The sequence below is a fragment of the Lygodium microphyllum genome, chromosome 22, assembly GCF_053477565.2.
Source record: "Lygodium microphyllum isolate KBCC chromosome 22, Lygodium_microphyllum_v1.1.10, whole genome shotgun sequence".
NCBI lineage: Eukaryota > Viridiplantae > Streptophyta > Polypodiopsida > Schizaeales > Lygodiaceae > Lygodium > Lygodium microphyllum.
The window spans coordinates 66011806-66300163 of NC_141156.1; the positions used below are offsets into that span (position 1 = coordinate 66011806).

The following is a 288358-nucleotide window of genomic DNA, read 5'->3' on the forward strand; positions in this document are numbered from 1 at the left end:
GAAGGGTCTTTGGAAGCTTCAAAACATGGTATTATTGGTCTATGTGGGCTACATAGGAAACAGATTACTCTAATGCATGTTCATGTTCAGGCTTGTTTTTGAGCCTCAGTCATATTGTTTGATATATGGGAAACAATAAATCATATGGGTTGAATCAAATTGGGTATTCATTGAGCTTCCATAGCCTCATTTTTATGGTCTTTATGTGCATGTATATATGATGTACAAGGGTTGAGCTCATGCTCATAGGTGATAAATATATCATATAGCTGGATATGCTCTCTCTTGGATTTTTCACTTCATATCTTTTGCTTCTATAGATTTTCTTTTCTCTGTGTGCTGCAAACCCTTCTTACTTGAGTTCTTATGGCTTTTGCCCATACGCAATAAATACTTTGACAATGGGTGTCACATATACACTACAAATTAATCTCACTTAAACCACACAAAAAGAGCCATGCATATACAATTATATTTGCAACATTTATTGTGACATACGCAAACTAGAAAGCATTGCATAAGAGATATTTTCTATTACAAATTTTGCTAGGAGCTTGCAATATATATATATATATATATATATATATATATATATATATATATATATATATATATATATATATATATATATATATATATATATATACACTTTGACAATGGGTGTCACATATACACTACAAATTAATCTCACTTAAACCACACAAAAAGAGCCATGCATGTACAATTATATTTGCAGCATTTATTGTGACATACGCAAACTAGAAAGCATTGCATAAGAGACATTTTCTATTACAAATTTTGCTAGGAGCTTGCAATATATATATATATATATATATATATATGTATGTATGTATGTATGTATGTATGTATGTATGTATGTATGTATGTATGTCCCTAGTGACTGCTAGCAACTTCGTTGCGATTGTTCTCTCGCTTCAATAGACACACACAGGTTGGATGTATAGCAACTAGTAGCATGCATTTCTCTCTGTATATATCTCACACAAAAGCCGATTTTATTAGATGAAAAGTCCAAACAAAATAGATAGAAAAATGCTTCCTAGCCCTTCCATGTTTTTTATATGATCTTCCACTCAATAGTCTTCATGCACATAATGAGATAGACTCTACAATATTAAAAGCTAATCAATCAAGTACCTAGATTGCCCCCTTCTCTTTCCTTGTTGCATAAAGTACTCAATATGATGAGAGATAGAGATCATCAAAGATTACTAACCAATTGCAAACCTTTTGGATAATATTGCATCTTAGGAGAAACATTTTGAATCCTTTTAAAAATTCTCTTACAAAGTCACCAAATTAATCCAACAATAAAAAGCCGCATGTTTTTGAGTCATGATGTTTTGAGAATCACCCAAGACCATGGATTTTTCAAGAACTCAAGCTTTGGGCATTACCCAATAAGGAAAATTTCAAGTTATTTTTAAGCCCTACACTAAAAAACTTTCCAATTAATAGCTATGATTTCAACTTAAGTTTATTCACAAACTCAAATGTGAAGTTTGTCTTCTTAAATGATTCATCAAAGCTTTTTCTAAAGAACTTTTTGATGCATTTAGAAATCCACAAGTAGAGTACCTCTTCTTTAATGATCTATGTAGCCATTTTAAGCTATCTGTAAATTCTAGTTAACAAAAAACAAGTACCCTTACAAAATAAGATAACTTTTTGAAAACTCAAACAAGGGATGTAACAATTGAAAGTGCTTGACTTTATGAGATCATAAAGTGAATATAGATGATTAGATTTCTTATCAATAAATAAAAGCCTACAAATTACCCATTAAGAGATTGAAGTTAATACCAAAGTTAATACTTGAGTATTTTAGATGTATAGCCACACAATTATGAATGCTTTCAAAACCATATGATTACATTTTATAAGCTCTTTTGTGTGTGTGAATATGTTGAGTATAGCTTTTCTTATAAAGCCCTCATCAATAGTCATTACCTTAGCACATTCACAAGTCCTCAAGTTTCTTGATGAAAACCGTGTCACTACTAGCCAATTGTTCCTACTATCCAAGGAGTTGATGCCAATGCTAACTCAAGCTCCATCGAAACTAAAAGCAAAGAGAGCATATGTTTTCAACTAATTGAACTCGAAAGTACTAGACCATAAATGAGGTGCTATATGATAATTGAGTGGATGAATTGTTTAGGCCCACTATGTGTGTGATCTACATCATCATCATCATCATCATGTTTAGAGGCATTAGTTTATCAATTAGTTTACTCATAATCTTTTGTTTTTGTCTTCCTTGATTTATGGTCTTAATAAAAGATTTGCAAATAGAGACTACTATATGAAATAAAAGATGAGGCCAAGTCCTTTAGAATCATGTGGAGTCAAAAGAGCCTTGTGTTAGGAAATTGTGAATGGGTCACCTACATGGTCGAAGTTATGATCACATACTGTGAGTCACCATCATGGTCATGCTTTTTGGCCAACATCAATCGGTACCATCTATTCTCATAATTGAATATAGCTCTGTTTTTTAATATTAAGGGCTATTGTAACATCAAGAACCTTTGTCAAATTCCCAAGAACTATGCCCAATTTCTTAATCTTAACACAAGTACAATGGGTGGATGCCAATGCACCAAGCAAAGAACAAGGTTACTTAGAATCCTTGGATCAATTACATCATGCGTAATCAAACCATTTGACCCAATAATAGGTAGTGAGCACTTTAAACCAATGTTAAAGAGCTTGATCACCTACAATGTTATGTAACAATCAACGTTATTATGTAATTATGCATGTTGAAGGTAGATGCCAATATGGATCCGATATTTCAAGTAACATTTGAACACAAGCTAATTATGCACATATCCCTGAGTTTCTTTGCATTAGGGATGTAAACATGTTGAGCTTAAAGAATTTCAACTTAGATGCATGAGCACACAGCACAAAGTGCATACCTAATTCCCAAGGGGCCCAAGCTTAATCCCCAATTTTATACAACCACAACAATATTACCTTTTTGAGGTCCATGTTGACATAATTACCAAATGAAACCATTGGGCTCACACCTAGACATATCTACAACTAACAATGCAATTGTCTACAAGAAAATGGATCTGCATCCCCATTCTGTTTGTCAAGGTAGAAGCATCTATGAAAACTAGCAAGCAAACAATGCGCACATCACATGAAGAATAGGTGACAACAATGAGGGACGTGAGTCATGTCTCACACAAGGACTTGTAGATCACACATTACTATTCTTGTGGTTTTGCTACCAAATGGAAATAAGTACAAAAAAAGGCAAGGATATACAATAATGCACACAAGCATTGCCTCAAAGAAACACCCACAAGATGAAAAAGAATAATAAGAGACCAAGAATAAGTAGCTTGTAGAAAGCATGTAAAATGAAAAATAAAATTCTCTTTTCAACAATTAAATTCATTTGTTTTTTTTTGGTTCAATAGTCAACTTTACAATAGTGCTAACTCTTTTCAATAGTTAAAATCATTTGCATTTTTATTGGCATATTGGTTGTCGAAATCATTTTACCATGTTAGTTTGTGTAAATGCAAATTTCAAATGAGGGCAAGGGCACGCGATCGAAGCTTTGTTCGATTATGGGAGCAAACAATTATTTCGGGAAAACAACCAACATTTGCAACTTTTCAAACAAGTGCATACCATCATATTATGTATTTGTTAGGCCTTATTATTTATCTGATCTCTAAACGATGGCTATTACTTTCCAAGGTTGAGTGATCGGGATTTCGACGAAGGTTTAACCCCTCTATAGACTTATCATCCATATTTCATTTTGCTAATTATAATTGCTCGCGTCGGGGCACAAGGAGTTCCGCTGACAGATTTACAGAGCATTTCTTCCATACCTCTTGCTGATAAAACAAAGAGCACCCTTGCCTCATCCCATGGATATATGAAGAAGTTACATCAGGTATCTATGATGTAGGCAAGCTATGCATTCTCCAGATCTTTTTACCAATGGGGAGATCACACCTCTAAGATATCGAGTAGGGTTGTGACAGTGCGGAAACCATGCTCAGAAGGCAAAGGCGCATTTCCAGGACGCAGTGTAATCACTGCTTGAAGACCTGTTCGTCGAAAACACATGATTGCGTGCCAGTAGATCACAGTATTGTTAGTAGACAAACCAAAGTCCCAATATATTTAAGCAGTAAGGCAAAGATCATACCAGCTTCTTTTGCTGCAAGTGCCTCTTGAAGTACATCAGTCGCAAATAATATCTGAGAGGGTTCATCAACCCCAAGAGAAAGAGCAATCTCCTTGTAGCTCCGTGACTCCCTCTTGTTTCTATGCATGAAAATGTTCAACACAGCATTCACTCAGGATTCTGAGTCCATGGGTGGTTCAAATGCAAACAAATATAAAAAATCTTGCTTAATGAGCCCTGAATGTGTCTTACAAGCAGTTACTATGAAGAGCCCTTTAGCAGGGCTTTATACCAGGCTAATGTATACACATCAATCAACCAATCAATCTGCACTTACTACGCTTACAGAATGACTGATTTTTTGTAAATCATGCAACATTATGAATTTTCGGACAACCTAACATGTATGTACATGCACTCATTGCATAACTATATAAGAGAGTGTCCACCGGAGCTACCCAGTCATGGTGTCGAAGTAGCCACACAAAAAAGGTCGCAAATCACCATGCTGTGTATTTCCAAATATAAGTCTTTGTGCCTCCCTACTCCCACTAGAATATATGTACACCTGAAGAAAACATCAGACCAGAGTGAAAATTCAATCATCCCTGAGGAAGTTGACACTACATTTCAAAGGAGTTGGGCAAGCATTCAGCTGACAGGTTCTAAATCAAACATCTGTATTTAGTTCTGACACAATGAAGAGGCTCAGAACATTTTGCATGAATGATAGAAACACTCGAGTGTGATTTCTTAACCCATGAAGAGATGTAAAGATCATTGGACTTAATCTGAATAATCTGTTATGCAAGACTTCTATATCCTGGAGTGTTGTCAGCACCTACTCAGCACCAAATCTGAAGATAAGTATTGTTTTAGTTTTATGAGTATTCAAGACTCTGCCTTGATTGAGGGTGGCTTTCCAACCATTTGTTCCTTTATTTTTTGTGCCCTCAAGTAGAACAATGCTTCTTGAAAACCAGTATAACGGCTCTGATTTAATTTTGGTGGTGTCTACATCTTTACAAGACGTTATAGTGCTTGAATGTATTGAGACTATTTCCAGTATAAGGCATGTTGTATTTTCATGTATCATAGATTTGCTACTGTTCTAGAAGTTTGAACTTCTTAGAGTTCAAACTGGTTATGCACAACAGAAAAATAAAAGAATCAATGCACAAGAACTGTCAACAAGCAGTAAGAACAGGAGTCCATCCTCTTTCAATCACGTACAGTGGCGTACTGCCAAGCATATATAAAATACAACCATTAGCATACACAGTCGGTCTACACACTCCATAAGCTACCTCTCTCCACATCAGGGAAGTAGATACAATATCAAATAAATGTGTTCAGTGTCAAACACACTAATTTTATAGATAAATAGGAGTCGCACATGAAAAATAGGTCAACCAGCTTAATATGGCTTAAATCCAGTCAACCAAAGTAGGCTTGGGGATTGGAACTCTCTGAAATGAGAATGGTTAAATCACTCTCGCTAGGAGACAAGGGAGCAATCACAGAACATGCAGAACTAAGATGTACCAGGGATACTCCAGCCTGATTAAGACTGATGTGCTTCAAAATAGAAACCTCTAGTGCCACAATCCCTCTCTAAGATCAAATACACTCAGTGCCCACACAAGCTCCATGGATAGCATGCCAACAAGCGGACTCCTTCAGTAGACTACAGCCATATGTGAGACTAATGGAGATATCATGGGAAAGCTGTCTCATTGCTGTCAAAAAGTAACCTCTTCATTCCTGGCTCATAAATGGATATGCATGGCTCTGCAGCAGGCCTTATTTGGAATGACAAAACACCCCAAGATTTGCTCGTCTCTTTGCAATACAGGTCCATAAGCTGTACCAGAAGAAGTAAACTCAAAGAACACATGAAAGAGCATGAGTATGCCCATTTGCAACCCTCTCACATGTCAGATGGGAGAGGATCGAGGTGCAGCTGAAGTGCAGTAGACAGTGTGAGAGTGAGAGACAGAGTTGAGCACGATACCCAATGCAATAGTATTGAATAGAGTGTTAGCTGAAAGTACAAATGATAACCCTTATACCTTAGGGTTATAAGGGGCTGTTCACACCCGAACACAGTAAGTGCCTGTAAGTGTGCACCACAAGCACATACAAAATAGTACACATAATCTGGGGGAAAAAACCTCTCCTACCGAGAGTAAAAAGTGCCCCAGTGTCCTAGTGATCACCCGCACACTCCCATATGAGCGTAGGCGTAAGTAAGGCGTGTGAGATACCCAACAAACCCCCCTGGAGTGAAGAGTGATCAAGTGTACAAGGATCATCCGCCACCAAAGGGCGTCAAATTCAAAGCATCGCGAAATGCTTCAAATTTGTCTCGTGGAAGAGCTTTGGTGAGGATGTCTGCCACATTGCTGGTGGTAGGACAGTAGACAAGGCTGATATCACCTGCATGTAGCCTCTCTCTGACAAAGTGGTAGTGAATCTCTGTGTTTTGTGCGAGCATGAAACACAGGGTTCCGTGCCACTGCAATGGCACTCTGACTGTCAGTATATAAAGGAGTAGGCTCCGTAACAGATACATCCAAATCAGCAAGTAAGCGTCTAAGCCATACGCACTCAACTGCAGTAGTGAAGGCTGCCTTGTACTCAGCTTCACATGACGACGTGGCAACAGTGGATTGTTTCTTGCTAAGCCAAGAAATGCATGACGAGCCAAGAAAGAAACAATTGCCACTAGTGGAGTGACGAGTATCAAAATCACCAGCCCAATCAGAGTCACTGTAAGCATGCAACTGCAGTGGTTTCCCCTTGGCATAAAGCAATCCAAGAGCTCTAGTACCCTGCAAGTAACGAAACACACGCTTCACAGCTTGCCAATGCGACATACGAGGCTGATGCATGTACCTGCTCAAAACTGAAACGGCAAACTGTATGTCTGGCCGAGTGTGGCATAGATAGATGAGACATCCCACTGCTGGAGCATAAGTATGGATATCAAACAAATCACTGTCATCATGTAATGACAGTTTGAGCCCAGGTTCCATGGGTGTACAAACTGGCTTGCAATCCTGTAAGCCAAACTTCTCAAGAAGTTGCCCAATGTACCTTGACTGACATAATCCAATGCCTCTAGCATCATGTACAAACTGGATGCCCAAGTAATAGTGCAAAATACCCAAGTCAGACATGTCAAAAGTTTGCTGTAAATTATTTTTGAATGCTGAAATCTGATCAGCACGTGTTCCAGTGAGCAAAAGGTCGTCTACATATAGACACAAAATCAGCATGGATCCCCCTTCTTTATGTACATAAAGGGTAGACTCAGATGGGCTGTTTACAAACCCCTGACTAAGCAAGAAAGCATCTATCTTTGCGTACCAAGCTCGTGGAGCTTGTTTCAAACCATATAGAGCTTTTTTCAGCTTGCATACTAAATTTTCTGAGCCTTCAACTGCAAAACCAATGGGCTGCTGTACATACACTTCTTCCTGAAGTTCCCCATGTAAGAATGCAGTCTTTATATCCAGCTGATGCACTTTCCAACCAAAATGTGCAGCCAAGGCAATCATAGACCGAATGGTCGTCATACGGGAGGTAGGAGCAAAGGTCTCCTCATAGTCAATGCCCTTTTTCTGTGCGTAGCCTTTAGCTACCAGCCGTGCCTTGTACTTATCTATGGATCCATCTGCATTCCTTTTTAATTTGTAGACCCATTTCGTACCAATGGCACGCTTGCCAACTGGCAAAGACACCAAATCCCAAGTATGATTCTTATGAATAGAATCCAATTCAGCTTGCATGGCTGCCATCCAATGCACACTATGTCGTGCATCCTCAAAACATTCAGGCTCCTCATTATCATGAGTACATGCTGCCATAACAAACTCCATGGAATGTGCTGAATCATGCAGTCGAGTTTGCCTTCGAGTACGACCAGCCAAGGGTGTTTCCAAATGACTATCTCTCATAGTCTGCGTGTACCATCTAGGCACCTGTCTTGCTTCCTGACTGTGTACAAGTTCCTGCTGAATTTCAGTTTCAGCAATGTGCTGATTTACTGCATGTTCCATAGGAGCAGCTGGCTGAACATTAGGTTCATTTGCTGAAGTACCAGCTGAATCACCAAATGTGATGGGCAGCAGCCCTTCAAAGACATCACAGGCAGCCTGATATGTATCAAAACCAGCCAAGGATAATTCTGATTTTTCATCAAATACAACATCCCTGCTGACAAAAACCTTCTTGGTCACGGGATCATAGAGTCTGTAGCCTTTGCTTTCGCTGCTATATCCCATAAAGATGCATTTTACAGCCTTGTTGTCCAACTTCTTTCGAAGTACCTGTGGAATATGGGCATATGCAAGACACCCAAAAGTACGGAAGTGGCCAACAGAAGGTTTGCGGCTGTGCCAAGCCTCAAAAGGTGTGACGGTTTTCAAGGCCTTGGTAGGGCATCTGTTCAAAATGTGGCAAGCGCACATGACGGCTTCCATCCAAAAACTATGAGGCAAACTCTTTGCCTTCAGCATACATCTGGCCATCTCCATGAGTGACCGATTTTTCCTCTCTGCTACCCCATTCTGCTGTGGAGTATATGCAGTAGTGTACTGATGGATAATGCCCTTCTGCTGCAAATAAGAATTCAGCATAGAGGACATGTATTCCCCCCCTCGGTCCGAACGGAGAGTCTTAATCTTGCAACCAGACTGAGTTTCCACAAGTGCACTGAAAGCCAAAAATGCATCATACACTTCTGACTTCTTTTTCAAGCAGCAGACCCAGCACAAACGTGTAAAGTCATCAATAAATGTTACAAAATAGTAACAACCACCCAATGACTGTGTCTGCATGGGCCCACAAACATCCGAATGCACAAGCTGCAATCTGGCTGTTGCTCTAAAAGCAACATCACGGGGAAAAGAGAAACGATGCATTTTCCCCAAAATGCAACCCTCGCATAAATGCTCAGGAGGTCTCTCCAAGAGAGGTAATCCATCCAACATCTGAGTACGCTGTAATAGCATCAAGCTGCCATAGTTTACATGCCCCAAACGAGCATGCCATAACTCTGCCTCTAACATAGCAGGAGTAAGAGTGGATGTCAAATATGCAGACTGATTTACCGAAAGAGCATCCAACTCATATAACCCATGACACAGAGAACCTGTTAAGACCAATGTCATGTGTTCCTTGTCACGGACCATGCAACGGTCATCATCAAAGGTGACCTGCAAACCACAACGTGCCATAGAAGAAATGGAAAGCAGATTCTTCTTAATGCCAGGCACATACAAAGCATCCTGTAGGCGGAGAATAGAGCCATCAATGGCTGTAAGCTGAATCTCCCCAATACCACGAACAGGGTATGATGCATTATTAGCACACTGAACAGACTTCCCAACGGGAGGTGCACCAAGAGAAGCAAACAAATCTCTACGAGATGTGATATGCCGTGAAGCACCACTGTCAAAGAACCAAGTGTCAGCATCCTCTGTAGAGCTAAATGCTCTATCAGCCCAAGAGACATCATAACTGCAAGTGTAAAAACAATAGTCCCTGTCTGCAACAAAGGACGCGGACTCACTAGCAGTGGAAGGAGCTGCAGAAACAGACATCCCTGACTCCTTCTTCTCTTTGGCGATGCGCTTCCTGCACTCAGTGATGTAGTGGCCAGGCTTCTTGCAGTAATGGCATTTTCCTTTCTTGGCTTGCGTGCCCCCCTGTTTCTGACTTGTCTGTGAAGTGTTACTACTACCAGAACTCTGCGAAGCATTTTTCCCTTGGCTGTTTTTACCTTTCTGCCTTGACATAAAAGCCTGCTCAGAGGCTATACCATCCACACCACTGTTCCGTCTAGTTTGTTCCTCCTCTAGAAGCAAACTGACAAGCTGAATGAAAGTGATGGGCTCTTTCGAAATCCTCATAGTGAGGTTCAAGGCAGTATGAAAAGCCAAGTAAGAGGGAGCCAGTGAATTCAATGTCGTAGAAATCAGCTGCGCATCTGAGTAGTACTCATCCACATTCATGAGTTGCTCCCGCAAGTCCTGAATTTTGTTGAGATGATCCTGCATAGAATCACCCTCATTCATCTTTAGAGTCTCTAGCTCTTTCTTCAAGAAAGAGATGCGAGTCTCATTCTTTCCTGCAAACATCTGCTCCAATATCAACCAAGCTTCTTGTGAAGAAGCTGCTGAACGAATATGAGGAATGATAGAACGCTGAACTGCCAATGCAATCAGCGACATAGCCTGTGCATCCCGTGTATCCCAAGTTTTCTGAGCTGCAGTTCTTGGGGGAAGTGGCTGAGCGGGCTGAGGTGGAGGGGGCTGAGGTTGCCCTCTTGCACGTCCTCCTGGAGGAGGAGTAGCGGGAGCCACAACTCCCGGTCGTGCTTCCTCTCCACTGACATAATCCCACAAATTTTTGGCCACTAATACATTCTTCATCATGAAAGACCAAAGGGAATAATTGTTCCCATCCAATCGGTCTTCCTTGGACACATAGGTGAATACATCTCCTCCCTGATTTGCCATTATTTCCCAAAAGGCAATAGAGCAATGTCAATGCAGTACGGGCTGGAAATCTGCAAATTTCCAGAAATTGCAGCAAACACAAGTCTGCAATTAATGTGCAAAGGGTACTCTGTCAAAAAACTGTCACTGATGCACGCTTCCCAAGGTGCAATTAGTGCTCAACAGCACTAAAACATCAAAAGCCCCAAAATTTTCTGCCCAAAATTTCTGTCACAAATGTCTGTTACAAAAGCCCCAAAATGTGCATTCAATGTGTCACAGACAGACACAGCACGTTTCCCAATGCTGAAAACTGGACCTGCACGCCTGTACCTGTGCGTCAGTCCGACTGTACCCAACAGTCATTACCTCGGGAATCGTGCCCGTCGTCAACACGCAGAGGTAACATTCTACACTTTTCTATTACACAGGAGTTCGTGCAACAGGTTCAGGTTCAGCATTGGGAAAATGACAAGCTCAACACATGCGGACATTGATGATGGACCGCCTGGTTAGATGGGTCCACATGTCTACACCTAGCACGTCGGTGGTCATTATGCATCTCACATGGCCACTGACTCATTACTTATTATATTCAGGTCGTTACACCTATTTACAGTTGGCATAGTTATAGTGCCAATCGACTAGTGTAGTCGGTTATGCATTGTTTGACTTAGTAGGCCACTTTCCTTTTATGTTGTATCTTATCTATACTTTGTGTACATTGTAAAGTGTGTGGAAGAAGAAGAAGAAATCAGCAAGAAAACGTTTTGGCCTCCCTCTCTCTTCTTGTCTCTTGAGTGAGCTTCTCCTTGTGCATTCTGTGTGTGTTCGGCGCAGCATCTTGAGCAACCCCCTCCACCACGCGATTCTTGACATGGTATCAGAGCCGCACCACTGAGAGAGGCTGATTTCAAAGGTTGAAGCAAAGGAGAAGAAGCAAGGTTCGAGCAAGCAAGCCACGGGTAAGAAGCTCTCCCATCCTTCCACTCTTTCTCTTGGGTAGTGCCTGTGGAGGCACCGGAAGCAAGGCAGAGCAAAAATCTCAGATTGCAGTGAGATTTGGTGTGCGCGAAGAGCGCTGTATATTCTGCAGATAAGCCCTTTAGGGCTTACCCGCAGAGATTTTGGGCATTTGAGGCCGTTTCAGAGCCCGTTTTAGAGCCGCAAGGTTGCGGACAGCAGTTTCGGGATACACTGTGACTTCAACTGTATTGATCGAATGTGGGTGCGCAGGTTACAGATTTCAGATCTGTAAGTTCAAAGGTGTTTACCAGTGAGTAAACACAAGGTTTATCTGCAAAAAGGTTGCAGATTGCATGTATTGTTGAGCAGACAGTAAAAAAGGCTGTCTGGTGTATTGCTGTGCACTACAGGTCAAGGGTTGCAGAAGATTTGCTTGCTGTTTGGTATTAGTTTTGTGATAATGGCAGAGAACAGTGGAAGCCCCATCATTGAGAAGCTCGACAAGAACAACTACCCCTCATGGAAGTTCCGTGTCACGAACTTTCTTATTGGAAAAGGCCTCTACGAGTTCGTTTCAGGTGAAGAAAAGGAGCCGGAGGTGAGTGATCCTCCAACTGCAGAAGAAACAAAGGCACGAAAGGAATGGAATGCAAAAGACAAGAAGGTCATGTATTGGTTGTCTGCAGTAATTGACAATAACATGCTGGGACACATTAGAAATGCAGAGAATGCATATGCAGCTTGGACCATACTTGAAAGTATGTTTTCTGTAAATACAAAGGCACGAAAGATTCAACTCAAGCAAGAGTTGAATACATTAAAGAAAGGGAAGATGTCTATTAATGAGTATGCACTGAAGGTAAGAAGCATTGCAGATGCATTGGCAGCGATTGATGCAATGCCCGATGATGATGATTTGGTGTCGTCTACCTTGGGTGGACTTAACAATGAAAAGGCTTGGAAGTCTTTTGTAACTTCCGTATATGTCAGAAAGCCATTTCCAGATTTCGATGAATTGGTCTCTCTTATGATCACTGAAGAGATCAACATGCAGAGTGAGACATCTGAAAGAAGTGGTGAACAGGTCCAAGCTTTCTACTCCAGTTCTGGAAGGGGACGTGGCAGGTTCTCTTCAAGAGGCCGTGGTACAGGACGTGGTAGTGATAACCAGCAAAACAGATTGAATCAGCAATTTGGCGATATGCAGGTTTCAGGAGGTCGTGGTAACTTTAGAGGCAGGGGGAGCTTTAGAGGAAGAGGTGGATGGCAGAACAGAGGTTCTAACAACTCTGGTATTGTGTGCCACTACTGTGGCAAAACAGGTCATATTGCAGCCCAATGTTATGCTAAGAGAGATGATATCCGCAGTGGTAAGTTGCAGTAAGGAAACTATGCATCGTCTTCACGACAGAATGAAGACAAAAATGAACGTTTGTTCGTTATGCAGCATATGCTGAATGCTGTTACAGGAAAGGGAACACATGAAGATGTTTGGTATGTTGATTCAGGTGCATCCAATCATATGACCAGCCATGCAGAATGGTTTGGAGAGATGCAGGATTTGCAGAATGCAGGTTATGTGCAGACGGGTGATGACTCATGCCACCCAATTTCACACATTGGAAAAGTTCCCTTGTCCTTGCATGATGGTAAGACAAAGAGTCTTTCAGATGTATTACATGTACCATCTATTACAAAGAACTTGGTGTCAGTCGGTCAAATGGTAGAGCAAGGGCTGCAAGTCAGATTTAATGCAAAGGGCTGCTTTGTAGAAGACTTCAATGACAAGTGCAGGTTGGTAGCAAAGGGAAGTAGAGTTGGACGTATGTTCACTCTAGATGCTGGAATTCCTACTATGAATGCGGCTATGTATGCCAAAGGAAAAGGTGTTGTTGCAGACATTGAAATTTGGCACAAACGCATTGGACATGCAAATGTACAAAGGCTGAAATTAATGCAGTCCAAAGGGTTGGTTACAGGTTTGCCTACTTTTAAAGTTGCAGAATTTCAGAAGGTATGTGAAGCATGTCAGTTTGGTAAGCAGGCAAGACAACCCTTTTCACATGACAAAGATGTAAGCAGAAATATCCTTGATGTTGTGCATACAGACATTTGGGGGCCTACACAAAATGTATCTCTTGGAGGCAGTTCATACTTTGTCACATTCATTGATGATTGCTCTAGAAAGCTGTGGGTATATTTTATGAAGGAAAAGAGTGAAGCTTTTGAGCACTTTAGAACTTTCAAGGCTGCAGTTGAAAGAGAAACAGGCTTGAAAGTAAAGTGCCTGAGGTCAGATGGAGGGGGAGAGTACCTCTCAAATGAGTTCAGTGATTTTCTGAGGTCTCATGGGATAAAGAGACAGTTCACATGCAGGTATACCCCACAGCAAAATGGGGTTGCAGAAAGGAAAAACAGGCATATTGCAGAAGTTGCACGCGCCTTGATGGCTGAAAAGAATATGCCTAAGCATTTTTTGTCTGAGGCTGTTCATACTGCTGTTTATATTATGAACAGAACTCCCACAGCTGCAGTTCATGGTATGACCCCCGAAGAATGTTTTACAGGTAAGAAGCCTGATGTTTCACACTTGAAAGTGTTTGGCTGCATTGCGTATGTTCATGTGCCAGATGAGTTGCGGAAGAAGCTGGATCCAAAGGCTGAAAAGTGTATCTTTATTGGATACTCTTTAGAGCAGAAAGGGTATCGCTGTTACAACCCTATCACATGTAAGTTCAGAGTGAGCAGGGATGTCATCTTTGATGAAATGAGCAGCTGGTATGCATCTAGTGGTGATGCATTGGATGTTGATGATGATCATGACACTCATGTGCAGGCTGAAAAGCAAGAATCACGGACTCTTAGTGGACCAGAGACATCATCTAGTAGTCCTTGGTCTGGGAGACTAAGGAGTATCTCTACATCTTCGGGTGCATCTAGTAGCACTACAGGTAAAGACAAAGGAAAGAATAAGGTGTCAGAAGGCATTGATGCAGTTCTTGATGGAGACTCCAGTGGCTCAGAGAGCTTGGATGATGAGCTTGGCATTCCTTCAGTGAGGACTCCAGGTGTGCAGAGAGCACGTGTTAATGCAAAGACTCCATTGAGTGATCCAGTGGTACGCAAGTCTAGCAGGGTGAGATACCCTGTTAAAAGATTTGGTTTTGAGGGTTATGCAGCTCACCATTATGCTTATATGGTGAAACTAGTTGAGGATGTTGAGCCCACATGTTTTGAGGAGGCTGTTGGTCATGCTCATTGGGATGCAGCAATGGATGAGGAGATGGCTGCATTAGAGGCCAATAAGACTTGGGATCTAGTATCATTGCCAAAGGGAAAGAAAGCTATTGGATGTAAGTGGGTTTATAAGATTAAGCACAATGCAGATGGTTCTATTAGCAGGTACAAAGCTAGGCTGGTTGCAAAAGGCTATGCCCAAACATATGGCATAGATTATGATGAAACCTTCAGTCCAGTTGCTAGGATGGCAACTGTCAGATGTGTGATTTCTTTGGCAGCAGCCAAAGGTTGGAGGTTGCAGCAAATGGATGTAAAGAATGCCTTCTTGCATGGTGATTTGCAGGAAGAAGTGTATATGGATCAGCCAGCAGGTTATGAAGATTTAGAGCATCCCACGTATGTGTGCAGGTTGAAGAAGGCACTTTATGGGCTCAAGCAAGCACCTAGAGCATGGTCTGACAAGATTAGAGAGTATCTTGTCAATATTGGTTTTTATGTTTCTGATGCTGATCACTCACTTTATGTGAGAAAAGGAGATGCAGGTTTGGTCATCATAGTCATCTATGTGGATGACTTGATTATTACAGGTGATAGTGATAGTGGGATTGCTGAAGTCAAGGGCTGTTTGAAGATGAAGTTTGAGATGAAGGATTTAGGTGAGCTAAGGTACTTCCTTGGCATTGAGGTGATCAGATGTGATGATGGTATATGGCTGTCCCAAAGACAGTATGGCTTGGATATGTTGTCCAAGTATGGTATGACTGCATGCAAACCACTTTCAGTCCCGTTGGAGCAGAATGTAAAGCTGAGTGCTGATGTTGGGGATGAGATAGAAGACCCTACTATGTTCAGGAGGATAGTGGGGAGTTTGATCTACATGACCATTACAAGGCCAGACTTGAGCTATGCTGTTGGTCTTGTGAATCAGCACCAGACGACACCTCTGCCCAGCGTGCAGCTCCAACAATCAGCGCGCAGCACCGCCCTGCCCAGCGCGCCATCTGTCCTGCACAGCGCGCCCTGCCCAGCGTGCCACCTGTCCTGCACAGCGCGCCATCTGTCCTGCACAGCGCGCCCTGCCCAGCGTGCCACCTGTCCTGCACAGCGTGCCGCCAATTCTGCGCAGCGCGCAATCTGCCCAGCACGTACCAGTCCTGCCTGCGCGTGTCACTGGACCTGCACGCTGGGCAGAGGTGTCGTCTGGTGCTGCGCGCTGACGGACTGACAGGAACAGGCAGCTGGGGCAGAACTGGCGGGGGCTGGCTGAACTGGCGTGGGCTGCAGACTGCAGACTGAAGACTGCTCTGAGCTGAGCTCTGATACCAAATGTCAGATAGGAGAGGATCGAGGTGCAGCTGAAGTGCAGTAGACAGTGTGAGAGTGAGAGACAGAGTTGAGCACGATACCCAATGCAATAGTATTGAATAGAGTGTTAGCTGAAAGTACAAATGATAACCCTTATACCTTAGGGTTATAAGGGGCTGTTCACACCCGAACACAGTAAGTGCCCGTAAGTGTGCACCACAAGCACATACAAAATAGTACACATAATCTGGGGGAAAAAACCTCTCCTACCGAGAGTAAAAAGTGCCCCAGTGTCCTAGTGATCACCCGCACACTCCCATATGAGCGTAGGCGTAAGTAAGGCGTGTGAGATACCCAACATCACATACAAAGCTGGATGGAGCATGTTGGGGTGGTATGTGAAAGTGCACAACAGAAACAAAAGCAACAAACACAACACAATGAACAGTGAACAAGAAAGAACGATGAACTCAGAGAGAACTCATGAACGGGCAATGGAACCATAGCAGAAAGCACTAGTATAAGTACAATACCAACAGGATAACCACCACTCTTATGACCAGCCACAATGCCTCCAGTTTCCCTCTCCAAGGATGTTAGGCAATGCTAAGCAATGAGCCACCCAGCTCCCCACTAAAGCCTAATGAAATGCACATAAAAACAGTGCCAAATACCCATAAAGTGAAAAGCTAACACCCTCTCTCAAATCATGTGTAATCTGTACACAGTCATGTATGGCTCTAAAAAAGAAGCCACCAAAAAGTATCCCCCAAGTATCCATGTCCCATACCACAGTAGGCACCAAAAAACCCTTAACATCATAGTACATACAGATATCCAAGCCTTCAGTGATCGAGCCCATGCTCAGGTGCCTTGAAGAAGACACTGATGTTGATGTCAATCATACTCAAACTCGGATCACAAAGTAGAAATCGTCAAATTCTCTTCACGTCTTCAACAGCCCTGCAGAAGCACATCATGACCATGGATTCCCCACCTTCAATCATCCTGCCAAGGGGTCTCCCATGTGAGAGCCAACTAAGAGCAAAGCAAGCCTGCTGTCGTATCTCCCAATATGGACCTAAGGGCGCACAAGCTTCATGGTTCCAAAACCATGGTGGTTAGATATCTTAGGTATCCTACATTAGATACATGTCCCAAAGAATTATGCATCGAGTATATTAAGTACGGTGATAGTTTTTATTTTTGAAAACATATATACATATTGATATGTTGAGCACAATATACCAGGTGGCACGTCCCGTATAGAAAAGTAACTTGAAGGCTGAAATAAAAAGCATGCTGCTTACAAGTTTTAAATGAAAATCATAATTGTCTAAAGCATTGCATGAGTCATATATATGAATCTGAAATACAAGGCATTGATGAGATGCACAGTGGATCCTATCACGTACCGCTGACATAGTACAAGACAGCCTTCTTTATGGCTCATGAGTGTTTCAGCACTGGAATTGAAAGTATGGTATGGCACAGAACAGTAATCAATTTTTTCCTATGCTGAACCTATGAAAACATATGATTTATGCAACATGATACAGAACCCTTTTGTCTACATACAGAATGCAACCATGTTCAAAACCACCAAACAAATTGATGAATGTAAAAAGCCACCCTCAAGGAGTCACCACACCAAAGATATGAGTGAGACCAGGATGCCCCACTACCACCCTCTTATAGTTCCTCCCTAGCCCAAGAACTCGTGAAAAATGCAGCATCTCTAGGGCTAGAACATTCATGCCAAATAGGAACTCCTTAATACTAGGACTCTCCCAAAACAAGCATTGCATTGTTTCCAAAGAAGCAAACATATTTACAAGCAATGTGTGGTAACTTTCTAGTTACTAATGTTTGCCCTGAACCGTCATGTCTTGATAATGTGACCAACTTTGGAAAGCCATCATCACAAGAGTATTTTGAAAGATGCAGGTGGGCTAATAGTTAAAATAGATGAAATCAGCATAGCATCAGTGAACAATTGTGGAAGTGAATTGTAGTTTACAAAGAAGTACTCAAGGAAAGCAAACCTTTATTCCAGCAGAGTGCCACCTCTGAAGAGCTTTAGGTACATCTTCAAAAACCTGTCCTTGCAACTCGCCCTTTGCATATCCAGACCTCCAGATATGACCCTGATAAGTGGAAACAACGCTGCTTCAGTTACATAATCTAACACTCTGCTAGTTGTTTTCATAATATAAAGCATCAAAATTAAACCTGTAGTTCCTTCAGAGCTGTGACTTTACGGTCAGCTTTGATCATAGACAAAACATTTGCCTCTACTGCTTCAATTATAGAATCCTTAGATTCATCACCAGGAGGTATCAGTTGTGCACCAACTACTTGATCTTTTACATCTTGTTCAGCCTGTGAAAAGCCAGAAAAATATCCATGTGGCATTACAGAACAAACAGCAGTTGACAATGCAACATATTTAATCAGTCAATTCTTCATTGGTGAATGCTACAAATCCAAAAGCATGCAACAGCTAGCTATAATAACATAAGCCATTCATAGTCTCGGGTTGAAAAATCATCCTATGTCTGCATACAAAATCATCAAATCCAAATGTACATATATTTACACATTCTCCCTCATGCATTGTGATACTTGCAGGGGCCAAACTGTTCAACTTGAAATAAACATTACAAACATTAATGATTCCAGCATTATGTCTTTTCCACCAGGATGGCATTTTGGAAAGTTGCAGACTCGTATGCCCTTTTTGGGCTTACAACTTTTGGTCTGGTGAGGCAAGAACTCATATGATAGCTTCACAATTGTACCATCAAAGTGAGTGCTCATATAACATGAGACAACATAACTATCCAACTCAGTATTTGACATTCCGATCCACAGTTATCAAGATCAAGGTGGTTATTTTCAGAATTAATATTCTGAAAAGTAATTTAATTTGACTGAAAATTGCTGGAAAATGCAATTAGAAGGCTGCCACTTGACAAGACTTGCCCATGTAAGTGAGATCCTGGTTGGAGGCTGGGAAGGGAGGAGAGAGTCTTTCTCAGCTTGACCAGCTGAGGAGAAGGCTATTGGAGCAGGTTGTCAGCAGTTCAGGCCCAGTTGCAGCCACGAGGAGCACCACTAGGGGCAGGCGACAGCAGCCCAAGGCCCCACAACAGCATGCAACAGCTGGGCAACAGAGTTTGTGGCCAGATAACAGCCTCTTGGTTGTAGGCAACAGCTCCAGGGGCTGTTCCAGCAGGGCAGCAACATTTTCTCTCTCCTCAGCACTCTCTCATTCTCAAACCATCTCTCAAGATACCTCAGCCATTCCAGCAGCTAACAATCTATTTTATGTACACTTCCCAACACTTTGAGCTCACATGCCACCCCTTGAAATAATCTTTTCTCTCTCACTCTATTCATCTTCTCTCACCTTCATCGCTTTCCACCATCTCCAATCATCATCATGGCCTCTCACGACATGCATAAATTTGATGCACTTGTTGTGAGTGAACCTTGACATATGGAGGATGCTTGACCGGCTTGTCTCGAACCCAAACGCAAACATGGGCATCATCCAGAGGGATCCTCTTACCTGATGTCAAATGCGCACTCATTGCTTGTGGTGGCTCTATAGGCACAATTAAAAGAAATGTAGCAGCCATTTACTGAGCTGCACACTCCCACTTTCCATTTGTGCCCACAACCATGAGGACGCTGCCTCTTCAATTCCAACATGGTCCTTTAAACGGAAGGAATGTGATGAAACAAACATTCACTCATGGTTGGCCAAATGGACGGCTTATTTCGATATGCATCAGTCTAACAATTCTCAATGCATTGCATCAATACAGATTATGTTGTAAGGGAAGGCATATGCTTGGTGGATAAGGCTACACCCCAAGCTAGAGACTTGGGCAATTCAATTCATTTTCTAACGCAATTTACCACCAACAACTTGATTAAAAACCTTTGTAAATGTTCGAGTTGGATATGGAAAAAAACCTTGCACGTATATTCACAAGAACTTAAGGATCTCCTCCATAAAAGGAAGGCCCTAGAGGACCGCAAGCATTGCTCTACACATGCTATCTCTTTAGGTTCCTACTGGACTACCAAAACAAGGTGCTCTGCAGCCCTTTGCATTCTTTGGAGGATGCCTACAAGTATGCCAAATATTTTGACAACACTTCAGCTGCGAGTATGGGCAGCCCATCAATGGGTGGGTCCCATCAAGTTGCCTCTACCTTCAAGTTGAAGAAAACCCATACACCAACAATATCTCATCATTCACCTTCGCAGTCATGCAAGAAAAAAGATACTAAACACAAAGCAACTTGCAACAAGGATCATTCCAAAGGACATCGGGTAAATCAAGCAAGAAGGAGAAGCAGTGCAAAGTTTGTTTTGGACATGGACATACCTCAAAATGTTGTCCGTATGTTTATGAATCTTGTCATAGAGGAAAATTTTGCAAGTACTTTTGTAAGGTTGACTTATGTAGGGAGTTTAATGGTATCTATTGTCAAGTGGTTGCATGTCCAACGACTGAAAACTCTAGAGAAATCTGATAGTGGCAGTATTTGAGCTATATGCCTATGGGATTAATCCGCTTGTGTTTATGTTGGATACACACTATTTGTACATATCAATCATGAAGTTGAAGTGGATTTTATATGTCCGTTAGAGTCAACAATGTTAAGGATCTTTCCTAGGCAACAAACTGTATATGACAAGGGACCCTAGGCAAGATTTGGAGGGGGATTATGGTGAGAATGCTAGAAGTGAAAACATACACGTATACAAGCGTACAAGTATTTATAAATATTTTTATTTGTTAGTTTTACACTTTTATTCTTTTGGTATGATTTATGTACAATTTTTTAAATATAAAAATATATTCAACATTATTTCCACACAATAAAATTTAAAATATGCAATTTATGTACATATACAATGTTACTAATACGATCTAAACATAATTGCATAATCAACAATATTTTTTCATTTGATAATTTACAACTCATCTTTAAATCTATATAACAATTGCATTCTTATAACTAGAGCTTTTACAAGTTACATATGTACAAAAGGCTTTACATAAAGGAGGAATGCTAGATAGATGTGAAAGACATTGTCATTGCCATCACTCCCATCTATAAGGTGTTTCGCATAATGGATATGGAAGGGGCTACTATTGGCCTCAATTATCTTATGGCGGATGCGATGGAGGAGATACAATCATCAACCGTCTTGAATGGAGAGGCCTCTTCTTCATGGTGTTCTTTTTATTTCTTTTTTTTTTTTAATGATTCGTGCTTTTTTTTAGTTTTAGAATTTATAATTCACATTGTCTCATCCTCTTTCTATTCAAATTGAATCACCTCTAAATCTCTATCCTCTTACACCTATTATAGTGATATCTTGGATACCACCTCTAAAAGAGATGATATTCTCTTTTTGGCGAAGAAGAGACGGGAGTGGATGAAGCAACCTGGACATGGGTTTGCGGCACTCTTGCATCCCGCCTTAAAAAAACCCTCTCTTCATGGATACCAATGTCCTTGCCGATCGCAATGCCTTTCTTCCAAAGGCTTTGGTGGAAGAGAACCATAGTGTCTTCCTCCCAGAGCTCGTCAATTATAGTGATCAAAGGGGCACCACTTTCGCATCTACCATTTGTTGGAAGCGGAAATCATTGGTGAAGCCCCCTTTTTGGTGGGAATCATTTGGCTACCAATTGCCCCACCTCCAAAGAGTAGCCTTGCACATTCTTGCACAGGTTTGAAAATCTCCTATTTATTCATTTGATTCTAATTACAACTTGCAAGTTTAAAGTTTAAACTTACTTTCTCTTCACATGGTTTAGGATTGTTCCTCTGGGGCATGTAAGAGGAATTGGTCCACCTATTCCCTCGTACATTCCAAATTTCGTAATAAGCTTAGCATTCAACAATTGAAGCGACTAATTTATTGTCACTCCAAATCACGCATGCTACACAACATGCATGAGATATCTATAGCAAAACAAATATCATATATCCACTTTTTATACTTTTTAGTTCATAACTTTATTCATAGATTATGAAATATATTTAGAAAAGTAGTATTTATTTAATCTAAGTTTTTCATCCTTTCATCAACTCAATAGATCAATAGATCGCACAAACCAATATCCAATTTAAAAATAAGTCTTATTAAAACCTATCACTGTCCTTTTATTGAGCAAACATTCATAGTTTACTATTATCTTTTTTTTTTTCGTAAAAGGTAATTATATTAATTACGAAAAAAAGGTACAAGTTTACATGATTACAAGATACACAACGGCTCTAAGCCAACGTGTGGAAAATCCCAGTACTACTAAGCCAGGGAAAAGTTACACAAGTCATGGCAAAGATGCAAAGGAAATTGCCATATGCCAGGGAAGTAAGTCCTCCCGAGGGAGCAAATCCGAGTGCCGAATGAGATCTATCTGCCAATGCAAGAGACCTTTAAGCCTAGCAATGTGTCTCGGTACATTAGAGGCCGAATCAAAAAGAAAGGCATTCCGAGTGGTCCAATTGTGCCAGCATCCCCAGTATCGAAAAAAGTGGAATAAGATCTTCATATGCAACTGTGGTGATGTGGGGTATTTTGGGCGCACAAAGACTCAATCGAAAGGGGTTAGTGAAAACCCCACCACTGCGCGCCAAACCTGTGACAAGAGCGACCAGATATTCTTAGCGAGCGGGCAAGAAATAAATAGATGTCTGGCCGATTCCACAATAGTGGTGCAGAAGAAACAATTGCCGTTCGAGATTCGACGCTTGGAAAGGGCCGAGGCAAGAGAAAGACCACCAATAATCACCCGCCAAAGAAAGACCTTACATTTGAAAGGTGTCTTATTCAACCAGCCCTCCATCACAGTTGCCTTTCACCATGATTGAGATTTGCGCAATCCCCATACAGTATTAGCTTTAACACCCAACCATTGATGATCTTTAATGAGAAGATGATACACTTGATTAGCAGAGGCCTTTTCCAGACTCAACCGACCTGCAAGAGCCCAGTCTTGCCAAGGACGATCCACAGCAAGGGTAGGAAAGGGTTGCCTGCTCTGAAGCACTAACAGAAGTTGTTCCCATAAATCACGGTATCCACGCGGGATTCTGAAAAGTCTCCTGGCAGTACGAAACAATGTGAGGACATTACGACTTGCAAGGGTGGCATCCACAACTGAAGTCACACCCAAACGGGCCGTGCGGTTGAATTTCAGTCTGAGCTCATGTTTGTCTTCCCATGAAAGTAATCTCGAGACCGCCAACAATTCCAGTTGAAGAGAGTTAGTATGCAAGCGGTCCTCCGCTCGATGCCAACGTGCTTTTTGGAGCACCACTTTCCAGGAGCCAGCCAAATGCAGTAACAGAGAGGAAGACAGACTGGAAAACCGAGTGTCTGCATTAAGGACATGCCACCAGGAGCTCTGAAGTTGAGTATTGCCATGCCGAAGCCCACTGTCTTCAAGAAAATAACGGGCTATAATGGCCCACGGGTGATGATCCACACACATGGCGCGAAAGAGAGACCAACGAAGTGCCAGCATATGACTTTTGGCATCCAAAATAGCTCCACCACTCAGGCGTTTGGGGGTACATGTATGTGACCACGAAATCCACGAAATACCTGCGTGCAATGAATCCTTCTTCCATAACATGAAACGAATGGGGCGAGTGAGAGCCTTCAAAGTAGTAGGAGTCCATGGTAGCAATGGCAAGAAATATGTGAGCATTGACAGCATAATTGTCTGAGCCACTTTGAGGCGGACATGGAAGGGCCACGCTTGCGACTTCCAATACATAAACTTAGCTGCCAGTTCTTGTGAAATTCACTCCAGTAGCTGCTTTGGCCGAACATCAACACCCAACGGGTACCCAAGATGCCTGACAATGGAACCACGAGGAACCACCTGACCCTGCCAGCCCAATGACTGTAAATCAGACTCCATGCAATTGAGAATGGCTGATTTGAAGGTATTGATACGAAGACCAGACGCATGACTAAAGAGCGTCCAAACATCTAATGCCTTGCGAATGTTCTCCTTGTCCGCACGCAAAATCATAAAGCTATCATTAGCCAAAGATTGGCTAATGAAGTGCTATCCAAAAGGAAGAGACAATCCGGCCAGCTGAGTAGAGGCTGCCATTGAAGATAACATAGAAAGAAGTGGGTGGGTCGCCAGGGCAAAGAAAAGAGGACTCAAAGGGCAACCCTGTCTCACCGAACGTGCAAGGACAAATGGCTCTGTAACCCCACCATTGAGCATAACTTGCGAAGAAGCCGCAGCACTAATGGTGTAGATCAATCGGGACCATAGTGACAGGAAACGGCCGGAACGGCTCCCCGGCACGCGGAATCGCCGTCCCCGGCATGTATCTGGCGCAGACCGCGTTTCCAAATGATGGAACGTTCCCTGTCCCGTTTTAGATAGGGAACGCAGCAGGGAATTCCCTGTCTGAAACGGGACAGGGAATGCCACGTGGCAAAATGACCTACGGGCCGCCCGCGCCCAGTTTCCGCCCATGCCCAATTTTCGCCTGCGCCCAGTTCTCCTACGTCCCGCCTGCTCCCGCCTAGCCCAGTTCTCCTGCTCTCGCCTAAGGCCCTGCATTCTGCTCGCGAGACCCGCCTGCATCCTGCCCCCAGGCCCCAGGGCCCAGCCACCTTCTTTCTGTTCCTTCTTCTTCTTTCTTCTCTTCCCTCTCTTCCTTCTTCTTCTTTCTCTTCTTTCTCCTCCCACCTCCAACCTCTTCCTTCTCTTCCTTCTTCTTATTTCTCTTCTTTCTCTTTCTTCTCTTCCTTCTCTTCTTCCTTCTACCTTCTCTTCACTTCTCCCTTCTCTTCTTCCTTCTTCCATGAACCTTCTTCTTCTTCTCCCTTCTCTCCCTTTGCCTTCTCTCTCGACTCTTGAGTGAGTCTTGACTCTTGAGCCTTCTCCCTTCTCTCGAGCCTTCAATAATCAATTTTCAGCCTTCAATTTTTCCTTCTCTCGACTTTTGAACCTAAGGCCTTCAATTTTCAGCCTGAAATCATAAATAGCTTCATCTTCCCGCCCCGCTCGTCGGGTTGGTGGTCGAGGAAGAAGGTCTGATGATTGGTCATGGTGGGAAGAAGTAAATGCTGACAGCCCTTTGAGTGGTGGAGCATTTCGACCATGGACTTGCAAGCTTTGCCCATACAAGCGAACTAGTGGAGCAAACAAGGTAATCCATTGAGCCGAGCATTTGTATTTCAAATTTTTATTGATTTTAATTTTTCAAAGTTACTTAAATATTAGAATATGGACTACCAATTGCCACTTGTTCCATTTTAAATTTTAATATTTATGCATAATCAGGTCCGAGCTCATCTCCTACATGAGCCAAATTCAAAGGTGCAGTTTTGTCCAAATGTGACCTTGGAGAAGCAAAGGGAGCTTCGTGACCGTATAGCAGGTTAACAAGCTTATCTTGTATCTAGACCACGACGTGTTGCAGTTGACCCTGCAACTTTTGTGACACCATCCCCATCAGATGTATCTAGAGCAAGGTCAGTATCAGGAAGTGCTACCTCCACACCTACTACAGGCATTGCATCGGCCATGGCATCAACAACGCCACATGGTGCATGTAGACAAAGCACACTTGATGCTAGTTGGAATCCCAAGAAGAAGGAAGAGGTGGATACATCAGTGGCACGCTTTTTTTATCATGACCACATTCAATTTCGTGCAGCCAGGTCAGAGTATTTTAAATTGATGTGCAAGAAGATTGGTGAGTATGGCCCTTCGTATGTACCTCCATCATCAGAGACCTTACGCACCACTTTACTCGACAAGGAAAAGCGCCTTGTTGAGCAAGCAGCAATGACTAGAAAGAGCATGTGGGCTAAAAATGGAGTTTCTTGATTGCTGATGGTTGGAGTGATACACGCAAGCGATCCATTCATGGTATGGTTGCTTATTCTCGTGGGGAAATGTATTTTATATCTTCACATGATGTATCGGGGACAGGAAAGTCAGCAGATGTACTTGCAGCAGAGTGGGTTATAGGTGTTGAGCTTATTGGCCCAGAGCATGTTGTGGGATTTGTTGCAGATAGAGAGCCTGCAAATAGGGCAGCAGGTGCTATTATTCAGGGATATTATCCACATATCACAGTTTGATATTGTATGGCTCATTGCTTGAACAACCTACTAAAGGATATTGGTAATCTGTCATGGATTGCACCTGTCATAGAGCAAGGAGCTCAAATGGTTAGCTTTGTTTTGAATCACCAGTTTCTTCGCCATCACTTCTCTTTGCGGTAAAAAAAGACACTTTTTAAAATACTCTGATACCAGATTTGCCTTTAACTTCTTGATGCTAGGCAGGTTAAGAGAATGCAGTGGTGCCTTGAGGCAGTTATTTCTTAGTGATGAGTTTACCTCATCAACATTGGCAGATACTCCTACAGGTATCTTATGCTTGGAGAAAGCAAATAACTCCACTTTTTGGGATGATGTAAAGCTGATAGATGCTATGGTATCACCCATTGTACATTTATTGAGGGTTATGGATGCTATGCAACCTTGCATTGGCAAGGTATATGAGGCTATGGATAGGCTGAATGAAAAGTTGCAGGAGTTGGCACCAAATGATGAGGCGTATGAGGAAATACACCATTTAGTTGTGACAAGGTGGAACTCCTATAGCTCACTCATGCATGCAGCTGCATTTGTTGTGGATCCTGAGTTCCAGGGCAAGGGTCAAGAAAATGACAGTGAGGTTATGGATGCATGGAGACTTATATTGTCTCGTCTAGTGCCTGATCATGGCACTAGACGAAAGATCAGAGATCAGCTTTCATGTTATAGGACCTTTCGGGGTTCTTTTGGTTGTGGGGATGCACAGGAGGATCGCTGTAAGATTGGGGCAGCTTTGTGGTGGGAGGACTATGGTTCGGATGGTCTTGAGTTGCAGCAACTAGCCATCCGTATTTTGAGTCAGTCAGTTAGCTCCTCTTGTTTGGAGCAATTGTGGAGTACCTACGCTCACATTGCTTCAAAGAAGAGGAACCGTCTTGGTGTGGAGAGGGCAAACGATCTAGTATTCGTTAGTGCTAATTTGAGGATGTTATGTAACAGTATGACAACAAAGCCTGATCCATTCACAGAGTGGGAGATACAGCAAGAAGAGGAGACACATGCTGATGTTGAGGGAGATGCAGCAATTCATGGTACACATGATGATGAGGCTGGCACTTCAGGAGTGACTAGAGCAGCCTCGGATCATGATCATGATCTTTGATTTAGCTTACTTATCACGAGTCTCATGATACATGACACATTTACATTATATATGATATTATGATCATTGATGACACTGTGACACTTGGGTTGTTGACAGTTGTGCCATGCCGATATTATATTTGTACTTGAGTCTTGCAATCTTGCAGTTGCCCTTTGGACTATTTTGGCATGCCGCATTTTGCTTTAGTCTAGAGATTAGACTTTATATTTGCAGTCTTTTTTGGGACAATGAGCATGTTCTTTCAAAGATTAGACTTCAATTTCATATTTGTAATCTTTTAAGTTTTTTGGCAATGGTACCATAGGCATGTTCTTTTAGCTTAGACTTTTAAGTTTAGTTCATTGTTCATTGTTTTATCATTTATGATTTTTGGCATATGTATTATGGATTTTATTATTTATAATTGAATAACTTACCTCTTGAGCCTTGTAAGTTGCAATTCAATTTCTAATGAGTAGTTTTAGAATAATGCATGATATCTTAAAGTTAAAACTTAAAATGATTTGTCCTTGTGGATTATATACCTTGGTTTTAAGTTTCAACACTCCAGAGTCCACATGGATTATGAGTGAAATATTAATTTTTTTTTCATGAGTTTTGATTTTTTAAATGCCGTTCCCGTTCCCACGTCCCTGTTCCCTAGGTTTGGCATTCCCGTCTTCGTCCCCGTCCTCGTCCCCGTTCCCCGTTCCCGTTCCCCGTTTCATGTTTCTATGATCGGGACATCCGATTACCGAAACCCATCGCAGACATAAGTTCTGCAGTGAAAGACCAATCTAAATAGTCAAAAGCCTTTTCCAGATCCAATTGAATCAATACCACTTCCTGACTAGAGTGCCTGGTAGTCAATAGCCATTTGCACATTTAAGATATTATGCAGAATGTTGCGGCCCTTAATGAAACCATATTGAAGAGGATGCACAATAGCTGGAAGGTGCTTGTAGAGCCGATTTGCCAGCACTTTGGAAAAGATTTTATACATCGAACCCATCAAAAAAATTGGTCTCCAATGTTGCAACATTGACGGTGAAGGAATCTTTGGAAGCAGTTTGATAAGGTCTTCTTTCCATGAGGAGGGCATGACCCCTCTTTCCCAAACCTGCTGAAACATAGCCGCCAATGGCTTCACCAGTTGGGTAGCCGAGCTCTCAAAGAATTCATTGGTGAGACCATCCCAACCAGGACTTTTATCCTTAGGCAGGTGTAACAAAACATCCATAACCTCCTCCTCACAAATATCTGCCTCCAAAGTAGTTTGCATATCAAATGAAACCTGATGGCGGACCAAATCATAGAAGACAGAGCGTGCATGCGTAACTTGGTCAGAAGGCGACGGAGAAGAACCAAGAAGATCCAGAAAATAATTCCTGCACATATTGACAATGGTCTGCGGATCAGTGACCATTCGACCTTCTGAATCCTGGAGTCTAGTCATATTTTCTCGAGCCGGAGAAGCATGCAAGGCGCGAAAGAACTTAGGAGTCTGACAAGCACTATCTTGCAAATTGTCAGTCAAGTTGTGCAGTTTGGCCTGCTGATAAGATTTCAACTGAAATTCTTTAATAAGACCAGCCACACGTTGCGCCAGAGACAACAGAAATTCATCATCTGGGGAGTCCACCAGCAGCGAATGAACCAAAGCCAGTAAGTCCTCCGCTGCATGTCGATGCCTTCGACAAATAGAGGCATGATGGATCCCATACTGCCGAGCAACCTGTTGCACATTAGAGAGTAGTCGTTCAAAGGAAGCCGAGCCCTCAGAGGCGAAGTCTACTTTTTTTTTTTAAATTTAAAAAGGAGAGAGAGAAAACTTAAGAGAGAGAGAAGGCCAGCGGATCGATAGCGGAAAGAGACTGTAAGCCCATCTGGCCCTTGCCGTCGCCTAGACCTGCCGTCGCCTAGTCGTGCTGTCGCCTCGACCTGCGCGCCCTGCCCCTGCCGTCGCCTAGACCTACGCACCCTGTCAGAGCGCACCGTCAACGCCTGGAGCTTGCCCACCTGTTCCGCCCGTGTTCGCCTGTGCCCGCCTGATCCTGCTCGCCTGCTGCCTGAGCTGCCTGTGGTCGTTTCCTCCGCGTCAGCGTGCAGCGCCCTGTTACCCCGTCGACTGCTAAAGACCGAACGCCTTTCGTTTGCAGAAATAGGTACCTTTCATTTGATGCCCTGTCAGTCATCTGCACGGCGTCTGCCTGCGGGTGCCTGCCCTGTGCATCTTGCTGGGCCGTGACAGAGACAAGGAGCCCTAACCTGGCAGCACGTGACTGCAACCCTGCGTAGATCAGAGAGCTGATCTGCTCCTGTACACATAGAGAGAGAGAGTGTGTGTGTGTGTGTGAGCGCTAGTGAGAGAGCAAGCGAGTGAGAAACAGAGAGAGAGGACAGAAGCATGGCTGGGCTGGATATGGCTTTTATCAACCAGACGCGGTGGCAGCCCTTGGTCCGGATTTTGATACAGAGGAACTGGAGGATATGGTTCCTTGCACAGAGGAGATGCCTCCTGGTTCTGACCTTCTGCCTGCGGGCAAACGCTCCAAGCATACTTCCGAAGAGACAATGGATCATCAGAAACGTTCCTATGCGCAGGTTGCCTCTAATTCAGTGGAGTCACAGGAGATTGACCGGGAGCACTTGCTGGAGTTTACCAATACTCTGCTTGGCAATTATGTCCAGCATAATCATGAAGCTTTTTCTGACTCGAGAACTGAAGAAGTTCTGGAAGCCACGGTGGATCCGAAAGCTGTCTTGCGCTCTTTTTCGGTGTTTTATGACCGTGCGGTTATACTCTTCTTCACTGGCAGGATCCCAGTGCTTTCCTATATTCGCCAGTGGTTGCACCATTTACTACAAGGGGAATATGTTGAGGAGATCTTTGTTAGGCCCCGAGGCTTCTATGAGGTGCTGCTGAAATCGGAGAAGCATCGGACGGAGCTCTTGTCCAAACTACCATTATTCTTTGATCGCCGCTTGGTCCATGTTGTGCCATGGCGCCCTATGGCAGACTTTCAACGCCTGCTTCAACGTGAATGCCCGGTGTGGATTGAAGTGAAAATTTGTCTGGCTGTTTATTGGCAATTGTTAAAGGATGCTATGGCCGTTGTGGGAACGGTGCTAGTTCTCCCGAGCCTAAGGGCCATGAACCGAAACCGTTTGTGTATGTTATGGGACACGGCCAGGAAAAGGCCTGCGTGGCTTCGCCTTCATTGCTCTGGCATGCATCCTTTGCACTTTCGCTTGAAATGGGGCAACTTTGCCGGACATTGCTTTTCGTGTGGAAAATTGGGGCATTTTATGGCCGAATGCCCAGAGAGGCAACCGCCTTCAGATGATGCACATGTGGTGCTGCCTATGGAGGACATGGTGCTTGATGCCACGTCACAGGAGGCCATCCAGCCACCTAATATTTTGGATAAAGATAAACAACAGGTCTTGGGTTTGGATTCCCGTAGCAATGATTGGCTAGAGGCACGTCCCAAAAAAGGTAAAAAGTTGGATGCTGGCTTGGCGGATTCTGGGCCTAATGTTTCACAGGATTCCGTGCGCACGTATATGTGCAGGAAAGAAATGGTCTCTTCACAGCATGCTGCGCGTACTATGGTTCCTTCTGCTCCCCGTAATTAGTCTACGAGGAAAGTATATACAGATGGTCCAAAGGGTCCACCTGCTAAGTTGGCGTTTGATAATAGAGGTAATTTTATTACACCCTAGGATCGTCATTATCCCCGTTCCACTCCCAAGACAGTGGATATTCCATCTACCTCTAAAGCGGGCCATCAGAATTCTTTTGCAGTGTTAGCTGATTTTCTAGATAAAGGTGTCCTTGACATTCTGGAAGACAAGGTTAAATCGAGGCAAGCGGTGCCTCGTTCCTGATTTCTTTTTTTAAGATATATGAAGATAGCCACGTGGAATGTGCGAGGCATTTGTTCGCGCCATCGGTGAAGTAGGAAAAGTTGTGGATTGCCATGGGTTTCGCTTGTTTTATGCAGGAACACATGCTATGCACTATTCTGGCGTGCTTATGATTGTCCATGAGAAATACCAGCCTGTTCTTATTAAAAATGATGTACAGGGCCGCTTTGTGGTAATCGAAGTTTTATTTGAGGGAGAGATCTTATGGTTGCTAGGCCTCTATGCTCCGAATGACCCTGCATCTTGACGGGATCTTTGGAAGACTTTGCAAAGCTCCATGTCACTTGGCAGAAGGGGTTTTTTGATGGGGGATTTCAAATTGTGTGTTGACTCTTCTCAGTCCACTTCAAGGCATTCGGTGATGGATGCTCCGGAAAGCCAGGTGTGGAATGCCTTTGCTCTTGAGGTACTTAGGCAAAATCTATGATCTTGGCTCCACCCTTCTTCTACAGGGTTTACTTTTCATCTCTCTCTCTCTCTCTCTCTCTCTCTCTCTCTCTCTCTCTCTCTCTCTCTATATATATATATATATATATATATATATATATATATATATATATATATATATATCTCTTTGCCTCCTGCCCATACCCATACATGAGAAATTATATATCTCTTCTGTCCAACAGAAGTACCCGATCCAAATCACATGGCACCATAATTTCCATCCATTATCTAGAATAGGATCTTCCAAAGCCCTAGATATTGGGCTCACAGCAGTCTACAACTCTGTTCCGGACTAGGCAAGGGGTATCCAGACCTCCACTGACCCCAAGCGACCTGGGAGTGAGACACACTTTCCGTGGTTGGCCTATTCACCACTCGACCTTCAGCCCGTGAATCGAATAGTGTCCTCTTGGATTCAAATGCGGCGTGACCTTGGAGATGATCCACCCACGTAGAAATATCCTTTCTTAAATAATCCAATGAAGAATCAAGCACAATCAAGAAAATTAACCTATTATCATCTTTCAAGAAAACATTCCTTTATTCCCCATGGCAACTTGTCATTACTAACCCCTGCTATGCATTTACCACCAAACACAACCAATTGGAATAATTATCCAAATCACATCTCAACAATCAATTTAATACAAAAGAATTTAGGACGTTGTTTGATCAATCAACAAAAAAACAATGGTATCCCTTTTCCAAACATTGCAGGAATAGTCGCGATAATCTTTCCATCGCGCATTTTCTCTCCCTCTTGGAATCAGGAGGAGTTCTATGTAAAATTTACTTAACATGCCCTTCTTTTGATTAAGGTTTCAAACACTTACAAGACATAAGTTCTATTAATCACTTATATTGATCGATAACCCAGCCTTCTTTCCAAAGAGTAATGGTATTTACTTTGACTCGGTCTTCTCAATCCCTTGAGCTCTCTACTTGCCTTTGGGGCCAGAGTTGTATTCAGATCTAGCCCAATCTCCAAATTAGATTGATAAACGTAGTGGTTATCAAATGGATCCCAAGGCATTCTTAGTCTTAGTCCTTATGGTCGTTGCTTGTGTTAACTACGCACATCATCAGGATCCCAATGAACTAACAGATTCAAGATTGAATTTCCCCTAGGCTAGATTATTTATCATGCAATCCGTCAAGCGTGCAAGCTACAACATACTTTCAATGTGGGAAATACCCATTAATTATTTTCACGAAAAGGAGAGTGTAATGTCTCCACGTAATTAAAAATTAGTTGGTTAGTTCGAAAGTTAGTCAGTCAATTAATAAGTTAGTAAGTGTACTAATTAAAGACTAACTAAGGTAAAAACTGACTAACGTTAATAATTAATTATTTTTTATTTAATTAAAATTACATGTTTTAAAAAAATAAGAGTTGTAAATCCGATATTTTTCTCGGATTGACAAGGACCGTAGCCACCCTTTACAGAAGTTACAACGTAAGCGAGAGTTACGAGACATATTAATTATTAGTGTTAATATGTATAGTACGGATTGTCCGAAAATATTAGATTTTTGGACAAAAAAAACCAGTATATTTTAGATATTATTCTAAAAAGATATGGAGATTTCTAAAACTGGATGTCATTTAAAAGAAAAGACAAGTGAAGTTTTAGTTAGTTTTGGAGATTTTATAAAACTAAAAAATAAAGAGACGGATTTGCGAAATTGCACGTGCTGCAATCGCAGTCTACAAACAAAAAACAACACTTCAAACAGGGAGAAGGAGTGAACTGAAAGATTTCCAATCAAGTATCTCGGAGTTTTACCCCCCTTTCGAAGCCAATTGAACCATCAAATTTATTATCTAAGCATTAGATCACTGACTTTTCCAAGATACTGAAACCGGCCTGTTCACTGGGAAGGGCGGTAGTGTACAACCAAAATATATAAATGCTTTCACCCAATTTACATTCTTCTGTTTTACCTGAACTTAAAGTCACAGAATCAAGAAGAAAAACAGGAATCTAAAATGCTCCTGTTGCCACACAGACACCCTGTTGGCCCCTAAGTTAAGACTAAGCCATCTTCTCTTACGCTCTCCTATCTCGAATCTATTCTGCCTTCTTTATTTCTCGAATCTACTTGCGGGACGATGGCTCCCCAGCGAAGAATGTCGCATGCGGATGGCAATCCCATAACCAACAACGAAGCTTCAGACAAAGGCATCACTGTCAATCCAATTGCGGTACCGGTCGTAAGTAATGTATTTCGAAATTGATAGATGCTTGTTTTTTATCCTCGTATGAGATACATTAGGCCCCATACTATGATGCATGAGTATAGGTCATTTCATCTCATGTATTCAAAAGATCGAGCTTGCAAAGTGCATGTAGCAAGGGAAGTTAATTGCACCTAGTTGTATATGGCTTATTCATTGATAGAGCAATTACAAGGAAGAATTGATTAGGAGTTATGAATGGCATAATCATGACATTAAAAATTGTGTATGCAAGTGTTAAGTAAATTTTACATAGAATCGCTCTTTGATCCCAAGGGGGAGAGCAGATATGCGATCAAAATGTTATCGCGACTATTCTTGCATTGTTTAGGAAGAATACAATTGGTTTTTTGTCGGTTGATCAAACAACATTCTAAATGCTTTCACATTCAACTGGTTGTTAGTTTGTGATTGGATGATTGTTCCAAGTGCTTGCGATTTATGGTAAAAGCATAGCAAGGGTCTGTGATGACAAGTTGCCATGGGAATAAATGAATGTTTTCCTAGAAAATGATATTAGGGCTGAATGCCTTGATTATGCTGGATTCTTAAAGAATTTAATTAAGGAATGATATATTGCACGGGTGGATCACCTCCATGATCGCACCGCAGATTAACCCAAAGAGGGCACTGCTCAATTCATGGGCCGAAGGTCGAGTGGTGAAAAGGCCAACCACAGGAATGATGTTTCGCTCCTAGACAACTTGCGGGTCAGGTGGAGCTCTAGACACACCTTGCTAGGTCTAGAATGGAATTAAATATCTCTGTGGCCCCCAATGTCTGGGCATGTTGGGATATCCTATTCTAGATAAAGGATAGAATTGTGGTGCCATGTGATCTGGACCTGTTACTTCTGTTGGACAGAAGTGGTACATAATTTCTCCTATATGGGCGAGAGACAAAGATTAACATGAAGATAAGTTAAGGAATTTGTTTGAACTTGTTTTGCTCGCTCTATTATCGTGTCTATGATGTAAGTTATACAAACGAACCCTGTTCCTAAAAAGGCTTAATTAACGAAGCTGACTTTAAGAGTCACACATAAATGTGGTGGGACCTAATTAGAAAACTATACACACACACACAAATTGATACACTTACTCAAAAATAAAAATGTATATTATTATAAATCTTTACTCCAAATAATATAAAATAAGTATACTATATTATCGATAAAAGATGAACAAATAGTGGAGCTTGATCAAAATGGGACCCTCCCTTCCTCCTTGTTGAGGTATCAAGGGCACGGTAGCAAGCAATACTGTGCAATCCTAGCCAAGATCTCACAATACGGGCAGTGCAACCTCCATAGTAACACTACCCACCATATAGCAACTAGAATCTGTTCAATGTCCCATGGGATCAGATCCGTAGCCTGAAGGATAATTAAGGAGTGTGGGCATCCTTTGAGGAGGTGATAAAGCAACCACTAACTTCTACCACACACTTTTCTAGCAAGGGCAATACTTAGCACATGATCTGTGGTGCAAGGAGGAGGTTCTAGATTCTGTTCCAACATTGATCACAATTCACAATTGAGATGAGTCACTTTCTTTTGACACCTTTCTTGAAGGAGTTGTTCTGGAGGTAGAAGTAGAGTGCTCGAAGCCTGCTCTCATTAATGGATGAAGCATATTGGGGTCACTACATCTTGTTTGTGAGCAGATTGGGCTGGTGACCCTAAGGCTGAAGTATACGCATTCAACCTCATCAGCCTCTCACACCCTCACTGTAGGCCATCTCAGCACCCTACCTTTGCACAGCCCTCTCTAACACAACACCTAGCTGGTCTCCTGCCATCAGCCCTACCTGTGCTCCCTGGAGTCACCACATTGGTTCCTTTGCCTGTGGACATGTCATCACTGCTGCTGCTTGCACACATTTGGTGTGCCACCTGCCTGCTGCATTGATCATGACCTGCTACCCCACTCCACAACATCCGATATATCTGTCCATGTTGCCTTCACAATCAGCCACCCCCGTTCAAGCCCCATTCGTGCATTTTGATCTACCACCTCACACACCACACTAGTCCAATCACCAAGCCAACTTTGCCCATCACAGTCCCCTTCCTGGTCACTGCATTACATCTGCTGACACATCTCCTACCACGTCAACACGGCCTGCTGCCTTGGATTCAACAACTCAAAACATAATCAATATTATTTATTCACTAATTCTTTTAATTCTCTTACACCAAAAAGCCCTTGTTCACACTCAATGCTCCACCCAAGTACAATTTGGGACCAATTTGGGGATTTCCATAAAAAACACCCAATCCACACTAAATTCCATTGAAAATTCAAGGCTTCTCATTATTTCTCAAGATTTCTTCACCAAGCCGCAAACATTCGCCACCGGCCATCAATAAATTGGAGTTTTTTCATTGATTTGGCCAAACTCAAATTTTCTCGCCAAATTTGGGACTTTTCTAAAATTTGGCATTCTTCATCAACATTCATGCTTAATTCATCAACAAGAACAACATTCAGCATCATCCAAGCAAAAATTTCACAAAAATTTTTGAACCCCTCTTCAATTTCTCCATTAAATTCGGGGATTTTCGTCATTCAAGCTTGATTTCACCCCAATCTCTTCAAAAAATTTGGTGCTTTTCTGAAATTCATCAAATTTCTTCAAAATCAAGGCTCAATCCACCTTGAGATGCGGCATTCGACACCAACCAAAAATAATAAGCATATCCAATTTCTACTATTTCTCATCAAATTTTGGGGCTTTTGTCCAATTTCACTTCCGAGGCACTCCAAATTTGGGGCTTTTGCCTCAAATCACCTTCTTTGGCCTCATGGTGCTCAAAAATCATATTATTTGGCTGCTGGTCCTGTTTTCTCCTAACATTGAAGACATATTCTCTTATTTTGGGTGCATGTATTGGGCGAATCTATTCAAATTCTGCTGCTGTCCACGCTATTGGAGCATTTCAGCCATTAATATCTGATTTCAGCATATTGCTGATTGCTGCCTTGTTTGGGTAATATTTTATTTCTCAAATTTATTATTTTCAGCATATTTTTTGTCGCTCCTCAACAGGAAAACAGCATATTACCTCCTCTTCCAAATTGCTTTTCACTCAAGAGCAGATTTGTTGGGATGGCCATGACGCCCAAGTGCATGCACTAATTACTTTATCTGTGAAGAGAGCTATAATTCCACACATTTGATCATGCAAGACAGCTAAGGATGCATGGGATAAGCTTGCATCATTGTATCAAGTGCGCAATGAAGTAAGCGCACATTGCTTATCTACGTAAGCAACTCAGACATTCGCATGGAAAGAGATAATATGGATGCTTAATCCTGCAAGCATCAAAGAACTTATTTAGTAATTATTAAATATTGATGAAGTGGTTCCAAATAATCAACTTATTTCCATCACTCTTAATAGCCTACCAAAATCATATCAAGGTTTTACCACTTTGCAGTTGGTAACTATGGGGAAACAAGTTATCTATAGTTTCAAACAACTTGTTTCTTGCTTATTGTAGAAAGAACAAAGGCATCTCAATCGCAATGCTACCACGGAAAACTGAACAACCCTTTTCCACTCATCATCCTAGGAAGGGCAAACCTAAAGTTAAAAACAAGCCCGCTGATCAAAAATTAGTAAAGTTTCATGTTGGTCATCCTTCTACTTCCACTCCTCTTCCATCTAATACAAATTTGGTGGATAGTAAAGAGATCTCAAAATTAAGTTATCTTGAAATTTAATTTACTTCCACTCCTTTTCCTCCTACCATCTTAGTCAAATTTGGTGGACAGCAAAGAGATCTCTACTGTAAACCCTAAATTTCTACAAAAATTAGGGTTTAGCAGCCACCTTGGGACCCATGCCAATAGGAGAAGGCATCGTACACTTAAATTAGCTCCTAAAATTCGTGGAATTAACAAGGTTTTCACATGCCAGGCCATGTGAATTGGGGAAACATTTGGCCAATTGGTGATTCTGTTTATGCAATTCCTGGGTGAAAATCAAGGGACAATTGACCCAAATTGCTTGCTGATTGTATGTACAACAAAGGGCTTTTGAATTAATGAAGGAGATTGTGGAATCTCAACTTGTACTCAATCCATTAGCAATTAAAGTTGAAGAAATACCCAAAGGGGGGCAAATTTGCGGCCAACTGGGTGTCTATTGTCCAAAATTATTAACGTAAATTGTATATTTCAATTTATGTTTATTTGCTGCTAGCTATAATTAAGTGTTAATCAAGGAATTACCACCCTCTCCAAGAAGGAAGGTTAATTTCATTGCCAAAAGACCACTCAATTCCTCGATTTGGTGGGCCCAAGGAACCTGATTGCAAGCCAAAGCTTTGTAGTAGTGCTGATTTTTTCTCTCAGCTGAGAAATTACTGCAATATGTCTTCATACAAGGAGATGGACTCAATCAATGATGATGCCTCTTAGTATGAACACTCACAAGCAAATGAAGAAAATGCAAAGCATAATCTTGGACAAGGCTCAAACCACGGAACAGCAAGCTGAAAATGTTGCTGTTGGGCAAGATGCAGGCCCTTCAAGGCACAATAAGACTGCTGACCAGCAAAGTGAAGAGGAATTCGATGACCACTTCAAGAATCGGATGAGGACAGCAGCAAATCTCTTTGTTGAATTGGTAAAGGATCCTCAATTTACCAAATTTTTGAATGCTCTGAAGAAAGACATCAAAGGCAAGAAAAAGACATCTTCTACATCTTTGGAACAACAAGGTGCACCGAAGGTAATGTCAAAGCCTTCACTTGAAGCTCCCAAAGATACTAATGAAGCAAAATAGTTGGTATCTATAGGGCAAGGAATGCAAATGCATGGCCATTATGGAAGTGCTAATCCAATAGATTTTGGACAGCTAAGCGTGCATGCTATGATGGGACAGTTAGGATACTTAGGTGGAAGCACGATTTTTCATGCTATGATTGGACATCCACCACATATGCGAATGTATGGCACAAATCCCTATGATTTACAAGTGCTCTTGCCACTTTTAGTCGGTTGATGGATCGCATCTTCAAGCCACATAGAGGATTTGTAGGCACTTTCTTTGATGACACGATTGTCCATTCAAAGAATGAGGCAAAGCATAGAAGACACTTGGACATTGTGTTCAATGAACTACATGAGCATAGGTTGGTTATCAATGACAAGAAAAGTAAATTCTTTTTGCATAAAAGGTATTGTATCAACTAATGCTATTCGCATGGACCTTGCAAAGGTTGAGGCAATACGATCATGGCCACCTTTGAGAAATGTGCATGAGATCTGCAGCTTCTTGGTTTCATGTTCTTCATACAAGAAGTATCTACGCATGTTTGCTAAAATTGCATCTCCATTGCATGCCTTGTAGAAGAAGGTATTGTGAAGGTTGTGCATGAGCTAAGAGTGAAGGGGGCTGAGAGTTGAGAGCAGTAGAGAGTGAGAGAGTGAGTGAGCACGACAATGGGTATATGGTACAATGACTAGTGTACCACATTTTAGGTTTTGAATTGTGAAGGCTATGTGTGAGCTCAAAGTGAAGGGGGCAAAGAGTTGAGAGCAATAGAGAGTGAGAGAGTGAGTGAGCACAACACAATGGGTATACGTTACAATGACTAGTATACCACATTTTAGGTTTTGAATATATATAAAGTACAAAGTGTAAGGGTGTGTTTACACCCGAACACGATAAAAGGCACAGTAACCCTTTATTCCCAACAATCTCCCACCTAAAGGCAACGTGCCTGAAGGTAGAGGAAAGAATCCACTAATTCTATGTATGTACAAAGCAGAAAGACACATATACTATCCAACCCCCATCATCTAGCGCAAATGAGGAAACCGCTCGACTGGGAGATCTTTCGTAAGAAGGTCTGCAGGATTATCATCTGTATGTACCTTGACAAGCTCAATGCCTTTGCTGTCAAGTACATCCCTGATAAAGTGATACATCACTTGTATATGCTTTGTCTTTGCATGAAAGACAAGATTCCATGCTAGCATGATAGCACTTTGACTGTCACAGTGGAGGATAGGAACCTCTGTAATCCCAAGCTCTCTCACTAGACGTGAAAGCCATAAAGCCTCTTTGCACGCCTCTGCGGCAACCACATATTCTGCCTCTGTAGTAGACAATGCAACACACTTTTACAGCCTAGATATCCAAGAGATTGCTCCTCCTGTGAACATAAACACATATCCTGAAGTACATTTCCTGCAGTTAGGATGGCCAACATAGTCTGCATCCGTGAAACCAACAACAGATGGCTTCTGCTAACCAAAATAGATACACAAATCCTTTGTGCCCTTAAGGTATCTCATAATACCCTTCACTGCTTGCCAATGTTTTTTGACAAGATATGCCATGTATCTGCAAACTATTCCCACCGCAAGTGCAATGTTAGGACGTGTAGCAACCATAGCATACATCAAGCTACCAACAACTGAAGCATAAGGTATCTTGGTCATTTCAACCTTACCATCATTTGATGTAGGACTGTCATCTGCACTAAGTTTCACATATGGAGGTAATGGTACACTGATAGCTTTTCCCCTCTCCATATTGAAACGTTGCAGAACTTTGGTAATATACTCCTACTGTGACAAATAAAGAAGACCCTTTGATCTATCTTTGAGTATACACATGCCAAGAATGTGATTTGCCTCACCAAGATCTTTCATATCAAAGCTATTGTGTAGAATCTGCTTCAAGGAGTCCAAGGCATGCACATCCTTGCCTGCAATTAGCATGTCATCCACATATAATACCAAGAGAATAAGGTTGCCATCTTGGTATATAAGCAGTGATCAACTTGAGAATGATGAAATCCCTTAGATTGCATAAATGTATCAAATTTGTGATACCATTCGCATGGTATCTGCTTTAGCCCATACAGACTTTTGTTGAGTTTACATGCCATGTGCTCTTTACCCTTGGCAACAAAACCATGAGACTGCTGCATATAGATTTCCTCATGCAAATCACCATGTAAAATGACAGTTTTTATATCCATTTGTATGATTTCCATGTCCTCAGATGCAACCAAGCCCAAGATGGTTCATAGAGTAGTCATTTTGACTACAGGAGAAAAGATTTCATCAAAATCAATTAAGTGTTCTTGCTTGTACCCTTTAGCAACCAAGCATGCCTTGTACTTGGGTAAAGAACCAGAAGTAACTTTCATTTTGTAAACCCATTTGCAAAGTAGCACTTTTTGTCCTTTTGGCAAAAGTACCAAATCCCAAGTGCCATTCTTCATGAGAGATTCCATCTTTGATAGCATTGCTTTTTGCCATTTTTTACTATCTTATCTGTCCATTGCTTCCCGAAAGCATGACGGTTCACCACAATCTGTTAACATGACATAATCAACCACATAGTTTACTCCAGGAACAAATCTATTTGATTGTTTTTGCACTCTGGTCGACCTACGAACCCAGTGGTCAATATTTGTTGGCTGTTCAACCTGTAAATTTGTATTAACAGCTTGTTGTTCTGCAAGTATAGCTTGCTATATAACTAGTTCAGGTTGTTCCATGTGCACATGTTCTTGCTAAATTTGTGGGACATCATGGGCAAGATCCTATTGATCATTTACAACATCATTCCCTGCATTTTCGAGGACATTTTCAACAAGTATTTGTTGTTGTCTAATGGGCATTCATTCTTTGCTGTTGAATTGGTACATCCTCCCGGAATACAACCCTTCTGACTTCCTCTGTTCTTTCGGACTGTTTGTTCATGCGATCTTCTCGGAAGATGACATCGTTGCTACGTACTACTTTTATTTTCTCTGGATCCCATAATCTATAATCCATTTCATCTTCATCACCATATCCTAGGAAAATACATTTGCAATACTTTGGCTCAAGTTTGTTGTATTCTTCCTTGCATATGTGCACAAATGCCTCGCAGCCAAACACTTTCAAGTGGGCATACAAAGGTGGCTTGCTCGACCACACTTCTTAGGGAACTTATCCTCCCAAATACCTATTTGGTGACCAATTAATCAAGTATACGACTGTCATGACAGCGTCTACCCAAAAACCATGGGGTAAAGCAGCATGTGACAGCATGATACGGACCTTGTCTTGAATGATCCGATTCACACGCTCTACAACACCATTTTGGAACGGATTGTAAGAAGCAGTAAGCTCCCTCTTAATCCCTTTGCTATCACAGAAGTCTTGAAAGGCTTTGGACACATATTCCCCACCATTGTCAGAGCGAAGGCATTTTAACATCTTGCTGGTCAGATTTTCAATAAGTGCCAAGAAATTTTTAAATTTATCCAAGGTCTCGTCTTTGCAACGGATTGGATAAACCTAAACTTTGCATGTGGCATCATCAACAAAGGTAATGAAATACTTCTTCCCCCCTAAAGATAACTTGGCATTTGACATAGATCTAAATGTACTAACTCTAAGGGTGAAGACTTTAGAGAAATAGATTTTTTGTGTGACATTTGAGCATGTTTATCATAAATACAATGATCACACTTTTTAAAATCAGCATACCTCAAAGACGGTAAATAACCCAAACGAGAGAGCACTTTCATTCCAAATTGACTCATGTGTCCCAACCGGCTATGCCACAAAGAAACACTTGGCTACTCAGTTATGGCGACAACATGGTCATGCACACTAGATACATGCAAAGGATACAGAGTATCACTTTTGGACCCCTTGGCAACAATTCATATTTTTCATTGGCTATCCCCAAAGGCGGTGTGATAGCCTTCATCATCTAGTTACCCTATGTTGTGCTAAGAAATGCATTTAGCCACTTAAACAGCCCCAAAAAATGCTTATTTTAGCCAAAACCCTAAAACGGGGAGCCGGCCGAGAAAGTTAAGTGGGAGAGAATCTAGAACCCTTATTTTCTATAAATTTGCAGCCAACCCTCCACTCTTTTACAATCTCGTTTTTGCAGATTTCAGGTGTTACCAGCTTGCTGCCCACACCCCGGTCACGGAGGACATCTTAGCCCGTGCTGTCCACCATCACTATTCCCTACAATCTGGCACCTGTTTCTAGCCTTCCTTATGCTGACTGCAGGCTGTCCTGCCTGCGTTTTCAATCTTTCTCTCTCCTACAAGCTCCGCTTTTAGTCTTTCTCTCTCCTGCAGACTGTCTTGCTTGCATTTCTAGTCTTTCTCTCTCCTACAGGCTGTCCTGCCTACGTTTTCAGCCTTTCTCTCTCTTGCAGGCTCCGTTTCTAGTCTTTCTCTCTCCTGCATGCTGTCCTGCCTGCGTTTTCGTTTTCAATCTTTGTCTCTCCTGTAGGCTCCGTTTTTAGTCTTTCTCTCTCTTGTAGGCTCCGTTTTTAGTCTTTTTCTCTCCTCACTGCTGTCTGCATCAGATCTAGCCTCACTGCTGCGTTTGCTGGTGTTCGACATCCGGAAGCTGCCTTGCTGCAATTCGAGATCCGTTCGGAGTACGACACTCTCTCCAGCTCATTACCCCTACCCTGATCCTAGAGATACAGGAGTTCAAGGTTTAGTATTCATTCACTACATAGTGTGTTTGCTGCATGAGCATCGTATTATTGGTAGTCATATCATTTCATTTATTCACTGTGTTCATTGTCTCTGAGTTACTCTAACCCTAACCCTAACTGTGTTCTTTTTATCAGTATGTGCTGTCATACAGTTTCTATTTATGTTTTTGTATTAGGATATTTTTCTTTACATGGTATCAGAGCCTAGTACTCTCTGAGAAACCTAGACCTTTGATTTGAAAGCTCTTCGCAAGAAGCAAGAACAAGAGTAGGTTCAAATGACTTCGAACACATCAATACCGATTCAGTCTCCAGATCAGCCTATGCCGAGAACCGAGCGAGAGTGGGCTGATCAACTTGCTCCACAAAGTTCCCACATGGTACCTCTGAGGAATATAAACTGATCATAGCCTATCGACAAAAGAAGATTGAGGAGCTCGACCGAAGGACTGCCCTTCAAGAAAAGCTTCTAAATGAAGGTATGCATGGATTTCACTCTTCAAATGTTGCGCGTAAGTCTGATGATGTTGCAGAGCCGTTGAGACCTCCATCAGGGATGGGTCCCCCCTCTTGGAGAGCAAGATCCGAAGTATGTTCCATTTTTTCAGACTCTTCCGTCCTCTCTGGTGCAAGGTACTTTTGATTCGTCTTTTGTGCCTTCTTCTTTTACCTCTTCTGTTTTGCAATATACTGGTAGAGATCATGTGGAAGAAAGAGTCCAGTCTATTGACTACGGAAAAGGTCCTCTAGAGGACCAATTCTTGTATGTTAACACACGTCGTGGGGATTATAAGAAAAAGCTAGGTAACTCTTCTTCTGTCCTTCCTTCTTTTCCGTCTACTTCACATAATCAGATTGAATTTGGTGTTCCTTTCACTTCATTACATGGTGTATCATCATCTTCACAATTTCATTTACAATCTTTAAATGATAAAAATGAACAAAAAGAATCTGCACCTCATACACCTCACTTTCAAAACCCACCCATTTCACCATATTCTTCCGTTGCTTCACCACTTCCACTTACACCATTTACATTTTCATTTCAAACACCTCATGTTGCACCGCACATAACATGGGAGGTTATAGAAACATAGGCACATCCTTTAGGACCTCATCCTTCCCTCAGCCGGGTGGTATTCCACCTACCTCATATACACTTTCAGGATCATTGCAGCCTAGGTATCCCACTCAGTCTCTCCCGAGTGTGGATCAGTTGCCTCCATAGTTTGCCTCCATGGCATTGCCTAGTGGACCTTTTGGTCATAATGCTGCATCCCAGCCTCACTTTGGACAAGGCTACTATGTCCCAGTGCCTCCACCTACACCGGCACCTTATGGAAACATTCATGTTCCAGTGCCTCCGCATCAATCAAAACTCATTGGAAATCACAGCCTACTTTTGCCTACCCACCTTTTCCCCCTCCTTACTCTTATCAGACACTCTCACCTCCACCATCTTTCCCACAATCATCTTACTCCACCCACCCAACACCTCATGTTTCTAGCTTATCTTCTGCCAAGAATGCATTTAATGACAAGACTCGTTTTAACGAGTCAAACTTTACGACTTGGTCAAATTTGATGAGACATGTCCTTGATTCACAAAACCTATGGGATCTAGTGCAGAGGTTGGAACCCCAACCCGATCCCGCATTTGTTTCATACGAGGTTGTCCGCTCATGGAAGGCTAGGAATGCCTCCGCTATTGTCGAGCTAATGCAGGGCTTATTGCCAAAGTTTCATTCTCAACTTCAGAATTTTGACTTAGCGTCAAAGTGATGGGCACACTTGACTGACCGCTATGCGGCTCGAGATAGGACCCGTCGTATTAATCTTGACCATGAGTTTCAGCTTTTCAAAATCACTAATCGGGATGACTTGAAAGTCAAGTTGGCAGAGTATCAGCGTCTCCTCGCTGAATTCTCCACTACGGGAACTCCTAAGTCCTCTGACGATCAGGTCACATTGTTCCTAAATAAACTCCCCAAGAAATACTTCAATTTTGTGGAAGGAATAGTTTCAAAGCCTACCATGCTTACATTCTATGAATTTGAGTGTCACCTGTTACGTTACGCATGGTTGTTGGATCAGTTTCATATGAATTCCTCTTCAAAGGGGGCTCTTCTTGCTCATTCTTAAAAAGGGCAACAAGGGAAGAGCAAACCAAACCAAACCTCCACTCAAAATCAAAATGAAACTCAAAAGCTAAATCAATCTGGGGATTCTCAAGGAAACTCCCAGTCACAACTCAAACCTGGGTGGCACAATGTACCTAAAAAGAATAGATATTGTCAACATTCTCAAAAGGCTGGCCATTTTGACGATGAGTGTCGATCAAAGGCACGAGGCACAGCACCAAAACCTAAGTCTCAAACCCCCGCTCCTCAGTCGGGCAACCCCCAACAGGGGAGGCAGGGTGATGGCAAGAGGCAGTTTAAAGGTCAGACTCATACTGCCACCGCACAGTCATCTCAGTCAACAACGTTCTCAACTCCAGAGGGCTAGTCTAACTGGTCTGCAGAGGCCCATATCATCTCCATAGAGACATCAGATGCTAGTCTCGTCCACATCTGTAAGTTGCCTCTCGACGAGGTTACTGCAGAGGCCCACTCGTCACAGCCGAGCACTTCAGCTCCAATTTGGATTGTGGACAGTGGAGCTACACATCACATGACTCCTATAGAGGACATTTCCGTACTGAAGTCCCTGCAGCCGGGCGGGTCCGTGTAGGAAACAACTCCTCGATCAAGATTCAGGCTCAAGATTGCATCAATTTTGCTACTAACAAGGGTCCGAATCTGGCTTCGTTGGACAATGTATATCATGTCCCTCAGCTTAGAGTGAACTTGTTATCTGTTCAGCAGCATTGCCGGTTGGGGCGAGCAGTTTTCTTTACAGCAATCACAGTCGAGGTCCTTGACTCTCTGACTGGTTTAGTGATTGCTCGCGGTGAGGCACAACCTAATGGCCTATACCACATGACACATTCTGATCGAGCCCACCGCCGAAGGCTCCGTGTTCCATAGCTTCCAGGCCTTAGCCACATCTCGGGAGCCTACGCACAATGAGTATCTTTGGCATTTTCGCTTAGGGCATCTTGGTTATGACTCACTTTATGAGTTGTCACGCCGTGAGCTGGTTGAGGGCCTTCCACGCCTGAAGCTAGCTCGAGATGTCTGTAAAGCCTGTCAGCTCGGGAAGCAGCATCGTACCCCATTTCCTCAGCAGTCTACACATAGAGCTGAGGAGCCTCTTAGATTGATTCGAGTTGATCTTTGTGGGCCGACATCCACTGTTGCTTTGAACGGTGCGATGTACTTCTTTTTGATAGTGGATGATCATTCTCGATACATGTGGATGTACTTCCTCAAGCATAAGTAAAATGCTTTCACATATTTTTCTGCTTGGGTGCTACTGGTTTATAACCAGACTGGTCGTCGTGTTGGGTGCATGAGTGATAGCAGTGGTGAGTTTATCTCCCAATAGTTTTTCGAGTTTCTACAGAAGCACGGCATTTCTCGCCAGCTCACCTCTACTAACTCCCCCTCTCAGAATGGAGTCATAGAGCGTAGGAACTGCACAGTCATGGAAATGGCACGCTCTATGTTGTTCATAGCAGAGCTTCCCGAGCGCCTTTGGGTCGAGGCTATTAACACTTCGGTGTACATCCTCAACCGGTGCCTGACTGCGGCTCTTCCTCAAAAGACCCCGTATGAGGCATTTTTTGGCTCTCGGCCTATTATTTCCCATTTCAGAGTCTTCGGGTGTCGTGCGTACACACACACGCCTGATGACAAGATAGGAAAGCTTACTCCCCGAGCTGATCTCCTTATTTTTGTGGGATATTCCTCTGAAGCGAAAGCCTATCGTTTGTTCGATACTCTGACAAACAAGGTAATCATTAGGTGGGATGTCGTCTTTGACGAGAGAGATATTGTGCAGTTTTCTGCACCGGATTCCAATCCACTTCCTTCTTCCACATCATCAGATATCGTGCCTACTGAGCCTCGTCTACTTCCTGCTCCTGACATTCCCGCTGTTTCTTAACCTCCCATGCCCCCTTCACGAGACTCGTTACCTCGCTGATACCAGCAGACCATGAGGGATTCGGAGATCCTACCACCGGATTCCACTCCGGAGGGACCTAGAAGATCTGCCCGGCTTGCTCCTCATGCATCATTTGCATCGCTGTTTACAACTCATTACATAGCGCATTTTGAGCTGAATACCTGGCAAGAGACTCTTTAGCACCCTCAATGCGAGAGGCCATGGAAAGGGAGCTAGAGAGTATTCACCGAAATGAGACTTGGACATTGGTGGATCGTCCGAGCGACAAGAAAGTCATCGGGACAATGTGTATTTTTCGGACAAAGCTAAAAGTTGTGGCACTTTAGACAAGTACAAGGCTCGCCTTGTAGTGCAAGGATTTCGACAGAAGCACGACATTGATTATGAAGAGACCTTTGCCCCTACTGCACGGTTGACTTCCTTTCGGTTGCTACTCACGCTCGCCACTCACCACGGCTGGCCGATACATCAAATGGATGTCAAGAGTGCCTTCCTGAACGGATACTTTGAGGAGGAAGTCTATGTGGAGTAGCCATCAGGCTTTCCCTCAGGGAACCCTAGGGATACGGTATTCCGCTTGCAGAAAGCTCTTTATGGGCTGAAGCAAGTGCCGCGGTCTTGGTTCCATAGAATGGATGAGTTCTTACAGACTCATGGATACCATTCTACCCCTTATGACCCGAACTTATATGTTCGATCCACTCCAGAGGGGGTTAGCTATATCGTGCTATATGTTGATGACTTACTCATCACAGGTTCAGATTCTACTGTCATAGCGGAAATTAAGGCTAAGCTTAAACCTACATTTGAAATGACAAACCTTCGTTTGTTGTCTTATTTTTTGGGGATGGAGGTAGTTCGTTCTGGAGGATGTATTTTTGTGTCACAGCAGAAGTACGCATTTCAGCTTGTGGAACAGTACACTTCGGATCAGACACAGCCAGTGGCCACGCCTATTGATCCTATTGTCCACTTGTCGAAGGATACCCTAGGACAGCCCTTCGATGCACACACCTATCGTTCTGTTGTAAAAAAACTTCTTTGGTTAATTCACACTAGGCCAGATTTAGCTTACTCAGTAAGCATACTCAGTCAGCATTTCATAACACTTAGGATGTCACGTTGGATTGCATGTCTTCATGTGTTGCATTATTTGCAGTGTACTTTTTCTTATGGCTTGACATATGGTTCTCGTTTATGTTTGCAGGGGTACAATGATTCTGATTGGGCAGGAGATCTTGACACCCGGTGTTTCCATGGCGACTACCTCTTTACCTTGGGCACGGCTCCCATTTCTTGGTCCAGTCGTAAGCAAGAGACGATGGCAACTTCCACGGCCGAGGATGAGTACCGGGCTCTCTTCGATGGCACCACCGAGGCCATCTATCTGAGGAGTTTACTGGCGGTACTTCATTTTCCATGTGACTCTCCCACAGTTGTCTACTGCAACAACCAGAGTGCCATTGCCCTTATGGGCAATCCGATCATCACACCACGGACACGGCATGTGGGAGTCCACTTCCACTTTTCCAAAGAGCAAGTTGAGCTAGGCACTATTCGCCTAGAGTTTGTGCCTTCATCAGATAATTTTAAAGATATCTTGACCAAAGTGGTCAACCGGCCGGTTCTTCAGTACCTACTACCCAAGATCGGCATGGATACACCCTCCCCTACTTCTTCAGCTTGACGGGGAGAGGGTGCTTCCCTCTTGCTTTCCCTTCCAGTTTAAGAAGGGATGGCTCTTATTCTTGATCGTGACAGTGATGATGCTTACAGTTTTTTAGACATTACATTCACTTATTCTTTTGTATTGTATCATGGGCATTTGTAACTTCATCCGCACTATTAGGATGACCTGATTGTAAAAGGGCACTTGGACAAGTGAACACTGTTGCATAGCATATTGCATGAGCATGACATCTTGCATCTCCCTTTACATTACCCTATGCATTGGCATTCTGTTCATGTCAACATGCATTTGTGCGCATTTATCCCTTTTCGGTCTTTTGGAGTGGTCGACTCTAGGATCCATCATATTCGTAGCATAACACATAGCAATTCTGCTCAAGGCAGTTTCCCTACCCTTGCTTGCTTACTTTGCTTGTCTTGCTAAGCCCACCGTTTTTTTTTGCCTCTCACATATTCAACACATGATTAGCACATACATTCACCTTTATCATCCTTAGGTACTTATCCTCATTAGTGTGAGGGATTGGCTTGCTAGTTTTGTGAATAACTTGGGTTTAAAACTCTCTTTATCTTTTCCTATCTGTCACTTAATCGGCCGCTGCCTCTATATTACTTATATATTTTCAAAACACTTTTCAAAAAAGAAAAAAAACAAAATAAACAAGTCCATTGTTGATTCCATCCGCCTTTGTAGGCCTTGGTAGGCCCTTGGGCAGCCGACGAGCACCCTCGTCCGATGCCCTGACCTCTTTGGGGTGATCACTTGGGCTCCCTTGGTAAGATATCCATCACCACTGTCGTCTTGGTAGGCCACTGGGCAGCCGACGTGCAACTTTTGTCCAATGCCCTATTTTGGGCCTAAGAGGGGATGTTGTGCTAAGAAATGCACTTAGCCACTTAAATAGCCCCAAAACATGCTTGATTTAGGCTTATTTTAGCCAAAACCCTAAAACAAAAAGCGGATCGAGAAAGTTAAGTAGGAGAAGATCTAAAACCCTAATTTTCTATAAATTGGCAGCCAGCCCTCCACTCTTTTACAATCTCGTTTCTGCAGGTTTCAGGTGTTACCAGCTTACTTCCCACACCCCAGTCACGAAGGACATCTCAACCCTTGCTGTCCATCACTGTTCCCTACAGTCTGGCACCTATTTCCAGCCCTCCACACGCTGACTGCAGGCTGTCCTACCTGCATTTTCAGTCTTTCTCTCTCCTGCAAGCTCCGTTTTTAGTCCTCTCTCCTGCAAGTTGTCCTGCCTGCCTTTTAGTCCTCTCTCCTGCAAGCTCCGTTTTTAGTCTTTCTCTGCTTACATTTTTAGTCTTTCTCTGTCCTGCAGGCTCCATTTTTAGTCTTTCTCTCTCCTACAAGCTTCGTTTTTAGTCTTTCTCTCTCCTCATTGCTGTCTGCATCAGATCTAGCTTCTCACTGCTGCGTTTGTTGGTCTTTGACATTCGGAGGCTGCCTTGCTGCGATTCGGGATCCGTTCGGAGTACGACGTACTACATGTCCCACATTATGCAAAACAAGAATAGAACCATACTGAAATTCCAGTTTCACACTACCAATGCTTGCAATTTTACATGCATAGTTATCCCCCAAGTGGACAACACCACGTACAGCACCATTGTAGTCGGAGAGCCACTCATGATGTGGTGTGACATGAAAGGACGCACCTGAATCAAGTATCCAAGTGTGAACATCATCTTCAGAATCTACAATCAATGCATGTGCATCCAAAAAAGAAGCTAGAAGTACGTCACCGTCACTGCCATTATCATCAGTGACTACATTAACCTCTTCTATTTTCACATTGCTCTTTTTGGCATGCTGGCTGTCCTTGTTTTCAGCCTTGTTGGCTTCATTGTTTATGTTTTTACCCTTCTCTTTCTTTGGCTCAAAGCAATCCCTTTTGTAGTGCCATGATGGCACTCCATATTCTTTCCACAAGATTTGTTGCATGCTCGGTTTTCAGAACTGCTCTTATGCTGAAATCTGCCTCTAGTGTGTGATGCATTTAAAGACTTATTTGCTAAGTTATTTTGTCTATTGAGTTCTTCCATCAGCAAAGAACTCTCCACATCAGAGTATAACAGCTGAGCATTCGAATCTGTCCTGAAAGTATCCCAACTTTCAGGTAGGGTGCATAGCAAGAAGATAGCTTTCAACTCTTCATCAATATGAAAATCCAAAGCAATCAGCTAACTGAAAATTGAGTTAAACTCATTCAAATATACAGACATGGTTGTACCCTCGTTCATGCGAAATTCCATCAATTTTTTCAGCCCCAATAAACCTTGTTGGCTGCACTTTTCTGAGCATACAATTCTTGAAGCCTTTGCCACATTGCATATGCTGAATTCAACTTCTCAATGTTGAAGAGCAAGTTGTCTGATGCTGAGAACTCGATGGTAGAGCGAGCAAGCTCGTCCAAGTCATCCCACTCATCTTGTTCCATGTCTACCGGTTTGACTCCCTTTGTTTTGATAGGCTTTACATGTTTCTTCTACACCAAGATATTATAGCATTGTTTCTGCCCGATTGCAAAATTATGGGCACCCTCAAGCTTCTTGATGTGCAAAAGATTACTGTTGTCACTGTTTCCAGTCATAATTTGCAGTCCCAAATTGACTAACCAATCACCAAAGGCAAGCCCAAATATAACACAAGTGACCACAATGCACAAGAGTACCAACCAACAATGAAAATCCCAATATTGCAGAAATTTTCAGATCTGCAAATAAACTTTCAGTAAAAAATGTCATTTGTTGCACTCCTCAAGCAATTTCTGACACAATTAGAGACCAAGCCACCAGTTACATGTGAAATCCCCAAAATTTCATTGCAATTTCTGCTCCAAAGGCATTCCCGAGCACAAATTTGACAATGTGGGTCAAAAGCCCCAAATTTTTAAGGACAATCTATTCAAAATTGCATCAATTCAAGTACCTAAGTGCATATACCGGGAAATTCTTGCACAAATTGATAAAATTCTGCAAAATCCCCAAATTTCTCGGGTCTAGTGTGCACAAATTTCACTAAAATTGAAAAATTTTCACTAAAATGTGAAAAAACCCCAAAATTCCATAGGCAAATGTGCACCGATTTTGCAATTTCTGAGTCAGATTGTCCACTTTTGCATTAAAGTCCCCAAATCCAAAAAAAGGCTCAATTTTCCAGAAGCAAATGTGCATAGATTTGTATTCTGTGCTTGTATAAAGGAAACCCTCTTTTTTTTCAATTTCGTATAAAGCAAAAGAAAACGTTGACTAGCAAATGGGTCTGTGACCTGCCTAGTCACGGGTGACTTGTCGAACAGATCACCGCCTGACCTGTCGGATTAGCCCATGTCTAGTCGTCGCATCCTGCCTGTCACGTCCACGCTGAGCTCGGTTGCATGTTGCCTGGGCCTGGCCGCCAGCAGCGTGTCGGCTACAGCTTGCTACCCATCGAGCTTATGTGCCACTCCTACGATACCTACAACACTGCCCGCCGCTGGTCCCCCACTACCTCTTCTACACCTGCTGGACACTAACGACTGGTGCATGAAGCTCCTGCTCGCTTCTCATGCGACCTGACAACTGTCTCACTGTCACAACTCTATAGAAACAGAATTTGTATCCTTTTTCATTAATTTGTCTATATAATGATTTATTAAATTTATTTCCTTTGCACTAATTAGATATAAAGAAAAGTGCATTGGAGCTGGCCACTAATGAGTGGTCACAGGTTATGGTGGACCCACGCGGTGGGTTACAGAAAAGATAGTTCACACTTCCACCTATATGGGCCGATTGGGCGCCTGTGACCAGAACTCACGCATATCAGGGTTAGACTCACACACAGAAAGGATTGATGCCTTCAAGTGTGGGCTAGATCCACCAGAACAGACAGTTACAATCAACAAGATGGCATGATCATGAAATGCTTGTATAATGTGCATGTGTGGGCTGAAAGCTTGAAATGCATATTTCTTTGCATAGAAAAGTCACATGAAGATTCTGATACCGTTTTTGCGATGTACACGGAAAAAGCTTTCATATGACACCCATATTGGGGGCTCCCTAAATTTTAGGAGATCCCTAAATTTTAGGAGGTCCCTAAATTTTAGGAGCCTCGAATTAGCCTAAAAATGCTAGTCCTAAAAAATAGGGATGTCATTTTAAAAATAGTAAGTTCTGTACTCTGACTGTGCTTACTAAATTTGGTTGTAAAATTTAGGGACCTCCTAAAATTTAGGGATCTTCTAAAAAATAGGGGTGTCATTCTAAAAATAGTAAGTTCTGTACTCTGACTGTGCTTACTAAATTTGGTTGTTTCTATTCTTGACAGTATTCAACCCAAAAAGGAAGGCCATAGAGAAGAGACAAGTGTCAAGACACTTGTCACACAAGTTTCCAAGTGTCCCACCACTTGTCACATCTCATGACATGTGGCTGGACACTTGTCTTGTGCTACTCCACTTTCCCCTTTTGTACTAGCTCTTCCCTATCCTATAAATAAGAGCTCGTTTTTTTTCATTCAGCATCATTTTTCTTTGCTGTAAACTCATGTACAGCACCCACAAATAGCCAGAAACTAGCCCTATCCATCCCCATCATCATCCCCCACTTCTCCATTATCAAATTCCTCCATATTCCCTCTTCTATCACTGCTGTTTTACAGGACAGCAAGCCTGTAAATTCATTACAGCACCTCCTTTTCAAGCTCTTTCTTCCATTTTAGCAACAAGAAGCAAGCCCTATCCATGTACTACTGTTCAACGATGGAGAAGGCTGATTTCCCCTCTTTCTTCTCTCATACTCTAAAGAAATCAGTTCTTATCATTGCATAATAGATAATGCATGTGTGTTTATACATCTTTGCATGATCTTGTGAGAGTGAGAATTACTTCTTCTCACTCTCTGGTTGATTGTAACTGAGCTCTTCCCTAAGGGACTTGGGTTGAGCATAAATACATTCCTTCGAGGGGGGGTTGCCCATCTTCAACCCTCAATCTTATCTCCATTACTTTTACATTTTCATGGCTGTAATTTTGTGAGTAATTTTCATTTTCAACTTTAAGTGTTCATTCTCTTTTATATTAAATCTCGAAAACAAGCGAATATCATAATTGTTAAGCATACTACGTTGTTCGGGGCGTTTACAGTGGTATCAGAGCTTTGGCTCGGTCCTCACCCCCAACACTGGTAGTGCTTACAATTATAAGTTTGTTTGTTTTCAGCCCTTGCATTGAGTGCTTGAGCTTTTTTTTTTCTTAAGAGTCTCAATGGATCAATCGAGTGCTATCCTTCAAGCCATTCAAAGTCTTAGAGAGGAGAATCAGCAAATTCGTGAGCAACTTCTCAAACTAGAAAAAGTTGAGAATCCCAAAGAATTCAAGGAAAGAAGCCCATCTGCTTCAAGGAGACAAGCCATACCAATGAAAGAAGCCGATCAAGAAGTCCAACTACTTCTAAGAGGCAGTCCCATTCTACTTCAAGACAAAGAAAGAGATCGCGTCGAAGCTCATCCTCTTCTTCAAAGTCATCTGGCGCCTACTCTGATGGACCCTCTTCTAGTAACGAAGAGTCACACCCTTCTCGTGGAAGACCTCATCATCGTCAAAGGCGTCGACATTCTTCACCCTCGTCTCCATCTTCATCCCCATCAAGCACTTCATCATCTTCAACCTCAAGATCCGGGCATGGACGAAGGCATAAGAAGAAGAATAAGACTAAGTCACTATCTCAACTTGAAAAGAAGATCAAGTTCAGTATCTATGATGGTTCCCGAAATTCTGATCTTCTTCTGAAGTTTATTCGTCAATTTCAAATTTGTTGGGTATCTCACACGCCTTACTTACGCCTACGCTCATATGGGAGTGTGCGGGTGATCACTAGGACACCGGGGCACTTTTTACTCTCGGTAGGAGAGGTTTTTTCCCCCAGATTATGTGTACTATTTTGTATGTGCTTGTGGTGCACACTTACGGGCACTTACTGTGTTCGGGTGTGAACAGCCCCTTATAACCCTAAGGTATAAGGGTTATCATTTGTACTTTTAGCTAACACTCTATTCAGTACTATTGCATTGGGTGTCGTGCTCAACTCTGTCTCTCACTCTCACACTGTCTACTGCACTTCAGCTGCACCTCGATCCTCTCCCATCTGACATTTGGTATCAGAGCTCAGCTCAGAGCAGTCTTCAGTCTGCAGTCTGCAGCCCACTCCAGTTCAGCCAGCCCCCGCCAGTTCTGCCCCAGCCACCTGTACCTGCGTGCTGCCACCTCTGCCCAGCGTGTCCTCTGCCCTGTGTCTGCCCAGCGTGCCCCTTCGCCTGTCAGTCTGCCTGCGCAGCCTCCCTGCGCTGAGCTAGACTGTGCCGTCAGCCCCAGCTGCCTGTTCCTGCCCAGTCTAGCCTGCGCCTGTCAGTCCGTCAGCGTGCAGCTCCAACAACCAGCGCGCCATCTGTCCTGCACAGCGCGCCCTGCCCAGCGTGCCACCTGTCCTGCACAGCGTGCCGCCAATTCTGCGCAGCGCGCCATCTGCCCAGCACGTACCAGTCCTGCCTGCGCGTGTCACTGACCTGCACGCCTGTACCTGTGCGTCAGCCCGACTGTACCCAGCAGTCATTACCTCGGGAATCGTGCCCGTCGTCAACACGCAGAGGTAACATTCTGCACTTTTCTTTTACACAGGAGTTCGTGCAACAGGTTCAGGTTCAGCATTGGGAAACGTGCTGAACAGCAGGTTCAGTTTTCAGCATTGGGAAACGTGCTGAACAGCAGGTTCAGTTTTCAGCATTGGGAAACGTGCTGTGTCAGTCTGTGACACATTGAATGCACATTTTGGGGCTTTTGTAACAGACATTTGTGACAGAAATTTTGGGCAGAAAATTTTGGGGCTTTTGATGTTTTAGTGCTGCTGAGCACTAATTGCACCTTGGGAAGCGTGCATCAGTGACAGTTTTTTGACAGAGTACCCTTTGCACATTAATTGCAGACTTGTGTTTGCTGCAATTTCTGGAAATTTGCAGATTTCCAGCCCGTACTGCATTGACATTGCTCTATTGCCTTTTGGGAAATAATGGCAAATCAGGGAGGAGATGTATTCACCTATGTGTCCAAGGAAGACCGATTGGATGGGAACAATTATTCCCTTTGGTCTTTCATGATGAAGAATGTATTAGTGGCCAAAAATTTGTGGGATTATGTCAGTGGAGAGGAAGCACGACCGGGAGTTGTGGCTCCCGCTACTCCTCCTCCAGGAGGACGTGCAAGAGGGCAACCTCAGCCCCCTCCACCTCAGCCCGCTCAGCCACTTCCCCCAAGAACTGCAGCTCAGAAAGCTTGGGATACACGGGATGCACAGGCTATGTCGCTGATTGCATTGGCAGTTCAGCGTTCTATCATTCCTCATTTTCGTTCAGCAGCTTCTTCACAAGAAGCTTGGTTGACATTGGAGCAGATGTTTGCAGGAAAGAATGAGACTCGCATCTCTTTCTTGAAGAAAGAGCTAGAGACTCTAAAGATGAATGAGGGTGATTCTATGCAGGATCATCTCAACAAAATTCAGGACTTGCGGGAGCAACTCATGAATGTGGATGAGTACTACTCAGATGTGCAGCTGATTTCTACGACATTGAATTCACTGCCTCCCTCTTACTTGGCTTTTCATACTGCCTTGAACCTCACTATGAGGATTTCGAACGAGCCTATCACTTTCATTCAGCTTGTCAGTTTGCTTCTAGAGGAGGAACAAACTAGACGGAACAGTGGTGTGGATGGTATAGCCTCTGAGCAGGCTTTTATGTCAAGGCAGAAGGGTAAAAACAGCCAAGGGAAATATGCTTCGCAGAGTTCTGGTAGTAGTAACACTTCACAGACAAGTCAGAAACAGGGGGGCACGCAAGCCAAGAAAGGAAAATGCCATTACTGCAAGAAGCCTGGCCACTACATCACTGAGTGCAGGAAGCGCATCGCCAAAGAGAAGAAGAAGGAGTCAGGGATGTCTGTTTCTGCAGCTCCTTCCACTGCTAGTGAGTCCGCGTCCTTTGTTGCAGACAGGGACTATTGTTTTTACACTTGCAGTTATGATGTCTCTTGGGCTGATAGAGCATTTAGCTCTACAGAGGATGCTGACACTTGGTTCTTTGACAGTGGTGCTTCACGGCATATCACATCTCGTAGAGATTTGTTTGCTTCTCTTGGTGCACCTCCCGTTGGGAAGTCTGTTCAGTGTGCTAATAATGCATCATACCCTGTTCGTGGTATTGGGGAGATTCAGCTTACAGCCATTGATGGCTCTATTCTCCGCCTACAGGATGCTTTGTATGTGCCTGGCATTAAGAAGAATCTGCTTTCCATTTCTTCTATGGCACGTTGTGGTTTGCAGGTCACCTTTGATGATGACCGTTGCATGGTCCGTGACAAGGAACACATGACATTGGTCTTGACAGGTTCTCTGTGTCATGGGTTATATGAGTTGGATGCTCTTTCGGTAGATCAGTCTGCATATTTGACATCCACTCTTACTCCTGCTATGTTAGAGGCAGAGTTATGGCATGCTCGTTTGGGGCATGTAAACTATGGCAGCTTGATGCTATTACAGCGTACTCAGATGTTGGATGGATTACCTCTCTTGGAGAGACCTCCTGAGCATTTATGCGAGGGTTGCATTTTGGGGAAAATGCATCGTTTCTCTTTTCCCCGTGATGTTGCTTTTAGAGCAACAGCCAGATTGCAGCTTGTGCATTCGGATGTTTGTGGGCCCATGCAGACACAGTCATTGGGTGGTTGTTACTATTTTGTAACATTTATTGATGACTTTACACGTTTGTGCTGGGTCTACTGCTTGAAAAAGAAGTCAGAAGTGTATGATGCATTTTTGGCTTTCAGTGCACTTATGGAAACTCAGTCTGGTTGCAAGATTAAGACTCTCCGTTCGGACCGAGGGGGGGAATACATGTCCTCTATGCTGAATTCTTATTTGCAGCAGAAGAGCATTATCCATCAGTACACTACTGCATATACTCCACAGCAGAATGGGGTAGCAGAGAGGAAAAATCGGTCACTCATGGAGATGGCCAGATGTATGCTGAAGGCAAAGAGTTTGCCTCATAGTTTTTGGATGGAAGCCGTCATGTGCGCTTGCCACATTTTGAACAGATGCCCTACCAAGGCCTTGAAAACCGTCACACCTTTTGAGGCTTGGCACAGCCGCAAACCTTCTGTTGGCCACTTCCGTACTTTTGGGTGTCTTGCATATGCCCATATTCCACAGGTACTTCGAAAGAAGTTGGACAACAAGGCTGTAAAATGCATCTTTATGGGATATAGCAGCGAAAGCAAAGGCTACAGACTCTATGATCCCGTGACCAAGAAGGTTTTTGTCAGCAGGGATGTTGTATTTGATGAAAAATCAGAATTATCCTTGGCTGGTTTTGATACATATCAGGCTGCCCGTGATGTCTTTGAAGGGCTGCTGCCCATCACATTTGGTGATTCAGCTGGTACTTCAGCAAATGAACCTAATGTTCAGCCAGCTGCTCCTATGGAACATGCAGTAAATCAGCACATTGCTGAAACTGAAATTCAGCAGGAACTTGTACACAGTCAGGAAGCAAGACAGGTGCCTAGATGGTACACGCAGACTATGAGAGATAGTCATTTGGAAACACCCTTGGCTGGTCGTACTCGAAGGCAAACTCGACTGCATGATTCAGCACATTCCATGGAGTTTGTTATGGCAGCATGTACTCATGATAATGAGGAGCCTGAATGTTTTGAGGATGCACGACATAGTGTGCATTGGATGGCAGCCATGCAAGCTGAATTGGATTCTATTCATAAGAATCATACTTGGGATTTGGTGTCTTTGCCAGTTGGCAAGCGTGCCATTGGTACGAAATGGGTCTACAAATTGAAAAGGAATGCAGATGGATCCATAGATAAGTACAAGGCACGGCTGGTAGCTAAAGGCTACGCACAGAAAAAGGGCATTGACTATGAGGAGACCTTTGCTCCTACCTCCCGTATGACGACCATTCGGTCTATGATTGCCTTGGCTGCACATTTTGGTTGGAAAGTGCATCAGCTGGATATAAAGACTGCATTCTTACATGGGGAACTTCAGGAAGAAGTGTATGTACAGCAGCCCATTGGTTTTGCAGTTGAAGGCTCAGAAAATTTAGTATGCAAGCTGAAAAAAGCTCTATATGGTTTGAAACAAGCTCCACGAGCTTGGTACGCAAAGATAGATGCTTTCTTGCTTAGTCAGGGGTTTGTAAACAGCCCATCTGAGTCTACCCTTTATGTACATAAAGAGGGGGGATCCATGCTGATTTTGTGTCTATATGTAGATGACCTTTTGCTCACTGGAACACATGCTGATCAGATTTCAGCATTCAAAAATAATTTACAGCAAACTTTTGACATGTCTGACTTGGGTATTTTGCACTATTACTTGGGCATCCAGTTTGTACATGATGCTAGAGGCATTGGATTATGTCAGTCAAGGTACATTGGGCAACTTCTTGAGAAGTTTGGCTTACAGGATTGCAAGCCAGTTTGTACACCCATGGAACCTGGGCTCAAACTGTCATTACATGATGACAGTGATTTGTTTGATATCCATACTTATGCTCCAGCAGTGGGATGTCTCATCTATCTATGCCACACTCGGCCAGACATACAGTTTGCCGTTTCAGTTTTGAGCAGGTACATGCATCAGCCTCGTATGTCGCATTGGCAAGCTGTGAAGCGTGTGTTTCGTTACTTGCAGGGTACTAGAGCTCTTGGATTGCTTTATGCCAAGGGGAAACCACTGCAGTTACATGCTTACAGTGACTCTGATTGGGCTGGTGATTTTGATACTCGTCACTCCACTAGTGGCAATTGTTTCTTTCTTGGCTCGTCATGCATTTCTTGGGTTAGCAAGAAACAATCCACTGTTGCCACGTCGTCATGTGAAGCTGAGTACAAGGCAGCCTTCACTACTGCAGTTGAGTGCGTATGGCTTAGACGCTTACTTGCTGATTTGGATGTATCTGTTACGGAGCCTACTCCTTTATATACTGACAGTCAGAGTGCCATTGCAGTGGCACGGAACCCTGTGTTTCATGCTCGCACGAAACACATAGAGATTCACTACCACTTTGTCAGAGAGAGGCTACATGCAGGTGATATCAGCCTTGTCTACTGTCCTACCACCAGCAATGTGGCAGACATCTTCACCAAAGCTCTTCCACGAGACAAATTTGAAGCATTTCGCGATGCTTTGAATTTGACGCCCTTTGGTGGCGGATGATCCTTGTACACTTGATCACTCTTCACTCCAGGGGGGTTTGTTGGGTATCTCACACGCCTTACTTACGCCTACGCTCATATGGGAGTGTGCGGGTGATCACTAGGACACCGGGGCACTTTTTACTCTCGGTAGGAGAGGTTTTTTCCCCCAGATTATGTGTACTATTTTGTATGTGCTTGTGGTGCACACTTACGGGCACTTACTGTGTTCGGGTGTGAACAGCCCCTTATAACCCTAAGGTATAAGGGTTATCATTTGTACTTTCAGCTAACACTCTATTCAGTACTATTGCATTGGGTGTCGTGCTCAACTCTGTCTCTCACTCTCACACTGTCTACTGCACTTCAGCTGCACCTCGATCCTCTCCCATCTGACAAAATTTTGTATGGTCGTGACAAGTATAAAGAAAAAGAAAAGATTAAGTTTGCAGCTTTACATTTAACCGACTTAGCCCATACTTGGTGGACGGGGTTGGAATATGATCATGCTGCCCCAAAATCATGGCGGTCCTTTGTTCACATGATACAAAGCCAATTTCTTCCTGTTCATTTCAAAAGAGATGTAAAAATGGAATGGGATCGGCTTTGGCAAAGAAAAAATGAGTCACTTGGTGACTATACCAAGAGATTTTGGGAGCTACTTTTGAAGGTCCAACATTTCAAGAAGATCAGCAGTTCGGAAAAGCTTAGGAAGTTTCAAGGAGGTTTGCATTTTAAACTTCGTACTGCTCTTAATCATTATCATTGTTCTAGTCTCAGGGAACTCATTGACCATGCTGAGACATGGGAAATGGAGCACAATGGCAACAAATCATTCCAAAAGAATGATAAGAAGAGAGTAGCTGATGATGAGGAGTATTCAGCCCCAAATAAAGGACAAAAACAGCGGCAAAAGCAGCCATCAAATCAAAAGAAGATGAAGCCCTATGCACCTCCTAATGCTTCTCAATTTCGCTCCAATCTATACCCACAAGCAAAGCAACTTTCTGAAGAAGAAAAGCAACGCTTCATGAAAGAAGGAAAGTGCTTTAAATGTGGACAAACAGGCCACATAGCGAAGCAATGTTCAAACAAGGGACAAAGCAAGGTTTCTGACAACAAGCCTAAGTCGCAAGTGAAAATCAATGCTATCAGTGATGTAGTTGCAAACACAACTCACACTCCAGAGACGCGCAAATTATTAAAAGCTTGGGGACAGTTGCAAGGTAAGCAAGCACTATTTTTGATAGATCTTGGGGCGAATGAAAATATCATTTCCTTGCAATTAGCTAAAGAGGTTGGATTAAAGAATGAAGAGATCGACACTCCGGCAGAAGTTCGCCAAGCTTTAAATGCTGATGAAGGTGACACAGTGAAGACTGTGATACCCTACATTGGCAAGCTCAATTCAAATTCAAGGCTATAGTGACGAAGATACCTTCTGTATCGGAGACCTTGATGGTTGCGATGTGATTCTTGGCATGCCCTGGAATCATAGAGTAGATTCAACCATCTTCTCTCAGAAAAAGAAGGTAAAACTCACCAACAAAGGCAAGAAGTACGAGATCCAAGCTGGAGTTTCTGGAGACACCATACCTATAGTAAGCCATATGCAAGAAAGATTGTGTTCAATGTTGTCTGCTTTATGTCATTGATGTAAAAGATAATACGAATGTTGAAAACCAAGAGCAACTTCAGCTCTTGGAAAAGTATAAAGATTGTTTTTCGCAAGATCTTCCTTATCAGCTTCCCCCAGAAAGGCCAGAAGACCATCATATTGATATTATCCCGGGCAGTTCTCCTCCTAATATAACACCATACCGTGTGAGCCGTCCTCAACAAGAAGAAATCAGAAAGCAAGTCGAAGACCTACTCAACCATGGGCTAATTAGGCCAAGTAGCTCACCATTTTGTTCACCGGTTCTTCTTGTTCAAAAGAAAGATGGCACATTCAGGATGTGCATTGATATCGAGCCCTCAACAAAATCACTGTGAAGAATCGGTTTCCTATTCCCAGAATTGACGACATTTTGGATCGTCTAGGAGGCTCAAAGGTTTTCAGCCGCATTGATCTAAAGAGTGGTTATCATCAAATTAGGGTAATACCACAAGATGTACACAAAACTGCTTTCCGCACTTCATACGGTCTTTATGAATTCTTGGTGGTTCCTTTCGGATTAACCAATGCACCAGCCACCTTTAATCGAATGATGGAGCGCATCTTTAGAGAGCATCGACAATATGTCGGTACTTTCTTTGATGATATTCTTGTCTTTAGCAAGAATGAAGGGGAGCATCATCAACACTTGGAAATTGTTCTACAATTACTACAACAAAATCAACTCTTGGTAAATGGTAAAAAGAATGAATTTTTCATGCATAAAATAAATTACCTTGGACATGTCATCTCTTCTGAAGGGATTCAGATGGATCCTGAAAAGATCAGGATAATCCAAGAATGGCCTCATCTTCATGATGTACATGAGGTGCGATCGTTTCTTGGCTTATGTTCTTATTACCGCCGCTTCATCAAGCATTTTGCACATATGGCTTCTCCACTTCATGACCTTACAAAGAAGAAGATCTCTTTCCAATGGAAGGAAAAAGAGAAGGCAGCCTTCACAAGGCTGAAAACAGCTTTTACTTCTGGACCTGTTCTTATCATTCCAAATCTCGTAAAACCATTTGTGGTGGAAGCAGATGCTTGCAGTGATTGTATTGGTGCAGTGCTAAATCAAGAAGGTCATGCCGTAGCCTTTGAAAGCCGTCGTCTAAATGATGTGGAGAAAAGGTATGACATTTATAAAAAGGAGCTCTTAGTAGTGGTTCATGCTTTAAAGATATGAAAATATTATCTTTTAGGCAATGAATTCCTTATTAAAACCGATCATCAAAGCTTGAAGTATTTCAAGACTCAAAAGCATTTGCAGGAGAAACATGCAAGATGGGAAAATTTCTTATCTATGTTTTATTTTCAAATTATGTACACTCCAGGGAAACAAAATGTAGTTGCTGATGCACTTTCTAGAGTGCCTCGCATTGCAACAATTACAGTGGCTCATCGTGAAGATTTTCAAACGATGAAGAATACTTATGATGAAGATACTGATTTTGCAACAATTTGGTCAAATTTACAGCAAGGAGGTTCTCATCCAGATTATTCCATCAAAGACGGTTACCTTCTCATCAACAATCGCCTTTGTGTCACTCTTCCTGTTCGACAAAAGGTGCTTAAAGAAAGTCATGAACCCCCTTATGCAGGGCATAGAGGGAGGGCAGCCACTCTAAGTGCAATTGAGCACTATTTTTATTGGCCAACATTATGAAAAGATACACATAACTTCATTGAGGCTTGTCTGGTATGCCAAAAATCCAAATATGATAGGTAGAAGATTCCAGGATTGTTGCAACCTCTTCCAGTGCCCAAAGATCCATGGGAATCTATCACAATGGATTTCATCTCAGGTATTCCAAGAACACCTCAAGGTCATGATATGATTTGGGTCATAATTGATAGATTCAGCAAACAATCACATTTTATTCCATGTTATAAAACATTGAAATCCGCACAAGTTGCAAGACTTTTCATACAACATATCTTCAGATTACATGGTATGCCTTCTGAGATCATTTCAGATAGAGACTCCAAATTCACAAGTAACTTTTGGCATGCCTTATTTGAGAATTTGGGAACCACTTTAAAGTTCTCCTCAGCTTTTCATCCTCAAACTGACGGCCAAACAGAGGTGATGAATCTCACTCTTTTGGATATGTTGAAAGCTTATGTTAGTGAACATAAGTCACAATGGGAGAAATATCTTCCATTATTGGAGTTTGCTTACAACAATACAGTGCACTCATCCACAGGGAAAGCTCCAAATGAAATAGTACAGGGTAAAGTGATTCATCCTCCAATTATTTGCACTAAAGATAAGATTTTTGCTGCTGATGAGTTTGCTTCAAATTTAAAAACAACAATGGATCAAGTTCGAGCCACTATCAAAGTTGCCCAAGAGCGACAAAAGAAGCAAGCAGATAAACGAAGAAGACCTTTGGCTTTTGAAAAATGTCAATATGTCTTGCTAAAGTTTGATAAAAGCAGGCTCAAACAAGGTTCTGGTCAAAATTCATCTTTTCCAAAGCTCTCCAGTAGATACTTTGGACCCTTCAAAGTGATTGAGAAAATAAATGAAGTTTCTTATCGACTTGAGCTTCCTGCTCATTGGAAAATACACAACGCTTTTTATGTAAGTTTGCTAAAACCTTACGTAGGACCAGAACCAAAGGAACCCATTACTGAAGATCCCCCAGAAGTTGAAGAAACAGAGCAACTCTTGGAACCTGAAAAGATTTTGTTTCTTAAGGATCGAACCACGAGAAGTGGCCTTGTGACACGAAAATTCTTACTAAAATTCAAGAATCTACCCACAACAGATGCACAGTGGGTAGATGAAAAATTCATGAAGGATTACCCAAACATTCTTCAGCCATATCAAGAAGCTTTTTCAGCTGAGAACAGCTGAATAAAAGCCAGAGGGCTGTCATGACTCTATAGAAACAGAATTTGTATCATTTTTCATTAATTTGTCTATATAATGATTTATTAAATTTATTTACTTTGCACTAATTAGATATAAAGAAAAGCGCATTGGAGCTGGCCACTGATGAGTGGTCACAGGTTATGGTGGACCCACGCGGTGGGTTAGAGAAAAGATAGTTCACACTTCCACCTATATGGCCCGATTGGGCGCCTGTGACCAGAACTCATGCATATCAGGGTTAGACTTGCACACAGAAAGGATTGATGCCTGAAGTGTCGGCTAGATCCACCAGAACAGACAGTTACAATCAACAAGATGGCATGATCATGAAATGCTTGTATAATGTACATGTGTGGGCTGAAAGCTTGAAATGCACAATTCTTTGCATAGGAAAGTCACATGAAGATTCTGATACCGTTTTTGCGATGTACACGGAAAAAGCTTTCATATGACACCCATATTGGGGGAGTCCCTAAATTTTAGGAGATCCCTAAATTTTAGGAGCCTCGAATTAGCCTAAAAATGCTAGTCCTAAAAAATAGGGATGTCATTCTAAAAATAGTAAGTTCTGTACTCTGACTGTGCTTACTAAATTTGGTTGTTTCTATTCTTGACAGTATTCAACCCAAAAAGGAAGGCCATAGAGAAGAGACAAGTGTCAAGACACTTGTCACACAAGTTTCCAAGTGTCCCACCACTTGTCACATCTCATGACATGTGGCTGGACACTTGTCTTGTGCTACTCCACTTTTCCCTTTTGTACTAGCTCTCCCCTCTCCTATAAATAAGAGCTCGTTTTTCTTCATTGAACATCATTTTTCTATGCTGTAAACTCATGTACAGCAACCACAGATAGCCAGAAACTGGCCCCATCCATCCCCATCATCATCCCCCACTTCTCCATTATCAAATTCCTCCATATTCCCTCTTCTATCACTGCTGTTTTACAGGACAGCAAGCCTGTAAATTCATTACAGCACCTCCTTTTCAAGCTCTTTCTTCCATTTTAGCAACAAGAAGCAAGCTCTATCCATGTACTATTGTTCAACGATGGAGAAGGCTGATTTTCCATTTTTCTTCTCTCATACTGTAAAGAAATCAGTTCTTATCATTGCATAATAGATAATGCGTGTGTGTTTGTACATCTTTGCATGATCTTGTGAGAGTGAGAATTACTTCTTCTCACTCTCAGGATGATTGTAACTGAGCTCTTCCCTAAGGGACTTGGGTTGAGCAGAAATACATTCCTTCGGGGGGGGGGGGGGGGGTTTGCCCATCTTCAACCCTCAATCTTGTCTCCATTACTTTTACATTTTCATGGCTGTAATTTTGTGAGTAATTTTCCTTTTCAGCTTTAAGTGTTCATTCTCTTTTATATTAAATCTCGAAAACAAGCGAATATCATAATTGTTAAGCATACTACGTTGTTCGGGGCGTTTACACTCACTGGCTTCGAGAAGCGTGCACAACCTGTGAGCTCTAATACTAGTTTGTTATGAAGGTCGTGCGTGAGCTGAGAGTGAAGGGGGCAGAGAGTTGAGAGCAGTAGAGAGTGAGAGAGTGAGTGAGCACGACACAATGGTATACGGTACAATGACTAGTGTACCACATTTTAGGTTTTGAATATATATAAAGTACAACGTGTAAGGGTGTGTTCACACACAAACACAATAAAAGGCACAGTGACCCTTTAATACCAACAGAGGGATGTGCCATTTACGTGGACAAAAGTGAAAATTTCAACATTTGAAAAATTAAAGAAAAAGACGACTTTATTGGGGATTGATTTTACCGTACAGACAGGCCATCAAACTTTGAGGTACTTTCTGACACAGACAAAGTTGTCAAAGAAGCATATGAGATGGACAACTTTTGATGTTTCATTTTCAGATTGTATATATTGATGGTAAAAAAGTTATTGTGACTGATGCACTGTCACGTAAGCCACCAACTTTAGTTGTCAGCATTGTTTATCACACTGAGTTGGATACCATGAAAGAGTAATATATTATTGATTCGAACTTTGCTAATCTTTATGATCAATTGTGCAATGGCCAAAGGCATGAGCACTATGTGTTAAGAGATGGATTTTTTATGATGCAAGGACGATAGTATGTCACGAAGCAGTTGAGACCTAGAGTTATCATTGAAAGTCATGCTCTTCCATATGCAAGACATAGAGGTATTAATGCCACAATCAAGGCAATGGAGCATTTCTTTTATTAGCCAGCTTTGAGACATGGTGTAGAGCACTTTGTCAAGACATGCATCGTATGTCAAAAGGTCAAGCATATGACAGACAAAAGATGCCAGGTTTGTTGCAACCCTTGCCTATTCCAAATAGGCCTTGGCAGAGCATTGCAATGGATTTTATTTTTGAGCTTCTGGGACACCTACGGGAATGATGGAATATGGACTATCATTTACAAGTTTAGCAAACAAGCCCATTTTATTCCAGTGAGGAAGAAAATAAAGGCTAATCATATGGCTAACTTGTTTCTGCAGCATATCTTTAAGTATCATGATATGCCAAAGTCGATTGTTAGTGATTCAGACCCTCAGATAACCAGTTTATTTTCGAAGGGGTTTTTTGAGAATATGGGTACCACGCTGAAATTCTCGCCATCCTTTCATCTATAGACACATGGTCAGTCTGAGGAACCAAATTTCACAGTGTTAGATCTTTTGAGATACTATGTCTCAAACCACAGGACACAGTGGGAGCATTTGTCCTTAGTTGAGTTTGCTTACAACAATACAGTGCATAATTCCACTGACAATGCTCCATTTGAGGTGGTTGAGGATGGAAAGAAGATATCATCTATCTTGCAAACTAAGGATAAGATCTTTAAGGCTGACCGTTATGTGGAAAACTTGGATGCAACCTATGCGAAGATAAAGTATGCACTTCAGAGATTGCAAAAAAAGCAAAAGAAGGTGGTTGATCACCATAGACGTGCTTTGCAGTTTGCAGAGAGCGACTATGTATTGCTACGTTTTGAAAAGGCAAGAGTGAAAAAGAGTTTAAAAAAGAGAGAAATTGTATCCGAAGTTGAGTATGAGATACTATGGGCCCTTCTAGATGTCGGAAAAGATCAACGATGTGGCATATTGGCTGAAATTACCTCCCCATTGGCAGATACACAATGCCTTTCATGTCAATTTGTTGAGGCCTTTCGTCGTGATGTGCTAGAAGATGTCTACTGATATTTAGCCTCAGGTTAAGGAGTTGGATGAGATTTTGGTACTTCAGCAGATCTTAGCACATAAAGAAATAAAGATTAGAGATAAAGTTTCCAAGAGATATTTAGTGAAGTTGCAAAATTATTTACCAATGGTGGATGCAAAATGAATGGAAGAGGAAGACTTGGCAGACCATCCTTAACTGTTGCAGCTTTATCTAGATGCCTTTCAGTTAGAGTCAACTTCAGTTCAAGTTCAGCAGAGCAGGGATCCAAAGTATTATCTGATGCTCAAGGGGAAGGTAGTACTTCCACTCCTCCAATTGTGGATAGCTCTTGTATGTAGTGAGTCTTGGATGTACTCAGCATGCATCCAAGGTACTGAGCTGACAGTATGTCTGCCATGAGGTCACTACTCAGTGTAACAAGTCACTATGAGATGTATGCAAATGGATATGGTTGTCACCGCGGCTTTGAGACTATACTTTTGCATCAATTTGAGATCAATTCATGATCAGTTTGGCATAAGCTTTTACCTTAGTTTTGAGATCAAATTCTGATCAGTTTCAACTCAATTTTTGATCAATTTGAGAGCTGTTTATGGTCACTTTTGGGATCAATTTTGCATTAGTTACTGATCGGATTTGTGATTAGTTTGAAATCACATTTGCAGCAGTTTGTGATCAGTTCTCAGATCAACAAGTGATTAGATTATGCTAAGTTTTCAATGGTTTACACTTGGTTCCATGAACACCAACATGTTAGTAAATGCCATTGATAGTTTCAGCCATGGTTTATGCTGAGAATATGCTATACTATGGTTCTCAAGTAAGAACAGTTGAGAAACATGAGTTATGGATGAATCCAATGGGTTTCTAGCAACAGTTCTAGACTATTTCGCAGTTATGCAGGCTGCAAATTTTCAGTAAGCTTTGGGACATATAGCATGGTTAGACAACAATGGCCAATGTTATGACTGTGATACCTTGTGGAAATTCCAATGCAATATGCTTTTCTTTTGGCACAATGCAGTCCAATCGAGGACGATTGCAAGGATTTCAAGGGGGAGGTCTGTCATGAGGACGTGAAATTTTGAGATGCTTTAATCTTGCTGATAGCATTTGATTATTTTATTAATCAAATGTGCAAGGTTGTTTCGCACATGTGATGCACATATGGAAGTTATTTCATAGTAACACGCCAAGGACCTTGAGGATGCAATGGGTGTCAAAAGAAAAAGATGTAATAAGTTATAACAGCTAGGCTTGGTGTCAATTTTGACCCTAGGATAGTTATTTGGCCAATAAATGTTAATGGTGACACTAGGTACTAGTATTAATTAATTAATTAATGCTAGTCTAAGGGTCAACAAAGGTTCGGAACCACTCAGTCATTCAGTAAGTTTATAGCTTGGGGGGGGGAGAGAGAGAGAGAGAGAGAGAGAGAGAGAGAGAGAGGGAGCTGCTGGTCCATTTTCTAATCAAAGAATAGCAATTTGCTGCAAAAAACAGTCATCTAGGGACAGCATGGAGTCACCTTCCATGAACTAGCAACAGCATTGCCGATCAAGTGACAGCATTTTGAAGGCGCCTAGCAATAGATGACTGCATTAAATACAAGTTGGAGCAAGTAACAAGCAGAATTTAGGGTTTTTTCGCGAAGAAAATCAAATTTCTTTCTCATCTTGTCTTTCTCTCACCTTCTCGAACTGATTCTCAAGAGATCTCTGCATTTCTCGATCATTTTGAGTAGATCTCACCTAAATTTGGTGGACACCATAGAGATCTCTGTTGTAAACCCTAAATTTCTACAAAAATTAGAGTTTAGCACTCCCCCTTTGGGACCTGTACCAATAGGAGAAGGCATCATACACTGAAATCAGCACCTAAATTTCATAGAATTGACAAAGATTTCACATGTTAGTCCGCCGTCCATTGTGAATTGGGGCAACATTTGATCAATTGGTGGTTCCATTTATGTAATTTCTAGGTGAAAATCAAGGGGCGATTGGCCCAAATTGCTTGCTAATTGTATATGCTAAGGGGCTTTTGGATTGGCAAAGAAGATTATGGACTTGTACTCAATCCATTAGCAATCAAAGTTAAAGAAATACGGAAAGGGACGCCAGTTTTGGGGCCAACCGGGTGTCTATTGTCCAAGATAATTAAGGTAAATTGTGCATTTCAATTTGTGTTTATTTGCTAATCATTGTAATTAAGTGCTTAGTCAAGGAATTACCACTCTCTCATGTACCTAAGAGGTGCACAGTTATATGTGCCAACAATGCCTCTTATGCAATTAAAGGCACTAGTCATATGCAAGTTGTCTCTGTTTCAGACACCCCTTTGACATTGCACGATGTTCTCTATGTGCCATGCTCAAGAAGAATCTTATTTTCATTTCATTCATTGCAACTTTAAGGTTTAACGTCATTTTCAATGGCCCTCAACGCATTGTATGTGATGATCAAGTTTCCTCTTCCATTGCGTTGACAGACACCCTCACTAAAGTTCTTTATCATCCTGATACATATGATCAACAGCTTGCTGAAGATCATATGTATTGATCGTGCCTTATTAACAAAGGAATCTTTCCAAGATACATGTTTATGGCATTAGAGGCTTAGCCACATTAACTATCAAGCATTGATGAAGCTCCAATCAAAGAACATGATCAAAGATCTTCCAAAAATCCACTTTCCAACAAATCACATTTGTGAAGGTTGTACTTGGTAAGATGCATTGATTTTCATTTCCTAAGTACTTGGTAAGATGCATCAATTTTCCTTTCCATCGAACCACATTTGTGAAGGCTACACTTGGTAAGATACATTGATTTTTCTTTTCTAAGTATTCTCATGTTTATTCTCCATCCATTTTACATCTTCTTTATAGTGATGTTTGTGGTCCTATGCGGACCAAATCTATTGGTGGATTCCTATAATTTGTTACATTAATTTGAGGAGTTGGAGCAGCCATCGTGAGCTGAGTTTCAACCATTACCAACAAGCATTTGTAGATTTGGAGCAGCCAATAGCTGCATGAGGTCCTAGGCAGCTCGCCCACAACCCCAAGCTAAAGGTGTCAATAGTTTTTGGGTCTCCACGTGCAGGCAACAACATTAATTGCTGTTGGGACAAGGTAGCTCCTGCATTCAATGGAGGCTGAGAAGTTTCAGTTTTCTCTGCTGTAGGCCCTAATTTACGACAAAAAGTAGGTTTGGCATCTGCCTCGAGAAGCATGCTAAATATTGAAGACTCCAAGACCTGAATTATTCAAGGCTGAAGGTGATTTTCAGCTGAAATCAAGTGGAGGACCAGTTAGCATTCAAATTTGGGGCATTTCCACTCTCCTTGAAGTGGGTGAAGGCCAATTGATTGCTCGAATCAAGGGGCAAATCAAATTGAAGACTTACTAGTCACTTTGGACAACAAGGGGAGTTTGGATTGCGAAGGGGATTGGGAAAATCCCATTGTAAATCTACTTCTACTTCAGTAAGGCTAAAGAAATACCAAAAGGGATGCCGCTTCTGGGGCCAACTGGGTGTCTATTGTCCAAAGATTTGTAGGTAAATTTGTATTTTCAGTTTTGCAATAAATGCTTAGTGCTGTAATTAAGTTCTAATCAGGGAATCACCACCCATCCATTGAAGGAAGGCTGGTTGCATCCTTCCACAAACAAGTGAAGGAGTGAAGTGGATTTTTGCAATGAAATTCCACTCAATGGTACCTCAAATATCTTCAATGGTACCCACAAATATGTTCAAGGCTTTTTCCCCTATACTATTCACCAAGGATAGAGGGACTTGAATCCTTACGATTCTTCAAAAACTATTGGTTTTTCCTCCTGTGTATCTGACAATCAAAAAATAACACCTAAACTAAGTAGCAATGGTGCCAGCAAATAAACAATAATAAGGCCAAGTTTTTACAATGTGTATTTGCAAATAAGGCCAGCTTTATTGGTGTTTCTTGTCCTATATTAAAATATATATGTACTCTTGTTTCAACTTATTTGCTTTACTTTGCATCCCAAAGTTGCAAAGATCATCCCATCAACTACAACACTATCGATGTTTGACTTTTTGCCTTTACTTCCTTTCAAAGCTACACCATGATATGGCAAAAGCGTAATGGTTGTCCTCATTGTTTCCAAGACTTTTTGGTTCCCCACAAATGAAATAAATGAAATGAAATAAATGGCACATCCTAGATGTACAAACATAGGTCTACTAACTCACATGCATGGTTAATGATTAAATCTAAAAACATTGGTGCACATGAAGAAAGCAGAAAAAAATATTGGATCAAACATAAAAAGATCCCACTCATCCACTCTATATGTAAAACAGAATTACTTCCAAGTTTGAGCATAGCAACAAGTGGGCTAAGCAGTTCAGCGTGTTTCCAAGGGAACAATGATGGAACTAGTTGTTAGACCCCTAGAGAACTAGTATTCTGGACTCGGAGAAGCCTCTTCCAGTCTGGTTCTCCTACAAATCAGGAGGCTGAAATAGGGGGATGCCTAAGTGTACATAGCTTAAATAAATTGACCAAGCCCATCCCTAACAATATGATCTGATGGTTGGCCAATCAACCACCTATATACATGTGATATTGGAGTCCTGAAAGGCTCCATTCACATACTAAATGAGGATGATTGAGGCCATCTCAAGTCGGTGAAGGTGCAATTGAAAAACCTATTAGAATGGAATGTGCAAAGTGGATCTAATGGTACTTACTACATATATTACACTTACTTGGGGGTGAACGGAGAAGCGATTCAAATCATACACCAGCAAAGGATACTACAAATCGCATAGCTTGGTTTCATTTGGTTACCAAGGGACCTACAACGCGCTGCAGTAAATTTCATGTGGAAGACTCCCTTAGACCTCTCACAAGGCGCTCCTTGCCCCTCAAGTTTTTGTCTTCTCAACTTACATTTTTCCACTCATCTCCACTTTGTTCCCAAAATGTTGCTGAGAGGGGATGTGGAGTTATCATGTCCGACACAACCATTTTAGTCTTAAAGCACCTATTTCTGCACAGCGATGCACCTCAAGTGGCATCCACATTTGTTCTATTTATAGGACAGCATTTTAGCTCTTGCTTCACGTGAGTTGTGTGTTCATTGTAGTCATGATGTGAGAGTCAGAGACTTGAGTTTTTCTTTCACCCCTCACCTCAATGGTTATGTTGTACATGCATTTGTGAAGAGGGCCTGCATTTCTGCCACCATAGCTATAATGTTTGTGGGATGCATGCTTACTTTGAAGCGCCCCCCAATCAAGACTGATAGCTATTATAGTATTGTTTTGAGATTAACATAATCAGATGCATCAACATTTGTGAAAATAAAAAGGCATACATGGGCTACGAGAATTTCCACTAGCCATACTCTTTTTAGAAGATAACACCTTGCATTAGTTATAGAAAAACGACTGTAGAGACATCAAAAAGAGGGGGAGGAAAAGCTGGTAAAACCTTGGCTAGCATCTCTTCAGGGTGACTAACACATATAACAGGAGGTAGGGCCATACCTTGAGCAAGGTGATGGCATTTGTTATGTTGCAATACAAGTACATCCAAGGTTGTGTGTATAATTGCAGACATTGTAAGCATGTTCCCAGGCATTCGGAGTCGATAAAGGCCTAGTTGCTTGTGCGACATTCGAGGCAGCTGAGCAAAAATGATACTATGGGATTGCCCAAGGCTTAGGAGGTTTGGCAGAGACTCCTCAAACTCACTCTACATGCACTCATGGCAAGATGACAATGACCTCAGTAGTAGTAACATGGGTCATAAACGCCAAACCTACTTGTGGGTTTGAGAACTTTCCAGGAACATAGCTTAGCAAATATCAAATAGATAGTAGAGCATTATCCTCACTCCCAATTTTTCTCACGCAAACTGAACAACAGGCCACCTGAGAGATCATTGTTAGCATCATTGTGTGGTACTTCTTGTCAGCAAAATGTAGCCAGGAAATAGAGGTGCAATACATCTCTACTTCAAAGAAAATTCTCTCACATGTGGACTGAGATTACCACACTCGAAGGTAGATGGGAGAGAGACCAGGAAGGCTCCAATGCATATAAGCAAGATCAGAGAAGCTTTCCTACACACCTAGGAGACTTGTACTTTCTTTCATTTAGGATCCCTCCACATGATTTGGTAACAGGGATTACAGCCTGCCTGATTAGTTATTTCATTAGCCTTGTACTGAAGACCTCCTTGATGTGGTTAACAAAGGAGTAGTCCTGATTTGTTTCCCTTGATTCCTCACTCCTATCATAGTCCTTGTCAAGGGATCTTGTACATTGCAATCTGTCTCGGTGATACTTTTTCAATGAGGTGTGTTTTCAATAGAATTCTCCCTTTTTTTGGTTTTTTGTCTCAAGTACTACACCAAAAGATTTATCATAGCAAGCATACTAAAATATGATGGCCAGATAGATATGTTGACATCAAATAACCACACTCGTATTGACATTAAAAAAACACCAAAATTTCTTACCTGCCTATTGCTATCTCAATAGCTTCAGCACTAGCACTCGAAGTTACACAGAAACAAGCAAAAAAGTCAATCAAGCAGACACACCTGCTTTCGTAAAAGGTTAATATCAGCTTGAGTCTCAGTTGTACTGAAAGTTGAGTACAGATGATTCTTGACATTATTTCGTGCATATGGGAAAAGAACTTCTGTTACAAATGAGATTGGAGTAGTTGTCCCCTCTATATCCAAGACAATAGCCAACTGCAAAAATTGAACAGAATCAGGCTTCCACAGTCAACAGGCGACTTTACCATCAAATCATTAAAACAAGAATCTCAGAGCTTCTCTAGCAGATATATTATTTTACCTTTTTAATATAGAACTTTTCTTCAAACACAAAGCAAAATTTTGATTGGATACTAGCACAAAATCCCAGGTCCCAGACCAACATTGCAGATCAAACATTACAGAGTATTTTTAATATGCCAAGGTATAAAACAACAAGAGTACAGTGTATATCATCCCAAATACAGATAGGTTTTCTCGGCTGAGGCAGCTGAAAGTTTGAGTTTGAAACCATGAAGTCCATGTAAAATCAAATAAAAGTATTTGAGACAAGTCATAATTAGCAAAATATAAGAACTAGCTTGTCCTATTGAGATGGGAGAGGATAAAGGGCAGTTCAGAAACTGCGAGGAGGATGAGAGATGCTTTTCTCAGGACCTGGGACTCCAGCACTTTCTTCCATTGTCAGCCCATGCAATCTGGCACTATAGACCTCCCGGGTGGTTATTTATTCAGGCCTTGTAATAGACTTCCCTTGTTGTATATTTTTTGGTATGGAAATCCCTTACAAGGCTGCCGTGTACTTTGTATTTTGCTATGGAATGATACATGGTCGCAAGAGGATTTAATAATAGATCTTTTCTCTTCTCTAGAAAAGAAAAAAAGTTTGTCCTACTTTGTAGATGCAGACAACATTATTCTACCATAAGCCCGCATCTTATAGGAAATCAACCAAAATTAGGTTCTCCTAAGTCAAGTTGTGACAACAACTACCAGCATAAAAGAGTTAAGAAATGGTGGGGATGTGGTGGAAAAGGAACAGCCGGTGGAAACAACTTACAATCTGCTCAGGGGTGCTTTGCACAATGAGATGTAGAGAGTAATGCTACATGAGGAGCAGGTGCCCCTTGGACAATGTCCCTCGTCAGAAAATTGTTCACTTGCCCAAGTGAACTTTTTACCAAGGCAAGTATGATCATGCAATGAGAAGGGTGGGTACAAGGAAGGGAGGCCAATGTCGAAGACAATGTCCAAACTTGTAAATGCCAATGAGCAGTAGAAACACCCTCTCAACCATGGATGTCAATGCCAGAGGGGAAAGATCTGATGTTGGTCTTCATCTCACTGACAATCATAATGAAGAATGAAGCTGATGATGAAGGTAAACCTATCGTCCCCAACTAGAAAAGCAAGGGAAGAGTCAGCCACTAAGGCAGTTGGGTTATGCTAGTACTTGATCTCAAGAGATGGCTCCAATGTTGACCAAGTATCGTAGGTATACATGAAACTTGACCTCGAGATATGGCTCTTATGCCGCTCAAGAATGTGAAGGCACAACCACCAATGGTAGCAATCCACCTAACATGAAACAATAAACAATACTATCGGAGTAGCGAATGATGGTTCAATTATAAAAACATCTCAATTTGAAAGGAAAGAAAGATGAATGCCAAGAAAAAATGCCCAAGACCGGATCTCGGAAGAAAATATACTATCTCCATCTCTATGTTGATGGAGGTAATACTCACTAGGGCAAGAACCAAGAAACCAAACCTTCAGCCCAAGTAGGACCAATAACATACCTGTGTTGAGCTAAATTACCATTAGCTTTAATTGAACAGCCCCAAAACTCAAGTTAATTAATGAATTTTAACCATTCTTTTAAATTGAAAGCAGTTTGAGAGAGTTTCAATGTTCCACAAGTAAACCCATAAATAGACAGTCTACCCTCCCATTCAACCAATCTCATTTTTGCAAGTTTCAAGTGATCTAGTTTCTTTGGCCACACCCCATTCACAGGGAACATCTCAACCAAGGCTACCCAAAATTGTCTCCAACCATCCGGCACCTATTTCTAGCCTCCACCTCACAATCCACACCTTCCCTCTATTGAAAGCACCTACTCACAATGTATGTGAAAGTTATGTACTCAGCAAAATGCATCATGCTTTGTTTCCCAAAGGTGAATCTATGTATGCTAATCAAAAAGTATAGCTTGTGCAGAATGATGTTTGTGGACCCATGCATTTCAAATCCATTGAAGGATACTTGTACTTTGTTACCTTCATTGCTGACATGACTCGTAATTTTTGGGCATATGCTTTGAGGCATAAATCAGAAGTGTTTGCATGCTTTGAAACCTTCTTGCCCTGGGCTAAAAATGGCAATGGATGCAAGTTGATTACACTATGTACCAATCGGGGGAGAAATATATGTCACAGGAGGCTAAAAGGGTATTATCTATTAGTGTACTACACCTTACACACCTCAACAAAATGGTGTGCTAAAAGAAAAAAATTGCAATTTAATCGAAATGGCATGTATGTTGTCACACAATAAGCTGCCCCCAAAGTTTTGGCTTGATGCTATCATGCATGCAATGTAGGTGCTGAATCATAGCACATATATTGCTGTGATCCAACAATGTATGTGGCTTGATACTATCATGCATGCAATGTATGTTCTGAATCACAGCCAAGCATTGGCTGAATGTACGTCTTATGAGGCTTGCAATGGTTGAAAACCAATGGTGCTACATATTCATGTCTTTGGTTGTTTGACATATGCTTTGGTGCTACAACCACGAAGATAAATTGCAAGGCAAGGCTGTCCAATGCTTTTTTATTGGTTATAGTGCAAAAAGTAAAGGGTACCACTTACACCAACCCTCCACCAACAAGATTTTTGTTAGTAGAGATGTAGTATTCATTGAACATGTTGGTCAGCCCTGAATGGACTGCAAAAATCAGCCCAATGTGGAGCCTATAGACATGTTTGATAGTTTCTTGCCTTTATTTCAGCAAAGTGCACCTGATTTTGGTCAATTCCAATAACCTATTGAGGATTTACACCAGTAAAATCAGCAGCAAACACATGCTGAACAGCAGCCTGATTTTCAGCCGATTGATCAAGGCATTGTTGATTATGAAGTGGCCAATGCGATGGCTGCTAAATCAAAAAGCTAAAACAATCCCTAGATAGCTATTAGATATATTACAGGGCAGCAAACAATCCCTTCCACTTCCCAGTAGAACTAGAGCAACCACTCGCCACATAAATGGTAACTTGGTTGTGCAAGCAATTGTAATCACTGCATGCAATGAGGATCCTATTTCTTTACATGATCCTTTGCAAAATGAACATTGGATGGCAGCTATGCAATCTGATATAAACTCTATTCATAAAAATGGCACATGGGAGTTATGTGACTAGGCATGCCTGTTGGCAAGAATGCTATAGGCACAAAGTGAATTTACAAATTAAAACGCAAATCTAATGGTAGCATTGATCGCTACAAGGCACATCTTGTTGCACAAGGGTATGCCCACATCAGCATGGAATTGACTATGATGAGATATTTGCATCCACTTTATGTATGACCAACATTCACAGTGTCATTGCTTTGGCTGCTCATTAAGATTGGCACGTGCATCAATTGGATATGAAGACTGCTTTTCTGAATGGCAATTTTCATGAGAAGGTTTATGGTTCTCAACCTCTTGGCTTTATTCAAAAAGGGTGAGAAAGCAAAATGTGCCATTTGCATAAGGCTCTCTATGGTTTAAAGCAAGCATCTAGGTCATGGTATAAAAAGATATATGCATACTTGATCGCTCTTGGCTTCAGTAATTCACACACTGAAAGTATACTTTATGTCCGCAAAGATGGGGATAGCCTCTTGATTCTTGGATTTGAGATATGTTGATTTTGACCATTGTGATCATTGTGTATCTGGTAAGCATGCTCAAACGCCACATAAAAAGTCACTTTCATTAAAGTCTTCACCCTTAGAGTTGGTACATTCAAATGTATGTGAGATGCCAGGGTTATCTCTAGGGGGAAAGAAATATTTTATCACGTTTCTTGATGACGCCACACGCAAAGTATGGGTTTATCAAATCCCTTATAAAGATGAGACACTGGATAAGTTTAAAAATTTCTTGACTGCTGAAAATATGATCAGCAAGACATTAAAGTAACTTTGCTCTAACAATGGTGGAGAATATGTATCAAAAACCTTCTAGGCCTCTTGTGACCAAAGGGATAAAGAGGGAGCTCAATGCCCCTCATGATCCGCCCCAAAATAGTGTTGCAGAGCATATGAATAGGACTATTCAGGAAAAGGTCCGTACCGTGCTATCTCATGCTGCATTAACCCACGGATTTTGCACAAAGGTTGTTATGACAATTGTACACCTGATAATTCGGTCACCAAATAGATCTTTGGGGACGAGAGTCCCCCCAAGAAGTGTGGTTGGGCAAGCCACCTTCTTATGCACACTTTAGAATGTTTGGCTACGAGTCATTTGTGCACATACGCAAGGAATAACACAGCAACAACGTCATCTTTGTACGAGGGCGCTTGGGCACGTGAACAATTTTTCCACAAGGGACACTATCCAAGTGACACCTATTGCATGAGTATTCTTTAGCATGTAGCATACTATGCATCCCACTGTGCAAAGCACCATTGGACGGTCCTAAGTTGTTTCCACTAACGGATTATACCACCATCCTTCTTCACATGATACCTCATCACCTTTTCCTCGTCATCGACATCTTGGAGTGGTTGGGTAAGCTTGTACTATTTTGTGATGTATTGGGTGTACCATCCCTACTCCCGTCTTCTGAATCACTGTTACTTCCCCAAAATTAACTTTCCACCCAAAAAAAAAGATTCAATGTGGTTCCATCCACCTTTGTAGGGCTTGGTAGGCCATTGGGCAATCAACGAGCACCCGTTGTCCGATGCCCTGTCCTCTCTGGGGTGACTACTTGGACTCCTTGGATAAGATAACCATCGCCTGTGTAGTCTTAGAAGGCCACTCGGCAGCCAATGTGTACGGTGCACCCTTTGTTCAATACCTTGGCTGTTTTGGGATGGGGTGCCTGTCAAAAGATGATGTACCAACAAGACAGTAGGGTTGGCGAGAAGGAACACAAAGTGAACTCGGCAAACATGGAGAAGAGAAGAGAAGAGAGAAGAAACTCTGATGAATGGAATGATGAAGTTCTGAATCATGGAGTGAATGTGATACAAGGGAACCAGGGTGCCGTAGCACAAGGAAGATGTTGATGAAAGCCACGAACCACAAACCGCAATGTCCTCCTGAAGGGGCGTGAGGGTAGTGGAGAGGCTGGAGAGAAGAGGTGATGGACTGAATGAATCAGTCGTAAGGAATGAATGAGAGAATGGCCTATAAATAGGCATAGTCAGTCTAGGATGGCGCCCCTTTTTGGGGCTACAAATCCTAAATGCAAAACACAGAAATGCAAAAACGCAAACTGCAGGTGAAGGGTGAAGGATTTCTTAATAGTGCCTTGGGATACACATTGCCCACCTTCCCTTTTAGGCTCAGGTTTGGGCTTAAGAGGGGGAGTTAAGCTAAAACACCCTTTAAAGCTGATTAGCATCTTTAAAACACTTGCAAAACACGCTAAATTAATGAAAAACACAAATTTAATATGCAGTTCAAGAGTGTTTCAATGGTCCCCCAAAACCCTAATTTTTCGGGCACCCTTCAATATCTATAAATAGACGGGTTGTGCCCACCATTCAACCTTATCCCTTTGTGCAAATTTCTAATTCTTCAATGTAGATTTCAGCCATCAACCTTCATCCACGTGGCGGCGATCTACCCTTCATGACTAATGTCACTCCTCCATCAGCCCTTGTAATGCATGGCACCTTTCTCCCTAGCTGTCATGCACTGTCTGGCACCCTTCTCCCTATTGCATCCCAAGCACTCTAGCAATCAACGTTTGGTATTTCTTCACTCCGACACTCCAACTAGTGGTCACAACACTTAGGATCCGTCTCTAGTAAACGTCGCACTCCAACACTACATTGCTCTGTCCTTGGGCATTCTATACACTCTTACATTCATTTACAACATTCATTCACTTCAAAGTTTCATCTCTCTGTGTTTGAGTTTTGAGCTTTTGTGTTTTGCATTTTGCATTTAGGATTTAAGTTTTTACTTCTCTCTATTTGAGTCTTTGTGTTTCAGTCTTGGTCGTACATATTGTATTTCCTTGTGCAAACCCTGGCATATCTTCACAAGCTCTAACTAAAAGGCATCTAAGTAAAGCTACAACATCTGAGGATGGTCTGCCAAGTCATCCTCTTCCATCCACTTTGCATCCCTCGATGAATAGTTTTGAAACTTCACCAAATATCCCTTGAAAAACTTTGCCTCTAATATTTCCTTCTCTATGTGCCAAAATCTGCTCATGTATCAAAATCTCATCCAGCTCCTCAACCTCAAGTTGAATTTCACTAGATACATCCTCTTGCACATCATCATGAAAAGGCCTCAACAAACTAACATGAAAGGCATTGTATGACTGCCAATGTGGATGTAATTTCAGCCAATATGCAACATGACTGATCTTCTCCAACACTTGGAAGGACCCATAGTATCTCATACTTAACTTCAGATACAACCTCTCTTCCTTTCATCTTTTTCAGCCTTACCTTTTCAAAACATGGCAATACATAATTGCCCTCTTCAAATTGCAAAGATGTCTATAGCAATCAACTGCCTTCTTTTGCTTTTCATGTGACCTCTAAAGTGCATACTTTATCTTTGCATATTGCATCCAAGCTTTCCACATAGCAATCAACCTCAAAGATTTAATCGCTACTGTGCAAAATAGGTAGTACCTTCTTCTTGCCACCTTCTACAACCTCAACTGGAGCTTTACCAATGGAACTATGCATTGTGTTGTCACATGTGAACTCAACCAATGGCATATACTACTCCCACTATGTCTTATGGTCTGATACATAACACCTCAAAGTATCTAGCACTATGAAATTCATCTCTTCAAATTGACCATCTGTCTAAAAATGAAAGAATAAGGAGAATTTCAACGTAATGTCTATATTCTCAAACAATCCCTTCCAAACTAAACTGGTCATCCAAGGATCTCGATCACTAACAATGGACTCTAGTATACCATGACACTTAAAGATATGCTACAAGAATAAGTGTGCCATAAGATCAGACTTGATCTTCTTTCTCATTGAAATGAAATCGGATTGTTTGTTAAACCTGCAAATGATAGTCCATATCCCATCATTCCCTGTAGATATCCTAGGAGGCTCAAAAATGAAATCTCTATCAATGTTCCACCAAGGCCTGTCTGGAATAGGCAAGGGCTGCAACAAACCCAGCATCTTCTACCTATCATGCTTTACTTTCTAACATACGATGCATGTCCTGACAAGCTACTCTACATCATGCCTCAAAGCTGGCTAATAAAATAAATGATCTACTGCTTTAGTTGTGGCATCAATACCTCTATGTCTTGCATCCAGAGGATCATGACTTTCAATAATCACTCTAGGCCTCTACTGCTTTGTGATACACAATCATCCATGCATCATCAAAAATCCATCCTAAGAACAAAGTGCTCATACCTCTAGCCATTGCAAAGCTAATCATAAATATTAGCAAAATCTGAATCAGTAGTATACTACTCCATGACATCCAACTCAGTGTGATAAACCATGTTGACAGTCGAAATTTGTGGCTTACGTGGCAGTGCATCAACCACAACCACCTTTCTATCATCAATGTGTACAATATGAAAATGAAACATAGAGAGAAAGTTTGCCCATCTCATATGCTTCTCTGACAACTTTGTCTGCGTCAGAAAGTACCTTAAGGTCTGATAATCCATCTACACTATAAAATCAACCCCTAACAAGTAATGTTTCCACATGGACAATGCATGAATTACAGCCAAGATCTCTTTCTCATAGATCTGCAAATTATCGTGGAGAAGCTGGCTCTCATAAGCCACAACTTAGCCATCTTGCATTAAAATAGACCCAATGTTATTTCCACATATATCACACTCAACCACAAATGACTTCCTTAGATCAGGCAACATAAGCACAAGATCTGGAGTCATCTTTTCTTGTAACTTTTCAAATGCTGAAATTTCCACTGTTGTCCATCTAAATGGCTTATTCTTCTTCTCCAAAGCATACAATGGAGATGCAATTTTAGCAAATCCACATATATACTTCATATAGTAGGAACATAGTCCCAAGAAACTCCAAATCTCATGTACATTTTTCAATGGTGGCCATAAGCATATTGCCTCAACCTTTGCAAGGGCCATACGAATACCATCAACGAATACAATCTGCCCCAAAAAATTGGATTTCATGCAAAAAGAATTCACCTGCTACCTGCTCAAGCCTGCATTAAATGCAGTTGTCTATTATCCTAAGGCCCCAAAATGTTGTCATCTTATCAGCAATGTTGTCACTAGTCCTTGAAGGATGTTTCCCCACTATCGCCTACCTACTAGAGGCTCCTGATAGCTATCATTGGTTGTATTCTACACAGGAAAATCACTAGGAGCTCTCTCTCTCTCTCTCTCTCTCTCTCTCTCTCTCTCTCTTTCGTAAAAGGTAATTATATTAATTACCAAAAAAATACAAGATTACTTGATTACAACATACATGACGACAATCTAAGCCATCATGAGAAGAGGTTCTAAGTACTACAAGTTACAAGGTCAAGGCAAAGGCGCGGAGGAAATTGCCATATGCCAGGGATGTAAGTCCTCCCTAGAGAGCAAATCAGAATGCTGGAGAAGATCTAGCTGCCAATACAAGAGGCCCTTAAGCCGCGCAATATGTCGCTGAACATTACAGGCGGAGTCAAAAAGAAAAGCATTCCGAATGGTCCAGTTATGCCAACAGCCCCAATATCGAAGAAAGTGATACATGAGCTTCATATGGGGCTGCGCCGGAGTGGGGTATTTGGGCTGCCCAAAAACCCAATCAAAGGGACGCAAGGTGAAACCAACCACTCCTTGCCAAACAGCCGATAAAAACAACCAGACTTTCTTAGCGATGGGGCAAGAAATAAATCGGTGGCGGGCGGATTCCACAGTGGTGGTGCAAAAGAAACATTTGCCATTGGAGATTCGTCGCTTGGAAAGAGCTGAAGTGAGCGGAAGACCACCAATCATCACTCTCCAAAGAAAGACTTTATATTTGAAGGGTGTCTTGTTCAACCAGCCCTCCATCACAGTTGCCCTCCACCATGACCGGGATTTACGCAATCCCCATAAAGCATTTGCTTTAGTAACTAGCCATTGATGATCTTTAATCAGAAGATGGTACACTTGATTAGCAGAAACTTTGCTCAAATGGAGCCGGCCTTGTAGGTCCCAATCCTGCCATGGATGATCCAAAGCAAGGGCAGGAAAGGGTTGTCTGCACTGGAGCTCCCTCAAAGGCTGTTCCCATAAAGGCCTATATCCACGAGGAATCCTGAAAAATCGAAGGTTATCCTTGTCCGCACGCAAAATCATAAAGCTATCATCCGCCAGGGATTGGCTAATGAAGTGTTGTCCTGTAGGAAGCGACAGTCCGGCCAACTGAGAAGAGGCTGCCATATGAGATAACATGGAAAGAACTGGATGTGTCGCAAGGGCAAAGAATAGAGGACTCAAAGGGCACCCCTGTCTGACAGAGCGGGCAAGGACAAACGGCTCACTAACACCTCCGTTCAGCATGACTCGCGAAGACGCCGCCGTGCCAATGGTGTAGATTAGACGAGACATCCGAGCACCAAAGCCCATAGCAGACATAAGTTCAGCAACGAAAGACCAGTCCAGATAGTCAAAAGGCTTTTCCAGGTCCAGTTGAATGAGTACTACCTCCTGATGAGAATGCCTTGCATAATCAATTGCCAGTTGAGCATTCAATACATTGTGCAGAATATTGCGGCCCTTAATGAAACCATACTGGAGAGGGTGCACAATGGTAGGGAGATGCTTATGGAGCCGATTCGCCATTACTTTGGAAAAGATTTTGTACATTGAACCCATTAAAGAAATTGGGTGCCACTGTGTCAACTTAGATGGCGAAGGAACTTTTGGAAGCAGCTTAATAAGTCCCCCTTTCCATGAGGAAGGCATGATCCCCGTTTCCCACACCTGCTGAAAGAAACCCTGCAATGGTTTCGCCAATTGGGTAGCAAAAGCCTGAAAGAACTCATTAGTGAGACCATCCCAGCCCGGACTTTTATCCTTGGGCAAGTGTAACAAGACATCCATAACCTCTGCCTCACAAATATCTGACTCCATAGTAGCTTGCATGTCCTGCGGAAGCTGATTGCGGACCAGGTCATAAAAAACCGAACGGGCCTGAGTAATTTGGGCTGAAGGTGGAGAAGTAGAACCGAGAAGGTCGCGGAAATAATTCTTGCACATATGCACAATAGTCTGCGGATCCAGGATAAGGTGGCCTTTTGCATCCTGGAGTCTGGTCATATTCTCGCGAGCAAGAGAGGCGTGGAGAGCTCGAAAGAGCTTATGGGTCTGACACGCACTATCTTGCAAAGTCTCCGTCAGATGTTGCAGTTTGGCCTGCTGATATGATCTCAACTGGAACTCTTTAATAAGATCAGCCACCCGCGTGGCCAGTGCAAGCAGAAATTCATCATCCGAAGTATCCACCAGCAGCGAACGGACCAAAACCAGCAGGTTTTCCGCGGCCTGTCGACGCCACCGACACAGAGATGCATGATACATCCCATACTGCCGAGCAACCCGCTGCACATTAGAGAGCAATCGTTCAAATGACGCAGTGCCCTGAGAGGAGAACTCCAAGAGGAATCTGTCAATCAATTGCTGCATATAGCCCTGAAAGATGCCATGCTTCAAGTAAGACAAGTTGAAACGCAACGGGAGTCTCTCCAGAAATTGCTTGAATGGTGCAATGGGTTGGGCAAGCAGCTCAAGCTACAGAGGGAAATGGTCCGACAAGGCATATTGCTGCAACACTTTTATTTCGAGCATCTCGGGAAGAAAATCATCATTCTGCATGATATATATACGGCCCAACCGCGACCATGTTGTTGCATACTGGGCAGAATGGAAAGTAAACCCTGTAGAAGACGGATGTAGCCAGGACCAGAGATCTTGCTTAAGAACAACAAGAGCCAACGCATACCAAATACGACTTTCCGGCGCATCCATTACCGAATGCTCCGATGTGGACTGGGAAAAATCAACACACATATTGAAATCCCCCATGAAGAAGCCCCGTCTGCCAAGTGACAAGGAGGTCTGCAAAGTCTGCCAAAGCTCCCGACGACATGACGAATCATTCGGAGCATAGAGGCCAAGTAACCATAAGATTTCCCCTTCGAATAAGATTTCTATCACCAAAAAGCGGCCATGAACATCATTTTTAACAAGAACAGGCTGATATTTGTCATATACAATCATGAGCACACCCGAATAATGCATGGCCTGTGTCCCTGCATAGAACAAACGAAAGCCATGGCAATCCACAACTTTTCCGGCTTCACCGTGACTCTTGTACTCAACAGCGCACAAGACATCCCATTGATTCTCATACAATACAGTCCACATGGTATGTTGCTTCTGTCGAGAACAAATGCCTCGCACATTCCAGGTGGCTATTTTCATGTGTATCCAAAACAAAATCAGGTACGAGGCACAGCTTGCCGCCATTTGACTTTGTCGGCGAGAATATCCAGGACTCCCTCGTCCAAGAAATCTGCCAACACCGCAAAAGAGTTCTGAGGACCAGATTTGGAAGTAGACGGCATATCTGCTGGCTTGGGGTTGGAACGGGGATAACGACGGTCCCACGGGATAATGACGTTGCCTCTAGTATCAAAGGCCAGCTTAGAAGGTGGACCCTTTGGACGATCCGAATACATTTTCCTGGCGGGCTGAGGACAGGGGGCAAAGGAAACCATAGCAGGAGCAGAGCGCTCAGAAGACAACATTTCCTTCCTGCGCATATATGTACGCATGGAATCTTGTGAGGTAGTAGACACAGTATTCTCCATGCCAGCAACGACCCTGTTGCCTTTTTCTTCACGTACTTCAACCCAATCAGTGACACGGGAATCCAGACCCGAAACCTGTTGTTTACCTTTGGCCAGAACTTGGGGCTCGTGGATAGTATCCAGCGACGGAGCATCACACACCATATCTTCCATGGGCGGCGCAACATGGCCAACATCTGAAGTGTGTTGCTGCTCCGGGCATTTGGCCATAAAATGCCCCAACTGTCCACAAGAAAAGCAATGTCCCGCAAAATTGCCCCATTTCAAACGAAAGTGTAACGGATGCATGCCAGAGCAATTGAGGCGTAACCAGGCAGGCCTTTTCCTTGCAGTATCCCATAACATACACAATCGGTTGCGATTCATAGCCCTGAGACTGGGAGGGACCAGAACAGTTCCTACCGCGGCCATAGCATCCTTCAATAGTGGCCAATAAACAGCCGGACAATTTTCCACTTCTACCCACACAGGGCATTCACGTTGCAGCAGGCGCTGAAAATCTGCCATTGGGCGCCACGGAACCACATGAACCAACCGGCGATCAAAAAACAGAGGCAGTTTAGACAGGAGAGCAGCACGGTGCGTCTCAGATTTCAACAGGACCTCAAAAAAACCCCGGGGCCCAACAAAAATCTCTTCAACACATTCCCCTTGTAGCAGACTGTGCAGCCACTGGCGAATACGGGAAAGCAGCGGGATTCGGCCAGTGAAGAAGAGTATCACAGCGCGATCATAAAACACCGAAAAGGAGCGTAGGACAGTTTTTGGGTCGACGGTGGCTTCCAGAACATCGTCAGGTGCAGAGTCAGAAAAGACTTCCTGATTATGTTGAACATAATCACCAAGCAGAGTGTTGGCAAATTCCAGCAAATGCTCCCAGTCAACATCCTGAGAGTCCACAGAATCTGAAGCAACCTGAGCATAGGAACGATCCTGATGAACACCTATCTCTTCCGAAGTATGCTTGGTACGTTTACCTGCAGGCTGGATGTCAGGACCAGGGGGCATCTCTTCGGTGCACGGAACCATATCCTCAGGTTCCTCAGCATCGGAATCCGGGCCAACTGCTGCCACCGTTTGGTCTATGAAATCCAGATCCAAACCAGCCATCGTGGATCACGATCTGATGGCGACGGAGGACTGACGCACAGTGGATAGCAGGAACCTCAGCCTTATCTTCCGCAGTCGTGACCTGTCCCAAGAGGGCACGCGGCAGGGCACAACCCTAACAGTGCAGGGGCAGGAGGGTGGAACGCAGGGCGGGCAGGCGATGACAGAGGGGGACAATCGGAGTCGCAGGGCAGGGGCCAGGCGGCAGCCGAGACCCTAACGCGCAGGGCGAAAGGACGAAGTGCAGGCGAAACGCAGGCGCAGAGCTTCAGAGACCGGCAACAGTGCAGGCAGCAGGACAGGCGATGGGGCAGGCGCTGGGGCAAGCAAGGTCCACAGGGCCTAGGTCCAACGGCGACGGCAACAGCCCTGACACACAGGGCGGACGAGCGACGAGCAAGAGCGGAGCCCGCAGATCTGACGGGCGATAGCAGGGCAAAGCACGCAGCTGACGAGTCTTTTAGATGCAGGCGACGGGCCTGCAGGAGAAGGCGACGGGACTGCAGATGACGGCGATAGGTGCAGGCAACACGGCGACAGGCAATGGCTCCAGGGCGCAGGCGACGCCTCTCTGTCTCGCACTCTCTCTCTCACGGGCACGTGCAGATGCAGACAGGCGAGGACGAGCACCTGCGGTCGCAGACGAGCAGAGGCGACGGCGACTGATGCGGCGCAGACAGACGACGGGGGCGACTGGTACGGGCGTGTCAGGCGACGGGGGAGACTGTTACGTGCGTGTCAGACGACGGCGGCGACGGACCAGACAGGCACTGAGAGGACGGGCCGACAGCAGGGTTTCCGGCCCACTCCCGCCATTCTTCTCTCTCTCTCTTGACCGGCAATACTTTCTCTCTCTTGTAACAAGTCAAAATCTATTATCTGCAAGCTTCTCTCTCTCTCTCTCTCTCTCTCTCTCTCTCTCTCTCTCTCTCTCTCTCTTTCGTAAAAGGTAATTGTATTAATTACGAAAAAAGTACAAGATTAATGATTACACGAGTACAAGAGACACGAGGGCCGTAGGCCAACGTGTGGGAAATCCCCAGACTAGTATACTAAAAAGGCTACACCAATCATGGCAAGGACCCAGAGGCAATTGCCAAATGCCAGGAATGCAAATCCTCCCGAGGGAGCAAGTCAGAGTGCCTGATGAGATCTAGCTGCCAATGCAAGAGCCCTTTAAGCCTTGCAATATGTCGCGGTACATTAGAGGCCGAATCAAAGAGAAAAGCATTTCGGGTGGTCCAAATGTGCCAGCATCCCCAGTATCTGAAAAAGGAAAATAAGATCTTCACATGTAACTGTGGCGGCGTGGGATACTTTGGGCGCACAAAAACCCAATCGAAAGGAGTCAGTGAGGACCCCACCACTGTGCGCCAGATTTGGGACAAGAGAGACCATATATTCTTGGCGAGCGGGCAAGAAAGAAAACGATGTCGGGCCGATTCCGCCGTAGTGGTACAGAAGAAACAATTGCCATTCGAGATTCGACGCTTGGAAAGGGCCGAGGCAAGAGGAAGACCACCAATCATAACCCGCCACAGAAAGACCTTGCATTTGAAAGGTGCCCTATTCTGCCATCCCTCCATCAGCGTTGCCTGCCACCATAACAGTGATTTCCGCAGGCCCCAAACAGTATTAGCTTTCACACCCAGCCATTGGTGATCTTTAATAAGAAGATGATACACCTGATTAGTAGAGGCCTTTTCCAGAGTCATTTGGCCTGAAAGGTCCCAGTCCTGCCAAGGGCGATCCATAGCCAGGGCAGGAAAGGGTTGCCTACCCTGAAGTTCCGAGGAAAGCTTCCCCCATAAATCACGGTATCCGCGCGGGATCCTGAAAAGTCTCCTAGCAGTCCGAAACGATGCGAGGACATTGCGAGTAGCAAGGGTAGCATCCGCAATCGAAGTCACACCCAAACGGGCCATGCGGTTAAATCTTGGTCTGAGCTGATGTTTATCTTCCCATGAAAGTAATCTGGATACTGCCAACAATTCCAGCTGGAAAGAATTAGTCTGCAAGCGATCCCCTACAGGATGCCAACGGGTCTTTTGGAGCACCACTTTCCAAGAGCCGACCAAGTGCAGTAACAAAGAGGAAGAGGGACTGGAAAATCGAGAGTCAGCATTAAGGACATGCCACCATGAGGCCCGAAGCCGTGTGTTACCCTGGCAGAGCCCGCTGTCCTCAAGAAAATAACGGGCTATGATGGTCCACGGGTGATGATCCACACACATGGCACGAAAAAGAGACCAACGAAGAGCCAGCATATGAGTTTCTGCATCCAAAATAGCTCCACCACCCATGCGCTTAGGGGTACATGCGTGTGACCATGAAATCCAGGAAATGCCTGCCTGCAGTCTCTCTCTCTCTCTCTCTCTCTCTCTCTCTCTCTCTCTCTCTCTCTCTCTCTCTCTCTCTCTCTCTCTCTCTCTCTCTCTCTCTCTCTCTCTCTCTCTTTTTCGTAAAAGGTAATTGTATTAATTACGAAGAAAGTACAAGATTACATGATTACACGAGTACAAGAGGCACGAGGGCCATAGGCCAACGTGCGGGAAATCCCCGGACTAGGGTACTAAAAAGTTACACCAATCATGGCAAGGACCCAGAGGCAATTGCCAAATGCCAGGAATACAAATCCTCCCGAGGGAGCAAGTCAGAGTGCCTGATGAGATCTAGCTGCCAATGCAAGAGCCCTTTAAGCTTTGCAATATGTCGCGGTACATTAGAAGCCGAATCAAAGAGAAAAGCATTTCGGGTGGTCCAAATGTGCCAGCATCCCCAGTATCTGAAAAAATGGAATAAGATCTTCATTTGTAACGGTGGTGGTGTGGGATACTTCGGGCGCACAAAAACCCAATCGAAGGGAGTCAGTGAAGGCCCCACCACCGCGTGCCAGATTCGTGACAAGAGTGACCAGATATTTTTGGCGAGCGGGCAGGAAAGAAAACGATGTCGGGCCGATTCCGCCGAAGTGGTGCAGAAGAAGCAAGTGCCATTCGAGATTCGACGCTTGGAAAGGGCCGAGGCAAGAGGAAGACCACCAATCATTACCCGCCACAGAAAGACCTTGCATTTGAAAGGTGTCTTGTTCTGCCATCCCTCCATCAACGTTGCCTGCCACCATGACAGTGATTTCCGCAGGCCCCAAACAGCATTAACTTTCACGCCCAACCATTGGTGATCTTTAATGAGAAGATGATACACCTGATGAGTAGAGGCCTTTTCCAGACTCAACCGGCCTGCAAGGTCCCAGTCCTGCCAAGGGCGATCCATAGCCAGGGCAGGGAAGGGTTGCCTACCCTGAGGTTCCGACGAAAGCTTCCCCCATAAATCACGGTATCCGCGCGGGATCCTGAAAAGTCTCCTAGCAGTCCGAAATAATACAAGGACATTGCGAGTGGCAAGGGTAGCATCCGCAATCGAAGTCACACCCAAACGGGCCATGCGGTTAAATCTTGGTCTGAGCTGATGTTTATCTTCCCATGAAAGTAATGTGGATACCGCCAACAATTCCAGCTGAAAAGAATTTGTCTGCACGCGGTCCCCTACAGGATGCCAACGGGCCTTTTGGAGCACCACTTTCCAAGAGCCGACCAAATGCACTAACAAAGAGGAAGAGGGACTGGAGAAACGAGCGTCAGCATTAAGGACATGCCACCATGAGGCTCGAAGCCGTGTGTTACCCTGGCGGAGGCCGCTGTCCTCAAGAAAATAACGGGCTATGATGGTCCACGGGTGATGATCCACACACATGGCACGAAACAGAGACCAACGAAGAGCCAGCATATGAGTTTCTGCATCCAAAATAGCTCCACCACCCATGCGCTTAGGGGTACATGCATGTGACCATGAAATCCAGGAAATGCCTGCCTGCAGTGAATCTTTCTTCCATAGCATGAAACGAATGGGATGAGTAAGAGCCTTCAAAGCACTGGGCGTCCATGGCAGTAATGGCAGGAAATACGTCAGCATTGGAAGCATAATTGTCTGAGCCACTTTGAGGCGGACATGGAACGGCCAGGCTTGCGACTTCCAATACATAAACTTCACGGCCAGTTTGTGTGAAATCCACTCCAGCAGGGCCTTTGGCCGTACATCCACCCCCAATGGGTATCCAAGATGCCTGACAATCGCGCCACGAGAAACCACCTGGCCCTGCCAGCCTAATGACTCTAAATCAAGCTCCGTGCAACTGAGAATGGCTGACTTGAAGGCATTGATGCGAAGACCAGAAGCTTGACCAAAGAGCGTCCAAACATCTAATGCCTTGCGAATGTTATCCCTGTCCGCCTGCAAAATCATAAAGGAGTCATCAGCCAAAGATTGGCTAATGAAGTGCTGCCCCAAAGGAAGAGATAACCCTGCCAGCTGGGCAGAAGCCGCCATGGAGGATAACATTGAAAGGACCGGGTGAGTCGCCAGGGCAAAGAAGAGAGGACTCAAAGGGCAGCCTTGTCTGAGCGAGCGCGCAAGGAGAAATGGCTCTGTGACCCCACCATTAAGCATAACTCTTGAAGAAGCCTCAGTACTAATGGTGTAGATCAATCGGGACATGCGGATCCCAAAGCCCATAGCAGACATAAGCTCTGCAAGGAAAGACCAGTCCACATAGTCAAACCCCTTTTCCAGGTCCAATTGAATCAAGACCACTTGCTGATTGGAGTGCCTCGCATAATCAATAGCCATTTGCACATTCAAGATATTGTGCAAAATGTTGCGTCACTTAATGAAACCATATTGGAGGGGGTGCACAAGAGCTGGAAGGTGCTTGTGAAGCCGATTTGCCAACACTTTGGAAAAGATTTTATACATCACTCCCATCAACGAAATTGGTCTCCAGTGTTGCAGCTTTGACGGCGAAGGGACCTTGGGGATCAGTTTGATGAGGCCTTCTTTCCATGAAGAAGGCATGACCCCTGTTTCCCAAACCTGCTGGAACATGACCACTAAAGGCTTTACCAACTGCGTGGCTGAGTGCTCAAAAAATTCATTAGTGAGACCATCCCAACCAGGACTTTTATCCTTAGGCAGGTGCAACAACACATCCATAACCTCCTCTTCGCAAATATCCGCCTCCAAAGAGGCTTGCATATCAAGCGGAACCTGCTGGTGGACCAGTTGATAGAAGACCGAGCGGGCATGCGTAACCTGGCTAGACGGCAAGGATGAAGAACCAAAAAGATCCATAAAATAATTTCTGCACATATTGATAATGGTCTGCGGATCAGTGACCATGCGACCTTCCGAGTCCTGAAGTCGAGTCATATTTTCGCGAGCCGGAGAAGCATGCAAGGCGCGAAAGAACTTATGAGACTGGCAGGCATTATCTTGCAATGTGTCAGTCAAGTTATGCAGCTTGGCCTGCTGATAAGATTTCAAGCTAAAGACTTGAATAAGATGGGCCAAACGCCGCTCCAGTGACAGCAGAAAATCATCATCTGGGGAATCCAGGAGCAAGGAACGGACCAAGGCCATTAAGTCCTCTGCTGCAAGTCGACGGCGGCGACAAAGAGAGGCAGTGTGAATCCCATACTGCCGAGCAACCCGCTGCACATTAGAGAGCAGGCGTGCAAACGAAGCCAAGCCCTCAGAGGCGAAGTCCAATAAGAACCTCTCAATCAGTTGCTGCATATAGTCCTGAAAAATTGGATGCTTCAAATAAGAGGAGTTGAAGCGTAAAGGGAGCTTATCCAGGAGCTGCGTAAAAGGTGCAACAGATTGTGCCCGCATCTCAAGCTGGAGGGGAAAATGATTCGACAACGCATATTGCTGCAAGACCTTCATCTCCAGCATCTCGGGAAGAAAATCATCCCCCTGCATGATATACATTCTGTCCAATCGCGACCAAGTGGTTGCATATTCCGCAGAATGAAAAGTAAAACCTGAAACAGAAGGGTGAAGCCACGACCAAAGATCTTGCTTAAGTATGTGCAAAGCAAAGGAGTTCCACACCCGGCTTTCTGGCGTATCCATTACCGAATGTCCTGAGGTGGACTGCGAAGAGTCAACGCACATATTGAAATCTCCCATCAAAAACCCTCTGCGGCCAAGTGCCATGGAGCCCTGCAAAGTCAACCATAGATCCCGTCGGGATGTGGGATCATTGGGAGCATAAAGTCCCAGCAGCCATAAAATCTCACCTTCAAATAGGACTTCGATTACCAGAAAGCGGCCGTGCACATCATTTTTAACAAGAACAGGCTGGTATTTCTCATGAACAATCATCAGCACGCCCGAATAATGCTTAGCATGTGTTCCTGCATAAAACAGACGAAATCCACGACAATCCACAACCTTTCCTGCCTCACCATGACTTTTGTGCTCCACTGCACATAATACATCCCACTGATTTTCATGCAAGACAGACCACATGGTATGCTGCTTATGGCAAGAGCAAATGCCTCGCACGTTCCACGTGGCAATCTTCATATATTTTCAAACAAAGGAAGTCAGGAACGAGGCGCCTGTTGCCTCGATTGCATCTTTTCCGCGAGGGCATCCAGGACACCCTCATCCAGAAAATCAGCCAATACTGCAAATGAATTCGGGCGACCTGCTTTAGAGGTAGACGGGAAATCCACTACCTTGGGAGCAGGGCGGGGATAACGCCTATCCCAAGGAGTAATCACATTGCCTTTCGCATCAAACGCCAGCTTAGCAGGTGGGCCCTTGGGGCCCTCGGAATAGACTTTCCTTGAAGACGGATTGCGGGGGGCTGACGGGGCCATGGTACGCACAACCTGCTGTGGGGTGACCATGTCTTTCCTGCGCATGTACGTGCGCACGGAATCCGGGGAAACATGAGGCCCAGGATCTGCCAGGCCTGCGTCCAACCTTTTACCTTTTTTTTGTCGTGCCTCAATCCAATCAGAGCTAGGAGAATCCAAAGCTCGGACCTGTTGTTTACCTTTTTCCATGACAGTAGGGGGCTGAAGGGTCTCCTGTGTCTGGGCATCAAGCACCATGTCATCCTTGGGCTGCACAACCTGCGCCTCCTCAGAAGACAGTTGCCATTCCGGGCATTCAGCTACAAAATGTCCTAATTTACCACATGAAAAGCAGTGTCCGGCAAAATTGCCCCATTTCAGGCGAAAATGCAAAGGATGCATGCCAGCGCAATTGAGGCGAAGCCACGCAGGCCTTTTCCTGGCCGTATCCCATAACATGCATAGACGGTTTCGGTTCATAGCCCTGAGGCTGGGGGGAACCAGCACTGTGCCCACAACCGCCATCGCGTCTTTCAACAATGGCCAATATACCGCTGGACAATTTTCCACTTCCACCCACACCGGGCATTCGCGTTGAAGCAGACGCTGGAAGTCAGCCATAGGGCGCCATGGTACCACATGGACCAAGCGGCGGTCAAAGAATAGTGGCAACTTGGACAGTAGCTCAGCTCGATGCGATTCGGATTTCAACAGCACCTCATAAAAGCCGCGAGGGCCAAGGAAGATCTCCTCAACATACTCCCCTTGCAATAAGTGGTGCATCCACTGGCGAATATGTGAGAGCACTGGGATCCTGCCGGTGAAAAAAAGTATAACTGCACGGTCATAGAACACCGAGAAGGACCGCAAGACTGATTTTGGGTCCACTGTCGCTTCCAGCACATCATCCGCAGCCGCAGCAGAGAAAGTTTCATTATTATGCTGGACATAATCGCCAAGCAGAGTATTGGCAAAGTCTAGCAAATGCTCCCAGTCTAATTCCTGCGAATCCACAGGTTCGGAGGCAACCTGCGCATAGGAACGGTCCTGAGGACCCATTGGCTCGTCTGAAGTGTGCTTAGAGCGTTTGCCTGCCGGCGGCAGTTCAGAACCCGGAGGCGGCTCCTCCGTGCATGGCACCATATCCTCCGGCTCCTCGGTATCGGAATCAGGGCCAAGGGCTGCCACCGTCCGGTCGAGAAAATCCATATCCAGGCCAGCCATACCGCTGTCTTCTCTCTTTCGCTCGCTCCCTCACTGCAGCAACAGGATGCACTGTCTACAGTCTCTGCTCTTCAATAATCTGCTGCCTCCTCGGCACAGATCTGTCCTTGTAAAATGTCTATCTGCCTGTCCCTAAACTGTCGTGTCCCGGCCTGTGCAGGGACGTATTCTGCAAGCACACCCTTTGATCCTGGCGATTCTCTGGTCAGGGCTTCCACGATGCAGCGCAGCAAGGTTACAGGTAGACAGTGTGCAGGTCACGTTGGCGCGCCAGGTAGGCAGTGTGCAGGCGACGTTGACGGGCGCCCAGGGCCAGCACAGGTGACAGCAGCCCCGATTTGCTTGCTCTCTCTCTCGCTTTCTCTGCCTGAGCCCTGCGCACAGGGGACCACGCAGAGTCGCACAGGCCTGGGCACGTGGTGCTGGTTGCGCAAGCAGGCAGGGGCGCAAGGCTGAAGACAAGTCGCTGTAGCGGGCTGAGAGGTGACGCCGACCAGAGGACGATCTGTGGCGAGCAGGCGGGCGACAGCGCCCAGGCCTGACAGCGACCACCGACCAGCAGGTCCACCAGGCGACGTCTGCAGGAAACGACGGGCTGCCCTTGCCAACACGGGCGTCGGCGGCGAAACCTGCGCCTCCACAGGGAGGCGCCCGCGCGCAGGCGGACGTTTGCAGGCAGGAAGCGAGGCGCTGACGACGGCGGGCTACGAGCAGGCGCTGACGAAAAAACGGCGGGCTTCAGAGGCAGCAACGGGCCTGCGAGCGACGGTGGCTTCAGAGGCAGGCGACGGGCCTGCGGGCGACGGCCAGACGGCGGCAGATAGCAGCAGCACAGGTACAGGGGCGAGTCGGCGTCAGATCGAGCTCCTCCATAGCCGTCCCGTCAAATCTCTCTCTCTCTCTCTCTCTCTCTCTCTCTCTCTCTCTCTCTCTCTCTCTCTCTCTCTCTCTCTCTCTCTCTCTCTCTCTCTCTCTCTCTCTCGTGAATAAGTGTATATTAATGTAGGGAAATATTTACATCAGACCTTCAGGCCAACCAAACAAGAAGGAAACAACGGTAATGAAGTCATCAGGCTGTCAAAGCAACCTTCTACATCAGCAACACAAAGGGGTTACACAAAAAGAACAGCAGGAGTAGAGCAAACAATAGCCAGCTAGGGAGCAACGATATCAAGAAGAACCAAGTCAGTTGACATCATAGAAGAGATTTTCCATAGCACTAAACCACGAACACGAGCCTCATGACCATGGATGCCCAAAACCGAATCAAAAATAAAGGCATTCCTAGTACACCAAATATACCACAGGGTTGTCCATCAAAGGAACTGGAAAAGGCAAGAATAATCTAAATGCAAAGAAGACACAAAGAGCATGTTTCCCATAATCCACGAATGAGTAAGTATCCGGTGTTGAGTCACCGAGGACCACACGTGAGAAATGAAAGTCTAAATCTGCTGAGCAACAGAGCAAGAGACAAAGAGATAAAGCAATGCCTCATCACATGTAGTGCAGAATACACGACGAGCAGAAATCTTTTGGGCATGCAGCACATCCCCAGTTGGAAGACCCCCAATAAATAGCCTCCACATGAATACTTTACCCTGATACAAAACCTTAGACTTCCACAGTTGAATAAATCTTTCCTGCAATTTCTTTTTGCTATCCCGAATATGCCATAACTTATTTACCATCCCAGCGACCCATTTCTTGCCCTCCACCATCTGATGATATATCTAATTAGCTGACCTCTTCTCGAAATCATCACAAAGCACAAACATCCAATCACGCAATGGGTACAATGGCTGTAACGCCGGCAAAGGAGAGAACCTATAAAGGCTATCCTGTATGGATGACCAAATGTCACTATAACCGCGAGGCACCCGGGAGTACTGACGAACACCCCTGAAAGAATAAAGGCAGGGCTGCACAGGAATAACACCATCAAGGACTGTTTGCAACCCCAAACGAGCCATCCGATGAAACTTGTCTCTCTACAGATCTTTATCCGGTCAGTCTAACAACCTGGAGGAAGCCAATACTTCTCCTTGCAACAAATTCTCCTCCTTACGATTATCGGGAGGGTGCCAAATTGCAAAACGTAGCAACTCCTACCAAGATGCAATCAAATGAGAAAGCAAAAAAGATTCAAAGACATTAATAGACCTCAAAGAATTAAGCACATGCCACCAGGAAGCATGAATAACCGTGCTACCATGAGATATACCAATCTTTTCTATGAAAAATTTAGCAATATCCGACCAAGGATGACTCTATACACATAGGACCTACAAAAGGGTTAGCCTCAAAGCAACCATATGCATGTTTACATCCAACAAAGCTGTACCTGCACCCCCCATCCTTTTCGGAGTGGTCACATGCTGCCACGAAATCCATACATGTCCCAAAAGATTACCTTTCTTTTTCCGCAACATGAATCTGATAGACTGAACCAATTCCAAAAGAGATTTCTTAGTCCAAGGAAGTAGTGGCAGAAAAAATGAAATCATACTGATCATAATACATTGAGCAACTTTAAATCTGACATGTAGAGGCTAACGCCTTGAGATTTCTAGTACATGAACCTATCATGAATCCGGGAGCCCATCCAATCTAGCAAGGCACGAGGAGCTACCTCCATACCAATAGGATATCCCAAGTGTCTGGTTATATTTCCCTTTGAGATCACAATACCATGCCAGCCTAAGGCCTGTAGATCATTCTCCGTATAGGAGATTAGAGTAGATTTCTAAGTATAATATGAAGGCCCGATGTCAAAGCAAAAAGATTCCAAGCCACCACTGCCCGATTAACATTAGTACGATTAGCCTTGAGGAACATTGAAAAATCATCTGCGAAGGATTGACCCACAAGTTGGGTACCCGAGGGAAGTATCTCGTCTTGATCAACCAACTTATCCAACAACGAGAGCATCGGGTGAGTGATCAAAGCAAACAGCAAAGGGCTGAGAGGGCAACCTTACCGAAGAGACCAATTCCCAGTTGAACATTCAAAATGTTGGGCATTATATTCCGTCCTTTAATGAAACCATATTGACGTGGATGAACCAGGTGCGGAAATACCTTCTGCAATCTGTTGGCAATGATTTTGGAGAAGATTTTACATAAGGAACCCACAACTGAAATGGGTCTCCATTGTTTCAAAGAGGTTGGAGAGGGAACCTTGGGCAACAACCTAATGATAGCAATCTTCTAGTTTGAAGGCATCATACTAGAATTCCACACTTGCCTACACAAGCGAGTTAATGGGTCCTTAAGCTACTCCACATGGGCTGAAAACGGCTCATTAGGCAGCCCATCCCAGCCAAGACTTTTCCTTTGAGGCAAGTGGGACAGCACTTCTTCCACTTCATCTTCTGAAATATCAGCATCCATTAGATCCACCCAATCAAGTTTAACTTGATTACTAACCAACTCACAAATATATCAGCGAGCAAAGTGAACCGCATCTGAAAGAATCTCTTGCGTACCCAATAAGGATCTATAAAAGTCAACAATCATCCGAATGATGGAAGCGGGATCAGTCACCATAACACCTTGCCCATCCATTAAATGCACTATATTTTCCCGAGCATATTTCTGATGCAGACGAGCAAAAAACTGATGGGATTGACAGTTATTGTCATGTAAAGCTTCGGCTCTAGCCAGCAATTTGTATTTTGCATATTCCTCTTCCTGAAAAGAATGAACCCTACCTTTCAACCATTCAATGCATGTGAGCAGATCATCATTTGAATCCCTTGACTGACATAGAGACAACGAATGAGCCAATAAAGATAGAGCATACTGCAATTCAGCTCGTAAAGAGGAAGCATACTGCAATTCAGCTCGTAAAGAGGAAGCATGTTGAATACCATATTGTCTGGAAAACGCTCAAGCATTTTTCCTAAAAACAGTCCATGCATCCATCACTCCGGATAGGACCCTCAAGCTAAAAGAAGAGATCAATTGCTTGACACCATCCAAAAACTGATTTTGTTGCAAAAAAGATTGGTTAAATCAAAAAGGCAAGCGAGCAAGGAGAGCCTTAAATGCATGAACAAATCTGTGGCTCATTTCCAAGACCAAAGGATAATGATCGGATAAGACATGCTATCTTTCCACCCACATGTCAATGACTGCAGGAAGAAAAGAATCGCTCTGGAAAATGTAGATCCTATCTAGCCTGGCCCAGGTATTTGGATGCTGAAAAGAACGATAAGTATATCCTGGTTGTGATGGATACATCTAGGCCCACATGTCTTGTTTCAAAGACACAGCTACTAGAGCGTCCCAATCTTGTCGCTCAAGACCATCCATGACCAAATGCAAGGAAGTCGTCTAATCCCTAGATACACATGCATTAAAATCACCCATGACAAAGCCATGGCAAGGTAGTGCAAATCATCCCAGAGCTGCCGACGTTCCCTTGCAGTAGAAGGAGCATACACACCCACCAGCCACAAAATCTCTCCTTCATAAAGTATTTCTAGTATCGGCCGCGAGGGTCCTGAGAAACCAATGATGGTTGCAAGGAAGATTTAACAGCCAACATAACTCCATATTTATGTGGAGCTCGACCACTAAAAAAGACTACATAATCCTTATAAACATAAGAAGATCCATCCCAAGCATGTTGTTTATGCTCCACAGCACAGAAAGCATCCCAATTTCTACCTAACACAACTTTCCACAACTGATATTGCTTGCTGCCCAAAGAAATACCTTTCACATTCCAGAAAGCAATTCTCATGATAAATCGCAAATAAGACAAACTATTGAACCACCGCTTTCTCTTTCCCTTTTACATCAATAGCCTTAGCTACCTAGAATCTCTCAATTTCGCTTCGAATTACATCTACAAGATCTGCCCTCTATAAGCCAGCAATCGAAGCACGGGAAGGAAACTGTTGTTGCTGTGAATGGAGAACATCTCGAGGAGGCACAAGCCTCACACGTGCATCAAAGCGCAAAGCAGAATCAAAAGACCGTTTATCATCCACTAGCGGTGCACGCGAAGATTGAGGTTTCATATAAAACCCCCTACCTCTGCGTTGAAAGGTTTGAATCATAGTTTTTCCATACGTGAATCAAACGTCAAAGGCAAACGCGTATGAAAGTATGAAACGAGTATGATTCTAGACCTGAATCATACGTGACCCTAAATTTTTAACATATTCTTAACAAAATATGAGAAAAATACACAACTTTAAGATATGATAAACATGATAAACATGTGCTAATTTCAAAATAAAAGAACAATGCACAACTCTTGAACTTTGAAGACTGAGACTTGAGAGTTTGAGTCAATATAGAAGGATTCATGATTCATCATTCAACTTCCAAGAAATTGACATGATACATGATACATCTGTCATCAAGATTCAAGCCAAGTTGCCCAAAGCCAACTGCATAGTAGACTGAAAACTGAAAGGGAACAACCAAAAGCAAAACTGAAAACTGCATAATAGAGTCACATCATCTATCATGATTCATGATTCATCTGTCATCAACTAATCTACTCATCATCTTCATTCTCAAGAGTGCAGTCCTCCTCCTCCTCCTCCTCCTGCTCATCATCATCATCATCATCATCATCATCATCATCATCGTCATCATCATCATCCTCCTCCCTCCGATGTGGACCAAGAGAACTCGAGCCAGGAACATCACTAGTGCTTGCCTCCCTCTGTGGCACTGGCAATGAGGCTACGATGTCCTCTTCCTCTCGTATCTGCTGCAATGCAAGCAATCTATCATCATCCTTCTCCTTGTTAACAAAGTGTGTGTTTCAGACTGCCTGGATCCAGAGAAAGAGTCGGCAGATAAAGGCGACCACATTCTGTATGCTTTTGTGTAAAGTTGTCAACATTTTTTAATTTAAAAAAACGTCAAGTCTGATATGGGGTTTTCAAACGTCTGTTTTTCAGACATTTACAGACGTCTCAAATTCATTTCAGACGCGTCTGGAAACAACTATGGTCTGAATGATTGGATTCGGCGGTGGATGGGCAGGAGTTGAGAACGAGAATCCTGTCTGGAATTATGTCTAACCACTGTGACCCAAGAATCCTCCTGAGGGAACAAAGTCCGCCCAAGCGCAAGCGAAGCACACTCCACACCAACTTGGGGAACTTCCTCGTTCCCATCATCACGACCATGTTGGGGAAGCTGCTCAAGATCAACTTTTGGCTACTGAAGCATTTGCTGAGGATGGTGGTCTTGCATATCCATGTCAGGATCCATAGAGTGTTGCAATACCTCATGATTTTTGTCACATTCTGAAATGAAATAGCCCAATTGGCCACATCTGAAACAATGTCCAACAAAAGTACCCCATTTCAACTCATAAACCAACGTTTGCAACCCTGGAACCTCAAAACAAATTTTGATCGAGTGACGTTTCCCTGTATCCCAAAGCATACATGCCCTATTCCTATTGCAGGAAGCCACCCAAGGTTCCACCAAAACCTCACCAAGCGTTCTCAATACCACAAGGAGGAGTCTCAAAAAATGTGAAGAAAAATCAACCACCTCCACCCAAATTGGGCATGCTTGTCTCAGCACCTCCTGAAACTCGGCCATAGGTCTCCAAGGGACCATATGAACTAGCTGCCCATCCATAAACAAAGGAATGTGTTGCATAATGAGAGCCCGCACTTTCGAGGAATGAAAAAGAACCTCAAAGAACCCCCTCGGTCCATCGTATATCTCTTCAACAAGAGGATCCTGCATTTGCCCTGAAGCATCATCATGGCACTGTTCAACATTGACTAGCATGGACTGCAGCCAAGCACGAATTCTACTAATCAAGGGAGTCCTTCCTGTAAAGTGAAAGATGGTTGCCCTCTCATGGAAAGCAGCAATCTGCTTTAAGACCAATTCAATTCCCATGACTACAACTATCGAATCCCCATCCGGAAAAGAGTTCACTTTACCCTCATAATCCCTTCATTAAGAGCAATACGAGCCACAACATCCTAACCTATATGTCAATAAGAGAAACCATGCGAGGGCCAAATCCCATTGTAGACAATAATTGCCACAAGAAAGGCCAGCTAACATGATCAAATGCCTTCTCAATATCGACCTGAAGCATAACTACTTGCTGTGCTGAAGCTTTAGCATAGTCAATTCCCAGTTGAACATTCAGGATATGCATGATATTCTGACCTTTAATGAAACCATATTGACGTGGATGAACCAGGTGCAAAAAAACTGTAATCTATTGGCAATGATTTTGGAGAAAATTTTATATAACGAACCCATAACGGAAATAGGTCTCCATTGTTTCAAAGAGGTTGGGGAGGGAACCTTGGGCAATAACCGAATTACAGAAATCTTCCAATCGAATGGCATGATACCAAAGTTCCACAATTGCTGGCACAGGCAAGTCAATGGGTCTTTAAGCTGCTGCACATTAGCTGAAAATAGCTCATTAGGAAGCCCATCCTAGCCAGGGCTTTTCCTTCGGGGTAGATGGGATAGCACTTATTCCACTTTATCTTCAGAAATATCCGCCTCCATTAAGTCCATCCATTGTGGTTTGACCTGGTTGCTTACCAAGTTGCAAATATATCGGCTAGCAAAGAGGACAGCATCAAAAAAATTCTCTTGCGGACCCAGCAAGGACTTATAAAAGTCGACACACATACAAATGATGGAGGCCGCATCAGTCACCATAACACCCTGTTCATCCATTAGGCGCACAATATTTTCCCGAGCATATTTCTGGTGCACACGAGCAAAGAATTGATGGGATTGACAGTTATTATCGTGTAAAGCTTCAGCTTTGGCCAACAGTTTGTATTTTGCATATTCATGTTCCTGAAGAGAATGAACCCTACCTTTCAACCATTCAATGCATGTGATCAAGTCATCATTAGAATCCCTTGATTGACTTAGAAACAAGGAGTGGGCCAATAAAGATTGGGCATTCTGCAATTCAGCTCATAAAGAGGAAGCATGCTGAATACCATACTGACGGGATAATTGTCAGGCATTATCCCTAAAAACAGCCCATGCATCCCTTCCACCAGATAGGACCTTCAAGCTAAAGGTAGCGATTAGTTGCTGAACATATTCCAACAACTAATCCTGCTGCAGAAAAGATTGATTAAAACGAAGTGGCAACCGAGTAGAAAAAAGACTTAAATACATGAACAGGTCTATGGGTCATTTCCAAGACCAAAGGATAATGATCTAATAAGACATGTTGTCGTTCCACCCACATGCCAATAACTGCTGGAAGAAAGGAATCCAGTCTGGCCCAGGTGTTAGGATGTTGCAAAGATCGATAGGTATAGCCAGATTGTGATGGATACATCTAGGACCACATGTCCTACTTCAAAGATCCAGCTGCAAGGGCATCCCAAGCCTGTCTCTCAGGACCATCCATAACTAAGTGTAGAGACGTAGCCTAATCCCCAGATAGACATGTATTAAAATCTCGCATGACCAAACCTTCACGACAGGCAGTGCAAGTCATTCCAAAGTAGACAACGTTCACTAGCCGTGGAAGGAGAATACACACCTACCAACCACAAAACCTCTCCCTCATAAAGTATCTCTAGAATCACAAATCGACCTCGAGGGTCTTGAGAAACTAGCGATGGTTGCAGGCAGGATTTGACAACCAACATAACCCTCGATTTATATGGAGCTCAACCACTAAAAAAACCCACATAATCCTTGTAAACATAAGAGGATCCCGCCAAAGCATGATGTTTATGTTCCACCACACAAAGTACATCCCACTTTCCATAACCGATACCGCTTGCTACCTGAAGAGATACCTTTCACATTCCACAAAGCAATTCTCAAGATAAATCAGAAATTAGAAAAACTATTGAACCACCGCTTTTCCTTTCCCTTTTACATCTATAGCTTTCGCTGCTGCCTGGAATCTTTCCATCTCGCTACGGATAACATCTACAAGGTTTGCCCTTTGCAAACCAATAATTAAAGCCCAAGAAGGAAACTATTGTTGCTGTGAATGAAAAACATCCCTAGGAGGCACAAGCCTCTAAAGAAATATCCTAACACAGAAACATAAATAGAAATTGTACGACAAAGCACAAACTGATAAAAGAACATAGCTAGGGTTAGGGTGACTCAGAGACAATGAACACAGTGAATGAATGAAGTGATATGACTATTGAATATACGAAGCTCATGCAACAAACACACTATGCAATGAATGAATACTCTACCTCGAACTCCTGTATCTCAAGGATCAGGGCAAGGGTAATGAGCTGGAGAGTGTTTTGTACTCTGAACGGATCTCGAATCGTAGCAAGAGGCAGCCTCCAAATGTCAAACACCAACAAACACAACAATGAGAAGCTGGATCTGATGCAGACAGCAGTGAGGAGAGAGAAAGACTAAAAACGCAAGCAACATGTGAGAGAAAGACTAAAAACGTAGGCAACAAGTGAGAGAAAGACAAAAAACGCAGGCAGGACAACCTACAGGAGAGAGAAATACTAAAAATGTAGACAGGACAGCATGCAGGAGAGAGAAATACTAAAAACGTAGGTAGGACAGGCTACAGGAGAGAGAAAGACTAAAAACGCAAGTAGCACAACTGTGATGACATGGCAGGCTGTACGGCAACAGGTCTACACAGGAACAACAATCACCTGGCTGGAATCAACTCCAAACTGCGTGAGGAGGACTCAAAATCAGGCGCCAACTGATGGAGACAGCAATGGACCGCTTCGGCTGAGATGTGCTCCGTGAACGAGGTATGGACAACAAGCTGAAGCACCTAAAATTTGCAAAACCGAGATTAGAGAAGAGTGAAGGGCTCGCTGCCTATTTATAGAGAATTAGGGTTCTAGATCCTCTCCCACTTAACTCTCTCGATCCGCTTTCCATTTTAGGGTTTTGGCTAAAACAAGCCTAAAATAAGCATGTTTTGGGATTGTTTAAGTGGCTAAGTGCATTTCTTAGCACAACACCCCCTCTCAGGCCCAAAATAGAGCTAGAAAAGTAGGCCAACCGAAATTTTAATTTACCCCAAGGTGTCCTACCCCAAAGCAGTCGGACATCGGACAAAGAGTGCACGTCGGCTGCCCAATGGCTTACCAAGACTACAGAGATGATGGTTATTTTACCAAGGGAGCCCAAGTGATCACCCCAGAGAGGCCAAGGCATCGGGCCAAGGGTGCTCGGTAGCTACCCAAGGGTCTACCAAGTCCTACAAAAGCGGATGGAAACAGCAATGGACTTTTTTTTTTAAGTGTTTTGAAAATACATAAGTAATATAAGGACAACGGCCGATTAAGTGACATATAGGAAAAGATGAAGAGAGGTTTAAACTCAATTCATTCACAAACAACTAGCAAGCCAATCCCTCACATTGACTAGGATAAGTGCGTAAGGATGATAAAAGTGTGTGTGTGTGCCAATCATGTGGTGAATATGGGAAGAGGCAAAAAAGATGATGGTGGGCTTAGCAAGACAAGTAAAGCAAGCAAGCAAGCAAGGGTAGCAAATGTCACGAGGACGTGTATTTTTGAAACCTCACCTAACATGTGGATTAATTTTTAATCACATGATTAAGTAAATGATGCACATGTGAGGTATAATTGGGATTAAAGTAAATTTACGAACCCGGGACCCGAAGAAATCATGAGATGTCAAAGGAAAAAGTTGCTATAAGTTATGCCGCACAGGTACTTGGTGGTATCTGGTGCCAGTTATTGGCCTAGGTCATTCATTTGGCCATAAGTGTCAGTTGGTGACACTAGAGAAGTGGCGTTTAATGTACCTAACACCAATTTGATGGTCAAAGATAGCGCAAAGACACTAGAGAATGGAAGTTGCCTAGCCAATTTAATTATTGGCCCAGTCAGATTATTTTGCACGACACCAAAATAATTATTAGGTTAATTTTTAGTATTTAAAGACTGAAAATTAATATTTAATTATGAAAAATGTTGGAAAAACCATTTGGGAAGGTTGCCACTTGTCAAAAATGCCCATGCAAGATTGAAAAACGTCTTTAGAGCCTAAAGAGAAGCATTTTTATAAATTCAACCTGCAAGAGAGAGAGAGAGAGAGAGAGAGAGAGAGGATTTACGAAAAAAAAAAAAGAGAGAGAGAGAGAAGGCTGTTGGTCTGATTTTGTAGCCATTGGAGGACCTTCTAAGGCAGCTAGGGGCAAAAGAAGACCAATCAACAGCAGGAGACAGCATCTACAGGCTGTTGAGGCAGGGCAACAACAGTAAATGACTGATTTTCTTCAGTTCTTTGCATCTACATGATGTTGTGGTAGAGCAGCAACTACACTTGACTGATTTTCAATCATTCTTCGCAACAAAACTCTGAATTTTCTCTCTACAGCTTTCTCTCTCATCTCCCAGTCATTTTGCAGCCTTGCTCGGAAGATCTCACCATTTGGACCATTAGAGGCTGAGAAATTGCAAATTTCTCTGCTGTAAACCCTAATTTGTATCCATTCCAAACACCATGGGTTTTGACAATTGCATCCACTGTCAATACACCATGGTTCTTTGATTCCAAGTTCTTCTTTGATTCCAAACATCTTTACACTTGCATCCATGCCAAACACCATGGATCTTGTTCTCCAAGAGGGGGGCCCATCCTTGATGGAGGTCTCGACAACCCTACAACATCATCACATTTACACGCAACATCTGAAGAGAGAAATTCATGCATACCTTCATTTAGAAGCTTTTCTTGAAGGGCAATCCTTCGATCGAGCTCATCAATCTTCTTTCGTCTATAAGCTATGATCAATTTGTATTCTTCAAAGGTCAACTTGCCTAGCTTTTTTTCCATGTAATCAGAAGTATCTTCCACCATGTCGAAACTTTATGGAGCAAGCTGATCGGCCCACTCTCGCTCAGTTCTCGGCATAGTTAGTTTTGGAGACTGAATTGGTATTCTTGTGTTCGAAGTCATTTGAACCTACTGTAGTTCTTGCTTCTTATGTAGAGCTTTCAGATCAAAGGCCTAGGTTTTGAGAACATTGGCACATGTACTGCAGTTATAGTCATTGATAGACTGTTTTGAATAAATCTGGGGCAAGAAATTTTGGGGATTTTGCTGATACAGTGTTGTTGAACACTGATTGCACCTTGGATTGCATGCATTAAATACAATTTTGACAGAGCGTACCTCTGTATACTAATTGCAGAAAGTTATTTCCTACAATTTTTGAAAATTTTCAGATTTCCAATTTGGTCCCACTTCGACATTGCTCTTTTGCTTCTTTTGGTAATTGATTATCATGGCAAATCACGAAGGAGATGTCTTCACCTATGTATCCAAGGAGGACACATTGGATGGAAATAACCATTCACTTTGGTCCTTCATGATGAAGAATGTACTTGTGGCAAAAAATCTTTGGGATTATGTCAGTGGAGAAGAAGCTAGACCTGGAGTTGTGGCTCCAACTACTCCTCCAGGAGGACGTGCACAACGGGCACCTCAGCCTGCTCCACTTCAGCACCTTCCCCAAAGAACAGCAGCTCAAAAAGCATGGGATACATAGGATGCACAGGCTTTGTCGCTGATTGCATTGGCAGTTCAGCGGTCAATTATCCTCCACATTCGTTCAACAGCTTCTTCACGAGAAGCTTGGCTAACTTTGGAGTAGATGTTTGCATGCAAGAATGAGACTCGCATCTCTTTCTTAAAGAAAGAGCTAGAGACATTGAAAATGGATGAAGGTGATTCTATTCAGGATCACTTGAACAAAATTCAGGACTTACGTGAGCAACTCATGGATGTTGATGAGTACTATTTGGATGCACACATGATATCTACCACTTTGAACTCATTACTATTCGAACGTTGATGAGTACTATTCAAATGCACAGATGATATCTACCACTTTGAACTCATTACCTCCTTTATACTTGGCTTTTCATACAACCTAAAATCTCACCATGAGGATTGCCGCACAGCCAATCACTTTTCTTCAGTTAGTCAGTTTGCTTCTAAAGGAGGAGCAAACAAGAAGAAATAGTGGTGTGGATGCCATAGCCTCGAAGCAAGCTTTTATGGCTAGACAGAAGGCAAAGGCAGCCAAGTAAATTCTGGCACATCACAGGCAAGTAAAAAACAAGGGGGCACGCAAGCCAAAAAGGGCAAATGCCATTATTACAAGAAGTCAGGCCACTACATCACTGAGTGCAAAAAGCGCATTGGCAAGGAGAAGAAAAAGGAATCAGGAATGTCTATTTCTGATGCTCCTTCCACTGCTACTGAGTCTGCGTCCTTTGTTGCAGACAGGGACTATTGCTTTTACACATGCAATTATGATACTTATTGGGCTGATCGAGCATTTAGCTCTACTGAGGATGCAAGCACTTGGTTTTTTGACAGTGGTGCTTCTAGGCATATTACATCTCGCAGAGATTTATTTGCTTCTATTGGTGCAACTCCAGTTGGCAAGTCTCTACAGTGTGCCAACAATGCATCATACCATGTTAGAGGTATTGGGGAGATTGTGCTCACAGCCATTGATGGCTCTATTCTCCACCTACAGGATGCTTTATTTGTGCTAGGCATAAAGAAGAATCTCCTCTCTATTTCTTCTTTGGCACGTTGTGGATTACAGGTCACATTTGATGATGACAGATGCATGGTGAGACACAAAGAACACATGACTTTGGTCTTAACAGGCACTTTATGTCATGGGTTATACGAGTTGGATGTTGATCAGTCAGCGTACTTGGCATCCACTCTTACTCCTGCTATGACACAGGCAGAGTTATGGCATGCTAGGATGGGGCATGTGAACTCTAGCAGCTTGATGCTCTTAAACAGATGCTAGATGGATTACCTCTATTGGAGAGACATCCTGAGCACTTGTGCGAAGGATGTATTTTGGGAAAAATGCATCGTTTTTCATTTCCCTGTGATGTTGCTTTTAGAGCAACAACCAGGTTGCAGTTAGTGCATTCAGATGTATGTGGGCCTATGTAGACAAAGTCATTGGGAGGATGTTACTATTTTGTGACTTTTATTGATGACTTTACTCGATTTTGTTGGGTCTACTCTTTGGTCAAAAAGTCAGAAGTGTATGATGCATTCTTGGCTTTTATTACACTTGTTGAAAACGAGTCTGGTTGTAAATTTGAGACTCTCCGTTCAGACCAAGGGGGGGAATACATGTCCTCTATGCTGAATTCTTTTTTGAAACAGAAGAGCATTGTTCATCAATACACTATTGCTTATACTCCACAGCAGAATGGGATTGCAGAGAGGAAGAATCGGTCACTCATAGAGATGGTCAGTTGTATGCAGAAAGCAAAGAGCTTGCCACACAGTTTTTGGACGGCTGTCATGTGTGCCTGTCATGTTCTGAACAGATGCCCCACCAAAGCATTGAAGAAAATTACACCTTTTTGAGACTTGGAACAGCTGGAAACCTTCTGTTGGACACTTCCATACCTTTGGGTGCCTTGCATATACACACATTCCATAGGTACTCCGAGTTGGATAACAAGGTTGTCAAATGCATTTTTGTGGGATATAGCAGTCACAGCAAACGCTACAGACTCTATAATCCTGTTTCTAAAAAGGTGTTTGTCAGTAGGGATATACTATTTGATGAAAAATCAGAATTGTCCCTGGCTGGTTTAGACACATATTAGGCTGCCTGTGATGTATTTGAAGGGCTGCTGCCCATTACATTTGGTGATTCAGCTGGAGTTTCAGGAGCAAGTGAACTCAATGTTCAGCCAGCTACTGCTTTGGCAAATGCAAAAAATCAGCCATTGGCTGATTTGAATATTCAACAAAGTGCTGAAACTAAAATTCAGCATGTCATTGATAGTCAGAGTGCCATTGCAGTGGCACAGAACCCAGTGTTTCATGCACGCACGAAACACATTGAGTTACATTATCACTTTGTTAGAGAGAGGCTACATGCAAGTGATATCAGCCTTGTCTATTGTCCTACCACCAATAATGTGGCAGACATCTTCACCAAAGCTCTTTCTCATGACAAATTTAAAGCATTTTGCAATGCTTTAAATTTGATCTCCTTTGGTGGCGGATGATCCTTGTACTCTTGATCACTCTTCACTCCAAGGGGGTTTGTTGGGTATTTCACTTACACCTCACTTACGCCTATGCTCACATAGGAGTTTCGGTGATCAGTAGGACACTGGGGCACTTTTTACTCTCGGTAGAAGAGGTTTTTTCCCCCAGACTTATGGTATTATTTTGTATGTGCTTATGACACACACTTACGGGCACTTATCGTGTTCGGGTGTGAACACCCCCTAAAACCCTAAGGTTTAAGGGTTGTACCTTGTACTTTCAGCTTACACTCTTTCAGTCTATTGCATTGGGTGTCGTGCTTCACTCTCACACTATCTACCAATTTCTATGTTGAGCTTCGATCCTGTCTCTATCTCACAATGTTGGGAAGGCATCTTAGAATCAACTTGAGGCTGCCGATGTATGTGGGGAGGATGGTGGTCTTGCATATCCATGTCTGAATCTATAGATTACTGCAAAACCTCCGGATTTTTGTCACATTCCGAAATAAAATGGCCCAATTGGCCGCATCGGAAATAGTGTCCTACAAAAGTACCCCATTTCAACTCATAACCCAAGGTTTGTAATCCTGGAACCTGAAGACGAATTTTGGTTGGGCAAGGTTTTCCTGTGTCCCAAAGCATGCATGCCCTATTTCGATTGCGGGAAGCTAGCCGAGGCTCTACCAACACATCGCCTAAGGTTCTCAAGACCAAAGGGAGGAATCTCCAAAGATGCGCAGGGAAATCAACCACCTCTACCCAAATAGGGCATGCCTGCCTCAAGACCTCCTGAAACTCAGCCATGGGCCTCCAAGGGACCATGTGAACCAGCTGCCCATCCAAAAACAAAGGTATGCGCTGCATGATGAAAGACCTTACTTCCGAGGAGCGAAAAAGCACCTCAAATAACCCCTTGGGACCATCATAAATCTCTTCAACAAGAGGGGCCTGCACATGCCCTAGAGCATCTTCTTGGCACTGTTGAACATTTACAAGCATAGACTTCAGCCAAGTATGAATCCTTGCAATCAGGGGAGTCCTTCCTGTAAAATAAAAGATGCCTGCCCTCTCATGGAAGGCAGCACAATCTGTTGTAGAACCAGTTCCATTCCCATGACTACATCTACTTGATCCCCTTCTGGCAAAGAGTTAGCTTTACTCTCATTAGCATGGACATAATCAAACATAAGATGATTGGCAGTGGCCAGCATGAACCCATCAGGTTGTGGACCATAAGCTTGGAGCTCTGGCTGAGGCAAATTTGGGGGGCATAATAGTGGATCTTCAACCGACACCTTCTGACGTTACCTATCTCATCCCCTTCTATCAACTGCCTAGAATCCTCCACAAATGAATCAATGTCTGAATCCGATAGAAGGTCATTCCCATTCCCTATATGCTGGTCGAGAAAGGCCACATCGATACCATTTATCTCCTACAGATTCTCCATCACTAAACTAAATGTTGAGCATGAATTGCTTTGTCTTCCTTGTTGCAGGCTTAAAGACCACAAGTGTGTGTGTGTGTGTGTGTGTGTGTGTGTGTGTGTGTGTGTGTGTGCGCAGGCAGTGAGCACTCTGATCTGAGCAGGGACCCAGTCCTGCTCTGCCAAATTACGATTCTCTCTCCCTTCTCGGCACAGCAGCGTACACTGTGGCACCCAGGGGCAGCACGACGCAGGGCTGATGTCTAGCGGAGCAGTAGATGCTGAATACCTGACCGTGACATGACGCTTCCTTTCGCTGACAATAACAGTCGAGATTAGGTTTTTCTGCAGCACGGGATCAGGACGAGCACAATCACGAGGACCGCAGGCCAGCAGGGCGTCAAATCTGGTGGGCATCTGCAGTGTGGTGCGAAGCAACGGGGCAGGAGACTGTCTGAAAGAGTCACAGGTTCGTTACAACAGGGCGTGCACAGGTCTAGACGCCGGCAAGGCGTGCGCAAGTCTAGATGCAGACAAGGACGCACAGGTCCAGGCAACGACAATGACTCGCATAGTCCGTTCCAACAAGGTGCGCGCAGGTCCAGATGACGCCGGCAGGGACGCGCAGGTCCAGGCGACCATAGTGACTCACACAGTTGCGGCGACGGTAGGGATGTGGACAGGGTCAAACAGGCAGCATAAGGGCTTCCATCTCCGTCGCGTCGATTCTCTCTCTCTCTCTCTCTCTCTCTCTCTCTCTCTCTCTCTCTCTTTCGTAAAAGGTAATTGTATTAATTACGAAAAAAAGGTACAAGTTTACATGATTACAAGATACACGAGGGCTCTAAGCCAACGTGTGTAAGATCCCAGTACTAAGCCACAAAAAAGTTACACAAGTCATGGCAAAAACCTAGAGGAAATTGCCATATGCCAGGGAAGCAAGTCCTCCCGAGGGAGCAAGTCCGAGTGCCGAATGAGATCTATCTGTCAATGCAAGAGACCTTTAAGCCGGGCAATGTGTCTCGGTACATTACAGGCCGAATCAAAAAGAAAGGCATTCCGAGTGATCCAATTGTGCCAGCATCCCCAGTATCTGAAAAAGTGGAACAAGATCTTCATATGCAACTGTGGCCGTGTGGGGTATTTTGGCCGCACAAAAACCCAATCGAAAGGGGTTAGAGAGGACCCCACCACTGTACGCCAAACCTATGACAAGAGCGACCAGATCTTCTTGGCGAGCGAGCAAGAAATAAATCGATGTCGGGCCGATTCCACAGTAGTGGTACAGAAGAAACAAGTGCCATTCGAGATTCGACGCTTGGAAAGGGCCGAGGCAAGAGGAAGACCATTAATCATCACCCGCCAAAGAAAGACCTTACATTTGAAAGGTGTCTTATTCAACCAGCCCTCCATCACAGTTGCCTTCCACCATGACTGAGATTTCCACAATCCCCATACAGTATTAGCTTTAACACCCAGCCGTTGATGATCTTTAATCAGAAGATGATACACCTGATAGCAGAGGCCTTTTCCAGACTCAACCGGCCTGCAAGGTCCCAGTCCTGCTAAGGACAATCCACAGCAAGGGCAGGAAAGGGCTGCCTGCCCTGAAGCACCAACAAAAGCTGCTCCCATAAGTCATGGTATCCACGCGGGATTCTGAAAAGTCTCCTGGCCGTACGAAACGATGCGAAGACATTACGACTCGCAAGGGTGGTATCCGCAACTGAAGTCACACCCAGACGGGCCATGCGGTTAAATTTTGGTCTGAGCTCATGTTTGTCTTCCCATGAAAGTAATCTCGAGACTGCCAACAATTCCAGTTGAAAGGAGTTAGTATGCAAGCGGTCCCCCGCTGGATGCCAACGCGCCTTTTGGAGTACCACTTTCCAGGAGCCGACCAAATGCAGTAACAGAGAAGAGGAGGGGCTGGAAAACCGAGAGTCTGCATTAAGGACATGCCACCAGGAGCCTTGAATTTGTGTATTGCCATGCCGAAGCCCACTCTCCTCAAGAAAATAACGGGCTATAATGGTCCACGGGTGATGATCCACGCACATAGCGCGAAAAAGAGACTAACGAAGAGCCAGCATATGAGTTTCAACATCCAAAATAGCTCCACCACACAAGCGTTTGGGGGTACATGTATGTGACCACGAAATCCACGAAATACCTGCGTGCAATGAATCCTTCTTCCATAACATGAAACGAATAGGGCGAGTGAGAGCCTTCAAAGTAGTAGGAGTCCACGGCTGCAATGGCAAGAAATATGTGAGCATTGGCAGCATAATTGTCTGAGTCACTTTGAGGCGGACATGGAAGGGCCACGCTTGCAACTTCCAATACATAAACTTAGCTGCCAGTTTTTGTGAAATCCACTCTAGTAGTTGCTTTGGCCGAACATCAACACCCAACGGGTACCCAAGATGCCTAACAATGGAGCCACGGGGAACAACCTGACCCTGCCAGCCCAATGACTGTAAATCCGACTCCGTGCAGCTGAGAATGCCTGATTTGAAGGCATTGATGCAAAGACCCGAAGCATGACCAAAGAGTGTCCAAACATCTAATGCCTTGCGAATGTTGTCCTTGTCTGCACGCAAAATCATAAAGCTATCATCAGCCAAAGATTGGCTAATGAAGTGCTGTCCCAAAGGAAGAGACAATCCGGCCAGCTGATCAGAAGCTGCCATTGAAGATAACATTGAAAGAACCGGGTGGGTCGCCAGGGCAAAGAAGAGAGGACTCAAAGGGCAACCCTGTCTCACCGAGCGTGCAAGGACAAATGGCTCTGTAACCCCACCATTGAGCATAACACGCGAAGAAGTCGCAGCAGTAATGGTGTAGATCAATCGGGACATCCAAGTACCAAAACGCATAGCACACATAAGTTCAGCAATGAAAGACCGGTCTAAATAGTCAAAGGCCTTTTCCAGATCCAATTGAATCAATACCACTTCCTGACTAGAGTGCCTTGCATAGTCAATGGCCATTTGCACATTTAAGATATTATGCAGAATGTTGCGGCCCTTAATGAAACCATATTGAAGAGGATGCACAATAGCTGGAAGGTGCTTGTGGAGCCGATTCGCCAGCACTTTGAAAAAGATTTTATACATCGAGCCCATCAATGAAATAGGTCTCCACTGTTGCAACATTGACAGCGAAGGAACCCTTGGAAGCAGTTTGATAAGGCCTTCTTTCCATGAGGAAGGCATGACCTCTCTTTCCCAAACCTGCTGAAACATAGCCGCCAATGGCTTCACCAGTTGGGTAGCTGAGCTCTCAAAGAATTCATTGGTGAGACCATCCCAGCCAGGGCTTTTATCCTTAGGCAGATGTAACAAAACATCCATAACCTCCTCCTCACAAATATTTGCCTCCAAAGTAGTTTGCATATCAAGTGGAACCTGATGGCAGACCAGATCATAGAAGACTGAACGTGCATACGTAACCTGGTCAGAAGGCGACGGAGAAGAACCAAGAAGCTCCAGAAAATAATTCCTGCACATATTGACAATGGTGTGCGGATCAGTGACCATGCAACCTTCTGAATCCTGGAGTCTAGTCATATTTTCTCGAGCAGGAGAAGCATGCAAGGCGCGAAAGAACTTATGAGTCTGACAAGCACTATCTTGCAAATTGTCAGTCAGATTGTGCAATTTGGCCTGCTGATAGGATTTCAACTGAAATTCTTTAATAAGATCAGCCAAACGCTGCGCCAGTGACAACAAAAATTCATCATCTGGGGTATCCACCAATAGCGAATGAACCAACGCCAGTAAGCCTTCCGCTGCATGTCGACGCCACCGACAAAGAGAGGCATGATGTATTCCATACTGGCGAGCAACCCGTTGCAAATTAGAGAGCAGTCGTTCAAAAGAAACTGTGCCCTCAGAGGCAAAGTCCAATAAAAATCTCTCAATCAATTGGTGCATATAGCCCTAAAAGAGTGAATGCTTCAAATAAAACGAGTTGAAACGTAAAGGGAGTCTATCCAGCAATTGCATAAAAGGTGCAATGGGTTGTGCCAGTATCTCCAGCTGGAGAGGGAAATGGTCCGACAAGGCATATTGCTGCAAGACTTTCATTTCCAGCATCTCAGGAAGAAAATCATTCGGTCCAACCGCGACCATGTAGATGCATACTGTGCGGAATGGAAAGTAAACCCTAGAGATGAAGGTTGTAACCAACACCATAGATCTTGCTTAAGTGCCGCAAGAGCAAAGGCATTCCACGCCCAACTTTCCAGAGCATCCATCACCGAATGCCCTGAAGTGGACTATGAAGAGTCAACACACATATTGAAATCTCCCATCAAGAAACCCCTTCTACCAAGTGACATGGAGCTCTGCAAAGTCTTCCAAAGATCCCGGCGAGATAAAGGGTCATTAGGAGCATAGAGGCCCAGCAACCATAAGATCTCTCCTTCAAATAAAATTTCAATTACCACAAAGCGGGCCTGTACATCATTTTTAAAAAGAACAAGCTGATATTTCTCATGGACAATCATAAGCACACCAGAATAATTCACAGCATGTGTCCCTGCATAAAACAAGCAAAAACCATGGCAATCCACAACTTTTCCTGCTTCACCGTGACTCTTGTGCTCCACCGCACACAAGACATCCCACTGATTCTCATGCAAGACAGTCCACATGGCATGTTGCTTGTGGCGAGAACAAATGCCTCGCACATTCCACGTGGCTATCTTCATATATCTGTAAAAAGAAAATCAGGAAGGAGGCACCGCTTGCCTCGATTTAACCTTGTCTGCTAGAATGTCAAGGACACCATCATCCAGAAAATCAGCTAACACTGCAAAAGAATTCTGCCGGCCAGCTTTAGAGGTAGATGGGATATCCACTGTCTTGGGGATGGAACGGGGATAACGACGATCCCAGGGTGTAATCACATTGCCTCTAGAATCAAATGCCAACTTAGCAGGCGGACCCTTGGGACCGTCTGTATATACTTTCCTCGTAGACTGATTACGGGAAGCAGAAGGAACCATAGTACGCGCAGCATGCTGTGAAGAGAATATTTCTTTCCTGCGCATATACGCATGGACTCCTATGACACAGTAGGCCCAGAATCCGGCAGACCAGCATCCAACTTTTTACCTTTTTTGGAACGTGCCTCTATCCAGTCATTGCTACGGGAATCCAAACCCAAAACCTGTTGTTTACCTTTATCCAAAACACTGGATGGCTGGGTTTCCTCCTGTGACGGAGCATCAAGCACCATGTCATCCCTGGGCGGCACAACATGCACATTATCTGAAGACGGTTGCCTCTCTGGGCATTCGGCCATAAAGTGCCCAAATTTACCACACGAAAAGCAGTGTCCCGCAAAGTTGCCCCATTTCAAGTGAAAATGCAAAGAATGCATGCCAGAGCAATTAAGACGCAGCCACGCAGGCCTCTTCCTGGCAGTGTCCCATAACATACACAAACGGTTTCTATTCATTGCCCTTAGGCTTGGGGGGACCAGCACCGTTCCCACAATGGCCATGGCATCCTTTAACAATGGCCAATAGACAGCCGGTAGGCAATTTTCCACCTCAACCCACACTGGGCATTCACGTTGAAGCAAGCGCTGAAAGTTTGGCATAGGGCGCCATGGCACAACATGGACCAAACGGCGATCAAAGAACAATGGTAGTTTGGACAGGAGCTCAGCCCGATGCTTCTCAGAGTTCAGCAGCACCTCATAGACGCCTCAAGGCCCAACAAAAATCTGCTCAACACACTTCCCTTACAGTAAATGGTGCAGCCACTGGCGAATATGGGAAAGCACTAGGATCCTGCCAGTGAAGAAGAGTATAACTGCACGGTCATAAAACACTGAAAAAGAGCGCAGGACAGTTTTCGGATCCACCGTTGCCTCCAAAACCTCTTCAGTTCCCGCGTCAGAAAAAGCTTCATGATTATGCTGGACATAGTCGCTAAGCAACGTATTGGCAAACTCCAGCAAATGCTCCCAGTCAATCTCCTGCGAATCCACAGAATCAGAGGCCACCTGAGCATAAGAACGATCCTGATGACCGATTGTCTCTTCGAGAGTATGCTTGGAGCGTTTACCCGCAGACTGAAAGTCAGGAGCAGGAGGCATCTCCTCTGTACGAGGCACCATATCCTCCGGTTCCTTTGCATCACAATCCGGACCAAGGACGGCCACCGTTTGTTCAATAAAAGCCATATCCAGGCCAGCCATGCTTCTCTCTGAGTTGAGGCGGGACTATGACAATGGCGAAGGGGCAGGTCTGGAATTGGGTGTCTCTCTCCCTCCCTCCCTCCCTCCCTCCCTCCCTCCCTCCCTCCCTCTCTCTCTCTCTCTCTCTCTCTCTCTCTCTCTCTCTCTCTCTCTCTCTCTTTCCCTGCAGGTCCCGCAGACCTGCAAAATCAGTGCACCACCCAGCTGCAGCAACAGGACTGCAACCGAGAAGAAAACAGACACGCGCAGATGAACCAGGGTGCCGGGTAACGGGTCAAACACAAATGAGGCTTAAATGCGGCTGCGTCAGCCTTACACGCTGACGCAGAGCAGTCGACCACAGGCGGAGTACTCTGCACAGGTCAGACGTTGACGGGGCAGTCTCCAAGGGGTCAGGCACAAGGCAGGCGTCGACAGTGCAAAGTTGAAGGGCGCTGCAGGTACAGGCGACGGACATCATTTGACAGGTGGGGCAAACGTCAAGCGTCAAGGAAGGCGGGCAGACGAAGGCGTAGCAGACGTCTGGCGAGCAGATGTGAGGCATGGACGAAGGTGAGCGCAAGTACAGACGACGGGCAGAGATTGACAGACGCAGGTACAGACAGGCGGCGGTACCTGCGACAGGTGTAGCAACGGCTGGTACAGACGGGCGCAGGTACAGACGGGTGCAGCAACAGCAAGTACAGACGGGTTCAGCGGCTGCGCAGAGACCACGAGCTAGTCGCCAGGTCACAGGGGTTGAAGGGCTCCCATCGCTGCTCATCACGTTTCTCCGGAGTCTCTCTCTCTCTCTCTTTTTTTTCATAAACTCTCTCTCTCTCTCTCTCTCTCTCTCTCTCTTCGTAAAAGGTAATTGTATTAATTACGAAAAAGTTTACATGATTACAAGATACACGATGGCTCTACCCCATCGTATGTACACACTGACTCTTTACAAGAACCAGACCGCCAAAGAGTTACAAAATCATAGCAAAGGCGCGGAGGAAATCGCCATATGCCAAGGACGTAAGTCCTCTCGAGAGAGCATGTCAGAGTGCCGAAGAAGATCTATCTGCCAATACAAGAGACCTTTAAGCCTAGCAATATGCCGCTGAACGTTATAGGCGGAATCAAAAAGGAAAGCATTCCGAATGGTCCAATTGTGCCAATAGCCCCAATATCGAAGAAAGTGAAACAAGATCTTCATATGTGGCTGTGTCGGTGTGGGATATTTGGGCTGCGCAAAAACCCAATCAAACGAGCGTAGCGACAAACCAACCACCGCTCGCCAGACGGCTAACAAGAATGAATAAATTTTCTGAGCAAGGGGGCAAGAAATAAAACGATGACGGGCGGATTCCACAGTGGTGGTGCAAAAGAAACAGTTGCCGTTGGAGATTCGGTGCTTGGAAAGAGCTGAACCAAGCGGAAGACCACCAATCATCACCCTCCAAAGAAAGACCTTATATTTGAAGGGTGTCTTATTTAACCAGCCCTCCATCACAGTTACCCTCCACCATGACCGGGATTTATGCAATCCCCATAGAGTATTAGCTTTAGTAACCAGCCATTGATGATCTTTAATCAGAAGATGATACACCTGGTTACTGAAGCCTTTTCTAAATTCAGCCTGCCTGCAAAGTCCCAGTCCTGCCAGGGATGATCCGTAGCAAGGGAAGGAAAGGGTTGTCTGCTCTGAAGCACCATCAAAAGTTGTTCCCATAAATACCTCTATCCACGAGGGATCCTGAAAAGCCTCCTGGCTGTACGAAACGATATCAACACATTGCGACTGGAAGGGTGGCATCCGCGACCGAAGTTAAGCCCAAACGTGCCATGTGGTTGAATTTTGGTCGAAGCTCATGTTTACCTTCCCACGAAATTAACCGCGAGACTGCCAACAGTTCCAATTGAAAAGAATTAGTAGCTAAGCGATCCTTCACTGGATGCCACTGAGACTTCCGGAGGACCAGTCTCCAAGAACACACCAAATGGGCAAGCAGAGATGAGAAAGAACTGGAGAACCGAGAATCGGCATTAAGAACATGCCACCAAGAACTGCGGATTTGGGTATTACCATGCAGAAGCCCGTGATCCTCAAGAAAATAACGGGCTATGACGACCCAAGGATGATAATCCGAGCACATGGCGTGAAAAAGAGACCAGCGGAGTGCCAACATATGAGTTTGGGCATCTAAAATAGCCCCTCCACCCATGCATTTTGGGGTGCACGCATGCGACCAAGAAATCCAGGAAATACCTGCATGCAAGGAATCCTTCTTCCATAACATGAAACGAATAGACTTAGTAAGAGCATTCAGTGTAGTAGTAGTCCAGGGCAGCAATGGCAAGAAATATGTAAGCATTGGCAACATAATTGTCTGAGCTACTTTGAGGCGAACATGGAAGGGCCATGCCTGAGACTTCCAATACAGAAACTTAGCCGCCTGTTTCTGTGAAATCCATTGTAGTAGCTGCTTTGGGGGAACATCAACACCCAAAGGGTACCCAGGATGCTTGACAATGGTGCCACGGGGGACAACCATTCCCTGCCAGTCCAGTGACTGCAAATCCGACTCCGTACAGCTGAGAATGGCTGATTTCAAAGCATTGATGCGAAGACCAGAAGCCTGACCAAAGAGAGCCCAAACATCTAATGCTTTGCGAAGGTTATCTTTGTCCGCACGCAGAATCATAAAACTGTCATCAGCCAAGGATTGACTAATGAAGTGCTATCCAGAGGGAAGCGACAATCCAGCCAACTGAGTAGAAGCTGCCATATGAGATAACATCGAAAGAACCGGATGAGTCGCAAGGGAAAAGAAGAGAGGACTCAAAGGGCACCCCTGTCTGGCAGAGCGGGCAAGGACAATTGGCTTGGTAACGCCTCCATTCAACATGACTCGCGAAGACGCTGCAACACTAATAGTGTAGATCAGACGAGACATCCGAGTACCAAAGCCCATAGCAGACATAAGTTATGCAATGAAAGACCAGTCCAGATAATCAAAAGCCTTTTCCAGGTCCAATTGAACCAGTACGACCTCCTGATTTGAATGCCTTGCATAATCAATCGCCAGTTGCGCATTTAATACATTGTGCAAAATGTTTCTGCCCTTAATGAAACCATATTGGAGAGGATGCACAATGGCAGGAAGATGCTTATGGAGGCGATTCACCATTACTTTGGAAAAGATTTTATACATAGAACCCATCAAAGAAATTGGGCGCCATTGTTTCAACATGGATGGCGAAGGAACTTTTGGATGCAGTTTAATAAGACCGTCTTTCCAAGAGGAAGGCATGATCCCCGTTTCCCATACCCGCTGAAACAAAGCCGTCAATGGTTTCGCGAGCTGGGTGGCAAAAAACTCAAAGAACTCATTGGTGAGACCATCCCAGCCAGGACTTTTATCCTTGGGCAAGTGTAACAGAACATCCATAACCTCCGTCTCACAAATATCTGCCTTCAGAGTAGATTGCATGTCCTGAGGAACCTAATTGCGGACCAAATCATAAAAAACTGAACGAGCATGAGCAATTTGGCCTGAAGGAGGAGAAGTAGAACCAAGAAGGTCAAGGAAATAATTCCTACACATATTCACAATAGTCTGCGGATCAAGGACCATTTGACCTTCTACATCCTGGAGTCTAGTCATATTCTCTCGACCAGGAGAGGCATAGAGAGCTCGAAAGAACTTATGGGTCTGACAAGCACTATCTTGCAAAGTCTCCGTCAGATGTTGCAATTTGACCTGCTGATAAGATTTCAACTGAAACTCTTTAATAAGATCAGCGAGACACATTGCCAGTGACAGTAGAAATACATCATCTGGAGTGTCCACCAGCAAAGAACGAACCAAAGCCAACAGGTCCTCCGTTGCCTGTCGGCGCCGCCGACAAAGAGAGGCATGATGGATCCCATACTGCCGAGCAACCCGCTACACATTAGAGAGCAATCGTTCAAACAAAGCAGTGCCCTGAGATGAGAAATCCAATAAGAATCGATCAATCAATTGCTGCATATAGCCCTGAAAGATTGCATGCTTCAAATAAGACGAGTTGAAACGCAAAGGGAGTCTATCCAGAAATTGCTTGAAAGGTGCAATGGGTTGTGCAAGGAGCTCAAGCTGCAAAGGGAAATGATCCGACAAGACATATTGTTGCAACACTTTCATTTCGAGCATCTCAGGAAGGAAATCATCATCCTGCATGATGCATATGCAGTCTAACCGCGACCATGTTGTTGCATACTCGACAGAATGGAAGGTAAACCCTGTAGAAGAAGGATGCAGCCAAGACCAGAGATCTTGCTTAAGAACGGCAAGAGCCAACTCTTGCCACATACGACTTTCCAGCGCATCCATTACCGAATGCTCTGATGTGGACTGTGAAGAATCAACACACATATTAAAATCCCCCATCAAAAAACCCCGTCTACCAAGGGACAAGGAAGTTTGCAAGGTATGCCAAAGCTCCCGACGAGATAAAGGATCATTCAGAGCATAGAGACCAAGTAACCATAAGATCTCTCCTTCGAATAAAATTTCAATCACCACAAAGCGGCCATGTACATCATTCTTGATAAGAACCGGCTGATATTTCTCATGTACAATCATAAGCACACCAGAATACTGCCTGGCATGTGTCCCTGCATAGAACAAACGAAAGCCATGGCAATCCACAACTTTACCTGCTTCACCGTGACTCTTGTGCTCAACAACACACAAGACATCCCACTGATTCTCATGCAATATTGTCCACATGGCATGTTGCTTGTGGCGAGAACAAATTCCTCGCACATTCCACGTGCCTATCTTCATGTGGATTCAAAAGAAAATCAGGTACGAGGCACAGCTTGCCTCGATGTGACCTTTTCTGCGAGAATGTCTAGGACTCCCTCATCCAAGAAATCAGCTAACACGGCAAAAGAGTTCTGACGACCAGATTTGGAAGTAGATGGCATATCCGCTGTCTTGGGGATGGAACGGGGATAACAACGATCCCATGGGGTAATGACGTTACCTCGAGTATCAAAAGCCAGCTTAGCAGGTGGACCCTTTGGACCATCTGAATACACTCTCCTAGCTGGCTGTTGACGGGGAGCAAAGGAAACCATAGTAGGAGCCGAGTGCTCTGAAGACAACATTTCTTTCCTGCGCATATACGTACGCATGGAATCTGGAGGCAGTAGGCACAGTATCCACCATGCCAGCAACAAGCCAAACAGCCTTTTTTCACGCGTGCATCTACCCAGTCGTTGCCACTAGAATCCAAACCCGAGACCTGTTGTTTACCTTTATTCAAAACTTTAGGTGGTTGGGTGGCATCCTGCGATGGCGCATCACACACCATATCCTCCATGGGCTGCCCAACATGCTCAGCATCTGAAGTGTGGTGCTTCTCTAGGCATTCAGCCATAAAATGCCCCAATTTTCCACACGAAAAGCAATGTCCTGCAAAGTTGCCCCATTTCAAACGAAAATGTAAAGGATGCATGCCAGAGCAATTAATACGTAACCAAGCAGGCCTTTTCCGAGCAGTGTCCCATAACATACACAGACGGTTGCAATTCATGGCCCTTAGGCTTGGGGGGACCAGAACAGCGCCCACAGCGGCCATGGCGTCCTTTAACAGTGGCCAATAAACAGCCGGACAGTTTTCCACTTCAACCCACACAGGGCATTCACGTTGCAGCAGACACTGAAAATTTGCCATTGGGCGCCATGGCACCACATGGACCAGACGGCGATCAATGAACAATGGCAGTTTAGACAGGAGAGCAGCACGGTGTGTCTCTGATTTCAACAGCACCTCAAAAAAAACCCGGGGGCTAACAAAAATCTCTTCAACACATTCCCCTTGTAGCAGACTGTGCAGCCACTGGCGAATACGGGAAAGCGGTGGGATCCTACCAATGAAGAAAAGTATCACAGCACGTTCATAAAACACTGAAAAGGAGCGCAAGACATGTTTCGGATCCACAGTGGCTTCCAGAACATCTTCCGTTGCAGAGTCCGAAAAGACTTCCTGATTATGTTAAACATAATCCCCCAGCAAAGTGTTGGCAAACTCCAGCAAGTGCTCCCAATCAACATCCTGGGAGTCCACAGAATCAGAAGCAACCTGAGCATAGGAACGATCCTGGTGATCCATTGTCCCTGCCGAAGTATGCTTAGTGTGTTTGCCCAATTGTTGGAGGTCAGGAGCAGGGGGCATCTCCTCTGTGCACGGAACCATATCCTCTGGTTCCTCGGTGGTAGAATCCGGACCAAGAGCTGCCACCGTTTGGTCTATGAAAGCCAGATCCAGGCCAGCCATATTGTATCGGTCAGAGGCCGAGTGAAGACCTCGCGGGAGGCAGATACACGCAAGCCTCTCTCTCGCTCTCTCCCTCTCTCTCTCACTCCCTCTTTTCTGTACAGAGGCGCTGCCCAAGGGCGTATTCTACAAGCACAGCTGATGAAACCGGAGCTTTACCTATCAGCCTTAGTCGTGGCCTGTCCCAAGAACACTTGTGGCAAGGCACAACCCTAACAGTGCAGGGGCAGGAGGGCGACACAAAGGCCTGGCAGTCGACCGCAGAGCAGGACAGTCTAGGACGCAGGGCAGGGGTCCGGCGTCAGCAGAAACCCTAACGGACAGGGCGAAGGGGCGAGAAGCAGGCGCAGAGGTCGCAGTTCAAGTGGGTGACGGACGCAGCCGATGCGCCATCCGACAGCAAGGCGGGGGACTCAGCGGCAGTCGACGAGGCGTCAGGGGCAGGTGACGGGCCTGTGGGCGACGACCAGAAGGCGGCTACAAGCGACAAGGATCAGGCGACGACGATGGGACAGCAGGCGACGACGACGAGGGTCAGGCGATGATGACGAGACCTCCATCGCTCGCTCCCTCCCTCCCTCCCTCCCTCTCTCTCTCTCTCTCTCTCTCTCTCTCTCTCTCTCTCTCTCTCTCTCTCTCTCTCTCTCTCTCTCTCTCTCTCTCTCTCTCTCTCTCTCTCTCTCTTTTCGTAAAAGGTAATTGTATTAATTACGAAAAAAATACAAGATTACTTGATTACAAGATACATGACGACAATCTAAGCCATCATGTGAAGAGGTTCTAAGTACTACAAGTTACAACGTCATGGCAAAGACGCAGAGGAAATTGCCATATGCCAGGGACGTAAGTCCTCCCTAGAGAGCAAATCAGAATGCTGGAGAAGATCTAACTGCCAACACAAGAGGCCCTTAAGCCTCGCAATATGCCGCTGAACATTATAGACGGAGTCAAAAAGAAAAGCATTCCGAATGGTCCAGTTATGCCAACAGCCCCAATATCGAAGAAAATGATACATGAGCTTCATATGTGGCTGTGCCGGAGTGGGGTATTTGGGCTGCCCAAAAACCCAATCAAAGGGGCGCAAGGTGAAACCAACCACCCCTTGCCAAACAGCCGACAAAAATAACCAGACTTTCTTAGCAATGGGGCAAGAAATAAATCAGTGGCGGGTGGATTCCACAGTAGTGGTGCAAAAGAAACAGTTGCCATTGGAGATTCGTCGCTTGGAAAGAGCTGAAGCAAGCGGAAGACCACCAATCATCACTCTCCAAAGAAAGACTTTATATTTCAAGGGTGTCTTGTTCAACCAGCCCTCCATCACAGTTGCCCTCCACCATGACCGGGATTTACGCAATCCCCATAAAGCATTCGCTTTAGTAACTAGCCATTGATGATCTTTAATCAGAAGATGATACACTTGGTTAGCAGAAGCTTTGCTTAAATTCAGCCGGCCTTGTAGGTCCCAATCCTGCCAGGGATGATCCGAAGCAAGGGCAGGAAAGGGTTGTCTCCTCTGGAGCACCCTCAAAAGTTGTTCCCATAAAGGCCTATATCCACGAGGGATCCTGAAAAGCCTCCTAGCTGTACGAAACGATATAAACACATTGCGACTGGCAAGGGTGGCATCTGCAACTGAAGACAAGCCCAAACGTGCCATCCGGTTGAATTGTGGTCTAAGCTCATGTTTACCTTCCCATGAAAGTAAACGCGAGACTGCCAGCAATTCCAATTGAAAAGAGTTAGTAGCTAAGCGATCCTCCGCTAGATGCCACTCAGCCTTCTGGAGGACCTGTTTCCAGGAACATACCAAATGAGTAAGCAGCGACGAAGAAGAACTGGAGAACCGCGAATCAGCATTAAGAACATGCCACCAAGAACTCCGGATTTGGGTATTGCCATGCAGAAGCCCATAGCCTCAAGGAAATAACGGGCTATATCGACCCATGGATGATGATCCGAGCACCTGGCGCCGAAAAGAGACCAACGGAGTGCCTGCATGTGAGTTTGGGCATCTAAAATAGCTCCGCCACCCATGCGTTTGGGGGTGTACGCATGCGACCAAGAGATCCAGGAAATACCTGCATGCAATGAGTCCTTCTTCCATAGCATGAAACGAATAGACTGAGTAAGAGCATTCAGAGTCGTAGTAGTCCAAGGCAACAATGGCAAGAAATATGTGAGCATTGGCAACATAATTGTCTGGGCTACTTTGAGGCGAACATGGAAGGGCCAGGCTTGAGACTTCCAATACATAAACTTAGCCACCATTTTCTGAGAAATCCACTGCAGAAGCTGCTTTGGGGAAACATCAACACCCAAAGGGTACCCAAGGTGCCTGACAATGGAGCCACGAGGAACAACCAGACCCTGCCAGTCCAAGGACTGCAAATCCGACTCCGTGCAACTGAGAATGGCTGATTTGAGCGCATTGATACGAAGGCCGGACGCCTGACCAAAGAGACCCCAAACATCCAATGCTTTTCGAAGGTTATCCTTGTCCGCACGCAAAATCATAAAGCTATCATCCGCCAGGGATTGGCTAATGAAGTGCTGTCCTGTAGGAAGCGACAGTCCGGCCAACTAAGAAGAGGCTGCCATATGAGATAACATGGAAAGAACTGGATGTGTCGCAAGGGCAAAGAATAGAGGACTCAAAGGGCACCCCTGTCTGACAGAGCGGGCAAGGACAAATGGCTCACTAACACCTCCGTTCAGCATGACTCGCGAAGACGCCGCAGTGCTAATGGTGTAGATTAGACGAGACATCCGAGCACCAAAGTCCATAGCAGACATAAGTTCAGCAACGAAAGACCAGTCCAGATAGTCAAAAGCCTTTTCCAGGTCCAGTTGAATCAGTACTACCTCCTGATTAGAATGCCTTGCATAATCAATTGCCAGTTGAGCATTCAATACATTGTGCAGAATATTTCGGCCCTTAATGAAACCATACTGTAGAGGGTGCACAATGGCAGGGAGATGCTTATGGAGCCGATTCGCCATTACTTTGGAAAAGATTTTGTACATTGAACCCATCAAAGAAATTGGGCGCCACTGTGTCAACTTAGATGACGAAGGAACTTTTGGAAGCAGTTTAATAAGTCCTTCTTTCCATGAGGAAGGCATGATCCCCGTTTCCCACACCTGCTGAAACAAAGCCTGCAATGGTTTCGCTAGTTGGGTTGCAAAAGCTTCAAAGAACTCATTGGTGAGACCATCCCAACCCAGACTTTTATCCTTGGGCAAGCGTAACAAGACATCCATAACCTCTGCCTCACAAATATCTGACTCCATAGTAGCTTGCATGTCCTGCGGAAGCTGATTGTGGACCAGGTCATAAAAAACCGAACGGGCCTGAGTAATTTGGGCTGAAGGTGGAGAAGTGGAACCGAGAAGGTCACGGAAATAATTCCTGCACATATGCACAATAGTCTGCGGATCCAGGATAAGGTGGCCTTCTGCATCCTCGAGTCTGGTCATATTCTCTCGAGCAGGAGAGGCATCGAGAGCTCGAAAGAACTTATGGGTCTGACATGCACTATCTTGCAAAGTCTCCGTCAGATGTTGCAGTTTGGCCTGTTGATATGATTTCAACTGGAACACTTTAATAAGATCAGCCACCCGCATGGCCAGTGCGAGCAGAAATGCATCATCCGGAGTGTCCACCAGCAGAGAACGAACCAAAACCAGGAGGTCCTCCACTACCTGGCAACGCCGCCGACAAAGAGAGGCATGATAGATCCCATACTGCCGAGCAACCCGCTGCACATTAGAGAGCAATCTTTCAAATGACGCAGTGCCCTGAGAGGAGAAGTCCAAGAAGAATCTGTCAATCAGTTGCAGCATATAGCCCTAAAAGATGGCATGCTTCAAGTAAGACGAGTTGAAACGCAAAGGGAGTCTCTCCAGAAATTGCTTGAAAGGTGCAATGGGTTGTGCAAGCAGCTCGAGCTGCAGAGGGAAATGGTCCGACAAGGCATATTGCTGCAACACTTTTATTTCGAGCATCTCGAGAAGAAAATCATCATTCTGCATGATATATATACGGTCCAATCGCGACCATGTTGTTGCATACTGGGCAGAATGGAAAGTAAACCCTGTAGAAGACGGGTGTAGCCAGGACCAGAGATCTTGCTTAAGAACAGCAAGAGCCAACGCATGCCACATACGACTTTCCGACGCATCCATTACCGAATGCTCCGATGTGGACTGGGAAGAATCAACACACATATTGAAATCCCCCATAGAGAAGCCCCGTCTGCCAAGTAACAAGGAGGTCTACAAAGTCTGCCAAAGCTCCCGACGAGATAACGAATCATTCGGAGCATAGAGGCCAAGTAACCATAAGATTTCCCCTTCGAATAAAATTTCAATCACCAAAAAGCGGCCATGAACATCATTTTTAATAAGAACAGGCTGATATTTGTCATGTACAATCATGAGCACACCCGAATAATGCATGGCCTGTGTCCCTGCATAAAACAAACGAAAGCCATGGCAATCCACAACTTTTCCGGCTTTACCGTGACTCTTGTGCTCAACAACGCACAGGACATCCCACTAATTCTCATACAATACAATCCACATGGCATGTTGCTTGTGTCGAGAACAAATTCCTCGCATATTCCACGTGGCTATTTTCATGTGTATTCAAAACAAAATCAGGTACGAGGCACAGCTTGCCTCGATTTGACTGTCGGCGAGAATGTCCAGGACTCCCTCGTCCAAGAAATCCACCAACACCGCAAAAGAGTTCTGAGGACCAGATTTGGAAGTAGACGGCATATCTGCTGGCTTGGGGTTGGAACGGGGATAACGACGGTCCCACGGGGTAATGACGTTGCCTCTAGTATCAAAAGCCAGCTTAGGAGGTGGACCCTTTGGACGATCCGAATACATTTTCCTGGCGGGCTGAGGACAGGGGGCAAAGGAAACCATAGCAGGAGCAGAGCGCTCGGAAGACAACATTTCCTTCCTGCGCATATATGTACGCATGGAATCTTGTGAGGTAGTAGACACAGTATTCTCCATGCCAGCAACCACCCTGTTGCTTTTTTTTCACGTACTTCAACCCAATCAGTGACACGGGAATCCAGACCCGAAACCTGTTCTTTACCTTTGGCCAGAACTTGGGGCTCGTGGATAGTGTCCAGCGACGGAGCATCACACACCATATCTTCCATGGGCGGCGCAACATGGCCAACATCTGAAGTGTGTTGCTGCTCCGGGCATTCGGCCATAAAATGCCCCAACTGTCCACAAGAAAAGCAATGTCCCGCAAAATTGCCCCATTTCAAACGAAAGTGTAACGGATGCATGCCAGAGCAATTGAGGCGTAACCAAGCAGGCCTTTTCCTTGCAGTATCCCATAACATACACAATCGGTTGCGATTCACAGCCCTGAGACTGGGAGGGACCAGAACAGTTCGTACAGCGGCCATAGCATCCTTCAATAGTGGCCAATAAACAGCCGGACAATTTTCCACTTCTACCCACACAGGGCATTCACGTTGCAGCAGGCGCTGAAAATCTGCCATTGGGCGCCACGGAACCACATGAACCAACCGGCGATCAAAAAAAAGAGGCAGTTTAGACAGGAGAGCAGCACGGTGCGTCTCAGATTTCAACAGGACCTCAAAAAAACCCCGGGGCCCAACAAAAATCTCTTCAACACATTCCCCTTGTAGCAGACTGTGCAGCCACTGGCGAATACGGGAAAGCAGCGGGATTCGACCAGTGAAGAAGAGTATCACAGCGCGATCATAAAACACCGAAAAGGAGCGTAGGACAGTTTTTGGGTCGACGGTGGCTTCCAGAACATCGTCAGGTGCAGAGTCAGAAAAGACATCCTGATTATGTTGAACATAATCGCCAAGCAGAGTGTTGGCAAATTCCAGCAAATGCTCCCAGTCAACATCCTGAGAGTCCACAGAATCCGAAGCAACCTGAGCATAGGAACGATCCTCATGAACACCTATCTCTTCCGAAGTATGCTTGGTACGTTTACCCGCAGGCTGGATGTCAGGACCAGGGGGCATCTCTTCGGTGCACGGAACCATATCCTCAGGTTCCTCAGCATCAGAATCCGGGCCAAGTGTTGCCACCGTTTTGTCTATGAAATCCAGATCCAAACCAGCCACCGTGTATCACGATCTGATCTCGAAGGAAGACTAACCCTCTCTCTCTCCCGCTCTCTCTCTCTCCCTCTTTTCTGTACAGAGGCGCTGTCCAGGGGTGTACTCTGCAAGGACAACTAATGAAAGTGGAGCTTTACCTGTCACCGTGCAGGGGCAGAAGGGCGAAACAAAGGCCTAGCGGTCTCAACGGCAGAGCGGGACAGGCTGGGGCGCAGGGCAGGGATCCGTCGGCAGTGAAACCCTAACTGACAAGGCGAAGGGGCGAGAAGCAGACGCAGAGGTCACAGCTCAGACGGGTGAGGGGCGCAGGCGATGGGCCGTCCAAACGCAGGGCAGGGGACTCAGCGGCCGTGGACAGGGCGTCAGGGCCAGGCGACGGACCTGTGAGGAACGAGCAAAGGCGTCAGGGGCAAGAGACGGACATGTGAGAAACGAGCAAAAGGCGTCTCCAGGCGGCGACGAGCAGACGACGACGACGTGACACCAGGTGACGACGACGAGTCAGGCGAAGACGACGCAGGTCCCCATCGCGTTACCACCACAGCCCCGCCATCTCTGTATCCTCTCTCTCTCTCTCTCTCTCACTCTCTCTCTCTCTCTCTCTCTCTCTCTCTCTCTCTCTCTCTCTCTCTCTCTCTCTCTCTCTCTCTCTCTCTCTCTCTCTCTCTCTCTCTCTTTTTTCGTAAAAGGTAATTGTATTAATTACGAAAAGTACAAGATTACATGATTACACAAGTACAAGAGACACGAGGGCCGTAGGCCAACGTGTGGGAAATCCCCAAACTAGTATACTAGAAAAGCTACATCAATCATGGCAAGGACCCAGAGGCAATTGCCAAATGCCAGGAATGCAAATCCTCCCGAGAGAGCAAGTCAGAGTGCCTGATGAGATCTAGCTGCCAATGCAAGAGCCCTTTAAGCCTTGCAATATGTCGCGGTACATTAGAGGCCGAATCAAAGAGAAAAGCATTTCGGGTGGTCCAAATGTGCCAGCATCCCCAGTATCTGAAAAAGGGAAATAAGATCTTCATATGTAACTGTGGCGGCGTGGGATACTTTGGGCGCACAAAAACCCAATCAAAAGGAGTCAATGAGGGCCCCACCACTGTGCGCCAGATTTGGGACAGGAGAGACCAGATATTCTTGGCGAGCAGGCAAGAAAGAAAACGATGTCTGGCCGATTCCGCCGTAGTGGTACAGAAGAAACAATTGCCATTCGAGATTCGACGCTTGGAAAGGGCCGAGGCAAGAGGAAGACCACCAATCATTACCCGCCACAAAAAGACCTTGCATTTGAAAGGTGCCCTATTCTGCCATCCCTCCATCAGCGTTGCCTGCCACCATGACAAGGATTTCCACAGTCCCCAAACAGTATTAGCTTTCACACCCAGCCATTGGTGATCTTTAATAAGAAGATGATACACCTGATTAGTAGAGGCCTTTTCCAGAGTCAACCGGCCTGCAAGGTCCCAATCTTGCCAAGGGCGATCCATAGCCAGGGCAGGAAAGGGTTGCCTACCCTGAAGTTCCGACAAAAGCTTCTCCCATAAATCACGGTATCCGCGCGGGATCCTGAAAAGTCTCCTAGCGGTCCGAAACGATGCGAGGACATTGCGAGTAGCAAGGGTAGCATCCGCAATCGAAGTCACACCCAAACGGGCCATGCGATTAAATCTTGGTCTGAGCTGATGTTTATCTTCCCATGAAAGTAATCTGGATACTGCAAACAATTCCAGCTGGAAAGAATTAGTCTGCAAGCGATCCCCTACAGGATGCCAACGGGTCTTTTGGAGCACCACTTTCCAAGATCCGACCAAGTGCAGTAACAAAGAGGAAGAGGGACTGGAAAATCGAGAGTCAGCATTAAGGACATGCCACCATGAGGCCCGAAGCCGTGTATTGCCCTAGCGGAGCCCGCTATCCTCAAGAAAATAACGGGCTATGATGGTCCACGGGTGATGATCCGCACACATGGCACGAAAAAGAGACCAACGAAGAGCCAGCATATGAGTTTCTGCATCCAGAATAGCTCCACCACCCATGCGCTTAGGGGTACATGCATGTGACCATGAAATCCAGGAAATGCCTGCCTGTAGTGAATCTTTCTTCCATAGCATGAAACGAATGGGATGGGTGAGAGCCTTCAAAGTAGTGGGCGTCCATGGCAGTAATGGCAGGAAATACGTCAGCATTGGTAGCATAATTGTCTGAGCCACTTTGAGGCGGACATGGAACGGCCAGGCTTGCGACTTCCAATACATAAACTTCGCGGCCAGTTTTTGTGAAATCCACTCCAGCAGGTCCTTTGGCCGTACATCCACCCCCAATGGGTATCCAAGATGCCTGACAATGGAGCCACGGGAAACCACCTGGCCCTGCCAGCCTAACGACTGTAAATCCGGCTCCGTGCAACTGAGAATGGCCGACTTAAAAGCATTGATGCGAAGACCAGAGGCTTGACCAAAGAGCGTCCAAACATCCCTCTCTCTCTCTCTCTCTCTCTCTCTCTCTCTCTCTCTCTCTCTCTCTCTCTCTTTTTCGTAAAAGGTAATTATATTAATTACGAAAAAAATACAAGATTACTTGATTATAAGATACATGACGACAATCTAAGCCATCATGAGAAGAGGTTCTAAGTACTACAAGTTACAAGGTCAAGGCAACGCGCGGAGGAAATTGCCATATGCCAGGGACGTAAGTCTTCCCTAGAGAGCAAATCAGAATGCTGGAGAAGATCTAGCTGCCAATACAAGAGGCCCTTAAGCCTCGGAATATGTCTCTGAACATTACAGGCGGAGTAAAAAAGAAAAGCATTCTGAATGGTCCAGTTATGCCAACAGCCCCAATATCGAAGAAAGTGATACATGAGCTTCATATGGGGCTGTGCCGGAGTGGGGTATTTGGGCTGCCCAAAAACCCAATCAAAGGGACGCAGGGGGAAACCAACCACTCCTTGCCAAACAGTCGATAAAAATAACCAGACTTTCTTAGCGATGGGACAAGAAATAAATCGGTGCCGGGGGGATTCCACAGTTGTGGTGCAAAAGAAACAGTTGCCATTGCAGATTCGTCGCTTGGAAAGAGCCGAAGCAAGCGGAAGACCACCAATCATCACTCTCCAAAGAAAGACTTTATATTTCAAGGGTGTCTTGTTCAACCAGCCCTCCATCACAGTTGCCCTCCACCATGACCGGGATTTACGCAATCCCCATAAAGCATTCGCTTTAGTAACTAGCCATTGATGATCTTTAATCAGAAGATGATACACTTGGTTAGCAGAAGCTTTGCTTAAATTCAGCCGGCCTTGTAGGTCCCAATCCTGCCAGGGATGATCCGAAGCAAGGGCAGGAAAGGGTTGTCTCCTCTGGAGCACCCTCAAAAGTTGTTCCCATAAAGGCCTATATCCACGAGGGATCCTGAAAAGCCTCCTAGCTGTACGAAACGATATAAACACATTGCGACTGGCAAGGGTGGCATCTGCAACTGAAGACAAGCCCAAACGTGCCATCCGGTTGAATTGTGGTCTAAGCTCATGTTTACCTTCCCATGAAAGTAAACGCGAGACTGCCAGCAATTCCAATTGAAAAGAGTTAGTAGCTAAGCGATCCTCCGCTAGATGCCACTCAGCCTTCTGGAGGACCTGTTTCCAGGAACATACCAAATGAGTAAGCAGCGACGAAGAAGAACTGGAGAACCGCGAATCAGCATTAAGAACATGCCACCAAGAACTCCGGATTTGGGTATTGCCATGCAGAAGCCCATAGCCTCAAGGAAATAACGGGCTATATCGACCCATGGATGATGATCCGAGCACCTGGCGCCGAAAAGAGACCAACGGAGTGCCTGCATGTGAGTTTGGGCATCTAAAATAGCTCCGCCACCCATGCGTTTGGGGGTGTACGCATGCGACCAAGAGATCCAGGAAATACCTGCATGCAATGAGTCCTTCTTCCATAGCATGAAACGAATAGACTGAGTAAGAGCATTCAGAGTCGTAGTAGTCCAAGGCAACAATGGCAAGAAATATGTGAGCATTGGCAACATAATTGTCTGGGCTACTTTGAGGCGAACATGGAAGGGCCAGGCTTGAGACTTCCAATACATAAACTTAGCCACCATTTTCTGAGAAATCCACTGCAGAAGCTGCTTTGGGGAAACATCAACACCCAAAGGGTACCCAAGGTGCCTGACAATGGAGCCACGAGGAACAACCAGACCCTGCCAGTCCAAGGACTGCAAATCCGACTCCGTGCAACTGAGAATGGCTGATTTGAGCGCATTGATACGAAGGCCGGACGCCTGACCAAAGAGACCCCAAACATCCAATGCTTTTCGAAGGTTATCCTTGTCCGCACGCAAAATCATAAAGCTATCATCCGCCAGGGATTGGCTAATGAAGTGCTGTCCTGTAGGAAGCGACAGTCCGGCCAACTAAGAAGAGGCTGCCATATGAGATAACATGGAAAGAACTGGATGTGTCGCAAGGGCAAAGAATAGAGGACTCAAAGGGCACCCCTGTCTGACAGAGCGGGCAAGGACAAATGGCTCACTAACACCTCCGTTCAGCATGACTCGCGAAGACGCCGCAGTGCTAATGGTGTAGATTAGACGAGACATCCGAGCACCAAAGTCCATAGCAGACATAAGTTCAGCAACGAAAGACCAGTCCAGATAGTCAAAAGCCTTTTCCAGGTCCAGTTGAATCAGTACTACCTCCTGATTAGAATGCCTTGCATAATCAATTGCCAGTTGAGCATTCAATACATTGTGCAGAATATTTCGGCCCTTAATGAAACCATACTGTAGAGGGTGCACAATGGCAGGGAGATGCTTATGGAGCCGATTCGCCATTACTTTGGAAAAGATTTTGTACATTGAACCCATCAAAGAAATTGGGCGCCACTGTGTCAACTTAGATGACGAAGGAACTTTTGGAAGCAGTTTAATAAGTCCTTCTTTCCATGAGGAAGGCATGATCCCCGTTTCCCACACCTGCTGAAACAAAGCCTGCAATGGTTTCGCTAGTTGGGTTGCAAAAGCTTCAAAGAACTCATTGGTGAGACCATCCCAACCCAGACTATTATCCTTGGGCAAGCGTAACAAGACATCCATAACCTCTGCCTCACAAATATCTGACTCCATAGTAGCTTGCATGTCCTGCGGAAGCTGATTGCGGACCAGGTCATAAAAAACCGAACGGGCCTGAGTAATTTGGGCTGAAGGTGGAGAAGTGGAACCGAGAAGGTCACAGAAATAATTCCTGCACATATGCACAATAGTCTGCGGATCCAGGATAAGGTGGCCTTCTGCATCCTCGAGTCTGGTCATATTCTCTCGAGCAGGAGAGGCATCGAGAGCTCGAAAGAACTTATGGGTCTGACATGCACTATCTTGCAAAGTCTCCGTCAGATGTTGCAGTTTGGCCTGTTGATATGATTTCAACTGGAACACTTTAATAAGATCAGCCACCCGCATGGCCAGTGCGAGCAGAAATGCATCATCCGGAGTGTCCACCAGCAGAGAACGAACCAAAACCAGGAGGTCCTCCACTACCTGGCAACGCCGCCGACAAAGAGAGGCATGATAGATCCCATACTGCCGAGCAACCCGCTGCACATTAGAGAGCAATCTTTCAAATGACGCAGTGCCCTGAGAGGAGAAGTCCAAGAAGAATCTGTCAATCAGTTGCAGCATATAGCCCTAAAAGATGGCATGCTTCAAGTAAGACGAGTTGAAACGCAAAGGGAGTCTCTCCAGAAATTGCTTGAAAGGTGCAATGGGTTGTGCAAGCAGCTCGAGCTGCAGAGGGAAATGGTCCGACAAGGCATATTGCTGCAACACTTTTATTTCGAGCATCTCGAGAAGAAAATCATCATTCTGCATGATATATATACGGTCCAATCGCGACCATGTTGTTGCATACTGGGCAGAATGGAAAGTAAACCCTGTAGAAGACGGGTGTAGCCAGGACCAGAGATCTTGCTTAAGAACAGCAAGAGCCAACGCATGCCACATACGACTTTCCGACGCATCCATTACCGAATGCTCCGATGTGGACTGGGAAGAATCAACACACATATTGAAATCCCCCATAGAGAAGCCCCGTCTGCCAAGTAACAAGGAGGTCTACAAAGTCTGCCAAAGCTCCCGACGAGATAACGAATCATTCGGAGCATAGAGGCCAAGTAACCATAAGATTTCCCCTTCGAATAAAATTTCAATCACCAAAAAGCGGCCATGAACATCATTTTTAATAAGAACAGGCTGATATTTGTCATGTACAATCATGAGCACACCCGAATAATGCATGGCCTGTGTCCCTGCATAAAACAAACGAAAGCCATGGCAATCCACAACTTTTCCGGCTTTACCGTGACTCTTGTGCTCAACAACGCACAGGACATCCCACTAATTCTCATACAATACAATCCACATGGCATGTTGCTTGTGTCGAGAACAAATTCCTCGCATATTCCACGTGGCTATTTTCATGTGTATTCAAAACAAAATCAGGTACGAGGCACAGCTTGCCTCGATTTGACTGTCGGCGAGAATGTCCAGGACTCCCTCGTCCAAGAAATCCACCAACACCGCAAAAGAGTTCTGAGGACCAGATTTGGAAGTAGACGGCATATCTGCTGGCTTGGGGTTGGAACGGGGATAACGACGGTCCCACGGGGTAATGACGTTGCCTCTAGTATCAAAAGCCAGCTTAGGAGGTGGACCCTTTGGACGATCCGAATACATTTTCCTGGCGGGCTGAGGACAGGGGGCAAAGGAAACCATAGCAGGAGCAGAGCGCTCGGAAGACAACATTTCCTTCCTGCGCATATATGTACGCATGGAATCTTGTGAGGTAGTAGACACAGTATTCTCCATGCCAGCAACCACCCTGTTGCTTTTTTTTCACGTACTTCAACCCAATCAGTGACACGGGAATCCAGACCCGAAACCTGTTCTTTACCTTTGGCCAGAACTTGGGGCTCGTGGATAGTGTCCAGCGACGGAGCATCACACACCATATCTTCCATGGGCGGCGCAACATGGCCAACATCTGAAGTGTGTTGCTGCTCCGGGCATTCGGCCATAAAATGCCCCAACTGTCCACAAGAAAAGCAATGTCCCGCAAAATTGCCCCATTTCAAACGAAAGTGTAACGGATGCATGCCAGAGCAATTGAGGCGTAACCAAGCAGGCCTTTTCCTTGCAGTATCCCATAACATACACAATCGGTTGCGATTCACAGCCCTGAGACTGGGAGGGACCAGAACAGTTCGTACAGCGGCCATAGCATCCTTCAATAGTGGCCAATAAACAGCCGGACAATTTTCCACTTCTACCCACACAGGGCATTCACGTTGCAGCAGGCGCTGAAAATCTGCCATTGGGCGCCACGGAACCACATGAACCAACCGGCGATCAAAAAAAAGAGGCAGTTTAGACAGGAGAGCAGCACGGTGCGTCTCAGATTTCAACAGGACCTCAAAAAAACCCCGGGGCCCAACAAAAATCTCTTCAACACATTCCCCTTGTAGCAGACTGTGCAGCCACTGGCGAATACGGGAAAGCAGCGGGATTCGACCAGTGAAGAAGAGTATCACAGCGCGATCATAAAACACCGAAAAGGAGCGTAGGACAGTTTTTGGGTCGACGGTGGCTTCCAGAACATCGTCAGGTGCAGAGTCAGAAAAGACATCCTGATTATGTTGAACATAATCGCCAAGCAGAGTGTTGGCAAATTCCAGCAAATGCTCCCAGTCAACATCCTGAGAGTCCACAGAATCCGAAGCAACCTGAGCATAGGAACGATCCTCATGAACACCTATCTCTTCCGAAGTATGCTTGGTACGTTTACCCGCAGGCTGGATGTCAGGACCAGGGGGCATCTCTTCGGTGCACGGAACCATATCCTCAGGTTCCTCAGCATCAGAATCCGGGCCAAGTGTTGCCACCGTTTTGTCTATGAAATCCAGATCCAAACCAGCCACCGTGTATCACGATCTGATCTCGAAGGAAGACTAACCCTCTCTCTCTCCCGCTCTCTCTCTCTCCCTCTTTTCTGTACAGAGGCGCTGTCCAGGGGTGTACTCTGCAAGGACAACTAATGAAAGTGGAGCTTTACCTGTCACCGTGCAGGGGCAGAAGGGCGAAACAAAGGCCTAGCGGTCTCAACGGCAGAGCGGGACAGGCTGGGGCGCAGGGCAGGGATCCGTCGGCAGTGAAACCCTAACTGACAAGGCGAAGGGGCGAGAAGCAGACGCAGAGGTCACAGCTCAGACGGGTGAGGGGCGCAGGCGATGGGCCGTCCAAACGCAGGGCAGGGGACTCAGCGGCCGTGGACAGGGCGTCAGGGCCAGGCGACGGACCTGTGAGGAACGAGCAAAGGCGTCAGGGGCAAGAGACGGACATGTGAGAAACGAGCAAAAGGCGTCTCCAGGCGGCGACGAGCAGACGACGACGACGTGACACCAGGTGACGACGACGAGTCAGGCGAAGACGACGCAGGTCCCCATCGCGTTACCACCACAGCCCCGCCATCTCTGTATCCTCTCTCTCTCTCTCTCTCTCTCTCTCTCTCTCTCTCTCTCTCTCTCTCTCTCTCTCTCTCTCTCTCTCTCTCTCTCTCTCTTCGTAAAAGGTAATTGTATTAATTACGAAAAGTACAAGATTACATGATTACACAAGTACAAGAGACACGAGGGCCGTAGGCCAACGTGTGGGAAATCCCCAAACTAGTATACTAGAAAAGCTACATCAATCATGGCAAGGACCCAGAGGCAATTGCCAAATGCCAGGAATGCAAATCCTCCCGAGAGAGCAAGTCAGAGTGCCTGATGAGATCTAGCTGCCAATGCAAGAGCCCTTTAAGCCTTGCAATATGTCGCGGTACATTAGAGGCCGAATCAAAGAGAAAAGCATTTCGGGTGGTCCAAATGTGCCAGCATCCCCAGTATCTGAAAAAGGGAAATAAGATCTTCATATGTAACTGTGGCGGCGTGGGATACTTTGGGCGCACAAAAACCCAATCAAAAGGAGTCAATGAGGGCCCCACCACTGTGCGCCAGATTTGGGACAGGAGAGACCAGATATTCTTGGCGAGCAGGCAAGAAAGAAAACGATGTCTGGCCGATTCCGCCGTAGTGGTACAGAAGAAACAATTGCCATTCGAGATTCGACGCTTGGAAAGGGCCGAGGCAAGAGGAAGACCACCAATCATTACCCGCCACAAAAAGACCTTGCATTTGAAAGGTGCCCTATTCTGCCATCCCTCCATCAGCGTTGCCTGCCACCATGACAAGGATTTCCACAGTCCCCAAACAGTATTAGCTTTCACACCCAGCCATTGGTGATCTTTAATAAGAAGATGATACACCTGATTAGTAGAGGCCTTTTCCAGAGTCAACCGGCCTGCAAGGTCCCAATCTTGCCAAGGGCGATCCATAGCCAGGGCAGGAAAGGGTTGCCTACCCTGAAGTTCCGACAAAAGCTTCTCCCATAAATCACGGTATCCGCGCGGGATCCTGAAAAGTCTCCTAGCGGTCCGAAACGATGCGAGGACATTGCGAGTAGCAAGGGTAGCATCCGCAATCGAAGTCACACCCAAACGGGCCATGCGATTAAATCTTGGTCTGAGCTGATGTTTATCTTCCCATGAAAGTAATCTGGATACTGCAAACAATTCCAGCTGGAAAGAATTAGTCTGCAAGCGATCCCCTACAGGATGCCAACGGGTCTTTTGGAGCACCACTTTCCAAGATCCGACCAAGTGCAGTAACAAAGAGGAAGAGGGACTGGAAAATCGAGAGTCAGCATTAAGGACATGCCACCATGAGGCCCGAAGCCGTGTATTGCCCTAGCGGAGCCCGCTATCCTCAAGAAAATAACGGGCTATGATGGTCCACGGGTGATGATCCGCACACATGGCACGAAAAAGAGACCAACGAAGAGCCAGCATATGAGTTTCTGCATCCAGAATAGCTCCACCACCCATGCGCTTAGGGGTACATGCATGTGACCATGAAATCCAGGAAATGCCTGCCTGTAGTGAATCTTTCTTCCATAGCATGAAACGAATGGGATGGGTGAGAGCCTTCAAAGTAGTGGGCGTCCATGGCAGTAATGGCAGGAAATACGTCAGCATTGGTAGCATAATTGTCTGAGCCACTTTGAGGCGGACATGGAACGGCCAGGCTTGCGACTTCCAATACATAAACTTCGCGGCCAGTTTTTGTGAAATCCACTCCAGCAGGTCCTTTGGCCGTACATCCACCCCCAATGGGTATCCAAGATGCCTGACAATGGAGCCACGGGAAACCACCTGGCCCTGCCAGCCTAACGACTGTAAATCCGGCTCCGTGCAACTGAGAATGGCCGACTTAAAGGCATTGATGCGAAGACCAGAGGCTTGACCAAAGAGCGTCCAAACATCCCTCTCTCTCTCTCTCTCTCTCTCTCTCTCTCTCTCTCTCTCTCTCTCTCTCTCTCTTTTTCGTAAAAGGTAATTATATTAATTACGAAAAAAATACAAGATTACTTGATTATAAGATACATGACGACAATCTAAGCCATCATGAGAAGAGGTTCTAAGTACTACAAGTTACAAGGTCAAGGCAACGCGCGGAGGAAATTGCCATATACCAGGGACGTAAGTCTTCCCTAGAGAGCAAATCAGAATGCTGGAGAAGATCTAGCTGCCAATACAAGAGGCCCTTAAGCCTCGGAATATGTCTCTGAACATTACAGGCGGAGTAAAAAAGAAAAGCATTCTGAATGGTCCAGTTATGCCAACAGCCCCAATATCGAAGAAAGTGATACATGAGCTTCATATGGGGCTGTGCCGGAGTGGGGTATTTGGGCTGCCCAAAAACCCAATCAAAGGGACGCAGGGGGAAACCAACCACTCCTTGCCAAACAGTCGATAAAAATAACCAGACTTTCTTAGCGATGGGACAAGAAATAAATCGGTGTCGGGGGGATTCCACAGTTGTGGTGCAAAAGAAACAGTTGCCATTGCAGATTCGTCGCTTGGAAAGAGCCGAAGCAAGCGGAAGACCACCAATCATCACTCTCCAAAGAAAGACTTTATATTTGAAGGGTGTCTTGTTCAACCAGCGCTCCATCACAGTTGCCCTCCACCATGACCGGGATTTACGCAATCCCCATAAAGCATTCGCTTTAGTAACTAGCCATTGATGATCTTTAATCAGAAGATGGTACACTTGGTTAGCAGAAGGTTTGCTTAAATGGAGCCGGCGTTGTAGGTCCCAATCCTGCCAGGGATGATCCGAAGCAAGGGCAGGAAAGGGTTGTCTACACTGGAGCTCCCTCAAAAGCTGGTCCCATAAAGGCCTATATCCACGAGGGATCCTGAAAAGCCTCCTAGCTGTACGAAATGATATAAGCACATTGCGACTGGCAAGGGTGGCATCCGCAACTGAAGACAAGCCCAAACGTGCCATCCGGTTGAATTGTGGTCTAAGCTCATGTTTACCTTCCCATGAAAGTGAACGCGAGACTGCCAACAATTCCAATTGAAAAGAGTTAGTAGCTAAGCGATCCTCCGCTGGATGCCACTGGGCCTTCTGGAGGACCACTTTCCAGGAACATACCAAATGAGTAAGCAGCGATGAAGACGAACTGGAGAACCACGAATCAGCATTAAGAACATGCCACCAAGAACTCCGGATTTGGGTATTACCATGCAAAAGCCCATGGGCCTCAAGGAAATAACGGGCAATATCGACACATGGATGATGATCCGAGCACATGGCGCGGAAAAGAGACCAACGGAGTACCTGCATGTGAGTTTGGGCATCTAAAAGAGCTCCGCCACCCATGCGTTTGGGGGTGCACGCATGTGACCAAGAGATCCAGGAAATACCTGTGTGCAATGAATCCTTCTTCGATAGCATGAAACGAATAGACTGAGTAAGAGCATTCAGAGTCGTAGTAGTCCAGGGCAACAATGGCAAGAAATATGTGAGCATTGGCAACATAATTGTCTGGGCTACTTTGAGGCAAACATGAAAGGGCCAGGCCTGAGACTTCCAATACATAAACTTAGCCACCATTTTCTGAGAAATCCACTGCAGAAGCTGCTTTGGGGGAACCTCAACACCCAAAGGGTACCCAAGTTGCCTGACAATGGAGCCACGAGGAACAACCAGACCTTGCCAATCCAAGGACTGCAAATCCGACTCCGTGCAGCTAAGAATGGCTGATTTGAGCGCATTGATACGAAGGCCGTACGCCTGACCAAAGAGACCCCAAACACCTCCGTTCAGCATGACTCGCGAAGACGCCTCAGTGCTAATGGTGTAGATTAGACGAGACATCCGAGCACCAAAGCCCATAGCAGACATAAGTTCAACAACGAAAGACCAGTCCAGATAGTCAAAAGCCTTTTCCAGGTCCAGTTCAATCAGTACTACCTCCTGATGAGAATGCCTTGCATAATCAATTGCCAGTTGAGCATTCAATACATTGTGCAGAATATTGCGGCCCTTAATGAGACCATACTGGAGAGGGTGCACAATGGCAGGGAGATGCTTATGGAGCCGATTCGCCATTACTTTGGAAAAGATTTTGTACATCGAACCCATCAAAGAAATTGGGCGCCACTGTGTCAACTTAGATGGCGAAGGAACTTTTGGAAGCAGCTTAATAAGTCCCCCTTTCCATGAGGAGGGCATGATCCCCGTTGCCCACACCTGCTGAAACAAAGCCTGCAATGGTTTCGCCAGTTGGGTAGCAAAAGCCTCAAAGAACTCATTAGTGAGACCATCCCAGCCCGGACTTTTATCCTTGGGCAAGTGTAACAAGACATCCATAACCTCTGCCTCACAAATATATGACTCCATAGTAGCTTGCATGTCCTGCGGAAGCTGATTGCGGACCAGGTCATAAAAAACCGAACGGGCCTGAGTAATTTGGGCTGAAGGTGGAGAAGTAGAACCAAGAAGGTCGCGGAAATAATTCCTGCACATATGCACAATAGTCTGCGGATCCAGGATAAGGTGGCCGTCTGCATCCTCGAGTCTGTTCATATTCTCTCGAGCAGGAGAGGCATGGAGAGCTCGAAAGAACTTATGGGTCTGACACGCACTATCTTGTAAAGTCTCCCTCAAATGTTGCAGTTTGGCCTGCTGATATGATCTCAACTGGAACTCTTTAATAAGATCAGCCACCCGCATGGCCAGTGCAAGCAGAAATGCATCATCCGAAGTGTCCACCAGCAGCGAACGGACCAAAACCAGCAGGTTCTCGGCGGCTTGTCGACGCCGCCGACAAAGAGATGCATGATAGATCCCATATTGCCGAGCAACCCGCTGCACATTAGAGAGCAATCGTTCAAATGACGCAGTGCCCTGAGAAGAGAAGTCCAAGAGGAATCTGTCAATCAATTGCTGCATATAGCCCTGAAAGATGGCATGCTTCAAGTAAGATGAGTTGAAACGCAAAGGGAGTCTCCCCAAAAATTGCTTGAAAAGTGCAATGGGTTGGGCAAGCAGCTCAAGCTGCAGAGGGAAATGGTCCGACAAGGCATATTGCTGCAACACTTTTATGTCGAGCATCTCGGGAAGAAAATCATCATTCTGCATGATATATATACGGTCCAACCGCGACCATGTTGTTGCATACTGGGCAGAATGGAAAGTAAACCCTGTAGAAGACGGATGTAGCCAGGACCAGAGATCTTGCTTAAGAACAGCAAGAGCCAACTCATGCCACATACGACTTTCCGGCGCATCCATGACCGAATGCTCCGATGTGGACTGGGAGGAATCAACACACATATTGAAATCCCCCATGAAGAAGCCCCGTCTGCCAAGTGACAAGGAGGTCTGCAAAGTCTGCCAAAGCTCCCGACGAGATGACGAATCATTCGTAGCATAGAGGCCAAGTAACCATAAGATTTCCCCTTCGAATAAAATTTCTATTACCAAAAAGCGGCCATGAACATCATTTTTTACAAGAACAGGTTGATATTTGTCATGTACAATCATGAGCACACCCGAATAATGCATGGCCTGTGTCCCTGCATAGAACAAACGAAAGCCATGGCAATCCACAACTTTTCCGGCTTCACTGTGACTCTTGTGCTCAACAGCGCACAAGACATCCCACTGATTCTCATACAATACAGTCCACATGGTATGTTGCTTTTGTCGAGAACAAATGCCTCGCACATTCCAGGTGGCTATTTTCATGTGTATTCAAAACAAAATCAGGTACGAGGCACAGCTTGCCGCGATTTGACTTTGTCGGCGAGAATATCCAGGACTCCCTCGTCCAAGAAATCTGCCAACACCGCAAAAGAGTTCTGAGGACCAGATTTGGAAGTAGACGGCATATCTGCTGGCTTGGGGTTGGAACGAGGATAACGACGGTCCCACGGGGTAATGACGTTGCCTCTGGTATCAAAAGCCAGCTTAGCAGGTGGACCCTTTGGACGATCCGAATACATTTTCCTAGCGGGCTGAGGACGGGGGGCAGAGGCAGCCATAGCAGGAGTAGAGCGCTCGGAAGACAACATTTCCTTCCTTCGCATATATGTACGCATGGAATCTTGTGAAGTAGTAGGCACAGTATTCTCCATGCCCGCAACAACCCTGTTGCCTTTTTTTGCACGTACTTCAACCCAATCAGTGGCAAGGGAATCCAGATCCGAAACCTGTTGTTTACCTTTGGCCAGAACTTGAGGCGGATGGAGAGTATCCAGCGATGGAGCATCACACACCATATCTTCCATGGGCGGCGCAACATGGCCAACATCTGAAGTGTGTTGCTGCTCCGGGCATTCGGCCATAAAATGCCCCAACTGTCCACAGGAAAGGCAATGTCCCGCAAAATTGCCCCATTTTAAACGAAACTGTAACGGATGCATGCCAGAGCAATTGAGGCGTAACCAGGCAGGCCTTTTCCTTGCAGTATCCCATAACATACACAATCGGTTGCGAATCACAGCCCTGAGACTGGGAGGGACCAGAACAGTTCCTACCGCGGCCATAGCATCCTTCAATAGTGGCCAATAAACAGCCGGACAATTTTCCACTTCTACCCAGACAGGGCATTCACGTTGCAACAGGCGCTGAAAATCTGACATTGGGCACCAGGGAACCACATGAACCAACCGGCGATCAAAAAACAAAGGCAGTTTAGACAGGAGAGCAGCACGGTGCGTCTCAGATTTCAACAGGACCTCAAAAAAACCCCGGGGCCCAACAAAAATCTCTTCGACACATTCCCCTTGTAGCAGACTGTGCAACCACTGGCGAATACGGGAAAGCAACGGGATTCGGCCAGTGAAGGAGAGTATCACAGCGCGATCATAAAACACCGAAAAGGAGCGTAGGACAGTTTTTGGGTCGAGGGTGGCTTCCAGAACATCTTCAGGTGCAGAGTCTGAAAAGACTTCCTGATTATGTTGAACATAATCGCCAAGCAGAGTGTTGGCAAATTCCACCAAATGCTCCCAGTCAACATCCTGAGAGTCCACAGAATCCGAAGCAACCTGAGCATAGGAACGATCCTGCTGAACACCTATCTCTTCCGAAGTATGCTTGGTACGTTTACCCGCAGGCTGGATGTCAGGACCAGGGGGCATCTCTTCGATGCACGGAACCATATCCTCAGGTTCCTCAGCATCGGAATCCGGGCCAAGTACTGCCACCGTTTGGTCTATGAAATCCAGATCCAAACCAGCCATCGTGGATCACGATTTGATGGCGACGGAGGACTGACGCACAGTGGATAGCGGGAACCTCAACCTTATCTTCCGCAGTCGTGACCTGTCCCAAGAGGGCGCGCGACAGGGCACAACCCTAACAGTGCAGGGGCAGGAGGGTGGAACGCAGGCGCAGAGCTTCAAAAACCGGCGACAGTGCAGGCGGCGAGGCAGACAATGGGGTAGGCGCTGGGGCAAGCAAGGTCCACAGGGCCCAGGTCCAACGGCGACGGCAGCAGCCCTGACACACAGGGCTGACAGGCGATGAGCAAGAGCGGAGCCCGCAGATCTGACGAGCGACAGCAGGGCAAAGCACGCAAGTGGCGGGCCTCGTAGATGCAGGCGACGGGCCTGCAGGAGCAGGCGACGGGACTGCAGATGACGGCGATAGGAGCAGGCAACAGGGCTACAGGCAATGGCTCCACGGCGCAGGCGACGCCTCTCTGTCTCGCTCTCTCTCTCTCACGGGCACGCGCAGATGCAGACAGGTGAGGACGAGCACCTGCGGTCGCAGACGAGCAGAGGCGACGGCGACTGACGCGGCGCAGGCAGACGACGGGGGCGACCGGTACGGGCGTGTCAGGCGACGGGGGAGACTGTTACGTGCGTGTCAGACGACGGCGGCGACGGACCAGACTGGCGCTGAGAGGACGGGCCAACAGCAGGGGTTCCGACTCGCTCCCTCTCTCTTTTTTTTTTTCGTAAAAGGTAATTGTATTAATTACGAAGAAAGTACAAGATTACATGATTACACGAGTACAAGAGGCACGAGGGCCATAGGCCAACGTGTGGGAAATCCCCGGACTAGGGTACTAAAAAGTTACACCAATCATGGCAAGGACCCAGAGGCAATTGCCAAATGCCAGGAATACAAATCCTCCCGAGGGAGCAAGTCAGAGTGCCTGATGAGATCTAGCTGCCAATGCAAAAGCCCTTTAAGCCTTGCAATATGTCGCGGTACATTAGAAGCCGAATCAAAGAGAAAAGCATTTCGGGTGGTCCAAATGTGCCAGCATCCCCAGTATCTGAAAAAATGGAATAAGATCTTCATATGTAACGGTGGTGGTGTGGGATACTTCGGGCGCACAAAAACCCAATCGAAGGGAGTCAGTGAAGACCCCACCACTGCGTGCCAGATTCGTGACAAGAGTGACCAGATATTCTTGGCGAGCGGGCAAGAAAGAAAACGATGTCGGGCCGATTCCGCCGAAGTGGTGCAGAAGAAGCAAGTGCCATTCGAGATTCGACGCTTGGAAAGGGCCAAGGCAAGAGGAAGACCACCAATCATTACCCGCCACAGAAAGACCTTGCATTTGAAAGGTGTCTTGTTCTGCCATCCCTCCATCAGCGTTGCCTGCCACCATGACAGTGATTTCCGCAGACCCCAAACAGCATTAACTTTCACGCCCAACCATTGGTGATCTTTAATGAGAAGATGATACACCTGATTAGTAGAGGCCTTTTCCAGACTCAACCGGCCTGCAAGGTCCCAGTCCTGCCAAGGGCGATCCATAGCCAGGGCAGGAAAGGGTTGCCTACCCTGAAGTTCCGAGGAAAGCTTCCCCCATAAATCACGGTATCCGCACGGGATCCTGAAAAGTCTCCTAGCAGTCCGAAATGATGCAAGGACATTGCGAGTGGCAAGGGTAGCATCCGCAATCGAAGTCACACCCAAACGGGCCATGCGGTTAAATCTTGGTCTGAGCTGATGTTTATCTTCCCATGAAAGTAATGTGGATACCGCCAACAATTCCAGCTGAAAAGAATTTGTCTGCACGCGGTCCCCTACAGGATGCCAACGGGCCTTTTGGAGCACCACTTTCCAAGAGCCGACCAAATGCACTAACAAAGAGGAAGAGGGACTAGAGAAACGAGCGTCAGCATTAAGGACATGCCACCATGAGGCTCGAAGCCGTGTGTTACCCTGGCGGAGGCCGCTGTCCTCAAGAAAATAACGGGCTATGATGGTCCACGGGTGATGATCCACACACATGGCACGAAACAGAGACCAACGAAGAGCCAGCATATGAGTTTCTGCATCCAAAATAGCTCCACCACCCATGCGCTTAGGGGTACATGCATGTGACCATGAAATCCAGGAAATGCCTGCCTGCAGTGAATCTTTCTTCCATAGCATGAAACGAATGGAATGAGTAAGAGCCTTCAAAGTACTGGGCGTCCATGGCAGTAATGGCAGGAAATACGTCAGCATTGGTAGCAAAATTGTCTGAGCCACTTTGAGGCGGACATGGAACGGCCAGGCTTGCGACTTCCAATACATAAACTTCACGGCCAGTTTGTGTGAAATCCACTCCAGCAGGGCCTTTGGCCGTACATCCACCCCCAATGGGTATCCAAGATGCCTGACAATCGCGCCACGAGAAACCACCTGGCCCTGCCAGCCAAATGACTCTAAATCAGGCTCCGTGCAACTAAGAATGGCTGACTTGAAGGCATTGATGCGAAGACCAGAAGCTTGACCAAAGAGCGTCCAAACATCTAATGCCTTGCGAATGTTATCCCTGTCCGCCTGCAAAATCATAAAGGAGTCATCAGCCAAGGATTGGCTAATGAAGTGCTGCCCCAAAGGAAGAGATAACCCTGCCAGCTGGGCAGAAGCCGCCATGGAGGATAACATTGAAAGGACCGGGTGAGTCGCCAAGGCAAAGAAGAGAGGACTCAAAGGGCAGCCTTGTCTGAGCGAGCGTGCAAGGAGAAATGGCTCTGTGACCCCACCATTAAGCATAACTCTTGAAGAAGCCTCAGTACTAATGGTGTAGATCAATCGGGACATGCGGATCCCAAAGCCCATAGCAGACATAAGCTCTGCAAGGAAAGACCAGTCCACACAGTCAAACGCCTTTTCCAGGTCCAGTTGAATCAAGACCACTTGCTGATTGGAGTGCCTCGCATAATCAATAGCCATTTGCACATTCAAGATATTGTGCAAAATGTTGCGTCCCTTAATGAAACCATATTGAAGGGGGTGCACAAGAGCTGGAAGGTGCTTGTGAAGCCGATTTGCCAGCACTTTGGAAAAGATTTTATACATCACGCCCATCAACGAAATTGGTCTCCAGTGTTGCAGCTTTGACGGCGAAGGGACCTTGGGGATCAGTTTGATGAGGCCTTCTTTCCATGAAGAAGGCATGACCCCTGTTTCCCAAACCTGCTGGAACATGACCACCAAAGGCTTTACCAACTGCGTGGCTGAGTGCTCAAAAAATTCATTAGTGAGACCATCCCAACCAGGACTTTTATCCTTAGGCAGGTGCAACAACACATCCATAACCTCCTCTTCGCAAATATCCGCCTCCAAAGAGGCTTGCATATCAAGCGGAACCTGCTGGTGGACCAGCTGATAGAAGACCGAGCGGGCATGCGTAACCTGGCTAGACGGCAAGGATGAAGAACCAAAAAGATCCATAAAATAATTTCTGCACATATTGATAATGGTCTGCGGATCAGTGACCATGCGACCTTCCGAGTCCTGAAGTCGAGTCATATTTTCGCGAGCCGGAGAAGCATGCAAGGCGCGAAAGAACTTATGAGACTGGCAGGCATTATCTTGCAATGTGTCAGTCAAGTTATGCAGCTTGGCCTGCTGATAAGATTTCAAGCTAAAGACTTGAATAAGATGGGCCAAACGCCGCTCCAGTGACAGCAGAAAATCATCATCTGGGGAATCCAGGAGCAAGGAACGGACCAAGGCCAATAAGTCCTCTGCTGCAAGTCGACGGCGGCGACAAAGAGAGGCAGTGTGAATCCCATACTGCCGAGCAACCCGCTGCACATTAGAGAGCAGGCGTGCAAACGAAGCCAAGCCCTCAGAGGCGAAGTCCAATAAGAACCTCTCAATCAGTTGCTGCATATAGTCCTGAAAAATTGGATGCTTCAAATAAGAGGAGTTGAAGCGTAAAGGGAGCTTATCCAGGAGCTGCGTAAAAGGTGCAACAGATTGTGCCCGCATCTCAAGCTGGAGGGGAAAATGATCCGACAACGCATATTGCTGCAAGACCTTCATCTCCAGCATCTCGGGAAGAAAATCATCCCCCTGCATGATATACATTCTGTCCAATCGCGACCAAGTGGTTGCATATTGCGCAGAATGAAAAGTAAAACCTGAAACAGAAGGGTGAAGCCACGACCAAAGATCTTGCTTAAGTATGTGCAAAGCAAAGGAGTTCCACACCCGGCTTTCTGGCGTATCCATTACCGAATGCCCTGAGGTGGACTGCGAAGAGTCAACACACACATTGAAATCTCCTATCAAAAACCCTCTGCGGCCAAGTGCCATGGAGCCCTGCAAAGTCAACCATAGATCCCGTCGGGATGTGGGATCATTGGGAGCATAAAGTCCCAGCAGCCATAAAATCTCACCTTCAAATAGGACTTCGATTACCAGAAAGCGGCCGTGCACATCATTTTTAACAAGAACAGGCTGGTATTTCTCATGAACAATCATCAGCACGCCCGAATAATGCTTAGCATGTGTCCCTGCATAAAACAGACGAAATCCACGACAATCCACAACCTTTCCTGCCTCACCATGACTTTTGTGCTCCACTGCACATAATACATCCCACTGATTTTCATGCAAGACAGACCACATGGTATGCTGCTTATGGCAAGAGCAAATGCCTCGCACGTTCCACGTGGCAATCTTCATATATTTTCAAACAAAGGAAGTCAGGAACGAGGCGCCTGTTGCCTCGATTGCATCTTTTCCGCGAGGGCATCCAGGACACCCTCATCCAGAAAATCAGCCAATACTGCAAATGAATTCGGGCGACCTGCTTTAGAGGTAGAAGGGAAATCCACTACCTTGGGAGCAGGGCGGGGATAACGCCTATCCCAAGGAGTAATCACATTGCCTTTTGCATCAAACGCCAGCTTAGCAGGTGGGCCCTTGGGGCCCTCGGAATAGACTTTCCTTGAAGACGGATTGCGGGGGGCTGACGGGGCCATGGTACGCACAGCCTGCTGTGGGGTGACCATGTCTTTCCTGCGCGTGTACGTGTGCACGGAATCCGGGGAAACATGAGGCCCAGGATCTGCCAGGCCGGCGTCCAACCTTTTACCTTTTTTTTGTCGTGCCTCAATCCAATCAGAGCTAGGAGAATCCAAAGCTCGGACCTGTTGTTTACCTTTTTCCATGACAGTAGGGGGCTGAAGGGTCTCCTGTGTCTGGGCATCAAGCACCATGTCATCCTTGGGCTGCACAACCTGCGCCTCCTCAGAAGACAGTTGCCGTTCCGGGCATTCAGCTACAAAATGCCCTAATTTACCACATGAAAAGCAGTGTTCGGCAAAATTGCCCCATTTCAGGCGAAAATGCAAAGGATGCATGCCAGCGCAATTGAGGCGAAGCCACGCAGGCCTTTTCCTGGCCGTATCCCATAACATGCATAGACGGTTTCGGTTCATAGCCCTGAGGCTGGGGGGAACCAGCACTGCCCACAACCGCCATCGCGTCTTTCAACAATGGCCAATATACCGCTGGACAATTTTCCACTTCCACCCACACCGGGCATTCGCGTTGAAGCAGACGCTGGAAGTCAGCCATAGGGCGCCATGGTACCACATGGACCAAGCGGCGGTCAAAGAATAGTGGCAACTTGGACAGTAGCTCAGCTCGATGCGATTCGGATTTCAACAGCACCTCATAAAAGCCGCGAGGGCCAAGGAAGATCTCCTCAACATACTCCCCTTGCAATAAGTGGTGCATCCACTGGCGAATATGTGAGAGCACTGGGATCCTGCCGGTGAAAAAAAGTATAACTGCACGGTCATAGAACACCGAGAAGGACCGCAAGACTGATTTTGGGTCCACTGTCGCTTCCAGCACATCATCCGCAGCCGCAGCAGAGAAAGTTTCATTATTATGCTGGACATAATCGCCAAGCAGAGTATTGGCAAAGTCCAGCAAATGCTCCCAGTCTATTTCCTGCGAATCCACAGGTTCGGAGGCAACCTGCGCATAGGAACGGTCCTGAGGACCCATTGGCTCGTCTGAAGTGTGCTTAGAGCGTTTGCCTGCCGGCGGCAGTTCAGAACCCGGAGGCGGCTCCTCCGTGCATGGCACCATATCCTCCGGCTCCTCGGTATCGGAATCAGGGCCAAGGGCTGCCACCGTCCGGTCGAGAAAATCCATATCCAGGCCAGCCATACCGCTGTCTTCTCTCTTTCGCTCGCTCCCTCACTGCAGCAGCAGGATGCACTGTCTACAGTCTCTGCTCTTCAATAATCTGCTGCCTCCTCGGCACAGATCTGTCCTTGTAAAATGTCTATCTGCCTGTCCCTTCCTCTCTCTCTCTCTCTCTCTCGCTCTCTGTCTCTCTCTCTTGCTCGCTCCGCAAGTCCCGCAGACCGGCACAATCAGGGAACCACCTGGCTGCAGCAACAGGACTGCAACGGGGCACCTGTGCAGAACAGGACAGACGCGCGCCGGTGAACCCCTGACGAATAGGGCGTGTGAAGGCAGGCGAGCAGCTGAGGGCACAGATCCAGGTGAGTGTGCAACGTCCGAGGGGAGACGTCAAGCAGAACTCCTTGCAGTGGGCCACAGTCGCACAGCAGAGGGCGAGCGGGTTTGGACCTGATGGCCACGGCAAAGGACGGATGCGACGGCAAGAAAAGAGGCAGGGACGATACAGACCTGTGAAGTGCGGGTGTCGTCGGCGAAACTTGAGCCTCCACAGGTAGGCGGGCGCGTGCAGGCGCACGTTCGGCGGCAGGAAACGACAACTTGCAGGCAGGAAACGACGAACGAGGCGATTTAGGGTTTCTGCTGGCGGCACAGGAGCCGGACGCGAATGACGGCCATCTCCACGCTCGCCATCTCTCTACCGATCGTACTCGCTCCCTCTCTCTCTCTCTCTCTCTCTCTCTCTCTCTCTCTCTCTCTCTCTCTCTCTCTCTCTCTCTCTCTCTCTCTCTCTCTAGCAGAGAGAGAGTGCATGCGCACACCCGGACAAGCAGGGTTCAGACGGGCATTTTCTACCATAGACCACATCTTCACTCTCCGTTGTCTGATCGACCAGACACGAGTGAAGAAACAGAGATTGTACTGTTGCTTTGTGGATTTCCGCAAAGCCTTTGACATGGTTCCGAGAGAGAGGCTTTTCAGACGCCTACTTGATCTGGGGGTGGATGATGACATTTTGTGGGGTATTTATGCACTATATGAGCGGGTTACTGGCAGAGTCAGATGTCCGAGAGGTATATCAGATCCCCTTGTGAGCGAGCACCATTGGTGTGAAACAAGGATGCCCACTCTCACCGACTCTATTTGGGCTATACATTGATGAGATAGAAGAGTTTATTCAACAGCGAGCCGGTGGAGATATAGATCTCAGTGGAGCCACAGTTCATATCTTACTATATGCAGATGACATTGTGTTGGTCTCAGACTCAGCTCAGGGATTACAGCAGCATTTATTAGCATTGGATGATTTTTGCATACAGAGAGGCATGACAGTGAACCTTGGTAAAACCAAGGTTCTTATATTCCATACATCAGCTCAGATACGCAAACAGAGTATTTTCATGGCAGCAGGAGGGAGTATTGAGGTCACTGGATCATATGTATATTTGGGAGTCACCTTTACAGCAGCTTCAGGGACTTTCTCGATGACACAGGCAGCTCGTGACCGCCTCACTAGAGGATACTCAGCATTGGCTCTTATGGAGCGACAGTGTTATCAGGCACACTTCCAGGAGCCCCGCACCAAGGGGTGGCTCTTTGATACTCTAGTCACTCCAGTACTGATGTATGGAGCAGCTATATGGGGGCCAGGCCTTGCCGATTATGTATGGACATTGATGGAGAGACCTCAAGTGATCATGATATCTAGATTGATTCGCAGCAAGGCCTCAGTCCCACATGACATTGTGCGAGCAGAGCTTGCCACACTGCCCATGCTAGTCGAGGCATTATTTCAGACAGTCTGCTTCCTACACAGATTTCAGGATATGGACAGAGATCACATTGCATATAGAGCATATATGGCATCTCAGGAGATGGCTCGAGCGGGGGATACCACATCATGGTATGCACAGACTAGAGCTTGGTTTGACAGACATGGGCTGGACATTGATAGACTCCCACCTCTTCTATATGATACTCAGGCTCCCACTTATACCCTCTCTCTCTCTGAGAGGAACAGAGTCATCAGACAGGAGATATGGCATATTTATATACAGAGGACATGGGTCAGCCCTGCACAGCCACTGCCATCGAAGATGGCACATTATTATACACAGTTCTTGAGCATATCAGAGTAGGGATTCATAGAGATTCCGAGATATATGCAGATATATATGCCACATCGATTGAGAGTTCTTATTGGACAGCTCAGGGTATCATCACATCAGCTTATGATTGAGAGTGGCAGAGCCAGTGGCATCCCACGGGAGGAGAGGATATGCCCCCTTTGCTAATCAGAGGTGGAGAGTGAGGAGCATTTTGTTCTCAGATGCTCGGCATACTCAGAGTTGGGATCTAGATACACATTGAGCAGCTCACTTCAGGGATGTATGACTGATATGGATCAGAGATCATTTGGCCGTTTTCTGGGAGAGGCATGGCACATCAGAGAGCAGAGCACACAGCGGGTCCCAGTCAGAGAGGGGCCCACCCAGACGACTATTACACAGTTCTTTCAGACAGACAGAGTGAGAGCTACTATACCAGCCTCCAGCCAGACCTCCGGGCTCACACTACAGCAGGCTGAGGACCAGCGTACCCGACGCCGCACGAGGATCCGGGGGTTTCGAACCCCACAGCCACACCAATAGGAGATCCGGAGGATTCTTGATCTACATCGACAGCAGATTGAGATCCGACGACACTCGACACATTGGATCTCAGATCTCCAGTTTGCTCTTTCTCCACCGCCGATGTACCACATCCTGCATCCAGGAGGGATCACCTGCTATTAGCGACTTCGACGACTGCTACTACATCCTAGGATAGTATATCTCCCTGCATCTGTTACATATACACATCGCACCACTTTATCACAGCCGACAGTTGTTCCCCTATCATAGCCGACATTTGTTCCCCTTTTGTAGCCATTATCTGGAGTACCAGAGCTACATACGCACATACACATATACGACACTTATCACACTCACAGCACCGTATTTTCAGTTTCCAGTTTTTAGCTTTTCATTCAGCACTTTTATTTTGGACAGCTGGACCTCATCAGTTGTATCACAGTTTGTCTCATAGGCCAGTTTTGGTCTTTAGAAGACGTTAATATAACTTTCTCTCTCTCTCTCTCTCTCTCTCTCTCTCTCTCTCTCTCTCTCTCTCGTGAAGATAATTAAATTAAATGGCAATGTTTACATCAGACCATCAAGCCAGCTAAGAAAAATAGAACAAACACAAATCAAGCCGAAAGGCTTCTAAGACCATAACACAGAAATATCACATAGAAAGGACACTCGTAGTGGAGCGAACAATATCCAGCCAAGGAACAGCAATGTCAGGAAGAACCAAGTGAACTAAAACCATAGAGGAGATCTACCATAACAATAAGCCACGAACACATGCCAAATGACCATGGATACCCAAGGCAAAATAAAAAATGAAGGCATTTTGAGTACGCCAAATATGCCACAGAGCTGTCCAATGAAGGAAATGGAAAAGGAATGAATGATCTGATTGCAAGGCGGACATAGAAGGCAACCTTCCCATAATCCATGAACGGGTTGATATCTGCTACTGAGTCACTAAGGATCACACACGGGAAACAAAACTCCAAATCTATCGAGCAATAGTGCAAAAGACGAAGAGATGAAGCAATGTCTCATTGCATGTAGTGCAAAATACTCGGTGACCATGGGAGATCTTGTGAGCACCAAGAGTTGGAGAAATCTTTCCAACCACTTCTTTTTGTTGTCCTAAATATGCCATATTTTACTAGCCTTTCTAGTGACCCATCTCTTAACCTCGACCATCTAATGATAAATCTGATTAGCTAACTTGTTCTTGAAATCATCATGTAGCACAAACATCCAATCCCCCTAAGGAGACGAGGGCTGTAAGGCAAGCAACGAAGAGTACCTCAGAAGCTCCTCCTGTAAGAACGACCAAATGTCATGATAGCCACGAGGCACCCTAAAGTACTGACGAATGTGCTAGAAAGAATAAAGACGGAGCTGCCTAAGAATAACACCATCATGGACTGTCTGCAACCTCTCTCTCTCTCTCTCTCTCTCTCTCTCTCTCTCTCTCTCTCTCTCTCTCTCTCTCTCTCTCTCTCTCTCTCTGGCTGACTACACTGAATGGCTCCCTCCCAAACCCAAACCCCTTCTGCCCCATTGCATGAGCATTTTTTTCAAGTGGCAACCTACTAATCCCATTTTCCAGCAATTTTTTACCAATTAATTAATTGCAGTCCTAAACCTGCTCAAAATTAAATGTGCCTATCCACAATTAAATTAGCTATACCATTTGCAACACTTAGTGTCCCTAGCCTTAATTGACCCTTAGACTGACATTAATTAATTAATTAATGCTAATCCCTAGTGTCACCACCATTGACACTTAATGGTCAATTAATTGTCCTAGGGCCAAAACTGACACCAATTGACAACCAAAGCCCAGCTACAATAACTTGTCACGACTTTCGCCTTTGACATCCATTGCTTCCTCACTACTCACACTTAATGGTCAATTAATTATCCTAGGGCCAAAACTAACACCAATTGACAACCAAAGCCCAGCTGCAATAACTTGTCACAACTTTCGCCTTTAACATCCACTACTTCCTCGTGGTCCTTGGCCTTTTACTATGAAATAACTACCATGTGCATCACATATGTTTTGCAGCCTTGCACATTTGATTATTAAATTAATTAAATGTTACTAGTAAGCTTAAAGCATTTTACAAATTTCACATCCCCATGACAATTGTATATTTTGTTATACTGACCACCCATGATCTAAGAGAGGCTATTAGTTATGTACATTTCATGGGTGTTGGGCCCTGTATTAGGCTTTGTATTGGGCACCTTTATGGATAGATGGGCAGTCCATTAAGGGCTAGCTCATTTGTCTCAAGTCTCTCCCTAGGACCTATGTATACTCCACTCCTCCATTCTTGTTGAATCGGATCACATCCATCTGGAGAGAAAATCTGGAGATACTCCTAGTTACCACACATGCCATTCATCTATGTGGTTTGTATATTTGGTTTGCATGGTACATCTCTTGTATTGTGTTATGGATTCAAATGCCCATTGGTTCATTGTTTGAGTTCTTGTGTTCTATGCAGTGTTCTTTGTTCTTTGTGTTCTTGTGGTCTATTACAGCAATATCTCTTTGCTTCCATTGCTGCCACTATACCAACAGTTTGTACTTTGGGTTTTTACTGGAAGGAATTTTCTTTGTTGTGCCATTAACCAGATTTTCTTTATTTGAAAAAATAACTAGTACAAGATTCTATCAATCCATGTGTACAAGGAGCTCACAGCTCTCCTACTATCCTAAAATATCCAACATGGGGTTATGGTAGAGAGACCTCAACACATCTATGATATCTTTAACTAATCTAGGTCTAGGTGTGAAAGTTCTATGTTGATGCGAAATGAGGGCTTAAATCCTTATGTCACATGGATGCATGGAGGAGCCTATCTCCTAGCCCTACAAATCTTTGCGGCCCTATAGATGGTCACCTCAGGTTGTCCTATGCTAGTGCTCTTTTGTGGTGATAAAGCAAATGCTTGTGCCTGTAAGTCAAAAACTACTCTTTGAGTTTTGGTGGATCAGTCTCAATGTTTAAGAAGCTCCAGGAGGTAGAGCCCCATGTTAAGCAAGAAAAACATAGGGGAAAAGTAACGCTGATTGATTGAAAAAATAATTGGCCAATTTTTTCGCCTCTATATCAGCCCCAAAAAGGACAAATGACTTAAATATCCTTCTAGCATTTGGATAGGACAAATGCCCACCTAACAGTATAAAAGGGGCCATAACCATTCTTCATTCATCATGATCATAATCATCTCTCTCCTGGAGCGACCAGCCTCCACACCAGCCCCAATCCCACAACTAACGACCTACCAAACTGCCTTGGCATCCTCTTACACTTGTGGCCACTACCACCAAGTCACCAAAAGCTTTGTTGTGAAACTCCGAGTTTGTTTTTTTAAAAATCAACCTAGAACCTTGTTTTGGGACTGTACAAGAGTTGAAGAAGGTAGGCTATAATTTGAGATTAGTTTTAAGCTGAAAGTTGAGGTAGCTTAACAATGGGCCCCAAGATCAGAGGGCGCTTGAACAACGAAAGCATAAACTTCTTCAAGGTGCAATGTGGACTTCTTCAAGGTGATTTCTTCAAGGTGCTTCCTTCAAGGTCTGGTATGTGGACTTCTTCAAGGTGCTTTCTTACCAAGGGACATCTAGCGGGGTGCAAACTACTAGAATATTCATGATGCATCTTATTGAGATACCAAAGTCATTAAATGCATTGTATTACATTAATTCCTGTTTTGGTTTCCATTTACATCCCCGAAAAGGCTTTAATTGTATCGTTCTATTACTATTTGGACACCACCCAAGACAATCCGGGTGCCAACCTACATAGTTCAATGACTCATGTGCTAATAAATAGGGCATGGGCATTATTGTTCACACACTCCCAACACTCACATTCATTCATCATTCCCCCATTCATTCACTTCATCACACTTTTAGCCTCAGCCCCCTACCACTACTGTCCACACCGCTGTCAGAGGGGTTTTTGTCGAAAGGTCGTATCCACCGGGAATCAGAGGTAGAAGGAAGTGGAGATAGGAGATGGAAGAGAAGAAAAAGAATAGACAAGAGGTAAACACAACAAAGACAACGCACAATGAATCGAATCAATATGTATTGAAATAACCTGGAATCCTTGCACTACTCAGAAGCAATCTCCTGGCATTAGATCTCCTGGAGCTTCTTCATAGAACAAAACGTGCATCAAAATAACAGCTTCTTCTCTGCTGCCTGGAACCCAAATCTGATGGCTCCGTTGGCTTCGAAAGGGGGGTAAAACCTCAGAACGCCTGTTCAAGGATCTCCCAGATCACTCCTTCTTCTTTTAGTTCAAAGTGTAGTTTTCAGCATCAATAGCGATCACGACCCGCATGATTTCGCCCATCTGACTTTTTTATGAAAAATCCCATAACTGACTGAAAAAACAACTTGCTTTTTGCATGCCATCCTAATCTAGAAGTTTTCCTAGCTTTTTCGGATATTTACAATAAACAATAGGCTAAAATTGTCCATAAATCTAGTATTTTCAGACCATCTATGCCACGGACACTAGCACTAATGACTCAGATCACATTGACCCTCTACATCAATAAAAATGTTAGATGATGATGCATTCCAGAGTTTTTCACACTATGCCCACGTAGTGGCACGACACCACTATCCAGTTTGTTGTGTTTTGAGTCCACAAAACCTGGCAACTTGTTCATTATTTTCCACTGCTGCATTTGCTGATTTGACTCCTCCCTGGACTGGTACAGCAGTTTCTCTTCATCTTCATTGAGCATTTCAGCTCTTCCTGCCACCACAACACCCAGGCAACAATTCCCAGCCATCAGCCACCTTTTTGCTTGTTTACCTCTGCTGTGAAAGAGAGTGTTGGAACTGATCATTCCACGAGTTCACAGGCACCGAAACCCTAATTTATGTGCAGCATCCTATGGTTGATTTGACTATTAGGCAACCTACAATTTGGTAGGACAACTCTCTCTTTTTTGGACTATAGAAGGTGGGGTGTGGCCACAGTCATTCAGTCATGTACTTGCAGATTCTTGGTTCGGAGAGAGAGACCCTATGGAGTGTGAGAGTTGGTGCTCAACCATTGTACCCTTGATTCTCATAGCGGATTCATCTTCCCAATTACATTGTTTCTTGCAATTACTATTGTGCATTGTCTCTTTCATCCAGTTTGCCTCTTCCATTATTCTGCTGTGCATATAATTCTTCTAACAGGACCTCCAAATGGTATTTCTTACAGAAACTAACCCCTCCTAACAGGGAAAACATAACTAACCTGTGAATGATGCTTACTGTCAACAAGACCCATAAAATGTTGCTTGAGTGATGCACTGCATTATGGCATGAGTGCATTCTGCAGTGTTTCAGCTCATATCAAGTCAACAAAATAAAAAGAAGCTACGTATACACATTAGCAAAGCACATGAAAATGTAGTTAATCTGGTTGCCATTTCTTCTGATGGAGTGGTCTGACAATGACCTGGAGGTTGACTGGACAAATACACGAATCTGTACCCTGTCTTTGGGGATGAATGGATCTGAATAAGCTACAAATTATCTCATATTAAGCAATATTATAAGAACATGGGATTCTTGTAGAGAGAGGGTCACCCAGACTGATTAATCAGATTTCAGTCTGACAATCCTTGCCATCGAAAAATAAGAGATCGTTGTTGGAGTCCATAATGTTCAAGCAGACCTTGATTCTCTAGGATGAAGCATTTTTTTTATCCACTTAGTTCTAAGCAGTCGTTTTTGCAAAGACAATTGGGACAACATATACAAGACATCATTGCTCATGATTCAATTGTTTGGCATGTGTATACTCGGGTATAGGCTTGCCATCCCATATCACAAACATTCAAACCCCATGAGTGATCGCCTGTTGTAACAAATATGTGTGAATAAAGCAGAACAAAACAAGGAAAGAGACATGATTCAGGCACAAGCTAGCTTCCAACAAATTAATGATCAAGCAAGGTTTATCCCTACCAGTGTTAATTACATATATTCAGCCTATTTTATCAGCATTCATCTGTACTATTGCACTTCTCCCTGCTAAAGCCTAAGCATACCTCCCCTTGTCTTTAGCAGAGCCAGTAACACCATTCCTAATGAATCAACCATTAAGTCAACTAATCCCATGGGAAACAAAAACAAGGAAACACATGGTAGTATTGAGATAAGAAAGACAGCCAACTCTTGCCATACAGGGTCAGGATGCTGTTGTCCTTGTCCATGCTCGTGAAGTTCCTGATAAGTTCCGTTTTCTACCATCCCATTAGAATGGATTTGTGTAGCTGCAGATGTTAAGCTCTTCAATGGGCCATGTTTTGGATCTGCTGCATCAAGTCCAAGGTGGTGTAGTCTCAAAGCTGCTTCAAAAAGATAATGATAGCATTCTGCCTGCAATGTCATGAAATAAGCATTAGCGTTCTTTAACATCAAGCTACTTCCTGGTTCCTAAAGTTTTAACAAATTTCCAATATGGCAGCACTCTTCATAGTGTCTGGTATGGTCATGCATGCAACATATGCGCATGTAGGAGCTGAACTTGCTGGGGATTGCTCCACTAAAATGACGGCCTCTTCTATTGCATATTAATGTAACACAATAGAGCAGTGGATTTCAGAAAGAAAGAAAGAAAGAAAGTTATATTAGCGTCTATAAAAGGCCAAATCAGCCTATGAGATCAAAATGCTACATCTGAAAAGTTAGGGAATTTCCCAAGTCCCAAAATAGTTGTCATCTAATGCTATGACTAACTAAATGGAAAATAAACAATAAACAATATATAGCTGATGAGTACAAAATGATGTCTAAGCCACGTACAATGTGGAACTGCAGGAGGCACTCTCATCCCAAGATCTCTCTCGTGGGTCTATCTAGCATAGAGAAGCTAAAGCGGCAAGGTATGGTCCCCCAATGACAGTGTAGTATCCTCTGTATCTGCAATAATGCCTTCTACAAGGACATGGACTAGTTGGGCATGGGCTATGAGCTTTGCATCTCTCTATGGCTGTCTAGGGTGGTACCCCGTTGTGGGGCTGCTGGTCAGTCCGAAGAGGGCTCTGTAGTGGAGGGAGTAGTCGATGCTTTTCTATGTCACTCCACTTGAATAGGCTAAAAACAACTTTAGCCCTCTTGAATCCAAGTCTTGGAACTTCCAATTTATGGCATGCTTCCCGAGGTTACTGCTAAACCCTAATTTGTGCTACAGATTAGGGTTTACAGCAGAGAATTCCGAAATTTCTCAGGCTCTGGTGATCTCAATGTTGTAATCTTCGGAGCAAGGTTGTAGAAAGACTGGGAGATGAGAGAGAATGCTGAGGAGAGAGAAAATTCAGACTTTCTTCGCGAAGAATTGAAGAAAATCTATCATTTACAACTACTGCCCTATCTCAACAACTTATAGATACAAAGAACTGAAGAAAATCAATCATTCACTACTACTGCTCTCTCTCAACAGCTTGTAGATGCTGTCAACTGCTATTGATTGGTCTTCTCCTGCCCTTGGCTGCCTCAGAAGGTCCTCCAAAGGCTGCAAATCAAACCAGCAGCATCTCCTCTCTCTCTCTCTTGCAAGCTGAAAACACTAAAAATGCCTCTCTCCAGTCTCTAAAGACATTTTTAAGCCTTGCATGGGCATTTTTGACAAGTGCGAGCCTTCCCAAATGGTTTTCCTAGTATTTTCCATAATTAAATATTAATTTTCAGTCTTTAAATACTGAAAATTAATCTAATAATTATTTCAGTGCCGTGAAAAATAATCTGACTGGCCAATAATTAAATTGGCTAGGCAACTTCCATTTGTGAGTGTCTCTGCACCATCTTTGACCATCAAATTGGCATTAGGTACCATTAAACGCCACTTTTCTAGTGTCACCAAATGACACTTATGGCCAAATGAATGACCTAGGCCAATAACTGGCATCAAACACCACCAAGTACCTATGCAACATAACTTATAGCAACTTTTTCCTTTGACATCCCATGATTTCGTCGGGTCTCGGGCTCGTAAATTTACTCTAACCCCAATTACACCTCACATGTGCAACATTTACTTAACCATGTGATTAAAAATTAATCCAACATTAAGTGAGGTTTCAAAAATATATGTCCTCATGACAATGGGCATCCCTGTTTCACTCCAATATAGTTCATAGGAACCATGGGATCTTCAACTTTTAGGATTGGTACTATAGTATTAGCTGATCAACTAGCAAGGAAGCCTTCACATAGGGCCCTATTGAATAGGTAAGCTAGAAGGGGTGCTAGGATATCTCTAGCAAGTGATAGGTGCTCTGCTACTAGTTCATCATAGTCTTGGGCCCAGCCATTCTGAAGTTTGTCGATGGCATCATGAATCCTCACCATGCTAAAGAAGGTAGATGACATGGGTCTATCCTCTAGTGGTCAAGGCAACGGGGCCTTGCCCATGTACCTACTATAGTGAGATAGCATATGCATGCCACATGTTTGGGGAGGTGATGGGTGTATGGGCTCAGGGCTCCTAGAATGCCTCCCACACCTCCTTCCTATCCTATCCCAAGAATAGCTGGTAAAACTCGTGCTTCAATCTAGATAGAAATGACCTCTTCTTCCACTACACTAGGTTGCGTAAGATTGAGCATGTCTAGCTATGTGTGTAGGTCCCTCGTGCTTCGCCTTGCTAGAGACGACGGGTTTCCTTGCAGTCCTTGTCACACAAGCTATTCTATGGGACATTCTTGCTTGGATGGGTGGAATGGGTGCGTGTGTGGGAAAAATACATGGCAACTAAGGTGTGAAGTGCTCCGACAAGCTATGCTGTAAAATCCTCCAAGGGTATATAGGAATCCATCTCTTGAAATCTCCAATAGAGATTATTTGAGTAAGCACTCGCTGTCAATCTAGTGAAGTGGTATCTAGGAAATTTGGAGTGGCTGCTCACTAGAGAGATCATATCATGTCTACAAGTGATGCTAAATTGTAGGTAGGTGTAGTCACCTGCCAGTGCTAGTGGACAAGGGGACGCTTTGAAAGATTGTATGTCAGGGATGAGGGATGAGGGATAAGGGCCCTAGGAGATAGTCCACCATGCCCACTTCTAGTCTCTGTATAGATCCTCCGGACGGGGCTCCTCATGTACGTCTGGAAGTATGCTTATGTGGAATTCGGAAAGCATGTGAGAACGTCCAATTCAGGCCATCTATCCAAGCCATTAAGGATGGCTAATCCATGTGCACCTCCCCAGACTAAGAAGTGGTCACCATAATCTCTGCACTCAGTTATGTCCTGTGATGTCTGGTTGAGCCCCATCTCCTCTAGTGCTATCTCTCTGTACATGTGGTCCTCACTCTCAAAGAAGGGAACCTGTCTTTATGCTATGCGAGCATTGAAGTCCCCAGCCAACAGGATATCTCCAATACTGGAATAATGCATAATATCCTCATATAATGGTAGATATGGTGACTCTCCCCCTTGCGGTGCATATGGAGAATTTGCCGGAACAAAGTAGCACACTGCCATGTATATATCACAGGGGTGATCTGTATGTATCCAGATCCACATGAAGCAAGCCTCCTCATCTCTCTACATTACTTGTACCATATGTTGTAGCTCCTCCCTACACAGCACAGCTACTCCTCCAGACCCTCTAGTCCCCCCTCATGATTGGGCTCTAGGGCAGCATGCTGTCTCCCATCTATAGCCTCTCACCTCTAACAGCAAAGTTTCAACCGCAACACTTGTCTATGCATGAGAAAAGCAAAACCTTCGATTTTGGGGGGCTAGGACCACATGTTTATATATGGCATGCTGCTTGTGCTTCCCAAGTGGCTGTATTGCTCACTAGTATCACATGATCTAAAGTTCCCCCTAGTTCTAGCTTAGATGGAAACAAGGATACCCATATGGTCTGTGAGTGAATCAATTATCCAATCACAAGTGGAATAGGTATAAATGATCTAGAGTTTTCGAGTCTAGATCTAGGCTGGGAGGAGAGTGGGGATTATCCCCTTAAGGTAGACCTTTCTCTTCAACCCCTTAATGACACTTGATCAACCTTTCTTTTCAGCCTTTGTGAGTTTGGCCATTTTTGGGAGTCTGGTCCCTTCTCCTCACTAGGAAGGAGAAATTTTATGGCTACAGAAGCAACCAATGTGGCCCCTTGTTTTTGTATGAGGATGTTACTCTCAACAAGCAGCCAATTTGGAAGATCCTCTTTATCTTGTATCAACGTTAGGCATTTTTGGTTGTCTTCTGGACCTTTACCACTATGCCTAGAGAGAGAGAAAATTTGGCAAGTCTTACACAAACATTTGATCCAATTGAAAGGGCAGTACTATGGGCAATTGGTCCACATGGTGATTCAGTGTAATATGGTGTCAATCTAGCTTGGTCAATCTACGTTTTAGAGATATCTTCAACCGTTAAAGAATGAGGCTCAAGTCAACAATCATATCACTCCGACTGGATAACACTTGGACAGAGGTCTCATGACCTATCTCTCTTGAGAAAATTTTCCCCAAAGATTTGAGGTACAGTAAGAGAGCAGTTTGCTTTTCTAAAGCTTCCTCTGTATGTTCAGACAAAGACTACATAAGCCTAGACTCTAGAGGATGGCAACTCATGACACAGTGAATCTAAGCAGGATCAACATAAACCCAGCAGCTTTCTAGCACTGGTACAAATAGGTATTACTTAGGAAACTCGAGGAAATCAGAGAACAGGTTAAGGCCTAGATGATTTAAATTTTCTTTTGCCTTATAACTCATACGAGTCTGGCAGTACCAACACTTGAGTGGAATGAGGTAGATTACCAGCTGTTTGCTTGAGATGCAAAGCAATTGAGCAGACATAATGAAGCCTCAAAAAGTCTTAGATATATCAAGGATAACTTGCACTTGTTGAGCACCAAACACTAAGGCCTACATGGCCCTGAATCAGGCAGACAAAATCGCCTATTTCTCATATGCTTCCTAGGCTAACTCAAACTTATAGTTATGTGCTTGGTGGGTCACTACATGGAGCCCCTATATAGCAAGTACGTTTAAACTTTGAGAGGTACTTTTAAAACCCCCTATTTGACTTCAGAAGGCAGGGAAGTAAAAGTCACTCCTGATATTGATCAAGGGTGTCCAGTTAGCCAGCCACAGCAAAAAGCTGACTTAGGCTCAGCGAGTCACTGTAGATGGCTGCCACTAGAACATGACCTCCCTCATTTTCATAGCCTCCAAAATCCTTGAGCTGGCTCCTCTATGGAAAATGCAGCAGGAAACAGCAAAATGTAATGGCTCTCCTTCATTTTTCTCGATGAAATTGTTTCACCACGCTGGAAGGCACATGGTGTTCTGATACGTTGTCAGAAATGCAAGTGAAAGCATTGTGGATGGATCTCTAGACATGAGGATGAAGGCAATGAGCAAGTTGATTATGAAAGCAGAGACGCAATGAACAGCACCTGTGCATGGTGCATGAGCACCTCACTTAGGGCATTTCACAGAAGGAACACACTCTGGTGGGACAATAACTAAATGGAAAGAGCAATGGAGCTGGGGCTGCTATATGCAGGCACATACATATGCTACAAAACACGAAATATAGTAGTCCCACTAGCAGATTCAGCATGTCTGTGGAGAATGAGAAACAAAGACTATATTACTAACTACCCCATGAACTGGAAACATTCTGGCAGATACTCCTAGCAGCTAGGAATCCGAATTACACAGTATGCCTGCCCCAAGAACTATCACTTCAGTAATTAAAGCTTGATTCTAAGAAAATTTCAAGCATCCTAAGATATTGCAGGTTCACACTCCCAAGACAACATATATATCTAGCGAACTGTCATCTGCCTTGCATCATGTGTGGCAGTCACTGTTGGGCCATGGTCAAAGCAATTAAGTCAACTCTTCCATATCATCTACTATTAACCATCAATGCCTATCTGAGGATATTACATACTAGCCACGTACAGTAGAGCTATAACAATTTCAGAACAACCTACTGATGTTATACCTGTGTTTTGGCACTGATCCATGAATCTCCCCATACATAAATGCCGTGATTTCTGACCAAAACTGCTGTACTCTTTGGATAAGCAGCTATCTGTAAAAATTTAACAGCAAAGGCATGATACCGTATCACCAGTTGATTCTCTTAATACCCGACAGATGATTCTTGCAACAGTTATTTTCAATATTATCCCCACAGATGATTTTAAAGAGATTCCTATGCACACCTACCTAACCCAAACAACTGGTCTTATACAAACGAATCAAGTAAATGGTCATGTCTGGGTAGCATGTAACAGCTCCTAAATTTCGTAGTCACAGGGAATGGCCATTTTGGGTTTTGGGCCATTGTGGAAAGTAGTTCTTCCGATCCCATGTCACTATATAGTCGCAAGTGAAAGCAACCCTGCCCATCCTCCATCCCCCAACCCTGTCCTGATTTGTCATCCCATATGATCATGCTAAACCTCAATCAAAGAGCAGAACAGAATGCCTTGCTACATAAATGGAAGTTGGTTGAAAGCACAAAAATGACAGCTCGTATTGCATTTTATTAACCAGCTTGTTATATCTTTGAAGAAGAAATTACACCAAAGCTCCAAGAATATTCTCTGAGTATGTACAACAACACATAATTACAGTTTGCTGTAATTGGAACTAGCACTGATTCAAAATTTAAATAAATGAACATTTAGCCCTTCAAATCCCTGCAGTTCAAGAAGCTCAAATCTTTTTTTCAATCTTTTGGAAGATAATAATAAAAATGAAAATCAGCAGAGATAGTAAAGGATCATACTGCTCCAGCAAGTGAGTCGGTCAATTCATATTCACGGGGAGTGTTTTCAATAATGGGCACAACAAGTTCATCATGGTACCCATGGCCACTAATGCCTTTTATCATCTCCATGTGTGTAATCTACAGCCCCAAACATACGAACTGTTAAAGGACTGCATTGATGATTGTACTCCCATTGCAACCTAAAAAGATTATGCTGGTTTTATTAGGTCTGATTTCAGAATAACAAAAAAGCCAAAATAAAAATAAAAATAAAAAAATAACACCTACACGGAACTCGTTGACTGCAGGATTGATCATGGTTGCCAAGCAAGACTCTAGCCCATGGCTATGAATCACAGCTCCTGCATTCCTCATTTTATAAGCCTGAAAAGGGTCAAGAAGCCACACGCTCACATCATTGAACACCAGTAGACTCAAAAAGCCATCAAGTAATTAACACGGTGTCCCGTTCGTGCCAACATCCACACATTGTGCCCCAAAGCTTTTCCATTGTAAAAAACATGCCAGCTTGTAGTAGAGCACGATGCTTACTATTCTAGAACTATTATAAGTGTTATCCACTTTATTTTAAAAGAGAAGCCCTACTAGCCTTGTATAACTTCTAAAATCTTGGCAACTGGATCCAAAGGGACCCAGAACACTTCTACAAACTATGATTTTGTAATAGTTAAAGATTTGTAGAAATATACAGAATGAAACTGGTAATGGTGTAAAAGATTCTAGTTGTGAACTAGAACACTTGTACAAACTATGATTTTGTAATAGTTAAAGATTTGTAGAAATACACAGAATGAAACTGGCAGTCATGTAAAGATTCTAGTTGTGAACTAGATATTACACTCAATTGCACAATGCATATGACAAGATCGCAATGGTGTACCAATCAATATTACCTTCATAAACAAGGGGGCACATTCACTGCATTTTGGAGGCTTGTGTGGTGCAGGTTTGGCTGATGGTGCAGACAAGACATTACCATCAGCATCCAGTATATACATATCATCAGGTGCCATCCTCTCTTTTTGAACCCCTATCATGCCAACCATGCAGTCTAAATAGTTGCATGGCAAAAAACTCCAAACAAAAAGACAGTTTTGCACATGTACAGTTCCTATTAAGAGAGAGATCCAACTAGAATTGTTTTCAAGAGAACAACAGAAATGCATATCTTCTAACTCCATTTATTCAACATGCACCTACAATTTTGACATTAAAAGTCCAAGAAACAGAATTAACATTTAAAAACGTAGTGCTCTTAGACATTTTGAATAAGGTGTGCTGAAAAAGATTGCATCCTGGAACTAATCTATTCAATTGCATTTAGGTTGTTCTTCTCAGTTGTGTGAGGCCTGACAATGGCCACTTGTTTATGATAATTTGACACCTAAAGGCCAGGCAAAAGATTAGAACAAAGGAGGGGCAGACGTGAGATTTGAGTGTTTAATCAAGATACGCTGAAAGCTGTGTTTTAATGAAGATACACTGAAAGCTTTCGCTTTCATTCAACAATTTGATGCATCCTATTTAGGTGGTAATTTCAATGAGGCTTCTATGGTGCGCAAGGTAGCCACCTTTTTGAAGAGTAAACAATGGCGGACTACTTTTCTATTGCAAGGTAAAGCACCACCTAATTGGGTGGAGCCTAAGCAGGTTTTGTCATCTGCAAGGTAATAAACACTTTAGAGGTAGATATAATGACAATTTGGTATAAATTAGATGCAACACAGGTGAGAATCTTGATGAGTACGACATGAAGTTTTGGGAGGCTTTGCTGCCCATTAGCTCATACCATGTTGTTGCTAAGTTAAAATGGATATGTTGCGTAATAAATTTTCATTAGCTCATTAAAATAACCCCAAAACTCAAAGATTATTAAAGTTTCAGTGTTCCATAAGCCAAAACCCTAATTTTGGGAGGATCCACATCTATAAATAGGAGGCTGCCCAACCACTCAGCTCATCCTTGTTTTGCAAGTGTTTTGAAGCATCTCACTATGAACCTTTGTTTTTGCAGATTCTACTCTCTTTTATAGGGTTTTGTATTTCAGTCTAGGACTAATATGCCAGTTTGCATTGGTCCTTCCTTGGCTGGAGACATGGAAAGCTCAAGGTTTCATCTTCCTTGGAGACTTGCTCTTTTATTAGCATGGAGGCTTCTTCTCCCAAAACAGATCTTGTGACGTCTCTCGATGCTATCATACTTAGTAGCTCCTCCAACTAGAGTGCTTCATCTTCATCTTTCATCATGGTTCTCAACATTATATGAAGACTGACATCAAGTCCCTCTTCTTCCTTTTGCATCAATATCCATGGTTGAGAAGGGGCTCCTACCCTTCATTGGTACCTCTGAGTTTTGGCATTTGTCTTCAACATCAGCGTTCTTTCCTTGTTATACCTCGCCCTTGCATTGCATGATCATCATCTTTGTGAAAGGGCACTTGGGCAAGTGAACAATTTCCCCCATGAGGGACACTATCTAAGTTGCACCTTGTTGCATATGCATTCTCATCATGTAGCAAAGCACCCTTGAGTGGATCCTCAATTGTTTCCAACAGCGATTCTCTTACCACGATACTGTCAGAGTGCAGCAGTGCGGAAGCATAGGACTGAGAGAGAGAGAACGCAAAGAGAGAAGGGAGAGAAAGAGACAGTGGACGATGAAGATCTGCTGTATAAAGAATGCTGAATACAAAGATATGCAGATATATACACGGGCGCAGTGCGCTGGACTGCGTGTCTCCACCTCGACGATGCAACCTGCTGTCCACCTCGAAGTCCGCTGCAGTCTGCACTGTCTGCTGTCTGAAATCTGTGAACAGAGACAGAATCTGCGCGTCACCGGTCTGTAATCTGCGAGCAGAGAAGTGTGTAGACTGCTGGGAACGTCAGGTATAAATAGCCGACAACTGGGGCAAAAAGAGGGCGCCAGAAAATAGGGCGCAACCAGGACAGGTCGGCTGCGGCTGCATTAAATGCAGCCGACTGGGCTGCAGGCAGTCGGACTGCCACGTGGCAGTCCGACTGCACAGTCTGACTGTGCAGACTGCCTGCCTGCCTGGCAATGATCTCTAACACCCCCTCTCAGAGCCTGGGCAGGGCAGAAGCCTGAGGGATCTGGAATGTCTCCGAAGTAGAGCCTGAGGAAGCGCCTTCGTAAACAAATCCGCAAGATTGTCCTCCGTCTTGCAATACTCCACAGTGATGGTCTCATCCAGAAGCTTTTCTCGGATGAAGTGGTACTGGATCTCGATGTGCTTCGTCCGGGCATAAAAAACGGGGTTCCGTGCCAAGGCAATGCAACTCTCATTGTCACATCGCAGCAATGTAGGACGAGTCTGGGAGCACCCAAGCTCCTCCAATAATCTCCGAAGCCACACAACCTCGCATGTGGTGGAAGACGCGGCCCGATACTCCGCCTCAGTAGACGAAAGGGCTACTGTGGGCTACTTCTTACTACTCAATGAAATAACACCTGCACCCAAAGTAAAACAGTAACCTGTAGTAGACCGCCTGTGGTCCACGTCACCGGCCCAGTCCGAGTCGCTCCAACCTGCAAGTACAAGATCTGACCCATCTGTCCCTGCAGGGTAATGAATCCCTAAATCAGACGTCCCCCTTAGATACCGAAGTATCCTCTGAGCAGCCTGCCAATGCACCGTCTTAGGTTCACTCATGAACCCTATCAAGAGCCCAACAGCAAAACATAGATCAACCCTAGTGTTGAGAAGCCAAATCAAAGACCCAATCAACTGTCGATAGCGGGACGCATCCACCAAAGAAGAAGCTGAATGGGAAGTGGCCTTCCAGTTCGGATCCATAGAAGTAGAGAGGACCCGACAATCCTCCATCTCAAAAGACAGCAAGAGCTCCTGTACATATCTCTGTTGAGAGATAAAGATCCCCCTCTGAGACTGATAAATCTCATGGCCCAAAAAGAAATGGAGTAGACCCAAATCCGTCATCTCGAACGTCCGATGTAAAGCTGACTTCGTCTCCTGGACTTGCTGTGCAGCATCACCTGTGACAATCAAATCATCAACATATAAGACAAACAGCACACAACCATCCTCGGAAGTGTGTACATACAGCTGCGGATCGGCCTTGGACCGCCGATATCCCAACTGGGATTGGAGGAACGAATCAATCTTCTCGTTCCATGCACGCGGAGCCTGCTTGAGGCCATACAAGGCCTTCTTCAACCTGTAGACTTGCCCATCTAAAGAACCAAAGCCAGGAGGCTGCTCAACATAGATCTCCTCCTTCAAATCACCATTCAGGAAGGCCGACTTCACATCCAACTGATAAACAGGCCATCTCCTATGGCCAGCCAAAGCAAGAACAGCTCTAATGGTCGCCATACGAGCTGTGGGGGCAAAAGTGTCATGACAGTCAATCCCTGGGTGCTGTGCAAAACCTTTAGCAACAAGGCGAGCCTTGTGCTTATCCAAAGTACCATCACTGAGGTATTTGGTCTTGAAGACCCACTTGACTCCAATCACCTTCTTCTTCGGGGGGCGGGGCACGAGTGACCAAGTGCCATTCCTCTCAATAGCCTCCAACTCAGCTTCCATAGCTTTCTTCCAAGGGGCGGACTGTAAAGCCTCCTTCACGAAGGTGGGCTCTCGATCCTGCATAACACGGGTCATCAAACAATAGTTGGAGCAAACAAGCTCCGTAGAATGTGCTTGGTGCCTCCGTGACCGCCGCGGACCATCCTGCGGTCCCCACTCCTCAGAAACCCCCTCGATCCCTGAATCACGGAGTGTGTCACGGGCCCAGCAAGGAGGAGGCCGAACCTCCCCTCGTCGTTCTCCATCAGCAGAAGACTCTGGAATATCCACCGGTGGTAACTCCTTAGAGGTGTCTGGTGGAACAGTAGACTCTGTGTCAGAAACAGAATCATAATCAAAAGGCACGGGCTCCACTGGAACTGTAGAAGGAGCCCAACTCTCCCTTGGATCTCCAAGAACGGGATGCTCCTCACCCGTTGAAGTAGCCGGAACCTCCACAAACCGCACATCACGGCTAGTGTACACATCCCGCTTGACGGGATCATACAGTCGGTAGCCTTGGGACTGGGAGCTGTAGCCAACAAATACCTGTTTTCGGGAAGCTGCTTCAAATTTATCACGGTGAGCCTTGGGAATGTGAACATAGGCATCACACCCAAAGACCCGAAAGTAAGAAGCATCTGGCTTCGTCCCAAAATAAGCCTCGAATGGGGTCATCCCTTCTACGGCCGAAGTAGGGGATAGATTAAGGATGTGGACTGCAGTAGCCACAGCCTCGGCCCATAGAACCTGAGGGGTCTGTCGGTGCTCCATCATGGTGCGCGCCATCTCGATCACACTGCGGTTCTTCTGTTCAAAAATACCATTCTCTTGAGGAGTGTTGGTATTGGCAAACTCCTGGTGAATTCCTTTATCTACACAAAACCGAGCAAACTCATTAGACACTCCCTTGTCAGATCGCAAGGTCTTCAACTTCCGGCCTGATCGGTGCTCCTCAAAGAGAAGCCAATCCTTGAAGTGCGAGAAAGCTTCTGACTTTAGTGACAAAAAGTAGGCCCATGTCATCCTGCTGTAGTCATCCACGATCAGCATGAAGTACGAGCTCCCACGCAGGGAATCATTCCTCATAGGGCCACATAGATCCGTAGATACTAGCTCCATCGGTGAAGTAGACCGCCGCGAAGCTGTGTGGGAAATGGCATCCCTATGATGCTTCCCCCGTATGCAGGAGACACATGGCTGCTGGCTCACCACTATATCCGGCAACCCTCGAACAAGCTGTCCACGTGACACCCTCCAAAGATAGTTATAGTTCAGGTGACCAAATCGAGCATGCCATAACTCTGACTGTGACTGTGAGGTAAGAAGAAGAGTAGAGAGGGCGGTGGAAGACTTCAGTTTGTAAATGCCGTTCTCCTCATATCCGGATGAGAGAACCTTCCTCGATCCACGATCAAGGACTCACACTGTAGTACTGTCAAACTCCACCAGAAGACCGGGGGAGCAAATCTTATGAATTGAAAGGAGATGGTACCCTAATCCTGGTACATGCAAAACCTCTGAGGTATGGGTACCACCTCGTCCATCCGGAATGAGCTGCATCTTACCCCGACCTGCAGCAGAAACTGAAGAGCTGTCTCCAATGAGAATCTGCCCACGCGAGGGTCGCAACTGGGCAACACCATCTGATGAAGGAGTCATGTGCCGTGAGGCACCACTATCAACAATCCACTCTCGAGCCTGGGGAGCCGTCATCGCAGCATCAAAAGCATTCGGTGAAGCGTCCTCAATGACAGCTAGATGAAGAAATGCAGCTGATGAGGGTGCAGCCACCGCTCCAGAATCCTTGGTGTCCTTCTTCTTGGTGTCCTTCGTGTCTTTGTCAGGGCAATCCTTCTTCCAATGGCCAGTCTTTCCACAAATATGGCATGTGGAGTCTTTATCCTTGTCCTTCTCCTTGTCCTTCTTGGACTTGTTATCCCCCTTCTTCTTCTTTTGGTCCTTCCCCTTCTTCTGAGAGGCTTGACCTGTCAGCGCCTCCGACTTGGAAGCATTCTGTCCCTTTAACTGTTCCTCTTGGTCCAAGACCATAGGAACCAACTCTTCCCACCGAAGAGTAGACTCTCGCCCCGAAGCAATAAGGGCAGAGTAAAATGTACTGAATCGTGGCAGCAACTGGGACAATAGTGTGATCGCCATGTCTTCGGAGGAAATCGGCTTCCCCGCATTCTGAACCTGCATCTGTAACTGCCTTAGCTTGTTAATGTGTTCCCGTAGCGAAGAAGACTTATTTACGGACAAGGTCCGCATCTGTACCTCCAAAGAAACCCTCTTCATTAGGGTCATCCGATTGTACATCTGATCAAGCTCCAGCCATATCTCCCAAGCCACCGTCAAGTGCTCGATGTGAGCGATCATGGCTATAGTGCATGATAGAAAGAGAAAGGATCGAATCCTGGCATTCAGCTTGTCCCAATGAGACTGGGCCTTGGCCAACTCCGCACGAGCATCGGAAGAGAGTTTGGACTCATCTCTTACCGAGGGCCGGTTAATCTCCTCCTGTACCAACTCCGCCAAATCATAGGACTCAAGAATGGCCAACATTATAACGCGCCAAATGCGATAGTTGTCGCCGTCGAGCTTCTGATCTGTAGGAAGAGCCGGTAAGACAGGCACCTTCCGGTCCATAATCGCCTGGAACTCCAAGTCGATCTCTATAGACATCTTCACCTGCAATGCCTTCACAAACGCAAAAGCAGTCCCCTCTGACTGGGAAAACTCAGCCTGCTAAGGCTCTTCCACGTCCTGAACCTTCGTCACCCGCCGGAGGTGATGAAAAAGCAAAACCTGCACTTGTAGGCTGAAAACTCAAACTTCCTCCGCGTCAAACAGCAGCAAATCCACCACCTGTACTCCTTTCCTGTGCGCCCACACTCATTTCAGCCTTGTTCCAAGGCGCAGCCCTCTTGTCTGCCCTTAAACGCAAAAAACGCAAATTTGTGTCGCGATGGAAACTCCTCTTCAGGTTGATTCTGCGCTCAGTCAGCCCTCAAACACTGCTCTGATACCATGTCAGAGTACAGCAGTGCGGAAGCGTAGGACTAAGAGAGAGACAACGCAGAGAGAGAAGGGAGAGAAAGAGACAGTGGACGATGAAGATCTGCTGTATAAAGAATGCTGAATACAAAGATATGCAGATATATACACGGGCGCAATGCGCTGGATTGCGTGTCTCCACCTCGACGATGCAACCTGCTGTCCACCTCGAAGTCTGCTGCAGTCTGCACTGTCTGCTGTCTGAAATCTGTGAACAGAGACAGAATCTGCGCGTCACCGGTCTGTAATCTGCGAGCAGAGAAGTGTGTAGACTGCTGGGAACGTCAGGTATAAATAGCCGACAACCGGGGCAAAAAGAGGGCGCCAGAAAATAGGGCGCAACCAGGACAGGTCGGCAGCCGACTGGGCTGCAGGCAGTCGGACTGCCACGACTGCACAGTCCGACTGTGCAGACTGCCTGCCTGCCTGGCAATGATCTCTAACAGATACCTCTTCACTATTTTTTACTTCTCCAGTAGCACGCTTGACAAGTGATTGGGATAGTCTTCTATTTTGCAATGTTGAATCTAACCATCCCTTTACTTTTCACCATGGGCACAAAAAAGGGGGTTCAAAGTGGTTCCATCACCTTCACAAGTCTTGGTAGGCCACTAGGCAACCGATGAGCATCCTTTGTCTAATGCTTTGGCCTCTCTAGGTGACTCCCAAGGTAATATAACAATCGCCTCTCTAAACTTGGTAGGTCCTTGGGCAACCAATGTGCACCCTTGGCCCGATACTCTAGCTACTTTAGGGTGAGTCACTTTAGGATATTATGGGCTGAGCTATACTTGCAATCCCCTTTTGGTTCTACTTTTGGTCCTGAGACAGGGCGTTAAGCTCATATATATTACACATTAAAACTTCATAAGCTCATTGAAAGAGCCCTAAAACTCAAAGATTATTAAAGTTTTCTATGTCCCAAAAGCCAAAATCCTAATTTTGGGAGGATCCCCATCTATAAATAGGAGGCTACCCAGCCACTCAGCTCATCCTTGTTTTGCAGGTTTTCAGCCATCAACTCCCTATTCAGTGGCTGTCCAGCCCTAGTGACTACAGCCACATCATCTACACCCCTTAGCACCCTGTCCACTATTGTCATCTATTGTTCTTGCTGCTGGCAACCACTCTAGACAACTGTGTTTTCAGTCAAACCAAGCCGTTGCTGTCCAGCCACTTCTAGTGTATGCTGCAGCTTCTGTTTACTGCAGTGCAAGCCCAGTCAGCATCATCCTCACCTTCTCCAGCTGTCGCCCAGCCTCCTGCTATTGCCAATGATCAGTTGCCTCCATCTTCAAGTGGTTATACCACCATGTTTACCAGTTCCAACCATCCATACTGGTGCGTTTTGGTTTCCAGGCTACTGCTCTTCCATTTTCAGCATCGTTACACACTCTGACTCATGGTTATTGACCTTACAATCCATCTCCGGTAAACAGCACTCTCCGACTACTCCCATTGCTCTACCTTTGAGCATCTATACATTATTTCATTCATTTACAGCATTGATTCATTCACTCCAGAGTTCTCTTTCTTCTATGTTTGTGTTTTGTACTTTTGGATTCATTGCATTCTTGTTTGAGTTCTTTTGTTGTAGTCGTGTTTGTACATTCTATGTTTTCTCAATGCAAACCCTAGCATCACTTCACAATTGTGCCAATACCAAGGAAGATAACGAAGAAGTGTTTTGGGTTGCCCAAAGAGGTTCGTGACTATTGCACAAAGACAATTGTAATCAGCATCATCGAATTGATTAAATTTGCATTAGGGAAGTGTATTCTAATGATAGCCATTGAAACTGAAAATCTGCCAATACTTTCTATGTGTTACAAATCATGTAGAGTTGGATGAGAAATACTGCTTGGCAAGCATTTCAAGCTACACACAACTTGCAATGTGGATTACACTACAAAAAGAGTCCACCTAACCCTACTAGGTGCGAGAATCACCATAACTTTCAATCAAGGCAACCAAGCAAAGCAAGAGAACCATCTACAACAACCGAAAATACTATCTATCAAGGGAGGACAACAACTGGTGGCAAACCTCCAAGGCACTCAAAAACCTAAAAGTAGTCGGCTAGATCACTCTCTACTAAGAAGGAGGAACACAAATAGAGGAAGGAATAGAAGCCAAGACAACCAAATCGAAAACTCACATGAAGAGGGAAGAACACAAGACAAACATCAAGAAGAAAAGCAAATTAAGCCCTATAAACAGTGCAATACACACCAAGGCGGGTGCCAAAAATCCCACTCTATTTGCAAAGGCAATGCCGCTGAAATCACACACTATAGCTACCCAAGCCAAGCAAAACAACCTCTTGCATGTCCTTCCCCACAAGCTCCTTAAGATACGAAACCCAAACCAACTCCTCCATCCAAATCAAAATAACCAATAATAGTCACAACCAAAAAGACAACCATCAGCTCCAACAGCCAAAGACTACAAAACCAATGGTCATCTGCAAGCCAAAGAGCTTGCCACATGAGGGCCCACAACCATAGCAACCCCCACTACTACCACTATTGCTCCTAAAAAGAAGAAAGAAACCCAAACCTCAATCATGAATCTAGAAGCAATAGCCCACCATTACTATAAACCTTGTGATAACAATAGAAGCCAAAGAAACCAAGAATGAGGGCATCCCTAGACAAGAGAGACATAGAGACTGTGATTCTTGCAGAGAGACCGTCCACATCCAAAACACAAGGTTTCCAACTTGCATTTACTGTAAAAGCAGCCATTTCAGGAGATTTTGCCCAGGGTCAACCACATCTAGCAGCCAGGTGACATCATCTAGGGGATTGCGACCTCATCTAGAGGCCAAGTAGCAACATTCAAGTGAGGCTACATCTTTTAGGCATCATGAGGCCTATTTTCCTTAGCGTTTTGTCGAACGCAAAATTCTCGGTAGTAGCAACAGTTCCTTGGTGTAGGCATGGTGGTAGGTGACAACATTCTACGTGCAAGTAACAGTCTTTTCCCACAGGCAAACCTTCTACATCAATATCTTGGTATCCTGTAGCTGTTTTCTTCTAATTTGGGGCTACTATAGCCAAACGATGGTTTTATTTTGTAACAGATTACAAAAGAGGAAGATGTCTTTTCCATTTTCAGGCTCTAATGACTCACATGGGGATTGTCCTCCATCCAAAGTGAAGATGAATCCTTTGGTACCCTCTATTCAGGCACTCGTACTTCCTTCACTACCCAAAGAGGACCAATTGGATGGCTCCAACTATTTTCTCCAATCCTATAATGTGAAGTGTGTTTTGGACTCCTTCAATCTTTGGGAGCTTGTTTCTAAACCTATCCCCCATCCTAAGGAGGATCTTGCAGGTGTGACATCTATGGATCGCACAACCTTATGGGATTGGCTCAATTCTAGGGCCCAATCCTTCTTCTTTATGAGTTTGCAAGATTATTTTCTTGTTCATGTTCACAAGTTGAAGACTACAGCAGAAGTGTAGAGCAAGCTTGTATCTCTCTATCAACAGAAGGCATTTGCCCACAAGATTTCACCTAAGAAGAAATTGCGAATGCTCAATATTGATGACTCCTCTTCTATAAAGGAGGACATAAGAGGTGAGCTTGGCTCTCTTGGTCGGATGATATCTTCTAAAGACATTGCTATGATCCTTTTGATTCAGCTCCCATCTCCTCGATTCAATGACTTCTACACCATCCTTATCACATCAAGAACCCACGAGACACTTCTTTAGGAGGAGTTATCACCGCTTGTCCTAGAGCATGACGAGCCCCTCAAAGAGGTCAAAGCTAGTAGTTCCTATTAGCAGTCATGTTTGTCATGCCTTGTTATCTCCTACCTGTGAGCCTCAATCTAAGTCACACGAGGACATTAGGAGCTCTGACCTGTCTATCACTTGTTTTGACGGAGAAGGTAGCTCATTCTAGAGCACTCGATTTATTACCTTTTAGTGCATTTTCTCCCCCAATTGGGATTTTGTGTGCATTTCCTAGGCAGTTTCTACATACATCAATCTATCTCACCTATCAGCGGAGTACGCGAGGATCGAGACATGCCATATTGTGGTTCGCAAAGTGAGAGAGAGTGAGTACAGAGTAGAGCGTAAGAGAGAGAGTACAAGACTCGATATGGGTACAATCTCCAAGTACCAATTTGGGTTTTTGATATTATATATATATATATATATAATACATGTGTAAGGGTGTGTGCACACCCGAACACCATAAAACGGCACGGTGACCCTTTATTCCCAACAACCTCCCACCTAAAGGCAATGTGCCTAAAAGTAGAGGAAAGAATCAACTAAGTCTATGTATATACAAAGCTGAAATACACATATACTATCCAACCCCCATCATCTCGTGGCAATGAGCAAACCGCTTTGCTGGAAGACCCTTTGTGAGAAGTTCCATAGGGTTATCATCGATATGTACCTTAATAAGCTCAATGCTCTTGCTATCAAGTACATCCCTTATAAAATGATACTTCACATGTATGTACTTTGTCTTTGCATGAAAGACACGACTCCGTACTAGCATGATAGCACTCTGACTATCACAGTGAAGGATAGAAACCTCTGTAATACAAAGCTCTCTCACCAGACGTGAAAGCCATAAAGCCTCCTTGCATGCCTCAGTGGCAGCCATATACTCTACCTCCATAGTAGACAATGCAACACACTTCTGCAGCCTAGATATCCAAGAGATTGCTCCCCCTATGAACGTGAACACATATCTTGAAGTAGACTTCCTACACTCAAGATGACCAACATAGTTTGCATCCATGAAGCCAACAGATGACTTCTACTTTCCAAAGCGGATGCACAAGTCCTTTGTGCCCTTGGGGTATCTCATCATACGTCACTGCTTCCCAATGCCTTTTTGCCAGGTTATGCCATGTACTTGCTAACCACTCCCACCGCAAATGCAATGTCAGGACGTGTAGCAACCATAGCATACATCAAGCTACCAATAGTTGAAGTATAAGGAATCTTGGTTATCTCAACGTTTCCATCATCAAATGTAGAGTTGTCATCTGCACTAAGTTTCACATATGGAGGCAATGGTAAACCAATGACTTCCCCCCCCCCTCCATATTGAAACGCTGCAAAACCTTAGTAACATACTCTTGCTGTGACGGATAGAGAAGACCCTGCGATCTGTCCCTGAGTATATACATGCCAAGAATATGATTGGCCTCACCAAGATCCTTCATATCAAAGCTACTATGTACGTGTTGTTTCAAGGAGTCCAAAGCATAAACATCCCTGCCTGCAATCAACATGTCATCCACATACAAAACCAAGAGAATAAGCCTGCCATCTACTGCCTTCTTGGTGTATAAGCAATGATCAGCTTGAGATCTATGGAATCCCAGAGATTGCATAAATGTATGAAATCTATGATACCATTCTCGTGGTGCCTGTTTCAACCCAAACAAACTCCTGTTGAGTTTACATACCATGTATTCTTTCCCCTTCGCAACAAAACCCTCAAGCTGTTGCATATAGATCTCCTCATGTAGATCACCATTTAAGAAAGTTGTTTTTACATCTATCTGTATGAGTTCCATATCTTTAGATGCAACCAAGCCCAAAATGGTTCGCAAAGTAGTCATTTTGACTACAGAAGAAAAAATTTCATCAAAATCAATTCTATGTTTTTGCTTGTGCCATTTAGGAACGAGTTGTGCTTTGTACCTTGGCAAAGAACCAGAAGTGACTTTCATTTTGTAAACCCATTTGCATGGTAGCAATTTCTGCCCTTTAGGCAAATGCACCAAATCCCAAGTGCCATTTTTCATGGGAGATTCCATCTCTGACAGCATAATCTTATGCCATTTCTTGTTGTTTTTTCTATCCATTGCTTCCTTGAAGCATAACGGCTCACTACAATCTCTCAACATGACATAATTAGCCGCATAATTAACACCAAGAACAAACTTATATTTGCATTCTAGTCGACCTACGGACCCAATGATCAAAATTTGCTAGTTGTTCAGCCTACAAAACTACATTGACAGCTTGCTGTCCTGCAGATTCAACATGTTGTACAGCCAATTCTGGTTATTCCAAAGGCATCTGTTCTTGCTGATATTGTGGTACATCATGGGCAATATCTTGCTGATCACTTTCAGCATCATTCCCTACATTTTCAAGGCCATTTACAGCAAGTATTTACTATTTTCCAGCCGGCATTCTTTGTTGTCCTATCAGTACATCTTCCCAAAATACAACCCTTCTGACTTCCTCATTCTTTTTGAGATGTTTGTGCATGCAATCTTTCCAGAAGATAACGTCATTGCTACGTACAATTTTCCTTTTTTCGGGATCCCATAACCTATACCCCATTTCACCCTCATCACCATATCTTAGGAAAATACATTTACAAGACTTTGGCTCAAGTTTGTTGCATTCTTCCTTGCGAATGTGCACAAATGCCTCGCAACCAAACACTCTCAAGTGAGCATACGAAGGTGGCTTGCCCGACCACGCTTCTTGAGAGACTCCCCTCCCCCCCCTCAAAAGATCTGTTTGGTGACCGATTAATCAAGTGCACGGCTGTCATAACAGCCTCTACCCAAAATCCATGAGATAAAGCAGTATGTGACAGCATCGTACGGACCCTATCTTGAATGGTCTTGCTCATACGCTCTACAACACCATTTTGGGGTGGATTGTGAGGGGCAATGAGCTCCCTTTTAATCCCTTTGCTGTCACAAAATTCTTGAAAAGGCTTTGGACACATATTTCCCATCATTGTCAAAGCGAATACGCTTTAATGTCTTGTTGGTCTGATTTTCAGTAGGTGCCACGAATTTTTTAAATTTATACAAGACCTCATCTTTATGACGGATTGGATAAACCCATACTTTGTGTGTGGCATCATCAACAAAAGTAGTAAAATACTACTTGCCCCCTAGAGATAACCCTCGCATCTTACATCTTAATGTACCAACTCTAAGGGTGAAGACTTTGGAGAAATAGATTTTTTATGTGACGTTTGAGCATACTTACCATAAATACAATGATCGCATTGTTTAAAATTAGTATACCTCAAATACAACAAATAACCCAAACGAGAAAGCACTTTTATTCTAGTTTGACTCATGTGTCCCAACCAGCTATGCCACAAAGAAACACTTGGCTGCTCCGTTATGGCGACTACATGGTCACACACGCTAAATACATACAAAGGATACAAAACATCACTTTTAGAGCCCTTGGCAACAATGCGAGAGTCCTTACAAATTTCCCATTTGCTATCCCCAAAGGTGGTATAATAGTCTTTGTCATCTAGCTGCCCTGTGCTTATCAAGCTCTTCTTAAGCTAAGGTACATGCCTTACATTATGCCAAACAAACACAGAGCCATGTTGAATTTCCAATTTCACACTGCCAATACCTACAATTTGACATGCATAGTTATCCCCCAAGTGGACAACACCACGTGCACCACCATTGTAGTTAGAAAACCACTCATTATGTGGTGTGACATGAAAAGATACACTTAAATCAAGTATCCAAGTGTGCATGTCATCATCATAATCTACAATCAATGCACGTACACTCAAAGAAGAAGCAAGAAGTACATCACTGTCAATATCATTCTCATGAGTGACTACATTTACCTCCTCTATCTTCACACTACTTTTCTTTGCAAGTTGGACGTCCTTTTTCTCAGCCTTGTTGTCTTCATTGTTTTTGCTTTTGCCTTTCTCTTTCTTCAATTGAAAACAATCCTATTTGTAGTGCCCTTTCCTACCACAATAATGGCACTCCGCATTTTTACCATGACACTTGCTGCATGCTCCATTTTCACAATTGCCTTTTTGTTGAAATTTGCCCCTAGTGTGCAATGCATTAGAAGATTTGTTTGCTGAATTATTTTGCCTGTTGAGTTCTTCCATCAACAAAGACTTCACATCAGAATATTACAGTTGAGCATTTGAGTTACTTAAAGCTGTCTTGAAAGTATCCCAATTTTTAGGCAAAGTGCATAGCAAGAAAGTAGCCTTGAACTAATCATCAATGTGGAAATCCAAAGCAATCACCTGACTGAAAAATGAGTTGAACTCATTCAAATGTGCAGACATGACTATAGCTTCTTTCATGCGAAGGTCCATCAACTTTTCCAACCAATAAACCTTGCCGACTACACTTTTCGGAGCATACAATTCCTCAAGTCTCACCACATTTCATATGCAGAATTCAGCTTCTCAATGTTAAAGAGGAAGTTGTCTAACACTAAGAGCTCTATGGTAGAGCGTGCAAGCTCATCCAAATCATCCTACTCTTCTTGTTCCATACCTACTAGTCTAATTCCCTTCGCTTTGATGGGCTTCACCTGTTTCTTCTACACCAAGACATTGTAGCACTATTTTTGCCATATTACAAAATTGTGTGCACCCTCAAGGTTCTTGATGTGCAAAAGATTGCTACTATCACTATTTCCAGCCATGATATGCAGCACTAAATTGACTCAAATGCAAGCCAAAATGTCACACAAATGACCATGGTACACTACAAGGACCAACCAGCAATGAAAATCAAGAAATTACAAAAATTTCAAATCTGCAAATTGATTTCCAAAATTAGAGAATGTCAACTACTGCACTCCACAATCAATTACAGCTAGATTTATAGGCCAATGCACCAATTGCATGTGAAATCCCCAAAATTCTGCTGCAATTTCTGTTCCAAATGCATTCTCAGGCACAAATTTGACAATTGCGGTCAAAAGCCCCAAATATTCGAAGGCAAATCCACCCAAATTGCATCAATACATGTACTCAAGTTCATATATCAGGCAATTCTTGCAAAAGCCAAAATTTTCTCGGGTCCAGTGTGCAGAAATTTCAGTGAAATTGACAAAATTTCACTAAAATGTTAAAAACCCAAATTTCCTAGGCAAATGTGCACCAAATTTGCAATTTTTAAATCAAATTGTCCTATTCTGCATCAAAATCCCCAAATCCGAGAAAAGCCCCAATTTTTCAGCTCAAAATTTCACACTGTGCTTACGCATGCGAACACCCATTAGTGGGTTTAATTAAGAAAACCTTTGAGATTCTAAAAAATTAAGAAAAATCTGTCCCATTGCCTTGATTGGACTGCCGCCTACAGTCTGAGCTGTCTGATGGATTGACGTAGTCTAACGGACTGTCTGACACAGCCTAATGGACTGCAGCTCTGACAATTGTCCTGACGCAATCCTGATGCAGCTCCAGCAACCTAAGTTCTGATACCATTTGTCAGCAGAGTGCACGAGGATCGAGACACACGATGCTGTGGTTCGCACAGTGAGAGAGAGTGAGCGCAGAGTAGAGAGTGAGAGAAAGAGAGCACAAGACTCGATGTGGGTACAATCTCCAAGTACCACTTTAGGTTTTTGAGATATATATATATTACATGTGTAAGGTGTGCACACCCGAACATCGTAAAAAGGCACGAAGACCTTTATTCCCAACATCACCTACCAAACATTGTTCACCTTCTCTAGGATTTTTATGAGATTTTTCTCACAATTTACCAACATTAAATGTTGGTCAGCCATATTTTGGCCCCAAATCTTATGTCGGCAAGTTTGGGGTTATTTGGCCATTTATAGCCTTTCCCACTTGATTGGCAGATCATTCATTCATCTTCCTCATTCCTGGGTAGGTGCACACTCTAACTGTGTCATCTTCCTCCTTCTCCAGTGCTGTCATCATCATCAGCCTGATCTGGTGCCCTCACTGACACTATGGGCTGCATGCAAGGACCAATACTCCTATATTCAACATTCTTCCTTGTTCAATGCAAATTTCTTTCTTCTTTTCTTGCAATCTCCCTCTATTCCTTTGTCTTTGTGTTCGTGTTCCTTCTTCCATTGTGCACTCTCACATGGTATCATTGCCTAAGATAGACAGAGCTGATTTCTCACGGAGGAGACCGCCCCGGACTACCACGTGGCCTTGCCATATTAGCGACGAGCGCTTTGCTGAAAACGCAACTTTCTTCTTGAAGGCAACAGCTTCTTTGAGCAGGCAACAATATTAGTCCCCCAAGCAGACCCTCTACATCAACTTCCTTACGATCCTGTAGCCATTTCCTCCTATTTCGGGGTTGTCTACTACCAAAAAGCAATTTTTTTGTGGGTGTCTTGCAGGATTTTGAAGATGTCGTACAACCAATTTCATGGCTTCGTTTATATAGATGAGGAGCCTTCTCAACACTCCTCCAAATGGCAGCGAGATTATAGCACAAACCATGAAGAACGGAGATCACCTAGCCCGTTTGTTTAGGAACCCTCTCCTCCCTGTTCTCTCCATGTCTCGTAAAAGGTGTGTTCTGCTGGCCTCCATATGCCATCCATGGCACCCTCTATACAATTGCCCATACTCCCTTCTTTGCCCAAAGAAAACCGGCTTAATGGTTCAAACTTCTCACTTTGGTCGTGTAAGGTAGAGTGTATCCTTGATACCTTCAATATTTGGGAGTTTATTATCCACCCTATTCCCCGTCTAGTGGAGGATCCCACCATTGGATCATTGATGGATCGTGTGGCCTTATGGGATCGCCTCAACTCTAGAGCTTGATCTCTCCTCTTTATGAGCTTACAAGATTTTGTCCTAGTGCATGTGCGCAAGTTGCGGAAAACAGCAGAGATATGAACAAAGCTTGCTTCTTTGTACCATCAGAAGACATTTGCCCACTGGATTACTCTCAACAAGAAATTACAGATGCTCGTTGTTGATGATTCTCCTTTAAGGATCATATTAACATGTTGGAGGATATGAGGATAAGCTTAGGTCTCTTGGCACAATAATCTCTTCAAAGGATATGGCTATGATTCTTTTGACTCAGTTGCCATTTCCCCGGTTTGATGTCTTCTATAGCAACCTTCTTACATCCAGGGCCGGTTAGGTTATTAATCAAATGTGCAAGGTTGTTTGATTAGGTTATTAATCAAATGTGCAAGGTTGTTTAGCACATGTGATACACATGGGAATTATTAATCAAATGTGAATCCATAACATTTGATTAGGTTATTAATCAAATGTGCAAGGTTGTTTAGCACATGTGATGCACATGGGAATTATTTCATGGTAATAGGCCAAGGATCCCGAGGATGTAGTAGGTGTCAAAGGCAAAAGTTGCGATAAGTTATGCCAGCTGGACTTTGGGGGTCAGTCAGTGTCAATTTTGACCCTGGGACAATTTTTTGGCCAACAAGTGTCGATGGTAACACTAGGGACTAGCATTAATTAATTAATCAGTGCCAATCTAAGGGACAACAGAGATTGGGGACTACTCCAGGTTGCAAATAGCATAGCCAAATTAATTATAAATAGCCACATTTAATTTTGGGCAAGGTCACAAGGGCTTAAATTAATTTTCAAGATTATTTAATTCTAAAAGTAATTAAATGACTGGATAATGTTGAAAAATGGGATTAGAAGGTTGCCACTTTGCAAAAATGCCCATGCAAATTGAGCAACATTTTTGGGGGTTGGGTCTCAACCATTAAGTCAGTTTACAGCTTGGGAGAGGGAGAGAGAGAGCTGCTAGTCCACTTTCTGATTCGAGAACAGCAATTTGCTGTCTTCTAGGGCCTCGACAGGCAAGGGACAGCAACAAGTCACCTTCCAAGGGCTAGCAACATCATTGCTGATCAGGTGAAAGCACTTTGGAGGTGCCCGACAGTAGGTTGGCCCAAAACCAGTGCCTCTTTCAGTATTTCTTTGACTTGCTTGCTAATGGAGTAAGTACAAGTTGAGATTCACAATCTCCTTTGCTATTCCAAAAATCCTCTTTGTTGTAGCAACAATCAACAATCAATTCAAGCCGATTGCCCCTTGATTTGATGGTGGAAGGAGATTGTGAATCTTAGCTTATACTCATTCCATTAGCAATCAAGTTAGGCATCAGTTTTGGGGCCAACCGGAAGTCCAATGTCCAAGATTTAAGTAGCAAAGTGTGCATTTTCACTTTATGTGAAATTTATGCTTGTTGTAATTAGTACTTAATCAAGTTATTTACCACCCTATCCAAGAAGGAAGGCTGGTTTCAAGGTTCCATTATATGAATATACTAAAGCCAGTCTTCCTTCTTGAAAAGGGTGGTAATTCCCTAATTAAGCAATCGTGTAAATTAATTTCAACCCTTCTAACCCTGCCCAAAATTAAATGTGTACATTTATAATTAAATTGGCCAGCCCATTTGCAACCTACAGTGGTCCCCTACCTCTGTTGACCCAACATTAATTAATTAATTAATGCTAGTCCCTAGTGTCACCACCAACACTTATTGGCCAAATAACTGTCCTAGGGTCAACACTAACACTAACTGACCCCCAAAGCCCGGCTAGCATAACTTATCACAACTTTTGCCTTAGACACCCACTGCATCCTCAAGGTCCTTGACCTGTTACCATGAGATAACTGTCATGTGCATCACATGTTGAGCTAAAATATGCATTACTTGCTGATTAGCCTCTTAAACAACCCCAAAACACACTAAAAAATGCTCTTTTAAAGTAAAACCCTAAAACAAGGAGCAGTTCGAGAGAGTTTAGTGGAAACCCTAAAATAGGGAGCGGTTCGAGAGAGTTCAGTGGAAACCCTAATTTTTGGGATACCCTTCCACATCTATAAATAGACAAGCTGCCCCCATTCAGATTCATTCCGTCTATGCAGGTTTCTCACTCCACGTGCAGATTTCAGCCATCAGCCTCCTCCCACGTGGCTGTCCAGTCCTCGAGACTGTTGCCACTCCATCCGTGTTTGCTCCTACTGCTGGCGCCTTCATCCATGCTGACGTCAGCTACTAGTAACATCGTCATCTACTGCGATCTGATCATCCAGTCACCATCGCCAGCCACATCAGACACTATTTACAGCAGACTGTGCACAGTTTCCAGCCCCTGATCAGTGGTACACTGCTGTGTTTACCAGTTCCCAGTCTCCAAATTGCTGCGTTTTGGTGACCAGCATGCTGCCATTTACTATTCAGCACTTCTACACTCCAACTAGTGGTCACAAACTTGGGATCCGTCTCCGATGGACGTCACACTCCAACATTGCTCTGCCCTTGAGCACACTGTACACTCTTACATTCATTTACAGCATTCATTCACTTCAAAGTTATGGTCTCTCTCTCTCCCTTCTTCTGTTTGTGTTTGAGTTTTTGAGTTTTGCGTTTAGGGTTTGAGTTTTGAGTTTTGCGTTTAGGGTTCGAGTTTTGCCCTCTGTGCCTATGTTTATCTCTTTGTGTTTTTGTTGTGGTCGTATCCTCTGTGTGTCCTCAATGCAAACCCTAGCAGTTTTCTTCACATGGTATCAGAGCCGGTACTCTTGTAAAGAGTATCTTGCAAATATTGTGGAGAGCTAGTCTTTGTGCGAGGCACACAATACGACTCGTAACCGAATCACAATGTCCCAAACACCTTCTTCTCCAGTTCCTATGATGTCTTATGAAGCTTCTCCATCATTGGAGGCCCTGAAAAGACATTATGTACTCGGTGAGAAGGACGACGCTCCACCTTCACTAGATTTCACTAACATGATAGAGGACTTTGAGGAGTACTATCGCAACAAGTATGGTGATGTTTACACCCCTCCTACCAATTTTGCTACCATATCCGGACCGATTGATGAGGCTGGCCACCTCTCCGATCATGGAGGACATACGGCATTCGGAACGTCTAGTGATCCATCTTCGTCATCTCAGCCAGGTCCAATGTCAGGTTTGTACAATTCTTTTGTGTTGCATGAATCAAAACCCTTGCATGTTTCTTCTTTAGAGATACAAGATCCGGATGGCTTTGCGTATGTGAACTTCAATAGAGGGGGCTCACGAAGCAGATAGAATTCAGGTGAAGAAATCGATTAGGCACGGAGATCGAGACAGACAGTCATTACGCTCAATGAGAGAACAAGGAGAGTGCAAGAGAGCAGAATAGAGAGTGAACACGTTTTTCGGTACAAGGACGAGATACCACTTTAGGTTTTAGATAGATATATGTATGAAAGTACAATGTGCTAAGGGTGTGTTCACACCCGTGCACATATAAAAGGCACGATGGCCCTTTATTCCCAACAACCTCCCACCTAAAGGCAATGTGCCTTAAGAGGAGAAAAGAATCAGCTAAGTCTAAGTATGTACAAAGCTGAAATAAATATATCTATCCAATCCCATCATCTGTTGGCAATGAGCAAACCACTCAGCTGAAAGACCCTTCGTAAGAAGGCCTGCAAGATTATCATCTGTATGCACTTTGACAAGCTCAATGCTCTTGCTGTTAAGTACATCTCTAATGAAATGATACTTCACCTCTATGTGCTTTGTCTTTGCATGAAAGACAGGATTCCGTACTAGCATGATAGCACTCTCACTATCACAATGGAGAACAGATAACTCTGTGATGCCAAGCTCTCCCACCAGACGTGAAAGCCATAAAGCCTCCTTGCATGCCTCAATGGCGGCTACATACTCTGCCTCTGTAGTAGACAATGCAACACACCTTTGTAGCCTGGAGATCCAAGAGACCGCTCCTCCTGTGAAAGTAAACACATACCCAAAAGTGGACTTCCTACAGTCCGCATAACCAGCATAGTCTACATCTATAAAGCCAACAACAGATGCTTTCTGCTTTCCAAAGCAAATGCACAACTCCTTTGTGCCTTTAAGGTATCTCATAATACCTTTCACTGCATCCCAATGCTTCTTGCCAGGGGTTGCCATGTATCTGCTAACCACTCCCACTGCAAAAGCAATGTCAGGACGTGTAGCAATCATAGCATACATCAAACTGCTAACAGCTGAAACATATGGTATCTTGGCCATTTCAGCCTTCTCATCATCAGATGTAGGACTGTCCTCTGCACTGAGTTTCGCATATTCACATATGGAGGCAATAGAACCCCAATTGTTTTCCCCCCCTCCATATTGAAACGCTGCAAAACTTTGGAGATATACTCCTGCTGAGATAGATAGAGTAAACCTTTAGATCTATCGCTCAGTATTCGCATGCCAAGAATGTGATTTGCATCACCCAGATCCTTCATGTCAAAGCTACCATGAAGACTTTGCTTCAATGAATCCAAGGCATGAGTATCCTTGCCAGCAATCAGCATGTCATCAACATACAAAACCAAGATAATCATGCTGCCATCTGCTGCCTTCTTGGTGTACAAGCAGTGATCCACTTGACTTCTATGAAAGCCTTGGGACTGCATGAATGTATCAAACTTATGATACCATTCTCTTGGTGCTTGTTTCAGCCCATACAAACTCCTTTTGAGTTTACATACCATTTGTTCTCTCCCTTGTTCAACAAACCCTTCACGTTGCTGCATATATATGTCTTCATGCAGATCACCATGTAAAAATGCAGTCTTTACATCCATATGTATAAGCTCCATATCCTCAACTGCAACCAAGCCCAAAATGATTCTCAATGTAGTCATCTTGACTACAGGAGAGAAAATCTCATCAAAGTCAATTCCATGCTCCTACTTGTATTCCTTTGCAACCAATCTTGCTTTATACTTTGGTGAGGAACCAGAAGTGACCTTCATTTTGTAAACCCATTTGCATGAAAGGATTTTCTATCCTTTAGGCAACTGCACCAAGTCCCAAGTGCCATTTTTTTCAAGAGATTCTATCTCTGATAACATGGCTTTATACCATTTCTTGTTGTCCTGTCTGTCCATTGCTTCCTTGAAGCAAGACAATTCACCACAATCTATCAACACGACATACTCAACCACATTAATTGCAGCAGGAACAAATCTGTCAGGTTGTCTAGTAGCCCTAGACGATCGCCTAACCCAATAGTCATTATTTGCTGGCTGTTCCTGCAAATTTCCATTTTCAGCATGCTGTCCTGGCATTTCAGCCTGCAAATCAACATTAACAGCTTGCTGTCCTGGCTGTTCCTGCACATGTAATGGCTCATTTTCATGGGCAATAGCTGGCTGATCATTTCCAGCATCATCTCATGCATTTACACGTTCATTTACAGTAGGTATTTGCTGCTGTACAGCGGGCACATTTTGCTGTCCAAAAGGTATTTCCTCCCGGAATACAACCCTACGGACCTCCTCAGTCTGTTCACGTTGTTTGTGCATGTGATCTTCCCGGAAGATAACGTCATTGCTGCGCACTATTTTCCTTTTCTCGGGATCCCACAATTTATACCCCATTTCACCCTCGTCACCATATCCTAGGAAAATGCATTTACAAGACTTTGGCTCAAGTTTGCTGCGTTTTTCTTTACGAATGTGCACAAAAGCCTCACAACCAAACACTTTCAAATGAGCCTATGAAGGTGGCTTAACCGACCACGCTTCTTGGGGAACTCCTCCCCCCCCCCCCCCAAAGACCTGTTTGGTGACCGATTAATCAAGTGAACGGCTGTCATAACAACCTCTGTCCAAAAACCATGGGGTAATGCAGCATGAGTCAGCATCGTACGGACCTTATCCTGTATGGTCCGATTCATACGCTCTGCAACTCCATTTTGGGGTGGATTATGAGGGACAGTGAGCTCCCTCTTTATCCCTTTGCTGTCACAAAATGCCTGAAAGGCTTTGGACACATATTCCCCACCATTGTCAGAGCGAAGACACTTAAGTGTCTTATCTATCTGATTTTCAGCCAATGCTAAGAATTTTTTAAACTTGTCAAGCACTTCATCCTTGCTACGAATAGGATAAACCCATACTTTCCGTGTAGCATCATCGACAAAGGTGACAAAATATTTATTTCCCCCTAAAGATAATCCTGGCATTTGACATACATCTGAATGTACTAACTCTGGAGGAGAAGATTTCAAAGAAAGAGACTTTTTGTGAGAAGTCTGTGCATGTTAGTCATTAATACAATGATCACAGTGCTCAAAATCAGCATAACGAAGACAAGGCAAGTAACCCAAACAAGAAAGCACTTTCATTCCTATTTGACTCATGTGTCCCAACCGGCCATGCCACAAAGAAACACTTGGCTGCTCGGTCACGGCAACAACATGGTCACGCACCCTAGATACATGAACTGGATACAACGTATCACTCTTGCAACCTTTGGCAATAACCCTAGATCCCTTACAGATCTTCCATTTTCCATCACCAAAGGTGGTATGAAAACCATCATCATCTAGCTGCCCTGTGCTGATCAAGCTCTTCTTGAGCTAAGGTACATGCCATACATGCTGAAATGTAAAGACAGAGCCATACTGAAACTGTAACTGCACACTGCCAATACCTGCAATCTCACATGCATAGTTGTCCCCAAGATGGACAACACCATGTCGACCCCCTGTATATGCGGAAAACCACTCACGATGAGGGGTGACATGAAAAGAAGCACCTGAATCAAGAATCCAGGTATGCATGTCATCATCTATATCTGCAAGTAGAGCATGTGTACCAAAATGTGAAGAGACAAAGAGTACATCACTCCCACTGTCACTGTCATGAGTGACTACATTCACCTCTTCAATTTTTACACTTCTTTTCTTAGGCTGACTGTCCTTCTTCTCTTCCTTGCAATCATCTGTCTTCTTGTCTTTTACTTTCTCTTTCTTCCATTTGTAGCAATCACGTTTAAAGTGACCCTTCTTGCCACAATGATAGCATTCAACATCTTTGCCACGTGATTTACTGCCTCTCTTGCCATCATATTTGCCCTTTTGTTGTGATCTGCCCCTAGTATGCAAAGCACTAGAAGACTTGCTAGATGCATTGTTCTGTCAATTCATCTCTTCCATAAGTAGAGCACTCTCTACATCAGCATACAAAAGGATCACATTAGAATTGCTCATGGCAGTCCTGAATGTATCTCAACTCTCTGGTAGAGTGCAAAGCAAGAAAGTAGCCTTAAATTCCTCATCAATCATGAACTTCAAGGCAACCAGCTAGCTGAAAATGGAGTTAAACTCACTCAAGTGAGTAGACATTGCTGTACCTTCTTTCATATGCAACTCCATAAGCTTTTTCAGCCAATATACTTTAATTGCAACGCTCTTTTGTGCATACAATTCTTCCAATCTAGTCCATATAGCATATGCAAAATCCAAACCTTCAATGTTGAAGAGCAAGGCATCAGAAATCGATAGCTCTATGGTTGAGCGTGCAAGCTCATTCAACTCATCCCAATCGTCCTGATCCATGTCCACAGGCTTTGCCCCTTTAGTTTTGATCGGCTTTGCCTGCTTCTTTTGTAACAGGATATTGTAGCACTGTTTTTGCCACACTGCAAAATTATGCGTGCCTTCAAGCTTCTTTATATGCATCAAACTACTGTTGTCATTGCTGCCAGCCATGGTTTTCAGCTCAAAAGTGACCAAAAAACCAATAAATGCAGGCCCAAATTGTCACCCAAGTGACCAAGGTACAAACGAGTACCAATCAGCAATAAATGACCACGCAGAAGTACAGATTTCAGATCTGTAATTCAGTTTTCAGAAGCACCAAACCAAATGCTACAGCATTATCCAACTGATTACAGCTGTTCCAAAGGGCATGTGCATCACATTACATGAGAAATCCCAAAATTTCAGCTGCAATTTCTGTTGCACGTGTACCCACGGGCATAAAATTTGGCACGAACGGTCAAAAGCCCCAAAATGTTGTGCTCAAAAGCATCAAACACACATCTGCATTTCCTCTGTCATGCATAGGGCTGTCCAATTTTGCCAAAATGAAGCAATTTCAGCAAAACCCCCAAATTTCACCAAGTGTTGATATCCAAATTGTGCGGAATTCAACCTGCATGTACATTAAATGACCAAATGCTACACAAATTTTGCCCAAATTGCAAAAGCCCCAAATTGCACAGGGTCCAATGTGCCTCAATGTCGAGAAATTGGGTTAATTTCAGCCCAATTTGTGCATGTACATGAAAAGCCCCAAATGTCGGGGACAAAATGTCACAAATTCCTGCAATTTCTGAGACAAATTTGCTTGTCTTGCATCAAATTTCCCAAATCTGAAAAAAACCCCAAATTTCTGGGCCAAATGTTGAGAAATTTCACTCAAATGAGCAAAATTTCAACAATTTTGGCGAAATCCCCAATTCAAATGAGCACAATGTCTGCAATTCCGACGTAGATGCCTCAATTTTCCACGAATAGTGCTCAGTCTAGCAAAGCCCCGGCTTTCTGGGCCAAAATTGCACAAAGTTGATGTTTTGTACTTGCACACGCGAACCCCGGTTAGGGGAGCATAGGCTGAAAAAGATGAGAGAATGCTGTAGAGAGAGAAAATTCTGAGATTTGTCGCAAAGAATTGATCAAAATCAACTGCTGCCTGCTGTACCAGCCCCAAACGGATGCAGCAACAACAATAAGAGCATCAAAGACTGTGATCTTCACGAGAGAGTGCATCAGCACAATTGCCAGCTTCCCAAGGTCAAGAATATGCAATCTCCATCACCAAAATGGTCTCCAATGGCTGGGAAATGGCCCCAAAAGTTGGCAGCAACAGTCCAACACCTCTTCCCAACAGCTCCAAAATGAAACAACGAGATTTCCCTCTCCCTTCAGCCCTATTTAGCCTTTCCCCCACTTGCATGGGAAAGTTTTGCCAAGTGGCAGCTTTCTTAATCCATTTTCAGCAATTTCCAATCATTTAATTAATCTTCAAAATTAATTAATTCTAAAAATTAATTCAGCCCTTAATCCATGCCCAGAAAATTGACCGTGCCCATCCAAAAATTAATTGGCTAGGCCATTTGCAACCTAAAGTGGTCCCATGCATTAATTGACCCTGGACGAGCATTAATCCATTAATTAATGCCTAGTCCCTAGTGCCACTACTGACACTTAATGGCCAATTAATGGTCCTAGGGACAAACTGACACCAGAATTCACCTAGAATCTAACAAGTGTAACTTGTTACAACTTTTGCCTTTGACACCCATCTCTTTCACAGGGTCCTTCGGCCTTCAACTGTGAAAAAGTAGCTTGCACCTCACATATGCAACACATGTGCATCTTTTAATTGCACATTTGATTAATCCTTTAATCAAATGTCAATTAAACATAAGCAAAGCATCAAATTTTCACGTCCTCGTGACACTTAGAATCGGGCCCATAGGATTTATTGTCCTTAGCTTTTCCATTCTTTTGTCTTCCGCTGCATTTACTCACACATACACATTCATTGCATTTATTTTGAGTCAGATTTTCTTTCTGTTCTGTTTTGCTTTGGAGCATCTCACCACTAACCTCTGTGTTTGCAAATTCTCATCTCTTTTGCAAGGTTTTGTCTTTCAATATAGGACTAACTTGTAGATTGCTCTGGTTCTACCTAGATTAGAGACATGGGGATGCGCACCATTCCTTTCATGGTTTCATCATCCTAGGAGTGCTTGCTCTTCTTCCAACATGGCAGTTTCCCCTCACAAGGCGGATCGTGCAGCATCTCTCTCAATGCTATCATGGCGGTGACTTCTACCTTGCTCTTCTAGCAGGGTACTTCATCCACTTGTCCCAAAACACACTAAAAAATGCTCTTTTAGAGTAAAACCCTAAAATGGGGAGCGGTTCGAGAGAGTTTAGTGGAAACCCTAAAATAGGGAGCAGTTCGAGAGAGTTCAGTGAAAACCCTAACTTTTGGGGTGCCCTTCCACATCTATAAATAAACAGGCTACCCCCATTCAGATTCATTTCGTCTATGCAGGTTTCTCACTCCACGTGCAGATTTCAGCCATCAGTCTCCTCCCACGTGGCTGTCCAGCCCTGGAGACTGTTGCAACTCCATCCCTGTTTGCTCCTGTTGCTAGTTCCTTCATCCATGCTGACGTCGGCTGCTGGCAACATCGTCATCTGCTGCGATCTCATCATCCAATCATCGCCAGCCATATCAGACACTATTTCAGCCTGCTGTTTACAGCAAACTGTGCACAGTTTCCAGCCCCTGATCGGTGGTACACTGCTGCGTTTACCAATTTCCAGCCTCCAGATTGCTGCGTTTTGGTGACCAGCCTGCTGCCATTTACTATTCAGCACTCCTACACTCCGACTAGTGGTCACAGAATTGGGATCTGTCTCCGGTGGACCTCACATTCCGACATTGCTCTGCCCTTGAGTACACTATACACTCTTACATTCATTTACAGCATCCATTCACTTCAGAGCTGTGTTCTCTCTCTCCCTTCTTCTGTTTGTGTTTGAGTTTCTATGTTTGAGTTTTTGAGTTTTGCGTTTAGGGTTTGAGTTTTGAGTTTTGCGTTTAGGGCTCAAGTTTTGCCCTTGGTGTCTATGTCTGTCTCTTTGTGTTTCTATCATGGTCGTACACTCTGTGTGTCCTCAGTGCAAACCCTAGCAATTTTCTTCACATCACATGTGCTAAATAACCTTACACATTTGATTAATAACTTAATTAAATGTTATCAGAAAGAATAAAGCATCTCAAAATTTCACATCCTCGTGACATATACCATCAATTCCCTCGAATCGGTGGGTCCGAGGCACCTAATTGAAGGTCAGATGCTTTGCTCTAGTCCTAAAACTGTATTCAGCTGAGCATTACAACAAGAATATCTTCAAATAGTGAAATGGGATCAAGCAAGGATGATGCCTCTCAATCTCAAATTTCACAAAGTGTTGGGAAAAATGCAATACCTAATCTTAGACAAGGCATGAAGCATGAATAGCAACCTGAGAATGAGGGAATTGGACAAGAGGTGGGTCCTTCTAGGTCTCTTGAAGCTAATAATTAGCAAAAGGAAGAGGAATTTGATGGCCAGTGTAAAGATCAGCTAAGGACAATAGCTGAAATGTTAATGCAATTGGCAAATGATCCTCAGTTCATACACTTTTTGAATCCCTTAAAGGAGGGCAGCAAAGGCAAGAAGAGGAAATCATCTTCAAGAGATTCGAGACAGCAAGATGCATCAAAAGAAGAGCCAATACAACAGCATGATGTTCCAAATGTAGGTAATGAGCATAAGCAAATGATGCCAGTGGAACAATTGATGCATATGCAAGGCCAACTTGGAAGCGCGAATCTAATGCTTTTTGGACAGCAAGGCATGAATACAATTATGGGGCAGCCAAGGTACTTTGGTGGTGGCACTAGTTTCCATGCTATGGTGGGGGTCAAGGACCGCATATGGGGATGTATGGCACAACTCCTTATGGTATACAGCAACCAATGCATGGTGTGTAAGGCCCAATGTATCAAGGTATGGCTGGTAATATGCATAACCCCATGTATAACAATGTTCGCATGATGTTGGGACAAAGTGGCAAGTTTGGCATGCATATATGCAAGCGACTGTGTTTGGGACTTATGGTATTAATGCTAGTCATGCAAATGCTCCGTATAGTGTTGGTCATGAGGAAAAATGATGCTAGTAATGCATGCAATGTATGGGAAAATGTATCTTGATATGGCTGGTGGTATGCAAATTCCCATACATTGTCACATTGCAATGGTCCAAAATATGCATATAAGAATGTTTCCTAATACATTTGGTGCTCTTAGCATGTCAGGTACACACAAGGAGCTATTCAACTAGATGCAATGTTGCATATTAGTTAAATTGGAATTTTAGCAATGTGAAAGTATAAAGCATCGCAATGCTTAAGGGGAAATACAACCTACAACCTAGTGGAGGTTTTGAGGCAAGTAAAGTTAGAGGTAAAGTTTCCATATGCTTCTTGGTAAAGCTTCAACATTGTTTCACCAATAGATGCAAAGTAGATGGAAGAGGATGACTTGGCAAACCATCCTCAGTTATTGCAACTTTACCAAGATGCCTTTCAGTTAGAGCCGTTCAAGCTCAATCAGGTTCAGTAAAGCAGGGGTCCAAAGCATTACCTGATGCTCAAGGGGGAGGTAGCACTTCCACTCCACCAGTTGTGGACAACTCTCATTATGTAGTGGATCTCGGATGTATTCAACATGCATCCAAGGTATTGTGCTGACAGTACATTTGCCTTGAGGCCATTAATAGTGTACTAGTCACTATGAGATGTATGCAAATAAGTATGAGTTTCACCTGGGCACTGACACTATACTTTTGCATCAACTTATGATCATTTTGGCATGAATTTTGCCTCAATTTTGAGACAAAAATTCTGACTAGTTTCAACTCAATTTTTTATTAGTATGAGAACCATATATGGTCACTTTTGGGATCACTTTTGCATTAGTTTTTGCATTGATTGTTGGTCAGTTTTTGCAATGATTTTGTGATCAGTTTGGGGTCACATTTACAGCAGTTTGTGATCGGTTCTTACATCAGCAAGTGATCAATTTACAATCAAACTATGCTCACTTTTCAATGGTTTAAAGTTGGTTTCATGGATAGCAGCATGTTAGTAAATGCCATTGATAGTTTCAGCCATGCTTTATGCTAAATTAATGCTTTTCTATGGTTGATAGTCAGAACTGTCAAGAAACATGAGTTATGGATAAATCCAATGAGTTTCTAGCAATATTTTTTGACTGATTTTTGGTTTTATGTTATGTATATGCTGGCTGGAAATTTTCTATAGGTTTGGGGCATGTAGCATGGTTGGACAACAATGGCCAATGTTGTGATTGTGATGCCTTATGGAAATTCCACTGCAGAAAGCTTTTCCTTTGGCACAATGCAATGCAATCGAGGACGATTGCAAGTATTTCAAGGGGAAGGTCTATCACAAGGATGTGAAATTTTAAGATGCTTTAATCTTGCTCATAACATTTGATTAAGTATTAATCAAATGTGCAACGTTGTTTAGCACGTGATTCACATGGCAGTTATTTCATGGTAATAGGCCAAGGACCCTGAGGATGTAATGGGTATCAAAGTCAAAAGTTGTGATAAGTTATGTCAGCTGGGCTTTGGGGATCAATTGGTGTCAATTTTGACCCTGGGACAATTATTCGGCCAATAAGTGTCAGTGGTGACACTAAGGACTAGCATTAATTAATTAATCAATGTCAGTCTAAGAATCAACAAAGGTTGGGGACCACTCCAAGTTGCAAATAACCTAACCAATTTAATTATGGATGGGCACATTTAATTTTGGACAAGGTCAGAAGGATTGAAATTATTTTTTAGGATTATTTAATTTTGAAAATTAATTAAATGGTTGGATAATGCTGAAAATGGGTTTAAAAGGCTAGCACTTGGCAAAAATGCCCATGCAAATTGAGAAAACGTTTTTGGGGGCTGAATTTTAGTCATTTAGTCAATTTACAGCTTGGGAAAGGGAGAGAGAGGAGAGTTGTTGGTCCATTTTCCGATCAAAAAACAGCAATTTGCTGCAGAAGACAGCCATCTGGGAGCCTCAATGGGCAAGGGACAACAGGGAGTTACCTTCCAGGAGCTAGCAAAAGCATTGTTAATCAGGTGACAGCATTGTGGAGGTGCCTAGCAATAGGTGACTACATTAAATGAAGGCTGGAGTAAACAGCAGGCAGAATTTAGGGTTTTCTCAAGAAGAAAATCAGATTTCTCTCTCATCTTGGCTTTCTCTCATTTTCTCCAACCCATTCTTAGAAGATTTCAACATTTCTCAATCATTTTGAGCACATCTCAACCAAATTTGGTGGACAGAAGAGAGATCTTTGTTGTAAACCCTAAATTTCTACAGAACTTAGGGTTTGACAGTCACCTTGGGACCCGTGCCAATTGGTGAAGCCATCGTACACTAAATTCAACACTTGAAATTTGTGTAATTGTCAAGAAATTCAGATGCTAGTCCATTCATTGTAATTTGGAGCAACATTTGGTCAGTTCGTGGCTCCATTTGTGCAAGTCCTGGATGAAAAATCAAGGGGCAATTGGCCCGAATTGATTGCTTATTGTTGCTACAGCAAAGAGGCTTTTTGGAACAACAAAGGAGATTGTGAATCTCAGCTTATACTCATTCCATTAGCAATCAAGTTAAAGAAATACCAAAAGGGGCGCCAATTTACGGGCCAACCAGGTGTCCAATGTCCAAGATTAAAGTGGTAAAGTGTGCATTTTCAGTTTATGTGAATTTTATGCTTGCTATAATTAGTACTTAATTAGGTTATTAACCACCCTATCCAAGGAGGAAGGCTGATTTTAGGTTACCCATGAGTCTAGGTTTCTTCATATTGTTAAATTGGAGGAGCCTTCTTCAATGGTTGCCTTGTCTTCTGAGAGGCTTTGGTTGATTGATAATGTAGCTTCTAGTCATATGATTCCATGAGGTGATTTGTTGCAAGATCTACGCCCTTCTGAGGGTTCTGTCACCGTTGATGACATTGTTTCGGTGCCTATTAGTAGTGTTGGCATTTTGCCTTTGTTTCCCGACTGCGCTTTGAGCTCCCTTTCACAAGCCCTTTCTGTTCCGGACTTAGTCTTTCCACTCCTCTCAGTTTATGGCCTTACTACGCTTGGTACATGAGTGAACTTCACTGAGCATGCCATTTGTATTGAGGATTCTTCTATAGGGGCTGTTATCGCGACATGTTGGCAAGAGAGCGGGCTTTACAAGCTCCATTCCCCTTCTCTTATGCAGGGTCCTCCAAGGCAATTTTCTATTGCTACACCCATTCCCACTTGTGCACTATCTATTCCACAAGCTCCTTCTCATCTCCCACCCTCTTCTCCGATGGTTCTTCTGAGCAGCCTTGGTTGGTGGATAGCGGTCCCTCGAGTCATATGACTCCCTCATCTGATTTGTTACAAGATCTCCATCCATCAAAGGGTTCAATCACTATTGATGATATTATATCAGTGCCTATTAGTGGTATTGGCACTTTGCCGTTATTATCCGACCATGCATCATACTCCCTTTCAGAAGCCCTGCATGTTCCGAACTTGGGCTTTCCATTCCTCTCTGTTTATGGACTTATGAGGCTTGGCACCTGTGTGATCTCCATCAAGCATGCCGTTGTTATTGAGGATTCTTTTACAGGAGCTATCTTATCGATAGGTTAGCAAGAGAGAGGGCTTTACAAGCTCCATTCCTCTTCTATGATGCAAGGTCCTCTAAGGCAATCTATTGCTACACCCGTTCCTACTTGTGCCCCATCTATTCCACAGGTTTCTTCCCATCCCCCACCCTCTCCTCCGATTGTTCCCTCCTACCCCCCACCCCTTTCAAAGGGAGAATCTTAGTGATGCGACTATGGATTTCCTGGCCCCTAGTGTTTCAAAGGGGGTTTCTCAAGATCATGAGGAGCTTCATCATTGGCAATCTACATCGATGAACTTCATCGACACTGGCATTCCTCTTGCCACCCCAAGTTCTATTTCTTCTTTGGCCTTCCACCACACCCACGATCAAAAAGGAAGTATTAGCAATCATGATTGTCATGCCTTGTCACCTCCTACCTGTAAGCCTCAATCTGAGTCAAACAAGGACACTAGGAGTGTTGACATGTCTATCATGTGTTTTGATGGAGAAGGCAGCTCTATTTGAGCATGCATCTCCATGTATTTTCTTCAGTTGTCAACTTCTTGTGTGCATTTCTAGGTCACTTTTTGTTTTTTCCAATCTACTTCCACCTACCAGACATTGTCCTTGCCTGTCGAAATTTTTCTGTGGCCACTTGGTATTTTTCTGGCATTTTTCCAATGCAACCAGCATTAAATGCTGGTCAGCTAGCATTATAATATTGCACTTACAGGTGCAAGTTGACCAAATTTGGGCATTTATGGCTATTTATAGTCAACCCCCCACGTGGCGGTTATTATCATCCTCTCCAATCTTTTGTCCTCCTTGGCAAGTGCATACTCCGACACTCCGTCTCCTCCGTGCTTGGTGCTGCCATCATCATTATCCTGTTTTGGTGCCCTCACTAATGCTATGGGCTGCATGCAAGGATTGACTAATCTCCTTCTGATTTCCCGTTTGTATTAGCATTCTTCCTAGTTCAGTGCAGATTTCATTATTCGTTTCTTGCAGTCTCTCTTTGTTCCTTTGTCTATGTGTTTCTATTCCTTTCCATTACACACTCTCACATGACCACTATTACTGGCAAAACAAGGTGGATTGTAAGTATGGACAAAGACCATGAGAACTAACAAAGCCCCAACCGGGATCATGAAGACCGACATTATGACAAAACAACGTCCAATGCAAAGACCACTACAATTGTGGAGATTGAGAGGATTGTTGCAAAGACCACAAAGACCATAACATAGATAGAGTTCTAGGCCGTGATCAGCCTCCCTTCCTCCCTCCATCTCTTCATGTTTCTAGCATTGGTGGCACAAAGGGCCCATGCCTTGCTATTATGGCACCCTATATACTTGTGCTCGTCTTATATCTGAAACCAACCTTCCTCCTTGAAAAGGGTGGTAATAACCTAATTAATCAATAATCACAGCAAGCAATTGAAACACATAATCTGAAATGCACAATTTACCACCTAATCTTGGACAATGGTCAGCCTATTGGCCCTAAAACTAGTGCCCCTCACGGTATTTATTTATCTTTTATTGCAAATAGATGGAATACATTGAGATTCTTTGATCTCCTCCATAGATCCAAGTGCCTCTTGCTATCATAAATGACCAGCAAGCCTTCAAACCAATTTGTCCCTTGGTTTACTCAAGGATTGGCCTTCAATTGTGTTCCTTGGGTGACAATTCAACCCTTCAATTGGGCAGAGATAGAAAATTTATTGGCCTACCCAAATGTTTGTTGGCTAAATGGCCACTTGAATCTCCTAAAATTGCTCCAATTTCAATTACTAAAATCCAAGTCTCGAGACCTTCAATTTCTAAGCACACATCTCAAGGTAGCTATAAAATCCTAATTTCTGTTGTGAATTAGGGTTTGCAATAGAGTCACGAGAAAATGAAAGAATCAATTGTTACCATGTCTAGACAGCCATGAAAGTTGTCTCCACTAATGAAGCACACCAAATATGTTGTTGGTTGGCTAAAATAGCCCTCAAACTATTCTCACCTACGCCATAGTCTCTTCTGGGTAGGTCGCCAGATCTTGGAGGGTCTCTTGCTGGCTGGAAATGGCCTATCAATTGTTGTAGTAGCAATGGTAGCTCTCTCTCTCTCATCTTGTACAAGACTAGAATGACCCTCTCTCAACGTCCACAGTCTTTTTCCACTTGCATGGGAAAGTTTTGCCAAGTGGCAGCCTTTCAAATCCACTTTCTTGCAGCTCCTACATAATTAATTAATTTTCAGAATATTCATTTCAAAAATAAATTTAATAATTATTCCTCGTTCAAAAAAATCATTTGACTAGCGAACAATTAAATTGGCTAGCTTTATTTATCACCCAAGTGATTCTGAGCACTATCAACTTTGAATCTGGCATTAATTAATTAATGCCAATTCCCTAGTGTCACCATTAATACTTATGGCTAGATAAGTATTCTAGGCTAAATTTTGACACCAAGTACCACCTAATACTTATCTAGTATAACTTGTTACAACTTTTGCCTTTGGCACCCACTAATATCTCAAGGTCTCACATTGTGAAATAACTATCCTACACTTCACATGTGCAAGTCACATTTGCACAGTTAATCAAATGCTAAGCAAAGCATCAAAATTTCAATTCCTTGTGATACATTCCTTCCTTAAGTGGAAAAAGTTGGATGGCTCCACCTCCTTGTGGTCATGCAAGGTGGAGTGTATCTTTGACTCTCTCGACCTATAGAACTTTATCACAGCTACTATTCCCCCTAGAGTGGTGATCCACAACCAATCATGCAGTTCTCTCAGACAGCCTCAACTCTTGAGCTCCATCTTTCCACTTCATGAGCCTCCATGACTCGCTCTTATGCACGTACAGAAGATGCATTCCACGGCTCATGTTTGGACTCCAGCAGCTTTCTGTAGCTAACTCACTTACCATGAAGGACCACACTAATAAAATGGAGGAGATTCGGGATGAGCCAGCAGCCCTCATAAAGGTCTCTTTGGAGGACATGGTCATGACCCTATCGTCACATCTCCCACTTGTTAAGCTTACAAAGGCACATTACATGTTAAACCTTAATTAGCTCATTAAAAATAGTCTCAAAACTCAAAAATTGCCAAAGTTTCTATATCGCATAAGCAAACACCTAAACTTTGGGAGGATCCACATCTATAAATAGGAGGCTACCTAGCCCACTTGTTCTATCCCGTTTTTGCACATTCAAGCCATCGACTCTCCTCACCTTGCAGCTGTCACCACTCCTTCAACTGAGCTGTCTTCACAAGTCCCTGGGAACCTAATACCGGCTGCCGCCAACCACCAAGCGGCCTATTTTCTACTACATTTCCATCCCTCAACTCATGTCATGAACAGCCGCCTGCCTCTGCTACCTGCATTTACAGCCTCTACCACCAAGCGACAAGCTGCATCCATTTCTCCCCACACAAGACAAACTTCACACCTCCAACTCCAGATCTGCCCATCCCTGTTCCAGACCTGATCAGACAAGTGTTGGTGCATCTACATTTGTTGCAGATCTGATCACATCACTACTGCCCTGCTCCTCGAGCTCTCTGTCAGCCTATCTTAGCTCCAACTAGTGGTTACAGCCCTCAAGATCCATCTCAAATGGACATCACTCTCCGACTACTCCCTCAACCCACTCCCATGAGAGTCATCAGCTATTGCCTTTGAGCATCATGTACACACATTCATTCATTTACTTCTAAGTTATCTTTCTTGTCTATTTGCATTTTTGCAGTTTTTCTTTTAGCTGTTGAGTTTTAGTCACGTTCATACATTCTGTGTTCTCTTTGCGCAAACCCTAGCATATCTTCACACGGTATCAGAGCCAGTGCTCTTCTAGAGAGTCTCCTATGGCTATTGTGGAGGCTTAGTTTGTGCAAGATACACGAACAACACGTAACCAATTCACAATGTCTCAGACTCATTCCTCTTGGGATCCTAGAGTGCCTTATCAAGATTCTCCATCATTGGAGGCCTTGTGGAGACGTTATGGTCTCAATGAGAACGACAATGCATCGACTTCTTCTTTGCCATCTTGTCTAGATGTAGGGCTCATGACAGACGGGAGTTCAATAAAGTTGCATGAAGCACAATAGGATTATGTTTGAGACTCTGCAACGGAAAGGAAAGTGAACACAACGAGAGGAGACTGAAAGAGAACACAAGTGAGAGAAGGAACAATTTGACTGCAATGGCTCAAGGATACAAGGCTGCCATGGTCAGCCAACACGCATCTCTATGCATCAGTGTGGGTGCTAAACTATAGCAGGGGGATGAGAGAATGAGAGCTAGCTTATCACAAAGGATCAATGATGGATCATGAGAGTGAGAGGACAGGCCACCTATATATAAGCAAGCTGGGGCTGCAACTAGTAATAAAGTGATCAGACCCATAATGTGGCCACCCAAGACAGTCTACAATGCCCAAAAAAGAAATGCACTAATGCGCCCTCCATCTAAAGTACCTACAGCACATAAAATGACAGACAAAGACAATCTCAAAGCTCCTAATGTCCTCATCTAACTCAAACGAAGGCTCACAAGCAGGAGATTATGATCCAAGATACATATCTGTTAACACCCCCTCTCAGACCTTGGATGTGGCTGAAAGCCAAAGGGGATGCAAATCTGAGGGTGGCAGGAAGAGTGCCAATGCTAATAAAGTCTATCGATAAAGAATGCCTACCAAGGAGCAAGATCCCCTATCCAAAAATAATCTGATCAACAAAAACCCCACCAAAGGACAATGGAAACGAGGAGGCCTCAAACAGATCACTCTTGAAAACACAAGTTAGGGATGGGTGTGTCAAGAAATGACTAGGCAATTAGAGAGAGTAGGGTTTGCAGGGAGAAACACAGAGTGTGTACGGCAAACACTGAGAAGAGAAGAGGAGATGAATGAATGAAATAATGAACTGAATCTGATACAAGGGTGTTATAGCATAAAAGACGCCCTGGAGCAAGGAGACTGCCAAAGAAGCCTCGTAATTCTACAAATATAGGGATGATGAGGTGTCGCCTAGAGCAAGGAGACTGCCGTTAAAGAGAGGCCTCCGAATCCGCAACACAAGGATGATAACTAGTGATGCTTGGAGCAAAGAGACTACCGTCAAAGGGTGAAGGAGGAGTCAAAAGCTGAAAATGCAAATGTAGCAACCTCTGATGCTGACGCCCACTAGAGGAGAAGGTCACCAACAGTGAAGGAGATCCCAAATGCAGCAAACGCAAATGGGTGGGGCCTCCTGAATGCCAAACACAGGGAGTAGGGACTGGTAATTTGTCATCAGGTGATGGAGGAGCCACCTAGACAGCCAAATGCAAACTGATGAAGCCACCTAGAGGAGAAGAAGTTGACGCCCACTATGTAGGAAGGTCGCCAGGTGAGGAACAGGGCAGAAGATGACAAACACAAGGAGTGCCACCCTCAGGATGTTGTCGCCGTGATGAAGGGATGGTCGCCAGCTAGAGATGGAGTCTTTGCCACCATAAATGCTGACCTTTGGAGGAAGGTGACTAGCGCCTAATTTACACAGGGATGGAGATGGTGCAAGGAGAGAGATGAGAGAGATGATGGTCTCACAAAAGAAGCAATGTAGAGTGTGGTGTGAAGTGGTCAAGAATGAATGGGAGGTGTCGAATATATAGGCACAAACAATTTCAAGTCTCGCCCACTAAAGTCTCTTGAGTGGCGCTCCGACTCTCTCGAAAGGCCCTAGAATGAATGGGAGGTGTCGAATATATAGGCACGAACAATCTCAAGTCTCACCCACTGAAGTCTCTCGAGTGGCGCTCCGACTCTCTCAAAAAGCCCTAGAAAGCCTTTTTTGGGCTAGAAACTAAAACTAAAAATGGGAATGAAGAAGAGAAACAATACCTACTACATGACACCGTGATTCGGGTCACCCTTCCCCTTCTCCTTCAAGTGCCCTATTCCCATCACCTTTCAGGCTGTGTTTGGAGGTTTTCATCCTTGCTGCCATCATCTTCAGATTATTCATGACATCGTCTCCTACCTTGAAGCCATCACATTGCTTGCATTTTGGGATTCTCCACCTGGCAGTACTCCTACAAGCTGTTGGCATCATCATCAGTGCTGTCCACATCTGCATTTTCAGCCTCGATCTTCTCTCTCCTACCTGGCATTAGCTCACACATCACTGACATCACTTTTTAGGGCTCAGACACTTGCGTTTATAGCTTATCACACCCAGACATATGCGTTTGCAGCTCCCCAATCTCAAGTGTCATCATTCATCTGGTGTTTTGCAGCCTTGGCTCATCTCCCCTGCATTAGAGGATTGCGGTTCGCTCCCTCAACAGCTGTCCTTCATCTTCCAGTGATTACTTCGATAGCCCACTGCCCAAAGGACTCATTTTCCTCCCTTCATTGTGCAAATTCCCATAGGTGTTGTTATGGGAGCACTAGATTGAGCTCGAGAGACTAGACTAGATGTAAGATTTGCTACAAGGGTTCTGATGACAAGATAATCCCACCTAGGGGCACAAGGTACAATGATAACAAGATACGAAAAATCCCACAACCGGGAACCGTAGGTATAGACAACAGGACTCGATAGGATATGAAGGATCCTACAACCCAGTATCGTAGGTATGGATACAAAATATCAAAAGTACAAGACCTCCCTTGATGGGGATGAACAAGATACAAGACAGTACTAGACAAGATCTTATACTACGAGATTATAAGGTGACAAGACAACAGGAGGATAATGAAAGACAAGACAAGACTAGATACCATGACTAGACAAGAACTAGAACTAGAACTCGAAATTACTTACTTGGAGATCTCGACTCCTTAAACTCCCAAGACTGGCATTGGAAGACTAAGGAGCTTTACGGCGAGCCCCTCCTTTTATAGGTGTTGGAGGGCGGCTAGATCTTCTAGAATGTTCTATGATGACATCATCGATGATGCAAGCAATGACATGGCAAGGCTGAGTTCGCATGGTTGGCTCGAGGATGCCTTGTTAAGGGTGCGTTCGCACGGGGTGTGGATTCATATGGCATGAGCAAGAATTAATCCATACACTTGATCATGGCATCTCCATGACAAGTGCTGCCGCCTAATTCAAACAGGACAGTGAAGTTATCTTCTGAGCTTCGGCTCCATTGTATCAGCTTTTCTTCTACTAGTATGATTCAATGCATAATCACCATGTTCTTCTTGTGTTTTTGAGTTTCTCCTCTCTCAGCGTTTCCCGTACATTGTTTCTTCCTACAACCCTATTGTCTCTCTGCATCATTGCACATTTTGACATGGTCTCAAAGCATACTTGTTTTCTTGACATGGTATCAAAGCGCAAGAGCTCAAAGAGCTAAAGCCCCTGTTCATCAGAGGAGACAAAGACAAGTTGCGAGTTCGGTATCATCTATTGATATCCCTCGTCATTTCCGTTGCATCACCAAGAGAGACAAATATCCTTCTCTTCCTCTCCCATCCACTCTCCCTTTTCCAGGTTGAAACTCTAGTGCTATGACTTTTCCATAAACAGATGGACAAACCATTGGGTGCTCCTCTTCTGGCATCACCAGAATTCCCACCGATGCTTGCCAACATGGACCATTGCTCCCTACACCCCCAAAGTATATGCGTCTACTCCCAGGCACTCATTGTGCCACCTTTCCCTTTTGGGCCACAAAGTTTATTCTACACCGGCTTTCATATTTTTATGCTCAAGGCAATAAGACGCATCCAATGCACACTAACCCCTTTTGAGCCATAGGAGGATTGACTAGTACCATGGCCTCCTTGCGACCGCCACAATGTGCTTCGAAGGTTGCTTCTACTTCTTCTAGGGTTTTAGGAATGCCACCTTGACAACCCATGGTTCTACAATCCGCTCCATTGAGAGACAATGATTGTTGGATACCGTCCCCTTGGCAGTCCACTCCTTTGCGAGACAATGGTGTAAGAGTGTGCAACAGAAGAAGGAACTCGAATACAGAGAAAGAGAGCGAGACAATCTACAAGAAAAGAAGAAAAGAAACCTACACTGAACAAGGAACAAATGCTAAGTACAGATGGAGGACTGATTAGTCCCTACACGCAGCCCACAACATCAATGAGGGCACCAAATCAGGCTAATGATGACAGTAGCGCCAAGGATAGAGAAAGATGATGGAGTCAAAGAGTGCACTAGCCAAGGAGGGAGGGAAGATGATAATATATGTGACTGTCGAGTGGGAAACGGCTATAAATAGCCAAATATCCCAAAAACTGGTGACTTGAAATCTAGGGCCAAAACCAACTAGCATTTAATGCTGGTAAAAATGCCACAAATGCTCGAAAAAATCCCAAGGGTGGACAATGTTCAACAGGTGAAACAGGCTGAAGAATGCAGAAACTGCCCGAGAAATGCACATAAAATCCCGACTAGAGGAGAAAATGCATTGAAATGCAATAAACTAAGTGCTCTAGAATGAGATAACTCCTCCATCAAAACAAGTGATAAACAGGTGAGTTCCTAAAGTTCTCGTTTGACTCGAACTCAGGCTCACAGGCAGGAGATGACAAGGCATGACAAACATGACTGCTAACACCCCCTCACATCCTCGATGTGGCAGAAGGCCAAGGGAATAACGGATCCTAGGGCGGGAAGAGGAATGCTAATGTCGATGAAGACTGCCGATAAAGAAACTCCTTAAGATCTTGGGAAACCCCCTCTGAAATACTAGGGGCCAAAAAATCCACAACCACATCACTAAGATCGTTCCCCTTTGAAAGGAACGGGGGATACAAGGGAACCACCAGAGGAGAGGGTGGGGGATGGAAAGAAACCTATGGAAAAGATAGTGCACCAATAGGAACAGGTGTAGCAATAGACAACTGCCGCAGAGAACCCTACATAAGAGAAGGGAAATTGAGCATGTAAAGCCCACTCTCCTACCAACCTATTGTAATAACAACCCTTGTAGAAGAATCCTCAATATAAACCACCTGCTCAGTGAAGACAACCCAGGTCCCAAGCCTGGTAAGGCCTTAAATTAAGAGGACTTTGCAACCAGCCTTCCTTCTCAGATAGGGTGGTTTAACCTGATTAAGCACTTAATTACAGCAATAAATAAATGCACATAAAATGAAATACACACTTTACCATAACATTCTTGGACAGTAGACACCCTACTCGCCCCAAAATTGGCACCCCTTGCAGTATTTCTTTAGCTTTCATTCAATTGGAAGAAGTACAACTCGAGATTCTTCAATCCCCTCTTGATAACCAATTGCTCTTGCTGTCATAAATGACCAGCAAGCCTTTTGGGTCATTTGCCCCTTGATTCACCCAGGACTTCTTCTCCAATTTGACCCTTGGCTGGCCAAACGCTACCTCAAATCAATTCGGGATGGGCTTAATTACAGCAATAAATAAATGCACATAAAATGAAATACACACTTTACCATAACATTCTTGGACAGTAGACACCCTACTCGCCCCAAAATTGGCACCCCTTGCAGTATTTCTTTAGCTTTCATTCAATTGGAAGAAGTACAACTCGAGATTCTTCAATCCCCTCTTGATAACCAATTGCTCTTGCTGTCATAAATGACCAGCAAGCCTTTTGGGTCATTTGCCCCTTGATTCACCCAGGACTTCTTCTCCAATTTGACCCTTGGCTGGCCAAACGCTACCTCAAATCAATTCGGGATGGGCTTAATTACAGCAATAAATAAATGCACATAAAATGAAATACACACTTTACCATAACATTCTTGGACAGTAGACACCCTACTCGCCCCAAAATTGGCACCCCTTGCAGTATTTCTTTAGCTTTCATTCAATTGGAAGAAGTACAACTCGAGATTCTTCAATCCCCTCTTGATAACCAATTGCTCTTGCTGTCATAAATGACCAGCAAGCCTTTTGGGTCATTTGCCCCTTGATTCACCCAGGACTTCTTCTCCAATTTGACCCTTGGCTGGCCAAACGCTACCTCAAATCAATTCGGGATGGGCTTAATTACAGCAATAAATAAATGCACATAAAATGAAATACACACTTTACCATAACATTCTTGGACAGTAGACACCCTACTCGCCCCAAAATTGGCACCCCTTGCAGTATTTCTTTAGCTTTCATTCAATTGGAAGAAGTACAACTCGAGATTCTTCAATCCCCTCTTGATAACCAATTGCTCTTGCTGTCATAAATGACCAGCAAGCCTTTTGGGTCATTTGCCCCTTGATTCACCCAGGACTTCTTCTCCAATTTGACCCTTGGCTGGCCAAACGCTACCTCAAATCAATTCGGGATGGGCTGGCTCCTGAAATCCCTTGATAATCTTCAATTATCGGCTGGTGATTTCAGTCCCTTGAGCCTTCAATCTTTGGCGCGAATCCCAAGGTGGCTGCTAAACCCTAATTTCTACTGTAAATTAGGGTTTACTGCAAAAACTACATATCAGCCCACCAAAAACAGCTAAGATCTCCTCCAAATGGCTGAGAATTGCTGAGAATGGCTAAGCATAGGCTGAAGGAGATGAGAGAATGCTGTAGAGAGAGAAAATTTTGAGATTTGTCACGAAGAACTGATCAAAATCAGCTGCTGCCCTGCTGTACCAGCCCCAAACGGATGCAGCAACAACAATAAGAGCATCAAAGACTGTGATCTTCACGAGAGAGTGCATCAGCACAATTGCCAGCTTCCCAAGGTCAAGAATATGCAATCTCCATCACCAAAATGGTCTCCAATGGCTGGGAAATGGCCCCAAAAGTTGGCAGCAACAGTCCAACACCTCTTCCCAACAGCTCCAAAATGAAACAACGAGATTTCCCTCTCCCTTCAGCCCTATTTAGCCTTTCCCCCACTTGCATGGGAAAGTTTTGCCAAGTGGCAGCTTTCTTAATCCATTTTCAGCAATTTCCAATCATTTAATTAATCTTCAAAATTAATTAATTCTAAAAATTAATTCAGCCCTTAATCCATGCCCAGAAAATTGACCTTGCCCATCCAAAAATTAATTGGCTAGGCCATTTGCAACCCAAAGTGGTCCCATGCATTAATTGACCCTTGGACAAGCATTAATCCATTAATTAATGCCTAGTCCCTAGTGTCACCACTGACACTTAATGGCCAATTAATGGCCCTAGGGGCAAACTGTCACCAAAATTCACCTAGAATCTAACAAGTGTAACTTGTTACAACTTTTGCCTTTGACACACAACTTTTTCACAGGGTCCTTGGGCCTTCAACTGTAAAAAAAAGGTAGTTTGCACCTCACATGTGCATCTTTTAATTGCACATTTGATTAATCCTTTAATCAAATATCAATTAAATATAAGCAAAGCATCAAATTTTCACGTCCTTGTGACAAACCACCCCCTTGAAATCCTTGCAATCGTCCTCAATTGCACTGTAATGTGTCAAAGTAAACAATATTGCACTGGAATTTCCACAAGGCATCATAGTCAACATAACATAGGCCACTACTGGCTAACTATCTCATATGCCCACCATTTGCTGAAAATTTCCAGCCAGCATAAACATAGCATAAAGCTCAACAATAGTTCAGAACTGTTGCTAGAAACCCATCGGATGCATCCCAAACTCTTGTTTCTCAATAGTGCTGACTACACAACCATAGTAAAGCAAAACCGAGCCAAAACCATGGCTGAATTGTCAATGGCATTCAATACACATGCTGTTGTCCATAGAACCAACTGAATACCACTGAAACTAATGATCATACACTGAAAACTAGCACTCGGTAATTAGTCTCTCATGATCATAACTTGATGCAATGTACGGTTTCAGAGCTGCAGTGAAAACCATACCCATCTGCATACATACCACAGTGACTAGTACACTAAATAGTGACCTCATGGTAGACATATTGTCAGCACAGTACCTTGGATACATGCTAAATACATCCAAGATCCACTATACACGAGAGCGGTCCATTCCTGGAGGAGTGGAAGTGCTACCTCCCCCTTGAGTATCAAGTGGTACTCTGGACCCTTGCCTTGCTAAACCTGAAAGAGCCCGATCCAAAGTCGGCTCTAACTGAAAGGCATCAAGGTAAAGCTGCAACAACTGAGGATGGTCTGCCAAGTCATCCTCTTCAAGGGGGTGGTCTGTCACGAGAACGTGAAACTTTGATGCTTTGCTTATGTTTAATTGATATTTGATTAAAGGATTAATCAAATGTGCAATTAAAAGATGCACATGTGAGCTGCAAGCTACTTTTCAAAGTTGAAGGCCGAAGGACCCTATGAAAAAGATGGGTGTCAAAGGAAAAAGTTGTAACAATTTACACTTGTTAGATTCTAGGTGAATTTTGGTGACAATTTGCCCCTAAGACCATTAATTGGCCATTAAGTGTCAGTGGTGACACTAGGGACCAGGCATTAATTAATGGATTAATGCTTGTCCAAGGGTCAATTAATGCATGGGACCACTTTGGGTTGCAAATGGCCTAGCCAATTAATTTTTAGATGGGCAAGATCAATTTTTTGGGCATGGATTAAAGGCTGAATTAATTCTGAAAATTAATTAAATGGCTGAAAATTGCTGAAAATGGATTAAGAAAGCTGTCACTCGGCAAAACTTTCCCATGCAAGTGGGGGAAAGGCTAAATAGGGCTGAAGGGAGAGGGAAATCTCGTTTTTTCATTTTGGAGCTATTGGAAATAGGAATTGGATTGTTGCTGGCAACTTTTGGGGCCAATTTCTAGCCATTGGAGACCATTTTGGTGATGGAGATTGCATATTCTTGACCTTGGGAAGCTAACAATTGCTGCTGATGCACTTTCTCGTGAAGATCACAGTCTTTGATGCTCTTATTGTTGTTGGTGCATCCGTTTGGGGCTGGTACAGCAGGGCAGCAACTGATTTTGATCAGTTCTTTGCGACAAATCTCAAAATTTTCTCTCTCTACAACATTCTCTCATCTCCTTCAGCCTATGCTTAGCCATTCTCAGCCATTCGGAGGAGATCTTAGCCGTTTTTGGTGGGCGGATATGTAGTTTTTGCAGTAAACCCTAATTTATAGCAGAAATTACAGTTTAGTAGTCACCTCGGGATCCGTGCCAAAGATTGAAAGCTCAAGGGACTAAAATCACCAGCTGATAATTGAAGATTATCAAGGGATTTCAAGAGCCAGCCCATCCCAAATTGATTTGGAGTAGCATTTGGCCAGCCAAGGGTCAAATTGGAGAATAAGTCCTGGGTGAATCAAGGGACAAATGACCCAAAAGGCTTGCTGGTCATTATGACAGCAAGAGCAATTGGTTAGCAGAAGGAGATTGAAGAATCTCAAGTTGTACTCCTTCCAATTGAATGAAAGCTAAAGAAATACTACAAGGGGCGCCAAATTTGGGGCCAACAGGGAGTCTACTGTCCAAGAATGTTATGGTAAAGTGGTATTTCATTTTATGTGCATTTATTTATTGATGTAATTAACTCTTAAATCAGGTTATCACCACCCATTCCAAGAAGGAAGGCGGAAGCCCAAATCCGAAACATAAAAGGCCTGTGAAAGGGAGCTCGACACGTAGTTGAAAAATAAAGGCAAAGTGCCAATACCACAAATAAGCACTGAAACAATGTCACCAACAATGATGAAACCCTCGGAAGGGCATAGATCCTACAACAAATCACCTCATGTAGTCATATGACTAAAAGCTCCACTATCAACCAGCCAAGACCTCTCAAAAGATGATGCAACCATTGAAGAAGGCTCCTCCAAGTCAACAATATGAAGGAACACTAACTCATGGGTAACTGCTAGAGTAGAGGTAAAAGGCTCAAATGTTTTAGCTCCATCCTTGGCTCCCGAATGAAGGTGAGGGTACTTCTTCCAACAATTCTCCTTTGGATGTGTCCCCTTCCCACAATATGGACATTTAAGCTTCTCCAAGTCAAAGTCAGAGCCTAAAGAACTCTTATCTTTTAGCCTTTGACTTCCCTTTCTTCTTCATCTCCCCTCCCGAACCTGCAACAAAAGCTTTGGTGGAGGTGGATCCATTGGCCACCTCTTTGGAACACTTGTCATGCTCCAAAACAAGTGGGGCAAGCTCCTCCCATAGAAGCTTCTCAACAGTCCTCGATGTAAGAAGGCCAGTGCAGAAGACATCAAACCAAGGCGATGGCAGTTGAGTCAAAAGAATCATGGCCATATCCTCTGAAGAGATCATCCTGCCAAGGGATGCAGGCTCATCCCTCATATCCTCCAACCTGTTGATATGATCCTTCACGGAAGGAGAATCATCAACAACAAGCATCTGTAACTTCTTCTCGATAGTAATCCGGTGGGCAAATGTCTTCTGATGGTACAAAGAAGCAAGCTTTGTCCACACTTCCACTGCTTTCCGCAACCTCCGCACATGCAATAGGACAGAATCTTGTAAGCTCATAAAGAGGAAAGATCGAGCTCTAGAGTTGAGCCAATCCCATAAGACCGCACGATCCATCAATGATCCAACGATGGGATCCTCCATTGGACAGGGAATAGGGTAGGTAACAAACTTCCAAAGATTGAAGGTATCAAGGATACACTCCACCTTACATGACTAAAACGAGTAGTTGGAACCATCATGCCAGTCTTCTTTGGGCAAAGAAGGAAGTATGGATACCTAGATAGAGGGTGCCATGAAAGGCACATGAAGGCCAACAAAACGGGCCTTCTATGAAACATGGAGAGAACAGGGAGGAAAGGGATCCTGTACAAATGGGCTAGGTGACCACTACTCGTCGCATGAACTAGCAAGAAAATCTCTCCATCTGTCAAAGGAAAAAACAAAGACATCCTCCTCTGAGTCAACAAAGGACTAGTGATAAGATGATTTGTCTGACTGAGGAAGCCTGTCACCTCCAGTAAGAGAGAAAGAAGCCAGCAAAATGGATACCTGGCATAAGAAAAGCAGACGCCTCCAAGTAGAAAGCTTCGTTTTCAGCAAAACGCTAATGTGGCAAGGCCGCCTGGCAGTTTGAGGTGGTCTCCTCCACGGGAAGTCAGCTTTGTGTCTCTCTTAGACAATAACACCATGCTCTGATACCATGTGAGTGCGCAAGGGAAGAAGGAACTCAAACACAGAGGAAGAGAGAGAGACAATCTGCAAGAATCAGTCCCTGCACGCAACCCACAACATCAGTAAGGGCACCAAATCAGGCTGATGATGACGGTAGCACCGAAGATGGAGGAAGATGACAAAGTCGAAGAGTGCAACTACCAAGGAAAAAGGGAAGATGATAATATATGTAACTACCAAGTGGGAAATGGCTATAAATAGCCAAATATCCCAAAAACTGGACAACCTAAAATGTGGGGCCAAAAATATGACCAACCAGCATTTAATGTTGGTCCAACCAGCACTTACTGTGCTGGTAAAAATGCTAGAAATACTCAGAAAAATCCCAAAAAGGGTGGACAATGTCCGACAAGTGAGACAAGCTGAAGAATGCACAAATTGCCTAGGAAATGCACATAAAATCTCAACTGGAGGAGAAAATGCACTAAAATGCAATAAACTGAGTGCTCTAGAATGAGCTACCTCCTCTGTCAAAACAAGTGATAGAAAGGTCAGAGCTCCTAAAGTCCTCATCTGACTCGCGGACTGAGGCTCACAGGCAAGAGATGACAAGGCATGACAAACATAACTGCTAACAAGTGGTTGTTCGACACCTTCCATTACTTCAGCTCCGCAATTCACTCCACTGAGAGACACTAACTGTTGCCCACTCTCAACTCAGCATGAGCCTCCCCTTTCCTCACCCTCGACTACTCAGGTTCGAGAGACCACCTCTTGGAGTTCTTTGATTTCTTTGATACCCTAGATACCTTCTTCAGCACAACCAACGGCACTTCTTTCATCATCACATAATTCGAAGTCTTTGATCCACGAGTTTTTAGATTTCCTCTCTCTTGCAGAAGGGGATTCCATTAGGGATGTACTCTTTTTCTCCCCCACGGGGGCTACTACTTCGGCCTCAAAGGGGGCCCCTTCCCGGCCACCCTCAGCGAGGACACCTACTCATCATGAAGTTTGTCACCCACCATTTACTCTTTTGGCATGGTTGTCTTTGCACAATCCTTTCTCCTACCGATACCCAAGATCTTCATAGACTACCTAGATCGGGGCCTTGGAGATTTAGTCGCGACTTGGTGATGAGGCCTTCGAATTCTTTCCAGCATGGAGTCACGGAGCTAGTGGCTTCTCTCTCGAGGTGGAGTCAGGTTCTACAATCCATCCCATCTACTGTTCCTTACTACAAATTACCTTTTAGGTGGAAATCTTGGATCTCTAGGATCCTCTACACCTTCATATCTCTCTTCGCTTCTCTTTCCTCCTTTTTTGGGCTTGAGAGAGGATGTTGAGAAACCTCTTCTCCAGTTTACACACTTCATTTAGGATTTGCATTAACAAACCCAAAAAGGGTAGTGTCCACATTTTGGCCATTTTTTTAGTGGCCGCCCACAGTGGTGCACCACCCTAGACAACTTATGCCTATAATAGACAATCACTTCATTCATTCATTGTCACCTTCTTCGGTCGCCAACCCACCTCGGTCATTCTTCATCCCTCTTTCTCTGTCACTCGCACTCTTCCCCCCTTCACTCTACTGCTACCCATACCCCCACTAGAGGACATCACAGTACGCGGTCACCCTTCTGCTTCTCCTTCAGGCGCCCTATTCCCATCACCTTTCAAGCTGTGTTTGGAGGTTTCGATCCCTACTAGCATCATCTTCAGATTGCTAGCGACATCATCACCTTTCAAGCTATGTTTGGAGGTTTCGATCCCTACTAGCGTCATCTTCAGATTGCTAGTGACATCATCGCCCACCTGGCGGCCATCACATTGCTTGCATTTTCTGGGATTCTCCACTTGGCGTCACTCCTACAGGCTGTTGGCATCATCACCAGTGTTGTCCACATCTGTGTTTTCAGCTTGAATCTCCTAAATCTTCTCTCTACAACCTAGCGTCAACTCACACATCACTGGCATTAGTTTTTTAGGGCTTCGAAACTTGTGTGTACAGCTCATCACTCCCAGACATCTACATTTGCAGCTCCAAGGTCTCAGGCATCATCATTCATTTTGCATTTTGCAGCTTGGCTCATCTCCCCTGCATCAGAGGACTACAGTCCGCTCCCTCCACTGCTATCCTTCACCTTTCAGTGATTACTTCAATAGCCCACTACCCGAAGGACTGCATTTCACTCCCTTGACTGTGTAGATTCCCATAGGTGCTGCCACTTGATTCGGACAGGACAGTGCAATTATCTTCTGAGCTTCAGCTCTGATGTATCAGCTTTTCTTCTCCTAGCATGATGTTCTTCTTGTGTTTCTGAGTTTCTCTTCTCTCTCAATGTTTGCCATACACACTCTGTGTTCCTCCCCACAAACCCTATTGTCTCTCTGCACCGTCGCACATTTTGACATGACAAAGCATACCTATTTTCTTGACACGAGGGAACCACCAGAGGAGACGATGGAAATGGGATGAAACCTGTGGAATAGATTGCGCACAATCAGAAACATGTGCGGCAATGGAAATCTACCTCAAAGGGTTTGCCTGTAATAAAGCTGCAAAAGCACAACTATGTGCACAGGCTTCGCCAAAATCTGTCTCACTATGATGTGCATCCCACTCAAAGCATTAATGGGACTATCTCCTCCCAAGTGATAGCCTTCCAACTACAAGAAGCAAGAAATCTAATGTAGAAGATATCATAGACTGCAGACAAAAGATGTGAGAGAAGTGTCACAATGAGGTCCTCTAAAGAAATGTCCTAACCAAGGGATGCATGCTCATCCTGAATTTCCTCCATCTTGTAGATGTGATCCCTCATCATAGGGAAATCTAGGATGATGGAAAGTTGTCATAGCTTCAACTCGAGAGATAGTCGATGCCCAAATGTCTCGATCCAATAGAGAGACATAATCTCTTCCAAACCTTTGTAGCGGTGCAAATACATCGTACATGTACAAGCACAAAATTTACACAACTCAAAAAGAGAAAAGAGCAGGCTCTAGAATTCAACCAATCCCATAAAGTTGCAGAGTCTGAGGTCACTCCATCATGGGAATCCACGGTAGGTCAGAATAAAAGAATAATAGAAAAATCCCAAAGATCATAGGTGTCAAGGATGCACACTCGAGTCAACATGACCATAGGAGGTAGTTCATCCCATCCAGCTTCTCCGATGCAAGTACACGTAGTAGGACAAGCATCTACTCTAGAGATGACATCACTACCAATTGGAGACTACAAACCTCGAGGCTCGGAAGAATATGGAAGGAGAGAATAATAGGATGGTGGTCGGTCTAAACAATCTCATAGGCCGCACCACACAATCCCCCAAAGCATACACATCAGCCATAGATGTCCTTCAAGAAGTACCTGCAAGAAAAAACAAAAGAAGATGTTGCAGCTAGGATGTTCACCTGTTCAGGGTCCATCAGTCTGCTGATGAAACAATTGATGTACAACAATGAAGATGGGGAGTATCCAAGGTGGGAGAAGTACTCGATGCCCGGCAAGAAGGGGAAGATCTGCAAAATGCAGATATGCAGGAATCTGCTGCAGTAAATGCAACCTTTCAGACAATAGCAGTCCAATGCCCTGCTGAAAATCCAGCTGCCTGCATCACAAAGGCGCTCCAGGTACACACAGCAAGAACCATAGATCTGTCCATGTGTTATGAGGCCATCACATGAGGTTGACTGGTCAAACAGAATCAACAAAACAAATGGTCTCCCACCTGTATTAAAGAATCCTGCACAACACACAGGTCTGTAGTGAAGAAGATAGCCACCAGGATGAGATTCACACCGCCAGGACTGAAGCACAGCAATCTGAGGTCAGGTCTGCACAAAATGCAGTGCTGTCCCTGCAAAACACAGCCTGAAATGGGTTGTAAACAGGCCACCCTGGTCATATATGATGCCACCCTGATCAAAACGCAAGGTGCTGGTCTGAATGCAGGTCTGCAGCACTGTTGAATGTCACCCAGCTGGTTGCAGCATGGAGAGCAACACACGTGGCTCTAATACCATGTGAGAATACACAACAGAAAGGAAAGTGAACATGGAGAAGAGAGGAGACTAAAAGAGAACATAGGTGAGAGAAGGAACAATCTGACTGCAATGGCTGAAGGATACAAGGTTGTGACAATCAGCCCCAAAATGCAGCTCTACATGTCAGTGTGAGCAAATGGTAGCAAGGGGATGAGAGAATGAGGAGGGCTGGATGATCACAAGGATCAATGATGGATAATGAGAGTGAGAGGGCAGGCCAACAATATATAGGCAACTTGGGGCCATAATTGGTAATAAAGTGGCCAAGCCCAAAATGTGGGCATCTAGGGCAGTTTACAGTGCCCAAAAAGAAATGCACTAACGTGCCCTCCATCTAAAGTGTCTAAAGCACATAAAATGACAAACAAAGGCGACCTCAGAGCTCCTAATGTCCTCATCTAACTCAAACTGAGGCTCACAAGCAGGAGATGACAATATAAGGTACACGTCTACTAACATTATGATCATTTGTCTCCATTCCTTGCACTTTTTCTTTTCAGTACCACATGTTAGCTACCCACGGGTGAATACCACTCTACACCCTAGTTCATCACTATCAAGAATATCGCCCACTACTATTGTACCTTGAACATACCCACATGAGCACACCTGCCTATCTTGGGATGGCTGTGTTGAGTATCCCCCTCACTCCCCCTAGACATGCACCACCCAATTTATTGGCCTCTCAAATATTGGGATGTCCAGCCTCTACTTATGATGTACCATCACGCACTCCATGGGTCACTCTAGTGCAAGGATTTCTATCCTCTCCTTGCAATGTGCCTATCCACCCTCCTTGTTCTAGTCACACAACTACCATGCCTATGCCCAATCTACCCACACTCACCTATGGATCCATTGTGCACACATCCTGCTTGCATAGTAAGCACTTTACGGTTATTCCCCCCAATTGTACTCCACTCCCTGACCCTACCCACCCTACTCCTCACTTAGTACTAACCCTCCAACTACTACGGCCAAGAATGCCTTTACAAATAAGACTTGTTTTAATTTTTCTAATTTCACTAGGCCTAACCCTATGCAGTGAGTGCTTGAGTCTTGAGGTCTTTGGAAGCTAGTAATTGATTTAAAGCCTATGTCTAGCCCACCCTGACTATATCCATCAATGGAGAGCTTGCAATGCTACAGCAAATGTCAAGTTAACACAAGGGTTACTTCCTAAGTTTCACTCACAATTAAAGCATCTTTCCCTACCATCTAATTGTTGGAGTGACGAGTCATCTCCTTGACCACTATACAATAAGAGATTGCACCCAACGTATCAATCTTGATTATGAGATGCAGGAGCTTTATAGGAAGGGGATGATCTAAAAGTCAAGTTGGACTAATATAGGCAATTACTCACCAAGTTCGCCACTACGGGCTCACCGAGGTCAAATGACAATCAAGTTGCCTTCTAAATACTTCTATTTTATGCAGCACGTCATTTCGTTGCTCCATTTGTCAACGTTCTAGAAGTTGGAATGTCAATTCTTGCCTTATGCAAGGCTACATGATCCAGTCCACAAGAAGTCCTCTTATACATTCTCACTTTTAGAGGGGGATCTAGTACCACTTCTTCTAAGGGGAAATGTGGAGGTGGCAAGAACTCTCAACTCTACAACTTGGAATTGGAGTGTAACTTCTCCATCACTTGAATAGGCCTTCATTTCTAATGACAGCAATCATGCAGCAAGGTTACCGGCAGCAGCAAAAGGCAACATGCTTGAGGGCAAAGCCTGGATGACAAAGTGTGAGGGCCATTCTTACAAACCATTTGAAAACTTCTCCTTGTCATAATACTTTCAACAGATTGAGTTGTTAGATATGATCAATGCCCCCACCCTCATTAGGTGCTACCAATGATCCATGGTGCTCAAAGTTGTAAGGCCCCCATTATGAGGAGAAGCCAAATGTGAGCCCGGACATTGGTTGAGTCCTGACTTGTATATCAGATGAGGTCTATGTGATCGGATGGCAAAAAGGTGACTGTTGTGGGTCTAATCTTTGGGTTAGACAGAGTGGTTAAGCTGGTAGCAACTCGAGGCACATTGCATTGAGTTGCGTGGTAAGGGAGTTAAAAGGGGCCCCTATTGTGGGGTCCGGGGGCCGCGGAAGCGGCCCCTGGCTGGGGGGGTCCGGGGGCAGCGCCCCCGGCCCGATGGTAAAGGGAATATTCCCTGGAATATTCCCTGGCCGACTAGTGGAGGCTCATATGGTAGGTCGGTCAATAGGCCGACCTAACGACCTTCGCAGGCTATAAAAGCTAAACCCCTTCGCAGCCATCTTACACTAATCTTTCACCCAGTCAGAGTTGTTGTTCCAGCTAGCCTTAAACTCTTCACCTATCTTCTGTCTAGATCGCCATCTAAGCTTCACTCAGTGGAAGCGCACGGGTGGACAGAGCCATCTTTGTATCAGTTGTTTGAAGTTAAAGAATTTACTGATTCTCCTCTTATCTGTTGTGTACTCTCTATCTCTTTCTCAGATTCTGTTCGCTGCGCCGTGTAATATTTTACATGGTATCAGAGCCCAGGGGGCTCTAGAGATCGGAGAGCGTGCAAGAGGCAAAGGCTTCAACAGCAAAGAGAAACGATGTCGACTCCGGGAAGCAGTTCTGGCGCATCAGGAAGCGGTGCAGGAGGTGGTGCTGCTGTACCGGCTATTCAAACACTGAGGATTCGTCCACCAACCTTCAGCGAAGGCAAGTTAGATGGTACAAACTACACCTTGTGGAAGTTCAAAATTACAACTATCCTTGATTCTTATGAGCTTCTGGAGACTGTGCTGGGGACTGACGCAGAACCACAGCCTACCCCCGACCCATCAAATCCTAGTGTGATGATTCCTCCGAATGCAGATCTTCTACGAGCTTGGAAACGAAGGAATGCAGATGCATTGTGTGCCTTAGTTACAAGCTGTTCTGACAGTGTTTTGACTCTGATTCAGCATACAACCAAAGCGTCAGAGGCTTGGAATGTACTAAGGAGTCAGTATGAAACACGAAACCAAACAAGGATTCAAAACTTGGAGAATCAACTAGCAGCGGAGAAGTTTGCTGAAGGAGAGACGGTTGAAGCATTCATCACTCGGATTAAGAATCTGCGCGACCAGATGGCTGGCGCTGGGATACAAAAGACTAGCGAAGAGCTAGCTCGGAGGTGTCTTCGGATTTGTCCACAAAAGTTTGATGGACTAGTAACTGCCCTTAATACTCAGGTGAGACCTCAAGCTTTGACTTTTGAGGAGTTTTGTGCATTATTAATGGAGGAGGAGTTGAGGCTGAAAGCCCGAGAAGGAAGCAACAATGGAGATGCTGCATTCTCTGCCAATGCAAAAGGCAAAGGTGTTTCCTCCACCAAAAATGATGGTGACAAAAAGAAAAAGGGCGGCAAGAAGAAGTTTCAAGGAGAGTGCTTCTACTGTAAGAAGAAAGGACATGCAATTGCAGATTGTCGTGTCAAGAAGGCAGATGAAAAGAATGGTACCCTTAAAACTAAAGGGAAAGAGACAGCCAATACGGCTGAAGCAGAGTTGGAATTATTCATGGCGACCGTTGAGGAAGTGTGCTCCTCGGCGCAAGAAGAATCTACCACTGACTCTTGGGTGTTGGATAGTGGGGCCTCCCGTCACATGACCAACAAGAAAGGTCTATACAGTTCTATGCAGCCTCTACAAGAATCCATCACTGTGACGGTTGGAAATGATGCTAAATGCCCTGCTGCGGGCACAGGTACTATTTCTTTTGTTGCTGCAAATGGTGAAGTCAAAAAGCTTTCAAATGTGTTGTATGTTCCCGAAATTAGGAGAAATCTCTTATCAGTTGCTGCCATAACTGATCTTGGTCATGAAGTGAGGTTCAAGAAGACAGGTGCAGAAATTATTGATAGTGCTGGCACAATTGTTGGCAAAGGAGAAAGAAGGAACAACCTGTATGAGCTAAGTGCTCTTACAGCCACCGCTGGAGTGGGCACAAGTAAGCTTTGGCATGAAAGGTTTGGACACATCGGATTTGCAGTATTGAAGGAGATGCAAAAGCAAGGTATGGTTGCTCACCTACCTACAATAACTGAATTGAAGGAACCATGTGAAGCTTGTATGATGGGCAAGCAACAGAGAAAGGCATTTCCACAAGAAAGCAAGAATAGAGCACATGCTCCTCTAGAGTTGGTGCATGCTGACTTGTGTGGTAAGATGCCTACACAGGCCTTGGGAGGATCTTCTTATTTTATGTTGATTGTCGACGACTACAGTAGGAAGATGTGGGTGTACTTCCTTCGTGATAAGGCTCAAGCTTTTGGTAAGTTTAAAGAATGGCTAATACTTGTTGAGAATGAAACAGGGAAAAGTGTGAAGAAATTTAGAACAGATGGTGGTGGTGAGTTCAACTCAAAGGAGTTTGAAGGCTTTTGCAAGAGCAAAGGGATCAAGCGTCAATTGACGACGCCTCACACACCTCAGCAGAATGGTGTTGTGGAACGCAGGAATCGTACCATTGTGGAGATGGCAAGATGCATGCTAAAGGGCAAGGGATTGCCTAACCATTTTTGGGCTGAAGCTGTTAATACTGCAGTCTACATTCTAAATCGGAGCTACACAAAGGCTCTCAAGGGAAAAACACCTCATGAGGCTTACACTGGTAAGAAACCATCTGTTTCACATTTCAGAATTTTTGGATGTGAATGTTATGCACATGTTCCAGATGAGAAGAGAAACAAGTTACAACCAAAAAGCAGAAAATGTATCTTCTTGGGTTATAGTGATGAGCAGAAGGCTTACAAGTTATATGACCAAGAGGCAAAGAAGATCATCGCGAGCCGTGATGTGGTGTTCAAGGAGGAGCCGCATACAGTGGAGGAGGAGAAGGCAAGGTCTTCCACTTTATCATCAAGCGAAGAAGTAGTCCACTATGAACCTGTCCCAAGAGCTATCCCTATCCTTAAGGAGGAGGAAGCATCATCTTCAGATGATGAGGAAAAAGTTCACCAACCTGACATCACCCCACCGGAAAAGCCATTGCCGCGCTGGGTGAAGCAGCTCTATGACCACAATAATCCTATGCCTGCATCTGTTGAGGAGAAGGCAGACGGACCAAGGAGGTCTCAGAGAATAGAGGAGCAAAGGAGGGCTTCTGCTCACATAGTCAACATGGCCTTGATGGTTGAGATTATGAGACAAGTAAAGGAGCCAACTGACTTAGAAGAAGCACTTGCAGATCCATCATGGAAGGCTGCTATGCAGGCGGAGTATGACAGCATAATGAAGAATGACACTTGGGAGCTAGTGGATCGGCCAGCAAAGCGGAAGATTATTGGCACCAAGTGGATCTGGAAGGTAAAGTACAAGGCTGATGGTACCTTAGAAAAGTACAAAGCTAGACTAGTTACCCAAGGATTTTCACAAGTTGAAGGGTTTGATTTTCAAGAGTCATTTGCCCCAACTGCCAGAATGACCACTATTCGCACGGTACTTGCAGTGGCTGCCCACAAGAAGTGGCCAGTGTACCAAATGGATGTTAAGTCAGCGTTCTTAAATGGTGACCTCAAGGAGGAGGTGTACGTGGCTCAGCCACCAGGGTTTGAGGCCCCCCATTCTGAGAACAAAGTGTGTAAACTGAAGAAGGCATTGTATGGGCTGAAACAAGCCCCCAGAGCATGGTACCAGCGGATAGATAGGTTCTTTTTAAACCTAAACTTCAAAAGATGTGCCTCAGATGCTAACTTGTATGTTTACAGGGATGGTAAAAAGTCTGTAGTGATTGTCCTATATGTGGACGACCTTCTTATTACAGGTGACTATGAAGATATGATCAACCAAACTCGAAAGGCTTTGAGTTCTGAGTTTGAAATGACAGACTTGGGCTTGCTGCACTATTGTTTGGGGATTGAAGTCTGGCAAGAGCCAGGAAAGATCTTCATCTCTCAGAAGAAGTATGCATGGGAGATCTTGAAGGCATTTGGCATGACCGAGTGCAAGGAGATAGCTACACCTATGGAGGTGAATGTAAAGTTATCCGTTGAGGATACATCAGCACTAGCAGACATTGGGAGGTATAGGAGGTTGGTCGGCAGTCTAATCTACTTGTGTAACACCAGACCAGATATCAGTTTTGCTGTTGGTGTTTTGAGCAGGTTCTCAAACAAACCTCATGAGAGTCATTGGAAGGCTGGGATGCGGGTGCTCAGATACTTGAAGAGAACTCTTGACTATGGTATCACATACAGTTTCGGAACTTCTCTTGTGGGGAACTGTGACTCAGATTGGGCAGGAGACATTGATTCCAGGAAGTCAGTTTCTGGTTATTGTTTCTCTTTGGGTTCAGGAATTTTTTCTTGGATTAGTAAGAAGCAACCAACAGTGGCATTGTCTTCTACCGAAGCAGAGTACAAGGCAGCTTGTTTTGCTGCATGTGAGGCCGTATGGTTGAGAAGGATTCTATGGCATATGGGAGTGCAGGATGAAGAACCAACTGTGCTGAGATGTGACAATCAGAGTTGCATCGCCATTGCCAAAAATCCAGTGTTTCATGCACGCACCAAACATATAGAGATCCAGTATCACTATGTGCGTGATTTGATGGAGGATGGGATAGTGGAATTGGTCTACTGTCCAACAGAGGAGAATGGAGCAGATATCTTCACCAAAGCACTTACGAAGGATCTGCTTCAAGTTCATCTTCAGAGACTCGGCATTGGGCCGAGGAGATAGTTCATCTATGGGTGGACATTGAGGGGGGGTGTTAGATATGATCAATGCCCCCACCCTCATTAGGTGCTACCAATGATCCATGGTGCTCAAAGTTGTAAGGCCCCCATTATGAGGAGAAGCCAAATGTGAGCCCGGACATTGGTTGAGTCCTGACTTGTATATCAGATGAGGTCTATGTGATCGGATGGCAAAAAGGTGACTGTTGTGGGTCTAATCTTTGGGTTAGACAGAGTGGTTAAGCTGGTAGCAACTCGAGGCACATTGCATTGAGTTGCGTGGTAAGGGAGTTAAAAGGGGCCCCTATTGTGGGGTCCGGGGGCCGCGGAAGCGGCCCCTGGCTGGGGGGTCCCAGGGGGGCCAGCGGCCCCCCTGACGGGGGTCCGGGGGCAGCGCCCCCGGCCCGATGGTAAAGGGAATATTCCCTGGAATATTCCCTGGCCGACTAGTGGAGGCTCATATGGTAGGTCGGTCAATAGGCCGACCTAACGACCTTCGCAGGCTATAAAAGCTAAACCCCTTCGCAGCCATCTTACACTAATCTTTCACCCAGTCAGAGTTGTTGTTCCAGCTAGCCTTAAACTCTTCACCTATCTTCTGTCTAGATCGCCATCTAAGCTTCACTCAGTGGAAGCGCACGGGTGGACAGAGCCATCTTTGTATCAGTTTTTTGAAGTTAAAGAATTTACTGATTCTCCTCTTATCTGTTGTGTACTCTCTATCTCTTTCTCAGATTCTGTTCGCTGCGCCGTGTAATATTTTACATGAGTATCGTACTGCAACCTGCCGCCTTCAAGATAATAAAAAGAGAGCCACCATTTGTAGTTAAACTAGCTTTTTGGTCTCATTTATTTTGTAATTTCAGCTCAGTTTTCCATAATGACGAGTTCGATGGACATGATGCGATCTTTTCAGGTCTCATAGCTCACTTTTCAGCTCTGAAAAAACACACACACACACACACACACACACTCTCTCTCTCTCTCTCTCTCTCTCTCTCTCTCTCTCTCTTTTTTTTTTTCGTAAAAGGTAATTGTATTAATTACGAAAAAAAGTACAAGATAACTTGATTACAAGATACATGACGCCAATCCAGGCCATCATGTAAAGATGGGCTAAGTGCTACATGTTACAAAGTTATGGCAAGGGGGCAGATGAAATAGCCATAAGCCAGGGACGGAAGTCCTCCCTAGAGAGCAAATCAGAATGCCGGAGAAGATCTAACTGCCAATACAAAAGGCCCTTAAGCCTCGCAATATGTCGCTGAACATTATAGGCGGAGTCAAAAAGAAAAGCATTCCTAATTGTCCAGTTATGCCAACAACCCCAATATCGAAGAAAATGATACATGAGCTTCATATGTGGCTGTGCAGGAGTGGTGTATTTGGGCTGCCCGAAAACCCAATCAAAGGGGCGCAGCGTGACTCCAACCGCTCCTTGCCAAACAGCCGACAAAAAGAACCAGATTTTTTTTGCGACAGGGCAAGAAATAAATCTGTGGCGGGCTGATTCCACCGCAGTGGTACAAAAGAAACAGTTGCCATTGGAAATTCGTCGCTTGGAAAGAGCCGACGCAAGCGGAAGACCACCAATCATCACTCTCCAAAGAAATACTTTACATTTGAAGGGGGTCTTGTTCAACCAGCCCTCCATCACAGTTGCCCTCCACCAGGACCGGGATTTTCGTAGGCCCCATAAAGCATTGGCTTTGGTAAGTAACCATTGTTGAACTTTGATCAGAATATGATAAACTTGATTAGCAGAAGCTTTGCTTAAAGGCAGCCGGCCTTGTAGGTCCCAATCCTGCCAGGGATGATCTGAAGCAAGGGCAGGAAAGGGTTGTCTGCTCTGGAGCATACGCAAAAGCTGTTCCCATAAAGGCCTATATCCCCGCGGAATCCTGTAAAGCCTCCTGGCTGTACGAAATGAGATAAGCACATTGCGACTAGCAAGGGTGGCATCCGCGACCGAAGACAAGCCCAAACGAGCCATCCGGTTGAATTGTGGTCTAAGCTCATTTTTGCCTTCCCATGCAAGTAAACGCGAGACTGCCAATAATTCCAATTGAAAAGAATTCGTAGTAAAGCGATCCTCCGCTGGATGCCACTGAGCCTTTAGAAGGACCCGTTTCCAGGAAAATACCAAATGATTGAGCAGCGACGAAGAGGAACTGGAGAACCTCGAATCAGCATTAAGAACATGCCACCAAGAAGTCCGGATTTGGGTATTGCCATGTAGAAGCCCATGGCTCTCAAGGAGATAACGGGCTATATCGACCCATGGATGATGATCCGAACACATGGCGCGGAAGAGAGACCAACGGAGTGCCTGCATGTGAATTTGGGCATCTAAAATAGCTCCGCCACCCATGCGTTTAGGGGTGCAGGCATGCGACCACGAAATCCAGGAGATACCTGCATGCAATGAGTCCTTCTTCCATAGCATGAAGCGAATAGACTGAGTAAGAGCATTGAGAGTGGTAGTAGTCCAGGGCAATAATGGCAAAAAATATGTCAACATTGGCAGCATAATTGTCTGGGCCACTTTGAGACGAATATGGAAGGGCCAGGCTTGAGATTTCCAATACATAAACTTGGCCACCATTTTCTGAGAAATCCACTGCAGAAGCTGCTTTGGTGGAACGTCGACACCCAAAGGATACCCAAGGTGCCTGACAATGGAGCCACGAGGAACAACCAGACCCTGCCAGTCTAAGGACTGTAAATCCGACTCCGTGCAGCTGAGAATGGCTGATTTGAGCGCATTGATGCGAAGGCCGGAGGCTTGCCCAAAGATGCCCCAAACATCCAATGCGCGCTTGAGGTTGTCCTTGTCCGCCCGCAAAATCATAAAAGTATCATCCGCCAGGGATTGGCTAATGAAGTGGTGGCCTGAAGGAAGCGAAAGACCGGCCAACCGAGAAGAGGCTACCATATGGGATAACATGGAAAGAACTGGATGTGTCGCGAGGGCAAAGAATAGCGGGCTCAAAGGGCATCCTTGTCTGACGGAGCGGGCAAGTACAAATGGCTCAGTAACACCTCCGTTCAGCATGACTCGCGAAGATGCCGCAGCGCTAACAGTATAGATTAGACGAGACATCCGGGGACCAAAGCCCATAGCCGACATAAGTTCAGCGACGAAAGACCAATCCAGATAGTCGAAAGCCTTTTCCAGGTCCAATTGAATCAGTACCACCTCCTGGTTAGAATGCCTTGCATAATCAATAGCTAGTTGAGCATTCAATACGTTGTGCAAAATATTTCGGCCCTTAATGAAACCATACTGTAGAGGATGCACAATGGCCGGGAGATGCTTATGAAGCCGATTCGCCATTATTTTGGAAAAGATTTTGTACATTGAACCCATCAAAGAAATGGGGCGCCACTGTGTCAACGTAGATGGCGAAGGAACTTTTGGAAGCAGTTTAATAAGGCCTTCTTTCCATGACGAAGGCATGATCCCGGTTTGCCACACCTGCTGAAACAAGGCCTGCAATGGTTTCGCCAGTTGGGTAGCAAAAGCTTCGAAGAACTCATTGGTGAGACCATCCCAACCCGGGCTTTTATCCTTGGGCAAATGTAACAAGACGTCCATAACCTCTGCCTCACCAATATCCGACTCCATAATAGCTTGCATGTCCTGCGGTATCTGATTGCGGACCAGGTCATAAAAATCCGAACGGGCCTGAGTGATTTGATCTGAGGGTGGAGAAGTGGTGCCGAGAAGGTCACGGAAATAATTCGTGCACATCTGCACAATAGTCTGCGGATCCATGATAAGGTGACCTTCTGCATCCTCAAGTCTGGTCATATTTTCTCTAGCAGGAGAGGCGTGAAGAGCTCGAAAGAACTTATGGGTTTGACATGCATTATCTTGCAACGTCTCTGTCAGATGTTGCAGTTTGGCCTGCTGATATGATTTCAATTGGAATTCTTTAATAAGATCCGCCAGTCGCATGGCCAGTGCGAGCAGAAAGGCATCATCCGGAGTGTCCCCCAGCAAAGAACGAACCAAAGCCAGCATGTCCTCAGCTGCCTTGCGACGCTGCCGACAAAGAGAGGCATGGTGGATCCCATACTGCCGCGCAACCCGCTGCACATTAGCGAGCAATCGGTCAAAGGACGCAGTGCCTTGAGAAGCGAAGTCAAAGAGAAATCTGTCGATCAATTGCTGCATATAGCCCTGAAAGAGGGCATGCTTCAGGTAAGACGAATTGAAACGCAAAGGGAGTCTCTCTAGAAATTGCTTGAACGGGGCAATGGGTTGTGCAAGCAGCTCAAGCTGCAGAGGGAAATGGTCCGACAGGGCATATTGCTGCAATACTTTTATTTCGAGCAGCTCAGGAAGAAAATCATCATTCTGCATGATATATATACGATCCAATCTCGACCATATTGTTGCATACTGGGCAGAGTGGAAAGTAAACCCTGTAGAGGACGGGTGTAACCAGGACCAGAGATCTTGCTTGAGGACGTCAAGAGCCAACGCCTGCCACATACGACTTTCCGGCGTATCCATCACCGAATGCTCCGATGTGGACTGGGAGGAATCCACACACATATTGAAATCCCCCATGAAGAAGCCCCGTCTACCAAGCGCCAAGGAGGCCTGCAAAGTTTGCCAAAGCGCCCGACGAGATATGGAATCATTCGGAGCATAGAGGCCAAGTAGCCATAAGATTTCGCCTTCGAATATAATTTCAATCACCAAAAAACGGCCATGAACATCATTTTTAATCAGAACAGGCTGATATTTGTCATGGACAATCATGAGCACACCCGAATAATGCATGGCCTGTGACCCAGCATAAAACAGTCTAAAGCCCTGGCAATCTACCACTTTTCCGGCTTCATCGTGACTCTTGTGCTCAACAGCGCACAGGACATCCCACTGATTTTCATGCAACACAGTCCACATAGCATGTTGCTTGTGGCGAGAACAAATTCCACGCACATTCCACGTGGCGATTTTCATGTATACTCCAAGCAAAATCAGGTGCGAGGCACTGCTTGCCTCGATTGGACTTTGTCAGCGAGCATGTCCAGGACTCCCTCGTCCAAGAAATCTGCCAACACTGCAAAAGAGTTCTGCGGACCAGATTTGGAAGTAGACGGCATATCTGCTGGCTTTGGGATGGACCGGGGATAACGACGGTCCCACGGGGTAATGACATTACCTCTGGTATCAAATGCGAGCTTCGCAGAGGGACCCTTAGAACGATCCGAAGACATTTTCCTGGCGGACTGATAACGGGGGCCAGAGGAAACCATAGCAGGAGCCGAGCGCTCAGCCGACTGCATTTCCTTCCTTCGCATGTATGTACGCATGGAATCTTGAGATGTAGTAGGCACATTGTTCTGCATGGCCGCAACAACCCTGTTGCCTTTTTTTGCACCTACTTCCACCCAATTATTGGCGCTAGAATCCAGACCCGCAACCTGTTGTTTACCTTTGGCCAAAGCTTGGGGCTGATGAGTAGCATCCAGTGATGGAGCATCACATACCATCTCCTCCATGGGCGGCACAGCATGGCCATTATGGGAAGTGGGTTGCTGTTCCGGGCACTCGGCCATAAAGTGCCCCAATTGTCCACAAGAGAAGCAATGCCCTGCAAAATTGCCCCATTTCAATCGAAAGTGTAAAGGGTGCATGCCAGGGCAATTGAGGCGTAACCAGGCAGGCCTTTTTCTTGCAGTGTCCCAAAGCATACACAAGCGGTTGCGATTCACAGCCCGGAGACTGGGAGGGACCAGAACAGTGCCCACAGCGGCCATAGCATCCTTCAATAGCGGCCAATAAACAGCCGGACAGTTTTCCACCTCGACCCAGACCGGGCATTCACGTTGCAGCAGACGCTGAAAGTCTGCCATTGGACGCCATGGAACCACATGAACCAATCGGCGTTCAAAAAACAAAGGCAGTTTCGACAGGAGAGCAGCACGGTGCGTCTCTGATTTCAACAGGACCTCAAAAAAACCCCGGGAGCCAATAAAAATCTCTTCAACACAGTCCCCTTGCAGCAGATGTTGCAACTACTGGCGAATACGGGAAAGCAACGGGATTCGACCAGTGAAGAAAAGTATCACAGCGCGATCATAGAATACCGAAAAGGAGCGTAGGACCGTTTTTGGGTCCACGGTGGCATCCAGCACATCGTCAGGTGCAGAGTCGGAAAAGGCTTCCTGATTATGTTGAACATAATCGCCCAGCAAAGTGTTTGCAAATTCCAGCAAGTGTTCCCAGTCCACTTCCTGAGAGTCCACCGAATCCGAAGCAACCTGGGCATAGGACCGATCCTGAGAAACGCCTATCTCTTCCGAAGCATGCTTGGTACGTTTCCCCGCAGGCTGGATGTCAGGACCAGGGGGCATCTCTTCATTGCATGGAACCATATCCTCGGGTTCCTCCGCATCAGAATCCGGGCCCAGTGCTGCCACTGTTTGATCTATGAAGTCCAGATCCAAACCAGCCATCGTAGATGATGATTTGCTCTCGAATGAGGACTGACCCTCTGTTTTGCCGTCTCTCTCGCTTTCCCTTTTTCCTGTACCGAGGCGCTGTCCAGGGGTGCACTCAGCAAGAAGAGCTAATGAAAACCGAGGTTTACCTGTCTCCGTGCAGGGGCAGACAGGCAAAACACAGGCCGGGCGGTCTCCACAGCAGGACGGGACAGGCTGGGATGTCGGTTAGGGGTCCGTCGGCAGCGTCCGGGAACAGGGCGTCAGGAGGATGCTATCCTGAATAGGGCAACAGCGAGAGGGCAGCTGGGCGTTGACAGGGCGGCCAGAACAGAGGATGCGAGCTCCAGGGGCAGGGCGACTGCTCCCGCCGGCTCCAGGAGCAGGACTGCCTGACGACGGCACCAGGGATGACGCCCGCAGCACAGGGCGCAGGCGTGGCTGGTCGAACGAGGCAGAGACGCAGGCCGCGATGGTGGTGACGAACTCGAACGCCTGGCGAACAGGGGCGACGACGCGCGTGAGGCAAACGCGGGGTGGCGACAGGTAGGGTTTTGCAGGCGGCGGCGGCGCAGGAAAACGCGCCCGCAGGTCGCGCCAGACCTAGCGAGGGCAGGGCGGCACGGCGCGGGAGCAGCAGCCCGTCATCTCTCTCTCTCACGTGTGCCGGCCTCTCTCTCTCTCTCTCTCTCTCTCTCTCTCTCTCTCTCTCTCCGATCGCACTGACTATACAGATAGGCCTATTCGAGTCTCCATTACCTGATGGTGCCATGATGATAAGCTGCTGCGAGAGGGGTATGGAGGCATCGTGAGCTTTGAGCGTGATGCTCCCGCCTGTTCCAGAGACCCAGCCTAGAGAATAGAATTGCTTGCACAGCTCTGCCGCAAGAGAAGTGGCCTGCTTTACTGCATCAGAAGCCACGAAGGAGGGAGCAGCAGTGGTTGTAGCAAGCATAGCCATGGCTTTCCTCCCTCCCAATGCAATTCAGTGCTGCATTCGTGTGAGATCTTCTGGTCACACCTTCACAATATTGAAGATCGAATAATTATTGTTGTTGCATATATTTCCTTCCCTTTATGTAGTTAATATGCTCTCTTCCATTCATTATTCCCATCTTTCATTACTACTTTCCTTCTCACTATTGGTAAAGTTCTACTCGGTTTGTGAGGGCATTGGTCAACCAAACCTTTTCTCTTCCTTTATCATATATACTAGGCGCTCCGCGCCTAGACACGCCCCGGCAAGGCAGGCGCGATTTTTGCAGGAGGGGGCGGCTGGTGCTGGACGTGTGGCACACGCCCCCGCATTCTCTTTTTTTTTTTGTGGGGAAGGTGGGGGCTGCCACGTGGCATCTGCCCCCCACCTCTCGTTAACTAATAGTATAGATTCTAATATTATCACTCTACCTCTTTTGATGCGAGAAAGATGTATCGATGTGTGTGTGAGGCTTCTTGCGTTGCTCGATTAGTTGTCTGTGCCACAAATTCAATAACACAGCCTCCATTTCCAAAACATTACTTGGTAGAGCAAAAGTTTGCAAAAACTTGGTTTTGTTTGTTGAGCGAATGAACAAAATTACAACATTTAATGCACAATGCACAATTTTGGTTCTTTGTGTGAAGCCTCTCTATACTATATCTAATCTTTAAATCAACCAAGCCTCATGGAGTGAAAGTATCGGACCTGAAAATAGTAAACCAATCCTATATGTGATAGCCTCTCCATTTTTTTATCTTCATCTTACTACTATATTATTTTCGTTGTAGGTTTGGAAAGCCCCAAACTTACCTCCTTTTCCAAACTCTCATTTTTTAATCAAAACCCCCTCCCCTCCCCTCCCCTCTTTCTCATGTGTAATCTCTCCTTTTCTCTTTCCCCTCCCTTTTTTCATAAAAAATCCTTCGCCCCCTCCCCCCCACCCCTCTCCTTTTTTTTAAATTAAAACCCCCTCCCCTCTCTCTCACTTATAATCTCTCTCTTTCTTTTTCCCCTCCCCTTTCTAATTAAATTCCTCCTCTCTCTCTCTCTCTCTCTCTCTCTCTCATATTAGCCTTTTTAATTTTAACTTTTTTAAAAAATTAATTTAAACTTTTTTGGATAGTTTTTTACACACTATGAGAGGGAGATAAAAGAAAAAGAATAAGGATTTAAAAAAATGAGAAGAAAGAGAAAAAAACGGAGAGAGGGGGAAAAAGAATAGAGAATAGTCTTTTTTAAATTAAACCTTTTTTATATAGTTTTTACTTAGAGAGAGACAGAGATAAAATATATAATTTGAAAGAGAAATAAAATAGGGGGAGAGAAAGGGAAAGAGATAAAATAGAAAAATAGAGAGAGAAGAAAAAATATATAGAGAGAAAAGAGAGCAAGAGAAAAAAACTTGAAAGAGAAAGAGAGAGGAAAAGAAAAATAGAGAGAGAGAGAGAGAGAGAAACCAAGAGAAATATACAAAGAGCAAAAAAGAAAGAAGAGGATAGGGGGAAAGAGAGAGGGGCGACAAATAGAAAGAGAATTATATATATATATATATATATATATATATATATATATATATATATATAGAGAGAGAGAGAGAGAGAGAGAGAGAAGAAAAGAAAAAAGGTAAAGAGAGGAGAGAGGGGGTAGAAGAAAAGGGGGGGAGAGAGACATAAAGAAGAAAATGAGAGAAAAAAAATAGAAGAAGAAGAGAGAGAATTTGAACACAAAGAGAGAATTATAAAGAGAGAAAAGATAAAATTTTAAAGAAAGAGAAAAGAAAAAAATTTAAAGAGAGAAGAATGAAAAAAAGGAAAACAAAGGAGAGAGAAGGAAAAGAGAGAAGAGGGGAGAGAGAGAGAGAGAGAGAGAGAGAAAGAAAAGAAGAAGAAGAAGAAGAAAGAGGAAAATAGGAAGAGAGATAGAGAAAAAGAGAAAAAAGAAGTCTTTTTTTAATTTAAATATTTTTTGAGAGAGAGAGGAATGGAGAGAGGAGAGGGGGGAGAAGAGAGGGAGAGAGAGAAGAAAAAGATAAAATTTAAAAGAGAGAGAGGGAGAGAAGAAAAAAAACAAAATTAGGAGAAAGGGGAGAAGAAATGGGGATGGAGAGAGAGAGAGAGAGAGAGAGAGGAGAAGAAGAGAGAGAATATAAACATAAAGAGTGAGAATTATATAGAGGAAAATATAAAATTTACATACTTTAAGAGAGACTGAGGGGAATGGAGGCAAGAAAGTGAAAGAAGAAGAATAAGAGAGAGAGAGAGAGAGAGAGAGAGAACATGTAGAGAGAATTATAGAGAGAGGAAATATAAAATTTAAAAAGAGAGAGAGAAAAAAAGCGCAGAGAGAATAAAAGAAGAGAGAGAGAGAGAGTAAAGAAAAAAATTAGAAACTAAGAGGGAAAAGATGAGAGAGAGAGAAATGGATTGTTAAGCAAAGTTGTTGTGCAATACTTCGCTTGCCGCTTTGGGGCAGCAAAGTGGCCTAACGTTTCGTGCGCGCGAAGCACACGTAGAACACTAATTATTATCATTCATTAAGCTTGAACCTTTCTCAAATCATCCATGCAAGGAATGAGGTGTCCTCATTAAGGAAATAAATAGGCTCTACTCACCTATGCGTTGTTTAGTGCTTTGTATTGGTTTGTTTTTGGACACCTCACATACCAAGTCACACTTCATGCAGCAAGAGGGTTCTCACATTAGCATCATGTTTTGGTATTGTGGTTTACACATTAAATTAGCTTTATAGCTTGAACTCTAAATTACACAAAAGCTATCAAAAGGACAATATATGTAATGTAATGCCATGCTTCTACAATAAATTCATTACTAGTGTTCCATGCACGCTTCATGCACATGAAACACTAGGCCGCTTTGTGGCAGCTTCGCTGCTCAGAAGTGGCAAGCGAAATATCACACAGCAACTTCTCTCAACAATCCATTTCTCATCTTTCTCTCTCCTTTTTTCCATCTCTGTTTCTAATTTTTTTCTTCACCCTCTTTCTCTCTCTCTCCCCCCAAATTTCCTATGTCTAATTCTCTCTCTCTCTCTCTCTCTCTCTCTCTCTCTCTCTCTCTCTCTCTCTCTCTCTCTCTCCCCTTTTATTCTCCCCCCTCTCTCCTCTCTTTTCCTTCTCTCTCCCTCTCCTCATTTTTCTTTTTCTTTTTTTTCTCTCTATCTCTTCATTCTCTTTTTAAATTTTTACTTTTCTCTCTCTCTCTCTTAAATTTTATATTTTCTCTATTATTCTCTCTTTATTCATATTTTCTCTTCTTCTTCTCTCTCTCTCCTCTCTTTTTGTTCTCTCTCTCCCCCTGTTTTTTCTTCTTCTCTCTCTTTTTTAAATTTTATATTTTCTCTCTCCACGTTCCTCTCTCTCTCTCTCTCTCTCTCTCTCTCTCTCTCTCTCTCTCTCTCTCTCTCTCCTTCTTCTTCTATCTCCCTCCCAAAGTATGTAAAAAACTATGTCCAAAAAAACTTTAAACTTAAAAAAATAAAATATTTAATTAAAAGAAAAGTTTAAATTAAAAAGTTTAATCTAACTATGAGAGAGAGAGAGAGAGACTGTTGATTTCAAAAGACGTTTGATTTAATTAAAGGAGAGAGAGAGAGAGAGAGAGAGAGAGAAAGAGAGAGAGAGAACCTAGGCCCTACACATGAGAGAGAGGGGGGGAGCGGGGAGGGGAAAAGAAAAATGTTTAATTTAAAAAATACTATTATCTTTCCTCTTTCCCTGCACTACTTAGATTTCACTCAAAGCTTGTCTATCCTAATTTCTATGTCTTCTTATGATCTTCTTCATGCCTACATGAACCATTGTGATGTCTTTTTTATTGATTCAAAGGTCTTTTAATGCTCTCAAGGGTTATCATCCCTTATAGGAAACCATTTCAGCTTCCTTGTGCATTTTACAACCCTTTATGATATAAGTAGAGCCTTTGCTTTTTCTTTTATTGAAAATCTCTACTTTGTCTTGGGAGGGGGGCTTAGGGGTTGGTGATTCATAAAATAAAGGTTGATGAGGTGGAGGGTCATGGGGTAGAGATGGAGGTGGGAGAAGAGCTTTGGAGGCTAGAATAAGTTAAAGAGAGAAGGGAAAAAAGAGTTATGATAACGTAATTGTGACCCAAGAGGTGAAAGAAATAAGAGTCACATTAGCAAAGTGATTGGCAATAAAAGTAATTCCAACTAGTAAACTTGCACTCATTCCTACCATCAAGCAAATTGAAGCAACATGTGGGAAGTATCATTTCATTGAGATGGTCTCACCATTATTGGTCAATGCACATGTTGGCATCAAAGAAGAGAGCAAACATGTGTTCTTCATTGAGATTTGGATTGATCTTAAGGAGCACTAAGAAGAAAATGGCAATTAATGGTCGTGTGAAAGTAGGATATCATGGTAATTTGTGAACTATTGAATGAATATGCGAGGTGGGTTTAAGTCAGTAGGTCGAAAGATGTAAGTAAGGGTAGATCGTTGGGCATAGGTCCTAGGGCTTTTCAAAAAGTTAAACAAGTTGTGCTTGTTAGGATGAAAGTCATGTTCGAATCTTTTATGATATGGACAATGGATTGGTTTTGGACACTCGATTGTAGATCCATAATAGTAGGAGGTCCAATAAATTTATTGGTATTTATGATGGTTTTCTGCACTCGATTGCAAATCACATAGTAGTAGGAGGACCAAGAACTTTTGTTGGTATTCAGGATTATCCGTCTTTAGTGTAGTTTCTCACCATAGCATCTCAAAGGATTTTGGGTTAGTTTGGCACACTAAGATTTATTATCTCTAAAAAGCTAACAGTAGCATCTCAAAGGATTTTGGGTTAGTTTGGCACACTAAGATTTATTATCTCTAAAAAGCTAACAGTAAACTTCTTTATCAAATTGACTCTCCCTCCTTATTGCTAAGTTGAGACTGGGCTCAATGAGAAGATTCATGATGGAGGGTGGAAGCAGTTCTACAGGTGCTAGGAGTGGTCAAAGTAAAAAAGGACTAGGATACTAGGTTTTGTTTGTGAACCTTCAAACTTGTCCCCCATTTGTCACAAGTCTAGTTTAGCTATTTCCATTAGGTCAACTCACATTAGGTGGCATGCTAGGAGAGAGCTCTCAAACTTTCAATGATAGTGTTTTTCTTGAGGGTTAAGTGGACTAGTGGAAGTTGGTGGTTGTTGCAAAGGTGGTGGAGACAAGGGCTTTATCCTCCCAACGGATCCCAATGGTAGGTGGAGTTGCTCTTAGGGAGCTTTGGAGGGTTCCTAAAATAGGGCTAAGGGATGACATCTAAAGCCTAGATGTATCCCAAAGAGTACTTTATATCCAAGAGGTTGTATAGTACACCATCTTTTTGATAACATACACAACATATGGTAGCTTAACTATGAGGCAAAGTTGTTATAACTTGGTTCTTAGGGCAAGCCACATATTTGTCATGATTTGGAGTCGTTACTTTTATTATGGCTTGAAAGAAGCTTCTCTCTTTGGCTTGGGTAGGATTTCCATTATCCCTATTTTGACTTTTTTTTGTAGATTCCTTTATGCAAGGTCTCCTACTATACATGACATCTTCTCGTAGTGTTGCTCCCAAATAGCTACTTTTCTCTCTAGCAATTGATTTCCTTCTTGTGTTTTTCAAGGGTGCAATTCATTTCATTCAAGATTGACCCTAAACTTGTTATTTTCAAGTTGCAAGGTTTGGTTTTGATCTTATAATACCTCCAATAGTTCTTGTTCATCAACTTCTTTGTTTACTCTTTCAAGATCCTTAGCTATGGTGCTTAGGTTTTTCTCCCTAAGTCATTAGAAACTTTAATGCCAAATTTAATAAAGTAGCTTTATTTCATTTCAAAAAAGAGGGATCCACATGGAATGCCTACTTGTTTGTCCTTTAAAAAGCTATCCTCATTGAATGTGTTGATGACTCTTCTTTGAAATCTTGAGTAAATAAAGCTCTTTCTCACTGTTATGTTTGGTTCTTCCTCATTTGTAGCACACTATTTGCTCTCTCCTCTAAAAGGCCCCCCAAATGATCTAAAAAATGTCTTAATGCTTTGCTAACTTTTTCTAAGGATTTGCTAGTAGTAGATGCTTTTCTAATTCACATTGCCTTTTGATAGCATCTTCCTTAAGCTTGGTCTTCATGATTATCCCATTGTACATTATTTTCTCTTCATTAGAGATGGAGCTTTCTTTCCCTTGTCCTTCTAGCTATCCTCACTTTGTTCAATGAGTGGATGTTTCTTTTTAGTTTTCATTTTAGCTGCCACCTTTTCTATTTGCTCTTCCTCCTACTCCTCTTTATATAGCTTTTTGCAAGTTAGGTCCACACACTACACCTAAGCCCTAAGTGTAGAGCTCTTGATGTCCTAGTCATGGTGATGGTGTTAAGGTGGTTGTGAAATAAACATCAAGGTGATGGAAATGTCTAATTGTGATAGAGGTGTTAGCCCATCAAATCATGATGATGATAAGGCAAATAACTTAAGATGGTGGGCCCATAGTCATAGGGATTAGGGTGGGATTACTAAAAACAATTGTGGAAACTAAAGCATCAAATTAGTTAGTATAGTGAAGCAAGCATTCTTGTTGATCAAACAAGTCACTCAAGGTGATCGTTCCAAAGCAATCATGGTAGTGATGAAGAGAACAAGCACCTCCCACCTATGTAGTTATGGCTATATCCATAGGCATGTAGTTTTGGTGATGATGCTATCTTACTACTTGAAATATTCTTCCTTCATGAAAATAAGCTAAAAGCTATACTTTGATCACTATCCATAAGCATGAGATGCAACTTGTATCACATCATGGTCCCTATTCCAACACAATGGGGAGAATATGAGCAACAAAAGGGAGTGAATTCCAGCTTGGTCCTGACAATGAAATCAAAGTGTTGGGTCTCATGGAAGCACAACATCTTGACAAGCTTAAGCATACTTGTTGACTCTTACTCTTTAAGAGCTTCCTCACTCTATGGCCTAAGCTACCTCTAGCAACAATGGCTTGTACTCAAGTTTTGAATTGACCATGCTCTCGCCATTCTATCCCACAAGCATGAGATGCAGCTTGTAGCACATCATGGTTCCTATCCCAATATAATCACGAGAGTATGAGCAACAAAAGGGAGTAGCTTCCACCTTGGTCCTATCAACAAAACCAAAATGTTGGATCTCATGGGAGCTCAGCAAATTGATGGGATTAGGCATGACTCTTACTCTTCAAGAGCTTCCTCTCTCTATGGCCCAAGCTACCTCTAACATCAATGGCTTGTACCCAAGCTTTAAATTGACCATGCTCTCTCTCCATTTTATCCTAAGAATCCAAGAAGGCAATAGCAAGTTCAAAGATGGTGCTTGTAGTAGGATAATTAAAATTTGCCTCCCTACCATTAGTGGTTGTAAAATGGACTTCAAGTGTGGTTCTTTCTCATTCACCATAGCCTTTTCTTCCATGATATGTTCACTAATAATACCACAAGAAAAAAGAAGAAGGATAGAGGAAAGAAGAGGAGAAGGGAAGCTTCTTCCAAGATCTCATAAAGGTACACACACTCTCTCACTGTCCTTCTCTTCATTTGTAAATCTCTCACTCAAGCAATGGCTATGATCATAAGTTCGTATGTCGGAGTGTAATATTGCCCCTTTTTCTCTGTCTTGTTTGGTAATATTGCCTAGTTTGGAAGGTGGAGAACAAGATAGAGAAGCTATGGCTCACAAGCTCCACATACAGAGAATGTGAGATTCTATAGGCCTTGACCTTTGAATACCTAGGCTTTGTGGGTCAGTAATCTTAGCCCTTTTCTCTCTCTTTTCTAGTTATATTGCCTAGTTAGAATATCCTTGAACCTTCATGGGCTCCCCATGGTGGATTAGTGACTTACACTCGTTTTGTTAACTAACAATACTTATTTGGATTGCCATTTTTTGTGGGACTTTTCTATTCATACATGAATGAGATTTCTCATTTGTGACTGAAATACAATGTGCAGAGGAGGAGTGAGACCAGCTCTTAATATTATAAGAAGGAGAATTCTCATACATGAATGAGAATTCTCAGTTTTGATTTAAAGACAATCCGCAGAGGAGTGAGACTAGCTCTCAAATATTATAAGAAATTTCCCATGTTGGTGGACACAAAGAGTTCACTAGATGTCCCACCCAAAAGATTACACAAGCTACATTTGTTTCTAAAACTTAATTTATCAATTTTTGGTGCCCAAGTGGTCTTTCTTATTTTGTTTTTCATTTTTAGGATGCTTCTTGGGCTATTGACTCCTTTTGATGGAGCTTGGACTGCCTTTTTGACAAGCTCTTTCTTTGCCCCATAGCGAAGCTATTGCCATTTTGGATTAACATGCTTCATCATGATTTAAAACATCCATGAGCTTTAACTAGTCAAAGCATAATTTTCTTTAATCTCATATCTTTTACTGGGTAAGTCAACATCTTTGTAGGCTTGTGGATTTTCCTACATCTATGCAATTTGTTGCCTATCACTTATATCTTTTATTTTGAAGGCATGTTTTGCATAAGCTACCATCCTTCCTTTTTCCATACTACTCATGAGTGCGTATTTGAAGCAAAATTCATTGATCTTGGTCTACCTCTAGTCATTTTCTTTTAAGAGACCCTCTAACATATTTAGGTTGACTAGGGAGCTATCTTAAGCATTTTCTAAAGTTTTTCTAAGGTTCAAACCACCCTACCATCTTTTCCAAGTCCTTGACCACAACAACTAGTGTGATGGTGTGTTCTCTCTTGAACCAGAGGTGGTGCCCATTTTATTTTTCTTGAAGCACCTTCCCAAGAGAGCAAGGGGGTTTCCATTAGTAAGAGGGCACCCATGTGCATGAAAGGAGGTTTTTATTCAAGAGGATGCAATGAACTAATTGATGAAGAAGAGGAGGTCATGCCAATCTAGTACGATATTAGGATGGACTCTGAAAGCTCTAAATGATCAAGAATGGTTGAGGGGACCCCTTGTTCACGGAGGAGGGGGTAAATTGAAGCTGTGTATAGCCACACACTGGGGAATGAAGGCCTATCTGATCTTAGATATAAGTAGGGCATTATTATCAAGCAGACATCTTCTTCACTTGATTGAAGTGATTATCAAGAAATCAACACACTGGGGAGAAGTCACTTATGAGAAATCAACACATTGAGGAGAAGGTGTCTTTTCCACATTTTGCTAACAAGCTTCCACAAAGGAAAATGTTTTGCAACCCTAACATCAACTAATATGTTCAAGTGGTAATTCATACTTTATGATTTGGATATCTCTCTAGTCCTCTTGTAAGTGTTTGAGATTATATTTTGCTAGTCATGGCTAATATATATATATGATTAAATTTTTTTAATGGGAAACTTAGAAGTTCAACTATGATAATATAAAGTATGCAATACCTTGTTCAGTAATGTGGTATATGTAGAAACAATTGTTGAAGATAAACGAGGATCAAATTTGAACATTGCTTAATGTGTTCCTATGAACAAGGTACCTAAGCACATATCTACCATAAAAATATACAAATCTATCATAAGGAGTGGGTCCATTCACAAGAAAAATTAACAATAAAGGGAAAAAATAAGTTGTATCCATATAAGTTGATAGGTGAAAGTCCCCCATAAAGGTAAAGAAAGGTCTTATTATAAGAAGGGTGAGACCTTGAAGTGGACTTGTTAGGATCTTATATTATTCAAAGATTTCTTTAAGATATATTGAATAATTTACATGTCAAAAGATTAGGCGTATGTATTAAAGAGGATAGATGTAGTGAGATGCTCGCTTTTACACTTCGCTATACTATTTTAGAAGGTACATTAAGACTAGAGATGCATGCATTTTGCACTTTGATCAAAAGTTGAGTCTAGGAATGTTATAAAATAAAGAGGTTAAAAAGACAAGTGGACCTTTTATTTGAGGTGCCCAACACATATATAAAGTTTAAATTGAAAAGTCTAGATTTTTAGGAACCTAAATATGTGTGTGTGTGTGTGTGTGTGTGTGTGTGAGAGAGAGAGAGAGAGAGAGAGAGAGAGAGAGAGAGAGAGAGAGAGAGAGAGAGAGAGAGAGAGAGAGAGAGAGAGAGAGAGAGAGAGAGAGAGAGAGAGAGAGAGAGAGAGAGAGAGAGAGAGAGAGAGAGAGAGAGAGAGAGAGGAACCTAATCTTAGACGACAAAAGAGGATATAAGAACTTAATTGCCACAACAAAAGAAAAAGAGAGGGGCATAAGAGTTTTGTCTAAAGCTTACAGAGCTAGCTCATTTAACAAGGCTAGTGTTATATTTGAACTAGAGAGTCCTTTGTTTCCTAACAAGCATAGTGTTCACATCAAGAAGGTTTTATTAAAAATGCTTTTGTTGTTGGATGGGGGGATTAAACCACGAGTGTCCATGCCTGGGAGTTTGTTCTTAGTGGCAAAGTCATCTTTAAGCCCTAATATCCTTAGCTTTTCTTTTCTTTAGATGGCATGCTAGGGTGTTGTGCTCATTGATAGAAAACCTACCACAATGGATTGTCAAGGTTGTTGAGGATTGTAGGTCTTGTAGTTGTTGGTATGCTTGTGTTGACTAGTGGTCCTTCCTCGTCTTGCTAGCCTTTATCATACAATAACAAAATATTGATAGAAAATTGAGAGAGAACAAATTGCAAGAGAGAAGAGATATAGACAAGACTTGCACGACACAAGATTATTGAGTAAAATCTCCCCCATGAATAGGTGAGCGCCTCACCCACACATGTATTTATGAATTGTATTAAGCATTTATGCTAAAAAATTAACATTGAAAAGCATCTCCTTTTTGGGCCATGCCCTACTTTTACTCTGATATTTCTAACTTCTATCAAATAAACCTAAACTAAGGTTTATGAAATTATAATAATCAAGCCTTCAAAGCCTTACAAAATAATTATATCCAAATAAATAAATTACATATGAGTGCCTATAATTTTCATATGCTAAGAAGCACACAAAAAATAATAATTTCACCCTATGAAGTACTTAATCATATCAATTCTTATGGATCAAAATGCACTTTCACAAAATATTTATTTGACATAACTTTGTTTAATAATTTACTCGCCACAATACAAAGTACATCCAAACACGACCAATGTCACATGTAGGGCTACTCATAATAAGGCACGAATCATGCAATAAATAGACAAAATTTACACAAAAAAAACAATCTTATTTTCATATTGAATTTTAGTAAGTACCATTAATAGCCTAAGGTTTCCTAGGGGTTAAAAATAAATTGTCCTTAGTTGATAAAGATATTTAAAACCACACGGCTGATCAACCACATGCTAATGCTATCTCATGCGATGAATTTGTGCCTTTCTATTGTTAACCTAGAATGACACAAGGCGCAAAGCCACAAAACAACACAAGGCGCAAAGAGACTTATAAACGGGCATAAAAAGACAACTTGTTGGAAAAAGAAAACTAAGGAAAATTTTTGAAAAACAAGAACAAGACACGCAAGAAATAAAGCGCATTTTAGCCCCTTGTAAAAGAGTGCCACACTCCCTCTTGTGCAAGTTGTAAATAAAAAGGCACATGTAAAAGAGCCATGAGAATAGGAAAAGAATAGGAAAGAAAGTGGAAAAGAGGATCAAGGCCGGATGGTTGGTCATGAAAAAGGGTTGGGTGCCCAAGGGGACAAGGGCATGTATAAATGTTAAAAAGTGAATGGATAAGTTCATTCTTGGTGTGTGTGCAAATTAGCTCTCTTCTTGCTCTTGCTCTTGCTTCCTTCTTATGCATGAGAGAGGGAGAGTGTGAATGTATGAGAGTGAGGGACAATGGAGAAGCTATTGTTCTCCTCTCTTCTTCTTCTCCTTACAATGTGAGTTCAAAAGAAATAGTATTATATTTAGTAAAATTTATAGGATTATATTTACAAAATGGGTTTTTAAACTATAACTCAAAAACAATTCGTAAGTTTAGTAAAGTAAAAGGGGTCATTTTAAGGCCTTATAGCATCTAAATAAAAAGTATTTCTTAATATCCTCTGAACGCACATTATATAGATGATTTCTTAGTGGACCCCTTGGGCTCTTTTCTCATGCATGCGACTATGGAGCTTGGAGCTTGCTTGAGCGAGCGCCTTGAATTGTGGAGCTATTGAAGGATTTGAGGAAGAGGACTACAATGATTGGATTCAATGGTAAGCTCACTACATCCTTGAGTGAGAGCGTGCACAGCTATGTGAGAGGTAGCCATTACCACTTTCTTGAAATGCTTGACTCAAAAAGCGGTTTGTAGGGTCCTGGTAGTTGCTAGCGATAACAACGACATTTTGGTTCCATTGTTGGGAGAAATGTATTCAAGCTTGAGTGCTTAAACCCTCCAAATCGAGCAATAGAGTAGTAGTTCATCTCCAAAACGGTGCTTTGTTTAGGTAGGAAGTGAGGGAGTTGGAAGGTGTTCAATCTCCTTTGCCAAATAGTTTAGGTGTTGAAAGATTTAGGAACGTTAGTTAGATCAGTGTAGTAAGTTTCTCATTAGTAGGATGCATTAAGTGTAGGATCAGACAATCGAGTCACTTAAGTCCATTGGGACACACTTACTTAGACTTGAATAGTCCCACTCTTGAATGGCCAAGTTGATCCACTTGAATAGTAACAAGTCTACTTGGATAGCCCCTCTCAGATGGCCCACTCTCAGATGGCTCACTCTCAAGCAGCTGAATTGTCCTCTTAGACACATTTTCTTGGACTTGGACGAGCATCCCTGTCCGAGTCGGATCTAACAATTTGGATGAGCTAAACTCACCACTCAGACAACTGAATCTAGGACTTGGGTGAGCAGAGACCTACAACTCAGACATTTGAATCAGAACCAGAACACATTCTTAAGGACCATCTAGACTTCCAAATATACCAAAGGTTGTGAGCTAAACACCGATTGACCCTAGCTGGATCCTAAACCTATGAGTGTGACCATAGAGCTGACCAACACTGGAATTTACTTGGACATGCCCAAGAATTGGCCAAATCAGCTGATCACTTCAAGCTCACTTTCCAGTAGAGACACCATTTGAATGCATGCTAACATGTGTGTGAATGATTTCATTGAAGGTTGCACATTGTGTTGTAGGCACTTAGGTGCACAAGAAAGTTGAAAGCTTGATTGTGCACAACTCACCTTGCATTGCACCATCCAAGTGTGTTAGTAAGTGTAAAACTGTGAAGTGATTTCATTAACAATGAATACACCAAAGGGGAATTAAGCTAAGAAATGAACCCACTAGTAGGATTTGCAAGACCCTTGAGAACACAAGGACAAACCAAGATACTCGACACAGGGAGGTAAACAACTTTAAACCACTTGATACCTAAGTGAAGAAAGAAATGAACCCCAATTAGAGATGTGTCCTTAATCAACCTAATCACCCTCATTGACACCTTAGTGATTCAAGAGACCGCCAATATGGTAGGTGCTAGCATGGACACAAGTAATATACAACAACTCATATCACAATACGACCGTCAAACAAAATAATCCACCACATGAGATCCATAAATGAAATCATAGTCAGATCTCAAGGAACAAAGGAGGCTAGGAAGAGTTGCCCTGCAACGCTTAGCCAGCTACAACTAGGAGCAATGTGCCCAGAGGCTACGCCATGACATAGAGCTTAACGAGGTCCAATAGGTTCTAGTCATCATAGGCAAGAACAGAGCTAGAGGAAATGCCAATAGGGAGAGAGTGTTAGAGGTTGAACTTACATTAACTGAGCTTCTCACAAAGTGACTGTTAGATAACATTGCCATAGAGCAAAGCGGAGCATCCGTAGCAACTTTTTTGCTAGCTGGATTGGGAATTACCCCAAATGCTAGAAGCCAGATTGAGATACCTATAGTTGAAAAGCTACTTGAGAAGTATCAAATAGGTAATGATCCTTATAGCTTCATCGAGCCAGTTTGAGCAAGTGTACAAGGCAAACAACCTCATGGACCCCACTCATCGTGCCCAAGATTTTGGACTTTGCCTAGGAGACAAGGAACAAACTTGGTTTACTAGCCTATATAATGCTGAGTGCAACAACTTCAATAACCTAAAGGATCTTTACATCAAAAGATTTTCCAAGGCCGGATACTCAGACAACCTCATTGTCAAGCTAATGAATGTCAACCAAAAAGACAAGGAGGAAATCCAAGACTATGTTACTCACATGAGAAGTCTCTAACAAGAGGATTTTAGTGGCATAGTGACCCAATGTAAGAGTAGTCTCCATTGTGTTTATCAACATAATTCAAAATGATGAGCTCTATAAGGCCTTAATTAGTAACTCGAACTTGCAAAGGGACGTGCTAGCCATGGTCTTTGAAGAGGCAATATGTGTGGATGACTTGCAAAGAGAGATGAGCTCAAGGGTCACATTGCAAGAGAACAACACCTCTAGGAATACTGAGAGAACCACAATCCTTAGTCATCGGTCAAGCCATCGGTCAAGCCATCGGTCAATCCTTTTGCTCGTTACTATAACCTGAGAAGATACATTTTTTGCTTGTTGGTTTTTATTTGTTTCTCTTATCTTGTGGAACATGTGCATAACATTCACATCCAAAAGTTCAAAAGTACGAGACCAATGGTTTCTTACTAGTATAGGCCTCATGAGGACTTTTGTCCTCAAGAGCCTTTGTATAACTTCAATTGTGAATATATACTGCATTAATAATAGCTTCTACTCAAAACTAGTTAGGAAATCCCTTGCCCTTAAGGATACACCTTGGATTTCCATAATCAAGCGATTTTGATGTTTAACAATGCCATTCTATTGATGTGTATGAGGCATTATCAATTGATGCTTAATCCCTTTGCTTTTGCAAAAGTCTTCAAACTCCTTTGAATTAAACTCACCACCGTCATTTGTTTTGAACTTCTTCACACTTTGCCTTGTTTCATTCTCAATAAATTTTAGCCATTCTTTAAACTTACCAAGAGCTTGAGTCTTATAATGAAGGAAATATATTCACATCTTCCTATTGTAGCCATTGTTTAAACTTACCAAGAGCTTGAATCTTATAATGAAGGAAGTATATTCACATATTCCTTTTGTAGTTGTCAATAATCTACATAAAATAAGAAGATCCCCGCAAGGCTTGTGTAGGCATTAACATACATCAACTCTAGAGAAGCCTTTGCTCTATTATTTCTTTCTTGTGGAAAAGTCTTTCTTTGTCATACAAGCTTCACATGTTCCTCCATTCAATTACTATAGGTAGGTAAGAAACCATACATTGCTTATACATCTCTTTTTAACACTATAAATCCAATGAGACAAAATCTTTAATGCCAAAGTTTACTTGTGCCCACACTAGTAGTGACTATAAGAGCACTTAGCTCATACATGTTGTTAATTCATTCTCCTTTGTCAACAACTTTCTCAACACTATCGAGAATTTTCACACCTATCTTGATAAAACTCACCTCATGGCCAAGATAAGTTATGGAAGTGATTGATAATAGAATTCTCTTAATCTTTGATATTGAGAAATAGAATACAGGTCAAGTCATATCCTATGGTTGTATTAAAGTGGAAAAGAGGCTATGTGTAAAGTGCCCTAAAGTTAAAGCACATATCCACTTTGGGAGGTACTCATTGTGCATGCATTGTGAGATGAGAAGAATGAAGAAGAAGAAGAAGAAGATGGGCTAAGCATCCATATCTTATGCCATCTCCCTTTTGTATATCTAAATCGAATCCTTTTAGTTGATACTAGAGTGGAAGTGTGAAAGTCAAGAATCGAATTGAGAAGCATGGTGAATCAAGGTCTACATTGGATTTAAAGCTTATTGTCCACCATTAAATTAGGTACAAATCCTTATCTAATCAACTTAAAATAGGTACATAGATTTGAAGAGCCATTGCAGCTCAAATTTGGGGCATTGGTGCTTACTATGAATGCATTTGGAAAGCAATTGAAGGCTGGAAATCATGAATGATAGCATCGATATATATGTCTGCATCAAAAGCTCGAGGGATACTTAAGCTCATGGCTTGCTTGAGTTGGGGGACTTGCTTGTGCCCGGGAGTACAAGGGAAGCTTGCAAATTAATCACATGGGTTGTTTATCAATGGAAGCAAGGGGTTTATTTCTCTTTGTAACAAAGAGAAAAAGAGAAGAATATTTTTTTAAAATTTAGTCTTTAGAGAGAGTTTAAAGCTTAGGAAATCAACAAAGAGGAGGTGAGTATATGCTTGATTTATTTTACCCATTTGTTGCAAATAAGAGGCCTAGGCATTTTGATGCTATGTTGAAATGACGGTATTAAGTAAATAGATGATTAACCTTTTTTTTAAAATAAGCTTTTCAAGGCTTAGCCAAAGGTTAATTTAATCCCCCCTATATATTCCCTTTTACATTGAGAAGGACTGAACTAGTTTTCCTTTGTGTGTTGACACTGGTATGGCATGAACTAAATATTTGTTGAGGTGGTTTCACATAGGAGAAGAGTGGAACTAGTTATTTTGCTAAACTAGTTCACAATTTTTGTGTTCACACAACAGTGGATAAAACTAGTTTTTCCTAGGATTAAAAGGCTAGATTTTATACAACTTTTGGGTGCCGATTTTAAGGGCAATATTCATTAAAAAATTTCCAAAAAAATTATGGTGATTTAAGCTTGTATTAGACTTCATTCTTGGCACAAAAAATAGTAGAAAATCAGAAAGAAAAATGGTCAATATTTGGCTCATATTCTGATATTTTTTGGGTTATATGGATACTGTTTGGGTCCCATTTTCAATGTTTCTCTAACTGAGAGTTGATGTATGAAACTTGGGCATGATGCTAGGATTTATTTGATAATAGTTGTGTTAGAATGATGAGATGTACAAGACAATATCTAGATATGTAGGAGAACTAGATAAGGTGGATCTAGAACATGTGGAGGATACTTCACTAAGAGAACCTACCATATCAACACCTTTATTGTATATATGTGTGTACTCTTAGCTAGTGCAATACAAGTGAGTAATACAAGTGTTTGATTCATTATCCATCTCATTGTCTCATTGTCTCTCCCTCTTTCTCTCAGAATCACTTTCACTACTACATGGTATCAAAGCACATCAAACTCTTGAGGGCATAATATTTACGAATGAGCCAGATTATCTATCAAAATTCCATCAAAATATGCTTGCACCTTAGGGAAGTGATTCTCTACATGATCCCACCATTTGCTTCCCACTCAATGGACACCAAAAGGTTCAATGACATAACTCAATCGCAAGATTTTCTTGAACTCCTTATGAACATTTGGTGACACTTGGATTAATTGTAGTAGATTCACATCCGGTTTAACTTCACAAAGCATGTTTGCTAAGTCAAACTCATAGAAGTTTTCCACTACTCTCTTCTCTTTCCACACCAACCATTCTTTTGGCATCTTGATAGTCTTAATACTCTTCTTTTCCTTCAATTTCTGCTTTCTTTTGACCAAAGGCTTCTCTAAAACACCCTCATTTTTAAGAGGCCCCACCTAGGCATCGAGCACCTTCTTGTCATCCTTGCTAGGTTTAGGGTTAACTTTGCTTGTAATAGGGTCATCTTTCAGAGCATCTTTCAGTTTTTGACCTGTAGTTACTACCCTAACATTGTTAGGAGATATAAACTCTCACTAATTGGCAAAGTTTCAACCAAACTTATCCCACTGGGCATTTCTTTGAGTGTGACTTTCCTCTTTGAAAAATTTACTTAGGGCCCTCTCCTTTGGCTTTCTCATTATTCGCATGATAGTTCACAAGACTAGGTTGCTGAATACCTTGCTGGAGAGAACTAACCCTATTCCAACAGGTGGTGACTAAGTGACTAGACTTCTCACATATATCACATTTGACATTAGGACACTTATGAGGGAAATGCTACCCACCACACCACTTATACAACTGAATTGTGATGGACCCCCATCATCAAACTTTCTAGTACCCATAAGATTTTGTTGATGCTTTAAGAAAATAACATCCATGGCGATCTGGTAGTATTGCTCAGTGATCATGTTCTGTATAATGTTTCATCATATCTTTTACCTCCTCTACAATGTTTGATGCAAAGGACTCATAAGCAATGGCTTTAGGAGCTACCCTCTCACTAGGTTGCACAACTTGTAGAGGGGCCACTACTTGCATGGACCCTTGGTTTGCAAAAGGAGCTCTTTGGCTCACAAATGGCTTAACAACATTTAGAAGAGTTGGAAACAAAGGCACATTTTGCATCATGCTTCCTCTACCATTCGGGTTGGTCATATGGGTATTGATCGCACCTTGATCTCCACCAACTAATCCCAAATTATTTCCAAGACTAAGGTTTGAGTTTAAATTTTCCCTTGATGCATAGGCCGCTCTTGTAAGTGGGACTCTACTTCCTTCGCTAGAGTTATAGCAGTATCTATATTCGCTAAAGGGACACTACTCAACTACACTTGGATATTGAAGTCCAATCCATTCAAGAAATATGGCAATTGGGCAACATATGGAATAGGAATAGAGGCTTACAACTTGCGAAAGGCCTCTTTCATCTTCTTGGCATATGCTTGGGTATTTTTTTGGGGCTCTTGACATGTCATATTTACCGCACATAACAAATAGTGACCACCTCTTTCAGGGGAAAATTCTCTACGAAAGGTTGCAAACAATGGGTCGACCATGGTTATGGTACTGGCTTCTAAGCTGTGATACCACATTGCAGCCCTCCCTTTTAGGATCATGTTAAAGAACATCATAAGATGTCCCTTGTTCTGAATTTGACAATCAAACATGAGTTTCAGAAACTCACTTATGTGAAGCTCCACATCCTCCACTAACCCATTAAAGATTGATAGGGGGAATCCTAAAGCTAGCAAATCTGTCGTTCTTGCAAGAATTGCAATAGGTTGCTCCATAATGACGATCCAATTTGTTGTAGGAGTTTGTGACAATGTGACTACGACTCCACTTGGAGTGGGCTAACTTACTAGGAGAAGGGGAGCACTAGAGCTTTCTCCTCCTCCTAATGCACTATTTGTGACACTAAGGTCACTAAGACTTCGGGCCCATATGGGTATTAGGCTGCTAGGTTGAGGGGAATACCTTCTAATTTTTTCAGTCAATTGTCTAGCCCTTTTGGCTCTTTCTTATTTCTGGATCTCAGCTTGATGGTGTTTATAAAAAAATAATAGGTCAATCTTGATGCTCTTTGGCATAAACTAATTGACTAGTTCTTATTCAACCAAGTTTCGAAAATTGCCACTTATACAGATCCTAGCAAATGCACCACCTGTCGAGACAAAAAATGGGCCTAACACTAGCTCTAGGGCTCTAGCCGGGCCTCCTAAACTCACCTAAACAACCCTAGGGTGTTGTGGTGGCCAAGAGCATATGGACACTATGAACTGATTTAACCAAAGAATGCATTTGTAGATACTGTTTCTAAAGCGTAGTCCAACATGTCACCCTTTTCAACTCCAAGCAATTGGAGTACCCAAACATAACGGTGTCTAGCACCTTGTATCACACACAGAGGGAGTGTCCCCAACGGATTGCTATGGCCCCATTGTGGCTCTCCTACACCTCACGGATTAGCCCCAAGATGCGTCGTTTCAACATAAATCACATACGCAATATAGTCCTCTCTTTTAATATTCGTTCCATGAGATAATCCAATCCTTATAAAATCAATCCCCCAAAGAAATGATTATTTAGACCTATGGCTTAAGGAAACCTCACCCTCAACATGGGTGGATCAGTTGAAAACAAGTGCCATGCATTTAAGAGGCGATTCTCATGATACCATGTATATAGAATGCAGATGCAAAGTGAATGCGATAGAGTAGAAGGATCAAAAGGTGCCAACTTCCAAGTTGTGCTTAGCTTGATGGTGTTTATAAAAAAATAATAGGTCAATCTCGATGCTCTTTGGCATAAACTAATTGACTAGTTCTTATTCAACCAAGTTTCAAAAATTGCCACTTATACAGATCCTAGCAAATGCACCACCTGTTGAGACAAAAAATGGGCCTAACACTAGCTCTAGGGCTCTAGCCAGGCCTCCTAAACTCACCTAAACAACCCCAGGGTGTCGCGGTGGCCAAGAGCATATGGACACTATGAACTGATTTAACCAAAGAATGCATTTGTAGATACTATTTCTAAAGCGTAGTCCAACATGTCACCCTTTTCAACTCCAAGCAATTGGAGTACCCAAACATAACGGTGTCTAGCACCTTGTATCACACACAGAGGGAGTGTCCCCAACGGATTGCTTCAGCCCCATTATGGCACTCCTACACCTCACGGATTAGCCCCAAGATGCACCGTTTCAACATAAATCACATACGCAATATAGTCCTCTCTTTTAATATTCGTTCCATGAGATAATCCAATCCTTATAAAATCAATCCCCCAAAGAAATGATTATTTAGACCTATGGCTTAAGGAAACCTCACCCTCAACATGGGTGGATCAGTTGAAAACAAGTGCCATGCATTTAAGAGGCGATTCTCATGATACCATGTATATAGAATGCAGATGCAAAGTGAATGCGATAGAGTAGAAGGATCAAAAGGTGCCAACTTCCAAGTTGTACAAGTGTTAGCTGGTGTATACCATGCAAGGAACGGTGATCTTGTTTCCAAGATCTACAAGTTAAGAACTAGTTTATGTGTAATAGAGGAGCTTGCTCCTTTGTCAATAATATAACTCCACAAGGGGGGGGGGGATTGGCCTATAATCTAGTCCCTAGTTAGTTGTCAATCCCTCTATCTCTTTCTCTCTCTCTCTTTCTCTCTACATCTTTCTTTGCTCTCATTTGTGCCAGCATAATATTCACCATATATCTTTTAAGTATATAATAAGGTTGAGCGTGTTTCTTGGATCTTATAATAGTTAGCTAGAGTGACATTGAACCTAGCAATTTTGACAAGTGGGTTTCTCTAAGCTTGGAGCACATCATGGCTTAACATACTCACTCTTGCCCCAGTATCTACGATTCCCTTCCGTGTTACGTCTCCTAGGGCTAGGATAGGCAAGACTGTATGCATCTAGTGCCTTCCTAGAAGGCATTGGCGTGTAGTGACTTTGGCCCTGAGTGTAGTGTCAAGCTGGCTATCTGCATGACTGCATCATGATCCTGCAAGTCAATGACAGCATGCTCCATCGGTTATTCCACCCAATGTTTCAACTCCTGCCTTAGCGTGGGGTGCTGCTTGAGTAGGTTTCCTAAAGTCAAAGTCACTGGGGTGGTCACTAACGTTGTGAGGAGGTTGCTCATTGCTTGCCTCTCTCCTAGGTTTGTCCTCCTTGGCCATTGGTCTTGACTGACTGGCTGGCTTGTAGCATCTATTGGCCTAGGTGGCGTTGCCTATGGCATGGGTGCATCTCTCGACCTTAGTTGTGCAGGTGAGACTAGTGTGCTCACGCTAGAAAGATCCTCAATCTTGTCCTCTAAGATAGGCTCAGCATCCTTGAGGTGCTCTTGGGCTTCCTATGCCCACTCCTTGACTTTGGCTATTGCCTTGAGTTGGCGCCTAGGGTGAGGATACTCCCCTACCTTGGCACTCCCTTTCTCTGCTGTCTTTGGAGCAGTGGTCTCTACTTCTACATCCGTGACCTTCTTGCTAGTCACTAGCATTGTTGCATCCTCAGTCTTAAGCGTGACCTTTGCGTTAGTCTTTTTCTTCCTTCTCCTTCGGCTCTTCTTTTCTATTGAGGTTGCTGCATCTAAATTGTTGGGCCTTGGCAATGATATGTCTACATGCTTCGCTAGTCATGACATGTAGCGGGATGGGCGTGTCCTTTGCTGTTGAATGTCTTGACACTTTGATAGCCCCAAAGGCACTGATGGCACGATTTCCAAGCTAGAGGATGTTTTCCGTCTAGGGAAATCGACGAAGAGATGAGAGATGCCACACTCGACACGTCTGAGGTCGGCTTTCTCCCTATTCGCTTGTTCTCTCTCTGGACAACATGATGAGATATGGCCCGGGTGACCAAAGTCCAACACGAGATTGAATCTTGGGTCGGCCCTGCGAATCCTTTGCCCCTACCTCTACCTAATGCCAGCATCGGTATTGGTCGATAGTCCATTAGGGCTAGATTGCCCTCATCGTCATATGAGATGTAAGGTTCACATAGGCTTCATCTTCGTTAGGCTCCTCCATGTAATGGACATCGCTTGGTGGATGGGTTACCTAGGGTCTTGGTGGCATGATATGCTTGTCGGGCTGATCTACATCCTAGGGTTGACTGGTTTCATGTTGTTTGGTGCTTGGAGCGCCAGCTGGGCTCCTCTTCCAAAGAAATTTTGCAGCCCATTCCCTAGGTACGGTGGATTGTAATGGACATAGGGGAATCTCCTAGGCAACCTATAGTGCATGGCTAATGGCCAAACCTATCACAATTCATGCAAGGCCTAGATCTAGGATCCTTGCACTTGGATGGGAGGTGGTTGCCGCCACAATGCATACATTGGATATGCGGTTGTGCTGGTTTCCTCACCAATTCATGCAGTCATGTTAGCTCCATTCTCACATCGGCTAGCTCCTGGCCTTGATCTACACTCTTCCGCTTGTCTTGTATGCTAGGGGTTGATCTCTTGCTAGAGGTTGTAGTCCTCTTTGAGGTCCTTTGACTAGAGTTTTCACGGTTCAAACTTCGAGAGCTTCTCTCTCTCAGCTAGTCATCCACCCTAATTGTTGCGTCAAAGACCCTAGCTAGCACATCTCGTTGCAAGCTAGAGTTACTCTCTAAAGCCTTGTACAACTCCTCATTGCGGATTCTGTTTATGAACATGGTGGAGACAGCTCTTTCAATGGGCCGCTCGTTCGTTGGGATTCTCTTGAAGAGACTGCACACATGATTGATGTAGTCTTTTATGTCCTCCTTGTCCTTTTGATTGACGTTCATTAGTCAGACTTTGAGGTTATCAAAGTACCAAGGTCCTTCAGGCGGGTAAAGTTTGCTCGCTTAGCTACGCCTAAACTAGTGTACCATGTTCTACCTTTATCGCCTAAGCAGAGCGCAAAAGCTTTGGGAGCATTGTGCAAGGTCTGTGAGACCGTTGGCCTTGCAAACTTGCTCGAACTGCTCTAGGAAGCTTTACAGGTTGCTACCAGGTTGGTACTTTTTCAGCTACTTAGCTATTGCGGGATTTTTGATTGGCTTTTTGCCCGTGAGTAATTCCTAGGCCTGAGAGTAGTGAGGCCACTAGTGCTGTTGCACTCTGTTTGGCAACCATGTTGTCCATGAGCCACTTGGTTACAAGCTTGCTCAGCATAAGGTCTGCCTCTAACACACACTCTCTCTTCACGTTTGGTCTTGCCTTGCTTCTGCCAACTAGTGCTAGCATGCGCCGAGCTTCATGCACATGTATGTTTTGATCTAGCTTCCTAGCTCTTTGCTCGCGGTTGTAGGTAGCTATGCCGTGTAGCACTTTCCTAACCACTTTCCTCTCTTCCTCTAGGCTTGCCACTACCTCCTCTATTGGCCTACCGTGGATTATCATCCTGGTAAGGAGGTCGTACTCACTGACCATGACTTGGACCGCAGTTGGGAATTCATCCAAGTCCCCAGCTATGGTCATCTCTCGGGTTTGTGTTCAGTCCTGACATCATCTTTGCTTCCCACTTCACAAGGTTATCAATTGGTCCGAGTAGCTCTGGTAGCGCTTTTCCTTCAATCTTGATATTCTTTTAGTCCTCTTGCTGTCTTAGAGGGTCATATCAGTGGGGCAGTGGGGCAGTGGGGCACCCGTCTATGTCTTGGGGTCTTCTCCTATTGGTGGGTTCCTTCGAGTTATTATGTTTGAGTGTGTTCCTTTTTATTGAAAATAGTCCTCAACTTATATACACTCAATGTTGATGCTTTGTATGCATAGTGCAAAATTAGGCTTTCCATTCTTTTGGTGCACTTGTGTAAAATAAATCACTATGGGGGGTGCGCAAACAAAATAAAATAATAATATAAGTATGGCTACCCCCTTGGCTTATCTACGACCTGATATGGCTCTAAGAGCGGTCTATGGTCACTCCTAAGGATTGTCTGGGGTCTATGTTGCTCCCTCTATGCTTATCAAGGCTAGGTTACCATATAAGGGTCGATTTTTGGATCTAAGTCAAGTCGGTCTCTTGGCAAGGTTGCTAGAGATTGTTTCTAGGACACAAAGTAGTAGTTCTCTCTGTTTTTGGCTTTTGCGAGCCGGACTGGGCATCTAAGGATGTTCAAGAATGTGCCCCAATTGGTTTTAACTGAGTTGGATGTACTCTAGGATTTTGATAAATAAAGAGCAGATATTGGAGAAAAAGGAATTTGCTTAACATTGTTTTCATGTCAGTGCCTAAGTTGCGTGAAGGAACCCGTGATTAATTTGATTAATTAAGGAAGCTGCTTTTGCATGTCAAAACATAATGTGGTAGGTAATTAGATAACTAAAGCAAATTGAGGAAAGTGCAGTGGACGTGACTTAGGTCCATCCTACGGAAGGGTGGTTCTGGTTAGCTGGGAACTTTTCTCAAATGATGAGATAATAAGACAATGAAGACCTAGTGTCAGTAGATGTAGAATTCCTGATTTATTCTGTTTTAGGGGAAAGGAATGGGACTAAAATGTATGGCAGAGAGGTTGAGCTTCGCATCCCTCTTGTTTCCCATTCTCCATGAACCAAGTGCAGCATGAAACAGCTTCGACTCTGTTGTTCCTATGAAAGGAGGTACAACTAGAGCCCGACTTGATATTAGGATTTGGACAGTCTATTTTAGCAACATGATTAATCTCAGCATCATTTGGGAGTATGATCATTTAGATTTGAGCAATAAAGACATGAGAGAGCACTAACACAAGTGCATTAATCACTGACTAAAGTTGAGCATGTGAATAGGCTATAGTAAAATACAACATCAATATAGGATGCAAATTGCATTATGTAAAAACTGCATGATGTGGAGATAGTTGACAAGTGCAAACATTTGAGTTCGTTAGGGATTAATACTAATGTACATAGAGATAAACTAGCTAGAGCTATGTGTCTTTACACCAATGAATGAAGATCTCAAGCTTTAGCATTTGCTTTAGAGATATATGTGTGAAAATATCCTCCCACTCCTCATCTATGAATTATCAAAACCTATTACTCTTTAGTTCAAGTGTGGTGACTTATACAACCAAAAAGATATTTTTTGGATTATCATTATGTTGAGATTTCTGCAATCACACCTACCTAACCTCTTTGTATGGAGCAGTGTGGACTCAGGACTAGAATCCCATAAGCACAGTAGGAGAAGTGCTACCATCTAGTTTTCTATAAAGCATTGTACTTGCTCTCTTTCCTAATGCAATGTCATAGTACTTTTGTCCTTCAGTAAAGTCTCTATGTCATTGTTAGCCTATACACAAGATTGTGTTTATGAGTCCAAGCTTCCATCTTGGAACCTAATTCACTTGTGTAATAATCAGTCATGTCAGTGTCTTCATAAACTTTCTTTTTCTTCCAACCTCTATAGCTTTCGCCTCAAGCCATGTTCTAGATCCATGTTTTTATATGGTATCAGAGCCATGGTGAGCATGTCATACATCACTTCAGATCAGTAAAACCCCCTTTCAACCTCTCTCCAACTTTGTTTATTAGCTCAAGTCCAACCAATGAGTTCATTTTCTTACTCTATCTTCACCAACCTTCCATGGCAGCCATAGCTAGACAGGACCTGCTGTACTTGGAGCTTTCATATCTCATCATTAAGGTCATATATTTGGAATCGTCCTTATAGAGAGTTGTGCCTTTGCTCAGGACAAAGCTTGCTATCACATAACCCCTTGAATTAAGCCTCCATTGGCTTAGCATTCTGCCTACAACATGTCGTTGTTTAGAATTGCACCCGCTACTGTTGTACTATTGGCACGTTGCATGCAGGCCGCGATTCAGTGTGCCACCATAGGGATTTGGAAGCCCATGAGACAAGCTTCATTTCCATACAATTTTTTTTGGAAATGATGCACTAGAGCTCCTACAATCTGTGAAAAACCAGGTTGCCCTGCAAACCCTAACTGTGACTGCCATAGCCAAGAACTCAAAGCTTAACCTTTCCATTATTTTCTCTCTCTTGACACTCAAACCAAGCCTCTGCCACTTTGATCCACTAAATCTAAAGTTGTCTAGCACTTTGTCTAGCATCAAATCAAGGAGGGGAGATTCTGAAGGTCTCAAGCTTCGAGCCACAAGCATCAATATCTCTTGATACTATTCATCTATTGTTTTTTGGCACTTGTGCTTATCAAGTACACTCAAGATCAAGACTTCTGCTGCTGAAATCTAAGAATTTTAAAGCTGATTTGTTGCTGATCCTTCAACTCCAGCATGGGCAAGGACTCTCCGACAGTTCGCTTCAAAGGGGTCAGGTTTCACACCAGACAGGCTCACATCAAGCTCATCCTAATGAAGAAGGGTCTTTGGGCCATCACCAGTGGCAAAGGGAAGAAGCCTTGTGATGCGGACCTTGCAGTCACTTGGCAAAAGAACGATGATAAGACTCAGGCCATTATCAAACTGGAGCTAGATGACAGCTATATCCACCACGTGGATAACTGTGATACTTCACAGGATACTTGGAAGAGACTTGACACTTTGTTTGGTGCACAGTCTAAGTCATCAAAGTATGGTCTCTTGATTGAATTTTTCAGGCTTGACATGAAGTCCGACACATCACTTGCCACACATCTACATTACATGGAAGGACTTCTAACCCAGCTTGCAGGAATCAACATTAAAATGGAAGAAGATGTTTGCATTGGTGTTCTACTTAAAAGTTTGCCTCCTGAATATAATAATGTGTCAACAACTCTAATCAATATGCCAAATCCTGAGCGTTCATATCCAAGCATCATTGTTAGAGGAGGAACAGAAGCTAAAAACTAAGGAAGAAAAAAGCACCTCTAGAGATGAATAAGCATTATATGTTGGCAATAGGTACAAAGGCAAGAAGGACCAACTTTTCTATGACTTTTGCAAAAGGACCAAACACACTGAGAAGTTCTGCCATGCCAAAAAAAGGTCCTAGAAGGCCTATCTTGCTGCAGTTAAAGAAGAAGAAGACCATGGAGCAAAAGAAGAAGAAGAAGAAGAAGATCACTAGGAGAAGGACAAACCTCATTAGTCCTATTTGGATAGGATTTTTTAGCCTTGTATTGCCTACCCCTAATGCTTCGGACATAAACTTGTAAACTCCTCATGTAGCCTTGTACTACAACCTTTGTACACTTTGTGGGGCCCTTGTTACAGCCTTCGGATGTCCACCATGTTTGTGGTACCCACACTTAGCCTTTTCTGTGATAGCCTCTAGTGTTTTGCCATGTTTATGGTGTACCCACACTTTGCAGGTGTTGCTCTCACTAAAGCCTCTACACACTTTGAACTTGTGGTTGTGATTGAGGAGAGGTGTTGAGATTTCTGCAATCACACCTACTTAGCCTCTTTGTATGGAGCAATGTGGGCTCAGGACTAGAATCCCATAAGCATAGTTGGAGAAGTGCTACCATCCAGTTTCCTATAAAGCATTGTACTTGCTCTCTTTTCTAATGCAATACCATAATACTTTTGTCCTTCAGTAAAGTCTTTGTGTCATTGTCAGTCTATACACAAGATTGTGTTTATGAGTCCAAGCTTCCATCTTGGAACCTAATTCACTTGTGTAACAGCCAGTCATGTCAGTGTCTTCATTAACTCACTCTTTCTCTTCCAATCTCCATAGCTTTCACCTCAAGCCATGTTCTAGATCCATTTTTTACACATTATATTTCCATGATTATATTTCCATACTCTGTTAATGCCAATAGCTACCAAGATCCTCCCCACGTGTGTGTGTGTGTGTGTTCCCTTTTACCCTCCATCACTCCCTCTTAATCTCCCCTCCTCTCTCTCCCTCCCTCCCTCTTTTAATTTCCCTCTCTTTTACAATCTTTGTGTGTGTGTTTGTTAATCTTTGTCTTAATCTCCCTTCCTCTCTCTCTCTCTCTCTCTCTCTCTCTCTCTCTCTCTCAAAATCTTTCTCTCCCTATCCCTTACCCTCTTTTCCTCTCTCTTAGTCTCTCTCCCTTTCCCTCCCCCTTAGTCCTCTCTCTCTCTCAATCTCTGTACTCTCCCTCTCTTACATTCTCTCTTAATCTCCCTCCATATCTTTCCCTCCCTCTTACCTCTCTCTCTCTCTCTCTCTCTCTCTCTCTCTCTCTCTCTCTCTCTCTCTCTCTCTCTCTCTCTCTCTCTCTCACCATCTCTCCCTCTCTCTTAATATTCTCTTTATCTGCATCTCTCTCCCTCCCTTTGAATCTCCCTTCTTATTTTTCTCCCTCTTAATCCCTCCCTTTCTCTTAGTATTTACCTCACACACACACACACACACACACACACACACACACACACACACACACACACAATCTTCCTCTCTCTTAATCTCCCTCCATCTCTTTCCCTCACTCTTAATCTCTCTCTCTCTTTCTCTCTTTCTCTCTTCCTCCCTTCCTCTCTCTCTCTCTCTCTCTCTCTCAAAGTCCACCATATGGAACATGTAAGATACCACGTGATCTCAAAGGAAAGGGTATTTTATTTAGTAAAATTTACAGGATTATATTTACAAAAAGGGATTTTTAATTATAATTTGAAAAAAACTCGTAAGTTTAGTAAAGTAAAAGAAGTCATGCTATGGCATATATCCTTTGAACGCATGTTATATAGATGATTTTTTAATAGGTGCATCTTGGTGTGTGTGTGTTCTTTCCTTGGCACCCTCATTTTGCCTTCTCTTCAAGTTCCTCCTTGAAGCTCTCTCTTAAGCACACACACACACACACACACACACACACACACACACACACACTCTCTCTCTCTCTCTCTCTCTCTCTCTCTCTCTCTCTCTCTCTCTCTCTCTCTCTCTCTCTCTCTCTCTCTCTCTCTCTCTCTCTCTCTCTCTCTCTCTCTCAGAATCTCCCTTCCTCTTTGTCTCCCTCTTAATCCCTCCCTTTCTCTTAGTATTTACCACCCTCTCTCCATCTCTCTTAATCTCCCTCCCTCTCTCTTAATCTTCCTCCATCTCTTTCCCTCCCTCTTAATCTCTCTCTCTTTCTCACTTTCTCTCTTCCTCTTTTACCCTCTCTCTTAATTCCCCTCTCTCTCCCTCTCTCCCCACCTCTCTCTCTCTCCCCCCTAGTCAAAACAGTCATGGTATTTTGCTGCAACAGTTTTGGATATTTTCTTTCCCATAGTGCAGTGTCACTATAATAGCTTCATTATCAGCATCACTATATAGTGATGCTAATAGACTTCGATAAAAATCATTGCTAGCAAGTGTTGCTCCCATCTAGTGTACCTTAATTATCGACATGGTTGTACTTTTTCCTTCTTCTTCAATGATTTTGTGGACATTCAGGAGATGCTTGGAGTATCATCAAATTGAGGTAGTTGTTGCTAAGGGAGGTTATGAGATAAAGGGAAAGAGAATCCTAGATAAAAAAGCAACGTATTTATCAAGGTAGCCATATCTATAAATACTACATGTATATACTTCATATGGTCATGAAAGGGTATGAAGAAAACAATTGATGGACCAGTTATTCATTCCAAAATTATAGATACGGTCAGATATATAGAGCTTTGTCTTACATATAGGGTAGAACGTTTTCTATGCGTGAACCATGGAGTGTATATCAAACTACAGGAAAGGAGCTATTAGTCAACCTGAGCATGTACTTGATGATTGATGAGCAAATAGTCATGCTTGCTAAAGGAATTTTGGAAATGTAACCCAAGAAAATCCTAGAGAAAAGGAAATAACCTCTAAGGACTCAAATCCTAAGGGAACACCTTATACAATGGAAGGACTATTCTGAAGAGGATGCCACTTGGATCACTGTGGCAATACCTATGAAAGAATATCAGAAGTTCTATTAGAAGTTCCTCTCGAGATGAGGACACCTCGATTTCTCTAAGGTAGGGAGGATGTAATGTCCCCATTACTCAATCCACTTCAATAAAAAATGTGTGTATAGGGTTCACTTCAATAAAACAATATGCTTTTTAAAAACAAGTTAAGTAATGAGTAAAACAACATTAGATAAGTGATTTCATTAATAAAGTGTGAGTATTTGTCACATTGTCACATTTACACATTATTAAACACAAGTGCACTTGGTAAAAATTAGTCTCAGATAAAATGGAAGGAAGTGAAGAGGAATTAGGATTATCATCTCCACCCATCTAAAATGGCAATCAAAGATATAGAGATTCTCGCTTGTTATTTAGAAGGTAAGCGATTAAAAATGTAGCTAAGCTCTACAAAACATTTTAGTATACTAAAGCACTCAATAGTGCTCTAAAACTAGCATCAATACCACATGACTTGATTCAAGGCTACAAATTAGGTCATTGGGTGTGGCAATAAAAAAAGATATTGAGTTGTGAAGGCCTAGAAGTGATGACTTGGAGATGCAAGAGCAGAACAGAGGTCAAGAAAGATTGAGAAGGAATGAAGACTATCAGCACCACCCAATTCTACAATTTCTTGTGACATGAACACCAATCACATGAGCAACCATGGTGGAGTTGCACTACAAAAATCACACACAAGGATGAGTCCCCTCTTTACCAACAATATAAGTTAGTACTTTTATTCATTGATTTGTCCAATAATTACAGGTTCTAAATTGGCCACTAGCTTGTTATTTGGATGGCCTTGTTTGTTTAGCTACACAGGTGATCAATATTTTTAAAGAGAGTATAGGAACAACCATAGATTAGAGTGACACTTAGTGAAGAGCAAAGGGAGACATGTTTTGCAGGTGAAGCATTGTTATAAATCCTTGTTGTAGGAATATCCTTATAATTGTTTATTTTTTAGGAACTATACATATAACTTGTATGAAGTCTCATTACTCACCATGCTTGGGACGATCATTGCATAGTGAATGTCTATTCTTTTGCATTGATTCTAGTGATCTTGCTAGGTTGTCATGCAATCTGAATAACAACAAACAGTAGTTGATGAAGATGCATCTTTTTACGCTAATTTTATGTTTTTCAAGAATTTTATCTACACATCATGCACATTGAAATGTTTGGTTTCTCTCTTTCTACTCCCACAAGTGATGCACTCTACATCTCTTTGTTGAGTATATGTTCTATATTCAAATTTTGGGAAATTTCTTGCCAATATCTTAGAAAAATAAGCATTTGATTATGTTGCTCTCTAGGATGTAAATCTCTTGGAGTGTGCAATAATCACTAGGTATGCCTAGCACATGTAATGGTTAAGGAGCTTACATCTACTTTCAAAGTAGGCAATGTGATAGCCTCTCTCTAAATGTAATAACCTTGATTGCATTATGAATGTCAATGGTGTCATGAGAGCCATTTAGAAGGCAACATAAAAACATTTAAAGATTGCTAATAGTGCTAGATCAATGTAAACAAGCATTCTACTTAGCTTCATAGTATATATGTATGGAAAATATGATGTAGTTGTGAAATCCCAAAGATGACTAGGTTTATGTATTAAAGTAAGATAAGTAGTGCAGGTGATTGGGTTTATTGTCAAGCTAATCTCTAATATTGAATGATGTGTTTTAGCATTTTTAGAACTAGCTAGGTGAAGTATTAACCCCTACCTAAGTGTAACTCCAAATTCCCTATGTAATTCACTAGTAAGCACTTCATGTATATAGGATTTATTAATACTAGGAGAAATAAGGCATTATATTATATAGGATTTTATTTTTTGCATATATAGGAAATGATTAAAATATCCTTGAGCTAAGTGATCTGGCTTGTGACTAGAGGCATTTTTATCTTGCTATCACTACCTAATACAATTATAGATTTAACATTAGGATCAAGTACCATGCAATTGAGCTAGAAAGGCAACATGCTTCTTCATTTGCACAATATTCTCTATAATTGACAACAAATCCTTGCTCACAAGCATGTATCTTCCATTGCACAACATTTTTTCCCTTTGTTTGAGTTAAACTTTGTGTCTCTTTAAGTTTGTCACTTAAAGTTTTATCTCTGGGTATGGTGAGATATTACGACGATCCATGGAATCTTGTTAAGCCCTATACCTAACATAAATGTGATGCAATAGAAGTGTGAATCCCACAAATGGAGTACTTTCCCCAACTTTCCATGCTACACCCATGGTTGGCACCATGATCCCCTGCAACCAATCCAACCACCATAGCTTGCAAGAGAGATTTGAGAGCAAAAAGAGAATAGTTATATTATGAAGGCACAAGGCTCGGGTGGAGGGAAGAACACGTGGGTGATTGCGAGGTGATTGCTTGTTACAATGCTTGTTGCACACTTGACCTCCCTCATACACTCCCCCACTATGAGTAAGCTCAATGTCCTCATTGATTGGGAGTGGGACTAGTAGGCTCTTAGACTTAAGGGTCTTAATCATATCAATTAGAGAACTAATCGGTGTTGGCTCAGTAAATATACTTCAATATCCTAGGACCTAACCTTACTTGTGACTCAATTACAGACATGAGGCAAGGGCTTTTATTGAAATTACAATTATTGATAGAAAGTAGATGCCTTGTCCACTAACTCGACAACACATGCGGATGCAAGGACTTATGAAAAGACAACAACCACCCACTATTTACTTACAACTCCTCAAGCAGAGGTATGTAAAGTCGACAACTAGTCTGCCCACTATTCATTTATAACTCATGAAGTAGACAATCACTCATTTGATAGGCAAGGATGTTATGAATCTAGATTTTCCTACTCATTGTAGAATTGGAGTAAGAGATCCTGAGCATGTTTGATGACCACTAGTTAGGCCACCCAAGAAGCTTCTTTGTTTGGAGGGTCCTTTCACTTGAGCATGAACTAGCAGTGCTTCACAATGAAGTGTATCTCCATGATGAGTTCTACCTCAAATGACAGTTGAGATAATTGAATTGGGAGTGGCTTGTGCCTGCCAAATCTTGTATTTACATGAAACCATCGTAGAATTTGAATATGGAAAGCATCATAAATTAACACGCTGGGTGGTAGTTGAATCTTGTATGTAATATCATTGAGCCTGGTAACCACATTGTAAGGACTGTAATACATGTTATTAAGCTTTGGGGTAAGGCTTTTGGGCAATTCTATGTTTTTGGAGCTAACCAATACTGAGTCACTAGGGAAAAATTCCATATTCTTTCTACACTTGGCATTGTACCTTTTTATGATCAAGATCTTGCTATTTTTTAGAGACTCTTGTACGGCTTGTATCCACTGCTTCCAATAGATGAGGAATTCTTCTACATTTGGATCCTCTATATACTACTTACCCAATGCCAAGGCCATTGAAGTGATGACTAATTTTCCTATAGCTACTTCAAATGGAGTAAGACCTATGGAACTATGCAAAGTAGCATTGTACTAGGTATTGTATCCAATCATTTTTATGTAACCCTAACATAGCTATGGATATAATCCTCAATTTCCTAATTCAATCTCTCTATCTACCCATTTGTTTGGGGATGAAAAGCTAAAGAGAATTGGAGTTGGTATCCATGAGCTTAAATAGCTCATGCCATATATAACAGAGGAACCAAGGGTCATTGTCTAAAATGATGGCAAACGGAAGACCATGATACTTGAACACCCTTGAAAAGAACATTCTAGCCAGTTTCTAGCTATTATGGGCCTTTATATTTCTATGAAGCGTGCCTACTTTGAAAAATAATCCACTACAAAAATTGCAATGCATCCATGAGACTTCGGCAAATCTGTTATGAAGTCCATGTTGACTACATCCCATGGACATGATGGAGCTAGCATTTATTGCAACTCCCTTGCTAGCTTCATGGACACTGAGTTTTTACCATCTAACAAGTGGGGAAGGTAGGTTAGGGTGGACTTTTTAATCAAGGGTTCTTAGACCCATCAAGCTCACCAATAGAAAGATAAACTAAGGATCATGGGGCTCTAAGGTGACTTGGCCACAAAGAACTATGTTGTTTGTGCAGAAGCATGTGAGAGACAACATTGGTTCGTTGGTACTGCTGCTGTAAGAAATCCCACATCAAGTTGGTAGTGGTAAGTTGGCGAACCAAGTAGAGCTGGCTATCACTGAGATGAAGAACTATTTCAGTGAATGCCTCCAAGTATTTTTTTTTCCACTCGGCTATTTCATCAGCAGTAGGAGGTGCTTGACCTGTTGCAAGTGGAACAGTGGCAGGATTGATTTTAGTGCCATCAACAACACCCCAATTACCAGCTTTTTTGAGAACCATCTTTAGGTGCAGACTCCAGGGAAAATAATTGGATCTAGTAAGCTTCTCAATATGGTAAAATTTTGACAGAGAGGAACTCACTGAAGTTGCAGCCGCCATGATGCTTGTAGAAGGTTTGGATCAATTTGCAGGATATGGCTTCAGTAGTCCATCAATGAAAAGCATGATGCTACAACGCCTCTACTGATACCATGTGGATGTTGAATCACACTTATTCATGTAACCTTTTGAAGATGTAAGAGAGACAGTATACAAACAGAGGTTGTACATAGTAAGAATGATTATCGTATCATTGTGTAAATACATCTTTAGAGGATGGGTCGCTGTTGAAGGGGTGCGACCCATCTTTACATATATATTCGTCTTAAATTAGAATTATGTTTTAGTTTTTAAAATTGTTTTATTTTATCACTATTCACATCCTGCACCATCACCTTCATAGGGTTTGCACATGAAGTATTGCCTTGTCAAGAAGGTCTATATGGTAAGCCCTTTATCTATGTGGCATGCTCACTACAGTCAAACCATGCAATGTCTGATAACCATGGGGAGGTATATGGAGGTTTTGTGTTCTACCGTTTTCGAATTTAACTAGGACATGTGGCATAAGGAGAGGCACTTTGTTTTCCTTCCTTTGGAAAAGCAGATGATGTTGTGGTCTCTTCATGTGCATCAAGCTTCGAAATAGTGCTCCCTATTTTCACTCACAATTAAACCATCTTAGATTGCCTAGTATGGTGTATTTGATGTGTAGAGTGTATCAGTCATCTCATTCACATGCTCTCTCTAGATTCTTTCTTTGTTTGGCCATTTGGATAAGCCTTCTATAGGCATGTTCAACTAGCACATGCACAAGCATACAAACATATGCTGCAGACATACTAAATATAAACCACTTCACATATTTCCCTAGACACATTCGAAACATACTAGCACAAACAAAAAACAAAATAACAAACCCCCATTCACATATGACAAATACACACATAATAAGGCATCACACTGAATATTCATGGATACTACCAAGTAGTAGGCCTGTGCTAACACCCTCTAATGGAAAATAATACGACAAAATACCCCCAAACTCTCCTTAGGGGCCATAAATACATTATTATTCTTACAATATTATAAAAAACACTCCCTTCAACCTCACCTTTGGTGTTGGAGAAATAAATGTGCAAGGTATAGTACCAAAAGATATGTGCACAATGATGGTGCTCACTCATATGCTCATGCATTTAATTTCACTAGATATAGCTCCAATGAGCCTCATTTTGTGCAAGTCTAATGTGCCTATTTATCCATTTTCTAGGCATGTTTTTAGCGGTCCATCGAGAGAAGGATCTAAGTGATGGTGCCCAACACTCCCATGGAATGTTACGTGGTTTGTCGCCCAGTTCACTGGGACCGCCCTACTGTAGGGCTGGGTTCTGCCCACCCGCTTCCCTCAATAGGCGTTCTTTAGTTATTTAATTAAGTCCTACCACATTTATGTGTGATGTTTAAAATTATCTTCCTTAATTAAGCCTTTTAGGAAACATGGTTCATTTGCACAATTTATAGCATCGACACGGAAATAGAGCAAGCTGTTCTTTTGTCAAACAAGTTGCTTAACTTATCTTCAAGTTAATCTTTGCCTCTTGCCCATATTGGAGATATTACATGTCCCTTCTGCCCTGCAGAAGTAACTGGTCCAAATCATATGGCACCACAATTTCCATTCTTTATCTAGAATAGGATCTTCCAATGCCACAGACGTTGGGGCCACGGAGGTCTTTAACTCCATTCTGAACTTGGCAAGGGGTGTCCAGAGCTCCACCTAACTCGCAAGCTGCCTATGAAACACTATTCCTATGGTTATCCTTTTCATCACTCGACCTTCGGTCCATGAATTGAGCAGTGCCCTTTTCGGGTTGATCCATGGTGCGATCGTGGAGGTGATCCACCCGTCCAAAGAACCTTTCCTTAATTAAGTCATTTAATAATCAAGTGTAGTCAAGGAAATCACCTAATCTTGTCTTCCAAGAAAACATTCCTTTATCCCCATGGCAATTTTCCATCACAGACCCCTACCATGAATTTACCATAAATCACAAGCACTTGGAATAATCATCCAAACGATAATCCAACAATCAATTGAATGTAAAAGCATTTAGGATGTTGTTTAATCAATCAACAAAACCAATTGTATTTTTCCAAACAATGCAAGAATAAACGCGATAACATTTTCATCCACATATTTACTCTCCCCCCTTGGAATCTAAGAGCGATACTATGCAAAAATTTACTTAACACTTCCTTCCTTTGGCTAAGGTGTATGATGAGGTCTTATACAATTGTATAAGATGTAAGTCTATTGATCACTTACATCGTTCGACACCCCAACCTTCTTCCCAGCAAGTATAAAAGTATCTGAATTAGGGTTTCCTAATCCTTGAGCTCTCTACTTGCCTTTGAGGCCTGGAGTTGTTGTTTGTGTCTAGCTTAACCCTGAGTTGGATTGATAAACATAGTAGTTCTTAGATGGATCTCAAGACATCCTAGTTTTAATCCTTATGATTATTGCTTGTACTAACTATGTACATATTTAAGATCCCAATCTATTAAATATGAGCTATCAATCCTGATATTAGCAAGAGATTTGAAACTGAATTTCTTTTAGACTAGGTTGCTTACCATGCAATCCATTAGGCATGCAAACTGCAACATATACCTTCAATGTGGTGAAAACATAACTTTTGATTTGCAAGAAGAGGGAGTCAACAATACCTTGGAGCCTTATATGCTGTTCATGCTATGCATGAATTTATCGCATAGCATCTAGATGTAGTTTACTTCTCTTGATACATGCACGTCGCAAACTCCATCTTTCAAATATTTGAGATGAAATTTATCCTTTTCAGATCTTGGTGAAGTTTGGCTATGGAGTCATAGTTAGGGTTTCTTGGGGTAGCTTGGTTTTTTTGACATTGCAAGAGCTATACTTGATGATTTTGAAAACATTTTATATGAGGATGAAGTTTACTTCAAGGGCTATCAATGACCTATGGTAATGGCTAGGATTGTGCCTTGTAGAGCATGTAGCAGCAGCACAACTTGATCAAGCACAGATTTTGATAGCTACCTATAAAAACGACAATGTTGGACTCATCATGCATCAATCTTGATTTTTTTGTGATAGGATGGAGTGCCTTGACCTGGGTTCTTAGGAGGAAGATTTGAGAGATATGCCTGGGTTGAAGAGATCTTAGCCCTCCAAGTCAGGTAGGTCATGCAGGGTATGGTAGACACATAGGCAGCAACTATGAAGAATCACAATGCTGAGTTTGAATTGGCCTAATGTTGAGCTTTGAGATGACAAGGAGGAGCTCCAAAAGTAGGGCAACACTTCTCTAGAAGAAAGTTCAGAGAGATTTGACCTGTGGAGAGAGATATGAAAGCTTCAATTTGATAGGGTGCTGCTGGCTATGGCACCCATGAAGGAAAGCTTGAAGGTGGAGATGGAAAGTGAGTTCATAGGCTGAGACAGAGCTAAATAGAGATGGACCAGAGATGAAGAGCTACTAAAATGAGTTAAGTCATGCTTAGCTACACTTTGATACTATGTTAAGATACGCGGGATCTAGAGTGTGGCAGATGTGGAAGTTATGGAGGTTGAAAGAGGAAGAAGAAACTCATGAAGACATTGACCCTAACAAAGAAAAATTGTCACACACGTGAATTAGGTTCCAAGATTGAGACTAGGACTCATAAACACAATCTTGTGTATTGACAGTGACAAGACACTTTACTGAAAGAAAAGAGTACTATCATTGCCATTAGAAAAAGAGTGCAAGTATAATGCTTTATAGGAATTGAGTGGTGGCACTTTCTTCTACTGTGCATATGGGATTCTAATTCAGAGCCCTCATTGCTCCTTACAAAGGGACTGAAGTAGGTGTAATTGCAAATATCTCAACATCAATAACCTATTCTCGTGTAGCATAGTTTGAGACCTAACGTATCTCATGTGGGAATCAAAGCAAGCAAATATCAATTTGGAAATATATTACTTATGGTTTGGTACCATAGTTGGATTGACAATGATGTCCTTGCCCGAAGCTTCGTTGCTGGTTGTGGGATTGCCACCATCCGCACTCGACATTCTTCCCTTGGGTGCCATTCTTGATCTTCCTCTCTTCTAGGCACAACCCTAGTAGGAATTTTAGCAGCCTCTTGCTCAAGTAGATGGCAAAAAGGGGGGGAAAAGCTCGCGCTATAGTGAATAAGTTTGTGGGAAAAGGGAAAAGGAAGAACGTGTGTGGACACCCTCTAAGGAGGGGAAAGAAGGAACCTTCTAGAAGGTTCTGTGTGTGTGTGTGTGTGTGTGTGTGTGTGTCTACCATGCCAAGGCCTCCTTTCCTTGCGATGAGGGAAAGAAAGAAGTGATGAATCACAGCCTGGGGGGGTTTTATAGTGGGAGAGATGGGGAGGAAGTGGAGTGGTGGTGATGGTGCATGGTGGCGGGGAGCCTCCCAATCGGCCACGGGCCAAGAGGGCTAGGGGGTGGTAGGCCACGTGGCCTTGCCCTCTTCGTAATCATCACCATCTTATCCTTTTCTTCCCCTTCTTCGTCATCATCTCCTTCTTCTTCCCCCCGCCACCTATACGGCGACTCAATTAACTTTAATTATTTTTAGAAGGGGTTCGTATGCGGGGGGGGGGGGGGGGGAATATTACATCAAGTGTATTAGATGGTGCACTTCAGTGTGTACTCTCCCCATGGCATGGTTGTAGTTTAGAAAAAGGGGTGCAAGAAGCCCCAATTCAGTGCAAGAAACAAGTGTAGTTATGTGCTCAATGTAACCCCCAATGGGTACAAGGAGTTAGAGTTAAGAAACAAACCTCCTTATAGTGTTATTGCAAGACTTCTCCAAATATTGTTGTCCTTCAATCTTGTAAAACTAGTACAAGAAAATATTTAAATAGCAACAACCTTTCCCTCACTTGTTATTGTGTCCTTCTGAGATATCTTATCTAGCCTTTAGATCCATGTGGTGAGATAAATCCATTCTTAGACTTGGTTTTTAAGTCTAAGTAGTCCTAAGCAAAAAATTCCTCAACGTGCATACACAATAACATCCTCCCACATTTTTGGTCAATAAAATTTTTTTTTGAGGCAGTAAAAAATACAAACTTGACCAAAATGATCACCTATAAGACTGTCATGTCATTCCCAAAGCACTTGTTTTCAAGGCTCATCATCCTTGGGGATACACAAAGCCCCTTGCCAGTAATTTAGACCATTCCTCAATTCATACATTCCCCTAGGAGTGTTACATGCTTCCATATCCTTCAAAAGTTATTGTGCTTCCCCATCTTATGCCATCTTATCCCATACTTGAGCTCCAAATCTACTCTCAGCCACACTAATAGCTTGGAGTTATGCATGCCTACTTAAGGCATCATGCATCTTGTTGGTTGAATTCGACTTATCTAAAATCTCTATGTCAAATTTGGCAAGAAAATCCTACCATCTAGCTTACTTGGGAGATAGTTTGGGTTGAGTTTGAAAATGCTCCTTAGTAGGTAATACATCACAACATAAATGTATTTCTCACGAGTTTCCCATCTTCACTCCGTTGGATCCAATTTCTTTGACTCATAACACATTAGATGCCCATCTTGCATGAGCACTCCTCCTGTGCCATAGTTGGATGCATTTGTGGGCACCTCAAAATGTCTAGAGAAATTTGCCATATTCAATACTAGAGACCGAGTCATCTTATTCTTCAATGGCTCAAAGGCTTGTTGCTCCTATCCGTCTGTTGGAAACTAGCACTACTTCTTGTCAAGTCTATGAAACATGCCATGATTTTTCTATATCCTTGTATAAATCTATGACAAATTCTATAAAACCAAGAATTTTCCTCACTTACCCCACTTTGTATGGGGTGGCACATTTCTTAATAGTCTCTATCTTCTTAGGATCAATTGCAATTCCATTTTCCTTAACCAAGTAGCCCAAGAATTCAATTTCCTTCATTGTAAACTGACATTTCTCCAGCTTCTGGCTAATTCTCTTAAAGCCTAGGAAATGCCTTCTCCAAATGTTCTAGATGATTTTCCAAAGTTTTGCTATAGATCAATACATCATTTATATAGATAATCACAAAGTCATCCAAATAGTCAATAAATAACTTATTCATGAGTTCATAGAAGGTAGTTGGGGTATTAGTGAGCCCTTCTAGCATGGCTAACCATTCATAGCTTCCATGGTGAGTCTTGAATGCTGTCTTCTCTTCGTTCCCTTCAGCAATCTTGATTTGGTGATACCCACACCTCAAATCAATTCAACTAAAATATTTGACACCTTGCAATCGATCTAGAAGAGATTGGATATCTATTGTGCATTGTAGTTTTATTGAGAGCTTAGTAATCCGTATATAGCCTGAGAGTACTATCCTTATTCTTCACAAATAATACTAGTGTGCTATTTAAGGACTTGCTAGGCCAAATGTGTCCTGATGCCTCCATCTCCCCAACTTGTCTCTTGAGCTCAACTACCATTTGTCATCCTATACATGGGGTGAGTTGGAGGTTAACACTCGATACGAGATTTGGTCTTGTGATCTACATTTCTACATGGTGGTAAACTAGGAGGCAAACTATTTGGCATGACATCTTGATATTCATTTAGTACCTTCTAACTTTTTCATCTCCCACTATCCAAGTTATTTGTTAGATCATGGGTTCTTCTTCTATCACTTGCATCATACAATTCCTAAGCTCTCCCCTATGCATCAACTCTTTTTCCAACTATTTAGCACTAATTTACATGGGGGTGTGTCCTTCTTGATATCGATTTCTTGCCTTCTAACCATTCCCTAAGGCTTTCTTTGTCATTCTTTCATGTTGAGTCTTTTTCTAATGTAGTTCTCTTGAGTCCTTAGCCTGGGCCTCCTTCTTTTTTCCTTCTATTGTACTCTTTGGTACCCATACTTGATATGTGTCCTCTATTTGGGCTGATATTGGTTTGTCACCTTCCTTAGTTATTGGTAGGTTCCTATGTAATTACTAGCTAGTATAATAGTAGTCACCTTGTTTCTAGTGCAAAAGCATGACACTCACAGAACTACCTGTGGGGTTTGTAGGTAGATCTTATTCTATCTTAAGGCCATTATCTAAACTACATGATTATCTAGCCAGTACATACCAATATGCCTTCAAAATCATCCATCAAAATCAATATGAAATTTAACTTGGCTTACCAGTGTCCAATCTGCACTGATGCATCATGCACTATTTAACAATACATATATTTTCCTTGTACAAAACACACTTCCAATCCATCCTCTCTCATAGGCCTTACACCCAAAAGAGCTCCTACCTGTGGGGACATGAAATTGTGAGTTGCAACTATGTCCACCATCTAAACTTGTTGTTGACCACCAACTTTGGTGTGCACAAACAATTGGGAATGATTGGGATGAAATTTGGCATCGATTGAGAAGGTCTTGCATCTACAACCCCCATATTCACCTTATCATCCCATTCTTTAGCATCCTCTTCTATCTCTATAATCTAGATTGTTGACTTAGGAACCTCAGGCTCTGTCGCGTGCCTGAGCATAAGAAAACCTAGATCCAGTGTTGAAGCAATCGCTCCCTTCAAGCACTCTCCTACAAAGTGAGATCCCCCACATAAATTGCAAGTCAAAGTCCTCCTCTACCTTGATTGTATCTTTTCCCCCATCCACAACCTCCTCTCCTTGCATTATTCGCTTGGCTTGCACTAGAGCTCATAGCCCTAAAACCAATATAACTATTGATCAGTGCTACATCAAACTGAGTTTCATCATTGTACGCCAATCTAAGGGGCTATGTATTATTCCATACTTTGCCTTGAGACACATTGCTTGGATAAGGTTCCTAGTTTTTCCTATATCCTTAGGATGAGTTCACTGGGGCAATGTTCCTCCATAGGAAATACCTCATCCTGCCCCGGTTTGACTTCCTTCATAGTTAGATAGTCGTTCTACTAAGGCCATGGCCTCTAATACACTTTCAGGCTCTTGTTTTCCCACTTCTCTTTGAGCCCAAGATTGCATTTCAAAAAGAAAACCATATAACTTAGTGTTAATATCCATGTCAAATAGATGCAGCATTAGAGACCAATATTTCTGTATATACTCTCTAATTTTTCCCAAGATCTACCTTAAGTTTCCCCATTCATCTCTGACTTTGTATGCCATTCTTGGGCACAAAGTAATCCTTTATGTTTCTCTGTAGTTCATCTCAAGACAAAATTCGACCATATTGTTTCTCTTTATACATTAGCCATTTTGATACATTGCCCTCTAGCATTGACTAGGCACCCACTAATCCTTTTATTTTACTTGATAACCTGAGCAATTGTATGTAGCCATCCATTCACGTTGTCAAGCGTTTTCCTAAAAATTGAAAATCCCTAGTCAAACTGTTGTTAGGTTTGATTTTTGCTAGCTTAGTTGTTTGCGTGATAGTTTGTTTTGTCATTTCATAATTGGATTTCTTGTGTTTGTCTAGCTTAGGATTTGTTTTTGACATTTTGTTTGATTTGTTGAGTGTGAAACTTGATAGCCTTGGTCGAGTTTGGTATTTTTTTGGATAGGTTGATGCTTGAGTTTGCTATTAGCTACCGAACATTGTGGAGCAAGGTTTGTTTTCTTGTTGAGATTCTTGCACATCACAGGAATAATGGGTTCACGAGCACTTCACGTTGCACTTGTTGATGCACTGCACTCGAGGGTCGTCTCCTATTCTTATCAAATACTTCCATGCCATGGGTTGGGATTATGCATGTTTTGCACCATCATTGAGCACTTACACGACATGAGGTTCGCTGCAGTTATATGCAGTAACTTTTAGATGCACACGCACATGAGAAAGCACTTGCCATTGAGCATGCACATTTCTTGCACGCATGATATTTGGGATGTTCATCACAAATTTAGGAACCTCTGGTTCAGTGTGTAAGGTGGTTGGGTGAGTTAGAGGGTCGTGAAGGACGCCACCAATTGAGAGATTGGTTGTTCATATCTGATCAACATATTGAGGACCATCATTTCTTGAGTGTTGGTGAGATTATGGGCGGGAGGAGCGGAGTATGTTATATCTTTTTAAAGAGCGTTGAGAGGTGAGGATAAGGATTTAAATAATCAAGGAATTTTGTTTGCATTTTGCATGACACACAAGCACGAGTAGATAGGCTAAGCACATCTTCAAGTGCATCCATATTTTTTCATGTGAGCATCTCTTGAGTGTTTGCATAGCATGAATTCCAATTTGCATATCTTCTTAAATCATGTATGTATGGGCACAAAGTTCTATTCCAAAGCATATACTTCTTAGGGCACATTGCACGAACAAAAGCCAAGAACTTATAAAAGAAATTATTAGTTATTGAAGACTTGAGGATCATGTCAAAGTGTTTTTTAATGGTGATGTGTATTCTTTGCAAGCAATCACCAGAGAAGAGCCCTTTTCTTAATGTCATCTATGGTAAGTACATGGATTAGATTATGGATTTCTTGGCTTTTGGCATTCCTTATACAATAACCAGGGCACCTTGCAGTAGCAGTATTGATGGGTAGAGGTGTTCAGACTCGAGTTCTGCTATGGGATGTAAAGAAAGTTGTCAGTTTATTTGATAAAGAAAACTTTGATAAAATGCAGTTTTTCATTACAAGGAATATAGAGAAAGTGGATCCTTCTTTTTTGAAAATATAAATGCAAGGTTAAGCCCAAGTAAAGATGAAGAACATCAAGATCAAGAAGAGTACAAAGACCAAGTAGGCAAAGAAGACCACCATGAAGTCTACCAAGGAAGAAAGCATGATGATCAAAATATGAAGCCAAAGCCAGTGCCAAAAGAAAAAGACAAAGCTAGGATCAACAAATCAAGACCAGGAAAAAATTGATAAATAGGTTGTAGGTCATGTTGCTTGCCAATTTGACACAGTTAGAAGTTGGAGCCAGACACTTGCTACTGGTTTAAGAGTTAGACAAATTAGAAGGTCTATTCGTGTAGAAGTTTGTGGGACTCCTTGGAGCCTTGAGAGGAGGGTGGATGTAGGGCATTGTGGGTAGTGAATGGACTTAGAATCCTTAAGTGGGATATGAAGATGAGGAGGAGAACAGAAGAGCATATGGCTCACGAAGGCTATGGCAAGTGCAGGAAGGCAGGGAGGAAACTGTCCTCTTCTAGAAGGTGTATACATAAAGGATGGTTGCAATAAAGCCTCAGAAGACTTCATCACATGGCAACACATCATTAGACTGGATAGTTTATATGAAGAGTCATCTGATGGGGATGGAAGAGTTGCATCTATAGAGATAGGATCTGAAGGTTCAAGTTCTCCTTCAAGAGCTACACACAATGTGCTTGGAAGAAATGCTTCAGCCACCACATATGAAGTCACATCTGAACTGGAAGGTGGGGATTCTGCTCTCATCCTCCTCTTTCGCAAAGGGAGCTGTTGCTGGCAACAGAGGCTTTGCGGTGCACCACAAAGACATGGAGGAAGAAGGTCAAGATTATGCTCATAAAAAATCAAATCCATTCCATTGAGTGCTTTCTTAGAAATGCTTTAGAAGTGGAGGTAAAGAATGCTCAATAGAAGAGATTAGAAGATTTGAAGAAGCAAGCTGAACTCCATGCCTGTGTTGAAATTGAATAGAAGATGGCACTTTGATATCGAAACGTTAAGTCCTTTGGGAGGAGGAAGATTGAATGAGCTATTCGAAGGTAGACAGATGGCAGAATGAGAAGGAGCCGTGCCCAAGATGGAAGCAAACCTGCGGAATATTGAGCCCTGGCCAAGATGGAAGCAAACCTGTGGAATATTGAGCCCTTGAAGGTTGAACTATAGAGAGTATAGGCTGATGCTCAAAAGCTTCATGTATCTCGTCAAGAGCTTAATGCACAGGTGCAGAAATTAACACAAGAGCTAGTGAGGGTTCCAAGGTTTTCCGACAAAACTTTCTGATCATGAGTATAGACACTAGCATTCTCTAATGAGCGTAGGAAAGTGTTTTAAAAACGCAATTAGACTATTAAAATCCTTTAAGGATTTCCACTTAGAAATGAGCCCGAAGGATATAATTTTGAATGTTTCTTTTTTCCCTTAAAAGAAAGTAAAGCTTAAAAAAGCGTGTGCCTTGAAAAAAACCACTTATGCTTTTAGAAAAGCACACTCAATGTATGTAACCAAAAAAATCTATATAAGGAGAGGAGAAGAAAGCATCAGGGGACCTTCCCCCTCGATTGCAATTGTATTTTGTGAGAGAGGAGTGTGGAGGGTCGCATGCTAGAGTGAGCCCTTGCCATGCCAATTTGAAGTCGGAGCTTTTGGATGTCGAAGCACCGAGTGTCGGCTCAAGGTTGTTAAGGTATGAGAATATATTTCACTTGGTTTATTTTCAAATTGTTGGTTTTTTTGTTGTGTTGTAGTTTTGTGATGCTCTACCCGATTTTGGATTTGAATTGTCTTGAGCTACAAGAGGCGTTGTTTATTATTTTGTTTTTCGTGTGTGGTTCGTGTGGTGTCTGCCAAAACATTTAAATTTTTGTGTTGTGTTGTGTATCCGACAAAGTTAAATTACCTCAACAGGCACTCCATAACATCTCGTTATCGGGTTGTGAGTGAGGCTTGCTCTTGATCACCGCTCGCGTAACATCTCTTTTTTGGTGCCCCCGCTAAGGAGTGCCAGAAGAATTTTGACTTTGAGCGTGATTTGTGGATTGATTTCTTGTTTGTAATTGTTTTTTGGATGGCTAGTTCTTTTCCTGAATTTTAATGGTAAGAAGGGAGAGGATCCTCAGTGATTCCTTGAAAAATTGGAGCTTGGATGTATTATCCAACGAATAAACGACCCAACCCTGAAACTCCAAATTCTGAAATTTCAATTGTTGGATGAAGCTCGTAATTGGTTCGAGGATTATGAAAAGACCCTTAGATTGAGAAATCCTCCTGTTCCTATGGAATATGAAGCAACTAAGCAGGCATTCCTTGACCGTTTTAAGGAAACTGAGACTTCCCAGGACCTTTGGAGAAAAATAGAAACTTGCTAGAAGAGAGAAGACCAGACCATAGAATTTTTTGCCATGGAGTACGCTAGACTTTGGGATCATTGGAATGTAACTTTAGGCCTTGGAGAGAGAGCCCCGAAAATGTTGAAAAGTAAATATTTTATTGAAAAATTACAGGGAGAGGTGAGGACAAAATTGGAAATTAAGGAATCTAGTACTTTTGATGAAGCTGTAATGATTGCCATAGAAAAAGAGAGAAAAATTGAGAAAATATAAAAGAGAGAGAATCATTTACAACACCTATTTACAATAGAGACCAAACTTGGCAAAACGAATAGAATTATCAAATTTTAGCAATACAAAATGCTCAACTAGCACTAGAAGTTGAAGATCAATTATCAGGACAAATGCAAAACATGAGGTTAGGAGCTTTGAGAGGTCGATCCTTAGGAAGAGGTAATGGAGGACTAATGGGACAATCTAATCAAGAAAATTTGAGAGGTGGAAGAGGAGGAAATGGTAGAGGATATTTTCGTAGACCAATGGTAACTTGTTGTTCATGTGGAGAGATAGGTCATATAAGAACAAACTATCTGTATCCACCTAGAGCAAGAGGGAATATGTATCCTTTACCTCAAAATTTTCCTAACAGACATAATGATTTTGGGATAGAAATAAAAAATGGTTCTACTTCTCAAGAACCTAAGTTGAATGAAGAAGAGAAAGGAAAAAGTGCCATAAATTGTATTCTTTTAGAAAAACAAAAAGAGAAAAATAAAATTGTTGATGTAATGCCTGCAATTAAAAGAAGAAGAGATGTTGAGAGAGATTAACCTGAACCTAGTAAGGCTGGTGCGGAAGAGGAAGAAAAACAAAGAGAGGAGAGAAGAAAGAGAAGAGAGAAGAAAATAGATCGAGAGTGCCTAGAAAACATTATCATGCTATTGATATTCCTTTGGGGGAAGGAGAGAGTGACTATGATCTTAAAAAAGATATGATGGGTAGGAAAGCTGATAAATGTTTTGCTCAGTTGATGGAGTTGTGCCCTGATGAGAGGACAATGGAAGAAATTAGTAAATCCAAAAGGGAGAGAAAGAAAAAAAGGAACTGTAAGAGTTTTGAGTGTAGAGGAGTTACTATATATTTGTCCTGTAGTTGATGCTTGGTACAAAAACTAGAATATAGGGGAGGCTTACATAGATGGAGGAGCACAAGTCAGTGTGATTACCCAAGCATGTGTAGAACAATTTGGACTTCGAATAGTTGCAGGATCCGATTTTCGAATTAGGCTTGCAAATCATGCTAAAGTGAAATGTATTGGAATAATTTAAAATCTTGAAGTCAAGGTTTATGGAGTTGCAATGAAAATCACTTGTCATGTTATGCCAGCAAGATTAGGAGCATTTTCGCTTATCCTGGGTAGACCTTGGCTTAAGAAGGCAGGAGCAATACAAGATTGGGGAAAAGGAACTTTAACAATTTATGACTATAGAGGAGTAGCAAAGAAGTTTGATATGGCCTCGAGAAAGGAATTAGTAAATAAGGATACCAGCGAGAGGAAGAAGAAGAGGAAAGTGATAGTACGGAAGAAGAAGATGAAACTGAGGAGGGAAGTTCAAAAAGTGATTCAGATCCAGAAGTTTCATCCATAATAATTGAAAAAAATAAAAAAAAGAAGGAAATATCCCTAGGAAACAGAGTGAAGTCAATAACTCATATTGGACCATCGATAGTTTCAAGGGTATCAAGAGACATTGAAAGTCCTAATTTAAATATTTCTTCTAAAGAAAAAGGACTTTTGTTCTTGTTAAAGGATGAAGAATCAACTTCAAAAGAATAACTTTCACAAAAAGTTTTGAATGAAGTCCAAATTATAAATGTTAAAACCAAAGGAAATAAAAAAGATGGATTTCTTGAAGATGATGAAGAAGGAAAACTAGAGGAATTAGAAAAATTAATGGAAGAACCTCAAGTTTTCACAGAAAAAAGAGAGTTTCTGGAAAAAATGTTAAGTCAAGATTTGACAGAAGGAGAAATAAAAAAATAGCATACACTCATCAATAAATATCCAAATCTTTTTGCAACTTCATACATAGAAATCAGAGGAATGAAAGGGGAAGGGCTAAAAATAGAGCTGAAAGAAGATGCCAAGAGAGTATGTCAAAAGTTAAAACCCTTGACTTTAAAACAAATGTCAGTCTTGAAAGAAGAAGTAGATAAATTGTTGCAAGTAGGATTGATTTATCCTGTAGAACATTCAGAATGGGTAAGCACAATAGTTATAGCATAAAAGAAAACAAGAGGTTGGAGGATTTGTGTAAATTATAAACCTCTAAATGCCATCACAAAAAGAGATCATTATCCGCTTCCATTCATAGATGAAATCTTAGATTCAGTTGCAGGTTTTGAAAGGTACAGTGTTTGTGATGGATATTCTGGATATTTTCAATTACCCATTGGTCCTGAAGATCAGAAGAAAACAACTTTCATAACACCATGGGGTTGTTTTTGCTATAGAGTTTTACCTTTTGGACTCAGTAATGGACCGGCTTGGTATCAAGGGAGGATAAATAGAGTGTTAGCCACTTACTTAGGGAAGTTTGTTAGAGATTTCATTGATGATATTTGTGTTCATAGTACAAGATTAGAACATTGTGAAAAACTTGATAAAGTATATGAAAGATTGGATAGTTACGATTGTCAGTTAAATCCAAAAAAATGCAAGATAGCCCAACCAAAAGTGAAACTTCTTGGTCATGTAGTTTCAGAAAATGGAATAGAGCTTGATCCTGAAAAAGTGGAAGCCCTAGTAACCTTAGTATCACCTCTGCAGATACTAAAGAACTTATGTCATTCATTCATAAGGTAAGATATCTACCAAGATTCATTCCTTTGGCATCTCAGTTACTCTATTCATTATAGATGGTAGCCAAGAAGGATCCTTTAGAGTGGACTAAAGAGGCTAAAGAAGTGTTTCAATAGGTCAAGGAAACTGTGGGTCATGCACCATCAGTTCAAGCACCTAATTGGGAAAATGAATTTTTTGTGAATCCTTTAGTTGGAGAAGATGCTATTGGAGCAATTCTGATGCAACACGGAAGGAATTCTACATATATGAGACCTATCTATTTCTCAAGTCGAGTGAAGTTGCAAATAGACAAAACATATACAGAAATTAAATTGGTAATGTTAAGTGTGATATTTGCTTGTAGAAAGTTTAGGAGGTATTTACTACCAAAATCCCTTACTATTTTGACAAGCTATACACTATTACCACAGTTGGTGAATAACTCAAATCTCTCAAGAAGAGTTGTGAAATGGATTGTTGAACTAGAAGAATTTCAATATAAATTCAAGGTTGAGGATCACTCAACTAGGGCTACAATAGCATACCTTTTGACCTATAGAGGAAGCTCCTTCTTGCTAAAAGGAAAATTTGGAGATAAAGAAGAAGTAAAACTAGAAATATAAAACTCATTTTTGATGTATTTTGATGGATCATATTGTAGGGCACACCAAGCATCATCAGGAGGAATAGTAGTTTATGATCCTCAAGGGAAGTTGATAAAAAAAAGAAACAGTTAAACTTGAGGCAACAAGTAACAACGAAGTTGAGTATGCAACCTTATAAGCAACCATTATGCTTTGTCAAAGAATGGGAATTCGAAGGTTGAGAATTAGAGGTGATGCTCTACTATTAGTAAAGCAAATACTTGGAGTTTGGCAGATCAAAAATCCCAAACTGAAAAGGTTGTGTAATAGAATTCGAAGAGATTTAAAACAGTTTGAAGCCTGGAGTTTGAAACATATTCCCAAGGAAGAAAATCAAGAAGCTCACAATGCAGCCCAATTAGCACTTTGTCAAGTATTTGTAATGAAAGTAGATCTTCCTCTTTATAGAGGAAGAGAAGCTCTAGATTTGGAAGAAGAATTTCTATTAACAAGGAAAGTACTATCTAGTATTCAAAAAAACAAAAAATATGGGTTATTAAGAAGAGCTGGAATATATAAAATGGTGAATGATGTCCTTTATGCTAAAGGAGTGGATTCAATCTTAAGAAGAGTGCCTTGGAAAGAAGAAATATATCACATTCTAGAAACAAATCATGAGGGGGCATGTGGGGGACATTATTCTTACAAAATAACTTTACAAAAGATTTTAATTGAAGGATATATGTGGCCAAGTGTTCAAAAAGATGTTAATCATTGGTGCAAATCTTGTCATGAATGTCAAAGAATGAGTAAGAGAATATTAAAACCAGAAACAAGAAAAACAATCCTTGCATATGACATTTTTGAAAAATGGGGAATAGATGCAATTGGTCCATTACCACATACTTCAAGAGGAAAAATATATATTTTGGCAGCAGTCGATTATCTTTCTTGATGGCCAGAAGCTAAAGCTATAAAAAACATCAGAGGATGTGGGAAAATTCATCTATGAAGATATATGCTGTAAATTTGGAACACCTCTAGAGATTTTGTCAGATAGAGGACCAGGTTTTAAGGGAGAATTAATTGACTATCTTTGTGAGAAATTGAAAACAACAAAAAGATTTGCCTCACCATACTATCCTCAGTGTAATGGTCTCAACGAACGATTCAATGGGGAGTTAATAAGAATGCTGTCTAAAATGACAAAGGATCGTCCTCAAACATGGGATATTGAGTTGCCAAGTGCTTTGTGGACTTATTGATTAGTAAGGAAAGAAAATACAGGTTTTTCTCCTTTTACCTATCGAGGTAGAAATACCGGCTTTAAGGATGTTTGAAAAGTTAACTGCAGGAGAGGAAAAAAATTATTTCGTAGAAAGGTTGATATGATTACAAGAAGCACAATTAAACAGACAAGAAGTGTGTGATCAATATGAGAGAAGTCAAAAAAAATCTACAAGAGATTAATAACAAAATAAAAAACAAAAATGTAAAAAAAGGGGATTTAGTTTTGAGATAAAATAGTAAATTGGATCATACTTTTCAAAAGAAATTCCAAACAAAGTGGGAAGGACCATTTAGGGTTTTTGAAGTTTTTAAAAATGGAACTTATGCGTTAGAAAATTTGGATGGGAATGCACATAAACAAAGGATAAATGTGTATAGATTAAAGAAGTATATATTAAGGTTAATGACAATACAAATAGAGGAGTGGTCAGAACGATAATTTCAACAAAAGAATGAGAAAACTGAATGGATGATAGATGTAGCATCACTCTATGAAAGCAACTGCTGCACATGAATGTTTGCAGACTAGGGGAAGGGCTAAATATGTCAAGCATTTTTCTGAAAATTGAAAACCCCTAGTCAAATTGTAGTTAGGTTTGATTTTTGCTAGCTTAGTTGTTTGCGTGACAGTTTGTTTTGTCATTTCATAATTCGATTTCTTGTGTTTGTCTAGCTTAGGATTTGTTTTTGACATTTTGTGTGATTTGTTGAGTGTGAAACTTGACAGCCTTAGTCGAGCTTGGTATTTTTTTGGATAGGTTGATGCTAGAGTTTGCTATTAGCTATCGAACATTGTGGAGCAATGCTTGTTTTCTTGTTGAGACTCTTGCACATCACGGGGATAATGGGTTCACGAGCACCTCACATTGCACTTGTTGATGCATTGCACTCGGGGGTCGTCTCATGTTCTTATCAAATACTTCCATGCCATGGGTTGGGATTATGCACATTTTGCACCATCGTTGAGCACTTGCATGGCATGAGGTCCGTTGCAGCTATATGCAGTAACTTTTAGATGCACAAACACATGAGAGAGCACCTGCATTGAGCACGCACATTTCTTGCACGCATGATACTTGGGATGTTCATCACAAATTTAGGAACCTCTGGTTGAGTGTGTAAGGTGGTTGGGTGAGTTAGAAGGTCGTGAAGGACGCCACCAATTGAGAGATGGGTTGTTCATATCTGGTCAACATCTTGAGAACCATCATTTCTTGAGTGTTGGTGAGATTATGGGTGGGAGGAGCGGAGTACGTTATATCTTTTTGAAGAGCGTTGAGAGGTGAGGATAATGTTTTAAATAATCAAGGAATTTTGTCTGCATTTTGCATGATGCACATGCATGAGTAGATAGGCTAAGCACAACATCTTCAAATGCATCCATATTTTTTCATGTGAGCATCTCTTGAGTATTTGCATAGCATGAATTCCAATTTGCATATCTTCTTAAATCATGTATGTATGGGCACAAAGTTCTATTCCAAAGCATATACTTCTTAGGGCATATTGCACGAACAAAAGCCAAGAACTTCTAAAAGAAATTATTAGTTATTGAAGACTTGAGAAGCATGTCAAAGTGTTTTTTTATGGTGATGTGTATTCTTTGCAAGTAATCACCAAAGAAGAGCCCTTTTCTTGATGTCATCTATGGTAAGTACATGGATTAGATTATGGATGTCTTGGCTTTTGGCATTCCTTATATAATAACCGGGGTAGCTTGTAGTAGAAGTATTGATGGGTAGAGGTGTTCAGACTCGAGTTCTGCTATGGGATGTAAAGAAAGCTGTTAGCTTGTTTGATAAAGAAAACTTTGATAAAATGCAGTTTTTCATTACAAGGAATATAGAGAAAGTGGATCCTTCTGTTTTTTTAAAATATAAATGCAAGGTTAAGCCCAAGTAAAGATGAAGAACATCAAGATCAAGAAGAGTACAAAGACCAAGCAGGCAAAGAAGACCACCATGAAGTCTACCAAGGAAAAAAGCATGATGATCAAAATATGAAGCCAAAGCCGGTGCCAAAAGAAAAAGACAAAACTAGGATCAACAAACCAAGACTAGGAAAAAATCGATAAATAGGTTGTAGGCCATGTTGCTTGCCAATTTGACACAGTTAGAAGTTGGAGCCAGACACTTGCTACAGGTTTAAGAGTTAGACAAATTAGAAGGTCTATTCGTGAAGAAGTTTGTGGGACTCCTTGGAGCCTTGAGAGGAGGGTGGATGTAGGGCATTGTGGGCAGTGAATGGATTTAGAATCCTCAAGTGGGA

General features: G+C 43.5%; 1 protein-coding gene across 2 annotated transcripts; it reads right to left on the reverse strand.

Annotated features, from left to right (window-relative positions):
• Positions 1–3609: 3609 nt before the first annotated feature.
• LOC148017246 (putative bifunctional methylthioribulose-1-phosphate dehydratase/enolase-phosphatase E1) lies at positions 3610–235144 on the reverse strand. Of its 2 annotated transcripts, XM_087663532.1 has the most exons (12): positions 234834–235141; positions 169290–169426; positions 168664–168759; positions 168394–168513; positions 167602–167691; positions 161812–162006; positions 74919–75074; positions 18433–18582; positions 18246–18347; positions 4642–4751; positions 4205–4323; positions 3610–4103 (listed from the first exon to the last, which is right to left on the reverse strand). In XM_087663532.1, the coding sequence occupies exons 1-12, from the start codon at positions 235033–235035 to the stop codon at positions 4003–4005; spliced, it is 1578 nt and encodes a 525-aa protein (XP_087519658.1). In that variant the 5' UTR covers positions 235036–235141; the 3' UTR covers positions 3610–4002. The 2 variants fall into 2 exon arrangements, with proteins under 2 accessions (XP_087519658.1, XP_087519659.1); XM_087663533.1 differs by lacking the exon at positions 167602–167691 and having other exon boundaries at positions 234834–235144.
• Positions 235145–288358: the final 53214 nt, after the last annotated feature.

What these genes read in the sequence shown, in the direction of transcription:
- LOC148017246 (XM_087663532.1), bottom strand. Translation starts at nt 235,035, where the DNA reads ATGGCTATGCTTGCTACAACCACTGCTGCTCCCTCCTTCGTGGCTTCT. An exon ending in GTGCCCCCTTGTTTATGAAG is followed by an intron (nt 168,760 to 169,289) that starts GTAATATTGATT and finishes GACCCTTTTCAG; the next exon opens with GCTTATAAAATGAGGAATGC. An exon ending in GGATCAGTGCCAAAACACAG is followed by an intron (nt 162,007 to 167,601) that starts GTATAACATCAG and finishes ATGACATTGCAG; the next exon opens with GCAGAATGCTATCATTATCT.